Source organism: Heterodontus francisci, chromosome 42 (genome assembly GCF_036365525.1).
Source record: "Heterodontus francisci isolate sHetFra1 chromosome 42, sHetFra1.hap1, whole genome shotgun sequence".
NCBI lineage: Eukaryota > Metazoa > Chordata > Chondrichthyes > Heterodontiformes > Heterodontidae > Heterodontus > Heterodontus francisci.
Window position 1 is genome coordinate 18,042,387 of NC_090412.1, and position 288,358 is coordinate 18,330,744.

Consider the following 288,358-nt stretch of genomic DNA (forward strand, 5'->3'; position numbering starts at 1 on the left):
AAAATGGCCTGTGCCAAGAACGGTGTCAGGAAACTGGCACGACAGCCGGGCTGGCATTTTCGGGCCCTGCCCACCTCTGCTCCAGAGCTTGGCAGGGCACAAAAATCCTGCCCTCCGTGTGCATGTTTTCTGTCCACAGAATACTGCAGCTTAATGTTCTGTTCCTGTTTCACTAAAGATATCGCATGTCATAACAGTCAGTTCAGATCCTCAAAAGGGTGCTATTGTTATGCTTAGTCTTGGGTTATGCTACCATATAATTGACATTGGACGGTACAGGCACGCTCCTGAACATACGGTGCAGAGACCACTTATGGGAATAAAAATAGAATTGAATATACTCTTTCTAACACAGGGTGAGAGTACGACAGATCCTTTATAAAACAGAGTAGAAATATAATAAGTCCAGTATAAAATAAAATGAGAGTAGAACAGATCCTTAATAAAACATAGTGAGAGTAGGACAAATTCTTTATAAAAATAGAGTGAGGGTTTCATACAATGAGAGTTGGACAGGCTCGCCATTAAACGGAGGAAACATTTGATAGGTTATTTACAAAACGGAATGAGAATTAGACACACCCATTAAAAATCAGTGAGAGTTGGACAGGCCCATTATAAAGCAACGTGAACCAGCTAAAGTTAAACCCTTTGTTACACAAACTGAATCAGAAAGAGCAGAATGAGAGTTGGGCAGACCCCTTATAAAACAAAGCAAATCAGTGAGTGTTACGGGTTAATGTACAACCTTAATTGAAAACACATCAGAGTAACGCTATACGATCTGAAACCACAAACCAACATCTTCAAAAAGAACAAAGTTAATTTGTGTCTGCATTCTCTCTTCCTGTTTATCCAAACTTTATTTGATCATCTGTATTTACATGATTACAGAAAACAAAATTCTTTTGAGGTACAAACACTGAATGTGATCTTCCTGTGAAAATAAAAGATGTCCATAACGGCCTAGAAGCAAACATCAGCTGAATGAGCTCCTTTCTATCCATGTATAATGTGTAGGAAGGATCGGTTAAATCTGTGGTGACAATGTGATGATACATTCATTAGTCCCAAATTCTCACTGTCCCATTTTGCTAATTGGAGTGGCAAAAAAATGCAAATCTGACAATTTACCCAATGAGGATTTTTGTCAAGTTGCAATTCTACTTTCAAATATATTGCTATTTCCTAAGGATCAGAAAAAAAACTTTACTCCAAATAATTGTCCTTCATGCCTCCACATCCGATATATGAACATCTGTTGCTGTTGTGAAGCAGGAAATTTATTATGTAATTTGAGGCCAAAACTTTGGCTAAGTGCCTTTTGGAATGAATGCCTGAAGGACACAACCAACCCTGCTGATTTTCAGATCCCGATAGGCTGCTGGGATGTGAACTTAAGGTTGCTGCAGGACACATTCCAAAACAGCTCAAAGGAAAATTAGAATTAGTTCTGGCATCTCGTGTACCAGGGACTTCACTGTCCTAAAGACTGAGAAGGATTTTCTCCCTTTCCAAAAATACTCAGATTAGAAGCCCTTCCCTGTAGCTGCATCAAATCGACAACTCAACTGAGTGTGAAGCTTAAATCAGAACAAGCGACTTCAAACAGGGCTGACTGTATAAGCTGAACACATGCTTGCTTTAGAACTTGTTACTTTTTTTAAACCTTTGTCCTTGATCCTCATATACTTATCACGTATGATATTGAGTACTGAAGTATCAGCCTCTTGAAGTAGGTAATGTCAGTCTCAATGAAGCTTGTTCCTCTTAAGCTTCAAGATCCAATTGTTTTGCATGTACTTCCATTCAGAGGAGTTCCATTTACATGCGTCGAATTAGGAGCAGGAGTAGGCCATTCGGCTGTATTATTCTGAGGGTAGGTATCACCAACTGCTTGTTCACTGGGCAGAATCATTGCTGGTGCATCACATAATCCACAGTTAAATCAGAAATTTTCAACACCTATTCTCTACCTTACATCCTGTAAAAGTACATTTTGCAGAATGGCCAGCTCCAATATCTGTGAATTAATGTAAATGTAAAATGTTCCATTGCATAATGCACTTAAAAATTATAATCTCAATCAAATTTTTCCCATTCTACAATTGCCAAAACTTTGCATCTGGACCAATTCAAATGAACACATGTTACTCCAAATGTATGTAAATACAATCACACAGTTGGAAACTCTCTGAGCAGGTGCTTCTTCAGGCAATATATTCTTCTCTGGAGGCCGTTTAGTCTTTATGGAATCCATCATCATCGATCTCCCACATGCAGTTATTATTTTAGCCTTCAACAGACCAACTGTAGACTCTGCCCCATGAATCACCAACAAATAGTTTAGCATGATTCCTGTAACGAAAAAGCCAGAGACTTTTCACAATTTCTGAACTCATCAAGGTGAATGATGGCAGTACAGCACAAAGTATCTCTTTTATTTTCACTTGAAGCACCAATATGTAGGTCAGGATTTGGAAGATACTGATATGAGATCTACTTTATTAGCTAAACAGTAATCCCCATGGAAGCATCCTTTATTCTGCCGGTATATTTAAATCTCAGCTACTTTCCATTTAGATCTTCCGTTTTATACTGTCTCCACAGCAGAGCTTTTCAAAATAAGAAGCATATTTAGGACAGCATCATTCACTGGGAAACTGTAGTGAGATGAGAAGAACTCATCCATCACTTGTGACCTTTAACAGATGCCATGAAGAAAAGATCATACTGCACATTAATTCAAGAACCATGTGTAAAACAGAAAACTGTCTTTCTAATGCAAAATCCTACTCAGCTGTCCAACCATTATCTTCTAAAGCTCTCTGTCTCCCCTGGTGGTTGCTTGGTGGGTGCTGAGCCCTATGAGCCAGTGATATCCTAGTCTGCGCTGAGCTAATTGATTTCAGGTCGGCCAATGGAAAGGATGCTGCAATTGGCCTCAGTACTATAATGTAGTGTAGTGGTGACCTCAGCTTTAAGAAACCGTACTTTTGAGAGACCAGGCCACTGATGCAATTGGTGACATCATCAGACATGTATAAGGAGGAGACACCTTTTTGAGAGACACAATTAACACATAGCTTGCAGAGAACAGACACACACACCAGCGAGGATATCATGCAATGCAGATAAGTAAGGTAATAAAGAGTGTTTGTGTTGAATCCAAATATAAATCCCACGGTTATCATTTAATGAAAACTTAAGAATGCAACACAACACTACAAATACCCCAGGAGGAAGGAGGAGAGAAAAAAATCAGCTAAGGTTCCTTGCTCCTGATTGTTTTCTGATCATCCTGGAATGCAGGATGAGGACAGGATCAGACGATGCCACTTCCGCAATAGTCAAGCAGCTCTAGACACTCTTTTGAAGAACAGCCATTTGGTGTGAAGATCAGGCAGCGCGTGGAATCATCCTGTGATGTGGGCCTTGCCTTCAGATCCTTGGAAACTACAGGACCAACAAAGACTTTACTATGCCTGTGGATCGCTCCAGAAATAAATACCTCTCCATCACCTATTCTTTCAAAATCTGTGCAGCTCTCTCTTTAAATTCTCCACACCATCTGCCTCCAGACGTTCCCAGCCGTTCATCACCCGCTTTGTCAAGCTGTTAATTTTAAGCTGTCAGTGTATCTTCCTTCTTCAGCTCTTGACCCTATGCTTCTAAGAAGGGAGGGAATTGGAGGGACTTAAAAAGAAATTAACCACACCCTGCAGAAAATGGTGTGCAGCATGTTCAATTCTCGACTTCAATATCTTTGATTACGCAAACCAATTGAATAAACACCAATTAGAGAATTCTGAACAATCAAAGTTATGCTTCACTTGGAAGTAAATTAGACTAGTTCTCCTCTTCCAAGCAGCTTTCAAACCTTTTGCATTCATTGTAAACAGGACCAAGAATGCAGAACTGAGAGAAACTGTGCTCAGTCCTGGAGGGTGCTGTATAATTGTGATCTATGGCTTGGATGTGCGCCCTCTGCCGAGCTCACTCTGAGCATTAGAAGAACAAGCATGCTACCTGGAGATGGCCAGTGCTGTGACTGCAGGATTCGTCTTGCTCTGTTTCCTTGAGAGTGCATTGTTTCTGCTCAGCTCTTGACAAAGTACAAGATGTCGTTCCCATCTGTAACCTGCGGTGGAGGAGTATTAAAAGCCACAGTCATTACTTCAGGGAAATATGCCAGTCAAGTAGATGTTTTTTAATGGCAACCAGGTAGCACTCACAGTAAACAACCAGGGTTAATCGCTGCCTGTCCGGTAATGTAAGGGGATGTCCCAATTTAATTAAATTTTAATTGTGATGTTCAGCAAAACTGAGCTCTAATCAGGAATTCAGATTTGTGCATTATTAAATGCCTTCTAACTTGCACAGTTAGGTCAGCAGTGACTTATCCTTGGTTGAATGTGCCCGATATTTCTGTGCTAGTGATCTCCATAGCTAAGCAAACAAAAGCATTCAGTTAAATCAAAACAGCCAGAGCAGCTATTTTCCTGTTTTGAGCTCTTAACTCTGCTAGAAGGTATGCAATGATAAATTGGAACCATAATTACCAACAACAATAGGGAAATTACTAGTTAATTCCCAGCCACACACCATTGCATAAGGTATTTAAAGTCTATAATTACCACTTATTTTCTGTTTGTAAATGTAAAAACAAGGTTTGCAGACATGGTGATGCAATGAGATGGTCAGCATGCAAAAAGTCATTGTTTTTAACCAGTAGGCCTGGATTGTGACATTAAATTTCATATTTCTCTAGAAATTTTCCCCATTTTTTCACCTTCTCTCCTCTCCAACATGCACCGTTCCCCAGCCAACAGGACGGCTGGACAATCTCTCACAGGCCTCTGCCAATGCTATTCCTTTAGAGGATCTTGGGAGGTCTCTTACTGTCTGGCATTGCCTCCTCCTCTACAGAGAAGTGTCTGGTCCCCACTTTGTGCCCTTGGCTGAGGATACCCAAGAGCATGTCCAGTTTGGGAAATCTGCAACAGTGCACTGCCCCATGGCCTGGTCTGTTGATAACAGATTTTAAGGGAATCGGAACCAGACTCTTCTGATGGCATAGTAAGCATGTGGTTCACAGTTTGATTCCCAGACTGACATTGATGTAGCTGATTTCAGTTTGGGCAGCAGTAGACGACAGGCCTCAGTGCCTTGGGTTAAGGAAAGGGAAAAATGAATCAGAGTCAGTGTTCCCACTCCTGCTCATTATCCCAGTGGTTTCTTGAGTGTTTTTGGGTACGAAGGGGACTAAGGGATATGGGAAGTGTGGGAAGTCGGAGTTGAGGGAGATCAGCCATGATCTTGTGGAATGGTGGAGCCAAAGGCCAAATAGTCGACTCCTGCTCCTATTTCTTATGTTCCGACATTAAGTGAGAACAGAGTCAGCTTAGATTCCAATGCCCTTTGCAGTTGGCAGTCTGCTGATACTCCCTATCTAGTCTTACCCATGTAAAATGGTCAGGGAGAACTAGCACTGGAGGGCTATTGCAAGATGTGGAAAGATACCCGAGCAAATATTGCTTTCTTCCAAAAAGGAGATAAGACGCTGAAATATGGGGGTCAGGTTTAGAAGAATGTGTGTCAAACATTCCTCAATACGGTGCTTTGAGAGTGCCAGTCGCTATTGGTACCTGGATACTGTAGGTGTGATGGGCAGCATATAGAAACTGGCCAGCCAAATCTAAGCCTCTCTAAAGCTTGTGCCAACTTCCTCAATGGATGTCATTTCATTCAGGAAGAAACAGGAGGGCTGAATTTTCCCACCTTAGTTTCTTTCTGGTCAAAGGGACCACTTTCGGGCTGTAGACCCAATCACCGCAGTAACGGGAATGCCGGTACAATCTTCCCGCAGAGGTCCAATTAAGAACCCGCTTCCGGGATCGCCATCCAATTATGGAATTTGAGGAGGCAGGAGGGTGAATCAACAACATGAACTAAAGGACGGCTGGCAGCCTTCACTGTGGCTGCACTGAGAGTGCTGCTGAGATGAATGGCACTAAAGGAGGAGGGACGAGATGGAAGTGAGAGAAGGCTGAGGAGCCAGCAGCCATCTCTGCACCCCAAGCACTGTCAGTGACAGCAGTCTCCAGGAGTTACTCTTGCAAAAGCAAGCTGCTGCCTGTGGATGACTTCAGGCTTGCCGATTTGCACTTTTGATGTCCACATTATATGTTATTTTCAGGCCATTCTGATCTCCCGCTGTGCACGCGCCCCCCTGTGAGTTGACGAGCTGCAGACACTGCGTGGGTCTTGTGCACCGCTGGTGAAATACAATTTCCCTGGCAAAATGGCTGCTCAGTGTTTCCAAACAAGCTCAATTGACTGCTCGCCACAGCGGGGTGGGTTGCCAGCCGCGCACACAAGCTGCCTCCGAGAAAAGCAGACGGGAACACATTGGCATTCCTGTCCGACGGCATTTTTCTAATTTTCCCGCCCCCGGCCTCTAAACTTGCCTCTAAGGCCCTGGGAAAACTCCCCCCCAGGAATGCCAAAACAGTTCCTAAAGGTTTAATGCAGATCTGCTGGGGTGTTCAGAATAACTATATGACTCCTTATGTATGAAGTGATCAAGGTTTACTCCTCAGGAAGGAAACTCAAGAGTAGAAAGTATTGTTGGGGGTTATTGGTAAACAAGAAGAATTAATTTAGATCACACTCCTTCATCTGTTATTTGAATGGAAGTATTACACATTTAAAATAAAATGGATTAATACCTCAATTAAAAAGGGGCCAGAGAAATATTGAGTCATTTAAGTTTTTTCTTAATTCGTTCATGGGATGTGGGTGTCACTGGCCAGTCCAGCATTCATTGCCCATCCCTAATTGTCTTTGAGAAGATGGTGGTGAGCTGCCTTCTTGAATCGCTGCAGTCCATATGGTGTAGGTACACACACAGTGCTGTTAGGAAGGGAGTTCCAGGATTTTGACCCAGTGACAGTGAAGGAGCGGCAATATAGTTCTGATCAATGGTGGCCCCCAGGATGTTGATAGTGGAGGATTCAGCGATGGTAATGCCATTGAACATCAGGGGGGATGGTTAGATTCTCTCTTGTTTGAGATGGTCATTATCTGACATTTATGCGGCACGAATGTAACTTGCCACTTATCAACCCAAGACTGGATGTTGTCCAGCTTTTGCTGCATATGGACATGGACTGCTTCAGTAACTGAGGTGTCATGAATGGTGCTGAACACTGTGCAATCAGCGAGCATTCCCACTTCTGACCTTATGATTGAAGGAAGGTCATTGATGAAGCAGCTGAAGATGGTTGGGCCTCGGACACTACCCTACGGAACTCCTTCAGTGATGTCCTGCGACTGAGATGATTGGCCTCCAACAACCACAACCATCTTCCTTTGTGCTAGGTATGACTCTAACCAGCGGAGCGTTTTCCCCCTGATTCCCATTGACTCCAGTTTTGCTAGGGCTCCTTAATGCCATACTCAGCCAATTGCTCAGTTTTGAGAACATAGAGGTTTCTAGACGATAAAAGACCAAGGTTCATCCTGTTTGTTTTCTACATCCTGGTAATTGCATGATACAATGATAATGGAGTTGTTGACTATTCATAGTGATCAATTAGTCTAGAATAGACCCAGACTTGATGCGAGGAAACCCCAGTGGTGGAGAGCTTTGGGAACCACAGGTCTAAAGTCAAATTTGCATTTGAATGAATCAATATTATTGGCTCTCTCCGTTTCCGAAGGGAGCCCATTCCATAGACTGACCACTCAGCCACTGAAAAGTTTAGTTTGGGATTTACCCCACTGCCTTCAAGTGCAGGCCACGCCCTCTAGTTCTGATTCTCTGGCCAAGGTGAAGCAGTTTGTCCTGCTCTGCATTATCTCGCTAGACCCACCATCACTGGGAGCAATATCTTCCCTTATATGATTGCTGCTTGCTGTGTCTCCATCAGAAGCAGATTTTAGAATCATTCTATTTACAGATGGTGCTCCCGGTAATCTGACGACAGGCAATATATCTTTAGCCTTTTTGCCAGTGAAGTTCTGTGCTGTTTGTACAATTTCTCAGCACATACTTCCGTTCAGTCACTTCTTGTTTATAATTGATGAATTTTCCTACAGTGCTCTTTCAATCGATCAACTAATGTTGTAACCTAAAATGTATACATCGATTTTTATGCTCTAATTTGCTATTTATTTTTGAAACACAGTTAACTTCCTCAGGACTGTTTGGTGGGATTTTCCAAGGCACCAAACTCCAGGCTCAAATGTAACTTGAGGTTTGGCTTGGGCTTCAGTAAGCATCGGTCTCTTTTTGCCACCATTCCTCCCAGCCTCAATTACATGTGCGTGAGAGCCGAGATTGTGAATAACAGCAGGCTATGCTACTGCAGAGTGCATCACAGCTGAGGCAGATCCAATCTTCACCCAACATTCACACCCCAATACTTTCCAGGCAATGGGAGGTCATTTGGGGCTTAGTGTGGGGAGAGACACTCAATTGTGATCAGACGTGAAACTGGCTGATTTTGGTCTCCTTAACTTAAAGACATTGCCGTTCCTAACTGAGACCAGCATTTACCAGGGACTGAACCTGGTATCTTCTGGTCCAAATGTGCCACATCACATGATGTAGTATGCCACTTATTAAAAAATTCTTTCATTGGATGCGAACGTCACTGGCTAGGCCAGCATTTATTACCCATCCCTAATTGCCCTTGAGAAGGTGGTGGTGAGCCGCCTTCTTGAATTGCTACAGTCCATGTGGGGTAGATATACCCACAGTGCTGTTAGGAAGGGAGTTCCAGGATTTTAACCCAGTGACAGTGAAGGAACAGTGATACAATTCCAAGTCAGGATGGTGTGTGTGGCTTGGAGGGGAACTTGCAGGTGGTGGTGTTCTTCCAGGTGGTAGAGGTCACGGGTTTGGAAGTTGCTGTCGAAGGAAGCTTGGTGAGGGAGCACAAATTAACTTTTCTATTCTTTGTTCCCAATTACAAGATGGGAAGTTGGAGCTGATTGAGGTTTCTGCAGGAATAGTGATGGTCTAAATTGACATTCACAATTTAAATGACAAGCTCTCTATTCATTCTCATGGGTGCTTTATTTAATTGGTCTTTAGATTTTTCCTGATTCCCATCTCTCTACATGTCCTTGTTCATTTGGAAAGCTGGGATGTTCTAGTCTGGAGGACTGCTTTAATGAGGACTACAGGTCCCAGACAGGTCGCACTGCTCCCTTTGAGGTGCAGCTTCTCTTGCTCTTTCTCACAGCCCAATGAAAAGCGGACTATACATCAGTCAAGACCCAAACCTGATACTTCTGGATCTACTGCTACGATTACCAAGACTTCTTCAAGCCAGCTAAGCAATTGGGCACATACATTTCTCCGCATTGCACATATTTTGCAAGTACTAGCATGTGGAAATGAGGCAGGGTCCTGTTTTGCCAAGTCTCTTCTGCCATTTTGCTATCCCTGGCTTTTCAGCCCTTCTCTAACTGGGGAGAGCAGGACCTGCGCCTGTGAGAAGTCTAGACCAAGTACTGGAATGTTAGTGAGGCTGAAGACAATGTTCTTGGCTCTACTGCCTCATTCTCTGTCCACTACCACCTTTGGGTGCCCATTTCCGGTCACAGCCCAGGAAGCTGGCAGTGGAGCTTGGGCTAGGATCCCACTCAGAATGGAGGATTCAGCAGAACCAACAACAGTAACTTGTATTTATATAGCTCCTTTAATGTAGTAAAATATCCCCAGTTGTTTCACAGGAGTATAATCAAACAAAAATTGGCACAGAGCCAAATAAGACATTAGGACAGGTATCTTAACACCTGACCAAAGAGGTATGTTTTCATCAAGGTCTTAAGGGAGGAGAGGGAGGTGGAGGGTTAGGGAGAGAATTCCAGTGCTTGGGGCCTAGATGGCTGAAGGCACAGCCGGCAATAGTGGTACAAAGGCACAAAGCACCCTTTTGGCAAGACCGTGGCAACCTTTTTCAGGAACTCAGGTGATCTTTGGGGCAGCCAGGAGGCCTTGAGGGCAGCAGCCAGGCCTGCAACTGTGCTCGTGGTCCCACCCCAAACTCCTGGCATAAGGCCAAGCATGAGGAGAATCTGTGTCAGAGATCACCCAGGCCTTGCTAATGGTCAGGTCCATCAGATTTAGGCACATAGCAGGCAAAGAGAGAGGAACAATACCAGGGCAAGAAATTTCCACCAGCATTAAATTTTATATAAATGGGACGACAAAAAAAACCGACTACTTGGAAACGCTGGAGATGGAGCACACGATATTTGGCAGTATGCTTGAGGCATTCCGTGACTGGTGGGCACCGCAGGGACTGCAGTGTATCCTGGATACTAACAATATTATTATAGGTTTACAGTTTTCCTTTGTTTTTGGCTTGTAGTTTAGTTCCTTATTAATTGTTCCCCTCTTTTAGCTTATGTTGATGACACGGAGCCAGCATCACAGACAGTGTTAAGCTGTTCGACATAGCAGGTATCACAATCTCCATTCAGAGAGCAGCAAAGGACACTCAGTACTTGAAGAAGTCTGTGGCAAGAAAGTGTACCATGCAAACCATTGATTTATCTGCAAGCACTCCACTCTGGTGTTAACCAGAGGCACTTGCACGGAAGGATAAGCTACTCTGATGCTTTCTAACCATTCTGCCTCTGTGATGCGAATATTATTTAAGCATTACCATTCTTTTCTGAGGCTTGTTCTTCATCGTTCTTACTGACTTGTACCCTTCTATACTCTGTCTTCCACAACTGTAAGTAGACAAAAAACAGAATTTTTCAACCTTCTCACGATTTGCAAATAAACAAACAACCCTGCACCAGATAAGCACAAAAGTAAGCAGCAGTTGGTTTTATGCTGTCATGCAGCAACTGCTATAAAGAATTCAGGAGAAATTTCTTTACCCAGAGAGTGGTGAGAATGTGGAACTTGCTACCACATGCAGTGCTCGAGTCAAATAACAGAAGCTAGATAAGTATATGAGGGAGAAAGGAATAGAAGGATCTCCTGATGGAGTTAGATAAAGTAGGGTGGGAGGAGTCTCGTGTGGAGCATAAGTACCAGCAAAGATCAGTTGGGCCGAATGGCCTGTTGCTGTGCTGTAATTTCTATGTAAAAAATTTTAAAAACTAGTTGGAGGGATAAGGCCGATGAACGAACGAAGGTCAAAAAGAAGAGGGGAATAAGCTAAACCACAAAGCGGTGATCGGCATATTCTTGGGTTTTACAAGTCTGAGGATTGTAGAAGAACAGGCTGATGAGGTAAGGAGTTCCATGGTTTTTGAGATCTCCAGAAAGACAGGGGACAGAGCATCAGAGCTACATTTTAAGACAGTGAGGATTGAGAGGAGAGAAAAAAATGTGCATCACATGGTTCTCATTCACCTCTTCAACATCTAAGGCTGAAGGAATGTGCCTGCCATCTTAAACCTGTTCAATAAGGAGCTCCATATTAAAGTAAAATTCCAGATGGGCACAACTCAAGTGGAAGATTCAGAGAAGTAAAAAAGAGTTCTACAAAGACACGCCAGCTGTCCGAGTCGGCCAGTTAACTCTTCAATGTATGGACGTTTTAAAATACATAAAGTGCTAAATTGGAGTAAAGCAATTGTAAGGAAGTCTAATAAAATCTGTGCTTCAGGTTGTGCTGTGTTCTCTGGGTAAGGTAAAACCATTCCAAATATTGTTCATTAAAGGATTATGAGAAACAAAATCCATTATCTATTTGTCAAACATAATAGCAATATAACATGTTTCAAGTTTTGTTCTTATCATTTAAATTTTACAAATGAGGAAGATAAATACAAAGTAGGAAGATAGCTACGGGCTGTGTATGGGTCGCAGGATGTCTGTTCAATGTAAATTGCCCTTTTTTTAGGAAAGGAGAATGTGTTCTGAATGAAGATAGAAACTCTAGAGGAAGGTTAACAATTAGAGCAGACGTTTGCAACCTCAAATGGTCTGTGTAACATAGTGCTGAGGAACCCTGAATGATTTTCCCCCCTTCCCCCTGCCCAGGCCCCATTGTCCAACTGCTATTCTGGCTCAGCACAGACCAGGTAGAAGCTTCCTGGTCTGTAGGAATCAGTACCACTCTAAGGGCTGCATTAACCCGATACTGAGCTTTGAGTGAGAGGGATGAAGATTGGCAATGGAGATACCTGTACCTGACCCTCCAGCTGGAATTTTGCACTTCAACATTCCAGACTTACACTAGGAGTGCTTATTGTGAAATTCTTCACCCCCACGTCTTGATTTTATGGCACAGCTAAATTCTTATACGTGAAAGGGCAGCAATTGGACATTTGGGGCGTGGGCAGGACTGGGAGGGAAAATCAGCCAGGGCCCTCAATCCCGACCCATATCTAGCACCCCCTGCGGCAGTGTAAGTGTGTGGGGCCATTAAGTGGGGACAGGGTCCTTGCTTGTCAGTGATGCTTCCCATGACTGAATTGGCTGTCGGCACTCACACACGGTGACTTGGGCAGGGAACTAGAGGTCCACCAGAAAATAAAACAGGATGGGTCAATGTCTTTAGGGTGGGAGAGGAGGAAAGGGGGAAGCTACGGGCACAGGACTCTGGCTTATTTGACCCGCAACACTAGGTTAATGTAGCCCAAAAGGTGCCAGCGCTTTACCTGCTGTTGGTGACACTTACTCGTACAACACCGTCAGCACACCCTGTCACGACAACATTGCGAGAGTCCCATTCGTGCACCTCCGTGAAGCAGCAGCACAGAATCTCCTCTGTCAGTTCTGAGGATGTGTTGATGCTTGCTATCGGCTGCCCGTTGATTGTCCACAGGTACAGGTATGTCCCAGCACAGGAGGCGATGTCACCCTGGAGTAATAAAACAGTGATTGGCGAGCTCACTAAACACCACTGGACTGTACATTCAGACCTGCAGTGTATTACAGGGTGCAGGAGCATTCTTGACTTCCAGTTCCCCTGCCCGTCCATTCTGATGGTGTGACTCTTGCTGGAGTACAGCTCCAGGGCATCGGCAGTCCTCCCAGGCTCCAGCATCCCACCAAAACTTTGGCCAAATGACTGCTCTTCAAGCAGAAACACTAATAGTGAATGCTAGCAGCTTGTTCGACCATGGGGTGTGAGCAAAGACGGTTCTTGTCCTTAACTGACATCCACTTTCCAACAAGGGAAGGGTAAGGATAGAGGTGTTCAAAATTGAGAGATTTTGGTGGGGTAAGTAAGGAGTAACTTTTAAAAAAAAAGACTTGCATTTCTGTAGTGCCTTTCATGACCACTGGACGTTTCAAAGCACTTTACAGGAAATGCAGCAGCCAGTATGCGCACAGCAAGCTCTCACAAACAGCAATGTGATAATGACCAGATAATCTGTTTTTGTGATGTTGATTGAGGGATAAATATTGGGCAGGACACCAGGGATAACTCCCCTGCTCTTCTTTGAAATAGGGCCATGAGATCTTTTGCATCTACCCGATCAAGTAGGCAGGGCCTTGATTTAACATCTCATCCGAAAGACCCCACCTCTGGCAATGCAGTGGTTCCCTCAGAATGGCACTGGAGTGTCCGCCTTGAGTGAGACTCAAACTCAGAACCTTGCAACTCAAAGGAAAGAGGGCTACCAACTGGGCCATAGTTTACAAAGCGAGTTGTTGTGATCTTGAAAGCACTGACTGAAAGGGAAGTAGATTCAATAGTAACTTTCGAAAGGGAACTGGAAAAACATTTGAAAAGGAAATATTTGCAGGGTGATGGGGAAAGAGTGGGGGTCAGTGCAAATTATTGGCTAGCTCCTTCCAAGAGTGGGCACAGGCACAATGGCCACCCTCTGTGCTGTAAGACACTATGGAGGCAAATTTCACCAAACCTGTTGGGTGGGAAACTCACGAGATCAGTTGAAACAGTTGATTTTACCCTGCACATCACTCAGCGACTTCAATGTAGAGTAAAAATCGGGTGGGGTATAAAAACCAACGTTGCACCCAAACCTGCTGGTTTCGCAACTGGTGGGATAGTTTAAAATTGCTCCCATTGGGCAGGGCGTAAAATCAGTGTTCCACCTGATGCCGTGGGTTCCCAGCTGAGTTAGGTTAAAATTGTCCTCTGTGATTCTATAATGAGGAGGGGAAATTCTTCCTTAGACCTGAGGAAATTTGTGGTCCCTCTGCTGTCTCACTGAGATTAACTTACTCAGCTTCGACTGAAGTGTAGCGAGTGTCTGCAACTTTTATACCTCAGTTGGTGTTACTTTCACAGTTATTTACTCGGGACGTATTGTCACCTCCCTGCTCTGCATATCACACTAAAATTATGAGCAAAACAGCATCAATCACAGAACAAAAGCCCCATCCCTTCAGGAATGCAATATCCATGTTGCTGAAAAAGAGACATGCTGTAATTCTTAGCCTGTATTTGCAAAACTCAAAACACAATGTCTAACATTTGATGTGATTCTGTGATTGGACATCACTTACTCAACAATCCTGAGCATGCTAAGAATTACACTAACAAACAATATGAGATCAGTCGTGCTTGCAATGCGACTCACTTACATTTGCTAGTAGCTACATATATTCATACACAAGGACCTGTCCTCTGCAGGCAAATGGAAACATGTCCAGGCATTGCGCCTTTTTTGAATTAAACAAAAGTGTGAAGGATAATAAAAACTCAGCAGGTATTGCAGCATCTGTGGAGAGAGAAACAGAGTTAACGTTTCAGGTCTGTGACCTTTCAACAGGTCACAGACCCGAAACGCTAACTCTGTTTCTCTCTGCACAGATGCTACCTGACCTGCTGAGTATTTCCAGCACTTTCTGTTTTTATTTCAGATTTTCAGATCCGCAGTATTTTGCTTTTATTTTCATGGAGGAAAATAGTTCCCAGGTGCATCCTCCAGGGCAACGCCTCAACGAATCAGAGTCGACTTGATAATCAATCAGCACCCTTTTCTCATGCAGTATAAATTGTTGCTCCCTTTGAAATTTGGCATTCTTGTAACTGTCCCGATGAGCGCAAGACGAAAAGCTTTGACAGCGTCGCCTTTTTCAGCAATACTCAAGTTCTGTACTACCAAGCGACTGTGAATATCCATGTTATTCCTCAAACAAAAAAGAATGGAATAATACCAGCTTTTATCAACTAGTTCGTATTATAGGAGTGAATCACAAACAATCTTTATGCACTGGATGATTAGAATGTTCCACCACAATCCTTTGTTGAGAAAGAGAAATAGTAATGCGATATGGAATGAGGAGAGAGTTGGATTGGACTAACTAGCTCATTTGCAGGAGAGTTGACACGTCAAATTCCCTGTAACATGCTGGTTATTCAGCTTTTGCCCACCCAAGGTGGTGGGGCAATTGGTGGATTTTCCAGGGGAGGGTTCCCAGTGGAATTGCTGCCTCAGCTGGGGAACCCTCCAATGGGGAGGAGGCTGTGGGGAAGAAGGGCTGCTGGTGTAGGAATAGGATTCTTGAAGAAGCTTAAAAAGGGCCAACCTGCCATGCAGAAAACAAATTCAGAGTTCCCAGCAATGTGGCAGAACCTGTTTATATAGAAGAGTTCAACGATCGGCTTATCAGTCGATGAAAGTGACTGCCTTGACCCTGTAATATTTAAAACCTCTCTGCATGGCCCTGGCAACACTGGATGTCAAGATAATGTTGGTGTGGCTAGCATTTAGCGTTGCTATGGCACTGTTGAGGGAAAATGTGATGCATGATGCCACATAATCTTATTTCCTAATTCAAATGCTCCTGTCTGTCTTTGGGCAATTTTCTCCAAAATATAGGAACAGGAGTAGGCCATTCAGCCCCTCCATCCTGTTCTGCCATTCAATTAGATCACGGCTGATCAGTATCTTAACTCCATCTACTTGCCTTGGTTCCGTCGTCTTTAATACCCTGATCTTACAAATCTTCAATTTTGAATTGACCCCCAATCTCAACAGCTTTTTGGGGGAGAAAGTTCCAGATTTTCACTCTTCTTTGTGTGAAGAAGTGCTTCCTGATCTCACCCCTGAATAGCCGAGCTCTAATTTTAAGGATATGCCCCCTTATTCCGGACGCCCCCACCAGACGAAACACTTTCTCTCTCTATACCCGATCAACTTCTTAAGTCATCTTGAACATTTCAGTTAGGTCACCCCTTAAACCTCTTTATTCAAGGGAATACAAGCTGAGTTTATGCAACCTGTCCTCATGTTGTAACTCTTCTAGCCCCTAAAAATCATGTCCACTGACTTAAACTGCATTTCAACTGGCGGAACTATCAATATGTTTGCTGCAACTGCCACATGTATTTATATCGCATTTTAAACATAATACATCCCAAAATGTTATCAGGAGCATTATCAAGCAAAATATGAGACCACGCGCATAAGGCAATATCAAGGCAGATGGCCAAAAGCCTGGTCAAAGAGGTAGGTTTGACCTCTTTGTAGGGTAGGAACTCCAAAGTTTAGGGCCCAGGCAGCTGAAGGCATGGCCACCAATGGTGGAACCATTAAAGGCAAGGATGTTCAAGAGGCCAGAAATCACCTGCAGGGTTGGGTGGGGGAGGGGTGGAGAGGGGTCTGGGTGCAGGCTGGTAAATATTCAGAGTCACCAAATGTTGACCTTTTGCATGCAATAAACCAAAGCTTTGGGTACATTGAAGGGAAGTACAATCCAAACAGCAGAAGAAACAACTTTTTTTTTCTTCTAAATATATCAACACTTGTAAATCCACAAGAAATTCAGGGGAGACTTAATTACACAGAGAGTGGTTGAAGCAAATAGCACAGATGTATTTAAGGGGAAGTGAAATGAACATGTAATGGAGGAAGCAATAGAGGAATAGGCTGATAGGGTTAGATGAAGAGGGGTGGGGGGAGGCTCATGTGGCGCTAAACACCAGCAGAGACCAGTTGGGCTAAAAATATCCACAACACAGAAACAGATAAATGTAATTCCATGTAATAAATGGACTACAATAAGAAAAGTAAAGCACAAGATTTCTATCCTTGGTTGGGTAATAGAGGTTCCAATGTGCTTGTTGCAAAGTCTCATTATGTAAAACTGGATCTGAAACCAACTGTAAGTCTTGAAAGTTCTGCAAGTGAGTGATGCTAATCCCAGGGTAATGGACAGCCATGCCACTTGTCCTCATTTTTGCAGCCATGATGCTTTTGCTAGAAGCTAAAAATTGTGAGAGGATGGTAAACCGCTGTCACCTAAAGCCCCTTGCACTTTGGTTTCTTCTAAGGTTTTTGAAATGTTTTCTATTTCTGTGTCAAACTTGCATGCTCGCAAACTGTAAATTCTCAATGTTCCTTAAAAACATTGTCCTGGCACTATCAGGGTGGTCATTGGACACCAGATTTAATTTTGGACTTTGATTTGGCCCTCTAAACTACTTAAAAACCATTTGGGACTGGGGAAGATAAGCCCATAATATGGGACAAATAGCTGCAGTGTCTGCTAAATAACCACAAGTTGGAATAACTACCCACAACATCGGATCAAATTACAATGAGGTAACTATAATGAGGGACAGATGTCACCCGTGATGTGTAATTTTTGCACTCCTGATTCTAATTTTAAAGATGCATGGCTCCCGTGTCATAAATAAAAACAGACAATGCTGGAAATACTCAGAAGTCTGGCAGCATCGGTGGCAAGAGGAACAGTTAACGTTTCAGGTCTGCGACCTCTCATTAGCTCCCACATCAGCTGTGGCTCGGTTGGTCGCACTCTCACCTCTGAGTCAGAAGGTTGTGGGTTTAAGTCCCACTCCAGAGATTTGAGCACAGGATCTAGGCTCTCACTCAGTGTTGAAATGTTGGGAGTGCTGCCTTTTAGATCAGACATTAAACTGAGACCCCACTTGCCTTCTCAGATGGACTTAAAAGAGCCCATACCTTTATTTTGAAGAAAAGCAGGGGAGTTCTCTCCAGTGTCCTGGCCAATATTTATCCCTCAATTAACATCACAGAAACAGATCATCTGGTCATGATCACATTGCCAATTGCAGGATTCTGCGGCGTGCAAATTGCCTGCTGCGTGTCCTACATTACAACTGTGAGTACAGTTCAATAGGTACCTCATGGGCTATAAAGTGCTTTGGGATGTCTTGAGGTCATGAAAGGTGCTATATAAAGGCACGTTGTGTTTTTTTCAAAACTATCCTCTATAATAAAGAACTCCTAACTAACGTGTACTGAATCAGTATCTGTAGACACCCTGCCTATCATACTTCAACATTATACCCCAAAGGGCAGTTACCACTGTCAGGCCTCCTTGCAGACACTGGTGACATCGCTGACAGGAAATTGCTCTCCGCATCCAAAACTGACTCCATTGATTGCAACTGATGCTGTGACCTTCCACCTTTTGGGGGCTGATCTTGACCGACCCCAGGAAGCCAAACAACCGGTGGGATACGCAGCATATCAAGCAGCTCGGGTGTCAATACTATTTTTATAAAGGTGTATTAGTGAATCTCTGACAGTGTAAGATTCCCTTAGTACTGACAAGTGTCAGCCTAAATTATACACTTTAGTTCTAGAATGGAGCTTCAAGCTACATCCTCACTCAGTCAGAGGCAAGACCACTACCAATAAACCAAGCCAATTTCCGTTTATTTTGCATTGATGGGATTTAATGAAAGAGGAGCAATGCGAATATCATTAATAGTAGCAACACAAATTAACAAGCCCATAAAAAATGTAAACAAGGCACTCGGATTCATTTCTAGAGAAATATAATTGAGAAGCAGGGAAGTTATGTTAAGTTGGTTTACAACCTTGGTTCGACCACACTTAGATCACTCTGTACATTTCTGATCTTTATATTACACAAAGAATATAGAGGAACTGAAGAACGTAAACAAAAAATTGCAAGGTGATACTAGAACTGAATCAGAAAAGATCGAACTGGCAGGGGCTCCTTTCTCTAGAAAGAGAAGGCAGAGAAGTGACCTGATAGAAGTTTTTTTTTTAATTATGAAGGGGTTAGATGGCGTAGACATAGAGATATTTCCACTTGTTCAAAACTAGGGAACATAAATATAAGATAGTCACGAATAAATTCAGTAGGGAATTCAGGAGAAACTTTTTTATCCAGAGAGTGGTTAGAACCAGGTTGTCCGACCTTTTCAGGCGGAGGGCCACATTACGATTTTTGCTCAGCCGGGGGGCGGGGTGGGGGGAGTGGGTGGTGGGGGGGGGGGGGGGGGGGGGGAAGGGTGGTGGCCAGTGAGCAAATTTCAAAAGATTAAAAATGATTTTACTAATAAAAACAACAAATGTGCATTTTTGTGAAGCTTTAAATGAGAAGACTAATTTATTGACTTACTTTCTCGTCACTATATTGAAAACTGATTTAGTGACATACCTGACATTAGTTTTTGCTTGCCGGGCGGGCTGTTAAAAAAAAGTCGGAAAACCCCGCATCTGTCAAAGTTGGGAAGCGTGTTCCTGCTTCCTGTGAAACTCAGCACAATGTTTTTAAAAAGGCCGCTCTGCAAGAAGACAAGGGGAAATTTCCCATCTCCAGTTACGAAGCCCTGATGAGGATGAGGAACGGCCCCAGGTACAGTTTGTATCCGTGGTTTCCGATGGAAACCTTTGGCGGGCCAGATCCTGGCCCATGGGCAGTATGTTAGACAACCCTGGGTTAGAATGTGAAACTTGCTATCACAAGGAGTTGGTGAGGTAAATAACACAGATGCATTTAAAGGGAAGTTAAATATGTACATCAGGAAGAAAGAAATAGAAGGACATGCAGATAGGGTTAGATTAAGTCAGGTGGGAGAAGGCCTGTGTAGAGCATAAACACTGGCAGACTTCTTGGGGCTAGTAGCCTGTTTCTATGCTGTAAATTCTTTGTAGTTCTATTTAACCAATGACAGTGTGAGATGGGGAAACTAGATTGTGCATGATGAAAAATATTTAGATCAAAGGCCCAGTTAGAGGATCCAACGTCTGGGAACGGTGAGGAAGCCAAACCCAAAGTCCTTTAGAGAAGAGAGGTCCATCTGAGGGAAAATTGCTTTAGATATTGGGTGATGGGATGGATCAGATTACTGATAGACTGCGATTTTACTTCTGCTTATTGGTTGAATGTTTTACACTACCGTTTAAGGGGAATACAATGGAGTTTTCTCCCCCTCTCTCTTAATCCAATCTTTCTTTCCCTCTCTTTATTTCTCTTTCTGTACCTGATTTGATTCAAATTGACCCCTCTTCGCAGTTTATTTCCCAAGCGTTAAATGTCATTGGTTAAGGAGATAGACTGTTGGACCCACCATTCACTGAAGTCGGAGGTGCCCTCTTGCCCTCACCGGCTCACACTTCCAGCAAGCAACAGGGCAAAACATTTTGGAGCTGAAGGGTGCAGAAAAGTCTAAATAATGACGTACGCTGTGAGATTTCAGCCAATGCTTTTCATTTTAAATTTGCTGATATTGGATCACCCAATTTTGATAACACTTGAACTAACCAATTACAGAACCAACATTCATTGGCTCACTTATGAAATGCCAATCCTGGATGAGTCCCAACTGAAGTAAGATCATCTTGTTAATCCTTTGTAAGAACAAAACACAAAGCAAGAGCATTCCCATCTCTGACACTGCAAACAGGGTAATAAACTTTAGCCAGCTCTAAATATTTTTAAATTGCAAAAGATTATACTCTCCGCACTATCATACATTTTTATTACAGTATAATTTGGAGTCGAGGATATTACTCAACTATAAATGGCTCCTGTGGCAATAAAATATTATAAGAACAAGACAACCACAGTCCTCTCACAACAGAAGAGGAAAAAATATCTTTAAATAGTTTAATGTTATCACAAATAGTACTTCCAGCAATATTATGCCATGTAATAAGATATATCACACAAACAGCAAGTCCTGCTACTTTCCCTGTTGTAACTCATCAGGCGCTGCCAGACAGCATTGCAGTTCTATCCCCAAGTTAGCTCAACCTCACTGTCCTCTCCACTGCACCCCCAATCTGCTTTATCCAAATATCGGCCATTGGAGCCCCCACCCCAAGTCTTCTTAAGATTCTTCCAACTTGTGCTCCCACAAGTTCCCAATACTGCAGCTCCACTGCATCCCGGTACCACGCACGCCACTGCACTCAGTGAACAAATCTGTTTGCTTTGTTGGCAGCAGATCAGTTCACTCAGAATGTCCCTCATAGCAGTGAATGCCTCAGGCCATAGCCTGTGTCAATTCATATGTGTAGCCCACCATTTGATGCTGTGAACTCCTCTGACCTCCTAACATTGCATCACCTAAAGGGGAAGGAAGGTTTTTTTGGTAAAACAAGTACTCCCAATTATCACGTCAAATAAAGTCTTATCTATGTAATTAAAAATTAGCAGCAGGCCAGAAGTATTCAGAGGGAATCCATCGGGCATGGATCTGGGTCCCAGTGCACAGATATGTATTGGCCCATTTGAATCACCATTGGTGGTGTTAGTTTGATGCCTAAGGAGATGTATATACAGCCAGATGTATAGCATGAAAAGCAGCAGTGAGTGTAACAGAGGAGTTTGGTCAGTGTTGCACAGCTTAGTTATGAGTCTTGTCCACCCCGCAATCGGTGAAGCTGCAAAACTTGCTTGTTTTGAGTCTACCGAGATGAAATACAATAGGTAAATTCACCAATCCCGCCATCTCTAGGGCGGAAGTGATGTTCAAAGAGAGCATGAGTAGGAGATAGGATCGGATGACATCACCCCATAAATACGTGGAAGAAGAGCCATCTGACAAGGGAAGTGGCAAGATTCATTCTCACCTTCCCGGAAAGGTTGTTCCTGCCAACTGCCCACACACTTATGTAAAAAGGCAAATCACACACATTGTGCACACCCACACATGCCTGCACATGTTCACATGCACACCCCCACAAATGATGAGCATATGAAGACAAAAGAAACACCAAACATTGTAATAAACAGCATTGAATTCATTTCGTGAGACTAAAGGGTAATATTCCTTCTTACACTTGACGTAGAATGGAGGTTGTCAAGTTGCAGGCTGTTTTTTTTAATCCTTTCATGGGATGTAGGCATCGCTGGCAAAGCCAACATTTGTTGCCCATCCCTAATTGCCCTTGCCACCTGAGTGGCTTGCTAGGCTATTTCAGAGGGCAGTTAAGAGTCAACCACATTCTGTTAGTCTGGAGTCACATGTAGGCCAGACCAGGTAAGGACGGCAGATCTCCTTCCCTAAAGGACATTCGTGAACCAGTTGGGTTTTTATGACAACCAATGATAGTTTCATGGCACCATTATTGAGACTGGCTTTCAATTCCAGATTTTTACTAATTAATTGAATTCAAATTCAATTCAGCTGCTGTGGTGGAATTTGAACCAGTGACCCAGGGCATTAGCACCGGCCTTTGGATTACTTGTTCTGTGACAGTACCATTTTGCCACCATCTCCTCTGTGGCAGAGTGGTACTTGGCAACTTTGTTCCAATTCACTCCCATTCCCAAGAGATTAAAACAGTCATCAAACAAAAGCCCAAGGTGGAAGCATTGGCCTTCCAGCAATCACAGGTACTGGCATTTTTCCAATTTTCACACCAATTCTGTTGCTATTTTCAGATGAGAACCAAGAGACCTCTTTCTTCATTCGTTGGTGAAGTAGTGTTTGGCTATTTGCAATTAAATATAAAAGGACAAACATAACAGGAAATTTATTTTTAAAAATTACTAGTCGATCACATCAATTTAATTGATATTCAAGCATTTGATTCTCCTTCATTCTGTGTAGTTTCACCCCTGACCTGTTGGAACTATTTTAACAGATTTTTCCTGTGAACAAACAGACAAAAGATGGGACTCACAGTTAAGTCATTGATGGAGACAGTGGAAACTGTTGCTTTATGTCCCTGAAGCTGACTGACATAAGTCAGTGTGTTAAAATCCCAGATGATGCACGTCCCATCACGTGATCCACTCACAATCACATTATAAGATAAAGAAACCGCCAGACAAGTGACAGCTTCTATATGTCCACGAAGTACCTGGGATGAAAAATAAATGACTGCTGTGAGGCTTGATCATGTTAACAAGGAATTAAACGATTTCAATCTTTGATTATTTTTTCTGGATAGGAGAAAAACACATGAGTAAACCATACTGTTGTCAGAAAAGAGAGAGGGTTGACTTACTGGAGGGGAGATACCAAAAACATGTCCACTGGAAAATATGGAACATTAAAATTTCACAGATGTCCTTATTCCAATTATTCCAATGAACAAAGGCTTGCCTCAACTCCCCACTCGGGTCGCAAATTCTACTTGTAGGACAGATGTAAAGTTCAAGGATGAGAAAAAGCCATTTGGCTGAGTCCATCTGGTGACTCAATTCTCCTCTCAATGCCCAACCATTTCTATTGCCCTGGTTCACCCACAGAAGCTTGTTGTTCGAGCAAAGGAAGGAATGCATTCATATAGCGTCTTCCACAACCTCAGGACATTCCGAAGAATTTCGCAGACAACAAATTACTTCCGAATTGTAGTCACTGTTGTCGCAGCCAGCAGCAGCAGCCAAGTTGTGCACAGCAAGATTCCACAAACAACAATGAGATAAATAACTGGCTAATCTGTTTTTCGTGGCATTTGTTAATAGATAATAGCTGGCCAGGATACTGGGTGAACACCCCTGTTCTTTACTCTATCATACCATGGGATCATGTTTACTTGAGCAAGATGATCAGGTTTGAGTTACTGTGCCATTTGGAAAACAGAACTCCCTCGGTACTGCAATGTAGTGTCAGGGCTAGATTAGGCACACAAGTACTTGAAGTGGTGCTTAATCCCATACCTTCTGACTCAGCGGAGAAAATACTAGCACTAAGCCAAGCTCACACTTACCGTACACTAATTGATGGTATAGATGAGAGAAACCCAGAATGTTAATATGCTATTTGCTTCAAGACGATCTTCTTTTAACTGCCTTCTTTCACAACTAAGTTTAGTACAAATAAATTTGCTTACTTACTCCAAGGTAAATCCATTGAGAAATCATCAGAGATTGCACTGCTACATTACACTCACTAACAGAAAGCTGAACTGCAACATTAACATATTTTTGTTTCCAAAAAGAACAAAAGTACAATAATCGGTTTTATTAAAAAATTAATTTCCTGTTGTTACTTTGTCTTCATTTTCCATTCTTTACTGAATCCCTGCATCAAAGGTTCTGCATCTTTCCAATAAGGTTATAATTATCAGACAGCATGAGAGAAAATGCAACATTCCCAGACTTGCACCTTCCGGACTTATTTATGACAATTAAAGACAACTGGAGTAATTTCTGTGCGAAAGAACAGAGGAAGCCACAGAGTTGCATAGGTTGCGGACAGGAATTACAACAGGATTCAAAACGAACATGCGGTGATATTGGTTGTATTGTTTACAAGCTGAAAAGCCAAATGAGTTCTGCGAGCTTGCCTCGCTAATGATTTAATTTTCAATAAAGTGTTGAGTGCCTTGTTTATGTCACAATTATTATGGAATATTGAAGCGTACCTGAGAATTGAAGTCTGGAATGTTTTGTTTTTGAGGTGTATATGTGTGTGTGTGAAAGAGACAGAGAAAGAAAAAGAGAGATGGAAGAAGGGGGACAAAGAGAGAAATAGATAGACAGATCATTAGTCTGGGTGCACAACAGCATATAATGTGAATGTCTAAAAGAGAGACACAGAGGAAGGCCAAGCAGGAAACAAAGGTCAGAAAATGACATCAGGCAGGAAGGAGAAATGTGGGCCGACTGTCCGATTTGTGCAATTGAATGAGAAAGCAGATGATGTAAAGAGTGGTAAATTAACAGGAGGAGATGACAACCAGTTAATGGTTCTGCTTCAATAAGTCATAACCTTGCAAAAAATTGGGAAACAAGGCCACTTGTTAACATAAGTTCAGTCATAACATCAGCAAAGGTTATGGACACAAAGATCTCTGAAGCAGGGATGCAGTACTTATGAACATATGAATTAGGAGCAGAAGTAGGCCATTCGGCCCCTCGAGCCTACTCCGCCATTCAATAAGATCATGGCTGATCTGTTTGGGTCTTGAATTCCACACTCCCATCTACCCCTAATGACCTTTGATTCCCTTGCCTAACATGAATCTATCTACACCCACCTTAAAATTATTCAGTGACCCTGCCTCCACCACCTTCTGAGGCAGAGAGTTCCAAAGTCGCACAACCCTCTGAGAGAAAAAATTTCGCCTCATCTCTGTCCTAAAAGGGCGACCCCTAATTTTAAAACAGTGCCCCCTAGTTCTGGACTCCTCCACATGAGGAAACATCCTTTCCACATCCACCTGGTCAAGACCCTTCAGGATCTTATATACTTCAATCAAGTCTCCCCTCACTCTTCTAAACTCCAGTGAAAACAAGCCCAGTCTGTCCAACCTTTCCTCATAAGACAAGCCGCTCATTCCAGATATCAATCTAGTAAACCTCCTCTGAACTGCCTCCAATGCATTCACATCCTTCCTTAAATAAGGAGACCAAAACTGCAGACAATATTCAAGATGTGACCTCACCAATGCCCTATATAACTGAAGCATAACATCCTTACTTTTATTTTTAATTCCCCTCATAATAAAGAATAGCATTCCATTAGCCTTCTTTATTACTTGCTGTACCTGTATACTAACTTTTTGTGGTTCATGCATTGGAACACCTAGATCCCTTTGCACCTTGAAGTTCCGCAGTCATTCTCCATTTAAGTAATACTCTGCTTTTTTATTCTTCCTGCCAAAGTGAATAACTTCACATTTTCCCACATTATACTCCATCTGCCAGATTTTTGCCCACTCACTCAACCTATCTATAGCTTAGCTATCATGCCATTGCTCCCCTCAACTAAGTCATTGATATAAATTGTAAAAAGTTGACGCCCCAGCACAGACCCCTGCGGGACTTCATTCGTCACATCCTGCCAATCAGAAAAGGACCCATTTATGCACACTCTCTGTTTTCTGCCAGCCAGCCAATCTTCTATCCATGCTAATATGTTGCACACTGCACCATGAGCTCCTACTTTGTGCACCTTAATCCTTGGGTTTACTGACAGTGACCACTTTGTTTCTGGTGTGTTAAGGCAACAGAGTCAATTTACCCAATCTACCATAATTGCCAACTGCCCCATTATGGGGCGGCTTCAGCCAGCCCTAAATCAGCTGTTTCCTGGCACCTCCAGAAACAGAGGCCGAAAAATGGTAGTTTTGTATGAACCACTGATTCCCAATTAATAGCCAGCACATTAAAGTGACTTTCTACGCTTCAGACAGCAAACTGCAACCATACACGAATAAAGTTGGCCCCAGGCAGAATCAATTGCAGCAAAGCACTGGAACTTTGCGTGGTCGCATGCAAGCTAGGTAAAGGTAACAGAGGTGGGCAAATAGAAAATGGCAGTAACATACCTCTTTCAATGCCATGCTTTTTATTTTTTCTTTGTTGGCTGCGATTTCCCACACGCATATCACGCTGCTCGTCGCTCCAGTGATAACAGTTGTAGATGTTGGACATACAGCACACAGGCACTGCCCCCAGTCTGACAGGCATTCAAATACAGTTATAATCTGTCGAGAAATCATTTATCATTTTTACAAATGTAATCCAATTTCACTTAGTGCTCAATTTTTCAATAATCCTGCGTGAATTTGACTTTGTAGTGTGCAAATGATTGAAGCTGCTCCATTAACATATTGCCATTTCCTCACGATCTTCTTTATGCAATCTGCTTTCTTGATTAGCTTCACAATTCAGTCAGCCCACTTTTCTCCCTCCTGCTGTCAATCCAGGCTGCGCTCCCGTGCCATACTGAGGGGTGCTGCACTGTCAGAGATGCTGTTTTTTGGGACGAGACATTAAACCCAAGGCCCCCCCCCCCATCTGCCCTCTCAGATGGACGTAACTGATCCCATTAAACATGCAAAGGAGAGCAGGGGAGTTCTCCCTGGTGTTGAGGCCAACAGTTATCTCAACCAAAATAGCTAAAAGAGGTGACCTCACTGTTATTTGTGGGATTTTGCTGTGCATAAATTGGCTGCTGCATTTGGCTACATTACAATGGTGATTACTGTTTGTTCTTTATGCATGATTTACATCAAATAGGTCACAGCCCACAAAGCAATATCATTTAAACATCATTAGACATCAGCCTTCTGTGCTATTAGCTTGAGACAAAACATTATAAAGAGTTAATTTAATCAACTGAACTTTTGCATGAACACTATTTAAGAATCTGCTGTTAACCTGAGAGTCTGACACAGTATTCTTGCAATGAAGAAAGAAAGACTTGCATTATATATCACCTTTCACAATCATAAGACATCCAAAAACACTTTATACACAATGAAGCCCTTTTTTGACACATAGTGACTGCTGTAATTTAAGATGTGGCAGCAAATTTGTACACATTAAGATCCCACAAATAGTAAAGAGATAATGATTCACTAATGTTTTAGTGCTGTTGATTTTTAGTTATTTTAGTTGAGGGATAAATATTGGTAGGGACACCAGGGAGAACTCCCCTGCTCATCTTCAAATAGTAGCATGGGATATTTTACGTCCACTTGAGGAGGCAGGTGGGGCTTTGGTGTAACATCTCATCCGAAAGACAGATGAAACAATCTTGGCATTCAGCTATTTATGAATTTTACATACCTTGTCAGCACTGTAGTTTCCCAGAGAGCAGCTGAAGTCATCATAGCTCCAGGAGAAGGTTTTGTCCCAGTGTGGTGGCATCAGTAATTTATTCTTCTCCACAGCAAGAACCCCCTTCTCGGTATATACGATGTGTCCGACAACTCCCTTCAATAATTCTGTGTAAGATAAGATGAGCAAATCCTATGAGAGGGGGATAGGGTGATATATTCCAGAAAGCCAGATGGTGAAAGACAGAACTGGAGCCAATCTTTACACACTTTTATAAGCATTTATTTGCAGAGATACACATTACAAGCATGCACCTCCTCATCCAGCCACCACGATTTCAGTCTGTTCGTATTTATAGGGGCACAAGTGAATCCCCAGTTAATGCGTACAATTAATATGGGGAATTGCAGAACAGCCCCAGAACACTGTGCCCAGCTGTGCTTTGGCACTGGTGGGACATAAGCTTAACTTCCCCTGATCTCAGCTGCAGTATTTACTGCAGGGAGGGGAGAGGTGCAACTCTCTTGCTTGCACACTTCCTGGCACTTGGTTCAAAGCACCATCAGTGCTGCTCCATAAGTGTGACTCTCACGTGCCTTCTTGAGAAGTGTTGGTGCAGGTTTGGGGGAGGATGGGGGGAAGGGTACCAGACCACAGAAAGATTTCTCATCCTCACAGAATTACAATAAATACAGAAACCCTCAATCTTACATCTAATAGTAATTCCATGTTTTCTTTCTGCATCTTCCCTTGTTAGGTGGGTGAAATAGTCCAATCAACAAACCGCACCATAGAGACGGTCAATGCCATTCTTTCATTTCCCCATTTGCACCCCTCAGCTGCTGAAGGCACTGACCCAGGCCGGGTACAGTTCTATTGGTATCTACAGTGATACCTCCCCAAGTGGTCATTCTCCATGGAGGAGCATTGACAATGAGTGTTACATGCCCATGGTAAGGCATCACACCAAACTTGATCCTGTCATCACCACTTGACCACATACACATAATTTTCAGCAGATGTCACTGGATAATATTAATAACCGGGATCCTGGATAATTCCTCACCTCCCTCTGTGCCAACTGACATTCAGCTCAGGGACATTGAGGATAATTCGAACACCCCCATTACCCCGACTCTGAATGACCCAGTTCAGGTTAGGGATTAAGCCTGGGAACTTACCAGTCAGAGGGAGTTGATGCCACAAAATGGGTGACCCATGAAGTATACCAGCAATGCAGGAGGATGCCTGCTGAATCAGTTTCACTGTCTAAAAATTAATCTGAGACCAGCAAATTGGTCCTTTGTGAGGTTGGGGGTGGAGATAAATTATAGGATGGCTCAGGATGATCACTGCCAGCTAATAGTGCCTTGAATTGTTTTCGCGGATGGTTTACGCAGTCTGTTAACACATCTGGCATTGTCAAAATAAGATATAAAAAGTCTCAAACATCTCTGTTTTAAATACCTTTTACTGGAACACTAGAGGGCTTCAGATTCTGCAGGTGGTAGAAGAAGGGCAGGGTTGGAGCAGAAGTAGAAGCTGAATCCTTCCCTGAAGAATGCTTTCCTTGGACAATCCGTGGAGGGTGAGCTTTACTGAACAGCTGTACTCAAGTAAAAGAAAACCCCTGTGAGTCTCTATCTTATAAAACACGGCCTATGTTCATTTGCTTGCCTGTCCATTTAATAGACAGCTGTAATTGGTGCCAGGTGAAATGGAAATTATCTCTGAAAAATAACTTGCAGCCACTTACATGGACTGGTCTGGCAATCATTCATAAGCAATCTGCCAGAACATTCACTGTACATTTCCGATACTCTGAACAGATACAATCTGGGCAAGTACTAGAGTTTCCTCTCTGTAAAGTTTCCATATAAGGACCCTGAGCTTCTCGCAGTTACAGAACACTTTTAATGAATCACTTATGCTGTAGTTTCTGTACTGTGCAATTGGTTTCTCAATGCAACTACTCAACAGTTGTGGTAGAAATGTGGATCGAAGCACCTGATTTGAGAATACTTTGAATTGTGGCAAAGCAGGATGCAACACAGCCTTGGTCTTCACACTGATCAAGACTGGTTACAGACTCTTACTTTAAACTGTGAATACCATTATTTATTTAAATGCCCAAGATTGGAAGGTATTTAGTGTTAAACATACTTTAATGCGTCATTCGGAGACAATACCACCACAGAAAGGGCAGTGGAAACATGTGTGCAGCATGGTTAGTATAGAGAACAATGAACCTTCTTGGGTAGACCAGGAAAATTCCACAGTATATTGGTACAAACGTGGAAGAACAGAAAATCATTTAATTTAGTATGAAGAATGGCTTTTACTTTGTTATTAAGGTCCTGCAGCCAACTGGAAGTGAGAAACTGGAGGTTAGGTGTAGCATCTCCCTATAATATGAAAACTGTACAATGAGTGGCTGGCAATACAAAGCACATTTATATTGTATTTAGGGGTCCCAGAGCAGCAGTGCTCAAATGGAGACCCATGGCCTCCATGCGTCAATAACCGTTGCTCATTTAACTTCCAACCATTACTCCAATCAAAGCTCTCTGGAGGTCAGAGGATTCAATTTTTATTAGCTTAAAGGGCTGGGAGTCTAGAACCAGGGGACACAGTCTCAAAATAAGGGGTACGCAATTTAGGACTGAGATGAGGAGGAATTTCTTCACCCAGAGGGTGGTGAATCTTTGGAATTCTCTGCCCCAGAGGGTGCGGAGACTCAATTGTTGGGTATGTTCAAGACTGAGATCGATATATTTATACACATTAAAAACATCAAGGGATACAGGGATAGTGCAGGAAAATGGTGTTGAAGTAGATCAGCCATGATCTTATTGAATGGCAGAATAGGCTCGAAGGGCTGAATGGCCTACTCCGGCTCCTATTTCTTATGTTATGAACTCAGCTTAGGTGTTTTGTCACTGGAAACCTGATTACAGCTCACAAGACCCAGAAAAATATCAGGCTCCAATGTTGTCAGATCTGCAAGGGTCATTTACATGACAAGGTATTGCTGACAGTGGGAGAACTGCATCTTCTGCCAACCCCAATGATTCACTGTAAAAGGGTCTTTAGAAAGTCAGTTTGGAATCTTGGATGCAATTTCCACTTTCAGCATGGGGTGATATCAGATTGACTGACCAGCATGCAGCCTGCTCGACTTATCATTCCATTGTTAATGGGTACTCGAGCTGTTATCACTTATTTTACACCATCACTCTGAGTTAAATTTACCCTTTTCTATCCACTCAACCACCATTATTTAAAGTCATCCCTGGGCATTCTTCTGGATACGTTTTTCAGTGAAGGATGGATCCCAAGAGAAGGAAGTTGTCTGATATAAAGACCACACCAAAACAAATTCTAAGAGGTTTGCATCTTCAAGCACTTACTGAGCAATCCAAGTCCAACACACACATGATGTGATACAAGCAGAAAGGCTAGGAACTTCCTCAGACCTATTCCCGTTTCGCCACTGGAGCTTCGCCAGGAGTGCGTCACAAATCCAGTTGACGCCTGGAAATGGGCTTTCTTTCTCAACTATGGCAAAGTTCCAGAAATAGAGCAGGAGAAGCTTGGAGGAGATTCTCGGCCAAAGTCTACCCGTTTTCAGTCACATTCTCTAATCATTCAACATCTTTAGCATTAAGTTCCCACTTTGCTGTGTTATTTATGAGGCCCAATTCAAAATGTTGGATAAATCCTTCTTTTTGTAAGTGCAGACAATGACATTGAATTATCAGGAGTAGACTCTTACTGGATTTTTTTTGCTGATCTCTGCTGTTACTGTAAAACCTGCCCCGCCTCTCATGTAAAAGCAATGTTTTACAATCAAACAAATGTTTTCGAATTTCAGAACTATCGTAGTGTGAAGATGTAAAGGAAAATCCATCCTGTAAAATTCAGAAATTGGGACACACTTTTAACTTGTACCTGTTTAGGGATCTGCCCAAAGTTACTGACAAAACCTAAGACAGTGCTCTTTTTCAAAGGGTCTTTGATGCTACTGAGATCAACCTGGTCATCGTAGAAGTAAGGATGGAAAACATTAACTGCTTCAACTGCAGCCGAACCCTGCTGCTTGTAACCAAATATCAGGTCTATCCAGTGATGGAGATGAGCAGAGACATAATCACTTTCCAAAGCCTACGAGGAGAGAATAGAACAAAGCATCAGATACAAGAAAGTGTCCATTTATTCCGTAAAGTCATTTTATTTTAGATTTGCACGACTGCATTAACACTTCATTTATTTATTTTAAATAGTTAGCGTTTCTGTTCAAACAGCTTTATGTTTATATGGTTATATATGAAGAACTTTATCTAAAGGCTCTGTTGTGTTAGCCTTAAAGAATCACTACTTTTTCTAAAAAGAGATGTTTGTTGTATTATATTATGGCTTTGGGTGAGCTTGTCATTCTGTGGTCATGGATTCAACCCCTTCTCAAGGACTTGGACATATATGGTAGGTTGAGACCCCAATGAAGTACCGATGGAGTGCTGCATTGCCAGAGGTGCCAGCTGTCGGATGAGATATCAAACTCAGGCCCTGTCTGCCTGTTCAGACGAAGGTCAAGATCCCACTATTCTACTTGAAGAAGAGCAGGCGAGTTCTCCTGGTGGCCTGGCCAGCGTTTATCCCTCAACCAACATCATTAAAACAAATTACTTCATTTCCTGTTTGTGAAACCCCATACTGCGTTCAACTTGTCCAAGAATTGGCATGGACTCGATGGGCCGAATGGCCACCTTCTCTGTCATAAATGTCTCGATGACAACATTAATGATGACGATTTAAAAGCCATTCGCTAGACGTGGAAGATACAAATAAATACAAGTTCTTTTCTTCTTTTGGATGGGCACTTTACAACCTTCTGAACTCAACATTGAGTTCAGCAATTCTAGGTTGCAACCTTTTTATTTCATTTTTCTTTGTTGGTTTGGTTTCTCGCTTATTTCCTTTACTTTGTTTTCGGACAGCAGCTATTCAGGATCCTGCCATTCACACCTCCTCTAGACACATCTTTTGTTTCTTCACTTGTCCCATTACCACTCCCTTTGGCCTTGCAACATGCAGCCTTGTCATTTAATCTCTCCAGTCCTCCATCCTATCACAGACCTTTCCTTTTGTTCTTCTTCCCATCGTCCCCCTTTAACTTGCTCAAAACCGATTACATTTCTAACTTATCCCAGTTCAGATGAAAGGTCACTGACCTGAAACGCTAACTCTGTTTCTCTCTCCACAGATGCTGCCAGACCTGAGTATTTCCAGCATTTTTTGCTTTCAACTCCAACTATAGTACGCTTTTACTTCCTGAGACTAAAATATATATCTAAAACTTGAATTTTCATCTTATTTTATAAACCCCAAGACCTTTTATTATTGAGAAACCTTGCTGAACACCCAATGGTGACAGCACAAGACTGGAAATTGGGAAGACAACAAAGCGATTATTGATTCAGTGTGGCCTGTAGATCGTCATGGATGGGAAGACTGAGGGAAATAAAGAGTTTCATAGACCTGAAATCAGGGAAAGCAATGAATTAGAGTGCGGGACATGGAGATGAGTTTTGATTAGACACTAGGGAGTGGCAAAAAAAAGGAAAAAAACAGTGCCAATAGGGGAATAAAACATAATCTGCAAAATTCCTCTCTGACCCCTCCTCAGGCAATCAAAACCAGAGGGAGAAAGTGCTGTGCAGGATACATTTGGAGCTTAGGACGAAGAGGAAAGCTCATAGGAACAAGGACCAAAGTAGTATTAAAAAGAGAAAGACAAAAAGTGGATTTGACAGATCTTTTAATGTCAAGTGTCATCTATAATAAAGAGATTCAATCGAATTCAGAATTGTACTGTCCTTGTCATTTTCACTGGTCTGAGCAATAAGTTTTGAAAAAGCGTGGTTAGATGGGGGTGTGACACGCCACAAATTCAGTTCTATTAATAAAGAAATTACTATAACAGTAAATTCATATGTAAACAAATATGTGCGTGTTGTTTTTATGCTTAGCAACAAACATAACGCATTACAATCCAAGTTGTGAAACATTAGAGGTGTCATGCTTTTATGTTAATAGAGACTGACAGGTGATTGGGCTAACTCCGTATATCCTATTTAAAAGGAACACAGAGTTGGAGGAAATTTTAGTTTGCAAGGTAAAATTAAATGATGCCAGCATTCTTTCACTGGCTTAGGCCTAGAGTTTATAATTGTTTGTGCCCAAATAATGGATGTAAATTGGGTAAAACCAGCTAGAAATCATCACGGAGTGCCATCACTCAGGTTTTCAGTATATTTAGCAGCCCATTTCAAATTGGATAGGCTGGGGTTGTTCTCCTTGGAACAGAGAAGGCTGAGGGGAGATCTGATTGAAATGTACAAAATTTTGAGGGATCTGGATAGAGTGGAGGTGAAGGGTCTATTCAGAGAGGTCAGTGACTAGGAGGCATAGATTTAAAGTGATTGGTAGAAAAATTAAAGGGGAGATGAGGAAAAACCTTTTCACCCAGAGGATGGTGGGGATCTGGAACTCACTGCCTGAAAGGATTGTTGAGGCAGAAACTCTCAACACATTCAAAAGGAGTCTCGAAATGCACCTCATGTGCTGTAAGCTACAGGGCTACGGACCAAATGCTGGAAGGTGGGATTAGAATAGGTGGATCGTTTTTCGGACGGCAGAGACATGATCGGCCAAGTGGCCTCTTTCTGTGCCTTAAACCTTCTATGATTTTATTCTATTCTATTCCCACCAATCTTTTTCTTCTGACCTCCAAATACATTTTACGTAATTTCCCCTTGATAAAAAGGGCATCTTTAATTGCTCATGCTTGAGCTGACACCGTTTGTAAAGGGCAACATGGACAAGAATAGTTTTGCTATAACAACCAGTACTGCCCCCAGTTTCGCACCCCTCTTGTCCTGAATGGCACTGCCTCTGGCTGGACTTCAGTTCCAAAGTGCTCCAGCAACCACTGTGCACCTCACCCAGTCAGCTGATCTTCATGTGTGACGCTGAGATAGCTGAGCGATCAAACTCTTTTTGTTAAGTGAGTCATGCTTTGTGGTGCAGAGTTGTCCTGCAGTATCCCAGGGATGATCTCTTGTCTGGGGTGATTCAATTAGAGAGACAGTAGAGGCATTTTAACTGTCTCCAAGCTGGACTGTTGGAAAATCAGCCCCATGATTACTGCTGACGGCGGAGGCGTATTTGAAGAAAGAAAGACTTGCATTTTTATAGCACCTTTCATGATCTCAGGACATCCCATAGCGCTTTAGAGCCAATGAAGCACTTTTTAACGTGCATTGACTGTTGTAATGTAGGGAACAAGGTAGGCTTCTGCTGTGATACTCCAGTGTTTGAATACCCTACTGTCTAGACATAAGGAATGATTGTGTAATCAAAGTATTGGAGAGCTACCAGTACCCATGGAAACAGACTCCTAGGTGAGAAGTTGCCTTCGGGAGATGACAACAAGAAGGAGAAAGGAGAGGGGAGAAAAGTAACATTATACTGTAGTTTTGGCCCAAATGAGTGAGATGTTTTGTACTGAACAAGTGCCAAATTTAAGAGTATAAGTGACAGAAATAATGAGACCACCAGGAAAGGGGAATTTTTCAGGACTAGTGCTGCACAACGATTGAAGTATTGTATACATTTCAAAAGGGTGGGATGCTGAGCTGCTTTTAATTTCTACAGATAGGTGACTTTTGGTAGAAATTGCACGAGTGGTCGGAGGTAGCTGAGAGCTCTGCATCCATTTAATATCGCTTTTGCATGACATAAATCTGTCAGAGATGCCTGTTTCTCCCTGCCACATAGGATTTGTACCTTGCTGCCACTCCTAATGCAGCCAGGAGACACTGTGATTGCCATCGTTGGGAGCGAATCCAACTCTACCACTCTTAGTTTGAGTACAAGGTTCATGAGATCCTGGGAAAAGTGTCATCTCCAATACTGCCAGATTTTCAGAGAGCTATTGCAGGGAGCAGTTGAATCCAGGAATGCCATGCGTCTGATGAAAATTCCATCATTGTAAAACCTCACTTCACGGGGTTTGAAAATCAATTAAAAAAATTATAATGTTTAAATTCAAAACCATTTGATTGAGTAAATGAGGAGAAACTGTTTCGGCTGGCAGGAGAATCCATAACCAGAAGGTCAATGGCAAAAGAACTAAAGACAAGATGAGAAGTTTTTTTTGTTTATACGATGAGTTATGATCTGGAATGCACTATCTGATAGGGTGGTGGAGGCAGATTCGAACATACGAACATTCGAATAAGGAGCAGGAGTAGGCCACTCGGCCCCTCGAGCCTGCTCTGCCATTCAACAAGATCGTGGCTGATCTGATTGCAACCTCAACTCCACATTGCTGCCCACCCTTGATAACCTTTCACCCCCTTGCTTATCCAGAATCTATCTACCTCTGCCTTAAAAATATTTAAAGACTCTGCTTCCACCATCTTTTGAGGAAGAGAGTTCCAAAAACTCTTGACCCTCTGAGAGAATAAATTTCTCCTCATCTCTGTCTTAAATGGGCGACCCCTTATTTTTAAACAGTGACCCCTAGTTCTAGCTTCTCCCACAAGGGGAAACATCCTTTCAACATCCACCCCCTCAGGATCTTAAATGTTTCAATCAAGTCGCCTCTTACTCTTCTAAACTCCAGCGGATACAAGCCAGCACAGGCACAGTGGTCTCTATCTATGCTTTAAAATTCTATGATTCAATAAGTGGAGCTGCTATCTTCCCCCAGTCAACACATAAGCCACTTCCATTTGGTGCAGTAAAGCTTAATGTACAAATATGCCGACAATGAGCCAAACACAAAAATAAATTCAGCCTGAAAAACTCCAACCTCTGAACGCTAAACTGTATCAGATGTGTAACTGGAACAGTCAGCACAATCCAATTGGCTGGTGCTCCTGAGTGATTTATAATTACAATAATAAGACAAATTAGGACTAGCTTATAGCACATAAGTCTGACATTTCTACAGGCCAAGCTGGTAGTTAGTAAATAATGAGACATTAAATTGATCCATTTAGACGAACAATTAACAGATTAGCATTTGCAAAGGTGAGAGTGGAGGTTATTAATCACCACTTAAATCTGCATTATGCTCATGGACAAGGCCAGACTCATTTAACCCTGGCACTACCAGCAGCTCCAGGGAATTCGATGTTCCCTGGCCCAACAAACTCTTCCTTCAGTTTTCTCACTATGACAATGAAAAATCGCAATAATTTTGCTGAGTTGCCAGAAGCAGCTCTATTGCTGCATTATTATTGTGAAAATATACGTTTTAAACATTTCTAAATTACAAAATACTTACATCGAATGTACAGCACAGAAACAGGGAATTTGACGGAACTTATCCATACTGATGTTTAATGCTCCACATGAGCCTCCTCCAGCCCCTGCTCATTTAATCCTATCTACATCACCTTCTATTCCTTGCTTCCTCATGTGCTTACATAGTTTCTCCTGTAAATGTCTCGATGCCACTCACCTCAATTACTTCTTGAAACAAATTCCACATTCCGCAAAATATTTCTTTATAAAATTCAGTTCTACAGCCTGTTGTTTTGCCCCATTCTTCTGTTTATCTTTCTCCCACTTTTTACCATTGTAAATTGAATTTGTCATTATCTCTGAACAAGATCCCACACTGCAGCTCTGATTCTTTTTCATCCTTTTCACCTGCTTCTTGCAATAGCCGCAAATCTGCCCTGGTTTATTTAAGGAGCTGTGAGGGATGATTAACCAACAGTAAACAGCCAAGAAGAAACAGAAAATATTCAAATTAATCATGAGAACACAATCGTCGCATCTGCCATTGTTCAATCCTGACCTGTCGCATTCCACAGATATCTCCCCCGCGCTCTCAACCAGACTGGTTGCACAATCTCCCATAAGTTGTTCAGCATTCACAGCACAAAAGCAGGCCATTCGGCCCAACTGCTCTGTGCTGGTTTTATGCTCCACACGAATCTCTTCCGATCCTACTTCTTCCAGTTCTGATGACAGGTCACTGAAATGTGAACTCTTGTTTCTCTCTCCGCAGAGGTTGCCTGACTTGTTGAGTAATCCAGCATTTTCAGCTTTTTATTCAGATTTCCAGTGTTTCCACTATTTTGCTTTTGTATTCATCTAATCCCATCTAGTTCTGATGATCTGTGTTTACTTGTGCTGTAACTTTCAAGCCGTTTCATAATTAGGTCTATATTCAACTCCTTTTTAAAGCAGTTGATCATGATAGCAGTATTTACTTTATGAAGAAGTCCAATTGAGGGTCCACAGAGGAACTGACTGCTAAAACCACGAGCATTTAATTAAATATAGGCTGGGTTCTCTCATGGTATAGTAGCCCAAAACACAGGTCAAACTTTCAGAAGGGTTAATGTCACTGTGTTGAATATTGTGAGATTGGGAGTGCACAATTTTGTGCAATGCAGTCTCAGCACTCGCCAATTCGCACCTTAGAATATTATTTATTTAGAGATACAGCACTGAAACAGGCCCTTCGGCCCACTGAGTCTGTGCCGACCAACAATCACCCATTTATACTAATCCTACATCAACCCCATATTCCCTACCACATCCCCACCATTCTCCTACCATCTACCTACACTAGAGGCAATTTATAATGGCCAATTTACTTATCAACCTGCAAGTCTTTGGCTGTGCGAGGAAACCGGAGCACCCGGTGGAAACCCACGCGGTCACAGGGAGAACTTGCAAACTCCGCACAGGCAGTACCCAGAACTGAACCCAGGTCGCTGGAGCTGTGAGGCTGCAGTGCTAACCACGGCGCCGCCCTTTAGCCTTGAGTTACTAGTATCTCACCTAGAATCATTTCATTTGGAGCAGGAACTCACAGAGCCGCAGTGTGTCACATCAATTGCGGAGTCAAAGAGGAGAGTCTCTACCTCCCTAAGCTGAGGAAAAGCCGCCACTGGTTGTGTCCTGAAAGTCAGCTACAGGAAATATTGGCTGCAGTCTGGGATTATGCTTTGTCCTTTCCTTCTTAGCACCTGATCTGTTGAGAACAGGTAGGCCAGAGAAGGATGGCATTCAATAGAGGAAACAAAAAGGGGTCAGCACTGAAGTCAGACAGCTGGTTAACATATACTTACCATCCGCTGGAGCCGGACAAATTCTCGAGCGTCTCCTTTAGCCCAAGGAGGAAGTATCACATCTCCTAGGGTAGTCCCATCCTGCATGGAACCTGCAAATATGGTGGGCACATAGTTGAAGTACCAAGTCTTCACTTATTAATGTAGGCAAATGTGAGGTCATCCATTTTGGACCTAAAAAGGATAGAGCAGGGTACTTTCTACATGGGGAAAAGCTAGAAACAGTGGAAGGTCCAAAGAGATTTGGAGGTCCATGTACATAAATCATTAAAATGTTATGGACAGGTACAGAAAATAATCAAAAAGGCTAATGGAATGTTGGCCTCTATGTCTAGAGAGCTAAAATACAAGGGGGTAGAAATCCTGTTTCAGCTATAAAAGCCATGGTTAGACCACACCTTAAGTACTGTGAGAAGTTCTGGGCACCACAACTTAGGAAGGATATATTGGTCTTGAAGGGTGCAGCATCGGTTTATCACAATAGCTGGATTCCAAGGGTTAAATAACAAGGAGCGATTACACAAACTAGAGTTGTATTTTCTGGGAATTTAAAGGTTAGGGTGATTTGATCAAACTTTTTAAGTTATTAAGGAGAACTGATAGTTTCTCTCTAACTACCCTATTTCCACTGGTTGGGGAGTCTACAACTAGGGGACAGCCTACAAATTAGAGACAGACCTTTCAGGAGTGAAGTTAGGAAACATTTGTACACACAAAGGGTGGGAAAAGTTTGGAATTCTCGTCCCCAGGCAGCAATCAATGCTAGACCAATTGTTCATTTTAAATCAGAGTTTGATAGATTTTTGTGAATCAAAGGTATTAAGAGTTTTGGGGCAAAGGTGGGTATAGGGAGTTAGGTCACAGATCAGCCATGATCTCATTGGATGGTGAAACTGGCTCAAGGAGCTAAATGGCCTCCTCCTATTTCTATGTTCCTTCTGTGAACCTACTGTAACTATTCCAGACATAGTAGGGAGCAACAGTTCTTGCCTGAATTCAAATGAGACATTTTTTTATGTTAGAACAGCACAGCTGACATTAAGTGGATGGTCAGCTCACTGTAGGTGGTAAGAACTAACCCAACTTCTGTCTTCCAACAGCTGCTTTTTCATGGGTTCTGCAAGCAGTCACAGATGCACTAACCCCAATTCTTTTCCAGGAAAAGGCAAAAATGCTCTTTTGGTTTAATTTCACAATTTACTATGGAGGAATAACCTCAAATAGGATAAGGATGTCAGGTTGGCATTTCTGGAGCAGATCTTTGCATGATTGGGCTTCGGCTGCGGAGATCAGTGGGTCTCATTGGTGACCATTGTGATATTATGTCTATTAAAATTAACAACTGGACCTCAAATCAGACTCTCAAAACTCGGCACTCGAATTCCCAATGTGTACTCCCGTCATCTGCAGCTCTTCACTGTTGGTGCTAACTCATAAAATGGATCCCATGATACCAAGCAGGTTCAGTGACAACACCAAAAATGGTCTGAAATATGCACAATCAATATTTAAAATCTCAGGTGAAAATAATTGTGATTAATAAAATGCAATTTTTTAGCCTAATTTTTGTGTGTTAAATATGTGGGTAAATTTTGCAAAGCTATGCTTTTGGCATAACTGATTTTAATTGCCAAGACGTCAGGCTTACCGAACTCGGCATTTCCCCCTCCACACTTTGAGGCCAGCCCTGCCAAATCTCGCCTGCAATATGTTAAGTTTGCTGGAACAAAGCAAAGCACCCACCTTGGACAATGGATTTCATTGGTGCCTGACAATGCTTAAGAGGCTAATGCCTAATGTACAATGTTAATCTCCCTTAGCTCTGTAACTGACAACATTCTTCCCAACTCCATACACTGGATTTTTTTATTTATTTCTTCATTCTTGGGATGTGAGCATCACTGCCCATCCCTAATCACCCTTGTGGTGGTGAGCTGCCTTCTCGAACTGCTGCAATCCAAGTGGTGCAGGTACACCCACAGTGCTGTTAGGGAGTTCCAGGATTTTGACCCAGCAATGGTGGAGGAAAGGTGATATAGTTCCAGGTCAGGATGGTGAGTGACTAGGAAGGGAACTTGCAGGGGGTGATGTTCCCATGAGTCTGCTGCCCTTGTTCTTCTAGGTGGTGGAGGTCATGGGTTTGGAAGGTGCTGTCAAAGGAGCCTTGGCAAGTTGCTGCAATGCATCTTGTAGATGGTACACATTGCTGCCACTGTGCACCAGTGATGGAGGGAGTGATTGTTGAAGGTGGTGGATGGGGTGCCAATCAATGTGGGCTGCTTTGTCCTGGATGGTGTTGAGCTTCTTGAGTGTTGTTGGAACTGCACCCATCCAGGCAAGTGGAGAGTATTCCATCACACTCCTAAATTGTGCCTTGTAGATGGTGGACAGGCTTTGGGGAGTCAGGAGGTGAGTTACTCGTCACAGAATTCCAAGCCTCTGACCTGCTCTTGTAGTTATAAAATTTATGTGGCTGGTTCAATTAACTTTCTGATCAATGGTAACCCCCAGGATGCAGATGGTGGGGGATTCAGGGACGGTAATGCCATTGAATGTCAACGGGAGATGGTTAGATTCTCTTTTGTTGGAGATCGTCATTGCCTAGCATTTGTGTGGCACGAATGCCACTTGCCACTTATCAACTCAAGCCTAAATGTTGTCCAGGTCTTGTTGCATGTGGGCTCAGACTGCTTCAGTATATGAGGAGTAGTAAATGGTACTGAATATTGGTGCAATCATCAGTAAACATCCCCTCTTCTGACCTTATGTTTGAGGGAAGGTCATTGATGAAGCAGCTGAAAATGGTTGGGCCTAGGACGCTACCCTGAGGATCTCCTGCAATGATGTCCTGGGGCTGAGATGATTGACCTCCAACAACCACAGTCATCTTCCTTTATGCTAGGTATGACTTCAGCTGGTGAAGAGTTTTGCCCTGATTCCCATTGACTCCAAGTTTGCTCGGGCTCCTTGATGCCACACTCAGTCAAATGTTGCCTTGATGTCAAGAGTAGTCACTCTCACCGCACCTCTGGAATTCAGCGCTTTTGTCCATGTCTGGACTAAGGCTGTAATGCCGTCAGCAGCCGAGTGGCTCTGGCGGAACCCAACTGAACAGCAATGAGCAGATTATTGCTGAGTAAGTGCTACTTGATAATGACACCTTCCATCACTTTGCTGTGTTTAAGAGTAGACTGAGAGGGCGGTGATTGGTCGGATTGGATTTGTCCTGCTTTTTACGGACAGGACATACCTGGGCAACTTTCCACATTGCCGGGTAGATGCCAGTGTTGTAGCTGAACCGGAACAGCTTGGCCATGGACAGTCTTCAGTACTATTGCCAGAATGTTGTCAGGGCCCATAGAATTTGCAGTATCTGGTGCCTCCAGCTGTTTCTTGATATTCCATAGAATGAATCAAATTGGCTGAAGACTGGCATTTGTGATGCGAGGGACTTCAGGAGAAGGCTGAGATGAATCATCCACTTGGCACTTCTGGCTGAAGGTGGTTGCGAATGTTTCAGTCCTTGTCCAAAATTGGGCATCCATGAGGTGCTGTGAGCCATCAGCAGCAGCAGAATTGTAGTCAAACACAATCTGTAACCTCATGGCCTGGCATATCCCCCACTCTACCATTACCATCAAGCCGGGGGAACCAACCCTGGTTCAATGGAGATTATAGGGGAACATGCCAGGAGCAGCACCTGGCAAACCAAAAAATGAGGTGCCAGCCTGGCGAAGTTACAACAGAGGACTGCTGGGCACCCCCATCAGTGAGGCTGGGGATGTTTATGGAGCCTCTTCCTCCAGTTGTTTAATTGTCCACCACCATTCACGACTGGATATGGCAGGACTGCAGAGCTTTGATCTAATCCATTGGTTGTGGGATTGCTTAACTCTGTCTATAACAAGCTGCTTCCGCTGTTTAACATGCTTGCAGTCCTCTGTTGTAACTTCATCAGGTTGGCACCTCATTTTTTGGTTTGCCAGGTGCTGCTCCTGGCATGTTCCCCTATAATCTCCATTGAACCAGGGTTGGTTCCCCCGGCTTGATGGTAATGGTAGAGTGGGGGATATGCCAGGCCATGAGGTTACAGATTGTGGTTGAATACAATTCTGCTGCTGCTGATGGCCCACAGCACCTCATGGATGCCCAATTTTGAACTGCTAGATCTCTTCTGAATCTACCCAATTTAGCACAGTGGTAGCACCACACAACACACTTGATGGAGAGTGTCCTTATTGTGAAGACGGGATTTTGTCTCCACAAGGACAGTATGGCCGTCACTCCCACCAATACTCTCATGGACAGATGTACCTGTGACAGGTAGACTTGTGAGCACAAGGTTAAGTAGGTTTTTCCCTATTGTTGGTTCTCTCACCAGCTCCCTCAGGTCCAGTTTGCAGATATGCCCTTCAGGACTTGGCCAGCTCAGTCTGCAGTGGTGCTATGAAGCAACTCTTGGTAATGGGTATGAAAGTCCCCCACCCAGAGTACATTCTGTGCCCTTGCTCCCCTCAATGCTTCTTCCAAGTGGTGTTCAACATGGAGGAGTACTGATTCATCAGCTGAGGGAGGGCGGTAAGTGGTAATTAGCAGGAGGTTTCCTTGCCCATGTTTGACCTGATACCATGAGATTTCATGAGGTCTGGAGTCAATGTTCAGGACTCCCAGGGCAACTCCCTCCCAATTATATACCACTGTGCTGCCACCTCTGCTGTGTCTGTCTGGCCAGTGAGACTGGACATACCTAGGAACGGTGATGGAGGAGTCTAGGGCATTGGTTGTAAGATGTGATTCGGTGAGCATGAATATGTCAGGCTGTTGCTTGACTAGTCTGTGGGACAGCTCACCCATCTTCCGCATAAGCCCCCAGATGTTAGGAAGGAGGACTTTGCAGGGTCAACTTGGCAGGGTGTGCCTTTATCATTTCTGGTGCCTAGGTGGGTGCAGGGTGGTCCGTCTGGTTTTGTTCTTCTTTGTAGCGGTTTGATACAACTGAGTGGCTTGCTAGGCCATTTCAGAGGGATACTGAAAGTCAAACACATTGCTGTGGATTTGGAGTCACATGTAGGCCAGATCAGGTAAGACTGGGTAAGGACAGCAGATTTCCTACCCTGAAGGATATTCGTGAACCAGATGGGTTTTTATGACAAGGTAGTTTCGCGATCATTATTCCCATTTTATTCCAGATTTATTAATTAATTGAATTTAAATTCCCCCAACTGCCGTGGTGGGTTTCTCTCTGGAGCATTAGGCTAGGCCTCTGGATTACTCGTCCAGTCTAGTCCTCGTCTGCCACCATTATCTACCTGGAACTTGAGTTGAGACCTTCCAAAAAGCTTTGCTCCCCTCTGCCTGTTTCTAGTGATTCAAGTACATACGAAATACTATATAAGATGATATAAAGCGTGACGCCACAATAACAGATTAACTGGACATTCATTTCATCGCTTTTATGTGATGTTACTGGTACAGACTAGCAGGTCTATTAGCCTCCACAGTCACTGCACTTTATTAAGTCATTCACTGGGTGAACAACACAATGTGTGATATCAATGCAAGCCATTTTCCCACTAAAGAGTGACAATTATTTTAGATTAGTGTGGTTCAGTTGGCAGCACTCTTTGTCTCTGACTCTGAAGATTATAAGCTCAAATCTCACTCTTGTACTTGAAAACACAGTCTAACTTGAGAGGATAGTGCATCCACGGGGAGTGCTGCATTATCATTAACATTAAACCAGGAGGATTGAAAAGATTTCATTCCTGCCTAACAACAATAACTACACTTGCAAAATAATTCATTGCCCGTAAAGCACTTTGGGATATCCTGAGGTCGTGAATTATGCTATATAAATGCAAGTTATTTTCTTTCATGGCACTTAGAGCAGGGAGTATTCACATTTATCCATCAACCAACACCAATAAAAACTAGTGAACTGGCCAATCATCTCATTTGCTTTGTGTGCAGCAGGTTGGCTGCCACACTTACAGTGACTGCACTCAAAATAATTTGTTGAATGTGAAACACTTTGGGCTGCCCTGAAAAATGGCGTCACAGCACATTATAAATCCAGCCCTTTCTCTCTTACATACCGAATTCGAGACTGTTATGATTAAGCAGGAAATCAGGCAGGTAGAAGAAGTCTGGGATCAGCTCTCTGACGTCGCTCATGTTATCTCTGGAGGATGATTCCCATTCTTTCTTGATGCTGAAAAACATCCTGTCCGCCACGTCGAAACTTCCCCCCTGAAAACATGCAACATTTCTTGTCATTTTTGCCCCTGTCCAACGTTTCCATTTGCATGCACTAAAAAGTAACAAGGAATCATCAATCTTATATCTTCTGAGAATCTCTCCTCTCACTGAAAGATTCCTTTAAGGGTCGCCAATTCTGCTTGGACACAATCCTAGAGGTTTGGTCACATGATCACCTGTCTTCAAGTGCCCTGCCCAGTCAAACAGCCTTGATCAGCCTCTCCAACTCCAATATTTTTTATGTCAGTGTACAAGGAAAGCAAAAAAAATTACCTTTATTAATATGATTTTTCCCCAGGTTGCTGGCAGCAGTGTCCTGGAGATTAATTTTTAATTCCAGGAGACTCCTGGAGGATTGGGAACCCTACCTATATCAGAAAATTAGTCACAAAGGTGAGTGTAGAGCAAGCACAGAAACAAGGCAATCAGTCCAACTGGTCTGTGCCAGTGTTTTCTCTACACCCAAGCCACCTCCCAGCTTACTTCATCTTACCCTATCAGCATAACCTTTCTCCCTCATGTGCCTATCTAGCTCCGCCTTAAATGCATCCATACTATTCCTCAGCTCATCTGCTGCTGAAATCCTCATCCGTGCCTTTGTTACCTCTAGACTTGACTATTCCAACGCACTCCTGGCCAGTCCCCCACACTCTACTCTCTATAAACTTCTGTGCATCCAAAACTCTGCTGCCCACGTCCTTACTCGCACCATCATCCCATGTGCTCCTTGATTTACATCAGCTCCCAGTTAAGCAAGCCTCAATTTTAAAATTGTTTTCAAATCCCTCCAAGATATCTTTTCTACCATTGATGGCTGTGCCTTCAGCTGCCTAGGCTCTAAGCTCTGGAATTCCCTCCCTAAAACTCCTTAAAACCTACCTCTTTGGCCAAGTTTTTGGCCATCCGTTCTAACATTGCCTTATGTAGCTTGGTGTCTAATTTTGCTTTATAAGTTCCTGTGAAGCACCTGTGAATTACACTAAAGGCGCTATATAAATATAAGTTGTTGTTGATGTATTTGCCTCAACTATTCCTTGTGGTAGCGGTTCTACATTTTTACTATTCGTTGGGTAAAGAAGCTTCTCCTGAATTCCCTATTGGATTTATTAGTGTCTATCATATATTTATGACCCCTAGTTTGTGACTCCTGCAAAAGTGGATACGTTTCTTTACGCCTACTCTGTCATTATCTTACAGACCTCATTAAGTCACCCTTCAGCTTTCTCTTTTCCAGACGAAAGACCCCCAACTGTTCAGTTTTTACGGATAAGTAAATAATGCTGAATTTAAGCCACAGAGACAGGAAACAGGAGCTGGGTTTGTTTTTGGGTTAGAAACCCGCCTGTGGTGGGAAATCGATTAAAGTTCAGGTTTGCGGGTGGGGAGTCGGGTTTCCTGTCCACTTAGAGCAAGTGGGGGCAGGAACGGAGGTGAGTCAGATGAATTATGGGACTGATTTAGACTCCCCATGGCAGCCATCACTGAGCCTTTTGGTTGTCCTGAAGGAATGAGCTGCAATTTGTGCCCAAGCCTTCCACTGCACCAGGGGGAAGCGAGCACAGAGGGCAGGGCAGAACCTCACTTCACCAAAGCCAACTTGGATCTAATGCTGGAGGCCATGAGGAGGGTGGGGGAGGTCCTCTTCCCCAAGGGTGGCAGGAGCAGGCCACCTCATCATGCAGTAGGGACACCTCTCTGTTCAGTGTCATCTCTCTCTGCCTCCTCTCACCTCCTGCTCCTGTTTTGGTCCTGTAGAGGGCGAGACTGGGGAATTAATAATGGGAAACAAGGAAATGGCAGAGACTTTGAACAAGTATTTTGCATCTGTCCTCAAAGTAGAAGAGTCAAAAAGCATCTCGAGAATAGCAGAAAATCAAGTGGCAAAAGGGAGGGAGGAACTTAAAACAATCACTATCACAGGAGAAAAAGTACTAGGAAAACTAATGGGACTAAAGGCTGACAAGTCCACTGAACCTGATGGGCTGCATTCTAGGGTCTTAAAAGAAGTGGCTGTAGAGATTGTGGCTGCATTGGTTGTAATCTTCCAAGATTCCGTAGATTCTGGGAAGCAGAAAACTATAGGCCAGATAGCCTCACATCGGTCATTGGGAAAATCCATTATTAAGGAAGGAGTAGCAAGACACTTAGAAAATCATCATACAGGCAGAGTCAATGTGGTTTTATGAAAGGGAAATCATGTTTGACAGATTTCTTGGAGTTTTTTGAGGAAGTAACAAGCAGGGTGGATAAAGGAGAACCAGTAGATGTAGTATATTTGGATATCCGTTTGATAAGGTGCCACATGAAAGGTTACTGCACAAGATACAAGCTCATGGTGTTGGCGGTAATATATTAGCATGGATAGAGGATCGACTAACTAACTGGAAACAGAGTCACAATAAATGGGGCATTTTCAGATTGGCAAACTGTAACTAGTGGAGTGCCACAGGGATCAGTGCTGGGGCCTCAATTATTTACAATCTATATTAATGACCTGGATGAAGGGACCGAGTGTATTGTAGCCAAATTTGTGAAAAATACAAAGATAGGTAGGAAAGCAAGCTGTGAGGAAGACACAAAGTGCCTGCAGAGAGATATAGATAGGTTAAGTGAGTGGGCAAAAATTTGGCAGATGGAGTATAATGCGGGAAAATATGAGGTAGTCCACTTTGGCAGGAGAAATAGCAAAGCAGAAAATTATTTACACGGAGAGAGACTGCAGAATCACAAAAGGTTGTGAGGCCCTTTGGTCTGCCCGAAACTTGCTGGTCTTCCGGTGCAAAGAGTTGTCCACCACCGAATGTTGCAGACTGGCACATTCCAAGGTCCAGGACTACGTGCTGAGGGACGCACTAAAGCTTGCGGCAGCCGCAGCAAAGGCCCAATGGGGAAAGACCACTGCGTAAGGTCCCCCCACCAAGCTGAACGGAGGGGCTGGATCCATGGGAAACCCCTCGAACTGTATCGGGAAAATTTTGTGCGCTGTAAAATGTAAAAATGTATTTGGCATAACAAATGAAATGGAAGGGTTGTGAGGCAACTCATGATTGTATTGAAGGAAACTGACCTCCTTTGCACTATTTGTATTTTTTGACTTGGTGCTGTTTGAAACTGTTTGGTAATGTATCTTTTACAGATTTCTATGAATAAAGTATATTTTGGAAATAAAAAAAACCGAAAGGTTGTACATGAATCACAAAAAGTTAGCATGCAAGTACAACAAGTAATTAGGAAGGCAAATGGAATGTTGCCATTTATTGCAAGGGGGATGAAGTATAAAAGTAGGGAAGTCTTGCTACAACCGTACAGGGCATTGCAGAGATCATACCTAACATACTGTGTACAGTTTTGGTCTCCTTACATAAGGAGCGATATATTTGCATTGGAAGCAGTTCAGAGGAGGTTCACGAGGCTGATTTCTGGGATGAAGGGGTTGTTTTATGACGAAAGGTTGAGCAGGTTGGGCCTATACTCAGTTTAGAAGAATGAGAGGTGATCTCATTGAAACATATAAGATTCAGAGGGGGCTTGACAGGGTAGATGCTGAAAGGATGTATCCCACATGGGAATCTAGAACTAGGGAGCACTGTTTCAAACTAAGGGGTCTCCCTTTTCTTTAGGAGGAATTTCTTCTCTCAGAGGATTGTTAATCTTTGGAATTCTCTCATACAGAGAGCAGTGGAGGCTGTGTCATTGAATATATTCAAAGCTGCGTTGGACAGATTTTTAATCTACAAAGGAGTCAAGGGTTATGGGGGGCAGGCAGGAAAGTGGAGTTTCGGCCACAGTCAGATCAGTCATGATCTTACTGAATGGCAGAGCAGGCTCGAGGGGCTGAAAAGCCTCTTCCTGCTCCTATTTCTGATACCCCTCCTACTCCTCCACTGAGCAGTCTCCTTCCAGGGCCTTACTGTCCTCAAGGTCCACACCTCTCTGAAGGGCGATATAATGGAGAGCACAGCAGATCACCACAAAGACTGAGACCCTTGGAGGATGGTATTGAAGGGCACCACCTAGACAGTCCAGGCACTGGATTCACAACTTCAGAAGGCTGATGGCCTGCTCAGTGGATCTCCTACTGAGCAGATGGCATTGGTTGTATCACCTCTGGGCCTCTGTCTGGGGCTCCCATAGAGGGGTCAGTAGCCAGCTCTTCAAGCGATGTCCCTTGTGCCCCAGGATTCATCCACGCACTTTGGGGGTTGGAGTGAAGATCGAAGACAACCTGGACGGGCAAAGGATGAAGGAGTCATGGCAGCTGCCAGAAAAATGCATGCACAGGTGGAGGAAGCTCTTGTTCTGGTCACAGAGCAGTTGGACATTGAGGGAGTGAAAGCCATTCCTTTAGATGACGATGAGCGGGTGGTCACCGGGTGCAATCAATGATGCCTTGCACCTGGGGGAATCCAGCTATGGAGGTGAAAACCAATGCCCTCTGTCCCTGTGAGGCCATGTCTGTCATGAAATGAATGTACTGTCCAGCTCTGGCAAAGACAGCATCAGTGACCAGTGAGATGCAGTGAAGTGCCAGCCATTTTTGAGATGCCACTAAGGTCTGCAGTTGATCATTGGAAGGAGCATGAAGCGTAGTAGTTCAAGCCATAGTGAATTTGACAGCCACAGGCAGGGCATGGCGACCAGTGCTGTGAGGTGTGACATCTTCGGCGATGAGGGCACTGATGTCTGAGACCATCTGCCTGAAGAGTTGCAGTCTCCTGCAACACTGGGTCTCGGTCATCTCCAGGTAGTGCTGTCTTCAGTGGTAGATCCCGTGTTCAGGTTTGGCCTCCATTCCCTTCCTGTCCCTGTTTCTTCTCCCGTGCGCTCCTGATGCCCAGGGTTCTGCCATTCCTGCAGAGGGTGTTGCCTCTCATCGTCACTGCACCCAAAATCTAACAGTTGTGCCCCCATTTCCAGCCGCCGTCTGCCTTTTGGACAAGTGGCCACACAGTTGTCCTTGGCAGATTTGCCCCCGTTCTTCTGTCCCTGCGATGCCGGAGGGAGGGGGGAGGGACAACCCCGTCCAATGCCCAAGCACTGAGTGACCAATCTCCCCACCACCTGAGCATTGTCAAGGTCATCTCCTGACCAAATTTCAAGTCCCCCTTTGCACAGTGATCCTATTTTGGGGCTGGGGTTATGCCTTGGGGCAGCCACGACTGTGTTTCCACTCTGTACCCAACTCCCTTCTGCTGATCAGAAATTGACAGCTTCTGCAACGCGTGTGTCCCTGTAAATATTCCATCCTCCCCCTCCAACAAGTTCTTAATAAACACAGAAACAGCGAAAATAGGAGCAGGAGTAGGCCATTCGGCCCTTCGGGCCTGCTCCGCCATTCAAAAAAGATCATGGCTGATAATCTAATTCAGTACCCTGTTCCCGCTTTCTCACCATATCCCTTCATCCCTTTGGCTTTAAGAAATATATTTATCTCCTTCTTGAATATATTTAATGACTTGGCCTTCTGCGGTAGAGAATTCCACAGGTTCACCACCCTCTTTGTGAAGAAATTTCTCCTCATCTCGGTTCTAAATGGCACACCCTGTATGAGACTGTGATCCCTGGTTCTGGACTCCCCAGTCATTGGGAACATCCTCCCTGCATCTAGCCTGTCTAGTCCTGTTAGAATTGCATAGGTTTCTATGAGATCCCCTCTCATTCTTCTAAACTCTAGTGAATATAGGCCTAGTTGATCCAATCTCTCCTCATACGTCAATCTTGCCATCCCAGGAGTCAGCCTGGTAAATCTTCTTTGCACTCCCTCCAAGGCAAGAACTTCCTTCCTCAGATAAGTAGACCAAAACTGCACACAATACTCCAGATGTAGTCTCACCAAGGCCCTGTATAACTGCAGTAAGACATCCTTGCTCCTGTACTCAAATCCTCTTGCAATGAAGGCCAACATACCATTCGCTTTCCTCATTGCTTGCTGCACCTGAATGCTTGCTTTCAGCGACTAGTGTAGAAGGACACCCAGGTCTCGTTGCACCTCCCCCTTTCCCAATCTATCACCATTCAGATAATAATCTGCCTTTCTGTTTTAACAACCAAAGTGGATAACCTCACATTTATCCACGTTACACTGCATCTGCCATGCATTTGCCCACTCACCCAACTTGTCCAAATCACATTGGAGCCTCTTTGCATCCTCCTCACAGCTCACTTTCCCCCCCAGCTTTGTGTCATCTGCAAACTTAGAAATGTTACATTTAGTTCCCTCACCCAAGTCATTAATATATATTGTGAATAGTTGGGGGCCCAAGCACTGATCCCTGCAGTACCCCAGTAGTCACTGCCTGCCACCCGGAAAAAGACCCGTTTATTCCTAAAATAATAATACATTTAGCCAAAATCTTAGTTCCAGTATCATTTTAGGTAGAGATTTTCATCATTATTGGGCCAAAATGAACAGAAATTGGAAAAAACATACCTTCTCGTGCATTATTTTCATTTGGTAAAATATTTGTTCTGTTTTCATTCTTAACACTTAACTCCTGGCAGGCTTTAGATCCAGCTCAATAACTACTGTGTTCCTTCTGTTTAGTCAGTGACCAACAACTTTTATTAATATAGCACCTTTCATGTAGCAAGACATCCCAAAGGTGCAGGAGCGCTATCAAAGAAAATTTGACACCAAGGCACATAAGGAGATATTGGGAAAGTTGACCAAAAGCTTGGTCCAAAGAGGTAAGTTTTAAGGGGCATCTTAAAGGAGGAGAGAGAAGTAGAACTGCGGAGAGGTTTAGGGAGGGAATTTCGGTGTTTAGAGCCAACAGTTGAAGGCACGGCTGTCAAAGGTGGAACAATTAAAATTGGGATTGAACAGAGAGGGTGGTAGGGCTGGAGGAAGTTAGAGAGAGAGAGGGTGAGGCTATGGAGGGATTTGAAAACTAGGGTGAGACCACAGAACTTAATGTGTTAATATACATTCTTATCTTAAATCTAACTTGATCTTGGAGTCTTAAGATAGACACCTGGTTAATCAAGTTGATTCTAATTTGACTTGGATCTGTTTAGTTCCTGCAAGTTTAGGAGACAGGCTTTATCCTGTGTGCTATATCCTTGTGTTACCTTGGCTAGTGCAGGCTGATATTTTAGTCCTGGTTAATGGTGGACTGAGTAATCACAAAGGTTTCAATCACTTGATTTTTTGGGGGGGTCAGATTGTTTGGGTTCTACACTGTAACTTCATTCTGTTAAAAATGCAGGCCATGCAATTTCTGGGAACCAGGTCTCATGGTTTACATGCCAGGGAGCAGAGGCCTTGCCCAACCTGCCACCATCCCCAGTCATCTGTGTAGACCAGGTTGGGCCGCTGTCTGTAACGGTGCATCAACAATGCCTGTCCCCATTCTCACCTGATTCCAACCCCCCTCCCCCCATTTCCCCATTGTAAGGCAAAGAGCTGCTTTTCTCCTCTACCTGACCCCATCCCCCACACCAGCCCTCACCCCCAACATCCCCTCTCACCCCCACACCAAACAACACTCAACATCCCAACCCTTCATTTCCCACACCTGCCCATCAACCCTAGAACCACACTCCTCACCCCCCCCATACTCCCTATTCACTCCCAGCCCCAAACCCCTCACCCCCATACTCCCCATTCACCCCCCCCCCCATAATCCCCATTCACCCCAGCTCCAAACCCCTCATCCCCATACTCCCCCTCACCCCCATACTCCCCCCTCACTTCCCAGCCCACGAGGCCCAACTGGGCCAAAAAATATTATTTTGAATCTTCTGCTTTTGCTGGAGCCAATCCACTGCGAGAGAAGATAACCAACCCGCCTCCAGGTCCAGTCTTCTTATACTAGCTGAGATTAGAGGTCTGAAATGATCTAATTCCAGGGCACAAACTCACGTGGGCTCTTGGGACCCAGCAAGTGTCGGAGGGTTCAGGACATTTGGGTTTCCAGCAGGGGTAAGAGATCTCAGGGAAGGAGGGAGAAAGCTGGAAAAATAACTCCTGAAAATTATTTTCAAGGATTGCAGAATACTGTACCAGTGAGATTCTGTTCATTGATTTCACAAGGGTGAAGATACAGCAACTCATGGACAGTGGAACTGCTAGTGGACTGCTGCACTCAATAAATAACATCAGTACAGTGCTATTGTACAGTTTAAACCCACAATCTGTTAAACAAAATATTGTAATTAGACAATAGTGTCTGTTTTGTGACCACATCTAGGTCAATGTCACTGGAAGTGATTACGCCTTTCCGCCTATGTCATTAATCTTCCCAGTGCTACTGTTAAGATGTGAATATCAAATTCCATTCTAATCTATTGTTAATACTCTACCAGGTCTTTTCTCTGTTTGCCTTTGACGGCTGATTGTAACTTCCCCATTCGCTTTTTATTATATTTCAGCCTCTCTCTAACACCTCCAGGCCATTTTTATTAAATTTTACCGGCTACATTCAGCTCCTCCTAAGCCAAGTTTTATTACATTTTATTGTCTTCTTGCAGCTCCTTCAGGCTATCTTTTTTTTTGGTTGTTTTTTTTTTACAGTCTCCCTTTAACTCTCCATGGCCACGGTTAAGAAAGCTTTGGAACGTTCACTGAACAACGATTTTGCTAGCTTCATACTCTTATAGCTGTCTCACTGGTAGGAACATATTGCCAATTTTAAATCTCCTTTTGTACATTGTCCCTATCAAGATTATAACTCTCCCAGCTATTTACTGTATGTCGTTTAGCATTATTGATGAAAAAGAATACAGATTAAATTAAGGATCCTATTACTCCTTGTATTCTATTTCTTTTGGGTTTATACATTGCACCATGTTTAGAATAAATACTAAAAAGACACACGGCATTTAATGCCATGTTGTTGCCAAGTAATGTGTACGTTAATTTACACAGCGTAATACTCACTATTAGAGTTATTTGAAAGATACATTTTCAGGTACCATGTTTGAGGATGGAATGTTAACAGATGTGGCGTAGAAGAAATTTGGAACAGCTTCGAATTGAAGCATTTTCCATTCACCTCTGAATACCGGAGGTGCCTAAATCTTACCGTTTTGGATTGTGGTTGCCCAGTCTCTTGTAACAGAACACACACATAGGGACAAAGTTCATCTTGGTGCACACAGATGCCCCAGTCGTTCTTGACAATATGGAGGACTGGCAGATGATTGTCATCTTCAGCTTCCAGTCTAAGCTTAGAGCTTGCATGGGGCTCGTTGAAATTACATGGAGGACAGCAATCCCACTACACTGATTACTTCAAGAGGGCCCAGGCCTTCCAACATATTATTTGGGGACTTGTTAAAGCTCGGGCTCGCACTGGCCTGCAGTTATACTGCAGCAGGTGTGAAATCCATGCAGTGGCGACTACCTCCTGGAAATACTTTCACACCTCAGGCCTTCACTGATGTCAAACTACGAGCTGGATTCATTAGTTATACTACTGGCTGCGCCTCGATGCACATCCCCAAACCACTGCTCCATTGCACAAAAGTGATAGTACAGGGCTCATAAAACTGCAAGAAATATTGGGGTAGGGGTTCCTCTTCCTGTGCTTGGCTGCATTGGATGGCCTGGGCTCAGCGTATAAAGAAATATTGGATTGCAGGTTGGTAAGGGCAGCTGCCTGAATTTCCTGTATTTGCTGCATCCTGACAATTCAACATGGTCAGACACAGGAACAGGAAGCTATGTTTCAGTTAGAGTAGACAGCTCCCAATCTGCTCAGAGCTTTGAATTCTCCTTGGAGGGGGTAACAGGCAGGTAGCAAGCTATCGGGAGAATAGAGCAGCAGCAAAAGGTCTCGGCTTCTATCTCTCTATCTCTTTCTCTCTGTTCCCATCCCTCTCTGACTCTATCACTCTTGCTTGAATGCTTAACTCAGTCCTCTCCTCTAATTCCTATTCACCTTTCTGATTCCTGTTTCAGTCCTACCTCTCTCTCTATTTCCTGTCTCTCCCTCTCTCACCACAGACTGTTCCTCTTTTTCTGGTTATTGTGACAACTTATTTTCACTCTATCTCTAAGTCTTTCTGCGTGTCTTCTTTTATCTCTGTCTCATTCATTTTTATTTCTTTGCTCTGCCTTGTTTCCTCACATTTTCCCCCGCTCTCGCTCATGCGTTTCCCTTTTCTCATTGTCTCTATTGATTTTCTGTTGAAAGTGAACAGAATGTTCTGGGAACACAAGTGACCCTTTCTCCTGTGATGGAAAGACTTCACTTCTGTACAGTGCCCCATCTAGTGGATGAGCTGAGAACTAACAAAAGAAAACACCCAACTCAGGCAGGCAAATTCTTTGAAAGAAGACCTTATGCCAAGATTCTGAATTGAAGAGAAGGGCTTTTTTATTTCAAGCATTATGAGGACCAAATGGTACCAAATTGAACATTTTAGCCTTAATTAAGAATAGAGCACATTTTACAGGCAGAATTATGCATATTGTTACTGTCAATAAAGCAACCCAACACAATTTTGTGATCTTTTTCCAACTAACTTTTGAATACAGATATATTTACTCTAAAAAGAGTTGATATGTAGCTGACACCAGCACTGCACAAGAGACACGAAATCTAATCGTGAAATGTCAGTGAAGCTGATAGCATGAATTGGCAACCCACATATACGCTGTGATTAATGATTTTAATAGCTGGATTTTTTTTTACATCTGTGGATACCTCTTTTTAAGAAGAAACATTTGTATTAAAGTTTAATAATTGTACGCCAACCCTACCCAAATAATATTGCAACTTCCCTGATCTTAATGCTATGGCACTGACTAGGAAACGCTGTAGGACAATGGAGTTTAATCAATTATTTGCAAACAGCATAAGTGGGGGGGAAAGAATAATATAACACAGCGAAAACAAATTTATGTCTTTGGTTAATATTTTTGTATTAAAAAGAACAATTGCTAACAGGTAACAATAACTGCAGAAAAAGTCTTGGGAGTAAACTTTAAAAATAACAAACGCCCACTCCCCCTAACATCCACTTTTTAACCAAACACTAAGGTGCTTTGAGATCTCTGAAAGACAGACTTCCCTTGGCTCAGTGTCTGAGTCACAGGGTTGTGAGTTTAAGCCCTATACGGCTAGTTTTTTCGGCCGGTGCAGACACGATGGGCTGAATGGCCTCCTTCTGTGCCGTAATTTATCTATGCTTCTAATACTTCTAAAAATGTCACCATTTGTCTTTTTTCACAGTTCTGTCTTACTTGCCCCTCCCCTGAAGGGATTGACTAGCTTTGGTTCCACCGGCAGTCCTCTAGCCCCTATCTGAGTGACCTTTCTTCATACATGAGCCAAGGCCATGAATGGCAGCAGGGTGACTGACTGTGGAGGTTAGCATAGCTGAGCCCGATTCTATTTTCACCCAATGTCCATACACATGCACTTTTGTTTTAAGCATAGAGCTGTCATGAGTAGGAGCCCTGACTGATTATTTTTACCCCTTGCTAATCCTGAGACACCTGAGGTCAGTCAAGGCGTCCTGGCTTGCAGCCCAGGGAATGAATCTGGGACCTTCCCAGTCTGTATGGAGTCTGCGCTCCATTGTTTTAAAATTATGTTTTGAATTGGATAGGCACTCTTCCTGTCTGCAAGCACACAATGATTGATACATTTCATTAATGCAACTTTTGGTTTAGGTAGTGACAGCAGTCTCTTGGGAGAGACAATAATATCTGATAAAAGCATTACTGATATCAAATAAAGAAAAGAAATATACATGCAAAATGTTGTTAGTGCGACAAATTGGGTTAAAGATATTACTTGAATAAAAAATAGGATCTGCAGTGGCCTAATGCTTTATGTATCAGCTAATCTCTTTACTGTGGGATTTGGTTTACAGCCATCAAATATGCATCACATTTCTCTAATAAAATCGACAACATTTTATTATTTTTACATTCTATTGTCTTAGGCCAAAAAAACTCCCAAATTTTCTAATCCTTTTTGCACTTTGCATATATTTAACAGTTTTAAAACTTTTCATAAAATATTAAAGTTTTCTTATTATTACATTTATAGAAGTGTCAACCACAGATAGAATGCTGTGCAGAGGCAAGTAACAATCTACTTTAATTCAAACGTGGTTTGTTGGCTGCGCAAGAACAGGCTCTTTTAGCCAATGAGAAGGAATAAAGCCAACTTTCCAATCATTATAATCAAAGCAAAATACTGCAGATGCTGGAAATCTGAAATAAAAACAAAGAGTGCTGGAAATACTCAACAGGTCTGGCAGCATCTGGGGAGAGTGAAGCAGAGTTAAGGTTTCGTGTCAGTGACCCTTCATCACAACTGGCAAAGGTTAGAAATGTATAGGTTTTAAGCAAATAAAGCAGGGGTGGGGGAAAATAGAACAAAAGGGAAGGTGTTGATAGGACCGAGAGTTTAACTGACAAGGAGGTCATGGGCAAAGGCAAAGGGTGTGTTAATGGTGTGGTGAAAGACAAAGCATTAGTGCAGAGAGGGTGTTAAATGACAGACTAATGAACAGCCCTGGCCTAAAGCACAAACAGGAAAAGAACAGTGGGCAGGCACATTTATTTTAGTATGTTTCATCATCCTTTTTTGTTACCATGTGCCTGCCCACTGTTTTTTTCATCTTTGTGCTTTTGGTCAGGGCTGTTCATTATTCTGTCATTTAACACCCTCTCTGCACTAACGCTTTGTCTTTCATCACACCACGAGCACACTCTTTGCCTTTGCCCATGACCTCTTGTCAGTTAATCTCTCTTTCCCTCTGTCCTATCAACACCTTCCCTTTTGTTCTCTCCCCCCCCCCCCCCACAACTTTATTTGCTTAAAACCTATTACATTTCTAACCTTTGCCAGTCCTGATGAAAGGTCACTGACCTGAAACGTTAACTCTGCTTCTCTCTCCACAGATGCTGCCAGACCTGCTGAGTATTTCCAGCACTTTTTGTTCTTATTTCCATTCATTACACCTAAAAGCAATCAGAATCCATAGATATACAGTTATTTGACTAATTATAGTTTACATTAAGTAACATCTGTACTTCTAATCTAAATGTCAGCCTTGGCTCAGAGGTAGCAATCTCACCTTTGAGTCTTAAGGCCTAGCGTTCAAAGCCCATCTGAGAGTTCAGCACATAATCTAGGTTGACACTTGAGTGCAGTGCTGAGGGTGCATAGGAACAGGCTATTCAACCCCATGCTCCTGCTGCACCATTCATTAAGATCATGGTTGATCTGTATGCCAACTCCATTTGTCTGCCGAGGCTCCATATCCCTTGATACACTTATCTCGCAAAAATCTACTGATCTCAGTCTTGAAAACTCCAATTGACCGAACATCCAAAGCCTTTTGGGCAAGAGAATTCCAGTTTTTCACTACCCTTTGTATGAAAAAGTGTTTCCTGATTTACCTTCAAACTGGCCTAGTTCTTATATTAAGATTATGTCCCGACCCTGTCAAATCCTTTTAACATTTTAAACACCTCAATCAGATCACCCCTCAAACTACTAAACTCGAGGCAATGCAATCCAGGTTTATGCAGCCTGTCCCCAGAATTCAACCCCATAAGCCGCATGATCATTCTGGTGAAAGTGGGGTTGAATGAGGGATTGCTACACTATTGGAGGTGCTTTCCTTCAGGTGAGATATTAAATTGAGGTTGCACACGTGAAGAATGCCTATTTCAGGGAGGTGTCAGAGAGAACATCCCAAACCTTAGAAATTGGGGCCTCCCTGGTTTTTACAGGTCAGCAAAGCACAACTCAACTGAGCCATCAAGTAGTTTTCCCCCCCGTGCTTGAACTATTCAGAAACAACCTCAGAGAAGAGCCCCAGCAAACTGTGACTGCATCACAATGTGCATCAGGAATAGCACTGGTACTGTACCTGCAGTGAGCAGAAGGTCTGAGTGAACGGTTCCATTCGCACAAGGTAAGAAGCAACAATTATTGCTGAAGAATAATGAGTGCAGTAGTGACACTGTGCAGACAAGTCCCCTGTAAGAAATCAAACAATTTCACTTGGTCAGAAAGATACTGCAAGATCAGCTGAAGACATAGAAACTGCAGGAGCAGAATAGGACCTATATACTAGACACAGGAACAGGACTGAGCCATTCTGCCCCTTGAGTCTGCTCTGCCAGTCAATTAGATTATGGCTGATTAGTATCTCAACTTGATTTACTTGCTTCAGCTGCATATGGAAGTGGAGGTTTGGAATTCACTCCCCCAAAAAGTCTGTGGATGCTGGGTCAATTGAAATCTCAAGACTGAGAATAGATTTTTGTTAGGTAAGGATAGTAAGTGATCTGGAGCAAAGGGGTGAAAATGAGTTAAGGTACAGACCAGCCATGACCGGCAGAACATGCTTGAGGGGCTGAATGGCTCACTGTAGAGGTGGAGGCTTATGTCTTAAGCCCATATAGCGGGTGGGACAGGACCTACATATCATAGGTGAGAATGGAACCTATGCAACTTCGGTCTGCTGTACACCCAGGTTTGAGAATGGGATCTGTATACCTGGGTGAGAATATGACCTACATACCTGGGTAAGAACAGGTGGATCTCCAACTGAGAAAATGGGCTGCAAAAAGGATGAAACTGGACATCAGAGAGGGATTTGAACAGGAAAGTGAGTGCGTGGCCTGGAACCAACTCAAAGTTCAATAAACTGAAGGGATACCAAAAAAATTAACATGTTCACCCATGAGAAAACACGAGTCACCATTATGTCATTTAGATAGCATGTGCTGGATTTTATACTCTCCCTCGTGGCGAGCTTGAGGCGGGGAGAGCATTTAATCGAGTGGGATGGTGGCGGGCGGGGATGTTGTCACCTTCCTGTCTCCACCCCAATTAAGTCTATGGCGGGTAGGCCCATGGACGGCCTTCCCATCCCGCCACCAATTGAGGCCCATAAGTGAGCAATTAATGCCCACTTAAGGGCCTCATCTTGCTGCCACCATTAATAGCCCAGTAATAGGCAGGCCGGTCACTACACGGGGATCATGACAAGCAAACCCATACGCGTTGCTTGCTGGTTCCTAGGGTGTCCCTCATTCATAGGCCTGATCGAGGGACCCAGCATCGGGAAGGGAAGGGCCTGCTGAAAGCCATCCATTGCCCTTGCTGCCAACCCCCCTACACACCCCTCCCGTCATCAGGCACCGGTACCCTGGGTCCATTGATGATCCTAAGCCTTGGGTGGGTGCATTACCGGCAGCAGTCACTGCTTCCGCAGGGTCCCCACGGTCCTTTATCCTGTGGATGGCCCAATGCTGCCCAGTCAAGTGCCTAATTGGCACATGATGCGGCGGGCCTTCCCAAAAAGACACAACACGGGGCTCTCACAGCTCTTCAGCCAGTGGCTGAGACCCCCGTTACCTCCATAAAATACTGCCCCATGTTTCAAGACCCTAATCTTGGGGATTGTAAGACCTCCTCCTGAGGTTCCTACCATCACAGATGCCAGTCTTCAGCGAATTCGATTCACATCATGTGATACCAGGAAACAATTGAAGGCACTGGATACTGTAAAGGCCCTAACAACATTCCGGAAATAGTACTGAAGACCTGTGCTCCAGAAATAGCCGTGACCCTAGCCAAGCTGTTCCAGTACAATAATAACACTGGCATCTACCCTGCAATGTGGAAAATTGCCCAGGTATGTCCTGACCACAAAAAGCAGGACAAATCTAACCCGGCCAATTAATAACCCATCAGTCTACTCTCGATCATCAAAGTGACGGAAGGTGTCGTCGACAGTGCTATCAAGCGGCACCTGCTCAGCAATAATCTGCTCACTGACACTCAGTTTGGGTTCCGTCAGTTCCTGACCTCATTACAGCCGTGGTCCAGAACTGAACAAAAGAGCTGAACTCAAGAGATCAGGTGAGAGTGACTGCCCTTGACATCAAGGCAGCATTTGACTGAGTATGGCATCAAGGAGCCCTAGCAAAACTAAAGTCAATGGGAATCAGGGGGAAAACTCTCCGCTGTTTGGAGTCATACCTAGCACAAAGGATGATGATTGTGGTTGCTGGAGGTCAATCATCTCAGTCCCAGGAAATCACTGCAGGAATTCTTCAGGGTAGTGTCCTAGGCCCAACCATCTTCAGCTGCTTCATCAATGAACTTCCCTACATCATAAGATCAGAAGTAGGGATGTTCGCTGATGATTACACAATGTTCAGCACCATTTGCGACTTCTCAGATACTGAAGCAGTCTGTGTCCATATGCAGCAAGACCTGGACAACATCGAGGCTTGGGCTGATAAGTGGCAAGTCACATTTGCGCCACAGAAGTGCCAGGCAACAACCATCTCAAACAAGAGAGAATCTAACTATCTCCCCTTGACATTCAATGGCATTACCATCGCTGAATCCCCCACTATCAACATCCTGGAGATTACCATTGACCAGAAACTGAACTGGAGTAGCCATATAAATACCGTGGCTACAAGAGCAGGTCAGAGGCTGGGAATTCTGCAGCAAGTAACTCACCACCTGACTCCCCAAAGCCTGTCCACCGTCTACAAGGCACAAGTCAGGAGTGTGATGGAATACTTTCCACTTGCCTGGATGGATGCAGCTCCCACAACACTCAAGAAGCTCGACACCATCCAGGACAAAGCAGCTCACTTGATTGGCACCCAATCCACCATCTTCAACATTCACTCCCTCCACTATCGACGCACAGTGGCAGCAGTGTGTACCATCTACAAGATGCACTGCAGCAACGCACCAAGGCTCCTTAGACAGCACCTTCCAAACCTGTGACCTCTACCACCTAGAAGGACAAAGACAGCAGATGCATGAGAACACCACCATCTGCAAGTTCCCTCCAAGCCACACACCATCCTGACTTGGAACTATATAACCGTTCCTTCTCTGTCGGTGGTCAAAATCCTGGAACTCCCTTCCTAACAGCACTGTGGGTGTACCTGCACCACATGGACTGCAGCAGTTCAAGAAGGCAGCTCACCACATCTCTTCAAGGGAAATTAGGGACAGGCAATAAATGCTTGCCTAGCCAGTGACATCTACATCCCATGAACGAATGAAAAAACAAACATTAACAATATAAGTTTCCAGCAGGGAAACTTATCACAGAAATAAAACAAGAAACGTTTAAAGAATAAGTTTACAGCACAAACGGTCTTCATTAATAGCTAGGATATAGATTACAATCAAAAACACAACTGCAAACTCATCCAGAATTTCACTGTGAATGATATAATGTTTTTGTAATTAAATTTGCTGGGACTTTGCACGCCTGAGGAGGATGTGTGGGAATAAATGCTTCCCTTTATCTGAAATATCTAAAATAAGTGGAAACATTAAAAAAGGTTGCTGAGTGGGGTTATGAATAGTAGGTGGTGTTAGGATTATGAGATGATGCGCTGGGACTATTTACAAAGTTTTCTCACAATCTAAAGCACTCACGCCTCTGAGTTGGAAGTTTTGGTTCATGTCCCACTCTAGACACAAACAAAAAAATCTAGGTAGACACTTTGATGAAGTTCTGAGGGAGTACCGCACTGTCAGAGGCGCCATGTTTTGGATGAGACGTTAACCCAAGACCCAGTCTGTCCTCTCAGGTGGACGGAAAAGATCCCATAGCAGTATTTTGAAGAGCAGCAGGGGAGTTTTCCTGAACAACATTTAACCTTCAACCAACATTACTAAAACCGATTTTCTGGTCACTATCGCCTTCTGGTCACTGTGGGGTCTTGCTGCGTGGACATTGGCTGTCGCTTTCCCTACATTACCACTGTGACAACACTTTAAAAAGTACTCATTGGCTGTAAAGCACTTTGGGATGTATTGAGGTTGTGAAAGGCACTATATAAACGCATGTCTTTCTTTTAGTACTTTATAAAAACATGCAATAAATATCATAAACCTTACGGGATGTTTAGGAAGACCTTGCACTGCTAATTGGACTTCCCATGCAGTTCATACATATCAGGAAATCATGTCCATGATTTTCCAATGTCTGCAGAGCCTCTACACGTTGCTGCAGATTCTTGCAAAATTCACGCGCACAAGTTCCATTAAAGTCATTCACAGCTGAACCTTTGCTACTTGCTGCACGAAGGAGACCTCACTCTACCGACTCCACCATAAATAATGGCAATTGTTGGATAATTGACAGTCCCCAAATCTCCTTTCAATTGATTTCCTGTAGTCTTTTCTATTTTAAACTGTAGATATTTCTTTTAATACCTCCCGGCAATCATGGCTCCCCTCGGTCTCCTGATAGAAATTCCAGCAACCCTATCTTTTGTAAACATTCTTGAGAGTGTGGATAATGGGAGTCCAGATAATCAAAGATTATCTGCACATCAGTAAAAGGTTTAACATAAACATCATGTGTTAAGCAAAGAGCTGACTTATTCAGCTCCACAAACCTGGAAGGGCTTAATGTACTCAGGACATAAGTGACTTATCAATGAGAATGTATTACTCTAAATTCACTGATCCCATACTGCAAAACTGGAATATAAATGGCACAGGGGAGGGAAGAACAGAGCTGATACTTCACTTGTACTCTAGGAAGCTAAACATCCCCAACCTCACGTACAGTGTGATGGAGTCCGCAGTTTGTGGGACCAGTGGTCAAAGAGGAAGAGCCTGTGCAAGCTGCTGTCTGAACAGATGACTTGTTGTATGTTCTGTTAGGTGCACTGACCATGGTTTCAAAGCTTGTTTTTTTTGAGACACACCCTAACTGAAAGGGAAACTAAATGTTCAGGTTTCTGTGGAGATAGAAACTTGTTCGAACCAGATTAAAGCCATCTGAGCTCAGATTACACAGGGGTCCCTTTTCTGACCTGAAATGTTAACCTTACCTTTCTCTCTCCACAGATGCTGCCAGACCAGCTCAGTGTTTTCACTATTAGCCGGTCTTTTTAAATCTGCCCTGGCTCACATCCCGAAACACAGAACAACTACAACACATTTCCTCCCAAAATAATACCAATTTTGGGTAACATAAGTGGGGACGATGCCCCCTGTTTGTTATATGTAGTGATGAATGGTAGTGGCCAACAGGGTACAGACAGTCCAGTGTGGTACAGAGCTGTCCAGACCAGGATAATCCTAGGTTCGATTATGATCAATGCTGAGTTAGCTGGCCAATTAAAGCAACAATAAGGAGCACAACATCCACTGGGTTGGGCAAGGGATGAATCAGCTCTTCCTTTGCTATGTGACATTGGATATTAGATATTTGGTTCAGAAACAGAATTATTCCTAAGCCTTATTACTGTAACAATCTGCCCATTGAGTGGCCAAGCCAATTTAATTAATGGAGACCCAACCCAGTGACACATGTGTTTGTGTCAGAATCTTGACTAGTGTCAAGCTCACCTCACGTGTTATCCTTGCTGGAGGTCACGGAGGAGTTTGGGACTCGAGCTGTCCTGCATTTCCAAACGAGGGAGAGAGAACTGCCTGAAGCAGTGGTGGGGAACCGTAAGAAAGGTGTGTGGGGTGAGGAGTGAAGTATTAACCCAATGTTAGCAACAGATGAAAAAAAGAATCAAATACCAAGATACCAGAAAGGTCAGTGTGAACTGATAAAAAAAAAAGCTACACTCAGGCTGAGCTTCATTATTTTACTCGCCAACATTAGGAACAGGAGTAGGCCATTCAGCCCCTCGAGCTTGTTCCATCATTCAATCAGATCATGGCTGCATTGCACCTCAATCCTATTCACCTACCTTTGCCCCAAATCCCTCAATACTGTGACTTAACAAAAATATATCTATCTCAGTTTTGTAAGCTCCAGTTGCTCCCAGAATCCACAGACTTTTGAGGGAGAGAATTCCAGATTTCTACGAATGTCAGTGTGAAAAATATTCTGCTCCCAAAAGCTTTAGTTCTCATTTAATAATTAGGTCCCCTCATTCATGATTCCCCCACCAGAGGAAATAGCTACTCCAAATCTACCTATCAAATCCTTTTAACATTTGAAACAAATAGATTCTCCTATCATTCTTTTTAGTCTCTCGCTAATTATTCCATCAGTTTCCTGTGAAAATACTAACCATCATTTTCCACTTCAAAATATCGTTGGATGAATTTCTCCTTCCTGTTCTCTGTTTGTGCTCCCATGGGTTTCGAGAGATCTCGGAATGTCTTTGCATTAGTCAGATCCAACTCCTAGAAGCAAAAACAAACAGGGTCGGTGAAAAATGGCATAAATATTCATTGTGTTACAACTCTCCGGAGCCAGTACCAGATATACCAACTTGAGACTAATTGAAGTACTTGCAATATGGAAACAGTTTATGCAATAATTCACTGAAGGTGGTGAGAGTTGTACATGCGCTGGAAAGCTGTTAACTTTTTGATGTTGACTCCAGCATTAAACAGAGAACACATAATATATAGCGCGTAACTTTATACACCAAAGCAAAATTGATGGGAGTACAAAGAAGACAACTAAATTGTTAAATGCATTCAGGCACCTGAGTTATGAGGACAGACTCGGGGTTACTAGGTGTATTCTGAAAAAAAAAGTGTGCGGAAAGTATTGACCTTACTGAGATGTTTAAAATCTTCAGGGAAAATAAATAAATGGGCAGCAAATTCACGATCAAAAGCACATGGACTCAAACTTGGAACAGAAAGATAGATGCATAGCTATAACGTGTGAGGGTACATCTCAGTTTCAGCAGAAGTGGAAAACCAGCAGTAGCAGGTGACCTTACCCATTCTAAACTCCATTGAAGTCAGCGGAGGGATAACAGGACGGGACTGGTGGCCTATCCACCAGCTTTCAGCTCCTACCAAAAGTGAAATTTACCCCCGCAATTTCTTCACACAACAAGTTTGGAATATTCCACACTGGGAGGCTGTGTGAAGTTGGTGGATATACTTATAGTAGGGTGTCTGAGGTAAAGTGTAAGAAGGAGTCAGTGTCCTTTGAAATTAGCCTAATGGAGAGAGGAGGTCATTCTCAGTCCTGCATTGTTCCTAAAGAAATTAGGGCAATTTGCACAGTGGGGGAGGGAGGAATTAAGTATGTCTCCCGATGTCCCACGACTAACCATGATCTCCAGGCACATGCTTGATGGATGAACGAAATTTGGCACAGAGTAGGATGCGGGCAGTACGGGTTTGTTTGAGCTTAAGTTTAAGGAAGGTGAAGGAAGGCGGTCAGGAGTGCATTAGAATAGTTGATTCTGGATAATATAATTACAGTATGGCTTATATTATAATGATTACACATAGGATATTATGTACAGGTGACAAAGAATCAGAAGTTAGTAGGTGCACATTTACCATTGTAACATGGTACAAACCCAACCCCTGTAACAGAGCAAGACTTTTATTTTATTTGTTCACCACTTCATAAGATAGTTGCGAACGAGGAAGCCCATTTGGCCCATCTTAGTGCGTCCACCCAGAAGTATTCCTGGGCTGCTGGCCAATATTACTCCCTCAACCAACGCCTCCAAGACAGACTAACTGATCATTTATCCCATTGGGTGCTTGGGGGATCTTCCTGTGTCTAAATTGGCTGCTACGTTTGCCTACATAATAACAGTGACTGCAATTAAAAGGTAATTCATGGGCATTGAAGTGCCTGAGGGTGTCCTGACGACATGAAAGTCACTGTATAAATAAATGCAGACTCTTTGTGCTATTCATTGCTTACCTCAGAGTCATAATCAGCAAGAATCCAGGGGAACACGGGATACTGCATCAGATCATTATAGGTCCGCCCAGCCAAAGTGTTCAGATGCATGAGATACTCAAAGTTGCTGATCTCTCCTTTCTGCCACAGAGGGGGGAAAAGTCATATAAAAACGTATTACAATTAATAATTTATTGAATTTCCTAGTACTAATTACAGGATAGAAAGCAACCGCAAACTTTTTAGTGTATTCTGAACTGTATTTTCTAGTGGATTTGTTGGAGTTTAACACTGATGGCACTGGTATGTCAGTATAACAGTATAACCCAGTTTTAAATAGCTGATTCTCCCGATAGTGGTGACATGCAAATGTCAGAAACTAGGAAGCCACCAGTTTAAACACGAGCGATTAACCCCTGCATAATTGCCTAACATAGTGGTTCTACTAGTTACACTGCAGCACTGAGACTACATTGCAGCAATGCAAGATGTGCAGAATAACTGCAACCAGACACAAGAACATAAAGACATAAGAGAAAGGAGCTGGAGTAGGCCCCTTGAGCCTGCTCCCCCATTCAATAAGATCATGGCTGATCCCTGTATCTTTTGATTCTCTTCGTGTTCAAAAATCTATCCATTTCATTCTTGAATAAACTTAATGACTGAGCATCCACAGTCCTCTGGAGTAGAAAATTCCAAAGATTTACAACCTTCTGAGTGAAGACATTTCTCCTCACCTCAGTCCTAAATGGCCAACTCCTTATCTTTAGACTATAACCCATAGTTCTAGACTCTCCAGCCAGAAGAAACTGCCTCTCAGCCTCTCCCCTGTTAAGTCCTCAAAGAACTGTATACATCTGGATTAATGGTCAACAAATATTATTGAAACATAAAGCTGGAATTTTGCCCACTGAAGACATGAATCTAACTACAGGCATGAGGAGATGGGTTCTTCGGGATAACAAAAGCAAGCTCCGTTTCCCACATATCAGAATATCAGCATCAGCCAATGCCCCTATTTTATCCACATGGTATAACCCATCATCAGCAACATGAGCATCAATGGGACAGATTATACTCCGAGCAGGTAAACAGCCAAAGCAAAATCAGGCAACATTCTCACCACCCAGCCCTATGAAGGTGAGAAAAGGTGCACCTTACCTGCCATTTCTGTGTAACTGCTTTCTCACCTAATGTTCTTCTATGTAAGGGGAAAAATAAATGGGAGAGTTTTAATTAACAAAGCACCATAAAAATCATATTTACACACAGCTCTCTGCTAGGTTTCCCAGTAATGCAATGGGATTAATATCAAAGTTGAATGCCAAAGCAGATATTTGGTTTGCACAGTTCCATCTTTGGACATACAAAGGTTAAAAGGTTAAGCAAAAAAGAACCTACTCTAGGGTTGTTGCTTGGCAGATACATTTTAACCAGGGGTTGAAGAGATGTCCCTGAGGATTAGCAATTGCTCACATTTTTAGTAAAAGAAACCATCAAATATCTGCTTACATGCAAATGCTGTGACCTTAGAAACAAATGGAAGGATAATCTAATTGTACACACTTCATGTCCAACTAATATCAGTACATAAGGTACCTTAGTTGCATAGACAAGATTAGGATTTGGTTCAATCTCATATGATTCATGATTTACATATGGATAGCTTGTAGGTACTGTAGCTAGAAATAACAAAATGGTTAAAGGTTGTTCATTCCCAGAATGCTTTAGAGTTTAATGTGTCAGGTTACAATTTAGCCAGCGCTGCTGTTTTCAGTTTTGATGAAACTGCAGGATTTGTGACTTGTGCCTGTTTACTTAACGTGTGGCCACATTGTGAAATGAGATAGCCAAGGCAGTCTTGAGATAGGAAGTGAGACAGTGGGCTGGGATGGTCAACAGGTTGGCATCTGTTGTTTTGAAGGAAATACTTCCTTTCTGGGGGTTTGTTTGCAATAACACTTTCCATTCCATAACAAATCAACAATCACATGGTTTGTGAGAGGCAGCCTATAAAGATCTTAAACTTTTCTTAAGTCGAAGAGCGTGTCAGGTTTGGAAAGGAATGATGAAGATTTCCTGCCTATACGGGGAAAAGAATGGAGTAATACTCTTTATTTCTCTATACGTCTACTGCTTAAAGATATTAATGGGCCCGATTTTAACTGTGTAAGTGAATGAGTTTTGAGTGAGTTAAAATCAGGCCCGTTGTGTGCGTCTGATCGAACATAATAAACAAATATGTTGCAAGCCTGTATTTGATGTCAGAATCAAACTGCTTGCACATACGCTCAGCTCTAAAAAGATCAATTAATTTGTTTAATCCCCTTATTGAACAATTGGGACTATTTTCTTCAGAACAGAGGGAAGGATGGAGTGATTTGATAGAGATGTTTAAAATTATGAAGGAATGGGATGGTGTAAATAGAAACAGGTTATTTCCAGTGACTCAGGGGTCTAGAATGATGGGACATAGATAAACGATTAAATTCAGGCAATGCATTCCAAAGCATAACTGACCTTACTGCCAGTGGAAACAATTTCTCCCTATCTGCTCCATCAAACACCCTCATGATTTTGAACACCTCTTTTAAATCTCCCCGTTAGCTTATTTGTTCTAAGGAGAACAATCCCAGCTTCTTCAGTCTCTCCACATAATTGAACTCCCTCAACCCTGGCACAATTCTGGTAAATCTCCTCTGCAGCCTCTCCAAAACCGTGACAGCCTTCCTGATGTGTGGTGCCCAGAATTGGACATAATACTCCAGCTGAGATCCAACCAGTGATTATAGAGGTGTTAATCAAATTATTTTTTGTTAATTTGCTTTGAACACCTTCATTAATTAGTTACAAAAAATATTGAAGATGGCGGAAGGAAAGCTATATGGCTGGGCAAGGTGGTTGGAGGCAGGAGATCATGTGACCTCCAGGAATACAACCAACCTGAGTTGGCAACACTCCCAGGCAGTGAGGGTGAAGGTTTTTTCTGCTGGGTGTGTATAAATAACTTAATGAGACAAATTCAAAACTGTTTTTGCTCATAGTTCACCCTGTATGAATGGGTGAAGCATAGCAAACAATGACTGTACTTGTTTAAGGAACTATAAGCTATTGTTAAATAGCTTTCTGAGGTACGAGTTTAAGAACGTACCTTGCTTTCTGGCACACATCACTTGTTCAGGAATTAAGTGGGAGGTCGAGTGCACTTTTGTTTAACTAGCAACATTATTTCTGTCTAAGCACACAGAATAAAACACACCAGGACAACCAATTGACAACTGATTGGCAATAGCTAAAGTCAAGAGGCTAATAGCAACACACAGAAGGAACCAAGAGACCAATTGTCACCCCAGAGTCCTAAGTGCACCCTTGCCCTTCCCCTCTAGAAAGGTCTGACCAGTCTCAGCAGCTCTCCCAATGCCTCAACAACACGGTCGTTCTTCAAGAGTGAGAGCGCTGGATGGCTATTCGACTGCCAGGGGCATCACCATTTGAACCTTCCCCAGCATCCACACCCATGCAATCAGCTGCAGCAAGGTGGGCTGGTCGTTTCCCACCCTTCCAGGGACAATAACTACGGCAGCTACACTGCTTTAAGACATTTACTCACTGAACCACATTGCCCCAGACACAAAATTGGTCCAACAATCATGTTTAGGTTGCTCTAGCACTCAAGCAAAAATCAAAGGCAAAATAAATGCTCGGATTCAGGATGTCAGGATCAAATTGTAGCTGTGACTGTGTATATACCCATGGTTTGTGGAAAAGCATTACAGAAGACAGCAATATCGAAGTAGTGTTACCTGATTTAATCATCACTGGAGCTGTGAAATTTGCTCCATTAACCATTTTCGTTGGACAATTCATGTGAGTACAAATTGAACAATCCCATTATGTGCTCAATTTTTCCAGCTAACGTTACTGACAAGAGGATCTTCATCTCCATACTATCTTACGATCTTAACAGGGTATATTTTTCCTCCATTCACTAATGTTGGGAGTGTAAATTGGGACCCTGCTTCAAGCTCACTTAGCAGTCACACCAGTAAGAAGAGAAACTCATACCCCATTACCTCACCAATAGGACCACTTAGAAAATCAACCAACAACTTGTATTTATATAGTACCTTTCACGTAATAATACTTCTGAAGGCCCTTCACAAGGGCTTTTTAAAGCAAAATTAGACACTGAGGCACATAAGGCTTTATTAGGGCTGATGACCAAAAGCTTAGTCCAAGTAGTAGATTTTAAGGAGCGTCTTAAAGGGAGAGTGAGAGAGGCTGAGCGGTTTTGTGGAGGAAATTCCAGAGCTAAGGGGACAGGCAACTGAAGGCACGGACGCCAATGATGGATCAATTAAAATCAGCATATAATTCAAAATAATTTCACCAACCCTGAGAAGTCATTTGTTTTACTTTACTGACAGGGTGGATGCTGATGGACTAATCGGAAGGAGAGGAGTTCGAATGAGGCATAGACATGTGTACCATGGAGCCTCAAGGACCACATATCAAGTTCAATTCCTTGTCCCCGTTAATCTGCGTGTGTCTCAACTTGCTGATGTGAACAGATCTCGGGGTTTAGATTTAGGGCTATTCTGTCAATGAGGTAAAGCAGCCTTTTCTAAAACCTCCAGGCTCACATAATGTAAACAATACATTTTGTTGCAGATGCTTACCAGACCTGCCATTATCCTCCAAATTGTATCAGTCGACAGAGCTTTACTCACCCATGCTTTTATCTGATGGAGAGTATCTTTGCAGGCTGCACTTCACAAGACAGTTGACTAAGTTGTGCCCTAACCCTTAACCCTGCATGCTGAGAAGTGGCCTCCAGACAAACTCCACCACCATTATGGCGCTGCCAGTGGCAGTCAAGGGCGCTGTAATCCCAATGAACTACAACTCCCTATATCCCTTGTGCATCTTCCCTCCCTCCCTTCTTCCTTCCCCTTTTTCAACATTCAAATCTTTAGCTTATTTTTTTTACACAATGTCTGCAGGCAAAGTCAATGAATTACCTCAGGAATTGAGGTATTTATTTGGAGCTAAACAGACACAGAAATAATGCCACCATCTAAAGAATGCAACCATATTCCCATAGCAACGCTATGTGTGAAGAACAAATTCCAGAAAAGCACATCAGAGCTGAGAAGCTTTTCATTCGAATGAATACACTCATCCTACATGCAGACATATTGTCAAAGGTTTAAATACATGGTAATTTTAAATTCTTATTTACTTCCCAATTTGAACATTGTAACAGAGAACATCATGTAAAATTAAATTGTATGGTGTCCTGTATGATTGAAAAACGTTTTAATTCTGACTTTGCTGTTCAGGCAATGGTTTAAAATTGACATTCTGTAAATAAATTATCAGTAATATCTACAAAGTAAATTTGAGCTTCTACATCCATAGTTTAAGATCTTAAAGGCAGGCTCTGAAAAGCAATGGGATCTATGCAAAGTGGTTGGACACCTTGAAACTAAATGTTCTTTGCTACTAAGGTTAAACACTGTGCTAATTATCAGCAAGGCCCATAGGCCCATGCTGCTTAGCAACCAAGTTAAACAAGGAGTAGAGGAAAAGCTCAGCTGCCGACAGGATTTGCTGTGCATTTGATTTCTTGTGCAAATGTTTGACAGTTCCTTCACCTCCAGAAATTTCACGGGCTGCTGCTCTATATACTTAGAGCTTTAACCGAACAAGACTGATGGTTAATTCTTTCAACTGCTGTCCACTGGGCTCAGCTTACAAACCTCGCTGAAGATGCAATCCATTATTCAAAACAACAGAGATGGAAGGAGCAAATGCAAAAGCAACCATCCCTGAGCACTAACGAAGAAACTGCAGAGTTCTTGTGGTCCCATCCTACGTTCTTTTTGATTTGCTAAAGGAACAGTAGGTAAGGATTGATGCAACCTTGTACTTTTAGAATTTGTAACAGTTTTAAAAGGATCCTCTTCAGCAAAATCACATGAATTAGACTAAATACTTAAGTCGGCTTCTTGCCGCGTCTTTTACTTGTCAAACTACCTTATTATATCGTGTTGTAAGCCAGACTAAGCTAAATTTGATGAATCTCTTCCTGTATTTTCGATGGTAACAATGCAGATGTTAATCAGTGGTTTACTAAACCCTGATTATGATTCCTGCTACAGTATTTTAATCCTTGGGAGTTTTGAGATGTGTGTCCAAATTCAAGAAGTAATTGTTAAGTCCAGACTAGATGCTGACCTGAGAACTACATTCTCTGGGCAGTTAACTTGAGTTAACGTGGCTGAGAATGTGTGAAACCCTTTTCACCTGGATTAGTATGTGAAAATTGCTCATTGATCATTAATATTAATCTACCACCTTTAAGTAAATTATATTTAAAGTCGAATTTTAAATGCACTACCATCGTCCCCAGAGCTTCTCTCAACCTACAGTGTGTTGATTGGCTGGGACTTAACTCTGCACTTGGGAAGGTCTTGCATAGAACGGGTGAATCAGCTGGCCCAGAAATCCAGAGAAATCCAGTGATGCTTCATGTCGGGCAATCCTGGGATGGTTAGACATATATCCCCCTCCTTCCATATTAAACTGAATTGTACAGGAGTGTATTAGAGTAAAGTATTAGCGTGAAGGGCTTCGTTTGCTGACAACTCAACCACTAGGTGGTGCAGTACTGGTACATGCGCGAATGCAATCTCACCGACTGAAACATCACTGCAATGTCTCAGGCAGCTGCCAGTAATACAGATGGCATTGTTCAATTTGACACAAAAAAAGGAAATTAAACCCAAAGCCCCTCAAAGGGTGCAGTCACCACCTCCATTCCCCCCAACAGTACCCTGCTCCCTCCTGCGCCTGTTTGCTCTCCACTTGCTCCCCACCTCATCGCTTCCCCTATCGCTGTGCGCTACCTTCCTCAGCCGCTGACTCTCCGCCTCGCCGCTTCCCCTGCCTCAGCTGCTCACTCCTCGCCATGCCGCCTGGAGAAGTGGTGGGAAGCAAGTGGCTGATGGGCAAGCGTCGAGGCCGGGAGCGAGCAGCGGGGGTGGGGGGGAAGCGGCAAGGTGGGAAGTGAGCAGCCGACGGGGGCAAGTGGCAAGGGGGGATGGAGCGGCAAGTAATCGGGAGCAGGAAACTGAAACTGGCAATTGAGGCAAGGATGGCGAGAGGGTGCGGGGTACTGTTAGGGGAAATGGAAGCGGCACTTGCGGCCTTTGATGGGTGAGACAATGCTTGGACGTTATTACGTCTGATGTCAATGCATGGTAACGTCAGCACGCACATGCCGCATTCATAATGGAAAGCTGGCAAATGTTCAGACGCACTCAGGACATCGGTGATCATTCTGCGCATGCTCTGTGTTGTCAGGAGACACTCCGTTTCTGTTTTTCAGATTTCCAGCATCCACAGTAATTTGTTTTTGTGTCAAAAATATCTCGTTGGCTGTAAAATGTAGTCCTGAGGATGTAAAAGATGCTATATAAATGCAAGTTATTTCTATTAACGTAAGCCTCTTACACTCATTCGTCTACCTACAGGATGCATACTGGACATAATACACATGGTCGATAAATTGTATTCTGCCATGTAATAACCAATCTGTCTTCTTCTCTGTCTCTCTAGATTCCACCCTGTGAGTTGACGGAAAATTGATCCGGTGCATACAACATTTATATAGTGCCTTTAATGTAGTAAAACGATTGGCACCAAGCCAAAGAAGGAGACATTAAGACAAGTGGCCAAACGCTTGATCAAAGAGGTAGGTTTTAAGCAGTGTCTTAAAGAAGAGCGATGGAGGGAGGGGAGAAACAAAGAGCTTTGGGGAGGAAATACCCCTAAAAGAGGTAGTCTTCAGTTAGAGACTGCTGTTAAATCCAGGATAGATACATGGGTTCAGTGTTCGTCCATTGTCAGCAGCAGAAAATGCAATTTCTTTAACTGTAATTACCATGAAAATAATCGAATGTTTGTGATGAACTGAAGTGATGTATTTATCTAGCTTCACCGTCTCTATAAAAATGGTTCTTGCCAGCTAAAGCAGAATAAATTAATTGCAACCTCAGCAAAAATGTATCTCTTGCTCCGTCCAAGATTTTTCATTTTGACTGGATTCATAGCTGATGCTGTTCTGAATAGCTGCGGAATTCAACTTTGTTCCCCATGCCCTGATTTTCTCCCCTCCCCTCCTGATAACTGGTGTTTGGTACCACACTCAGCAGCAGTCCTCCAGCGCCTTGCTGTTTTTAGTGAGCCAGCCTTGAAACTGAAAGGGTGATCAGTGCTCCCGTTGCCTGCTGGGCAAGTGTGCGGCTCCTGCCTTGGATCCTGTGCATTAAAATGAACAGGTGGGAAATGACAGGCTGGGAGACGCACAATTCTGCCGTTCAGTATCTCTGAAATGTGGAATGAACCGACAGGCTGCATACTCTCCACAAGCACTGGGAGCAGCGTGGCAGAAAAGAATAGAAGGATATCATCTTGCCAAGGAAATTGTAGTGTGTGGCATTTACAACATACTTGGACCAAACAGGCTTGATGGAGCAACTAGTCTGTCCTTTATCGCACGTTCTAAGTCCATATTTCATCTCTTCTTCACGAATAAAACTACTGAATGTTTCCTTTGTTATTTGAAAGAACAAACTTACATTTATATAGTGCCTTTCATATGCTTAACGGAATAATTACTTTTGAGATGTTGGTGAGAGGAATTCCTTTGTTCTTCTTCAATTAATGCCATAGTTGTTTTTATGTCCACTCGAGAGGGCAGACGGGGTCTGGGTAAACCTCTCATCTGAAGTCGGCACCACTAATACTCCCTCAGTACTGCACTGACGTACTACCTAGGTTACGTATTCAAGCCCTGAAGAGGGCCTTGAATCTACAACCTTCTGACTCAAGCAAGAGTGCTGCCAGTGATCTATGGCTGACACTTTGGCCTCAGTCCTGTAGCCAATGCATTGCTGCACCATATGTATAAGAGCAAATTTGCCACCAATTTCCATCATCCAATAGCTTGGACCCTTCCATATGGCTGATAATAGCAGTTTCCATAGAATAAAGGTGCAGTTTTGAACACTCTTTAGGGAATCAGGATGACATAATAGACAACAACATAAACCAAAAAGTATGTTCCAACCTTTATAACATGAATTACATTGAATAGAAACAGAGCATTTGGCCTAACCGATTCATGCCAGTTTCTGTGCTTCATGAGTCCCTGCCTACCCTACTTCATCTAATCCCATCAACATATCCTTCAGCCATGATATGACAAGAATAATATGACAGCCTTCATGGTGTCAACACTGTTAGTGCGATCAGTGTGCGAAAGGCAGATATTTGCCCATTTGGTTATGAAGGAGTGCCACAACCGTTGTGTACATTACGACTTTTAACAAAACAAACAGAATCAAATTAAGTGGAAAGCTTGCTGAGGTTTCACCCTGAGGAATTCTGAAGGAAGACGGAAGAAAATCTTCTGAATTGGGTCCCTGAACCATATTTAGGAAGAGAGCTCTGACTGCCATTGAAAACAAATAATTTAAATGCTCTCACTGGCCCTATTCACATGATCCTGTCAAATTCACCTAATCTCTTACTCCATGCTGAATTAATCCTCTTATCACATTATCTCCCTCAAAATTTCATTTACATGTCATTCTTTTTTTTCAGACGGATTGTTTCTTGTCAAATTAATCCTGAAAAGACCTCTGTCTATAGGCCTTGAATCCTTGTCAGCTAAAAAGGTCAACAGAGGGAATTATGAGTCAATTGTATCCCAGTGCTCCATTTCTAGATGCAGCTTCATATCTAGCTGACGGTTCTTGTTGTTCATTTTTGTACTCATCAAGTCATGGAGAATGTTCTACATTTGCACAGTCACAGCATCACGTACTCCTTGGTCAGGTCGAGTGTGGTCTGTGGTAAAGCCCTCTCTCCAGCTGCACTCCAACATCACACCTTAACCTCAGAGGAGAGTACCACCAGTGCTCCAGTGTGACATTGTCCATTTTCACCTCATTACAGAAAGGATGTAATTGCACTACAGAGGGGACAGAGGAGATTTACGAGGATGTTGCCAGGACTGGAAAAATGCGGCTATGAGGAAAGATTGGATGGGCTGGGTTTGTTCTCCTTGGAACAGAGAAGGCTGAGGAGAGATCTGATTGACGTACAAAATGGTGAGGGGCCTGGATAGAGTGGAGGTGAAGGGTCTATTCACCTTAGCAGAGCAGTCAGTGTCAAGGGGGCATAGGTTTAAAGTGATTGGTAGAGAAATTAGAGGGGAGGTGAGGAAAAACCTTTTCACCCAGAGGGTGGTGGGGTCTGGAACTCACTGCCTGAAAGGGTAGTTGAGGCAGAGACCCTCAACTCATTCAAAAGGAGTCTGGATATGCACCTCAAGTGCTATAATCTGCAGGGCTAGAGACCAAATGTTGGAAGTTGGGATTAGAATAGGTGGATCGTTTTTTGGCTGGCACAGACACAATGGGCAAAGTGGCCTCTTTCTGTGCCTTAACTTTCTATCATTCTATGATTCTGTATCTAGTGGTCCCTCCTAGTACTAACTACAGGCAGGGTTGTACACAGAATGAATTGGCTTGAACCTGCTGGAACTGGTTTCCCACCTGACACTTGAATCAGCGAGGAGAAAGTTTCATTTTATCATTCTGGGTTGAGTACAGAGATGGAAGAAGAGTGTGTCAGGTATTCTCTCCATCCCATTTCTCAGCAAGAATCACTTCGAACACAACTTTCTTTGAGGGGTGATGAGGAGAATTGTGCTAGCATTAGATTTTAAAAAATCATAGATCAGTTGACTGGATTAGAAAATGCAGTTACTAATACAATAGGAAAATAATGCTTTGTCCTTCATATCAAACAGGTCTCTCAGTATCTTTCAGTTCTACATGCCATTTGCATTCAACTCATTTTAACTAAACAGTACGGATAGTTTAGTCAAATGAAATAAGAACGAAAAGTGTTACCTGCCTAACTCTTAAACTTTAGTCATTTTAGAACTGGCACTTTTTATTGTAATATGTACAAGACAGCACAAATACTCCTATAACTGCAAAAATACACCTTGCAGCAGCCAAGGGCAAGTATCTTTCCCGTTATAATGCATCAATGCACTTAGTTTGGTCATAATACCTGTCACCATATCACGTGACTGACTTTTTTAATAATGAAATTAAGGTCATTACCCCACTACTACTGAATCAAAAAAAATTACACAAAGCTCACGCAGTTTAGGAAATCCAGGTACGTTGGTGTTATAATTAAAGAAGATTGTGTTTGTCTGTATTATAGTTAGTGATTCAGAGGAAGGTACAGCACAATCCTGGGTGGATGGGTCAAAGGATGTTAATAAACTACCTTTACTCTTCTGATTTGATTCAAAGGCCCAATGGAATCACTGCCTTCTAGTACCTTGACAGGGTCTCTATACATGTGTACACAATGGGATCATTGTTATGACATTTGAAAGATTGCTCCAATGTCATGGAGAGAACACCACATGACAATGAATCACTGGAACTCTTTGTGGTTTAAAATTCCAGTTACTTATTTACTTCTTCTATCATTTTGCTGAACATCTTGACTCTCTGCTGGGCTATAGTTCCATTGTTGTCATTTGCCTTCCGATGCCTCAGTCAAGTCAATATTTATGTAGGACTTGACAGTGAGTGACGTGAGCCTATTCATTCATGGGGGCTTTCCTAGCTGCCCCAGCGTCTACATGTATCCAAACTTTCAAAAGGGAGTGGTGCATAGTTACTTAGTGCAGAACCCTGGTTCATTTTACCCTGGCAATCATAGAGTAAACCAATTGGAGCACTCATATTGATGGCCCAGTGGAGATCAGCTACCTCAGTGCACACTGAAGATCTGAGGATACAAAGTGGGACTTTGCTGGTCTGTACAACTCAACTACACATGACAAGATCTCTCCAGAGCCAAACCTCTAGATAATGTAAGTATTCAAAATTCGTTTTATACTCAGGAAGATGTGATCTCCAGTCTCTATGCTGAATTAGGGACAATCTTCCTCTTTGCCATGCCACTCATTCTGAGCTGTAATTGTTTCCAATATGAGGCAACAGCAACTCAACCCAATCCAAAGGAATCTTTAAATCTCATACAGCATTGGTTTCTTTTAGATGTACAGCTGAGAACCAAACCATTGGAAGATCTTATCCTAAAATATTTCTTTAAATTCACTATTCTGTTGCAAGTTTTCATTGTAAGTTTTAACAGTTTTTCCTGTATCAACTACCGATGCAGTATACACTCACAGCTTAGGGCAACTGTGATTGTCCATGGTATTATGTGCTAACTACCTCGCACAAGGGTGAGAAAAATATAATGTCACTAGCAACATTTGTGATGTTAGATGGTGGCAAATGCTAATATCTGTTACTGACAAGAATCTGAGCTGTTTTAATAGAGGCTGCATTTTTCGATTTTTAGATTTAGAGATACAGCACTGAAACAGGCCCTTCGGCCCACCGAGTCTGTGCCGACCATTAACCACCCATTTATACTAATCCTGCACTAATCCCATATTCCTACCACATCCTCACCTGTCCCTATACTCCCCTACCACCTACCTATACTAGTGGCAATTTATAATGGCCAATTCACCTATCAACCTGCAAGTCTTTTGGCTGTGTGAGGAAACCGGAGCACCCGGAGGAAACCCATGCAGACACAGGGAGAACTTGCAAACTCCACACAGGCAGTATCCAGATTTGAACCCGGGTCGCTGGAGCTGTGAGGCTGCGGTGCTAACCACTGCGCCACCCCTCATTTGCACTGACACTGTTTCTCACTGCATGAAGGTTGCAGTGCAAAAGCAGTCGAAATCCAGACTCAAACATTGAACTACCTGTCGCCAATGGCGACCGTGCTTTCAGCTGCCTAGGTCTAAAGCCTTGGAAATTCCTTGCTAAATCTCTCCACCTCCCTTCTCCTTTAACAGGCTCCTTAAAACCGACCTTTCACCTGTCCTAATACCTCCTTATCTGGTTCGATGTCAAATTTTGACTGATAACATTGCTGTAAAGTGCCTTGGGATGTTAACAATGCTATATAAATGCTAGTTGTTGTTGTAGCAAATTCCAGTTTGCAAGCTAAAATTAACTCACTCTAGCATTCTCTGAGTGGCTTAGAGCCTCCAGCCTAGATTTTCTGATTGGTTGTGCCCAATCAGAGCTTGCAAACCCGAGATGAGCTGCAGTGCCAACATTCAGGTCCTCTGCTCATCCGTAGCCCATGGAAATTTCCACCAGTATTTTCTTCTGCAGCAGATATGTTCCCAGTTAACAGTTTGCCTGCTAGTGCCTTTATTCCATAGTCTCAGTACACCATTTTATATTTAAAAAATGGTAATTTTATAATAAAAACAGAGAATTTTGAAGACACTCACCAGGTCTGGCAGCATCTGTGGAGAGAGAAAGAGAGTTAAGGTTTCAGGTCGATGACCATTCATCTGTTCTCTCTCCACAGGTACTGCCTGACCTGCTGAGTGTTTTCAGCATCTGCAGTTTTTTTGCTTCTGTTCTAATGTTCTAACAGGAATAATCTCATAATATATTAAGAGAAATGTGCGTCTGATTTAAATGGCAACACAGCATTAGTACGGTAGCAAAAGCAGCTAAGGGGTTAAAAAAGCACCTTCAATGTATCAAGGCACAATCACAGTACCAGCTGGACAAACTACAAGGAAGGACGGAAGGAGGGAGAGGAGGAGGAGGAGGATGAGGAAGGAGGAGGGTGATAGGGAGTGAGGAGAGGAGGAGGGAGAAGATTGGAGGACGCAGCTGGGGAGGGAGGAGGGAGTGACTTGAAGGAACTGTTAGAAAGAGGAATACATAAAAAAGGAAAGTAAATCTCAACATTAGATCGACAAACAAGATTGGATAAACAGAAGCAACTGAGTGGAAGAAAAGACAGAGAAGCAGACAAAGGAGGATAAATAATAAAATCCACCAGTGAAGAGTTCCTTTGTTACAAAAAGGGCAGAGGAAGAAAACAAAGTAAAAATAAACAAACGTTTACAATGAAGGTGAGAAAGTAAGGAGAATCCAGAGATAAGTGAAAAGGAAAAGAATCACATGGGGAACAAGTTGTGGTATTAAGGGCTAAATACTCTTGGAAATAGATAATCAAAAGATGATAGAGAACTCTTATCCAAGAAAACTACATTTGCAAGTAGAAGGACTAACAGAAAGAACAGATTGCCGTTGAACTGAAAACCCCATAGGAAACGTGGACTGAGAGGATAGGAAAAATTCAGAGATCAAACCAATTCATTTAAAAATTGCCAGTTACTGAGAGTGAAATAGAGAGTAAAGAAATCAAGTTTTGAGTTAATGAAGAATTGTTCTGGAGAACCCAGGTTACTTTAGTTAGAATATTCAGCCACCTAGTGGGCACAATTTTCAAGCAGGCAAGTTCCTTTATAATAACAACACTCGAGGTTTGGAAATCCTCTGTACATTCTTTTTAATGCAGTGCCTAATACATTTGCTGCAAATTGTGGCACACTCTGACATGACTGCATTAACCAGAATACTAAAAGCAGTACATGAGGAGTTCAAACCCCTGAGAGATTAACTTCCTGAAATCTTCGCATGGACAAGGACGTCTATGCTACATCCTCTGAGAGTCCAGAACAAGGGGAATAACCTTAAAATTAGAGCTAGGTCGTTCAGGGGTGATGTCAGGAAGCACTTCTTCACACAAAGGGTAGTGGAAATCTGGAACTCTATCCCCCAAAAAAGCAGTTCAGGCTGGTGAACGCGGGGGCGGGGGGGGGGGGGGGGGGGGGGGGCAGGGGTTCAATTAAAAATTTCAAGACTGAAATGGATAGACCTTTTTGTTAGGTATGGGTATTAAGGGATTTGGAGCAAAGATGGTCAAATGGAATTAAGGTATAGATCTAATTGAATGGCAGAACAGGGTCGAGGGGCTGAATGGCCTATGCCTATCCAAGTTCCTATCCTTGAGACAGTTGTATGGTGCACTGGGGGGTTGTACTAAAAGGTAACAGTTCTGTTCAGCTTGTCTTCTCATATTGCTAGTGACGGCCCTATAGCCATTAGCAGTTCAATGGACAAGCAAAGAATGGCAGGTGTATAGATGAAAAAAATTGTAAAATAACAGATAGTAAAAGGATAAATAAACTAAAACCTACAAAAAAAGAGGAAATGAAGAAAAAGTGATCAGCCAGGCCAGCAGTGAAGTTTTCACCCATTTTGTTGTTTGTAATTGTTAAAAAGAAGTATATGTCAGGATATTACACTTTAATTCTCCGTCCCTCTCCTACTCTGACCTCTATGTCCTTCGGCTCCTACACTGTTCCAATGAAACTCAGCACAAGTTCAAAGAGCTGCATCTTTCTATTAGTCACTTTGCAGCCTTCTGGCATTGAGTTTGACATTTTCTTTAAGATAGAAAGTGCTGGGAACAGAGAACGCCTGCACCAGTCACTGGAGGTGGAGGAGGTGTGGACTGGTCCTTGGGGTAGGGATCCCCTTTCAGTACACAGCCAGCAGGGTGGTCCGCACCCCTGGGGTCTATCCGCCTTTCTTCCATCACCTTCCCAGGCCATGGGAACTTTCTTCTCTTTGCCAGATTGTCCATGTTTCGCCTCCCTTTGTTATGATGCTGTCACCATTTACACCTCCCCTAGACCCATCTTTTGCCTTACACCATCATCCCTTTAATCACTAAAATAAAAGCAAAATACTGCGGCTGCTGGAAATCTGATATAAAAACAAGAAATGCTGGAAATACTCAGCAGGTCTGGCAGCATCTGTGGAGAGAGAAGCAGAGTTAACGTTTCAGGTCAGTGACCCTTCTTCAGAACTGGCAAATATTAGAAATTTCTAATATCTGCCAGTTCAGATGAAGGGTCACTGACCTGAAACGTTAACTCTGCTTCTCTCTTCATAGATGCTGCCAGACCTGCTGAATATTTCCAGCATTTCTTGTTTTTATCCCTTTAATCACTCCTGCTCTCCACCCCATCATAGACCCCTCCCTTTTGTTCTTTCCCTGCCTCTGCACTTGTTTAAAAGCTGTTCACCTCAAACGTCTTCCAGTTCTGAGGAAAGGTCACTGACCTGAAATCTGACGACCTGTTAACTCTCCATTGACACTGCCTGACCTCCTGAGTGTTTCCAGCACTTTCACTGTCATAGATGAGAAACACAACTGCTGCAAGTTGAAGCATTTTCAGTCTAAATGCACGGCTCAAAACTTTCTTTTTAAAATGATCAGCCCAAGAGTGAGGAAATCACTGAAGGTGCTGCTACTCTAAAAGTTAAAAGATCAATTTTGCTCATGCTTTCTAATTTAAATCTCATTTAGGATTAACAGTCACTCCTAGAGTTAGTGCCCAATGTACAGTTAATCACAGTATAAAAAAACTCCTTCTGGCACCCACGAACTTTCCGCAATTCCCAGTTTTTGATTCACCTCAACAGAAGCAAGCGAATAACAACAAAAATCGCACGGTTACAGGTCAGATAGCAGCACTGTTTGCTTCAGTGCTTTCTCCAGTGGATGTAAAAGATCCTATGGCACTATTTCGAAGAAGATCAAGAAAGTTCTCCCCAGTGTCCTGGACAATATTTATCTCTCAAGCAACATCACTGAAAACAGATTATCTAGTCGTTATTTCTTTGCTGTTAGTGGAAACTGACTTCTACGGTCCCTAGTTCCAACAGTGAACAGACTTCAAAAGTACCTCCTTGGCTGCAAAGCACTTGGTAACTTCCTGAGGTTGTGAAAGGCGCTATATAAATGCAAGTTCTTTCTTTGTTTCTTTAGTTTACCTCTAGGAGATAACATAGTAGTAAAGGTATAACTTGGGTCTCCTAGTTTTAAACCAGGATCATACCATGACAAGCACGGAGCAACAGTCTGAACAGTGTAACTCGAGCCCCCGTTTCAAACAAGTTTTCAGCGTTGTGTCTGCATATTAAAAGCAGCAAGTGTGCTTTTGACGGATTTTTATGGATGGATAAAGTGGACCTATTATGTTTTTTTTTGTTCTTTTTCTCTCCCCGTTCTAAGCTAGATAATTGAAATTAGCTGAATGCATTAGTTATTATCTTACATTCCCCTGCACATGGTTGAATATGATTAATGAGTAGCCAAAGTCCCTGAAGGGCTTGTAATGAAGCCTTTTTAATGGAAAGGTGTGTACGAGAGAAACCCATATTGCTTCCCAAACAATCATTCATCACCACCGTGATCCTGGCTTAGCACAATTAAGTGCTGTCGTGTGAAAGCCAGCCACAGAGTAGCGAGCTGGAACCTCCTCCAGTTCCCAGTGGCTCTCAGATAACTTATGGTCATTTATTTTCGCTAAATCATATTAAAAGGTGTTAGGCGACACATACTTTAAGCGTGCAAGTCCATTATTTGGGGGGGTGGGGGGGAGGAGGTGGGGAGGGTGATTAAAATATGAAATTCCTCTCCTCTAGCTAAAGGGAATACAATGTTCAATTTTGTTTATAGCTGTATGCTACATGGTGTTCCCATTTAAGTCTCTGGCCATCAGAAAAAAAACAATGGGAGCTATTGTGCAGGTGAGTAGGGAGGGATTGCACTGTAGCAAGTGACACGACAGAAGAAACTCCTTTACCCAGAGAGTGGTTAGAATGTGGAACATGCTACCACAGGGAGTAGTTGGGGTGAACAACATAGATGCAATTAAGGTGAAGATAGATAAGGAGATAAGGGAGAGAGGAATAGAAGGATAAGTTGATGAGGTTAGGTGAAAGAAGGTTGGAGGCTCGTGTGCAGCATGAACCTGTTGGGCTGAATGGCCTGTTTCAGTACTGTAAATACTTTATAATAATGTGTACTTTATAATACTACAGTGACCATTTGCAGTGTTGTTGCCAATGGGTGGATGCTGTGAAATAATTAAAGAGCATCTCTACATATTATTTAAAAATCTATGTTCCAACAATTTGCTCCAAAATTCAATTGGGTGCTCCACTACTGTGCTGTGAAGAGCCTAGTTTATTGCTTCTTTGGGTCGGTGCAGGGAAGGGGGGCATGTGGGGAGAAGGGAAAACAGACAGACTATTGTATCCCCTTCATGCAATGCATTCCAAGTGGGATTACATAATTGTAACCAATTTGCATAGCCTATACAGCAGGAAGGAGATGTATTGATGGTCAAAGATGCACAATCTGCAGGCTAGATTTTCCCATCCCATAGGGTGGACTTAAGCAGAAGAAACTGTTTTGCAGCATTAATTTTCACAGGAGAACCTGAAGTCATAATAACTCCTGCACACAGACTGTTAATGCAAAAAATGAATTTTCTATTTGGTGGAATATATGGTACAAACAGAAGGACGATTTGTTGTGTAAGGCGGAAGGATACTTGTTGACCTGTGTGAGATGGCTGGTGTCCAACCCTATCAGAATTTAGCTCAGGTTCACAGGTGGCCTTCTGAAGCCGAGAGAGAGCAGGGCAAGGTCACGTGGATGTCTCACTGGAATATTAATCCCCCAATCAACATCACTATATACAAATTATCTGGCCATTATCACATTGCTGTTTGTGGGTCCTGGCCTTGTGAAAATTGTTTGCCACATTTCCTACATTAGAACAGTGACGACACATCAACAAAAAAATACTTACTTGGCTGTAAAGCACTTTGGGATGTCCCAAGGATGTGAAAGGCGTTATATAAATGCAAGTTATTTATTTCTTCTTTCCTTTAATTTCCAAAGCTACTTGGATCTTCTGTGACACTTCTCAAAGAAATCTAAGAGTTGTTTTTCTTTATCTGAAGAAGGTGGGTTAAGCCAGCATTACTTTGCCAAGTCAGGCGTGCACAAAACAGAACTACTGGCTACAAAAAGTGCAGTTTTACGTGGCTCCAACTGTCCCATAGGGTCAATGAACCACTGAGCAAAGGTCAGCAAATGTGTTAGCTTCCATCACCAGTCTGCTCATCTACATGATCTCAACAGGAACAATGGCAGGGTCTTCTAATAGACCTCAGTAGGGATGGTGTTGCTAGTCCTGATTATGATCCAGGAATGCCTCCTGGAGTCTCTGGGCAGGTAATGGATGAGGACAGAATGGGGCTTTGTAGTGAAGTCGCCTGTGAAAATAAAAGGACTTTGCTGCCCCAGTCTAGCTCACATTGGACAATGTAGAGTTTGTGTAGTCTCACAGTTTTGCTCTTACTTTATTCATTTTATATAATGCCTTTCATGACTACAGGCCACCCCAAAGCGATTTACAGCCAATGAAGTACTTCAGAAGCGTAATCACTGTTGTACTGTAGGAAATGCAGCAGCCAATTTGCACACAGCAAGTTCCCACAAACAGCAATGTAATTATGACCAGATAATCTGTTTGCGTGATGTTGACCGAGGGATTAATATTGGCCAGGGCACTGGGGATAACTTCCCCGGTCTTCTTCAAAATAGTGCCATGAGAGTTTTACATCCACCTGACAGGACAGATGGGGCATCGCTTTAACGTCTCATCCCGAAAGACGGCACCTCCACTAGTGCGTTGCTCCCTCAGTACTGCACTGGAGTGCCAGCCTGGATTTTTGTGCTCAAGTCCTGGAGTGGGACGCGAATGCACGACCTTGCGACTCAGAGGCCAACTGAATTGCGGCTGACACCACATTTGAGGTAAAATATCTAGCTGACACAGAGGGCTAAATTTTATATTGGTGACAGGAGTCCCTGCGAAAGGCCGGAAGGCGGCGTGGGGGGTGAGGGTGACCCTGCCTTGTCCCTCCATTGGACCTCCAGTTGAATTCAACACCTGAGTTGGGGATGCTGTCCTTTTAAGTGACAGAAACTCGCCCTTAGAGCTGCCGGCCAATTGGAGGGCTGGCAGCTCAGCAGTACCAGTGGCGCCACCAGGAGTGGGTGGCCACTGTTGGTGCTGCATGAGGCTGGGAGCAGCACCAACGGAGGAGACCCAAGGACCAAGGTAAGTGGGCTCAGGGTTCCCAGGGCCCGTTAGTCAGGCCCCGCCCGGCATGGGGGTGGGGGTGTGGTTGGTGAGGACGGGAAGGTGGGCTTGGTGCTGGAGCAGCCATCGCCGCCAGGGGGGGCTCTCCATGGGACATGCATTGCCACAGAGGAGTGAACCCCTTCCCAACACAAGCTCACTAGGAGGCCGCCAGGTCTCACCTGGCCATGTCTCCACGCGGCGGCAGACTCCTCCAACATTGACTGAATGCCAGCGGAGGCGGGAGGTGGCGCTCAAGTGGCTGTTAATGGACGCTTAGTGTTGTCACTGAGTCGCCATTCTTGTTTCGGTTGAAATATAAAGCACGTTAATGCATGCTTTGCAGTCCTGATGATAATAAGCGGAGCAAAATTGGTCATTTCTAGGCCTATACAAAGGAAATTTTTCATGAGTGAAGAAAAATTATGTAATAATTAAATATCAATGAAGCCGAAGCTAGATAAGTACATGAGGGAGAAAGGAATTGAAGGATGTGCTGGTAGGGTGAGACGAAGAGGGGTGGAAGGAGACAAGGTGTTGAGCCAACATAGACCAGGTAGGCCGAAACGCCTGTTTCTGTGCTGTAAATACTAGATAGTTATTTGCTTCCGTGATCATCAAGGGCAGTGTTTGATTTTTTTTTTTGTTGCTCTCTCTTTTTGAACAAATAGGAAAATGCCGAGAAGGAAAGGACTCACCCAGGGTAGAAAGATCACCCTTAAAATAGCAAAAAAATCCATGAAAATCACAGTTGATGGGAAGCGCAGGTTAGACTTAAGCAACATGGGCATAGCGGCCTTTCCCAGGTGTATTCTGAAGTTGACTGATATTGAGGAAATCGACCTGAGCAGAAACATGATCAAAAAAATTCCAGAATTTATCAACAAATTCCCAAAGCTGCGCTATCTTGACTTCCACACAAACAAGATAGAGAGAATCCCGGAGACGCTTTGTCAGTTGGAGTTGCTCTACTACCTCGATCTGTCCAATAACAAGCTCACTACAGATGGATTGCCCGTGGAACTTACACAGCTGAAAAATCTACGCGTCCTGAACCTTGGGCTGAATTCTGTGGAAATGATTCCGACGACAATTGGCACTTTAAAGGAACTCAAGGAATTGGGGCTGTTTGATAATCGGATCACGTACATGCCGGAGAAAATCACCAAGCTCCCGAAACTGAAGAATCTGAATGTGAGGCGGAACCCTTTCACCACCCCACAGGTACCTGTCGAGCCAATAGACACCATTGATCGCATCGAGAATCTTTTCCTTGCCAGGAGGGACATGCTGTGCCGCCCCTGTCTCAAGAAATGTCTGCGAGAGAGGGAAAAATGGAGCAAGGTGATGCATATTGCTGAGCTGGAGGAGGAGCCTGATTTTACAGGTCTCATAACGCCCAATTCGGTTGCTAAACAAGATGAGGCATCTTGGAGAATTAATGATTAAAGGTTTATCAACTGAATGAATCTCCGCTTTCAGCCTAAAAACAGCTGAACAAGAACAAAATAAAACTATCTCCATTGCTCAGTGTTTCAGGACTCGCTACTCCTGCGGATTTTGTGCTAATTTTTTTTCAGCTCCTTCACATTATTCCCAAGACAAAAAAGTGGAGGGCCTTGTATTAAAATTGTGAATGTTGCTCAGCATCAAGTTGATAGGAGCAGGAGGAGGCCATTCAGCCCCTCCATTCTGTTCTGCCATTCAATGAGGTCATGGTTGATCTGTGTCTTAACTCCATTCAACTGCCCTTGGCTCCATATTCTTTTATACCCTTGGCTAGCAAATATCTTAACCTCAGATTTAAAATTATCGATTGACTTAGCATCTACTGCTTTTTGTGGGAGAGGGTTCCACACTTCTAACACCCTTTGTGCAAAGAAAAGTTTCCTAAATTTTCTCCTGATATCTCTTGTCCTGAATCCCTCACCAGCGGAAAGGGTTTCTATCTACCCCATCAATTCCTTTCAAAATACTAAATACTGCAATCAAATCACCCCTTAGCCTTCTATATTGCCGAGATTGCAAGCCTAGTTTATACAATCTCACCTCATAATCTAACCCTTGGTCACATTCTGGAGAATCTGTGCTGCAAATAGGCATCGACTGGAGAAACTAGGATTACTCTGGTGCGGATATTCCCTGCTTAGTGCCTGGTATCCACTTGCCACCTCTCATTGGCTTGTACCCCATTTGCTTCAGGAGGTTTGCCTCTAACAGCACTGTTGCGATTGGAGACACCCATGTCAGGTAGACAAAAGATCAAAATGCTCTCAGAGGCATCTTCAAAGGGTTGCACCATCCACATAACTGAAACAATACGAGCAAAACGTTCTTATGTAGCATAAAATGGAGGAAAAATTGTATGTGGGCAGAGATGCTGAACAATCGCATTTGCTGATTATTGTACAACACTCTCAATGTTCAGGTCTACTAAAGTAAATGCAACTGAACATTGGGCGAGGTGTATAGTTGGATATCAATGTGATACAATCAGTTTTATGGCCACACCCATATCCAATTCCACCCCCATCAATCCCATCATGCCAAGTCCTTGACCTATAACCCTGCTCACTAACCTGGATGAAACAATGTACTCACCCTGTTGTGGAATCAAACTTCACAATGGTTTCGTAAAGTTTATACATGTGGATGTACTCTTTTACAAAAATAAATCATAGATGTGAAGATACAATTTTCATATTTAATTGAAAATGTTAATCATTGAAAAGGACAAAGTCTCAAACTTAGAGAATCATAAAATCATTCAGCACAGGAGGAGATTTTCTGGCCATCGTCGCTCTGCTGACTTTTTGAAAGACCTATCCAACTAGTCGCATTCCCTTGCCCTGCAAGTTTCCAATGCCCCAAAGACTTGCATACATAGATCTCTCTGTTCCTGCACCCACTTTAAAATTGTACTATTTATGTTTATATTGCCTCTCCTCATTCTTCTTACCAAGATGTACTACTTCACACTTTGCTGCAGTAAATTTCATCTGCCACTTATCTGCCCATTCTGCTAGCCTATCTATGTCCTGTCACATCATCCTCACTGTTTGCAACTCCTCCAAGTTTGGTATCATTGGCCGTTCTGCTGAAAGGTCACACAGACCTGAAACATTAACTCTGTTTTTCTCTCCACAGATGCTGCCTGACCTGCTGAGTATTTCCAGCATTTTTGTTTCAGATTTCCACTATCTGCAGTATTTTGCATTTCTATTATGTGATACTTTCTCAAACAATTTTTGAAAGTCCATATACACATCAACAGCACTACCTTTATCCACCCTCTGTGTTGTTTGCGTTCGTCTTGGACTTATGAATACTTTTTAGTCACTGCATGTCTTTGACTACAAGGTTCAACTAGATTGTTCCCTATCACATAGCTGGAGATTCAAATAGATTACCAATCATTTTGTATTAAGATTCAGATTGTTATCATTTCTGACCTTTCCTCTGCAAGTTCTTACTGAAGTAATACCTTCTGTTGCTAACCACCAATATTATCATTTACAAGTATTACAATCCTATATATAGCATTACAATCATATGTTTGAAGATATAAAACACTATGTGTTCCTGTCTCAGGAACTTCCATGTTACTCTTTTCTGAAGCCTCTTTAATATATCAACATCCATTTCAAGGTGAAACATCCAAACCTACACCGGATATTACAAATGGATCCTAACCAGCAATCTATTCAAGGTTACAATTACTTGTTTCAACTTACAGCCAAACGGCCCTGAGGTGTAGCCCAGTAAGTACATGATTAGTCTCGTCGGTAGCAGCTTCACATTGATTGGATATTTTCAAGGAATGGTCCATAATCAAGTAAAAAAAACAATTTCCTTTTCCACCTTTGCTAATGGTTTCACAATGTCCATTTATCAAGGTTGATGCTCTAGTGCAGCACTAAGGGTGTGCTACACTGTCAGGGGTCCCAATCTTCCAGCTGTGATGTCAAACAGACAGCTTGTCTGCCTGTTCTGATAATTTGATTGGATATTAAAGAACCCATGGACTATGTGACGAACAGCAGGGCAGTTGCATTCACCCTTCAACAAACACTGAGAAAAACAGATTGTCTCTTTTAGTTATTGTTATTTATGAGACATTGTAATGGACAAAATGGCTGCTGCATTAAAGAAAGACCTGCATTTATATAGCACCTTTCCTGACCTCAGGACATCCCAAAGTGCTTTATAGCCAACTAAGTACTTCTGAAGTGCAGCCATTGTCGTATTTACCAATGTAACTATTGATCGCACATGATTCTGTATTAACAGCTTTGGGATGTTTCTGTGGTAAAAAAAAAAGGTGTTATATAAATCCCTTCACTGGGTACATATTTTGTCTAATTGTACATTATAAATCCTCAGTCATCTGCTTCCTAATATGGAGCAAACCTTGAGGCAGTCTTTTGTGGTAAACATATTATGAAAGGGCTTGACTGTTTCATGATCTAATTACCACAATGGAGGATTCAACATACAGAAAAAACAATTAATAGCCCAAGAACCTATGGTCCTATTTTAAAAGCCAAAGTGAATAATATATAAATGTCTTACACAAAAAACAGTTGGTTCGAAACCGAGCCAAGTATCACAGCACAGAATGGGGCCAGTCAGCCTATGGTGTTTGAGTTGGCCAACCAGATCTAACCCCACTGCTCTGCTCTCTCTCCATAGCCTTGTATTGTGCCCTGTTTCAACAGCTAGTCCACTTTTCCCCTGAATTACTCAATCAACACTCTGCAATTTTGATTCCCAAGTGCAAAACAGATTTACAGTCCAAGCATAGCAGTCGGGTAATCTCAATACAGTGTGAACTCACCCTACACTTTTAAGGCCATCTGTTTTTCCTTTTTTCACTGAAGGTGTAACATAACAGAATCTGAAGGAAAGCAAAGACAGTCTCTCAAAAAATAAACCAACACTAAATTCAGTGGAAAATAACTGCACAGAAGTTAGTTGGTTGGAGCAACTGAGAAGCATATTTATAGTTACTTACTTTTTAAAGATCTTTTTCCTATCGTTTTTATGGAAAATAAGGAACTTTGAAAATCCATTCTTTAAAAAGATCTCAAGCGCAATGTCCTAAAGGGCAAGAGTAAACAATCACTTATAAAGACCAGTAAAACGATTATCACAATTAACTTACGTTTCTTAAAACAGTCAAATCAAAGTCTGATTCACAGTAAAGTGGCTGCAGTACTTTAACTTTTGGTGCTAGTTTGTATGTGGCCCTTTAATTATTTTTTGCCCACAGTTTGCCTGCTGTGGAAAGATTTCACAGATACTGACAGTTCTCTTCCAAGTCACCATTTGACTTGTGTGAACCATTGATTGGGTCCCATCGCAGTCAAGTCCAATCCTGCTCTCACTGGTTCCACACTTTCCAGCAGAAGACCGGGGGTTAAGAACTGGAATTCTAGCCAAATTCTGTCAACCACCACCGCACCATACCCCACGCGCCCACGTGCACCCCCCCCCCCCCCACCAAGGGGAATTGAATACAAAAGTAGGGAGGTTATGCTTCAGCTATACAGGGCATTGGTGAGACCACATCTGGAGTACTGTGTATAGTACTGGTCTCCTTATTTAAGGAAGGATTTAAATGCGTTGGAGGCAGTACAGAGAAGCTTTACTAGACTAATACCTGGAATGAGCAGGTTGTCTTACGAGGAAAGATTGGACAAGCTAGGCTTAGATCCGCTGGAATTTAGAAGAGTAAGAGGCGACTTGATTGAAGCATATAAGATCATGAGGGGTCTTAACAGGGTGACTGTGGAAAGGATGTTTCCCCTTGTGGGAGAATCTAGAACTAGGGGTCACTGTTTAAAAATAAGGGGTCACCCATTTAAGACAGAGATGAGGAGAATTTTTTCTCAGAGAGTCGTGAGTCTTTGGAATTCTCTTCCTCAAAGGGTGGTGGAAGCAGAGTCTTTGAATATTTTTAAGGCAGAGGTAGATAGATTCTTGATGTGGAAGGTTATCGGGGGTAGGTGATAATGTGGAGTAATCAGTTCAGCTTTGAACTTATTGAATGGCGGAGCAGGCTCGAAGGGCCGAGTGGCCTACTTCTGCTCCTAATTTGTATGTATGTATGTCCCATCCCACCTCCTCAATACCAACTTACCCTGTCTGAGATCAGATTTCCTTGTGGGTCTGTCTCACATCAGGCAGTGCATTGACTAATTTAGCCACAATGGGGGAGCTTATTTCCATCTCCTCATTCTTAGGCCTTGCTACCTATTGTGGGATAGGGATAGGCAGGCAATCTGCTCCTAAGCCCCTGTCAATGCTGCTCTCTGGCAGGTACTCGAGAGAGAGAGGCCTGTTGCCAGCCTGGAAGCAACTTGCCATATAACACAATGAGCAGGCCTTTCCCATCAGAAGACAGTGAAAAATTCAATAGCCTCATCCTCAGATCCTGCACACTCTTCCTGCATGTTAAACATTGACACTGACATTATTCCAAGAGTAAAAAAAAAGACTTGCATTTATATAGCGCCTTTCACTACATCAGGACATTCCAAAGTCCTTCACAGCCAATGAGGCAATTTTTAAGTGTCGTCACTGTTGTAATGTAGAAAATGCGGCAACCAATTTGCACACAGCAAGCTCCCACAAACAGCAATGTGATGACGACCAGATAATCAGTTTTGGTGATATTGTTTGAGGATATAAATAATGTCCAGCACACCAGTGATAACTCCCTTGCTCGTCTTTCAATAGTGGTATCGGATCTTCTATGCCCGCCTGAGAGGGCAGCCTCGGTTTAAATTCTCATCCAAAAGACAGCACCTCCGACAGTGCAGCACTCCCTCAGTACTGCACTGGAGTGTCAGCCTGGATTATGTGCTCAAGTCCTGGGGTGAGACTTAAAACCACAACCTTCTGACTCGAAGGACAGAGTTACCCACTGATCCAGGCTGACTGTCCACTCATGGACCTGAAGCCTCTCCTCAAACTAGTGAAGCACAGTCGGAAGGAAGCAAAGATGAAAGAAAGGGAGTCTGGGACGGCCGGTTATTTTAGACAAAGGGTGGAAACGGGTATTAAATGAACACTGTGCTAATAAGAAATGCCTATTTGAAAGTCTGGACTTAGCTCATAGTTTTTGGGCTAATTGATGACTATCAGGATTTGAATACGCCTGCAGGCTTACCAGGTCAAGTGCTGATTGGATGCAATTTTCACGGACCACATTACAGGCTGGCTCAGGGACTGAGGGAAAGGTTGCACAGGTTATCGGATGTGACACTGGAGGTCCTGGTGGAGGAGGTCCAGAGGAGGACGGATGTCCTTTACCCACAGGACAGGAGGGGGAAATATGTTGCCTTGCCCTCCTATCCCTCCTGTCCCTCTCTGCTGCAGCTGCTGGTGCTGCTCTAGCTGGCCCCATGTCCTCCTTCCATTGGTCCTGGAGACCAATACCCCCTTTCTCCTGGTGACTCCTATAAGGTCCAAGAAGACAGAGTAGCACAGCACTCAATCTTTTTAGGTGAAGTCCTGAGAGAATTTTCAGAAACATTATTGCTCGAGCATTGGTGAAGTCTTGACAAAGTGTCCCAGGAAGACTCCTGATGTGTTTCTGAAGACCGTTTTACAGCTCCAGCAGCAATGACCATGAAATGGTGAGTACCCCTTTAAGTGGGGAATATCCCTTTGAGCTGCACTTGAAATGGACATCTTACTCCCAAACAGCTGGTCACTGCTCGGAGAGGGCGTTAGTTGAAGCACGAGCCACCAAAATGCCATGCTGCCTCTTTAATGAGTGCCAGCAAGGGGTGGTCAGCTGTTTAACGATCTTTCAGGTGGCCTAGAGCTGGCTTCAACTCCTTTACCAAGATGGCATCTTGCGTTAACCACAGGCTAAACCAACGTTTCAGTTTGAAACCCCGGAAAGAATTTAATGTTAAGGTGGTGGCCCCGTCCACCCATTGAAAAGTCAGGGGTGAACCCGCCTCTGCTGGCACTGGAAGCCACGCTGCTATTTTGCGCGATCCAGGCCTATAACTGTCCTCTGAGGCCGGAAGTCCCATCTCCAAGAGCTGCTGGCCAAAGGGCAGCCAGAGGGCCAGCAGCTCTTCAGTCCCAGCAGCGCCTCCGGGAACAGTGGCCACTTCTGGGACTGCACCCAGCGAGAGGAGCCACGATGGACGCTGACCTCGGAGTGGGACAATCGGCTAGGCCCCAGCGAGGGAGGGGTGGGTCAGACAGCAGGGCAGTGGTTGTAGTTTTAATGGGGGCTTCCCATGATGTTGGAGGGGGCGGACCTCCATGGGGCACAGGGATCAAAGGGCCCTCCCAGCCCGCAAGGTGGGCGCCAGGTATTACTGGGCGAGCTCCTCAGGTGCTAAGGTGCCTGTCTGACGCTGGTAAAATGCCAGTGGTGATGGGAGGAGGCCCTTAAGTGGCAATTAATTGGCTCAATTGGCCTGGGGTGGGAGGGCCATTTGCTACCTCCCCCGCTGCTGGTAAAATAGTAAAATAGCAGAGTGAGCGGGTAGCCACTGGGCACAGTATCTGCCACCTCCCACACAATTTTACGCCCCCTTTGCCTCCTAGCCCGCTCCTCGGGGGACGTAAAATTCTGGCCTCCATCTTGCCCACCGTTTGAGCATCTAATGTATTCTGGGTAAATCGCCCCTTAAGTATTTTCAAATGATTTATCCTCAAGGAAAATAACACTGGACAGCCGGAATTCCAATGCGGTCTGGGAGAACTCTCGACTGTGTAGGGACAGCCTTTTCTGAGAGGACACAGTACATTGTTTTCCTGAAGGGAGATAGGTTTAGATTATTTTGGGATGAGGAATCAAACCCCTGTAATCATCACAAAATTATACCTATATGCTTGACTACATGAAGTATGAAACTACAAAGCAAGCGTGGGACTAATTATTTTTAAAACTTCTGGCTGAGCAGCAATGAGAACTCTGATGGGAAAATTGTGTATTATGCTTCTGGGCAAATTTTAAGCCTATCTGACTAACATAGTAAATCTCAATGTTGAAAATGACAAACAATTGTTGCGTTTTATCACTTTCACTTTAGAATAAATCAATGTTCTTGATGCATTTCTGCAGTTCATGAGGGGTTCTTGGCCAGCTTTTAATAGGCCCTGTGGGAAGTTTCAACAGCCTGATTAAAAAGATTGTTCAAGACTTTATTGAAAGAGGCGTAGAGTACAAGAACAATGAGGTGATGATGAACCTTTATAAAATCACTGGTTAGACCTCAGCTGGAGTACTGCATCCAATTCTGGCCACCACACTTTAGAAAGGATGTCAAAGCCTTGTAAAATACTGAGCCAGTTTAGGAAATATTTACTCTTTCAAACATTAGCGTACATAGGTTGTCCACTTGACAAAAGTGGGAGCCTTCCACAGTCAAAGACACGGGGAACACTTACAGTCTGGGCTCACACACAAAGGATGATCGCTTGGGTAAGACGCCAGTTGTTTTATTCCCTCAGAACCATGCCCCAGTGGACAGAATATCTTCAGGACAGGTGAAGGGGAGAAAACTGGGTGCAAAGGAGGAGACTGTAAAAGCAATGATTGTCGAGTAACGGCTGGCGTTGTAAACAGCTTTAAGAGGAATTGCCCTGGTTTCTGAACGCCTCAGTGCTTTGCGAAATATTCTAGAGCTGGGTGCACAGCACAATGGGGGTGAAATGGAGCTTGGGTGGGGATGCTAAACAATTGGAATTCATATTTACCAATGGTTATATTACATACAACTGTATTGAACTGGCTAAGGGGCGGGTCATATACAATGACATTAAAACAGGCCCTTTAGCCCAACTTTTTTTTATTTGTTCATGGGATTGGGCGTCGCTGGCCAGGCCAGCATTTATTGCCCATCCCTAATAGCCCCTGAGAAGGTGGTGGTGAGCTGACTTCTTGAACCGCTGTAGCCCACGTGAGGTAGGTACACCCACAGTGCTGTTAGGAAGGGAGTTCCAGGACTTTGAACCAGTGACAGTGAAAGAATGCCGATATAGTTCCAAGTCAGGATGGTATGTAGCTTGGAGAGGAAATTGCAGGTGGTGGTGTTCCCATGCATCTGCTGCCCTTGTCCTTCTCGGTGGTAGAGCTCAGTGGTAGATGGTACACACTGCTGCCGCTGTACGTGGGGACGCTAAACAATTGAATTCATATTTGCCAATGGTTATATGACATACAACACTGTGGAGGGAGTGAATGTTGAAGGTGGGGTGCCGATCAAGCAGGCTGCTTTGTCCTGGATGGTGTCGAGCATCTTGAGTATTGTTGGAACTGCACCCATCTAGGCAACTGGAGAGTATTCCAGCACACTCCTTGTAAATGGTGGACAGGCATTGGGGAGTCAGGAGGTGAGTTACTTGCCACAGAATTCCCAGCTTCTGGCCTGCTTTTGTGGCCACAGCATTTATGTGGCTGGTCCAGCTCAGTTTCTGATCAATGGTGACTCCCAGGAATTTGATAGTGGGGGATTTGGCAATGGTAATGCCATTGAACGTGAAGGGGAGATGGTTAGATTCTCTCTTGTTGGAGATGGTCATTGCCTGGCACTTGCGTTACACAACTGTTACTTGCCACTTATCAGCCCTGGATGTTGTCCAGGTCTTGCTGCATATGGACATGGGCTGCTTCAATATCTAAGGGGTTGAAAATGGTGCTGAACATTGTGCAATCATCAGCGAACATCCCTACTTCTGACCTTATGATGGAAGGAAGGTCATTGATGAAGCAGTTGAAGATGGTTGGGCCAAGGACACTACCCTGAGGAACTCCTGCAGGGACATCCTGGAGCTGAAATGATTGACCTCCAACAACTACAACCATCTTCCTTTGCACTAGGTATGATTCTAACCTTTGGAGAGTTTCCCCCCTGATTCCCATTGGCTCCAGTTTTGCTAGGACTCCTTGATGCCAAACTCAGTCAAATGCTGCCTTGATGTCAAGGGCACTCACTCCCACCTCCTCTCTGGAGTTCAGCTCTTTTGTCCATGTTTGAACCAAGGCTGCAATGAGGTCAGGAGCTGAGTGGCCCTGGCAGAACCCAAACTGAGCGTCAGTGAGCAGGTTATTGCTGAGCAAGTGCCGTTTGATAGCACTGACTACCCCTTCCATCACTTTGCTGACGATTGGGAGTAGACTGATTGGACGGTAATTGGCCGGGTTGGATTTGTCCTGCTTTTTGTGGACAAAAATACCTGGGCAATTTTTCACATTGCCGGGTAGATGCCAGTGTTGTAGCTATATTGGAACAGCGTGGCTAGGGGCACAGCTAGTTCTGGAGCACAAGTCTTCAGTACTATTGCCAAACTGGTTAATGTTCCACACAAACCTTCCTTCTGCTCCTTTTTATTTCACCCCATCAACAGGTGATCAATGCAATCCCACCTGTTCTGTATCCCCAGTCATGTCCAGTTTTGTACCCCATTTTCTTTTATAAGATTAGATTTCTTAATTGCATCTTCTTGTTTTAAAATGAGCAGAGCAATACTAAGTGTAAAGCTAGGAAACTTGTCTCATGCCAACATTGACTATTGCAACCACAGACACTGAAACCTGTTGTGATCCATGTGCTTGATGTGCTTTCTGCACCACAAGGTACAGTGATTAATCTGGTCATATAAACACCTGCCAGGAAATCTATTTCTAATTGTCGTTTGGTAGTTACAGAACTTGAGTATTGCTGAAAATAGAGGTATTTAGAGATGAAAAGCTTTGACAAAATGTCACTAATTTCAGCAACGGTCAAATCTATTTCTCCTGACAGCAAGTTATATGTAACACAATAGTTCCATTACCTGAAGGAGGAAGCGAAGATAGTGGATTTCCTGAACTTCATTATATGAATATCTGGAACACTTCAGATTTTTCCCACCTGTTTCTTTATTGCACATGTCGTAAATGTAGGAATCGTTAATACTGCAATGCAAAAACAGGCCGACATTTACTTGTTACAAGCCCAACAAGTACTTGGGTATTTCCTTTGAAATAAAGCACTTTGACCCCGCCCTCACATGAAGGTATTGTCTCATGCTGGGGGTTCCCAAAGGCTACCATGTGCCCACTGGTACCCTGTTCAAGTGGATATCCTTCACGTGTGAGTTAGGAGTGTCACCAGGCTCACCCGCTGAAGAGTTGTTAGATTTTACCAAGATTAACTACCTGCTAAAGGAGCAGAGTTTGGTGAAAGTTGTGTTAAACTGACTGTTCAAGGTGGCATGCTGGAAAGATTGACTGAACTTGAAAAGTGTGCTACAGATTTTCTTGACAACGATAGATAAGGGGGCTTTGAGAGACTGTGGGCAACCACCATAAACACCAGGTGCTGTTTGGTAGCATCGGTCTGTGTAACAACAGGAAGGAGACAATGGAAAATTACTGTACGGTTAAGAATAGTATAAGAGACGGTTCACAAGACTGGCCAGTGCGCAGTGCATGAGTCAGAAGAACACAACGTGGATGATTAACCTTTTACGCAGGATGTTAGTGGGAAATTAATTCTCGGTTCTCGTGAAGCAGAAGAATCAGCCATTCTGAGTTGGGAACTGTTGGCCATATTTAAAGAGTGTGTGCATCATAATCTGTAAACCTGTACTGTTTTAATGTCAATAAAACAATTAGAAAACTTTGAAGTCTTGCTGCACCTACCTCTCTTTAAAGAGTGGAGAGTAACTACAAATCCCCTGCACCACCACTGAGGGCACCCTAACCTGATCTTGCCCTCATGCAACGCCCGCGCACGTGCATTTCCCAACAGGAATCGAGGAGGGAGTTTGCCTCTCCATTGCTAAAGAAATACTGAGGCCAATCATAGTGACCCTCCTGTCACCCACAATCAGGTCAGATAGTTCAACACAGAACAGAAACTTTCTATATAAATACTATGACATCCTCACACTGCAGTGCGGCGCATGAGTGACACAGGGCAATGACTTTGGGACAAGATGTATCTATGTAACCCTACAGCCTCTGCCACAAACTGCCCATAAAAAGGTACAAATGTTTAAGTTATATATCATATCAATTATTACCTCGAAGGATGGTGATTAACGCAGTAAACATCTCCCGAAGTAGACAGCGTGAAATTCTCACAGATGTAGAAGTGATTTCGACCAAAAAGCAGAACACCTTCCATCAGCAAATGGCCGTCAGCAACAATTAGGGAATATTTCGTGTTGATCTGTGAACGAATGCCTTATTAAAATGAGTCAAAACATAAAATTAACACTGCAATACTAGTAACTGAACTTGCCCACACCATAATATAAAAACCTTTGTTCAGTCAGGAGCACTGGAATAAAGCAAATTGCAGGCCACAAGCACTGGAATCAGACAGGTCCCAGACCATGAGCACTGGAATCAGGCAGATTGCAGGCTATGAGCACTGGAATAAGGCAAGGTCCAGCCTTCAGGAGCACTGAAATCAGGCGGTACCCAGGCTCCTCATATACTCCCACACCACTGGCCCAACAATTGTTATTCCACTAGAGATTTTCTTGATGTGTCAAATCAATGATTACAGCCACCGAGGACAATGTCTCTGATGATTCCAGTTATTCTTAAGCCCTATATTGGCAGGACAGAAACGACAAGATATATTATGATTCTACCCAAACTCAAATCGTACAATTGAGCCAACCCCCCAGATACCAGTCTCTCCTCAAGGTCACTTGGTTCCAAGTTCAGTGGAACATCCTTGCCTTGGCAGCACCCAAGTATTATAGGCTTGGTGTTCTCTCCAAGCTGTTAGTTATAGTTATGAAAATTACATGAAATAAATGATGTATGAGAATTATTAACAGTCCCTTTATATATACTGGACTTAGTCCAGATACCTGCAGCAGTCAGATTTCAACTCATTCAATGGAAACACACTGGATTAGAAATTAGTTTGCATTGCCAGGAACAACCCTGGTGCCAGCCGTGTTCAGGCTGGCCTAATTTTGCCTAGAGGGCCCCAATCCATCGTTAGGCCCTTTATTCGTCATGCCCATTGTAAAAGATGTTTCAGCACCCATACTGTGCCTGACAAACAGGCGCGGTGCCATTGAATTTTTAGACCAATGTGTGTGAGAGGAGTCAATCTGATGTCGCAATGACATCTCACTTGGATTTTTGGATTGGTTCTCAGTTTCTTTAACTACCAATTAATTCAGCACAATGAGCATCAGAAAAACTAAACAGTTAACCACGCTGACTAAAAATTAAATCCACACACTGAGTGGCTAATCTAGGGAACATTATAGCCCCAGTTTTAACCAAACCCACCAGGTCAGAATGGGCTGGGTTCGAAGCAGACATCCGATTTACTTCCCATCCAATTTTATAACTCTTTGCAGTCGGAATCTTCAATACTGCCTTCAGGAATAGGTTTATATTTGGAACTTATTTTTAAACTCCCAAATGAATCTGTGATTTAAAAGCAGGCTTCTTCTGCTGTTGTTTTATTTAATTATTTTCATTATCATTGAAACACAGCACCATAGGCCATTCAGCCCCTCGAGTCTGTCTTCTCTTCTATTAGGTCATGGTTGGTCTGTACCTCAACACCATTTACCTGAACTAGTAATCCAGAGGCCCAGACTAATGCCCTGGGGATATGGGTTCAAATCCCACCACGGCAGCTGGCGGAATTTAAATTCAATTAATTAATTTTTGAAAATGTGGAATTGAAAGCTAGTCTCATAATAGTGCCCTGTAATATCATCGATTGTCGTAAAAATCCACCTGGTTCACTAATGTCCTTTCAGGGACAAAATCTGCCGTCCTTTTCTGGTCTGGCCTACATGTGACTCCAGACCCACAGCAATGTGGTTGACTCTGAAGTGCCCTCTGAAATGACCTAGCAAGCCACTCAGTTGTCAAGGACAATTAGGGATGGGCAACAAATGCTAGCCTTGCCAGCGACACCTATATTCCATGAAAGAATAAAAATAAAATAAATCCATATTGTCTCACTCTATCCCTTCTGCCAACATACATCACCTCACACTTCTCTGTATTAAATTGCATATGCCACTTGTCTGCCCATTCTGCTAGTCTATCTGTGTCCTGTTGCAGACAGTTCACATCATCCTCACTGTTTGCCACTCCTCCAGGTTTGGTATCATTGGAAAATTTTGAAAACCTAGTCTGTATTCTAAGATCCAAGTCATTTATATATAGCAAAAAAAGCAGTGGTCCTAACACTCACGCTTGGGGAGCACCACTGTCTACCATCCTCCAGACTGAAAAACAACTATTTACCATGACTCGCTATTTTCTGTCTGTAAGCCAATTTTTATCCAATTGGACACTGACCCTCCTATTGCATGAGCCTCTCTTTTATGTGGTACTTTATCAAAAGCTTTCTTAAAATCCATATAGATAACATCCACCACATTCCCTTCATCAGCCTTCTCTGTTCATCAAAAAATTAAATGAGATTAGACAAGCATTATCTGCCTTTTAAACATCTGTGCTGGCTCTCCTTAATTAACTTAAACCTCTCCAAATATCTGTTGATTTTTTCCCTGATTATTGTTTCTAAAACCTTATCCATCGCTGATGTGAAACTGGCCTGTATTTGCTAGGACTGTCCTTCCACCCTTTCTTGAATAAGAGTGCCACATTTGCCATTCTCCAATCCTCTGGCACCTCCCTCACATCTAGGGAAGATTTAGAGGCGATTCACCAGGATGTTGCCTGGGATGGAACATTTAAGCTATGAAGAGAGGTTGGATCAGCTTGGGTTGTTTTCACTGGAGCAGAGAAGACTGAGGGGTGACCTGATCGAGGTGTACAAGATTATGAGGGGCATGGACAGGGTGGATAGGGAGCAGCTGTTCCCCTTAGTTGAAGGGTCAGTTACGAGGGGACACAAGTCTAAGGTGAGGGGCGGGAGGTTTAAGGGGGATTTGAGGAAGAACTTTTTTACCCAGAGGGTGGTGACAGTCTGGAATGCACTGCCTGGGAGGGTGGTAGAGGTGGGTTGCCTCACATCCTTTAAAAAGTACCTGGATGAGCACTTGGCATGTCATAACATTCAAGGCTATGGGCCAAGTGCTGGCAAATGGGATTAGGTACAGGTCAGGTGTCTTTAATGCATCGGTGCAGACTCGATGGGCCGAAGGGCCTCTTCTGCACTGTATTATTCTGTGATTCTGTGATTTGAAGATTATGGCAAGCCCTACCACTATCTCCATCCTGACTTCCTTTAGCAACCTGGGATGCAAGCCACCTAACCAGGTGACTTACCTACTCTAAGCATAGCCAGTCTTTCCAGTAGCTTTTCTCTCTCAATTGTTATCCATTGCCTCTACTCTCATCGCTTCTACCAATATTTTGTCAGATTCCTCTTCCTTAGTAAACACCGACACAAAGTACGCATTAAGTGTTCCAGCCATGCTCTGTGCCTCTACCCTCTTCGCCCCTAAAAGGCCCAATCCATCTCTTACTACCCGCTTACTATTTACATGCCAGTAGAAGATTTTTGGGGTCCCTTTTATGTTAACTGCCATTCTATTCTCATATTCTCTCTTTGCCAGTCTTACTTTCCTCTTCACCTCCCCTCTCAACTATTGTATTTGGCCTGGTTCTCACTTGAAGAATTCATCTGACATTCATTATACACCATCTTTTTTTGTTTGATCATAATTTCTATCTCCCTCTTCATCCAAGGAGCCCTGTTTTTGGTTCCACTACATTCAAGAATTATTTAGATGAGCACTTGAAATGCCATAACATACAAGGCTACGGGCCAAGTGCGGGGAAATGGGATTAGTTAGGACGGGTGCTTGATGGTCGGCGCAGGCGCGTTGGGCCGAAGGGCCTGTTTCTGTGCTGTAAAGCTCTATGATTCTACCTTTCACCCTTGTTGGAATATACCTAGTTTGTACCTGAAACATCTCTTCCTTAAAGATAACCCTTGTTCTGTTAGTTTGTCCTGTCAGTCTTTTTGGCTCAGTTTTACCCTGGCTAGATCCCTTCTCATCGCATTGAAATTAGCCCTCTTCCAATCATAGACATTCTACCTTATATTGTCCCTTGCTTTTCTGCATTATCTGTCTAAACCTTATGATACAATGATCACTCTTAACCAAATGCCGCCCCCCCCCCCCCCCCACCACAGACACTTAGTCCATTTGGCCCACCTCATTTTCCCAGCACCATCTCTTTCCTCGTTGGGCCGAGAACATACTGATCAAGGAAGTTCTCTTGAATACATTTCAGAAATTCCTCCCCCTCCTTTCCCTTCACTAGTGCACATTCAAGGACCTTCTGATTGCTCTTTTTCTTGTCTGACTAGTTTTTCACCATCTGCCTTCCAGCCTTCTCTTTTCAGCCTTTAAGCTGTCACTTACACCTGTGTACATTTCATCCAGCCCGAGGTGGGTGGGGTTTCTTATTGACAGCAGTAAACTTGATTGACAGCTGATTTGAGGGGGGTGGGGTTGGCCTCACTGGAGGTCAACTTTGGCAATCTGAGTCTGACGAGAACTCACTTTCTAATCAGCTCGAGGAAGACCGAGAGACTCTAGGCTGAGATAGGAATATGGCGAAGAAAAACGGTTTGTATCAAGTCATAAGAACATAAGAAATATGAGCGGGAGTAGGCCATTCGGCCATTTGAGTCTGCTGCACCGTCCAATATGATCATATCTGATCTACTTTAATTCCCACCTTCCTGCACTATCCCTATATCCCTTAATGGGCTTAGGTTTTAAGGAGCATCTTAAGTTCCCTCAGTACCCAAAAATCTATCAACCTCTGACTTGAATACACTCGCCGACTGAGCATTCACAGCTCTCTCGGGTAAAGAATTCCAAAGATCCACAACCAGTTATGTGAAGAGGTTTCTCCTCATCTCAGTTCTAAATGGCTGACCCCTTATTCTGAAACTGTGACCCCCCCGCCCCCCCCCTAGCTCTTAAGTCAGTTCAGGAGCTGCTAACGTTTGAGCAAGTTTAGCCCAGAACAAGAGACATGTTATGTATTTTGTCATATTCTGGGAAGGGAGTTTCTGATACAAAAAGTGACAGATGAACCCCCTTCTGAAAGCTGTATTCTGTCCAGTCATATATCCTACGTAAAATAAACAAGCTTGTCGGCTCACGATCAGTCTTATCTTACTAGAGTACATTTCAGTCTGTACTCCAATGAGATAGGAGCTTGCACATGGCGACACGTACAAGATCATGGTATACATAACAAGGGAGTGTATTCTTATGATTTCCCAGTCACAGCATTGCGTAACGAGATACTGAAGGGGGCAATGTGAGCTCCATTTATGGAAACGTTTGATGGCGGTAAACCTGTAGATCTGTGAAATCTAACTTGCAAAAAAAAAAATATTTAACCAGATCACAACAAGGTTAAAAAATCCATTTTCTTACAGAAATCATGCCAGGCAAAAAGTGAACAAAATGATTCGGGGACATAATAGAGATACTGAAACAATAAGAAGTGGTTGAGAGTCAGAGAAAGAGAGAGAGAAAGAAACAATTGGACGGTGTAAAGTTTACTGAGCCGCAAAGGTTTCACTAAGTAGCCCCAGGGGAAAAGGGGTTTTATTAAAAATATAACTAACCCAAAACAACTGCAACTTACATCTATAAAGCACCTTTAATGTGGCAAAACATTCCAAGGTGTTTCACAACAGCGTAACCAGCCAAAAATTGACACCGAGCCACATAAGGACACATTGGGACAGGTGACGAAAAGCTTGGGCTTAAGTTTTAAGGAGCATTTTAAAAGACGAGAAAGCGGTGGAGATGCTTCGGATGGGAATGCCAGAGCCTGCAGCCCAGACAGCTGAAGGCACGAACGCTAATGGTGGGACAAACAAACTCGGGCGGACAAGAGGCCAGAAATGGAGGAACGCAGGACTGGAGGTGGTCACAGAGATAGGGAGGGGTGAGACCATGTAGGGATTTGAGGACGACAATGAGAATTTTAAATTTGAGGCCTTGGTCACAAGAAGCTCACAAATGTATACGTAGAGATCTATTGCATACAGAAAGAATGGACAAGAAGCAGAAATTCAGGGAGACAAAAAAAAAAGAATTAGAGTAGAAGACTGGGAAATAGTTACAGGGAAGGCGAGACACTTTTGTTTTTCTTCTGTCACTGAGAAATGCCACAGAACAACGGGAGACATTTTGGAGACTTACAGACCTTGGGGGAGGGGGGGTCACATGACAAACATAAAACTGCTAAGATAAATTTCAGATTGCCAGCATCTGCAGTATTTTGCTTTTGGTTAAACTAGCTGAGGTTTTCTCATGTGGTTTATGACATTTTCCCAAACCCTTGCCAGGATTATTGTTTTGTAATTCAACATAATGGAACAATTCTTCTTGGTTTATTACTGTGTGGAAAAATTCCCAGAAGTACAGGACCAGGTTTCTAGTTCCAATACTGTGATAATAAAGCAACTTCTGCTGTCATTTACAAAATGTCCAAAAGAATACAAACATAGGAACAGGAGGAGGCCATTAAGCTCCTCGAGCCTGTTTGACCATTCAATGAGATCATGGCTGATCTGTGATCTAACTCCATAGACCCACCTTTGCCCCATATCCCTTAATACCTTTGGTTAACAAAAATCTATTAATCTCAGATTTAAAATTAACAATTGACCTACCATTTGGGGAAGAGAGTTCCAAACTTCTACCACCCTCTGTGTGTAGAAGTATTTCTTAACTTCACTCCTGACAGGTCTGGCTCTAATTTTTAGGCTATGTCCCCAAGTCCTCGTCTCCCCAACCAGTTGAAATAGTTTCTCTCCAGCTGCCCTATCAGTTTACCTTAATGTCTTGAAAAGTTCAATCAAATCACCCCTTAACCTTCAAAATTCCAGGGAATACAACCCTAGTTTGTTTAATCGCTCCTCATAATTTAAAACTTGGAGTCTGGGTATCATTCTGGTAAATCTAACTGCACTCCCTCCAAAGCCAATATATCCTTTCTAAGGTGTGCTGCCCAGAACTCCATAATACAGTAATCCATATATGGTCTAACCAGGGCTTTGTATAGATGCAGCATGGCTTCAACCCCCTTGCATTTACAGTCAAAAACATACCATAAGTGTTATTAGTGCAATATGCCATCAATCACATCAAAATTCAAGAAATATCACAAATTATTTGACAGACTCTAACCTACTCATAACTGATCAATCCTACTCGTGAAAATACTTAGGACTTTAAACTGGCTCCAAAGACTGATGTTTTAGATACAGTAACCCTTTATTTCATCACTCTCTGACATACTGTTAGAGAAAACAATATAAAATGAGAACATAAGAATTAGGAGCAGGAGTAGGCCACTCAGCCCCTCGAGCTTGCTCCGCCGTTCAATAAGATCATGGCTGATCTTCTACCTCAACACTTTCTCGTTCTTTCCCAATATTCCTTGATTCCTGATAGGAAACACCTTTTTGTATAAACCAACCCCTTTCTGAAAGAATGATTTTGTGAATTCCAAAAATATAGAGTGCGCAACAACGTTCCCGCTGGTTTATCTTTGTTGTGGGCGGCTTGTTTATTCTACAGCGCGAGCACAGTCACACAGCTTAAAGGAAACATTGGTTTCCATATCTCCCCTCTCTCTCTATCTAAAGAATACTGTGCTCCCATCTGTCCCCTGCAGCTAGCTTAGATACATGATTATATACGTATAAACTGATTTATGTATCTTAATATTGAAAATACTGACATATTATAGGGTGCCTACTTGGCAATCTGTGGTGTAACTAATTTTTTTTTAAAAGATAAACATTCAAAATATGAGCACAGCATAAGTCACTGCTGTTAATTATATTATCCCGGTTCACTTGTTCTACCTACGCGCACCTGTTCCTTCAGAGCTCAACCATGACAGATACAGCAAATCCCCCCTGACTTACAAACAGCAACCATATGTGGTACATAAAGATGCTCGTAGCAAAGGGCAATTAATATAAATCAAATAATACAGCGTCTAGAAGTAGAAGAGTTATAACATGAACTGTGAGGGCAGCATTTATAGAATTGCTCGATCAGAGCTACATCATCAACACTTATTTCAATGGCTGTAAGCCTGATCTCTTCAGTTTCCACCCTATTTAATTTCAAAATTCACCCCCTTCGGTCCTGAAGCTGCTGGCTTATGCTGGATAAAGGCCCAGGGGGCTGGCAGTGAGCATTACAGAGTATCGGAGTGAGCTTTACAGAGCTCTCCTTGATTCCTACCCTCCACGCTCTGCAAACTGCTGCTCATCCAAATCTCTGCTGCCCTTCGCACCAAATCTCTTTGTCCATCACACCTGTTTTTACGTCAAGCTACATTGAGTGCACTGCACAGGAACAGCCCATTCAGGCTAAAGGACCTACGCGGGCGTTCATGCTCCACATGAGCTCAATCCCACCCTGCTTCATGTAACTCGATCAACATATCCTTCTAATCCATTCTACCTCATGTGCTTAAAAGCATATTTGCCTCAACTACTATGATCTCTAGTTTTGGACTCCCCCACAAGTGGGAACATTTTCTCTACGCCTACGCTATCAAGTCTTATTGTAATCTTAAAGATCTCGATCAGGTCACCCCTCAGCCTGCACTTTTCTGGAGAAAAGAGCTCCAGTCAGTGCAGCCTTGCTGACCATTACTGGATCCCAGTCCCCCATCACCTCTTTGCGCCCCCCCCCCCTCCCGACACTACCACTGTCATCATGCTTTCAGCTATCTGGACCCCACACTCTGGAAGTCCGTCCAGAAACCCCAACATCTCCCTCTTTCAGACCGTCCTTAAAAAAAATCTCTTTAACCAAGATTTTGGACAAATCTCCTTTAGCTCAGTGTCCATTTCTTTTTTTAATTACACCTCCGTGTAGTGCCTTGGGATGATCTCCACTGTATAAATGCTATTGCTTTTGATGAAGGGGCACAGTAGGAGTTTTTGAATTGGCCTTTAGCATGTGACCTGTATATTTTCTGCAGAAGTTAGCTGAAATTAAATTCAACCAAACTTCCATAGATCTCAAAAAACTGTAACAAGCTTAAATAACGATTTTTGCACTGAATCAACTCAATACCAACTGCAAAAAGCAATCAGCTTAAAAACATTGAAAAATATATTCCCTGCCTTCTCTTTCTCATCCAAAACCTGGAGAATGGTTTGTCTCTCCACACAATCCTCAAAGAATTCTTCGGGCTGGATACTTTCGATAAGTGCAGGGAAGAAAGTCAGTTGATTACAGTCCATGCCTCTTTCATCGATGTCTCCTTCACCCAAACTCAATGTCAATACTGTTTGGACGTTTTCTGCTAAATTCAAAATGGAGAAAGACAAAAAGCTGACTATATTCGAACTCACATCCACCAATAATAACTTGCATTTCGATAGCATCTTTAACATAATAAAACATCCTATAACTCCTACCACAAACCAGCAGAAAGGGACATGAAGGCCAGTGTTTTAGGGATTAAGTTGAACTGTTAATTTCGCCCCATAAAAGTTTAGTCGCGGATACAAATGACAATGGATTTTGCCTAGGAGCAGGAATGCTGAAGAGTCCCAGAGTTTTACCTGGGAAGAATTGCTTGTCGGTGCTTCCCACATGTTCTACCGTGGAACATAACTTCATGTAAAACTCCTCGTTTCCAAAATTGAGTGCAAGATTCTTACTGACCTGTAACAAAACTAAATGCAGTCAGTTAACAATTTCACAAATGTACATTTTACCTGATTCTCCACAAAAGATTACTACAAAATAACTATAAGTACACTTCAAAAAGTAATCCAATGGATGCAAAACACTTTGCAAGGTCTTCAAGATGCAATAAGGTGTGGTATCAATTCAAGACAGTTTTCTTTGCCAAGTCATTCGGAATGTCTCAACAAATTGTTTAACATTTTAACTATGAAACTGAGAATTTTAATTATGAAACTGAAAATGTCTATTCACACAGTCTCCAAATTCAGAACAAAATACAGAGTGGAGAAAATGTTGACATAATGAAAAGGGCTCAACCTGAATAAGAATGAACCGACAAATGCATGACAAAAAACCTTAGCGATTCATTATAAGCTTTGATACATTTCTGATAAAACTCGATATAAATGCATGAATGTTTTTTCCTGTCAAGTTCTGTCTGCACAGAGGATTATGCCTGTAAAGGAATATGAGACAATGAAGTAGCCTGTGTTTATTTACATTTGCAGCAAAGCTTTCTTCATCTGTAGTTAATTTTAGGGTTGTTTAATTATTCAAATAAAACATGGGAACTGGAGCAAAGTTAAATTCTCTTCAGCTCAAGCTCTTGACGCTTCCTGGATTGGCCATAACCTTTAACCTCTAAACTGTGCCAACAGCAATGTCTTCCCTCCCTACTCCTGGTTGCTAGAAACCTTTACCTCAGCTACATTGCCTAGACAGAATAATGTCCTTCCACTTCTCACAGGGGCCACCTCTTAGGCCACAGCAGCCACTGACGAGGCCTGAAAGGAGCAGGCCTGCCTCCCGCTCTGCCCATCCCAAAAAAACTCCGTCAAGGGGCCTAAAACAGGGGTCAGGCCCCTCATTTACAAACGTAAGGAGCCTAACAACTGTTTAAGAATGTCGCCGGGGGTGCACAAAACATGGCGCAACCAAACTTTAGCTTGGACATTTTTCAGGTGTAATTGGGTTGCAGGATATTATTGGACTTTATTCCCTGTCCTCATTGCACCTGCTTAATACCCATTAAATAGGCACAACAACGCTCCAGTTCAACCCCTCTGTCTCTAAGCCACTTCAAAGAGTGACCCTCTCACTCTGTCCAAAAATGCTTATCACAGGGACTGTCTGAGACAGAGAGCTTTCTTTCTTTATATTAAAGTAATTAATATTTGCAGTCACTAAAACTAACTTTTAACATTACTTAATTTACCGATTTGTGTTCTCACTACTAATTGCACCAACAAGAGACGCTCACCACAGCAAGGTGCCACCTTTTGAGTAACTATTAGGTGAGGACCACAAACATTACATTTTCTATTTATTTAATGCATGTAGCAAAGGCTGCACCCTGAAAACTGTTATTATTTTATAATTTAACATTTTCTATTTAAGCATCCATTAGAAAAAGGTCATGTTTACTACACAACCTAATATTGCAGTCATATGGAATTAATTATCTGCTTTTGTTAATAGATGTGCCACTTCACTAGCTTAGACAATGATGCCTTGGTTTCTGCTTGAAGATTCAATGCAGTATCCAGAAGATATAATCTTACTTCACTTTTGGCCTCTTTTTCTCGACATGCGTTATAAGCATAATTGACGCAAATGGTATTTCGTCTCATCTTCTTCCTCATTCGACAGGGGCCCTCAGCCATGTCCAGTATCCATGCATCCTGCTGTGACCCTGATGAAGGACCCCATAATCCTCTCTCTTGAAGCAGCTGTCGTTCAATCTTCGCCCAGTCTTTCGATGCTTGGTTCAGAATGCACTGCTGCATCTAGGGACAAAAGTGAAAAGCCTCAACAGATGGTGTCTACAGCTGGTAGCTCAATTGTTCCTTTAAACATGCACTTTCTCCTTTACAAAAGACCCTGCAGTATTTGCTGTGCTGGATTGCACAGACTCCAGGCGATAAGCACGCAATATCAAACAGAATATCGAGCAGGGGTCATGTCACACGCACTTAACAAATGCTAACAAGTTTAAGAAAGGCCTTTGGCCTCATGTCAAGGATCACAAGGCTGCCCAATGTGCACACAGTTTAACATAAAGGAAGAAACAAAAGAATTTGCATTTATTTAGTGTGCTTCACATGACCTCAGGAGGTCCCAAAGCACACCTGGAATGTGGTCACCATTGTAATGCAGCAGCCAATTTGCACACAGCAAGCTCTCATAAATAGCAATGACCGGATAACCTGTTTTCGTGATGTAGGTTGAGGGATAAATGTTGGCCAGCACAGTAGGGGAGAATACCACGGCTTTTCATCTTGCCACGCCCCTAGCCAAGCTGTTCCAGTACAGCTACAACACTGGCATCTACCCTGCAATGTGGAAAATTGCCCAGATATGTCCTGTACACAAAAAGCAGGACAAGTCCAACCCGGCCAATTACCGCCCCATCAGCCTACTCTCTATCATCAGTAAAGTGATGGAAGGTATCATCAACAGTGCCATCAAGCGGCACTTGCTTACCACTAACCTGCTCAGTGACTCTAAGTTTGGGTTCCGCCAGGGCCACTCAACTCCTGACCTCATCACAGCCTTGGTTCAAACATGGACAAAAGAGCTGAACTCAAGAGGTGAGGTAAGAGTGACTGTCCTTGACATCAAGGCAGCATTTGACCGAGTATGGCATCAAGGAGCCCTAGCAAAACTGAGGTCAATGGGAATCAGGGGGAAAACCTTCCGCTGGCTGGAGTCATACCGAGCGCAAAGTAAGATGGTTGTGGTTGTTGGAGGTCAATCATTTTAGCTCCAGGAGTCAGAAATGTTCCCAGGGACACACACCGAGACAAACATCAACTGCTGCTGGAGGACTATCAATTCGGTGAAAGACGCCCTTTGCTCTGCCCGAAACTATCTGGTCTGGATGTGGTAGGGAATATGGGGTTAATGTAGGATTAGTATAAATGGGTGGTTGTTGGTCGGCACAGACTCGGTGGGCCGAAGGGCCTGTTTCGGTGCTGTATCTCTAACTAAATAAATAAATATCACAAGCAATAATTTCGAGGCGTGTCACTGAAACGCCAGTTTAGTATCCAGACATATTTGCATGGAACTTCATGAAGCTGACCCAGGTCACAATCTTGAAGACACTGCAAACGCCTTGCCATATTTCGAGGGATCATCAATACACTTTTATTTTTCATAAACTGGAAACAAATATTTCAGCCTAATTGTCGCTAGAGTCCCATAGACTGCTTGCAGACTATCCTTGCACTCCCCAACACCCCCCACCCCGCGCGCCTAACCTCCCCCCTCAGCACCTCCCCCCAATCCCCGGCTTTATTTGCACCTGTACTATTAGCAAGGTGAAAGGAGCTAGATGCATCAAATGTCAGAGGTGCCATCTTTTGGATTTGCTGGCCTTCTTTGGTGGATACGAAAGATCCTACTACACTATTCAAAGAGCAGGAGAGTTCTCCCTGTGTTCTGTTCAACATTCGTCCTTCCACTAACATCACTAAAGAAAAAGATTATCTGGTTATTTATCATGCTGCTGTTTGTAGGATGCTTTGAAACACCTTGAAAATGTATGATATAGACAGACACATATATATGCAAGCTCATTTGCTCTATCATTTTATCTTTCCATCCATCAGCTAATGCAGCACAGATTGGTTATTTAGATTGGGACCTTTTATGGGGGAATTGTATCAGAGACCCAAAAATACGATCACTGCCACAGAACTGAAAACAAAAAACAAGGCGGAGAGTGTCCTTGGTAGTTGGTTCAAAGGTCAAAGGTTTTTGACATTTCCTATACCAATGCAACCTCTGGGCCACCACATCAACAAATATTAAACTGGCAAGAAAATAAACTAATTTCTGCTCTACCAACATTTGGAAAATTGGGTTCCGGAAAGTCATTTCTCAGTTTGTTGATAAAATAGGAAATAAAGATTAAAATGCGCAGTTTATACATGGAATACCTGTATAAAATTCAAACACAAAATTTTGCAGATTTTTTTTAACCAATATCAATGTGGATTTTGTGATAAAAGGGAGCAAGTTCCACTTTAATGACAAACAGGTCAATGACTAATTTTTCACCATCATTAGCAACAAGCTAACAAAATCTATTTCGCTGAAATCTTACATTTCTGGAGGCAGTCTGGGATTCTGATGTTTGTCATTAGAAGAGAATCTCATCACTAAAAATGAGCTGGTACACTGGAGAGGAGCCATTTAATTGCCGCTAACAGTTTGTCTCAAATGTTACCTGTCGATGTTCCTTGTGGAGGCTGGCAAACAATTCTTGTCCCATTTTCCTTTGCACATCCATACTAACTGTGAATTCCTACACACACAAACAAAAGAATTAGAGCTGTGTTGCCTAAACATGTAAGTAGCATAAAAACCTACATTTAAAAATAACTGGGCACAAGTGGACCAAAATCTCTTACTCAAAACTGGGAAAGAACCAAGCAGTCCAGGCTTTCTCCCTGGAGGTTTATGCAATTAGATGCCACCCCTCCCCCCCCACCCCCACCACCACCTTCTCACCAAGCCCTGGCTCCGCGGTAGCACCCTCACCTCTGAGTCAGAAGATTGTGGGTTCAAGCCCCTCTACAGAGACCTGGGCACAAAATTAATGCTGACACTTCAGTGCAGGAGTGAAGGAGTGTTGTACTGCCAGAGATGCCGTCTTTTAGATAAGACGTTGATCTAAGGCTCTGTCTGTCCTCTCAGGTGGATGTAAAAGATTCCATGACACCATTTCAAAGAAGAATGAGGAGTTTTCCCTGGTGTCTCGGCCAATATTTATCCCTCAACCAGCTAAAAAGCAAATTATCTGGTCATCGTCACATTCCTGATAATGGGACCTTGCTGTGTAAAAATTGGCTGCCTTGTTTCATAAGAACATAAAAAAATAGGAGCAGGATCCTTAAGCCTGTTACGCCACTCAACAAGATCATGGCTGATCTACCATAACTCTACTTTTCTACCCTATCCCCAAGATTCCCTTAGTGTCCAAAATTCTATCAATCTTAGTCTTGAATATAAATGACTGAGCAACCACAGCTCTCTGGGTTAGAGAATTCAAAAGATTCACAACCCTCTGAGTGAAGAACTTTCTCCTCATCTCAGTCCTAAATGGCCAATCCTTTATCCTGAGACTATGCCCCCTAGTTCTGGGCCCTTCCGCCAGGGGAAACAGCCAGTACTTCCTACATTACAGCAGTGATAAAAGTACTTCATTTAGTTGTAAAGCATTTTGAGATGCCATGAGGTTTATAAATGCAACTCTTTTTTTTTATAATACCACAGAGAGAGGCGGAAAGAAAGGGAAGGATGGAAGCACAAAACCACCAAGCACCATAAGAATACAATCCAGCTGAAGTCCTCTCCCCACCCCCACACTATACATGCTCATCCTAAAGAATGTAATGCTTTTATACAATGCCTCTGGACTCAATACATTATTATAAATGCCATGTAAATAAAATATGGAATTACAGCTGAATGAACCAGTATGAAGCTAAACTTCAAGGATTATTCCAGGTAGGTCAATATACAAATAATCATAATTGGGTATATCACAGAAGGAGGCCATTTGGCTGTCGTGTCTGGGCCAGCTCTCTGCAAGAGCAAATCAGCTAGTCCCATTCCCATGCACTTTCCTCGGGGCATTTGCATTCAATGCAAACTGAGAACAAACATTTTTAATATGCAATATAATGTTCTATATATTGTGTTCTGTAACAAACACTGTAAATGCCAGGTTTGTGCTCAGTTTACTGTTTTTGACATAAACGAATGTCCACACTACCTGCGTACCTCGATGTCCTTGGCTGTTTGTGGGATCAGCAAAGAATGAGTTAAAATAGCTTTTGCTGAGTATGGGATGCATTGCATAAGCGGGCATAAGACAAAGGTATTTTAAGATTAAGAGACAATAGAATGTGTGAAATTCACTTATTTGGTCTGGAAGATGTTAATCAAGTCACTTGCGTTTACAGTAATGAAATATTCCTGAAGGGTTTGTGAGGACAGCAACCATGGAACTTAAGAGGGCCCGATAACCATGGTAACAGAATGCTCAGAAGAGATGAGTTAAGTGCATTTTGCTATCTCCATTTTGTTCTTCTGATGTCATTTTTATATATATTTGATGTACTATGATTTAGTGGTAGTATGCAAAGAATGTACAAATCAAGGGCAGAATTAATGTAGGAGTTGTGAGTGAATCATTGCATGTTGTACTCATACTGGATTGCGGAGTGTGATATACCTGAGCACCCATATTGGATCATGTAATATGAACTCAACAAAGATCCATGTGCTCATACTGGAATCATGAAGTGTGATGTCTCAAAAAAGGCCTGATTCTGCATTGTTACAACTGATGCATGGTGCTCCAGTGTTTAAAGTTAACAAGATGAATTAGAACAAGAAATCAGTCCAACAACCCACAGAACAGACGTAACAATTTTACCCGCCTCTTGAAAAATGGATCAGCTAAAACAAGTAATCATATAGAACACATACCACAGCCTTGTGCCCAATTCTCCAGCATTAAATTGTAAAAGAATAAATTAGAGCTTAATTTAAAATAAAATTAAAGTATTCCCAAATAACACAAAACTAAGTTTTGTAACTCGACCTTGTTTTGAACACAAAACAGTATGTTATGTTTGAGAAACTGTGGTAGTCGTGACTAAGTTCTAATTTTGACACACATTCTTTTTTTAGTACAGCGGTTGTGTAACCAGTGACATAGCAGACACAAATACAATTATATCCTCCCTGCTGTGAGGAAATACAGATTCTGGTTGGTACAGATGGTTCCTGGCAGACAGCCAAGACCAGATACCCCACTGTTATGTTATATTCATTAGCAGCGCACAGCAGGAAATGCCTGCACAACGTGAAGGCAGTGATTATATTTTGTTTGTTTACAGGATCATTAAGCTTTTAGTCACAGCAATGCACTGACAAAACATTATTGTTACTTAACTGAAACTCTCATGGAATTAACCCATCAAGCAAGTATGAGCGGGGCCGCAGTGAGGCCTGTACGATTGCTTAGCTAATAATGTCATTCAAGGTCATTCCTTGTTACTGAGCCAATCAATCATTTTTGCTGATGATGTATCATAATAGCTTGTTCACTGCCACTAAGCTGATAATGTCACAGTGCCTCCTGCTTTAAATCTGAACTGATGGCTTCATAATGAGCTAAAATGCTTATGTGCTTCAGGAAAGTTAAAGGGGAATAAAAGTCCAGGAGTACTTTGTGTTGAAAGTTTGTCCATCTATTGTCTATTCTTAAAGCATATTGATAAAAATGCCTTTAAATTTTAAAGCACATCAAAGCAGAGATGTCCCAACTGCAGCCAAAGAGTCAATTGCAGTTCCCCTGCATCCACCTCCCACCACCGCAGACCCCAACCCTCAACAAGAGCTATAAATTCCATCTACGAAGCCCATGCAGTTCAGTTCTAACTGCATTAATGATTCTTAATGTGACTCATTGGTAGGACTCTCACCTCTGAGTCAGAAGATTGGGGGTTCAAGTCTGACTCCAGAAACTTCAGTCCTACAGTGCAGTACTGAGGAAAACACTGCACTGTCAGAAGTGCCTCTTTCAGATGAGATGTTAAACCAAAGCCCCATCCCTCCTCTCAGGTGTATATAAAAGATCCCATGGCAGCAGTTCGAAGAGGGCATAGATTTAAGGTGAGAGGGAGGCGGTTTAAAGGGATCAAAGGGGTAAATTTTTCACACAAAGAATAGTGGGTATCTGGAATGAGCTGCCTGAGGAGGTGGTGGAAGCAGGAACAGTAGCAACATTTAAGAGGCATCTGGACAGGTACTTGAATGAGCAAGGCATAGAGGGATATAGAATTAATGCAGGCAGGTGGGATTAGTATAGATAGGCATTATGATCAGCATGGACGCGGTGGGCCGAAGGGCCTGCTTCTATGCTGTACGACTCTGTGACTCTAAGAGGAGGGGAGTTATCTTCCGTGTCCTGGCCAATATTAATCCCTCAACTAACATCATTAAAAAAAACATAAGATCATATTTGGGGCAGTGCCGTGGTTAGCACCGCAGCCTCACAGCTCCAGCGACCCAGGTTCGGTTCTGGGTACTGCCTGTGCGGAGTTTGCAAGTTCTCCCTGTGGCCGTGTGGGTTTCCGCCGGGTGCTCCGGTTTCCTTCCACAGCCAAAGACTTGCAGGTTGATAGGTAAATTGGCCATTGTAAATGCCCGTAGTGCAGGTAGGTGGTAGGAGAATGGTGGGGATGTGGCAGGGAATATGGGATTAATGTAGGATTAGTATAAATGGGTGGTTGTTGGTCGGCACAGACTCGGTGGGCCGAAGGGACTGTTTCAGTGCTGTATCTCTCAATGATTCTCTATATTGCTGTTTGTGGGAACTTGCTGTGTGCAAATTGGTTGCCGCCTTTCCTACATTACAACACTGACCATGTTTCAAAAGTATATCATTGGCTGTAAAGCACTTTGAAATGTCCTGAAGTCATGAAAGGTGCTATATAAATGCGGGTTCTTTCTTTCTTCTTTAATTCCTGGGGATGTTCTGATTTAATTTTTAGAGGTCTGTATGTTTAGGAAAGGGATATTCACTGTTGTTGCCTCATTGGTGGCTAAATCCTAACTAAAGCCCTTAGATGGCTTAGTATCCAAAGCTTGACATCTAAGCAGATAAATGGGAACATTAGTTTAAACTTTATATGTGACTCATGTATTTCCAACCATTTGTGTCTAAGTGGCCCACAAAGTCACACAGCTTGGACATTGGCTGCTTTAATAGGAACCCAGATTTGAGGCCCCTGTTAAAGTTTAGATCATTTGCAATGGGGTATAGACTGTGCACCCAGCTGATGCTGGGTTGTCTCAAGTTCAGATAGCTCCCAGGCTAATCCAAAATTGCAACTCTATAAAATCAATGGAGACTCTATAAGATGTAAGGGGCTTCTCCCTATCAATGGAGCAGCTGGATGCAAGATGATACAATATGGTGGCTATCTATCAAGGTAAATTAATTGGCCCTTTTTAAAATAAAAAAAACTAGGCTTTTTTTTAAATCAATATCTATCTTTCAAATGGATGAAGGGGGAATAATTTAAAGAAAATTGCTTTCCTAACTTTCTAGCATCTTTGAGTTTTTTTCAAATGATAAACAGACCATGACAGGAAGAGACAGAGTGTACAAATCAAAGAGTACATCAACAGATAAGACTAGAAGTTACAAAAATAATAAAAGATGTTATGACCAGGTGAGAAAAGTGTCTAGGGCTCCCTCTCAGCCTTCACCTGGTCTTACTGTAACAGGGTTTAATTTTAAACACACCATGTTTTTTAGCTCCCCCTTGGTGAATCCTTGTTCACTGCTTTCCAATTATAAGGCAAAGAAACCAGTACAAGCAGGCTTTCTTAGGTTTAAAGAAGAAAAGTTGACACTTATTAAACTTAAACTTTAATTCAGTTGATGCCTACGGATACACGATGTGCCCACACTAGCAAGCATAGGCGATAACACATGCAAATAGAGACAGAAAAGAGAAGAAAAATAAAGTGGAAAAGTTTGAAGCAATATCTGAAGAGCTGTTATTACGGTTCTTCGAGCTCACTGTGGAGTCCTTGATTGTAGGTAGATCTTGCTTTTTGTTGGGGCCCAGTATTCATTTTAAACCTTGTTCACTGTCGGAGACTTTTCTCTCTTGGGGTTCATGTGTCTTCACTGGATTCAGAGGCTTGTGAGAAAGAGATGGGAGCAGGCAGACAGGAGAGGCTGTGGCAAACTAGCCAGGAGAGATCTTCTCAGTCTAGGAGCATTCTGCTTTTTGCCCAAACTGTTTGTACAAATTCAAAAAACTCAGGTTGCCCAGTAGGTTAGTCATGTAACTAGCTGGTTTGACCATGTCTGTTTGTGTATTCGCCCATCTTAGCAGTCAACCTGGAATGCGAGCTCCCCCATCTTCAATGTCTGATGATCAAAAGTCCATTGTGGGTTGAATGTGTAAGGGAATGGCTGCTTTGTCCTTCCAAACACTGTCTGTTAAAATACAAATGGTCTTTTCCAGCCACGGCTGATCTGTTTAACAAGTCCTTTCTTCACTGCAGTAACTATTTAAAATCAATGTTCATGACAAAATTAGTCTGCCTCATTCTTGGCAGGTGGGGGCCTAGCATGTCAAAGGACAAAACTAAAGGCTCTGTATCTGAATGCACGTAGCATTCAAAACAAAACAGATGAATTGAGAGCGCAAATAGAAATAAATAAGTACAACCTGATAGCCATTACAGAGACATGGCTGCAGGATGACATGGATTGAGACCTGAATATTGAAGGGTAAATGACATTTAGGAAGGACAGGAAGCTAGGAAAAGGTGGAGGGGTAGCTCTGTTAATTAATGATGGTATTAGTGCAATAGAGAGAGATGACCTAAGTTCAGGAAACCAGGATGTGGAAGCAGTTTGGGTAGAACTGAGAAACCATAAAGGCAAAAAGATACTTGTGGGAGTGGTGTACAGGCCACCTAATGTTAACCACACTGTAGGATGGGGTATAAAGGAAGAAATGATGGCAGCCTGTCAGAAAGGTACAGCGATAATCATGGGGGATTTTAACCTACATATAGACTGGAAAAATCAGATGGGCAGAGGAGTACATAGAATGTTTTCGGGGTAATTTCTTGGAACAGTACATTCTGGAACCAGAGAGCAGGTTATACTAGACCTGGTATTGTGCAACGAGATAGGCGATGGCGTGTGGTAATGTCACTGGACTTGTAATCCAGAGCCCAGGCTAATGCTCTGGGAACATGGGAGATGGTGAAATTTGAATTCAATTAATAAATCTGGAATTAAATGATGACCATGAAACCATTGCTGATTGTTGTAAAAACCCATCGGGTTCACTAATGTTCTTTAAGGACGGAAATCTGCCATCCTTACCTGGTCTGGCCTACATGTGACTCCAGACCCACAGTAATGTGGTTGACTCTTAAAATGCCCTCTGAAATGGCCTAGCAAGCAACATCAATTCAAGGACAATTAGGGATGGGCAACAAATGCTGGCCGAGCCAGAGATGCCCACATCCCACAAATGAATAATTAAAAAAAAAAAAAATGGCCTCATTGTTAAAGCGCCCTGAGGTAGCAGCAATCATAATATGATTGAATTTTACAATCAGTTTGAAGGAGAGAAGAGTGGGTCCAAGAACAGTATTTTCAACTGAGATAAGGGCAATTATAAGGGCATGAAAGCAGAGCTAGCTAAAGTAAACTGGTAAATTAGGTTAAGGGATAGGTCAACAGAGATGCAGTGGCAGACATTTAAGGGGATATTTCAGAATACACAGAAAAGATGTATTCCAATGAGAAAGAAAAATTCCAAGGGGACCCGTCATCCGTGGTTAACTAAATCAGTTAAAGATTGGACAGAATATAAAAAGCAGCAAAGAATGACTAAAAGATTGACAAGGAAGGTAAAATTAGAGTACAAGAGAAAGCTAGCTAGAAATATAAAGACAGATAGTAAGAGTTTCTATAAATATTTAAAAAAGAAAAGAGTTAACAAAGTGAACCTTGGTCCTATAGAAAGTGAGTCTGGGGAATTAATAATGGATAATAAGGAGATGGGAGATGAATTGAACAGGTATTTTGCATCAGTCTTCACTATAGAGGATACAATTAACATCCCAGTATTCGCTGTAAGTCAGGAAATGGAAGGGAGGGATGAACTCAAGAAAATTACAATCACCAGGGAAGTGGTACTGAACAAACTGTTGGAGCTGCGGGCTGACAAGTCCCCGGGTCCTGATGGACTTCATCCTCGGGTCTTAAAAGAAGTGGCTAGTGTGATAGTTGATACGTTAGTTTTAATTTTCTGAAATTCCCTAGATTCAGGGAAGGTTCTGCTAGACTGGAAAATAGCGACTGTAACTCCTTTATTCAAAAAGAGAGGGAGACAGAAAGCAGGAAACTACAGGCCAGTTAGCTTAACATCTGTCTTAGATAAAATGTTAGAAGCTATTATTAAAGATGTTACAGCAGGGCACTTAGAAAAATTGAAGGCAATCAGGCAGAGTCAACATGGTTTTGTTAAAGGGAAATTATGTTTAACTAATTTATTGGAGTTATTTGAAGAAGTTACATGTGCTGTGGATAAAGGGGAACCGGTGGATGTACCATACTTAGATTTCCAGAAGACATTTGATAAGGTGCCACATCAAAGGTTATTGCAAAAAAATAAAAGCTCATGATGCAAGGGGTAACATATTGGCATGGATAGAAGATTGGCTAGCTAACAAGAAGCAGAGAGTAGGCAGAAATGTGTCATTTTCTGGTTGGCAAGATGCAACAAGTGGTGTGCCACAGGGATCTGTGCTGGGGTGTCAACTTTTTACAGCTTATATAAATGATTTATATGAAGGGACCAAAGGTATGGTTGCTAAATTTGCTGATGACACAAAGATACGTAGGAAAGTAGGTTGTGAAGAGGACATAAGGAGGCTACAAAAGGATATAGATAGGTTAAGTGAGTAGGCAAAAGTCTGGCAGATGGAGTATAATGTGGGAAAATGTGAAGTTGTCCTTTTTGGCAGGAAGAATAAAAAAGAAGCATATCAGCTAAACAGTGAGAGATTGTGGAGCTCTGAGATGCAGAGGGATCTGGGTGTCATAGGGCATGAATCGTAAAAGGTTAGTATGCAGGTACAGCACGTAATTAGGAAAGCTAATAGAATGTTATCGTTTATCGCGAGGGAGGTTATGCTTCAGCTATACAGGGCATTGGTGAGACCACATCTGGGGTATTGTGTACAGTATTGGTCTTCTTATTTAAGGAAGGATGTAAATGCATTGGAAGCAGTTCAAAGAAAATTTACTAGACTCATACCTGGAATAGGCAGGTTATCTGATGCGGAAAGGTTGGACAGGCTAGGCTTGTATCTGCTGGAGTTTAGAAGAGTAAGAGGCGACTTCATTGAAACATCTAAGATCGTGAGGGGTCTTGACAGGGTGGATGTGGAAAGGATGTTTCCCCCTGTGGGAGAATCTAGAACTAGGGGTCACTGTTTAAAAATAAGGGGTCGCCCATTTAAGACAGAGATGAGGGGAAATTTTTGCTCTCAGAGGGTCGTGAGTCTTTGGAACTCTCTTCCTCAAAAGGCAGTGGAAGCAGTCTTTAAATATGTTTAAGACAGAGGTAGATAGATTCTTGAGAAGCAAGGTGGTAATGTGGAGAAATCAGTTCAGCCATGAACTTATTGAATGGCAGAGCAGGCTCGAGGGGCCGAGTGGCCTACTCCTGCTCCTAATTCGTATGTTCGCATGTTTTGACTTTTTTTGGAGAAGCAATGCTGTCAGGCCAAAGGTTGAACTAAATGACATCTGATGGGGTCATGGTGGGTGCCACTGAGTTGGGGACCTTGCTTTAAAGACAGTTATGGCATATCACTGACCAACGCAAACAGATGGACCGCTGGGTTGAGCACTACCTAGAACTGTACTCCAGGGAGAATGCTGTCACTGAGACTGCCCTCAATGCAGCCCAGCCTCTACCAGTCATGGATGAGCTGGACATACAGCCAACCAAATCGGAACTCAGTGATGCCATTGATTCCCTAGCCAGCGGAAAAGCCCCTGGGAAGGACAGCATTACCCCTGAAATAATCAAGAGTGCCAAGCCTGCTATACTCTCAGCACTACATGAACTGCTATGCCTGTGCTGGGACGAGGGAGCAGTACCCCAGGACATGCGCGATGCCAACATCATCACCCTCTATAAAAACAAAGGTGACCGCGGTGACTGCAACAACTACCGTGGAATCTCCCTGCTCAGCATAGTGGGGAAAGTCTTTGCTCGAGTCGCTCTGAACAGGCTCCAGAAGCTGGCCGAGCGCGTCTACCCTGAGGCACAGTGTGGCTTTCGTGCAGAGAGATCGACTATTGACATGCTGTTCTCCCTTCGTCAGATACAGGAGAAATGCCGTGAACAACAGATGCCCCTCTACATTGCTTTCATTGATCTCACCAAAGCCTTTGACCTCGTCAGCAGACGTGGTCTCTTCAGACTACTAGAAAAGATCGGATGTCCACCAAAGCTACTAAGTATCATCACCTCATTCCATGACAATATGAAAGGCACAATTCAACATGGTGGCTCCTCATCAGAGCCCTTTCCTATCCTGAGTGGTGTGAAACAGGGCTGTGTTCTCGCACCCACACTTTTTGGGATTTTCTTCTCCCTGCTGCTTTCACATGCGTTCAAATCCTCTGAAGAAGGAATTTTCCTCCACACAAGATCAGGGGGCAGGTTGTTCAACCTTGCCCGTCTAAGAGCGAAGTCCAAAGTACGGAAAGTCCTCATCAGAGAACTCCTCTTTGCTGACGATGCTGCTTTAACATCTCACACTGAAGAATGCCTGCAGAGTCTCATCGACAGGTTTGCGTCTGCCTGCAATGAATTTGGCCTAACCATCAGCCTCAAGAAAACGAACATCATGGGGCAGGATGTCAGAAATGCTCCATCCATCAATATTGGCGACCACGCTCTGGAAGTGGTTCAAGAGTTCACCTACCTAGGCTCAACTATCACCAGTAACCTGTCTCTAGATGCAGAAATCAACAAGCGCATGGGTAAGGCTTCCACTGCTATGTTCAGACTGGCCAAGAGAGTGTGGGAAAATGGCGCACTGACACGGAACACAAAAGTCCGAGTGTATCAGGCCTGTGTCCTCAGTACCTTGCTCTACGGCAGCGAGGCCTGGACAACGTATGCCAGCCAAGAGCGACGTCTCAATTCATTCCATCTTCGCTGCCTTCGGAGAATACTTGGCATCAGGTGGCAGGACTATATCTCCAACACAGAAGTCCTTGAAGCGGCCAACATCCCCAGCTTATACACACTACTGAGTCAGCGGCGCTTGAGATGGCTTGGCCACGTGAGCCGCATGGAAGATGGCAGGATCCCCAAAGACACATTGTACAGCGAGCTCGCCACTGGTATCAGACCCACCGGCCGTCCATGTCTCCGTTATAAAGACGTCTGCAAACGCGACATGAAATCGTGTGACATTGATCACAAGTCGTGGGAGTCAGTTGCCAGCATTCGCCAGAGCTGGCGGGCAGCCATAAAGACAGGGCTAAATTGTGGCGAGTCGAAGAGACTTAGTAGTTGGCAGGAAAAAAGACAGAGGCGCAAGGGGAGAGCCAACTGTGCAACAGCCCCAACAAACAAATTTCTCTGCAGCACCTGTGGAAGAGCCTGTCACTCCAGAATTGGCCTTTATAGCCACTCCAGGCGCTGCTTCACAAACCACTGACCACCTCCAGGCACGTATCCATTGTCTCTCGAGATAAGGAGGCCCAAAAGGAAGAGGCATGGAAAATATAAACAATAGTCCCACACTTGTACAGTAGTGGCTGCTCATCTCATTATGTTTTTTTATTCTAGGTCCTCTGTAAAGATAGTTATTATTTAATAGAGCTTTTTTTTTAACAAATACCATTCTAAAGTTCCCCTGATGATGTTGTGAGCCATGCTGATCAGTGTTCAATTCCCCAGTCTTTTGAGTTAGCTGGTCTTATTTGGGGCACTATATCTAGGGTGAGGGTGGAGGAACATCAGCCAGTCCATACTGCTGTTTAGTCTTGTGCCTGGAGTCGGAGGAGGTAGGGGAGGTCCTAAATGAATACTTTGCTTCAGTATTCACTAGTGAGAGGGACCTGGTCGTTTGTGAGGACAGCGTGGAACAGGCTGATGTGCTCGAACAGGTTGAGGTTAAGAGGGAGGATGTGCTGGAAATTTTGAATGATATGAGGACAGATAAGTCCCCGGGGCCAGACCAGATATACCCAAGGATATTATGGGAAGCGAGGGAAGAGATTGCTGCGCCTTTGGCGATGATCTTTGCGTCCTCACTGTCCACTGGAGTAGTACCGGATGATTGGAGGGTGGCAAATGTTGTTCCCTTGTTCAAGAAAGGGAATAGGGATAACCCTGGGAATTATAGACCAGTCAGTCTTACGTCGGTAGTGGGCAAATTATTGGAGAGGATTCTGAAAGACAGGATTTATGATTATTTGGAAAAGCATGGTTTGATTAGAGACAGTCAGCATGGCTTTGTGAGGGGCAGGTCATGCCTCACAAGCCTTATTGAATTCTTTGAAGATGTGACAAAACACATTAATGAAGGAAGAGCAGTGGATGTGGTGTATATGGATTTTAGCAAGGCGTTGGATAAGGTTCCCCATGGTAGGCTCATTCAGAAAGTGAGGAGGCATGGGATACAGGGGAAGTTGGCTGTCTGGATACAAAATTGGCTAGCTCATAGAAGATAGAGGGTGGTAGTAGATGGAAAGTATTCAGCCTGGAGCTCGGTGACCAGTGGTGTTCTGCAGGGATCTGTTCTGGGACCTCTGCTCTTAGTGATTTTTATAAATGACTTGGATGAGGAAGTGGAAGGCTGGGTTAGCAAGTTTGCCGATGACATGAAGGTTGCTGGAGTTGTGGATGGTGTGGAAGGCTGTTGTAGGTTGCAACGGGACATTGACAGGATGCAGAGCTGGGCTGAGAAGTGGCAGATGGAGTTCAATCTGGAAAAGTGTGGTGATTCATTTTGGAAGGTCGAATTTGAATGCGGAATACAGGCTTAAAGACAGGATTCTTGGTAGTGTGGACGAACAGAGGGATCTTGGGGTCCATGTCCATAGATCGCTCAAAGTTGCCACCCAAGTTGATAGAGTTGTTAAGAAGGCGTATGGTGTGTTGGCTTTCATTAACAGGGGGATTGAGTTTAAGAGCCGCGAGGTTATGCAACAGCTCTATAAGGCCCTGGTTCGACCACACTTGGAATATTGTGTTCAATTCTGGTCGCCTCATTATAGGAAGGATGTGGAAGCTTTAGAGAGGGTGCAGAGGAGATTTACCAGGATGCTGCCTGGACTGGAGGGCATGTCTTACGAAGAAAGATTGAGGTAGCTCGGGCTTTTCTCATTGGAGCGAAGAAGGAAGAGAGGTGACTTGATAGAGGGGTACAAGATGATGAGAGGCATAGATAGAGTGGATAGCCAGAGACTTTTTCCCCAGGGTGGAAAGAGCTATCACAAGGCGGCATAATTTTAAGGTGATTGGAGGAAGGTTTCGGGGAGATGTCAGAGGTAGGTTCTTTACACAGAGAGTGGTGGGTGCGTGGAATGCGCTGCCAGTGGTGGTGGTAGAAGCAGATACATTAGGGACATTTAAGCGACTCTTGGATAGGTACATGGATGATAGTAGAATGAAGGGTAGGTAGTTAATTTGATCTTAGAGTAGGTTAAAGGTTCGGCACAACATTGTGGGCCGAAGGGCCTGTACTGTGCTGTACTGTTCTATGTTCTATGTTCTAGTCACCTTCTACTGGAAGTGCATTTACCTGCACGTCAGATGAGGATTGGATCGGGCTCAACTGTTGTGTTCCACCCCCTGTAGAATAACTTGTTGACACACATGATCAAGCTTCATGCATGAAGAATGGTGAGGTACTGGAGAGTTTGTCCATCTACACACCAGGAACCAATACCCTGAGTGAGGTAAAGTTATCACAACCACAAAAAACACTCTTACATTGTGAAGGATGCAGCTGCAAGACTTTAAATAATATTTTAACAAAGTGTTAACTTCATTATTTTTTATAAACAGAATATCTGACTGAGAAGAATTCTTAATTTCCTTTAGTTATGGTTCATTCTCGGAAATCTCCTTTAAAAAGGACAACTGGGGTAACTATAACTTTGGGTGATGGTATAAAATGGGGATGATATTAAATTAGTTGCCCATTACATATCCTGCCTGATCTCCCATTCCATTGAAGTGAATGGAAGCAAAAATTGGGCATGTTTTTTAATGGTGGGGGCTAATTTAGTATTTTACACCATTGTCCAAAGTTAAAATGATCCCTAAAATATTTATGCAGAAAAACAACCATATAGCTCGGGTTCGCCTCCTAAAAATGCAGCCTGCAGCTCACTGTTTTCCTACAAACATTTGACAAAATGATCAAAGATCAACTTTGTAGAGAGATTGTCAAGGCCTAATATTAATGCTTTCAGCAATTTTTACAAGACATTCTGAGACCTCGAATACACAAGAATTAAGGATGAACGAAGGCCATTTGATACAATGAGGTTCATTACTCTTTTACTCTAAGCATGAACGTACATCACAAGTTTTGGTTTTTAGGGGCTTGAGATCTTGGGACTTCCCACAGCTTGAAAGAATCACGTGTAAAGCATACGTCACACTTGCAAGTGATTCCTTCAAATGTCATTCATGTAACAGGAGGCGGGCCATCATTGCTGCTTCAGAGACTTTCTTTTGTTGAATATAACCTTCCCTCTGCCAGACCAATTAGCTCTCTAGTTGGTCACTGGACAGGTCTGTTTAGAACATTTCCCCACAGGGGCCAGGTGACCAGATTTCTGCTTAGGTACTCTCACACTTTGAAGTCTAAAGGGACAGGCCAGGTAAACACAGTGTACCTTGGCAGCTGACAGCTTCTCTCACGCCACTCCCTTTGTGCCAAGAGGTAAGGCCCATCAAGATGGAAATATTCTCATTACTATAATCACAGAAAGATGCAGCACAGAAGGAGGCCATTTGGTCCATTGTGCCTCTGCTAGCCCTTTGGTAGAGCAATCCAATTAATCCCACTCCCCTGCTCTTTCCCCATAGCCCTGTAATTTTTCTTCCCCCCTCAAGTGTTTAACCAATTCCTTTTTGAATGTGACTATTGAATCTGCTTTCACTGCCCTTTCAGGCAGCGCGTTCCAGACCATAACAATTTGCTCCGTAAAGAAGTGTTCCCTCATCTCACCTCTGGTTCATTTATCAATCACCTTAAATCTATTTCCTCTGGTTATGGACACGACTCCCACTGTAAACAGTTTCTACATTGTGCATTTCACATTCTAACACTCCTGTCATTATAAAACAGTGTATCTCCAATTATCATGAGTAACATCAATAGGAGATATCCTAGTAAAATGAGTGGTTCAAAGGGGTGGATAGTTTGGTAGCAACTACCAACCCTGTTCTGTAGTCACTGGGGACACAATACTTTCTCAGATGGTGCCTGCATATTAATATCACCCCATTCTTAATTGTTGCTCACAAGTCAATTTTACCAATCATTATTGTTATGAATGCTGGACGTTGTAACATGTTTATGTTTTAAACAGCTGTGATTTTTACAAGTTTAAGATAAGAGTCAGAGAGTCAGGTGACCTCACATCAACTCTGCTTAAAGACAAGACAGATATCTTGCTTGCCAGGACAACAAAGATCCAGAGCAAAGACTTCTTCATTGAAAAACAGAGACTGCAAGGGTAACACCTAAAGAACAATGGGTTTCACCCTCCCAGACTTTCAGATCGTAAACAAGGAGTCAGTGATTCTGAGATTGCAATTGTGCATGCAGCTGCTAACACCTGGAAACAACGAAAGCCTGGGTGGCTCTGCTGAAATCAGACTTGTGGACTTTGCATATTGGGAAAGGACAATAGGCTATTGATTCCAGATAAATTTAACAGATTTTCTGAAGGTAGACAAGCAGTAAGAAAGGAAACCAGCGATGGCAACCTCAGAGCAGGCTGTACAAAAGGAAGACAACCAGTGGTGGCAGCCTCCAGGGAGAAAGAGAGGAAATACCTTCTCTCAGAGAAGCCTCATACAGCAAAAGGCTGTGAAGATTTGAACCTGTTTTGAAAGTTGAAGTTTGTGGAGAAGAAAAGAAACAGGACCACCAGGAATCGCCTTATTCATGGATGCCCAGGTTGAAAGTGCTCGGAGAAGTGCGCAAAGAGGACAGACACTTTGAGAAGGTTCTGGGAGATGGAATCCATTGCAACTGGGAGGAGTTTGGGACACTTAACTGCAAAGATTTGGCCATCAAGAATGACCGTATAACGTATAAGTGTGGTGTGAGGTTTTCAAGTGTTTTAATGAGTAAAGAAGATACTTTTCTTTGTAAGTTGGGGTATCAGTTTCTTACCAAATATTATTTAGTTAATGGGGATTTCTTTTAGTTTACTTGTTGTGATAAAAGAATTAAAATGTGAAATCTTGTCGTGTTATTTTTTTAATTGGTCTAATATCTCGTATTTTAATGTTAATGGCCTTATTTAGGTTGTAACATTATTTAGGAACAGAATGGCGGTGGTGGATCTCAAACTGTTCTAAACTGTCTTCTTGTAACTATTACAGTAAAATATCAGCATTTTTGTATTGAAAAGAGAAAGGTTAAATACTGCACCAGGCATTCTCCTCTGAAGGTGTGTAGTTCTGAAAGGGTGTATGAGAAATAGGGGATAATGCCCTTTCATAATTACCAAACAGGCAGTTACTGAACAGTTTGCTATGGCATGAAGCAGCTTGAGCTTAACGTCAACAAAAATTCAGCAATATAATTCAGGTGTGCAGTTACTCAAAACATACTTAGGTATGTGTTGTGAGACCACATTGGGGATTCACACTTGAGTGCTGAATACCTGCAGTTGGTGACAATGCAGTTTAATAATATTGCCAGGGAGGCCACTGGGCCCTTAATGACTTCTCCTCCAGGTATGTCAGCTTTGAAGAAGATCTACCTCTGTCCTTGTCTCTTCTGACAGTGTTTTCCTTTCTCAAACTATTTTCACAGCTGTAGTTCCTTCCTCAGCACCTACCTCCGCTGAAATTTCATCCTTACTCTTGGTTCCACTTCGATCATTTATATCTCCGTTACATTCAACACTCCTCTGACTGCTTTCATTCATTTCATCTGCTTTGTCACTTTGACAGCACCCGCTTTCCCTGTAACCTTGACCAATAAGACGATCAAAGACACCATCATCTCTAAGTTCCCCTCCACATCACACGTCCTGACTTCAACATATATCGCCGTTCCTTCATTGGTGCTGGGTCAGAATCCTGGCCCTAAAACCACTGTGGCAGCACCATCATGGCAAGGACTGCAGCAACCCAAGGAGAGGGTCCACCAACACTTTCCCAGGGCAACTAGCGATGGATCACAAACAAGAACAAAGTTACAAAACGCAAAGTGATTTTCTACAGACCTTGACCAGGCATCACTGCATTAATTCCCTCAACCCCTCCCTCCCCAAAAGCATCAACTCAATATACATGCCAGCTATCATGGACTCCAGCCTCACTACATCCTTCAACTCCTCTGTTGCTTTAACGAATGTCTTTCACGATGAAAGAATCCAACTGAAATGTTACCCTGCCTTTTCTCTTTACAGACTTTGACTGACTTGTTTTGCTAGCGAGCTTTGGCAAACCGAAACAAAATTGCAATCATTTACTTTTCAAATTGTATCTTGCCCTATAAAAATAAGCAGATTTGGAGATAACAAAATTCCACAGATACATGTGATGGCAGATTTCTCAACCAAGCCCCAAAGCAATAGTTTGAGAATCAAATTGGCCAAGTGGTCATATCGCATTACAGAGAATAAAAAATCTAACTGGGTAACGATGCATTTAAGCAGAAGCTAGATTGGCACATGAGGGAGAAATGAACAGAAGGATATGCAACAGTGTTAGATGAAGAGGTGGGAGGAGGTTTGGGTGGAGCATAAATGCCAGTATAGACCAGTTGGGCCGAATAGCCTAGTTGTGTGCTGAAAAGTCTATGTAATTCTATGTAACTATCCTTATAAAGGTATAGAAGTTTATATTCAATTCAAAATCTCCCCAAGTGCAATTAACATCATGCTAATTTACATTTTAATTACTTCCCAAGAAAACCGTGCAGTTATTGACAGTAGAACATAATGTCAACTTCATGGCACTGTGTTGGTAGACACTTAATGAACTTAATTAGATAATCAGGGATGTTAATTATCTCAGTAATATGCAGATAAACATATTATGCAAATGATTCATTAATTTAGCAGGCAAAATTCACGGAAAGATATGTACATTCAGTCTTGTGTGCAGTGCCAGTGTGCTGCTAACGTCACACAAGTGAACCAGCAGGATAATTCATGACAACAGCTGTAGTAGCCTAAACTATAATAGTTTAATACCAACTAACAATGAGGAGAAAGCAGGCTGCTAACTTTTCTCATTCATAAGCTGATGGAAGTTCAAAGCAGCGCTCAATCCTCACATAAATTAATTGAAATGTTTTATGTTTGACCATCATAAAATTTCTTCATCATGATGAATAAGGTGGCAGTTCTGTGTGCTACTGGAAATGTGGTGAAGGCAGAAATCATATGAATCAAAAGAAAGATGGACCTTATATTGATACAGTACCCGATCACATTCTTAAAGCACTTCACAGTCGATGAACTACTCTTGAAGTTCTTTTTTCTTTTGGGCCTCCTTATCTCGAGAGACAATGGATACGTGCCTGGAGGTGGTCAGTGGTTTGTGAAGCAGCGCCTGGAGTGGCTATAAAGGCCAATTCTGGAGTGACAGGCTCTTCCACAGGTGCTGCAGAGAAATTTGTTTGTTGGGGCTGTTGCACAGTTGGCTCTCCCCTTGCGCCTCTGTCTTTTTTCCTGCCAACTACTAAGTCTCTTCGACTCGCCACAATTTAGCCCTGTCTTTATGGCTGCCCGCCAGCTCTGGCGAATGCTGGCAACTGACTCCCACGACTTGTGATCAATGTCACACGATTTCATGTCGCGTTTGCAGACGTCTTTATAACGGAGACATGGACGGCCGGTGGGTCTGATACCAGTGGCGAGCTCGCTGTACAATGTGTCTTTGGGGATCCTGCCATCTTCCATGCGGCTCACGTGGCCAAGCCATCTCAAGCGCCGCTGACTCAGTAGTGTGTATAAGCTGGGGATGTTGGCCGCTTCAAGGACTTCTGTGTTGGAGATATAGTCCTGCCACCTGATGCCAAGTATTCTCCGAAGGCAGCGAAGATGGAATGAATTGAGACGTCGCTCTTGGCTGGCATACGTTGTCCAGGCCTCGCTGCCGTAGAGCAAGGTACTGAGGACACAGGCCTGATACACTCGGACTTTTGTGTTCCGTGTCAGTGCGCCATTTTCCCACACTCTCTTGGCCAGTCTGAACATAGCAGTGGAAGCCTTACCCATGCGCTTGTTGATTTCTGCATCTAGAGACAGGTTACTGGTGATAGTTGAGCCTAGGTAGGTGAACTCTTGAACCACTTCCAGAGCGTGGTCGCCAATATTGATGGATGGAGCATTTCTGACATCCTGCCCCATGATGTTCGTTTTCTTGAGGCTGATGGTTAGGCCAAATTCATTGCAGGCAGACGCAAACCTGTCGATGAGACTCTGCAGGCATTCTTCAGTGTGAGATGTTAAAGCAGCATCGTCAGCAAAGAGGAGTTCTCTGATGAGGACTTTCCGTACTTTGGACTTCGCTCTTAGACGGGCAAGGTTGAACAACCTGCCCCCTGATCTTGTGTGGAGGAAAATTCCTTCTTCAGAGGATTTGAACGCATGTGAAAGCAGCAGGGAGAAGAAAATCCCAAAAAGTGTGGGTGCGAGAACACAGCCCTGTTTCACACCACTCAGGATAGGAAAGGGCTCTGATGAGGAGCCACCATGTTGAATTGTGCCTTTCATATTGTCATGGAATGAGGTGATGATACTTAGTAGCTTTGGTGGACATCCGATCTTTTCTAGTAGAAGCTGGCCGAGCGCGTCTACCCTGAGGCACAGTGTGGCTTTCGTGCAGAGAGATCGACTATTGACATGCTGTTCTCCCTTCGTCAGATACAGGAGAAATGCCGTGAACAACAGATGCCCCTCTACATTGCTTTCATTGATCTCACCAAAGCCTTTGACCTCGTCAGCAGACGTGGTCTCTTCAGACTCTTGAAGTGAATTACACTAATTATGCAGGCAATTTGCACACAGCAAGGTCCCACAAACAGCAACTGAAATAAGTGACCAGTGTTGGTCAGGATACTGGGGAAATTGCCTTTAGCATCCACCGGAACAGGCAAATTGGAGCTTGGCTTAACGGGAAGGGTGGTGTGGGGGGCTGGTATATTCAGTCATGTTCATCCATTTCCCACCTGAAAAGTGGGTGGCCGGAAAAGGAAAATCTGGCACTGACCTTGGACACCCATTTGGCCACCAGATTTGATTTTCAGGCCGGCCTTAAAGTGGACCTGTCTGAAGGAACATTCGTGTTCCTCCTTTCCCCACAAGAAATGTCAGCTATGCCGCTCTTGACACTCCACCCACCTATCCATGAGGCCCTACTTGCCAGCTGGTTCCAAGCAGAGGTTGACCAGTTACTATCGTGCTAAACCTTAAGGGCTTGAAATGCGTCTCAGGCCGTGGCGCAAAACAGGCAATATCTCATTATACACAGAGCCTGAGGCTCATTTCCTTTGCAGTCAATGTAATTAAATCCGGGAAAGAGTTCAGGCCTCTTGACTGTGGTCTTGGGCAGGTAACCATGGACACACCACTGATTTTGTGTCTGTTTTGAGTCCGACTTGAAAATCTCCCCCATATCTCATCGAGTGGTTCCAGTAATGCTGTGCTCCCTCAGTGCCGCACTGAAGTGCAATCTAGATAATTGAGTTGGTTTTGAACATACATCCTTCTAACATCGAGTTGAGAATGCTGCACATTTCTCAAATTAGGGTAGTCAGCATAAAACCTCATTTTCTTTTTGCAGATGTTCCTATTAATAAACTATTAGACTTCCAGCTATAGTTTCCTCTCCAGCAACTGGCTGCAAAATTCAGCCCAACATTTTCTTTGCAATGGTACTTGATATTTACTTACAGATCAGTGAATAGGGTACCAGATATAATGGACTCAAAAGCAGGAGTATCATGCAATTTTTTTTTTTAACCAACTCAGGGTTTTAGTATTTGTGTTATCTGTACCAGGACAATTAATGGGTTGGTTAAAGATTTGTTCCTGCTTGACCCTAAACGAGATGGAATGACAAGGCTGTGACTCCCACTGTATCTACAATCTTTACGAGCTAATCACATTTTTTGGGCTTTGAGATATTTGCAGCCTTAACATTATTCTCACTTTTTTTACAATATAGATAGTCGAATTATCATTCAAAGGAACTATACATTTCCAGCAACTTATGCTTATTCAAAACTGCGCCAGATTATTAGGAAGTGACATTACTGAATGCCTGTTAGCAGAATTGTGGCTTAAACAAAAATATTTGTCTTGGCAGACAAGTGATGCACACAATGATATATAAGAATATATACCAATATATAGATTTGATTTACTCACCTTATATTGCGTGATATTCTTACAACAGAAGTGTATTCCCTTCTACGAAGATGGAGCTGCACAAAAGATGGCCTCTCCCTTTAAGACCAGAGCCTAATGACTGTAATCTTGAGCTCAGACAGAAGTTAATTGTTATTTTTGAAGGCAGTTTATAGCTTGGGAGATACTTTTAAATTTCTCGCTACAGGTCAGAAGAAACCAACATGAAATAACTACCTTTCTTTTATTTTTGACTGTTTGAACTGTGAAGTATTAAGTATAATGAACAATTTCTAGATGCAACTTTATATTTTGTTATCTAGGGCTCCCCTCTCAGCCTTTTCCCGATTTGGCTGTAACTGCTCTCATGCTCACATCTCTGTCCTGGGATTGCTGCAGTGTTCCAGTGAACATCAACGCAAGCTCGAGGAACAGCATCTCATCTACCGATTAGGCACACTACAGCCTGCCGGACTGAACATTGAGTTCAATAATTTCAGAGCATGACAGCCCCCCATTTTACTTTCATTTTTAGTTATGTTTTCTTTTTTTCTTTTTTACATTTTTTACAATCTTTTTTTTGCATTTATTTCATTTCATCTTAGTTTGTTCAGTTTGCTTACCCACTGTTTGTTTTCAGGTTTGCACTTGCTGATGTTCAATATTCAGTGTATTTACACCTAATCTGTACTAATGCTTTGTCTTTCAACACACTATTAACATATTGTTTGCCTTTGCTCCATGACCTTTTGGTCAGCTATATGGCCTTGTCCAATCTACACCTTCTCCTTTGTTATCTCTTGCCCCACCCCCACCTCACTTGCTTATAACCTGTGACTTTTCTAATATTTGTCAGTTCCGAAGAAGAGTGACTGACCCGAAACGTTAACTCTGCTTCTCTTTTCACAGATACTGCCAGAGCTGCTGAGTGGTTCTAGCATTTTTTGTTTTTATTTCAGATTTCCAGCATCCGCAGTATTTTGCTTTTATTATTAACTTTTAAAACAGTGTTTTTAGTTTCCCCTCAGTGAGTCCTTGTTCACTGCTCTCTAATGGTAAACGCAAAGAAATCAACCAGACAGGTTTTCTCAGATTTAAATAGGAAAGGTGTAAGTTTATTAACCTTAAAATTCTAATTCAGTTAAAACTACTAAAAATACATGACGCGACCAAGCTAGCATGCATACGTGATAAACACACATGCAAATAGAGACAGAAGAGGAGAAAGAAGGGGAAAGGTTTGAAGTAATAGCTAGAGTTCAGTTACTGGTTTTGGATTGGATGCAAAGTCTTTGATTGAAGTTAAGCCCAGCAGTTCTCATCGAAGCCCAGTGCACACTTTCAAACTTGTTTTGCTAATCTTCTGTCTTGAGGCTTAGGTTACTTTCGTGGGTCCCTGGAACTTTTTGAGAGGGAGAGAGAGAGATGCTGTCTTCTTGGAGTTCAGTTGCAGTCTCCTCCCAAATTGTCTGAGAGCACAATTCGATTAACAAACCTGGGCCAGCAGGTTAGTCATGTGACTAGTTCCCTGGGTGAAATGGCCTCCCCTGTGAGGTTTGCAGATTCCTTCAAGCTTACCAGACATTCTCAGTGAGGGGGAGGGGAAGGGGAAGGGGGGTGGAATTCTGGCTCTTACACATTCATCTGGCTAAGTGAATCAAGGAGGCACTCCCATTGTCTTCTTCATGCAACTGTCTTTAAGAATGCAGATGTGCAGCCATGTCCTCAGCCACTGTTGTGGTCTTTTTAAACAAGTTATTTCAAGTCCAGTAACAGTTCAAAATTAATGTTCCATATGGTGAAATTAATATGTCTCATTTTATCAGGTGTGCTTTTCATCACGATTTCATAATTCTAGAAATATTAACAGATCTCCCCTGGCATTGCTCACTGTAAGTCAGTTAATGCTCTGATTTATAAGGACACCAATAAGAAAAGAAAGACATGCGCTTTTCTAGCACCTTTCACAATCTCTGAATGTCCCAAAGTGCTTTACAGCTGATGAGGTACTTCTGAAGTGTGGCTATTGCTGTAATGTAGGAAACATGGCAGCCAATTTAAGCAATGTTCTACCATGTATTATTCTGCTCAGGTGCTGCCATGTCCCTTTAAGTCCACAACATCTAATTATTATTAAAGAAAAGTTAGAGAAGATCTGGGAGGTTATGAATGGCTTTGATAAGCTAAGTAAGGAAACAGACTATTTGCATAGGTCAGTGTCAGTAACAGAGAGCATAAATTTAACATCATCACCAAGTGAACAAAGGGAGAGATTACGAGAAAAATGTTTAAGTGAAGGGTCGTTACCAAGGGGTAAGCAGCAGCAACAACTACTTTTATAAAGGTAGTGGATGAATATTTGAAAAAGAAAAACATAAGAGTACGGGGAAAGGACAGAAAGCCAACACAGGCTCAATGGGCCAAATGGCATGGTACCATATAATTCAATTATTCTATGATTCTAAACAAAGGTTTAGTTTATTTGGAGGTTAATTATTGTTTGGTCGGGGACCTCCGTTAACTGGAATGTGAGCGTCAGCTTCAGGCTGGAGGTTAGGAGTCCAAGTCAGCATTTTAAGATTGTTTGACATCTGTAACAAAGTTCAACATCTGGAGTGTGGCATCTGCTGTACCATCTTTGATGTATTTTAGGCAGCTCGATAAACAGATACCTAGGCAGATAAAGAAAGCCAGTTGTTTCCTAACCTTGAAATGTTTTGGAGAGGTTGTTGACATAACAAGGACAGAAGGCAGACAGCTGTCAAGCAAGAGAAAATGCCAACCAGAACAAAAAGTAAACTCAGGACCTATTTAGACCACATCTCCAAATGCTCTATTGAGAAAAGCCATAGAGCATCAGTATTATTTATGTATATGTATAAAGTCTAAGCATTGTTGAGGAAGATTGAGAAGATCATTAGATAAAGACACAGAAACTTTACTTATAGTTCCAAGCAGTTAGCATTTGAAAAATTACAACTGTAAAATAAAACTTTTGACTCCTCAGGACCGATCACTGGTGCTTCTAGTGATCTTTTACACTGAAACATTTAAGATGGAAAAAATAAACAGACTTACAGTGCAGTCATTTATCAAAGGCTTGATAGGCTGTTGGTAGGCTACATGTTAAGGGAGATCACAAAATGAATAATGTTTTGTCCAATCACAATTTACTTAATTACAGTCCTTTTGTCAAGGAACTAAAGCAGGAGTTGCAGAAACACCAATTTCATGCATTCGTGCATGAGTTATGTCTCAAAGCTGCATTTTCCAGATGGTAACATATTCACTGGAAGAACTAATGATGTGGATATATTTAGAGAAAAACCAATAAAGGAGTCTTTAACCTTCAACAGCAAAAGCTTGTTCTACAAAATGTTCCAAGGGATAAATTAACAAATATCAATTACACTGCTCGCTGAGGTGTAATCAGCTGTAATAATCAAAATTAATTTTTAAAAATAATTAAACAGACCCTAGGGCAAATTGTCTATGCTCTCTGGTATGACATCAGAGCATACATTTATACCTGTGACTGAATTCTCATTGTGCTAATAATCTTCCCATCCAAACTATGTTACTTTAACCTGCACAGTTCCCCCCAAATACCAAGAGCTGTAAATCCTCGCTTAATTCACAACTCCAAATTTAGGTTTCTTGTAAAGTTGCAGTTAATCAGCGCACTTGCCTGCTAAATGATAGAAAGACACTCATCCAGAATTTATCTCTGGTCAATAATACTTCCACTCCTTCAGCCAGGATTTCGACCAATATGAATCAGTCTGCACTAAAGCAATTCTCAGGTCAGAAGTACAGTCCGTGCATCAGACAAGGACATTTAGCACATGACTGTGAAATGGATAGGGATGGAGAGGAATGCAGCTTGTTAGAACATGCCTGAGTGTGAATCTGAACAGAACATCCACAGTACAAGGCTCCTTCAACTGTACCTTCCAAACCTGCGACCTCTCCCATCAAGGAGAACAAGGGCAGCAGGCACATGGGAATACACGACCTTGCAGGCTCTCCTCTAAGTCACACATCACCCTGACTTGGAAAGATATTGCTATTTCTTCACTGTTGTTGGGTCAAAATCCAGGAGTTCCTTCCCTAATAACACTGTAGGTGCACCTACACCACAAGGACGTTGGCGGTTCAGGAAGGCGTCTTGCCACCACCTTCTTAAGGACAATTAGGGATGGACAATGTAATGAGGAGCTGCCACCTTGTAATAAGTTCTTTTTATGTTGTCTGATGCAACATAAATGAGATACGTGGAGTCCAGTTGGTTGAAGATCTCAAAGAGGTTAATTTACAGCTGAACTATTATACACAATACAGAGCTAACTATTTACAGGACCTGCCTCTAGGTGTTACAGTTACAGTGTGAATCTGGCTTGTACTCACATGGCTGCGTCCTGGTACTTAGCTCATTCGCAGACTAAGATCTTAAAGGAACATCACTCTTCAAGGCAAACATACAAGAGGCAACAAATGCTGACCTTGCCAGCAACGCTTAAACCCCATGAACGAATTTTTTAAAAGTAATGCATTTCGGGAACCCTGACTCACTCCGGCCTCCCCATCTCTGGGTCATTGTAACCAAATGTAGAACTAGCCAAGCCGAGATCATTTAATTCAGCACTAAGGAGGGAAGAAACCCACTCAAGCCATCTCTCCATATTCAGCTCCACAATGCCTTAATGAATCCAGAAGTTACAGTGTCACACATGAAACAAATATTGGAAGACAACTATTAAGAACTTTAGATTTTCCCCTACTCCAACACATAACCCCATTAAAACAGCCCCAAAAGTTAGTTACAGTAGGATTTGTTTCTTTGACAAATGTTATGTTCAAAAGTAAATCACCATCGGGCTGATTTGCATTGATTTATATGTTTACCTGGGTAAATTTTGGTGCAATGTATACACCCTAGTGAGTAGCACTTTCATTTGTTTACAAGTGAATGCTTCCCCTTTCTGAACACCAGTTCTCACATTTTGAATGCTATTCACTGGAAACACAGGGTTGGATATTGTACAAGATGCACTGAAACAGCTCAACAATTTCTGTATGAGAAGTATCTTAAGATTGGTGTGGAGTGAACCTTGGCTCACTGGGAGCCTTCCCATTGTAGCTGCAGTGAGCAGGAGCCTCTGAATACTGGAGAGAAGACTAAAATGGTGATCTTTCAGAAAACAAAATGATGAGGTTTCTCAATTATAATCCGATACTGCTCTACAAACTTGACTGCAAAGATAGTATTTTGAATGGATACCTTCACAGACAGGCGATCGGCCTCTTTCAAAAGCCGCTTGCCAACTGAGCGTACAGCGGTTGACAGGCTCTCAGGCAGCCACTCGGATTTACTCGGTTGAAGCTGTGCTGATACACTTTTACTCAACAAATTCTTCTTTTCCGAAGCTGAGGAAACAAAGCATTCCTCAAATTTAAAAAGGATTTATACATTCTTCTGCAAAGCCTCCAATTCATCTTCAATGAATGCTTGGGACTTTCACGACACATTATAATCAGACGTATTCATAATTCAGTTTTGTTTTCCCAATTCTTTTTATTGATCTGCCATAGGAGGTAACAGATGTCATTTCATCGTACAGGTATCATTCTCCAGATCAGGGCTGTCTCTCTCTGGCTTCACCCACTGGGAGCTCATGTCAGGAAATCATGGGTGGAGACTGCATGATTTTTAATGCATTCATTTTAATGGTGCAACTCCAAACATGAGCTCTTAGTGGGTGAGGGTGATTGTTAAAGTCAAACAGGTGGGTTGAGTATGATACACGTACAGTGAGTGATATTAATTCTCAATGAAGGATGTTAAATCCATTAGTCACACAACAGTAACAAACAATGCTGATGAATGTAACAAGCTAATAAGCACAGATGGCGGTGGGCTGGGTGTTGAGACAATGATGTTTCCACCCTGGAATCTGCATTCAAACCTAGGCCAGACAGATGAAAGTTGCCTCTGCCCAGTATCTGTAAGGGCTCTGTGTGAAACGAGTTAGGATAGTGACATTCCTGCTCTTAGTGGCCATGGACCCACCGTGCAAAATCAGTGCTGAACTGGCAGTCTCACTGAGAAAGATCACAGGATGACTTGTGTGCAAAAATGTGAATCCCATGCAGCAGTTAGACGTCTCCTGTTGCAGCATTATTAGAATAAGATGAAGGGAGCTTTACTTTGCATCTAAACATAATCCACTTAACCTGTAAATGCTTGATGCTGACGCTGGGTGTTTGAAATGAAGAATATTCCATTCCCCAGCACTAACGTCCCTCACTTCAATCAAAATAAGAAGCTACATTTAAAAAATTGGTTAGTTTATCTGGTTTCACTTTCAATCACAGTAACACATGACTTATGCTACATTCTGGTACTTGTAATCAACTTCACTGGCCAAGCACAGGGAACTAATATGTTTTATTGCAAAAGAGCTTGACAATAAGGTTTGGTATAAACCTTACAAATTTGTTCCTGTTTAAGGCTGTACTTTCTAGTTATTCAACACACAGACCTATATATTGATGCCATGTCTTTGTTGCAGACTCTTCCCACAGAGGAGAGACCTCAGAAAAGTCTACGACATTCTCATTGGACTTCTGCTTCACTGAGAGGTCTATCTTGTAGCTGTCCTCCAGGGCTTGTCTTCTTTGTGACATAAGATGATTCCATACCCACTCAACTGAATCCATAACATCCTTTTGAGCTTCCAAAAAGAAATGACAGAAATTTCAATCTCAAAACCTTTATATATCACTCAGTGTAAAAGACATATGTTATTTCCCTTTAAAACAGCGACTAAATACAAAACTGCCTACAATACACAGGTATTGAAAATCGGTTTTGTCTGCAAGGAAGATGTTCAATAAAAGAACTAATAATTGTAATCACTAAGTATAAATATTTCCTCTCGTTTTCCACTACAAAGCCATGACGGGATATTTTAAGGCAGACAAATGATAGTGCAGAACGTCGCAGGACAGGAGCATATGTTGGGAATTTGGATCGATTTAACTTCCATGCCAGAATTCCTGGAATGGTACCCCCATTGCATGAAGTTCTGCAATGGATGGAGTGTGAGGTGCATTGAGTCCCTACATATGAATTCCCAATATGTTGTACCAAGATCCAACTCATTTGTGAAGTTTATGGACTTACTTCCAGGTCAACATAAAGACTAGATTAGTAATGTGTATTAGTGGTTATAGGAATGGACGAGCAACCCAAATGGAATGAGTTCAAATCCCTCCAATGACAAGTTGTGAAACTGAATTTAATAAATCTGGGCTGATGCCAGCAAATATCCATAAAATTCGCCAGATTGTTGGAAAAACTCAACTAAATTGTTAAGGTTTTGCAGGAAAAGGAGCCTGTTGCCTCTACTTGGTCTGGCCTACATGTGGTTCCAATCCCACACTTTGTGGTTGACTCTTGATGCCCTCAGGGTAACTTGGGAAGAGCACTACATATTGCCTAGCCAGTGTTACCCATATACGAAAAACAAATTTAAAAACATATAAAAATAACCAGATTAGACTGAATGAAGATGGTCTGTTTAATTTTCCTAATTGTTAGGTAACTAATACATTTATTAATTGAACTTGTTTTTGCTTTATGCCCAGGAACAGGTGATTATTACCTTCTTCAGCGTGAATTGCTTCAAAAGAGCCATCATAATCTTTGCTGTTTGATGCTGACTGTAAACTCCAGGAGGCTTTTTTGCTGCTTGTCCTCACACCAAATCCATCAGGATAGCTGTATAATGGCAAAACATCCATTACATATTGAAAATACGCCAGAGTCTATAACTCATTGACACCAAAGACATGAATTAGGTGTTTATGTAGAATTTTATCCAGAGCACTTCACAATTATCATGCATTCTGTTCACATTTCATGTAGGCGATTGCAGTTTACCTAAACAGATTGTTTATATATAGTCTAAGGTACAGTTGCTCCAACATCAAGCCCCGAAGTTCATTGATCTGCTCCTAAGTATTAGTTTGGCCTAGGTTGTAACCTCCTATGGAATAATTTTAAGCCCCGAAAGATGGCAGGTCTGGGTCGGATGTTAAAAATCTGAAACAGGAACCCATCCATTTCCAGTTTTAATGGAGACAGGATAAGTGGTGGGCAACCGATCCACTCCCAGGAGGCGGGTCAGTCGGTAAAACCTTTTAAGAAGGCTGTGCTTCTCCATTTTAACATAAGTATTACTGTTACCTCATGCTGGGTTTCCTGGACCTTGGGGAAATCCAGCAGATAAAAGGAGGTGAGAAGGACTGGATTCAGCAGTAAAGAGACTTTACAGCACAGCTTGTGGACCAAGAGGACCAGGAGTGTTTCCTCCAGGCCCAACAAGCTAAGTTGTAACCCACCTCCCCACCCCCACAGCCCTACCCCAAAATCTGTCTGACTGGGCCCCTTGCTCTCCACCCTTTGACTGCGATTCCTCCTCCCAAAAAACCATTCCGCCCCTCCCCGACAGTGATCTCTCCCCCCGACCAACATCACCCTCCCCCGACAGTGATCTCTCTCCCCAACCAACATTTTTCTCCCCCTAACAGCGATCTCTCTCCCTGACCAACATCTCCACCCCTCAGCGATCTCTCCTACCCCCACACCCACCAGAACCCCAGATAACAATCTCACCCTGCCTCCCTACCTGCTCCTCCTCTGTGTCCTTCTGCTGCAGGCTTTCCAGCCCAACAGACTGCCAGCCTGTCAATCACACTGGCTGCCAGGCAGAAAACTTGGAGAAAAAGTTTAGAAGACGTCCAATTTTTAGTAAATCTATACTTCCTGGTTTCCCATCCATAACTCCTCACTCCCCAGCAAACCCCACCGCCCCCACCACTAAACAGAACGTGCAGCTCCGCTAAACATCGGGCCCCTTAATTTCAAGTCACATTGCCCTGCATTCAAGGCCCACTTATCTACTATGTTGGCTGCAGCATTTATAATATCATATCCTTTGTCTGAGATGTTAAATCGAGACCTCCACCCACCTATCCAGGTGGGCATTTAGGGATGAATCTTCCTGCTTCCGTGGCTGGGTTTGGAGGCAGGACCGGGAGCAGAATCATAGATTCTCTCTTTGGGGTGCTCCGAGCAATCTTGCTGGAGTTGGTGTCCAACCGGTAATCGCCACCTCACACACCAGCGGCAGGTAGCCAATTATGCTCAATTAACCCCCACTTTGGGGTAAAATGGTAGCGCCACCAGAATCTTCCCGACAGCGGACGGGCTCCCCGCTGAGGCCGGAGCCTGACCACTGTCTGAGTTCCCGAGTTGGAACTGGGCCCAACGTCAGGACTGCAACCCAACCAGGAAAATCCAGCCCATCGATTACGTGAAACGACGTGAAGACAGGCAAAGCTTTGTCCTGGTGTCCTGGACAATATTCCCCCCTCAACCAAGGCCAGCAGTAGACAGAATAACTTGCCATTCAGCTCAATTTCTGTATGCAAAATGGCTGCAACATTTGCCAAAACAACAAGAGAACAAGAGCAGCTACACTTCAAAGTAACTCATTAAAAGTAAGAGCTTTTGCACATCAGTGATCAGGCTCTATATAATTGCAGTTTCTTACTTATCTCAAGGTTAAGTTGCAAATACCACGTTGAATTTAAATCAAGGACTTTTTCCCCTCAAAAGGGGGATTAATAATTGTGGAGACCTTTGATTGATGTCCTTACCTTCCAGCTTTAATTTGACAAAGGCAATGAATGAGACAAATGATGAATGGTAAACTAGAGTTGTATGTTGCAAAAACGATGTCCCATTGTTCTTGTAGGAACCTAAGTGTATTCAGCAAGATTAGCAGGTCAGAAGGTGTCTGTCTTGGCCTAGACAGACAATATAGAATGGCTCTGTTCAAACTGCTATAAAGGTTGCTCAAGACTTGATCTTTCTGGGGATATACCTGCTCCATTACCTGTTCGAGAGAAAAAAAAGAAAAAATGCATAAGATTAATCAGATAAGTGACTGTAGCATGAAACGTGTCTGAGGGGAGAATGACCAATGCAATGGAGTATATTCTAATTCCCTATAAGGGCTCTGATCAAGGTAGCATGTGATAATGTTACATCATCTAGTCACCAGAACTACTTTCCTTTAGAAAGCAAATTTGAATGGAATTGACAAAGTATAGACATTGTAAACCTGGACTAATTATACCTGGACCAAACCACTTAGGACAAACGCACAACAAAGCGCCTGCTTTCAAAACTAACTCACCTACTTAACCTTGCTATTGTTTGTCATATGGTATAAATAATGCACATTACGAATAGCAGTGATCTCATTTATATTCCACTGATGACATTGCCATAAGAAAATTTAAGTTTTCAACAACAAAGAAAACATCACTAGCTCCACCCCTTTTTAATAATGTAGAGGGTGTAACCCAGAGGAATTACATTGATACTTTGGATTAAGCACCTAACAAGAGGCTTTGGAAACTGGAAATACTTAAGCTGAAGAAAAGCAACCTTACAGAAGATTTCATTGACGTATTGTTGATTTTAACAGGGGTAGGGTAAATGGAACCTTAATGATCTGTTTGACAAAATCACAAATTCTGAAAGGGGAACGTAAACAAACAGTTTAGATTAAACTACATTATATTCTGAATGGTGAGCATACACGACAAACATCTGAGGAAAACAGTGCACGTGAACGTATGTCAGCCAAGAACAACGTCTCAATTCATTCCATCTTCACTGCCTCCGGAGAATCCTTGGCATCAGGTGGCAGGACCGTATCTCCAATGCAGAAGTCCTCGAGGCGGCCAACATCCCCCAGCATATACACCCTACTGAGCCAGCAGTGCTTGAGATGGCTTGGCCATGTGAGCCACATGGAAGATGGCAGGATCCCCAAGGACACATTGTACTGCGAGCTCGTCACTGGTATCAGACCCAGCGGCCGTCCATGTCTCCGCTTTAAAGACGTCTGCAAACGCGACATGACGTCCTGTGACATTGATCACAAGTCGTGGGAGTCAGTTGCCAGCGATCGCCAGAGCTGGCGGACAGCCATAAAGGCGGGGCTAAAGAGTGGCGAGTCGAAGAGACTTAGCAGTTGGCAGGAAAAAAGACAGAAGCACAAGGAGAGAGCCAACTGTGTAACATCCCCGACAACCAATTTTATCTGCAGCGCCTGTAGAAGAGTCTGTCACTCTAGAATTGGCCTTTATAGCCACTCCAGACCTGCTTCACAAACCACTGACCACCTCCAGGCGCTTACCCATTGTCTCTCGACACAAGGAGGGCAAAGAAAGAAGAATGGAGACAGTAAATTTAAGAGGGAGCTGGGTAGATATTTAGCAGGGAAAGCAACTGAAACTTTTGCATTTGAATGTTCAAACATCAGGACGATCAGGTAGTCAATAATGGTCTCTGGTCCTCCATTTCGATGTTCCTAAGACTCAGTCATAACTTGGTCACTTTTAAGTTAGCAGTTGACACTGTTCATGGAACAGAAATCATATCCAAAGAACTTTCATGAACTTTTCTCAATCAGAAAGCTGTGGAGGAAGTTGAAAGCGAGTGTAAAGAAAGTGTTGGCTTGGCTCAGTTGGTTACACTCTGAGTTAGAGGATAGTGGAACAAGCCCACTCCAGTGCAGTACTGAGGGAGTGCTACATTGGTGGAGCTGTCATTTATTGGATGAAACATTAAGCTGAATCCCCATCTGCCTGTTCAGGTAGATGTAAAAGACCCCAACAGTGGAAGAATAGAGTTCTCCCTGTGTCCAATTCGATGTTCCTTCCTCAGGTATTACCACCAAAACAACTAATCAATCATACATTTGCTTTGTGGGATCTTGCTGTAGCTTGTGTGCTTTACTACATAATAGCGACTTCACTTCAATCCATTGATTGCGATGTCCTGTGAGTGCAATAAAGTGCAATATAAATGCAAATTCTTTCTGTTTGTAAAACACTGGCTGCTACTCAAAGCTATAGAGAGTGATAGCAACAAGTCAGTGAACTAAATGACTGCAAAATGGCCGTGGGAAAGTTAAGCTGAAAGAACAGGAGGCAGAGTTTAGGTAAGTGGTGAGTCATTGAGATATGAATGATCTGATGTATATTCTTCACTGGTTAATATACAGTTTTCTAATGGGAGTCACGGGGGAAGTTATGCAGGATGAAAAATGTTACAGAAAAAAACTGCAACAACAACTTGCATTTAGATAGTGCCTTTCATTATTATTTAAAACGAACATCCTCTGTGTTGAAATGGAGGCCAAATCGTTGCAATCTGAGATTCACGAGAGAAGGTAAGAGCTTCAAACTCTAAGTTCTTAGAGGGTTCCATCAAACCTATTTACCTATTATTGGAGTTATAAATTAATCTCCGCTGGTATTCTTTAGCGCTGTGTGGATGAGAATGACCTGTACCCAAACTATACAGAGAAAAATAATTTGTAAATATTTGTACAATGATGGGACATAAGTATTTTTCTAGAATTTTCAGTACTTATTTCCTTTTTTTTCAGTTGCATTAACTTTGCGTTTACCAGGGTTTCCTGTTTTACTTTCATCATAAAAGGTAAAATGGAATAAAAACTGTGCATAATAAAACAATCTTTTCCGTTTTTATCCCTGATACAGACAGTTTTAGAGTTAATCTCCAAATTGCGACTGAGGTAAAAACCATTTTATGTTGGAGAAATTCCAATTTAACACATGATGTCAGTATGCCAGGCCAATATAGAGCGATGGTTTTCAAAAATCATCTTTTTTTGCTTATTTTCATTAGTTAACATTGACTTTACGATTTTCCGTTTTTAAGAGTTATTGGTTCAAACCAAAAAATAAAACCCCATAAAGGCAAAGCACCTCAATTAACAGAATGGAATAAGGCAACTCACCATACAAATCTGTTCAGTTAGGAAACGGAGGATCTTTTCTGGGTTCACATCAAACATTCTGGCATACAATTTATCAACAAATCTTTGGCTGAAATAGACGATATTTTCAAGCATCGTAGTCAAGGTCCCCTCAGTGGTATTTTGTGTGGCACTCTGACCTATTGAATAAAATAGGAAAAAAGAGGAATTTTAAAGGATGAGAGAGGGGGTGGGAGGAGTAGAGAGGTTTAAGGAGGGAATTCCAGAGCTTAGGGTCTAGATAGCTGAAGGCACGGTCGCTAAAGATGGAGTAATGAAAATCAATGATGTGCAAGAGGGCAGAATTGGAGGAACACAGATATCTTTGAGGGTTTTAGGACTGGAGAAGGTTACAGGAATAGGGAGGGGATGAGGCCATGAAGGGACTTGAAAACAAAGGATGAGATGAGGTGTTGCCAGTCTGGGAACCCATGTAGGTCACTGAGCACAAAGGTATCAGTGAATGGAATTTGGTGCAAAGTTGGACACGGGCAGCAGACTTTGATACCCAAGGTTTGTTAGATACTGTTCGAAAACCATTGCCACAGACAAGAGGTAATGAGAATGAACTTCTAGGATTTTATGCGTGACTAACCATCTCCGATCAAGGCCTTTACAACAGTTTGATCCTCGCTGATGATGTGAAATATGCCCATAATGAAGAGCAGTATCTCAGTTTGGAAACTCTTCCTCTGGCCAGCAGTAGCTTTATCTGGTGAGACCTACAGAAAAAGAAAATTCACACCAGTAAATATAGAAACTTATATTAAATAAAATTTATGTTTTTTTAAAAATACTAAAACTCACTGCTAATTGCAGGCAAACATGTTCTTACAGAATTTCCTTGTTCTCTATCTTAATGGACCCACTAACTACCTTAAAATTATTGAAATTTTATTGAATGGTGAAGCAGGTTCAAGAGGTCTTATGGCCTCCTGTTCCTATTTCTTATGTTCATATACCTGTCCTGTATCAGAAAAAGTACAAATCAGTCCCATATCAATCTGAGAATCAACAGCAATATATCAATGAAAATATACAGTGGTGTAATAGGGAAAATGTACATCAGTATTAAATCAGTCAGGGTATATACCAACACTTTAGCAGTAAGAATACACATCAGTACCATACAGTATGGGAATGTTTCCCAGTATGAGAGCAATATGAGAATGTGCAGCAGTACATTTAAACATTGAAGTACAATTGTTCTCTCTATATATGTAAACATTGCTTTTTTTTTAAAAGTACGAATATAAAAAGGTATTTGTAGCTGGGCCATTAATTGTTAAATGCTTGCCAGGTTTTCTGTTTCAACTTATAACCTGTTTTTAATCTTTGGTTTCTTGAAATAAAATGGTGAGAAAAATGTGGATGGATATCAACTGAATATGTGAAGCATCACTTGGTGAACAGTCATTTCTAGGCAGCAAAACGAGGTCCAGATATCGAGCGACAGTGCGAAACTGGAATGTAAAATCTCGAGTTATATAGGTCGACATAATATTTGAATGAAACACGGCTACTGACCTCAATTAGAATCTCAATAGGATGCAGCTGCTTGTTGGCGGGAATGTTCAAAAAGCTATCCACGAGCAGAATGTGTATAAAATCAGAGACTTGTTTCCGGGCTGGGTGTGTTGGCAGCTGCGGAGGGGGCTCAGCTGTGCGAGTCGGTCTATCTTGTGGAAAAGCTCCTTCATCCGCCTAATAAATGTGGAAAGAACACAACAAAGGGGGAATTCCTTTGAATAGGACCACTTTGTTTCAGCACGTTCTTCATTAACATTTACATTTTAACTCCTATGGAAATATGTATTTATTGGGTGTATCTGGGATAAGCTAATACTGTGTCAAATACAGCTCATTGGCTCACTCAGGTCTGCAATGTAATTAAACATTGTGAGTTTGGATTAGATCTTTCCGAAATTCCAGTTAAGATGGAAATGAAATCTGCACTTTTCTGGGTTAAAAGTAAAACAACGTGTTTGAGACCAGACAACTTTAGCTTTAATGGAAAATTATAGCAAGAACAAAATAAATGTGCACTGAATGTGACAGGGAGTAACTAAATCATTGAGCAAACACACTAGGGGTAAATTTAACCTTGAGTAATGGTGTGACAAGCACCAAGATGTAGCTTGGCTGGTGGTGAGAAGAGCCATCCCCGTCAGATCCTTCCTGCACGCCCGAAGTCTCGCCCCCTCTGCACAATGCCCCCGCAATGGTATTTAGGGCTAAGATATCATCATAGAATAACATCATAAAATGGTTATAACACAGAAGAAGGCCATTCAGCCCATTTTGTCCATGGTAGCTCTCTATGAGAGCAACTCAGCTAGTCCCACTCCCCTGCCTTTTCCCCATAGCCCCGTAAATCTTTTCCCTTCAGATAATTATCCGATTCCTTTTTGAAAGCCATGATTGAATCTGCCTCCACCACACTCTCAGCTGTAATCTAAACTGAATGGTGGAACAGGCTTGAGGGGCTGAATGGCCTACTCCTGTGTCTACATTCATAACATTTTCAGCTTGGAAAATGATGGATTATACTTCACAGACAAAATATTCCAGTTGCCTGTTTCTATGAACTATCCAAATGACTTCATCTCCATATAGGTAGATTGCATTAGCAGTCCCAGTTAAGACATTCTAATCAGTGATATTGCTGATATCCAAATTAGATATGGATTGAACAACATTGTCCTCAAAAAGAATCTAACAGAAGTTCAACTGGCAGAATATACTCAAGCAGAAAAACTTTGTGCTTTGGATATGGGAAGATACAGCTTGGGTCCCCAAGTCACTGAGGTGCCGAGCTCAACTGTCGGAGATGCTGAGCTTTTCATAGGCAAAACTGTGTGGGTGCAGATGGTCAACCCCAACAACTAGCTCAGACATCACTGGAAAAAGCCTGGGAACTGTTTCAACCCCTCACTATGGCAGATGCGAAGGGATAATGGGAAGAAAATAACAAGATGTGGTTTAAAAACTGTATTACGCCAGTCTGCAGAAGATTGTTGTTTAGACTGGAGCACACACGTTAGCACTGATGCAAAGCTGCAAGTGTTTTGCACGGGTATGAATCAGGTATGAAGGCTTAAAGTGAAGAAGGCTTAAAGTGTACTGCCTCACCCAGTACAAAGTTGGGTTCTGACACCTGATTCGCTTACACCAGCAAAACAGTGTTATAGTGCAAGTTAACGTGTGGAATATGACTGCACTGTTAGATTCCAGCAATCCAAAAGGTGTTAAAATATTCTGGATGTGAGAAATAGCTTCATTTGCTATGCCGAAACAGCAACAAAATACTTCGGTATAAATAATGCTGAAAATTCTCAGCCATTCAGTCCGCATCCGAAAGATTGAGATAAGTTAACATTTCAGGTATAAGCCTTCACTGGAACCTGGCTTACACTCAAAATGTCTCGTCCCTTTCAGACCTGCTGTGCATTTCTAAAATTGATTATGTTTCCAACACTTGAGATTATTTTAGCCTGCGATAAATGCTGGGTGATTGCTAACTAGGCAGCTATTGAAAATTAAAATATTTCTGGAGTTCAATTTGAAGCATTTTCACAAGGTTTGAATGGATCGAGAAAACCTATAAAAATACATTGGAGTGAAGATGCTAAACTGCATTGACAGGACATACCACATAACAGAATGATCCAGCCGTAGGAAAACCAGCAGCAGCCAATCCCTGGAGAAATTCTGGTGACCTCCACAAAGGGTCATTCGGGGTCATGTAGTAGACAAGGCAAAAGAACTGCATCACACTGCCGGGGTAAGTGACCTCCCACAAGCTATCAGTGTCCGAGATAGGCTATGAACAGCAAAACAATTCGATTATTGATCAATTGTAACATGGCCACATTAAATGAACTTAAAACTACTGTGACAATCGGATATAAGTGCCTTGAGACAAGTCAATATAGCGACAGAGTGACCAATTCTGAAATGTTGAGGAATGACCTCTGCAGTTAAAGAGCAGAAGAGGCTGTAGGGAAGAGAAAGAAGAGAGATGCAAAGGGGATGAACAGTGAGGACAAATTAGAGATGTTCCAGTTCGACAGTCAGGAGAGAAGGTTCACAGAGACCTTATTGAGGGATAGAAAATATTAAATGCTTAGAGATAATGGAAACCCAGAATAACACTTCAAACTAATTCAAGTCACTAGGACTAGTGGACATTGATTCAAATGAGCAAAAGGTAAATTTAAAACAGCAAACAACTCCTCTTCACGCTTGCATAAATTATTTCTCAAATAAATAAGGCCATCATGATTATGGTTTTTAACTCTTTCTTTACTGATACCTGTGGAAATGCATTTTTATCTGAATGCTGAGGTTGACTTCCAGAAATCACATATGACTTGCTTATTCAGAAGTGCTTTTCCTCATGCATGAGATAAAAATGGTAGTCCTTTGAGCTTCTCATGGACCTGTAATTATTTTTTATCCGCGGATTAAAAACAGTGTGTGGCTTTAAGACTTTGTTAAAAACAGTGCACCTGAAAGTTCTGGAATTTCTGGAGACACAGTGTACTAGCTGCATTTTTTGTTACCCTGGGCAACAGCAGGAAAGAGAGGTCACATGTTGCAATGTGCCCACTTGGCTGTGTGTGGAACTAGCAGAAACCGGCTGAGACCAGTTCGGTCTGAGAGACTTTCCGGCGAGGCAAACTGAAGAGAAAAGGAGCTGTTTTATTCTCTCTCAGCAAAAATTCTACAGGAAGCAACAAGCCAAATTAATTAATATTAATTATAATTTCAATATTCCACTATTAACAGTCTCTCTGGATTAATGCTTTGTCTTTTATCACAAGCATTAACACACACTTTGCCTTTGTCCCAGGACAGCTTTGTTACTTAATCTCCCTCTGCCCTATCAAACACCTTCCCCTTTGTTCTACCCCCCACCATCTCCCCCTTCCTTTCACTTGCTTAAAACCTAATTCTTTTCTAACCTTTGCCAGTTCTGATGAAAGGTCACTGACCTGAAATGTTAACTTTGCTTCTCTCTCCACAGATGCTGCCAGACCTGCTGGCAATGCTTCCAGCACTTTTTGTTTTTGTTTAAGCCAAGTTAATTCCCTCAGTAAAAAAAAGAAAAGCTTTTCCTTTTCAACAAATCGTTTTTATTGCTGTGCTCGTCGTTCCAAGAACGGTTTAATGCTATTGTAGCTGAAGAGTTGAATGCCTATCTATCGAAGGATTTATTTTCATCAAATCCAGATGAAGACTTTGAGTGACCTTTGACCATTTCCACATTGGAAGACCTCATTCGCCAGGAATATAATCCACAAAGACATTCTTATTTTATTTATTCTTAAGAGATAGCTAATTTAAAAAACTCCACTTTTAAGATCAGTTAACTGTTAGATTTTGAAATGTACGTGTGTGAATGGGGGAGTTAGGTGAAAATAAGATGTTATAAGATCTTTAGACATAGGTTTATCTTAATAGTGTTTAAGATTTAGTTTCTTTAATAAATAGTTATTTTATCGTTGTCCAAAGATACCTGGTTTGGTCTCTTTCATTCTGGAGTTACTAGAGTGTTTAATTTGGCTGCTTTCCGATAGGGTGTGAAAGCTGAATAATATGCTGCGACCTGTGGTGTGACGGTACTGAATTAACAGTGCATTGCTCCCGCCGCAGTCGTAGCAATCGACATTCAGCAGTTAACGAATGTTACTTTATGATAACTCTCATCCTGCTAAGAATCTCCAATATAGCAACGTATTGAAAATGATCTGTACATACAGTAGAAGTTACTGAAAATAAAGTAGGAGTAACAAATTACTTTGAAGGTGCTTGAGTACACATTCGCTTCTTTGAGGTAGCTGCTTCAAATTTGTAAATCTCACATCTGTCTGAAGATGTTAGAAATGCAGTTAGTCTTATTATTGTCATAAAGAACTGCCATTCGGAAAAACACTTCTGGTTTCCCAAGAAAGAGTATCTATGCTCGAAGAAGTGAAACTAGAAGTGAACAGAGATAATATATTCATCTGACTTCAGACCAATCTGTTTGGTTAAAAATAGCATTGGATTTAGCTTGCAAAGCTGTGCTCCAAATCACAGTTTTAGATCATTCATTTTAACATTCAGTACCCTAAATAAACACTGGGAAAGGGCAGCAGCAATGAAAAGAAGTTTCCTAGAAATAGATCTGAAAGGATTTGGCAATATAATTATATAAGGGAGAGTCTGGAAAAGAATGAGCTGAAAAGAGAAAAGTCAAACTAACATCTAACTATAAAGCATAATCTTTGTCTTTCTATCACTGTTAATAAACAGATTTGTTGAAAAGCTGTTTCTCTAAAATGATTGCATCCGTTTACAATAATCGAATTAGTTGGTCACAAATAACTTTCTGAATATGGAATCTTAGTTTATACAAAGATTTTAAATGTTACACATTAGAGGTGACAATCTTCCAGAAATTGCAGGTCATTAGCCAGCCTAGAGGTCTAGAGGTTACTGCCCAAAGTAGTTCTCAGCCACACAAAGATATAGGCTCAAGGCTCCATCTGTGCAGAGTTAGCTAACTGCAGTGGGGTAACAACTGGTGCATGACAGGCCCAGCATTCCTGGGATAGGGAGAGAAAATTTCACCCGGGTTCCTGCCTCTGTTGCTATAGAGTGACTCCTTTTGGTGGCAGCATGTGTGTGGAGTTAAGTGAGAAGCATGAACTAAAACTCCCAGCCAGGGCTCAGATATAAAGAATAGCTACTCAGGTGGGACGGCAACAGAACAAAACCTCAGCAAATCAAGGCCAACTGCCACACTCTACCCATGTTTAGACATTCGACTGTATCTATTAACTCTACTGAAACAGTACTTAATAATGATTGCACTGCCTTGTACTGGAAGATCACTCAGAAACCTTCAAGACTTTGGCCGGGATTTTCCCTCGGCGGACGGGAGCCGTCCACTGACTGATAAGTTGGTGGCAAACCCACATCCGTCTGGCCTGGGGATCGGACCTGCATTTTGCGGTTCCCCAGCCTTTAATTGTTCCGAGGCGGTACTTCCACCCACTTGAGGCAGGAAGTCCCGCCTAACAGAGCTGCCGGCCAGTCAGCGGGCTGGCAGCTCTTAGTCCCAGCAGCACCACTGGGAGTGGTGGCGGCTGCTGGGACTGCAGCCCATCTTCGTGAAGATGATGTCGGGGAACCCCGGAATGAAGGTAATTTTTTGTGGGGTTGATCAGTCGGGCCCCAGGGAGGCAAGGTTGGTCGATTAGGGGGACGGGTATTGGGGTGGTTGGGGCAGCGGGGGTGGCCCTCCGTTGGGCACAGGGTGCCCGATCATGATAACCCCCCACCCAGGCCATCAGAGAGCCACCTGCCTTTGTCAGGCGGCTTCCCCCTGTCCTGAGCCGCCCGACCAGCCATGGGTAAAATCCCCATGGTGGTGGGCAGAGGCCCTTAAGAGGCCACTTAAGGGCCTTGATTGGTCTGGGGCAGGCAGGCGGGCTGTTTTTCGCTGCCGCCGCCCTGGGTAAAGGTGGGAGCAGGTTGTGAACGGCCCCTCAAGCCTCCCGCTCCAATTTACGCACATTTCGTTTTTTACGCACAGGCTGTTCAGGACCTTTTGACCTTGTATGCCAGAATTTGCCATTTGTCAACAAGATTTATGTAAAGTGGCGGAGCCCTTGAAGTGTTGCAAGGGAACAGATAACCTGTTTCAATGACACTCTGCTGGTTAAGGGGCCTAGTTTGTACTTTACAGCCAAATATTTTAAAGAAAGTTTGAACATTAAGGGCATTGTCTCACCTTGTTTAATATAGCTCTCACCATCTCCAGCAGAACCAAAGCAGCTTCAGTGCACAATCCATTTGGGATTTTTACGGACTTGTCACTCGGATTTGGTCTCACTTGTTCCAGAAGCCAATTAATCATCATGTCAAGATCCAACTAGGAATATAATTCATGCTTTACAAACCCATTCATTTTTCACTCACCAAATATATACCATCATTTCCAAAACAAAATATTTAATGTTGCACCTTTCGTGCACTATAGAATGGTTGACTTTATTACGACGAGCCTATTAATTTTCACCTGTCAGGAACAAAGCAAAGTCACTAAGATTAAGGCAGTTATGGCATGGAGGAAGTCTGGAAGTTCTTTGTGTTTCCCCCCCAAGTTCTCACTGAATTGGTTTAACACCTTAGTGCATTTTCGCATTTTAACAGAACTTTGATCCGAGTTTTTTTTTTACATTTCTCAACCAGGCAGATTAACAAAATTAAGGATCTAATCCAAATTCTTGAGAAACATGGAGTTAAGAGTTAGTGTACCATATTTCTATTAATATTGGTGTTGGATATAAGTTATCAGTAATCTCATGTCATGTTTGTTAAAGCATTCCCTAAAAATGTCATATCAAACTGCTTTATAATATAATTTCACCATTTATCTCTACTGCTATCTAATGTGACAGGGGCAGTGTTGCTATAAAATTGTACAATGCTACGTGTTATCAATTAACTGTCCCGCTGATTTCATCCTTATCAGATCTTTTTATACTGCACAGACCAACTACATAATTATGCACGTCACTGGTAGAAAATATAAATGCACCTTGTTACACCCTGCTGTGAATCGCATGTTATTGTTCTGCTTCATGCATACCATATTCAGTAATTATACTCTGCAACTAATCTCATTCTCCAGTACCTCCAGCTGTCACATGCTGTTCTTACACCCGATTACTTGCATGTCCTTGAACTGCGCTGACGAGATTGTTCTGCTTGTGCAGACTGGGGGCTGGATTTTACATCAGGTGGATGGGAGCGGGGATCTGTCCCGCATTTTACGGGTCCCCGGGCTTTAATGGTTCCGAGGCGGGACTTCCACCCACTTGAGGGAGGAAGTCCCGCCTCATCGAGCTGCCAGCCAATCAGTGGGCCGGCCGGCAGCTCTTAGTCCCACCGGGAGAGGTGGCCACTGCTGGGACTGCAGCCCAGCCGAGGACATGGAAGCAGGACTGCAGGTTACAGTTAGGTTGCCTCACCAGTGGTAATCGGTCGTGCCCTGGCGAGGCAAGGATGGTCGTTTGGGAGGGGGGGGGACTCTTGGGTCCTGGGGGTATTTGGGGAAGCAGGGGCGGCCTGTGCCCGATTGTCAGCGTTTCCACGCCCCCCCCCCCTCCAAGTTTCACAGGGCGGCCTTTCACGTCTCCGCCTGCTTGCCACAGGTAAAATCCCCATGGAAATGGGCAAAGGCCCTTAAGAGGCCACTTAAGGGCCTTCACTGGCCTGGGGCGGGTGGCCCATTTTCCACCCCACCCCCCGCCCCCCCCACCACCCTAGATAAAGTGGGGCAGAGGTGGGAGCGGGTTGGGAAGGCCTCCCGGAGTCTCCCGCTCAATTTTACGCCAGCCCCGCCGCCATCATCCGGCTTGCTGGGGTGGCGTAAAATTCCGGCCTGGTGTTCGAGCTCACTCTGAAATGTCTTGCACCTTTGCACTTGCCACACGGCGTGTCTTCATGGTGATAATCCATGTTTGGAGGAAGCCAAAATATTTGCTGGGTGTGGTCGGTACAACAGAGCCAGGACAACTAAACAATGCTGAGATCAGATGGTAGAACTCATTCTGGCTCTCAGACAGCTGCAGAACAACAACAGCATGTGATGCTAAAATGCTCAGAAACCCATCAAATCCATCATTAGCATTGGTAGACAAGTGCAAATATTGTATTTACTGTTACACTGAAGCTAATGCAACAACACTGACTGGCACAGCACCATTTCAGATGGAAGATTTTGGTGGAAGCAAGACAATGAGGAGTGGTGAGGTCATGCCTGTATCTGCATAACAGTACACAAATTCCTCACAAAGAAATAAAGGGTTGCTTGCAACACTTAATCCATTCAGTGTAAACAGAATGGAGTTTTATGAATCATGTATGTTCAAAGCTTTCAATCAAAGATGCCACTGAGCAGTTAAAGGGGATAATTCATTCACAAATTTCATCAGCACTTCAGATCTGCTGTCCTGGTTTGTGATACACAGCCCTTTAGCTGAAAGACAGCCCCATAGCGTTCTGATACAGCATGTAATATTAGGCATTCTCTTTTATTAAAAAATACTTTTAGTTAAAAATGAACTGCAGAAAGATAGACATTTTTCTGATTTCACCCACAAAATAGCCTTTATTTCCCTGTTTTATAACATGGAGAAGTTCACTCATTTATTCCACATTCAACCTTGGTTCAGTGTTGGACTTTCACCGCTCAATCGCTGTCACAGATTCAAGCCACACCCCAGAGACTTGAAAGCAGCACATCATCTAGGCTGACACTCCGGTGCAGTACTACGGAGTGCTGCACTGTCAGAGGTGCCGTCTTTCAGATGAGATGTTAAACCAATGCTTACCTGCTGGGGTAGATGTAAAAGATCGCATGGCATTATTTAAAGAAGAGCAGGGGAATCCCGGCCAACATTTATCCCTCCACCAACATCGCTAAAACAGATTATCTGGTTGCTATTTCATTGCTGTTTGTGGGAGCTTGTTGTGTGCAGATTGACTGCTGCGTTTCTCAGCATTACAAGAGTGCTTTGGATATCTGAAGTTCATGCATATATAAAATGAATGCTTGTTTGCTTTCTTTTTTTGCCAAAGTTGTTCTAATGATTTAGGTCACACCGACGACATTAAATACTTAAAGTATGTCAATCTTACGATAATGGCAACAACAAAAGCTGCAAGGTATGTTTTCAATAATTAAGAAGACACTACCTTGGAGTCCTCTGGCATCTCAGTAATCGGCGTCTGTAAGACCAATGCAGCCAGGAGCAGGTACAACTGAGATATGGTGATATGATGGCTCAAAAACATTTGCATCATTTCAAACCCAGGAATTAAACACAATGGCCGGCTGCAGGCTTGAGGTCGAGATTTGATATTGTCTGTAACCGAAGACCAAATGACAAGGTTTGTTTTGGTATTATGGAAAGATTTTTCTAAGTACTGCAAAACACTTTTGATCAATTCAGTTTGCTTTTATGCACATTACAGTCACAGGAAAGCATCAAAATTAAACATGGTATTAAGGCTATCCCTATCATCAGATGAGTAATGTTATCTAGATTCTATGAATTACAAAATAACGGTATGGAATTTACAGACAAAAAGCAGGGAGTGGGGTGGGTAGGGATGGGGTATGGGACTAAGAGCGACTTCTCTTTCAAAGAGCCAGCACAGACATGATGGGCCAAATAGCCTCCTTCTGTGCTGTAAACTTTGATGATTCTAATTGTGTTCCCTATTTGGGACCTCATCTGCCAACACCACGAATCTGGCCACGATTTTCTCGGGAGTGTGATTTTGTAAAATTGTCCATTATATGTAATAGGTTTACAGCAATTATAATCTTGGGAACTAATTTTTAGGCAGTGAGACTTCCCTCAATGATCCCATTGGCAAGACTTGTGTAGTCTAAGAGCCATAGAAAGAAGACAAGCCTTAGGTTCAACCACCAGTGCGATCTGACCTCAGACAAAGCCACTTAGGCGTGCTACAATTGACCTCACTCCTATTGGACTTGGCAGAGAGGGGATGGGGGCAGAATATTCAGTCAGCGCCCTAACCAATATGGCTATCCAGAAAGTGCTGGGATGTACACGTGGAAATGTCAGGTGAGGATGGGATCAGATTCCACTGTGTCCTTCTAGACTGCTGGTGCTCACTCTCTAAAACTGCAAATAAGGATGTGTGATGTATCAAAGTACGTGTACAGATGTTTGGAACTGTATAACACCATGAGTCAGAAAAAAAAGTGAAGATCTATTTTATAGTATCAATATAGCAATTAATAAGAAGGCTTGCTATTTTTCTGAACTATGGCTCAAAGCACAGCGGATTCAGCAGCTACAAGGGCCAACTCAAACCCAAAAATATTTATTCCATTCATCTGGACGTACGGACCAGAGAATACAATTTTTTCTTCTCCAATCAGACCACAAAACTACCTCAGGTAATGCAGCCTCACAAGATTATTCAACTCAATTCAATTCAACGAGGAGAAAATCTGCCGTTGAGAATAGGCTGCAGTTTCCTGGCAGTCAGCCCGGTGGTCACATGCAATTATTTAGACCTTTTAAACCAGACTGCAAGACGATTACTGATGAGTAAGGCCATTCAGTCCTTGTTAATGCATCCACCCAGAAGATCCTTATTTGCTTCCATTATTTTCACCTTGACTGCACTATCTGGAAGACTATCCCATAGGTTAATCGCTCTTTGTGTGCAGAACGTAGAATCATGGAATCCGTAGAATGATACAACATAGAAAGAAGCCATTTGGCCTATCGTGCGTAAGCCAGCACTTTGAAAGAACTATCTAATCAGTCCCATTCCCCTACCCTTTCCCCACAGCCCTGCAAACTTTTGCCCAATTCCCTTTTGAAAGTTACTATTGAATCTGCTTCTACTGCCCTTTCAGGCAGTGCATTCCAGAACACAACAAACTGTTGCGTAAAAAAAGACATTCTCATTTCGCTTCTGGTTCTTTTGCCAATTGCCTTAAACATTGCGATATCAGTCCTTAATTTTTCTTTCACTAGTTTGAATCTATGTTCTCTTGTACTCATTCTGTAATCTCATATAAAAATGACATTCTGGATTTACTTTTCACCATTCCCTTGTTGAACTTAAATGCCTCTATAACATTCTGTCTGATATGTCTTCTTGCCAAGCCCAAATTTCTCCCGTCTTTCCTCAGACTCTTTACAGCAGGGATCAGCCTCATGGCCTCTGCTCTGCACTACCGTCAGTGTCTGATTTTCTCCCTTGTTCATTTTGAAACATGAACAAGTTCTATGACCAGTTACAGAATCTGACATCGTCATAAGAACATGAGAAATAGGGGCAGTAGGCCATTCAGCCCCTCAAGCCTACCCCTCCATTCAATAAGATCATGGCTGATCAGTCCCAGGCCTCAACTCCTCTTTAGGGCCTGCTCCACATAACCCTCGACTCTCCGAGATTTCAAAAATCCATCTACCTCCTCCTTAAATACATTTAGTCCTCTAGCCCCACAGCTCTCGGAGATAGAGAATTCCAGAGAAGAAATTCCTTCTCATCTCAGTTTTAAATATGTGCCCCCTTACTCTGTCACTATGTCCCCTAGTTCGGGATTCCCCCACCAGTGGAAACATATTCTCAACATCTACCCTGTCAAGCCCCCTTAAAATCTTATACGTTTCAATACGATCACCTCTCATTTTTCTAAACTCCAATGAATAAAGGCCTAACCTGTTTAGCTGTTCTTGATAAGACAATCCCTTCATCCCAGGAATCAGCCTAGTGAAGAAGGAGTTTTCCTCCACACTAGATCTGGGGGCAGGTTGTTCAACCTTACACGTCTAAGAGCGAAGTCCAAAGTACGGAAAGTCCTCATCAGGGAACTCCTCTTTGCTGATGATGCTGCTTTAACATCTCACACTGAAGAGTGCCTGCAGAGTCTCTTCGACAGGTTTGCAGCTGCCTGCAATGAATTTGGCCTAACCATCAGCCTCAAGAAAACGAACATCATGGGACAGGACGTCAGAAATGCTCCATCCATCAATATTGGCGACCACGCTCTGGAAGTGGTTCAAGAGTTCACCTACCTAGGCTCAACTATCACCAGTAATCTGTCTCTAGATACAGAAATCAACGTGCATGGGAAAGGCTTCCACTGCTATGTCCAGACTGGCCAAGAGAGTGTGGGAAAATGGCGCACTGACACGGAACACAAAAGTCCGAGTGTATCAAGCCTGTGTCCTCAGTACCTTGCTCAATGGCAGCGAGGCCTGGACATCGTATGTCAGCCAAGAGCGACGTCTCAATTCATTCCATCTTCGCTGCCTCCGGAGAATATTTGGCATCAGGTGGCAGGACCGTATCTCTAACACAGAAGTCCTCGAGGCGGCCAACATCCCCAGCTTATACACATTACTGAGTCAGCGGCGCTTGAGATGGCTTGGCCATGTGAGCCGCATGGAAGATGGCAGGATCCCCAAAGACACATTGTACAGCGAGCTTGCCACTGGTATCAGACCCACCGGCCGTCCATGTCTCCGCTTTAAAGATGTCTGCAAACGCGACATGAAGTCCTGTGACATTGATCACAAGTCGTGGGAGTCAGTTGCCAGCGTTCGCCAGAGCTGGCGGGCAGTCATTAAGGCGGGGCTAAAGTGTGGCGAGTCGAAGACTTAGCAGTTGGCTGGAAAAAAGACAAAAGTGCAAGGGGAGAGCCAACTGTGTAACAGCCCCGACAACCAAATTTTTCTGCAGCACCTGTGGAAGAGTCTGTCACTCTAGAATTGGCCTTTATAGCCACTCCACGCACTGCTCCACAAACCACTGACCACCTCCAGGCGCTTACCCATTGTCTCCCGAGACAAGGAGGCCAAAGAAGAAGAAGATGTCCCCTAGTTCGAGATTCCCCCACCAGTGGAAACATATTCTCAACATCTACCCTGTCAAGCCCCCTTAAAATCTTATATGTTTCAAGACGATCACCTCTCATTCTTCTAAACTCCAATGAATAAAGGCCTAACCGGTTTAGCTGTTCTTGATAAGACAATCCCTTCATCCCGGGAATCAGCTCAGTGAACCTTTTCTGAACAGCCTCCCATGCTAGTATATCCTTCCTTAAATTTGAGGACCAGAACTGGACACAGTACTCCATGTGTGGCCTCACCAACACCCTGTACAGTTGTAACAAGACTTCCCTATTTTTCAACTCTCACCCCCTAGCAATAAAGGCCAAAATTCCATTTGCCTTACTAATTACTTGCTGCACCTGCTTGCTAACTTTTTGTGTTTCACGTACAAGAACACCCAGATCCCTCTGCACTGCAGTATTTTGTAGTCTTTCTCCATCTAAGTAATAATCTGCCTTTTTATTCTTCCTACCAAAGTGGATTACCTCACACTTTCCCACATTGAACACCACCTGCCAAGTTTTTGCCCACTCACTTAACCTATCTATATCTCTTAGCAGATTCTTTGTGTCCACATCACAACATGCCTTCCCACCTATACTTATCCCTAATTTCTAACTTTAACCCTCACTGGAATGATATAAAAAGAAAAACCTTCTGGAGAAAGCAGACACATAAGTTATCCAAGTGTCTAAAGCAGCGCAGACAGCAACAAAATTTATAGAGCAATAAAATGAATGAAAGAAAAGCAGCCCATATGAAATATATGATTTGTGGACTTAAGATGAAAGCTCTAGTTTTATATACATTAACACATACCCATTAAGATATTACATTCTGCTGTACTGTTTTCCAACCATACGTTTCCTGCCATGCCATCTCTGAACTTGTTCAACAACACTGGATTGTACAGGAAGTGAAGCACCAGTTGTGTACTCAGAATCACCGTAGTAGGATGAAGATGAGCTTGCATGAAAAGCAAGAACCAATCAGGTCCCAGGGATGTAAACATCTTCCCCTGATCTCTGACAGAAACAATTTTTAAAAAAGAGCATTACGTTTAGAAGAGAATAGTTTAAAAAATGAAAAGAGTTCAAGACAGTACCTACTTAGAATTCAAACTAAGACCACCCCGACACACATCCAGCAGGGTCTTCAGTAGCTGGTTTCTTAGCCATATCGTCCTTCCAGGTACCTGATTTATGACTTCAAATAACAAAAGAAATAAAGAGTAAGAGAGATCGGGTTTAGTATTTGTGCGAGACACAAAGTGCACGCATATGGAATATAATTGTCTCAAATAAATTCGAAAGTCTCACCATCAATTGACGTATCAGAAACTCTTTCTAGCGAAATTAATTTTTCATTCATGGAAGTTGGAGGCAAAGTGTATGTAAGGAATAATCCAATCCTTCAATAGAGAATATTAAATATTTCAATAGTAATTAACCTTCAAATATGTCTCTAATTATACCACTATGTTTCATTATAATTTATGTCAGTCATTTAAACTGGCAGCCAAGAAATAATGTTATCTTCTCGTTTCTCAGTATACTTGAATTGTCACCACATTTTTCTTGAAGTTAAATTCAGACAAATAAATAAAAAATAAACTGCAAATGCTAGTTAATGGAAGCAAAGACAGATTTTTTTTTTAAAGAATTATTTGTTCTTGGGTAAAGCACGACAAGGGCAAGTAAAGGTGAACTGTACAATGTGGGACTGGAGTCACATGTAGGACAGACAAGGATGGGTTGGCAGTTTCCCTTCCCTGAAGAATATTAGTGAACCAGCGGGGTTTGGCAAAAGTCCAGCGGCTTCACAAATGGCCAAATAGTTTCGAATTTAATTTCCTGATTTTCCACAGTGGGATTATAAAGTCAGGAGCTCTGGATTGTTAGTCCATTGCAATAATCATGAGGCTACTCTGTGCTTACTGCAAATGCACCGATGAGCCAGCCTCTGAATGAGAAAATGGGTTAATATTCAATGAGAGACCCTTCATCAGAATGGGCCCTACCTGAAACACCATCTGAAGCCTGGAATCTATCAAGATACTGGGTATCCATAATTCTCTACTCAGAATGAATGAGATAACGACGTGTAAAATCCTTAAAGTCTACTTAAAACAACATTTTGGTACTCCTCCCCTGCATGTTAGTAAACAGGACACACTTGAGCTGCCAATTCTACGCACTTTTGCTCTCTTGGGAGTAAGTGAAACCAAGAAAGGGATAATTTAAAGGATCAAAGTTTCTATCAATTAGACAAAAAAAAAACCATGGTAAGCATCTGCATTGGAAGCATGATTTTGCAAAATCACCCCACAAAATATTACCTTAGAAGATCCGTTGCAGTAAAGTAACATTTCAGAAGTTCTGCAAGAACGGTGCATATGACATGAACCTTTGACCTGGTATTGTTTGGGTCATTCAGGAGAAAGACAAGTCTCGGTACCACCTGAAGTTTGTGCATGACCTTTGCATTTCTGCGTCTATCGCTGGAGGGGGAAACACAAAAGCACTGAGGTGATTCTTTATACTACACAATATGAATTTGAGAACCAAAAGTTTCAGAAAGTTCATGGCGTGACTCAGCCTCTGACATATAATACCAAACCCCAACCAGTCAGTCATAACACAGGAAGCAGCAATAATGCTTAAAAGGTCTGTCATGAAGAATTATTATTTAAGAGACACATCAAAATGACTCATAAAAGGAAAAAAAGTGAAAGGAAATCTAAAACAAAACCAATGAGGCAGAAAAAGGTAAAAATAAAACATGTTTCCCCACTTTTCTGAAGATTTGCCCACTCGTGATCATTGAAGGACCAATTTTAGTTTTCATACTCTTCTACCTTTTATTTCAAACTTTTTTCCTCAGTGATCTGAATTGTCTCCCTCAGTCAGATTACATCAAGCATTTTCCACATCTAGTGAAGGGCTTTGTGGAGCAACTCAGTTCTGACTTTCTTAGGCAGCCAGCCAAACCCCAGGGACAGCTGTCAAACCCCTAAACAAAGCATGATCCCAACACATGTACAGCAGGCGGACAAGCTCAATTCATTCCTCTAATAGCCCCGTGTGGCAAACTGTGCAGTAACTTCACAAAATACCTTTTGGCTCAAGGAAAATTAGAGCCATTTATGGCAAAGAAGGAGGCCATTTGGCCCATCAAGTCCATGCCAGCTCTCTGCGGAGCAATCCAGTCAGTCCCACAGCTCCTCCTGATCCCCGTATCCCTGCAACTTTATTTCCTTCAAGTGCCCATCCAAATAACTTTTGAAATCATTGTCTCCGCTTCCACCACCCTCTTGACCACCCACTGTGTAAAAAAGTTCTTACTCATATTGCCCCTGCATCTCTTGCCTAAAATCTTCAATCTATATCCCCTAGACCTTGAACCATCAAAAGAAATACATTTCTCAGCCACGTACTGACATGTTTCCAGTGGAATGCCGAGTTTTTTTTTTCAGGTGACTAAGCTGTCGCATCGAGTTTTCAATCGAAAAGCTCCAATTTGTCAGTGCAAGCTCTTGGGTCATGGCCAGAACTTTGTCAAAAACTCCACAAGAGAGCTGGAGGGGAATGAAGCTGGTACTTTATGTTTGTGAGATTGATTGTGTGTCCTGAAAGAGCAATGCATATTCTATTGTGGCGGACCTTCCTCCTTTATGGTGGAACTGATTGACAGATGTCCATTAGACAGCTGAGTTCTATTGCATTGTCTCTTGAAACAGAATTATAATCAGCCATTAACATTAAGATTTTTTTTAGAATCATCAGTTGGCTGCAGATTATAGTTTTTCCAGACTATTATTTTGATTTCTGCAAAAATCAGTGAGTTTGCATGGCAAAAAGCAGATGCTTGATCAGCTTAAATATCCACACCCTTGACTGCCGACACACCATGACAGCAGTGTGTGCTATCCAGTAGATAGACTGCAGCAACTCGCCAAGGCATCTTCAGCAGCACCTCTCAAGCTGCACCTCCAGCACTTAGAAGCACAAAGGCAGAAAGTGCAAGGGAACATGATCACCTCCAAGTCACACACCATCCTGACTTGGACATACAGTTCCATTCCTTCATCGTCACTGGGTCAAAATTCTGGAAGTCGCTACCTCAGCACTGTGGGAATACTTTCACCATATGGGCCACAGAGGTTCAAGAAGGTGGCTCAACACCACCTCCTCACCAGGACTGGGAAATGCCAGCCTTGCCAGTGATGCCCACATCTCAAGTATGAATCTTCATAAAAGAACTTTGGTGAAGTCACAGGTCGTTGCATAGCAGCAGTATCTGACAGGATTCACGTTTCATAAGCCCTACCATAAAGTCAATCCCAGTTGGAGAGAAATAACAAAGATATGGACTTAGAAAGTGAAAACAGCAATATTTGCAAGTTCAAGAATAAATAATGATTTAAATTTCATGATTTCATCATTTTCACGTTTTTTACACATGTATATAATAAATCAGTGATTCACTTTCTCCATTACTCCTGAACATTATACAAATATATTAATTAAATCAACTAACAATCAGATTGCAATGATTCCTGATATGTGTGATGTTACCTGCTTTTGAGAATTTCCAGAAAATGTCTGAAGAGCAGCAGATCAAGTGTATCTGGAGCATTCAACCAAATCTTTAAAAATGAAAGCATTCCATTAATGTCAATGAGAAGCCATCTTAATATGCTGTGAACAAGAACTGTCCCAGAACTCTGCACACTATTGTACTAACAGGATTATTCAAAGGAAGTTAAAGATAAAATAGGTGCTACAAATGCATGCAATATTCGGAGCTGAAATCGTCTTTTGGCACAAAAACAAAATTGGTGAGAGCCAAACCTCACAGTTATAACTCCTCAGTGCCCCTGCAGTAAACAGAAAAATCAGCCAGAGATTCAGTCTGGAAGACTATCTGGTCACCTCAGCTTCAAAGCATGTTGTGTGTGGTGCGTGTGTGTGGTGCCTGTGCGTGTGTGCGGCATGTGCATGTGGTGTGTGTATGTGGTGCATGTGTGGTGCGTATGGTGTGTGTGGTGTGCGTGTGGTGTATGCATGTGGCATGTGTGGTGTGCATGTGGCATGTGTGTGGTGTATGCATGGGGTGTATGTGGTGTGCATGTGACGTCTGCGTGTGGCATGTGTGTGGATCCCAGGTGTGACCAGAATAATCCTCAGTCATGATTCTTCCACATTTGAACAGCCTATCGACACTTGATGGCAAACCTTAGATGTGAATATTTTCAAAGTACATTTACCTCAAAGTCACAGAGGAGGTCTCTGAAAGCGCAGTCGTTCCAAATTGTTAAGGTTCCTCGGCCCAGCTCCATAGTTCCAACAATAGTCAGTATAATTTGAAAAATCCTGGCATTTAACAATCGGACCTTCTTCTTTAACAACAGTGCTAACAGCTATAAGGAATAGGAAGAGTTGAGTGTCACATATATTAAACTACAAGGGAGTGGCAAATGGAATTTAACGCAGCCAAGTGTGAAGTGATGCATTTTGGGAAGTTAAATCAGGGCAGGTCATATACAGTGAATGGCAGGGCCCTAGGGAGTGTTCTTGAGCAGAGAGACCTTGGGGTGCAAGTACATAGTTCCCTGAAAGTGGCAACACAGGTAGACAGGGTGGTGAAGAAGGCATATGGCATGTTTGCCTTCATCGGACGAGGCATTGAGTACAAGAGTTGGGACGTCATGTTACAGTTGTACATAACGTTGGTTAGACTGCATTTGGAGTACTGTGTGCAGTTCTGGTCGCCACACTACAGGAGAGATGTGATTAAGCTAGAGAGGGTGCAGAAAAGATTCACAAGGATGTTGTCTGGTTTGGACGGCTTGAATTATAAAGAGAGATTTGATTTGCTGGGTCTGTTTTCCCTGGAGCGAAGGAGGTTGAGAGGGGACATGATAGAGGTATCTAAAATTATGAGAGGCATAGATCGGGTAGATAGCCAGAGTCTGTTTCCCATGGTAGGGGTGACTAAAACTAAAGGGCATAGATTTAAGATGAGAGGGAGGAGGTTTAAAGGGGATTAAAGGGGATCGAAGGGGTAAATTTTTCACACAAAGAATTGTGGGTATCTGGAATGAGCTGCCAGAGGAGGTGGTGGAGGCAGGAACAGTAGCAACATTTAAAAGGCATCTGGACAGGTACTTGAATGAGCAAGGCATAGAGGGATATGGAATTAATGCAGGCAGGTGGGATTAGTATAGATAGGCATTATGGTCGGCATGGACGCGGTGGGCCGAAGGGCCTGTTTCTATGCTGTCCGACTTTATGACTCTACAACAGTAGACAGGCTAACCGCACAATTTAGGATTTGTACTTACAGTCGACTCGGAATTCAAATTATCTGATAATTTAAAATTCCTTTTAGCACTAACTCGCTCCTTTGTTTACGCTGCTTTAATTCAAATTATTGGATAATTTAATCCTTTTAAAACTGAATTATTAGGAATAGATTGAATGGAATTTTGTAATAATTTCTAAATTTTGTACTAAATATTCCAGCATATAGAACGGCTTTGCTTTTATAACCAAAAGAATTTAAATACCCATTGGCATATTTCAACAAGCAATTTCCTCAAGGACAAAATTTCAGATGCTTTGGACCATTTTGTGGCGTAAATAACCGTAAGATACAGATATTGTGCCATAGCAGATATACATTTATATAACTAATGGCACGAATGATAGCTGGGTAATTTATGGTTGTTTGGATGGTATTTGGCAACATTTTGACATTTTTTAAAAAGAGATACAGCACTGAAACAGGCCCTTCGGCCCACCGAGTCTGTGCCGACCATCAACCACCCACTTATACTAATCCTACCCTAATTCCATATTCCTACCACATCCCCACCTGTTCCTATATTTCCCTACCACCTACCTATACCAGGGGCAATTTATAATGGCCAATTAACCTATCACCCTGCAAGTCTTTGGCATGTGGGAGGAAACCGGAGCACCCGGAGGAAACCCACGCAGACACAGGGAGAACTTGCAAACTCCACACAGGCAGTACCCAGATTTGAACCCGGGTCGCTGGAGCTGTGAGGCTGCGGTGCTAACCACTGCGCCACTGTGCCGCCCTGTACATTACAACATAAAACCTATTTTATCCATGTCTTACTACTGAGGTACTAATGACTTATTTTGGGTTTAAACGAGCTAGCAGCAGTCATAGTTATTTATTTTAACTCCATCACCTCCAAAGTAGTGTTTCTCTTCATCTAATTATCGTTAGCAGAATGAATTGAGTTGGATTAGAACATAGAACATACAACAGTACAGCACAGTACAGGCCCTTCGGCCCACGATGTTGTGCCGAACCTTTAACCTACTCTAAGATCAAACTACCTACCTACCCTTCATTCTACTATCATCCATGTACCTATCCAAGAGTCGCTTAAATGCCCCTAATGTATCTGCTTCTACTACCACCGCTGGCAGTGCATTCCACGCACCCACCACTCTCTGTGTAAAGAACCTACCTCTGACATCTCCCCTAAACCTTCCTCCAATCATCTTAAAATTATGCCCACTGGTGATAGCCCTTTCCACCCTGGGAAAAAGTCTCTGACTATCCACTCTATCTATGCCTCTCATCATCTTGTACCCCTCTATCAAGTCACCTCTCATCCTTCTTCGCTCCAATGAGAAAAGCCCTAGCTCCCTCAATCTTTCTTCGTAGGACATGCCCTCCAGTCCAGGCAGCATCCTGGTAAATCTCCTCTGCACCCTCTCTAAAGCTTCCACATCCTTCCTATAATGAGGCGACCAGAACTGAACACAATATTCCAAGTGTGGTCGAACCAGGGCCTTATAGAGCTGCAGCATAACCTCGCGGCTCTTAAACTCAATCCCCCTGTTAAAGAAAGCCAACACACCATACGCCTTCTTAACAACCCGATCAACTTGGGTGGCAACTTTGAGCGATCTATGGACATGGACCCCAAGATCCCTCTGTTCGTCCACACTACCAAGAATCCTGTCTTTAAGCCTGTATTCCGCATTCAAATTCGACCTTCCAAAATGAATCACTTCACACTTTTCCAGGCTGAGCTCCATCTGCCACTTCTCAGCCCAGCTCTGCATCCTGTCAATGTCCCATTGCAACCTACAGCAGCCTTCCACACCATCCACAACTCCAGCAACCTTCGTGTCATCGGCGCAAACTTGCTAACCCAGCCTTCCACTTCCTCATCCAAGTCATTTATAAAAATCACAAAGAGCAGAGGTCCCAGAACAGATCCTTGTGGAACACCACTGGTCACCGAGCTCCAGGCTGAACACTTTCCATCTACTACCACCCTCTGACTTCTATGGGCCAGCCAATTTTGGATCCAGACAGCCAACTTTCCCTGAATCCCATGCCTCCTTACTTTCTGAATGAATTCAATGCTCGCTTTACAACAATAACAAGCTTGTATTTAACCTTTAAAAAAGTCTCAAGGCACTTCACAGGGGCATTATAAAACAAAATATGATAGTGAGCCACAAAAGGAGATGTTAGGACATGACCAAATGCTTGGTCAAAGAGGTAGGTTTTAAGGCGTGTCTTAAAGGAGGAGAGAGTGAAAAAAGAGGCGGAGGTTTAGGGAGGGAATTCCAGAGCTTAGGGCCTAGGCAACTGAAGGCACAGCCGCCAATGGTGGAGCGATTAAAATCAGAGATGTGCAAGAGGCTAGAGTTAGATAAGCACAGATAACTTGGAGGGTTGTGGGGCTGGAGGAGATTACAGAGATGGGGAGGCGCAAAAAGCCATGGAGGGATTTGAAAACAAGGGTAAGAATTTTAAAATCAAGGCATTGCTTATTCCAAAGTCGTAGTTGGAAAGCAGGAGATCTGCAGCTGACGTGAATCATTCTATCCTGATAAGGTCCATCTTTACCACTCGGACCATCATAGTCAGGGGTGCTAGTCAGTTCTCTTAACACTTGTCACCAATAAGTAGCTTTATTCTGAATCTGCATTTTATTATTTATAATTAATAGTATGAAGACCCACATAAGTAGCTGGCAATAGGATCTCCAAATTCTTCACAGACAAATTGCAAGTACCACTTCATATGTGAAACAACACATGTAATAATAATTGGTTATTATGATACAAGTCTGCAATTGCAACTATGCCCCACCCTTCCCCCTCCCCAACTTCTCTCTTCCTCTACACAGAAGCTCATGGGCTTTGCCTTATATAGCCAACTTCCCCCTCCTAGCAATGGGAGGAGTCATAACTTGACCTTCCCATAGACCAGTCCCTCATGATCACTACAATAGGTAAATAACTAGGGCTTTGAAATGTTTTGTCTAGCATTGCCTAAGCATGGTGGTTACAGTGAGAGTCTCGCGATTAAAACTGAGCGATTAAAGTGAACAACTTAACAACTTCCAATAATCTTTAGCTCAATAGTTAAAGGCAATGAATGATTCTGAGTCTGTTCATGTCTTCATTTTACCAACGACTTGGCTTTTAGTTTAGATTAAAAAGAGACAATCATCCTTTGACTTGTCTTCTATATTGTATCAATCTTGTCTAAAATGTTTACATTATGCAAACAATCTGACACCAGAACATTTCCAATGTTTTGCAGAGTTAGAAATCAACCAATACTTATACTTAAGACCTAACTGACGTCTTGAAACTGTATAAACTTCAAGGGTCAATTGCATTTATTTGATTGCCATAAGACAAATTCAAAACTCTGTCTACCAATATACTTTTAATCATCTCTAAATTAGTCATTTTACCCTATATCCTTTAATGCGTCGCATCTCTTTTTCACACAGTGTACTGCTGTTCAGAACAGAAATCAGAACCTTAACAGCTGCATAAACTTCATGGTCATCAGACGCCATAGCCACCAAGCCTAATATCACAGCAGGACCACCGATGAACTGTAAACAGTTGGCAGCAGGATTTGAAGAAAATGTTCTGACACCTATGAGATAAATCGTGAAAGTTGAGTGTTCGCATGCTACAATATTCAAACCAAAATTTTAAGCACAATGTTACGCAGAGGTCAATGTTTTACCTGCATTTCAGAGGAATTAGACAGAGTATAAAGCCAACAGTAAGTAGGGGAGTTCTTTAGATCTTTCACTTGTTGTCTTTCTATCATATTGAACTCTCGATCAGCTAAAGCAGTATAAGCCATGGACATTTTCATGCTTTCCAATAATGCCACTCAGTGATGGTCTGATGCATTTCTATAGGATGGAACTAGCTTTCTTATTCTGACACAGTGGGGAACTGATCCACCACATGAAGATACTTTTCAAAAGTTTACTTGGGTTCAAAATCTGAGACCTGGTTTCTCTAGGATGTTAAGACTATATGCAAAGACTATAACTGAACCACCAATGTCAAGTTTTAACAAATTAACTTTTGAAGATGCTCTGGACTGGAAAAAAGACTTGCATTCACACAGCACATAAACTACATTAAAAGTGACAACACTTCAAAAGTACTTCATTGGCTGTGAAGCGCTTTGGGATGTCCTGAGGTTGTGAAGGGTGCTATATAAATGCAAGTGTTTCTTCACTCCCAGACAATTTATAACACATTATTTTTTTTTTCCTGAAGTGCAGTCCCTGTTATTCTGGAGGCAAACCTTGGGGCCAATTTGCACACAGCAATATCCTTCAAACAAAAAAAATGAATAAATGACCAACTAATGTGGTTTTGGTGGCATTAGTTGGGGATTAAATGTTGGTCAGGACACCAGAAGCACTCCCTGCTCTTATTCAAATAGTACTGAGGGGTATTTTACTTCCACAGGAGCAGGCAGAAAGGGCCTCAGTTTAACGCCTTATTTGAGAACCATTACCTGTGATGACACAGTACTCCATCAGTTCTGCAATGAATCATCTGCTGAGGTCGCAGACTGCAGTCCAAGAATGGGCTTTGAACTCTCAACTTTCTGACTTACAGGCAAGATTGCTACCATTGGGCCAAGCTGGCACTACAGTGCAATATAACTGTAAACCTTAATATTAAAGGTGCCATAAATTGGGATGTGCCAGGTAAAGTATTGATATATTTTGGTTTTTTTTAATTAAAGGATTTACTCAAAGGAAATAGAATACACTGTAATTGCTACAATAAAATAAACCCATTCAAAATATTTCATCAGAAAGGCCTAAAAGGTCCTGATGACTTGTTTATAACAGAATGTTGTCACAGTATGGGGTAAATAATGATACAGAAATTAGGCAGGGCAATTTGTCCAGGACCTCAGCCTTTAGTAGGTCTGCTCATTACCAAGCGCATCGAGGGACCTTTTTAGGTTCCGTTCAGTCGTGCAGGGCAGATAGGGCTTTGGTTTGTCGCCTCATTCAAACGACAAAGGGAACAATTTCCAAGGACTAATTACAGCAATCAAATGAATAACGAGGATTATTTTCAAAATGATTCCCTTATCAATCTCCATGAGCTCTCGGGCTCTTGTCAATCCTTCAGCAATACCTCCACACCAAGCCATTTGTTAATCCCTTGCATCCAATCTGATGATAATAGTGGCGGCATAGAGCCAGAGGGACAATTTAGCCAAGATATTCCCAGCCAACCACCATACTGAAAGATATTTATCAGTATGAAAATGCAACAATTAAACAGCATTCTCTTTTAAAGTTATAAATGGAAGGAAAAACATAGCAAATAAGTTTAAAATAGAAAGATTTGCATCTATATAATGGTTTTGACAACCTCAGGACATCCTAAAGTGCTTTACAACCAATGAAGTACTTTTTTATTTCACTGCTTTAAGGTAGGCAACATGGCAGCCAATTTGTGCACAGCAAGCTCCCACGAACAGCAATGAGAACTCCCTGCACTTTTTGGTAATAGTGCTGTGGGGTCTCTTATGTCCACTTGAGAGGGCAGATGGGGCCTCGGTTAAACATCTCATCCAAAAGACGACACCTCCAACAGTGCAGCACTCCCTCATTACCGCAGTGAAGTGTCAGCCTGGATTACGTGCTCAAATCTCCGGAGTGGGGTTTAAACCCACAAACTTCTGACTCATAAGCAAGTGTGCTACCACTGGGGCATGACTGACACAAGTTTAACCACACCACGGGTTTAAAAAAAATACAATAAATGCCCCCCATGGCTTTGAACTGTACCACAATGATCAGACGGCCCCAGATTCAATTCCTCATATGTTCCGAATTAATCAAACTCAACTGAAGTGATAGGGAAGGTGCTCGCATTGAGCTCAGTATTTTTGGCCCAGGCAGTCCACTTTAGACTGCGACCCAGTGAGACACGCTGGAAAGTGCACATGTGCTGGAGCAATAGGATAAGGACAGGCTGCTGTGACATACCCCGAGGTTGAATTACCTGATGGCACTCACCATCTCAGTGTATATGTGAAGATTGTCCACTTGGTATACATGAAACCACACACAGACACACCCAGCTGGAGTCAACACATTCAAGGCAGGAGAGAGGGAAAAAGCCCTACTGTGAGATTTATGAGCTGGGTTAGTTGTAAATAATAATGGGCAACGTCCCAAATAACTGATCCAAACTTTTTTCTAACTTTTCTATGCGTCTATCAATCTCTCATTGTTGCGCCTTTAATTCCTTTTAGCATTAATATGATTTCATGCTTCTTACCAAAGAAGCTTGCAATTGGTGCCCCAATTGTTCGGGCGAGACCTGGGAGATGGCTGGCAGTATTTTTTGCCAGAACAATGGGCATTGCATCATCTCGAGACGAAATTCCCAACTACACCGAAGCAAAGGAGAGAAAAACATTTCAACGTTAATATCAGAAAATTGGAAATATTCCAGTACCTCTCGAGCCCCCAGTTGGCCATTAGGGAACAAAATAAAACTTTTTCTAGGCATCTACTACTGTTATGCTGCTTATTTCAACACACTTGACCATGGTATAAGCAGAGAGAGGCATTTGCTTTGTCTGTTGCCATTGCTTTGGGAGGATTGAGGAAAGTCAAATTTTCACATATGTACACCCTAGCAACAAGAATAACTTACATTTATGTAGCGCCTTTAACATCCCAAGACACTACACAGGAGCGATTACCAAACAAAGTCTGACATTGAGCCACATGAGGAGATATTAGGACCGGTGACCAAAAGATTGGTCAAAGAGGTAGGTTTTAAGGAGCATCTTAAAGGAGGATAGAGAGGTGGAGAGGTTTAGGGAGGGAACTCCGATACTGAGGGCTCAGGCAGCTGAAGGCACGGCCGACAATGGCGAGGCAAAGAAAATCGAGGACATGCAAGAGGCCAAAACAGGAGGAGCACTGAACATTGCAGGGTTATAGACCGAATCATTCCAAACCAGCTTCCAAACAGCAAAAAGATTTCTGAGGAGTGAAAAGAGTTAATGGGATATTCAGTCCTCTTTAGTCTTTAAAAATGAACAATAGTAAAGGGCGGCACAGTGGTGCAGTGGTTAGCACCGCAGCCTCACAGCTCCAGCGACCCGGGTTCAATTCTGGGCACTACCTGTGTGGAGTTTGCAAGTTCTCCCTGTGTCTGCGTGGGTTTCCTCCGGGTGCTCCGGTTTCCTCCCACATGCCAAAAGACTTGCAGGTTGATAGGTAAATTGGCCATTAGCAATTGCCCCGAGTATAGGTAGGTGGTAGGGAAAAATATAGGGACAGGTGGGGATGCGGTAGGAATATGAAATTAGTGTAGGATTAGTATAAATGGGTGGTTGATGGCCGGCACAGACTCGGTGGGCCGAAGGGCCTGTTTCAGTGCTGTATCTCTAAACTAAACTAAACTAAACTAAAGCAACATACCTGCTGGGAAGATCAAACCATAGGCATTCACAGCACAGAAAGCGAGTGTGGCAGCCTTTTGCTACAACAATCCAAATCTAATCCCATTGCTTTACTCTCTCCTCATATCCCTTTACCTTCCTTTGCTTCAAACAGATATCTAAACTTTCTTTAAAAGATGCAGAATTCTCTGCTTCAACTATTCCCTGTGGCAAAACATTCCATGCTTTGACAACTGTGCAAAGAGATTCTTCCCAATGCCTTTTCTCAATCTTAGTGACAATTTTTGACCGATGACACCTCACCACTGACTCCCCATCCAAAGAAAATAGTCTTTCCCCATTTAGTCTATCTCATCAGAATTTTTTGAAAAAACCTCTATTAAATCTTCTCTTAACCTTCTCGGCTCCAGTGGAAATAGTCACTGTCCCACTTCATCAGAGGCTGTTCTAAGTGTTCTTTGCATGAGTTACCGCTGTACAGTTTTAAAGATTTAAATTTAGTAACTGTAGCACAGTTTGTTAAACAAATTAGTGAACATACCTCACTTGATATTAATCGGCTGTCCACTTCATTGTAATTATTTCTTATGTCCGTAACAGTCATCACAGCTGATGACATTACATTGATACCAAAGGATACTTTCTCTTCCGCCACAAGCGCTGAAGGCACCGATGTAGTAGTCAAATCATCCCCTGTAGTATAAGAAATGATGTTTTTAAACAAAAGAGAATGAAGATATTCCAACTAGAAGGTGGAGCTGAATTTTGAGAGTCCACATATCATCAACGTACCAGGCAAATAAACTGACTGAAAGTTTCCTAAATAGTTTGGTCCCAATTGATAAATGACTTCAACAGTTTCTGGAGAAGTCACCTCTTCAAATAGGTATGTTGGGCCGAGACGCCAAACTAAAGAAGACCTCTGCTTCCAGATCTGAGGCGTTCCAATAATTCCGTGAACATCGATGACAGCTGACGAATCCGAGGAAAAGTGCATTCCTGGAAATGTCTGAATGTACTGTATCTGTTAACAATAAAACAGAATTACTGTAAAGAAATCACATTACACCACAGTTCTTTCTTTTGGGCCTCCTTATCTCGAGAGACAATGGATACGCGCCTGGAGGTGGTCAGTGGTTTGTGAAGCAGCGCCTGGAGTGGCTATAAAGGCCAATTCTGGAGTGACAGGCTCTTCCACAGGTGCTGCAGAGAAATTTGTTTGTTGGGGCTGTTGCACAGTTGGCTCTCCCCTTGCGCCTCTGTCTTTTTTCCTGCCAACTACTAAGTCTCTTCGACTCGCCACAATTTAGCCCTGTCTTTATGGCTGCCCGCCAGCTCTGGCGAATGCTGGCAACTGACTCCACAGTATTGCATGGCATTAGGCAATCTGTTCATGATTTGCTATTTATTTGTTGTCGGGGGAAATCTTTTACTTAGGGTGGCACCTTCATTCAAATACAAAATACATACGTACATTGCTATTTAGCCAACAGGTATTCGATGACTTTTTTCTCTTCAAAACAAGTATTCCACAAATCCATACATATTATTAAAGATTTTATATAGGATGCACAATTCCTTGCCACAAACCCTACTTTCTATTGAAGCAGGTGACTGCCATAATGTGAGGCAAGCTCGTAAAGGTGTCCAGAAGGAGGAAAAGGATTTTGAAATTTGATTTGTGGAGGCTGGCCAGAATTATGATGGTGGAAGTTTGAGACTTTGAGCGTTTTGAATATAAGGGAGAAGAACTCTGCAAGATGATCCATCTGCAAACTGTCTCTTTGTTTTAATATTAGAATCTTTCACAAAGGAAACAGTAAATGATTTCTTCGTTCAACACTAAGATATATGTGAATGCAATGGAAACCGCACATTTATAAAATTACACCAATTCAAATTTAAAAGCCAAATGATGCACCTTTGCTGTTCCTATGACTTTTCCATTTAAGTATGCCAGCACAGTGGTGCTTCTTCGAGCGTCCTTGCTCAACACCACGGCTAAATGGTACCACTGACCGACAAGTAAGTACTTGGAGACATCGAACTCAACGGAGGTTAGCGCAGAAGACTGTTGGGTCTGGCTCGACTCATTCCAATCTAAAGTGCACATCAACAAGAAGAAATATTCTGTTGGTAGTATTAACACATCGTGCAGAGATTAAGCAAATATTAACAAGTCTACTACTTACAGAGGGTTTTTTTTTTAAAACCAGCACGTTGTGTTTCAGGCCTCAGCTGTCCCAATGGAAAGAGCTGCTATGTGAAGGCTGTAGCTCTTTCCAGGGGGACGGAAGGGAAACTGGAATATAAACCTCTGCAGGTAGCTATCTTGAAACAAGCTGAAAAGCACATTAGCAGAGTATGCTGAGCATCCTCTGAGTCATAGATCAGGGATATTTTAAGAATGGAAAAAAATCCAATATAGCAAATACAGGCGGTGGGGAACACCTTGAGTATTCTCAATACAAATCACAACGAATATGAAGGCAATGGGTTGCAATGGGTTGTATCATGGACCTCAGTGGCAACTCAAAAACAGCTGCCCACCACTGCATCTTGCTAATCACTGATGCCCCCTTTGCCAGTGTTGGACAGCACATTCATTTAATGACAGACACGGCATCGAAGGGACAGAGGGCTTTGGATTTTGCCTTCACTGCTGGATTCCTGCGGGTGCAGGGCATCATCGATTGCACCCATGTGGCCGTCATTACACCCAGTGACCGGCCAGTCAGACCGGCCATCAAGGGGAACATTCAGCTGGTCTGCGACCACAACAAGTGCTTCTTCCATGTGTGCGCTTGATTCCTGATAGCTGCCATGATTCCTTCATCCTCCAGCAGTCCAGGCTGCCCCAGATCTTCACTCCAACCCCCATGTGTGTGGATAGACCCTAAGGGACCAGGGATATCCCTTGAAGAGATAGCTACTGACCCCTCTGCGGGAGCCCCCCAGAGGCACAGAGGTGACACAACCAATGCCACCTGATCAATTGGACAACCACTGAGCAGGCCATTGGGCTTCTGAAGATGCGATTCTGGTGCCTGGACCAGTCAGGTGGTGCCCTCCAATACTCCCCTGCAAGGGTCTCGGTCATTGCGGTGGTCTGCTGCACTCTGCATAAATGTGGATCTTGAGGACAATGAGGCCCTGGAAGGAGACAGCTCATTGGGGGTATAGCAGAAGCAGAAGGGGGTGAGAGAGGACGAGAAAGAGGAGACGGAGGGAGATGACACTGAACATTGAAGTGCCCCTGCTGCACATCAAGGTGGCCTCCTCCTGCCACCCAAGGGGAAGAAGATCTCTATCCTCTTCCTCACGGCCTCCAGCATTAGTTCCAGGTCAGGATTGATAAAGTGAGGGGCTGCCCTGCCCCGGGTGCTAGGCCTCCAGCTCCCCAGGACATCTCATTTCCCTCTGGTGCAATGAAAATGTATGGCACATCTTTCTCCTTCAGGACAACCAGCAACCTCAGTGATGGATGCCATGGGAGTCCAAGTGAGTCCCACACTTCATCAGACCCACCTCCGTTCCCTCCCCCACTGGCTCTAAGTGGACAGGAAACGCATCTCCATACCAATTAAAACCACCCAAAATTTTGAACTTTAATTCGTTTCCCATGGGAGACGAGTTTCTGGCAGAATCAAATCCGTCTCCTGTTTCCCGCCTCCATGGCGAAAATTCAGCCCAGTGTTGTCAACAGGCAGCTAATGAGTGTTTAATTTTTACAATCAGAGGTAACAGCAAGTTAGTGCCAATTCCCTCCCATATTACAAATCAATATCTATTTTCACCTTAAGCTGATGGCTGCCACCCCAGGTTAACTTCCTCATGGAGCCCCCCACTGCCTCAGCTGTATTCAAACCCCATTTCCCCATCATTGCAACCCATGTGCAAGTGCACACTTATGCACAACCCCATTGAGGGAGGGGCAGTTTTTCTTTGTTTGGGAGCGTTGTCGTGATTTGTTTAAGTTGTCTCTTAATGCCACTAAGGCACCACAGAAGTTCCGAAGTTGTACTGTGCATTACATTAAACCCACACATAATAAATAGCATCAATTATTTACGCAGAAATGTTTAACAGAAGGACAGGTGGCCTTGAGATTAGAAGGAAGTTGGTGAGAGTCTACAATTCAACATACAATGAAAACATTTGCTTCGGCATCTTCAAAAAAGCTTCATATAATAGCAATATATAGTAATTTCAGAACACTAATAATGGACACATTGCTGGAATGTTAATTATCTGGCCATTTAACTCATTGCTGTTCATGAGGCAGTGTTATGTGCAAATTGTCAGCCATGTTTCCTACATTTACAACAGTTGATACACTTCAAAAGTACTTCAATGGCTGATAAAGAGGCTTGAATTCTCCGGATGTCGTGAAAGGCGCTATATAAATGCAAGTCTTTCTTTTTCCCTTTGAGACAGTAAGGCAAATGGTAGCTTCATTCCAACACAGCACAGACCACACTTTATCCAGACATTTTTTTAAAAATTGCCATTTCAGTTTTCTCAGCATTAATATACAATTAATGCACTTGAGGCAGGTAGGTTTTATTCCTATTTTAAAAGAAGGCAGGTGCAAGCCAAAATGACGGTGCAGGAGAGGCTCTTACTATGCATCATTTTTGTCACCTTGACCTGGCCTGTCTCTAGCCCACGCTGTTAGGTAACACCTGCAGTGCAGAATTAAGAAATTAAAAAATAAACTGAAATCTCAGCACTTTTGTTCCTAAAATCCCGAGTAAAATTAAAACCGTAAATTATTTTAAATCCCCCCTACACATGATTGTGCTGAACGGATATTGAAGTGGGAAAAGTTTAAATATTTCAGGAGGGAGACTAATTACAATATGTCATTTGGTAGAATTCTTACTACAGTAAAGGGACTTCTCCCCCCACCCCCTACTGAAAACTTGCTGAGTTACTGGAGAAGGTGCAAAAAGGATTTGCTAGAATGATACCAGAACTGAGAGGTTATACCGACCAGGAAAGCTTGAAGAGGGTGGGGGTCTTGCTCTAGAAAAGAGAAGACCGAGGATCTGATAGAGACCTTCAAGACTTGATAGGTTTGATAGGGGTAGACATAGAGATGTTTCCACTTGCAGGTGAGACCAGAACTAGGGGCCATAAATATATATATATTATGTGTGTGTGTGTATGCACATGACAGTCATTAATAAATCTAACAGGGAATTCAAGAGAAACTTCTTTACCCAGAGAGTGCTCAGAATGCGGAACTCACTACCACAAGGAATAGCTGAGGTGAATGGCACCAGATGCATTCGAGGCATGGACATGTAGGGCCGAATGGCCTGTTTCTGTGTTGTAAATACTTTGTAGCTTTGTACAGTTTGATGAGCACCAAATCCCGTCCAGTATTTTGCTTAGATAGTTTTTTTAAATCTGTAAGCCCAGTTTGTGTGCATTGCCAGGGGTTCACAGTCCTGTCCTCCCACACATGGGCGGGAATTGAGAGTTCGGCAGCGGACAGAAACAATGGCAGTCTGCCTGTGCGGGCCGCACATTGTGCAGCCACCGCAATATTAAGCGCGGCGGCTCATTTAAATAGCCTGGGCGGGCTGCCCCCCCCCCCAATGATGTGGAGGAGGTGGGCTGTCTATCTGTGCGCAGGTGCTGACACCATTTTTATGGGGCTTCAAGCTCTAAGATTCAATTTAAATATTTCAAGAAAAATTGATTTTTAAAAATTAACTCAATTTATCCCGACCCTCTCCCACCTGCCCCCAATTACCAGAGAATTAATTTCCTGCCCTCTCCCCTCCCCAAAACACTTACCTTGTGCACCTGACCTTCCCCGCAGCCCCCCCCCCACCCCCCACTCCCACCTTGAGATGACTCTGACGCCACTCCTCCCCACCTCTCACACAGAGACACCTACCTGCTTTGCCCCTCCCCACCAGTGTTCCACCTCGGATCCCTAGATAGGGATCCGAAGGCGTGGGAGTGCCGGCCACCAGCACCAATATCGCACCGGGTCAGATGGCAGGAGCGAGAAGGTGTTTAATTCATTTCTTTAAATAAATTTAAATATTTAAAAACTGGGCTCCCATCACCGAGCGGCAAGGGGGCTGCCACGAGGCCTCGCCGCCGCCAATATCGGGCCGGGCCTTCCTGGTGTCGAGGGCCATGGCGGGCCTCTCCCGGCACCACACCCCACCACGACCCCCAACATCGTGGGGGGACTGTAAAATTCGGCCCACGATTTGCAGCAAGGTAGTCCACTGGATAGCAATGAGGAGCCGGAACCCATATCCAATAACCTGCTCCTTAATCCAGGGATACTGAAGCATATTGCAGTTGTGCTCTCACTGCACTGATTGAGATTCGCTGCAGGTCAAGCATGGGATCTTCCTTCACTTTCTGGTTCAAGCCTACAGTAAGAAAAGCATTTACCAATTGAGCTTGTGGGAAACAGAACTGCCCAAACTACTAAGGAACAGAACTACACCCTTATAATAGAGTACAAATTCGCTATTTCTAGAGTTCACCATTCTAATAAAGTTGATAGTACGCTGTACCCAAGGGTTCAAACACCTCCTCCTGGGTGGACACGACCAAGCGCTTCTCTGGTGCTGAAATATTGATTGATAAACAAGTGAAATCTTTTTCCATCTTTGACGTGTGACGGAAGAGTGTCAGAAAACGAATAGGATGGGCATCGAAAGCAGAACTGAAGCTGCCGATCATGAACCATGAGGAGTAAGTGAAGCCAACAGGTGGCGGAAACCCCCGGCAACCTGCAAACAAAAAAGGAAGCCAGGTCAGAAAAGCAGAAGTCAATGAGAAACCCCCTGTTTGCTTTCTCACTGAAGTTTTGAGCCTATCAAAGTGAATGGAGGTGGGGGTGTGTGCCACCTTGCTTCAGCATGCCTGTCACGTGGTATTGGCATCAGACACGGCCAGACCATGCTGCACAGCAAAACTCCATCTGCTTACTAGCGTGCTTCACTCAGAAGAGTATCCTCTGCCATCTTATGACGATGACCATTCCAACACTCTGTACCCTATGCAAACTTCAGCTCATTCAAAGCTCTGCTGCCCGTATCCTAACACGCACCAAGCCCTGTTCACCCGTCATTCCTGTGCTCACTGACCTACAATCCAGTCTGGGCAGTGCCTTGAATTTAAAATTCTCATCCTTGTTTACAAATCCCGCCATGGTATCTCCCCTCCTTTTCTCTGTAACCTCCTCCAATCCTACAACCCTCCTGGTGCCTGCACTCCTTAAATTCTGCCCTCCTGCTCATCCCTGATTTATATCACCCCCCACCATTGACAGCCAGCCTTCAGCTGCCTTGGCCCCTAAGCTCTGAAATTCCCTCCCTAATCCTCTTCACCTCTGTCTCCTCTATGACACTCCTTAAAACCTACCTCTTCAACCAAGATTTCAGTCACCTGTCTTAATATCCCTTTATGTGGCTTGGTGTCAAATTTTGTCTGACAACATACCTTGGGATGTTTTACTACATTAAAAGTGCTAGTAAAGGTGTCATCCATGGCCCAGTGGGTAGCACTCTCTGCTCTGAGTCAGCAGGTTGTGGGTTCAAGAAAAATCCAGACAGAAATCCAGGCTGACATTCCAGTGCCGCACTGAGGGAGTGCTACACTGTCAGAGGTGCCGTCTACTGAATGAGATGTTAAAATGGGACCCTATCCGCCCTCTCAGGTGGACATAAAAGATCCCATAGCACGATTTCAAAGAAGAGCAGGGGGTTCTTATTGCTGTTTGCGGGACTCTGTTATGTACAAATTGGCTGCTGCGTTTCCTACAGTACAATAGCAGCGAGACTGATTGCGTTGCATTTATAATTAAATGAAGTAAAACAACATCCGTAAAAACAATTAAAGGTATTAAAGTCTTTGGGGGAAAGAAGTTGACTGAAGAATGTCAGCCATGCCTATCAGCATAGTGCTAATCACCATCTAAAAGAACACAATCACAATCAAACAAAGCACAGAAGTCATTCTTACCATCTCCAATCCCACCAGCAACTGGAGATTCTGCATTAACCCCCATCATTGTCGCCAGTGTGGGTAGAAAACAGCACCTAGCAAAACATTCAAAGTGAGAATTAGGCCTGTATTCAAGAACTTACGACATCTGAGATCATTGTCTTCTTCCCTTCTACTTTAATTTCATTTTTATGTTCTTTTCTCTTTAGCTCTGCCTGGGCTACACCCACCATACCTGGTCTTTCATTCTGAAGACCCAGTTCCAATCTCAAGTCATATCATAGAACCATCGAGTGGTTACAGCAGAGATGGAGGCCATTCAGCCCTTTGTGTCCATGCCAGCTTTCTGCAAGAGCAATTCCCCCACTCTCACTCCCCTGGCTTTTCCCCGTAGCCATGCAAATTTTCCCTCTTCAGATAATTATCCAATTCTCTTCTGAAAGCCTCGATTGACTCTGCTTCCATCACACTCTCAGACAGTGCAATCCAGGTCCTAAACACTCGCTGTGTAAAAAAGTTTTTCGTCATGTTGCCATTGCTTCTTTTGCCAGTTACCTTAAATCTGTGCCCTCTTGTTCTTGATCCTTCCACCAAAGGGAACAGTTTCTTCCTATCTACTCTGCTCGGACCCCTCATCATTTTGAACACCTCTATCAAATCACCACTTACCCTCCCCTATTCTAAGGAGAACAGCCCCAGCTTTTCCAACCTATCCATGTAACTGAAGTTCCTCACCCTTGAAGCATTCTCGTGAATCTTTTCTAATGCCTTCACTTCCTTCCTGACATGTGATGTCCAGAACTGGACATAACACTCCAGTTGAGGCTGAACCAGTATTTTATACATGTTTCTCATAAGTTCCTTGTTATTGTACTCTATGCCCGTTATTATAAAGCCCAGATTCCATATGCTTTATTAACCACTTTCTCAACCTGCCCTGTCACCTTCACTGATTTGTGTACATATACCCAATGTCACGCTGCTCCTGCACCCCCTTTAGAATTGTACCCTTTATTTTATGTTGCCTCTCCTCGTTTTGCTGACCAAAATGAATCTCTTCGCATTTCACTGCATTAAATTTCATCAGCCACGTGTCCACCCATTCCACCATCCTGACTATGTCCTCTTCAAGTTTATCACTATCCTCCTCACAGTTCACCATACTACCAAGTTTTGTGTCATTTGCAAATTTTGAAATTGTGCCCTGTACACCCTAATCTAGGTCATTAATATATATCAAGAAAAGCAGGGGTCCTAACACCGACCCCTGGGGAACCCCACTATTTATCTTTCTCCAGTCCAAAAAGCAACCATTCACCCCTACTCTCTGTTTCCTGTCAGCCAAACTCGGATCCGTGCTGCTACTCGCCCTCTTATTCCATGGGCTTTAAATTTGCTGACAAGCCTGTAATGTGGCACTTTATCAAATGCCTTTTGGAAGTCCATGTTCACTACATCAACCACATTACCCTCACCAACCCTCTCTGTCACTGAAAGACGTGCAAAGCCCCAAGGTGAGTTACCCTCTCATCCTCCCAGTCATCTTGTGAAGTACCTTTACCCCCTTGTCAGCATAGGTAACATCAGGAACACATTTCATGGGCACAAAGATGCCTCTCCGCCTCTCCCACCTCCTTTAAGATGCTCCTTAAAACCTACTTCTTTGAGCAAGTTTCACCAAGTTACCAGCCAGGGAGAGAAGTTGAAAATGATCCTGATACCAGTTCTTCATCCCAGATTTTTTTTATGGAGGCTGTGTACATGCGGCAGTGTGGACTATCTTGAGGATGCACTGCAGCAACTCACCAAGATTCCTTCAGCAGCACCTAACAAACCCACAACCTCCCTCATCAGGAAGGACAAAGGCAGCAGATGCATGGTAACACCTCAAAGTTCTAGTGCCAGTCACACACCATCCTGAATTGGACAATGTATTGCCGTTCCTTCATTGCCGCAGGGTTAAAATCCTGGGAGTCCCTACCTTACAGTGATAATTTCTTCACTACATGGATTGCAGCCGTTCGGAAAGATGATCTACCACCAACCTCTCTGGGCAAATAGGGAGCAGCAGCAAATGCCATCCTTGCCAGCGATGCCCACATCCCGAGAATTAATTTTTAAAATTGCTGAGTGGGGCTGCTTTATCCTCATACATACACATACGCAAGCACCTTGTTTTGTATTAAAAACCCTGCCCCAATCTGGCTCAGGACTGGGCAAAAGTTGGCAACACTACTTTCACAATATGAAAATGTAATGCATGCCAAACAGCCAGGCACCATCAGCTCTAATCGTCCTTCCTTTGGATCCACCATCTGCTGACACACCACATATCAGAAGTTAATAACTGTAATTACAACACTGGGATTGCTAGACCTTGAACGGAAGCCAGGTCCGTAATGCAATCACAAGTCTACTTGTCACATCACAACCGACTGACTGATGAAAAGCATCCAACCCAGCACTGGACTAAAGTCTCATCTTGCTGTTATGACTGTTGCCTTTAGGTATCAGGCTTCAAGAGGTTACTTACAGTTTTCCTGATGCCTCTTACTCAGTGGTAATACTCTCTCCTGCCTCTAACCCACTCCAGAGACTTGAGCCTGGGCTAATATAACCTAGGCTAACACATTTGTGCAAAACTGAGACAGCTCTTTTGAATGAGACATTAAACAGAAGCCCTATTTTCCCTTTCAGATGAATGTAGAAGAGCCCATGGCACTATTCAAAGAAGGGCGTTCACCCAGTGTCATGAGCAACATTCATCCCTCAGCCAACACCACTGAAACACTAAAATAAAAGCAAAATACTGCGGATGCTGGAAATCTGAAATAAAAACAAGAAATGCTGGAATCACTCAGCAGGTCTGGCAGCATCTGTGGAAAGAGAAGCAGAGCAGTTCCGAAGAAGGGTCACTGACCCGAAACGTTAACTCTGCTTCTCTTTCCACAGATGCTGCCAGACCTGCTGAGTGATTCCAGCATTTCTTGTTTTTATTACCACTGAAACACTGCTGCTTGTGGGACCTTGCTGTGCTTAAATTGGTTGATTTCCCTGCATAACAGTGAATATACTTCAAAAGTACTTTATTTGGAGTGAAGCTCTTTGGAATGTGAAAGACACTATACAAATGCAAGTTCTTTTCTTTCTAGGCCCTCAACATCCAGTCTCTTAGACCATCCTCTTTTTCTTCACTGGTTACGTTTCATATTTGTCCCTCCTCATATTAAGTTGTTCATTCATCAATCATATTGCACCAAACCATCTTTGCCAATTTCAAGTTTGAACCAGATTGATTTGATTTAATATTTTATTGAATGACATATGTGCCATGCAGCACTGCTCATGCGCAAACACACCTCAACCAGGACTATGTCTGTTTAACCATGTATTGCAGCGATCGCTGTTTATGTTATTATAGGTTTGTATCTATGTTTCATACCCATAGCCAACAACAGACATATCAAACTCTGTGAAGGAGGGCACTGTGCATGAGTTTGTTGGGTGGAAATGCCGAGAAGACATCATGGAGACTAAGCTCATGACTCGGTGCCGAGGTATTGCTGTACGCTTTGACATGTGGGATAAACTGAACCCCAGGATCGGTCGATTCTTTGCAATGAGTGAGCCTCTACGGGTGAAGCTTCCCCTCCGCACTCTGTCTGTTTCTGAAATGGAGGAAGAAAAGAGCGAGGCATTACGAATTGAACACTGTTTTCAATAGGCCGCACTCATCAACCTCACTTAAATTAAGCCTTTTTAAATACATTTCAACTAGTAACCTGTATGCATGAATTAATAAACACTTAACAAGTTAGTCATTACTGATAACTAACTGACTGGCTAGTGAAGAATAAGCAGCAGTTATTCCTTTAAGTCGATAGAAATTTATTTTTATTTTTCCAGGCATTTATATGATTTAAAAATCTATCCTATGCCTTTTCACTGTATGCATAAGATGAATCAATTTCATAACATTTGACAAAAAGTGAAAGAAAATACTAAAGAATACAGCTATGACAATTGCTGCTAATATTCAGGCGGTCAAAAAATCTGGCCGTGTGAACATGTCTTAAAAATTTATGTATTTGGCAGAAAAGATTATTTGCTCCTGTTTTGCAAGCACGTATTCTCAAACAGCTTTTATCGCGATCTACAACAGGGGTTTTTTAATTTAATCTGGTTCTTTATTTGCATAATGCAAATGTAAACTGTTTTAGCTCAAGGAGGAAGAAAAATTGAAAAAGCTGGGCGGAAAAAACAAAGTGTAACAAGATGAATTCATGAGCACTTTGCACATACGGGAATGCCTGCTTTCAGCCAAGATATATTTATATAAGCCGCTCGGTTCTGGAATGAATTATAATTCTACAAAGTAGATTATTTTTGTTTAGTAGTAATTTATTTTGTTGGGCAAGTTCAAGGAAGGTCCCCCTTTACGTTTTGTACTTTCATCCCCTATCCTTGATCTGCTTGGCCGAGCACCAAAGACACACGACATGCTCCCAGGTTAACCCATAACTGCTCAGCCTCCTGTTCACACCTCCCCACACAACACCGTCCAGGTGGAGATCTGCACACAAGAGGATTTGAACCTCCTTCCATAATTGCTCTATGACATTGACTATCAGATGTTCTGACCTCAACAGCATTCCAAAAATGGGATTCAGAAAGAGAGAGTATGACACTAGCAGGTTGGTCATTTCTCACAAAGCACTCCAAAAAATGAGAAGGAAAAGGTTTATATATATTTCCAACCTATATTCATCCTTTGTGCAATAAACACTTTAAAGGTCTGATAAACCAAGCTTAAGCAAAGGCATAAATGTGAACATTTTGCTTTAATCTCCAGTCTGTTCAATTGAATAGCACAGTTAAGCTCACTGAGTTTAGCCAGTGCAAAAACACCAAAACACCTTCCCTTTTGTTATCTCTTGCTCCAACCCGCTTTATTTGCTTAAAACCTATTACATTTCTAACTTTTGCCAGTTCTGATGATGGGCCACTGAGCTGAAACGTTAACTCCGCAGATGCTGCCTGACCTGCTGAGTATTTCCAGCATTTTTGATTTTATTTCAAAAAACTCTTCTATCTCCACTGACATTCAAACCCTACTCAAGGACTTGAGCACATAATCTAGGCTGCCACTTGAATGCAGTAAACTAAGGGAGTGCTGTGTTGTCAGAGTAGCCACGAGATGTTAATAATAATGGTCTGTCCTTTCCAGTGGATGTAAAATATCATGGGATAGAATTTTGCCTTGCGATCCAGGCATGAGACTGACGTTGGGGATCTGCTGACTTCGTTGAACTGCCATATTTCTATTTCCATGGCCTCATACTGTGCTGTAAATTCCTGAGGTTCTATGATCAATGAATTCAGAATTTTCATCTAGTGGTAGCTGGTATTCCGTTAGAGACCTCAGGTGAAGGCATAGTGGGGGAGATTTTCTTGGCCCTGCAGTTACATTGGATAGTCTAGGTATAGCAAATACCAGGAAATTAGGTGTGTCAGAGCCCACATCCGACTTTCCTCCAAATAAACGAATGGAAGAGAAACAAGGGAAAGATCCTTTACACTTGCGTTCGCACCCACCCGATATTCCGGTATTTGCTGTGCCCAGGTGATTTAGTGGACCCGGCCACAGAGTTACAAGAATCCCTAAAGCTTCGTCAACTAAATTCAGCTCAGCAGCACCATTTCCCTCAACATTTCATACTGAAATGTATGGATTCTACCTCAGTCACTGAGCAAGGAATGACACAAATCATACAGAAGAGTCATGGAAGGGTCCCACATCCACTGCCAAAAATTGCCATTTGTTATCATTTACTGTCAAAATGAACATAAAATATCGCAAAGCAAAGAGCACAGAAGGAGGCCATTCGGCCCACTATACTGGCATTAGCATCAGCTATTCAGCTGGGGCTATTTTCCCTACATTTTCCCCAAATCCTGTTACAATCTTCCTTTTCAAATATTTATACAATTCCCTCATAAATGATATTATAGTCTTTGCCTCAGTAAACAATTCTATGTCATCGTAACCCTTGGTGTGAAAAGATTCTTTCTAACTTTCCTCTTCATTCTTGTCTTGCTATTCTTCAGTCTACAAATGAATGGCAACATTGCTATAATGGAACAGAATTCCATTGCAGCCCAATTCAAAGGCATTTTGTGCTAAAAAAATTAATTATCCAAAAATATAAAATGAAGTAATGTAAATAGGTGTCAGCCTTGGTTCAGTGGTAGCACTCTCACTTCTGAGTCAGACTGTTGTGGGTTCAAGTCCCACTCCAGGAACTTGAGCACATAATCTAGGCTAACATAGCAGTGCAGTGCTGAGGGAGTGCTGTGCTGTCAGAGGTGCCATCTTGCAGATCAGACATTAAATCAAGGCCCTGTCAGCCCTCTCAGGTGATTCAAAAGATCCCATGGCACTCTTTGAAGAAGAGCAGGTACTCCTTGCCAACACATACCCCTCAACTAACTCCTCAAAAAAATGATCTGGTCATTTTTCTCATTGCTGTTTGTGGGAGCTTGCTGTGTGCAAATTGCTTGCCATGTTTCCTACATTACAAAAGTGACTACACTATAGGGACTCATGAGGTCATGAAGGCCATGGTAAAAATGCAAATTTTTTTTCTTTAGAAAAGTAAATCAGGAACTTAGTGGTTAAAAAACAATTTGCATTATCCGATCATTTAACTTAAGCAACTGAATCATGAGGAGTGAATGTGTGATATCATGAAGTTAAAATCAAAGGTGAACATTGCTGGTCAATAGGTAAAAGATGCATTTTTTTAAAAAGCTGAATCACCTTTGTTAGCTGTAGAGGTCAGGCGAATGTTATTTATTCCCAGATGCAACACTTTCTGTCAGCCTACATGCTAATTCTACAAGATCTAGTCAGGCTCTGAATGCAAAATACAAAAAATATAACTAAAAAGCATATATGCAGAAATATCGTGCTGTTCTGGCACCAGTTTAGAAGGACCCACCATTCCTTATAACATGGAAGGTTCCAACTCCTGTCATTCTTACCCCACCATGTCCTTACCATTGGAATCAATCTGACGGCACGATAGATTGGTTTGGCGTTTACCAGATGAGTCACACATTTGGGTCTTTCCAACTGTACAATTCAGTGGATCTCCAAGACGTAAGAAGTGTCTGTGAATTGCAAATCAGAAAGCAGTAGAATCATACGAATCATAGAATAATACAGCACAGAAGGAGGCCGTTCGGCCCATCGTGTCTGTGTCAGCTCTTTGGTATCCAATTAATCCCACACCCATATAGATCTGTAAGCTTTTTCTCCGAGTATTCATTCAATTAATGTAAAATGTAAAACGGAAACACATCGCCCCACTAACATTCGTACTATAGAGGCTGAATCTGTTTTAAGGCAGACGTTGTGGTAATTTCACAAAAATTAACACCAGTTTTCTGAAAAATTTCACGAAGAATAAAAATATTAAATTCTTCTGATGAGGTGTGAAACCAAGGCCTCAACTGTTTGGCACAGCAGTTCAGGTGCACATTAAAGGTCTCATCAGGATTGCAAGCTCTCTCAGGTTCCTGGCCAACATTCCTCCCTCCAGTAGCACCAGCTAAATAGTTTAACTGATCATTTATCTCATTCCTATCTGAGGGATCTCGGTGTGCGCAAAATGGCTACCCTTTATTTTGCATTTTGATCGCTGTGTTTCCTGGTAATTCACTGCATGCAAAGCATTTTGAGATGTTGAGAGATGCGAAATGATGCTATGTAAATACTCAGCTTTCTTTAGTGCAACAGTGAGAAATGGGAGCCAACAATATTTTTATTGTTCAGTGTAAAGCTCATCACTTCCATTTTTAGATACCAGACTTGTATGGGCTGACGTTTATTTCCTTTGTTTTATATTCCAATGTTGTAATTTACATTCAACACAATCAAACATAAAAATCAGATTCGTACAGCAGAATAGGGCCGCTTTTACTCTTTTTGCACGAGAGTGCAAGGAATCTCTCCAGTGTAGGGTAAGGAGGAAAGTTGGGCAGAGAGGATGCACGTGGATATCGGAGCCAACCTGATTCTTAATCTTTAATTCTCTTGTTGTTCACTCATTATCAGGGAGTAACATAATCAGCAAGAGTCATGCGGAGTTTCTAAATTAAATGTTTCCATGCCAAGATTCCAATTCACTATACTAAACAAAGATTTTCATTTAGATAGCACCTTTCACCACCTCAGGACATCTCAAAAGATTTTACAGGCAATGAGGTACGTTTGAAGTTTAGTCACTGTAATAATGTAGGAAACCATAGAACCATAGAAAAATTACAGCACAGAAGGAGGCCATTCGGCCCATCGTGTCCGCGTCGGCCGAAAAAACTAGTTGCCCAATCTAATCCCACCTTCCAGCACCCGGTCCATAGCCTTGCCGGTTACAGCACTTCAGGTGCAGGTACCTTTTAAAATAATTAAGGGTTTCTGCCTCCACCACCAATCCGGGCAGTGAATTCCAGACACCCACCACCCTCTGGGTGAAAAAGCCTTTCCTCATGTCCCCTCTGGTCCTTCTACCAATCACCTTATATCTGTGCCCCCTGGTAATTGACCTCTCTGCTAGAGGAAATAGATCCTTCCTGTCCACTCTATCTAGGCCCTTCATAATTTTGTACACCTCTATTAAGTCACCCCCTCAGCCTCCTCTGTTCTAAGGAAAACAACCCTAGCCTATCCAATCTTTCCTCCCAGCTGCAACTTTCAAGCCCTGGCAACATTCTTGTCAATCTCCTCTGTACTCTCTCCTGCACAATTATGTCCTTTCTGTAATGTGGTGACCAGAACTGTACGCAATACTCCAACTGTGACCTAACCAGCATCTTATACAGGTCCCTGCTTTTGAATTCCATACCTCGGCCAATAAAGGAAAGCATTCCATATGCCTTCTTCACCACTCTATCTACCTGTCCTGCCACCTTCAGGGACTTGTGGACATGCACTCCAAGGTCTCTCACTTCTTCTACCCCTCGCAATATCCTCCCATTTATTGTGCATTCCCTCACTTTATTTGCCCTCCCCCAAATGCAATACCTCACACTTATCTGGATTGAATTCCATTTGCCACTTTTCTGCCCACTCAACCAAAACATTGATATCTTTCTGGAGTCTACAGCTATCCTCTTCACTATTAACCACATGGCCAATTTTGGTGTCATCAGCAAATTTCCCAATCATGCCTCCCACATTTAAATCCAAATCATTAATATATACCACAAACAGCAAGGGACCCAACACTGAGCCCTGTGGAACACCACTGGAAACAGCTTTCCATTCACAAAAACATCAGTCGACTACCAATTCTGGATCCAACCTGCCACATTCCCCTGTATCCCATGGGCTTTCATTTTACTGACCAGTCTGCATGTGCGACCTTGTCAAATGCCTTACTAAAATCCATGTAGACCACATCCACTGCACAATCCTCATTACTCCTTCTTGTTACTTCCTCAAAAAACTCAGTTAAGTTAGTAAGACACGACCTCCCCTTAACAAATCCATGCTGATTATCCCTGATTAATCTGTGCCTTTCTAAGTGGCTGTTTATCCTGTCCCTCAAAACAGATTCTAACAATTTACCCACCACTGAGGTCAGACTGATTGGCCTATAATTATTTGGCCTATCCCTCGCACCCTTTTAAAACAATGGTACAACGTTTGCAGACCTCCAATCATCTGGTATCTCTCCTGTATCTAGTGAGGATTTGAAGATGATCCTCAGCACATCCGCTATTTCCTCCCTGGCTTATTTTAACAACCTGGGATGCAATCCATCCGGCCCTGATGTTTATCCACTTTCAAGAATGGCAGACCCTCTAGTATGTCCTCTCTCATTATGGTTATCGTATCTAATATTTCACACTCCTCTCTTTAACTACAACATCTATATCATCCCTCTCCTTTGTGAAGACAGAGACAAAAAATTCATTAAGAACCCTGCCCACACCTTCTGCATCCATGCATAAGTTCCCTTGTACATCTCTGATAGGCCCTATCCTATCCTTAGCTATCCTCTTGCTCTTAATGTACTGATAAAACATCTTCGGGTTTTCCTTGATTTTACCTGGCAATAATTTTTCATGTCCTCTCTTTACTTTTCTAATTTCCTTTTTTACTTCATCCCTGCACTTTCTATACTCCTCTAGGCTTTCTAAAGTATTAAGATTTTTGTGATCGTCATAAGCTTTCTTTTGCTGCTTTAACTTACCCTGTAATCTTCTAGATAACCAGAGGGCTCGAAATTTGGCAGTACCACTCTTAATCTTTGTGGGGACATGCCTACACAGTGCCTGTATTATCTTGCTTTTGAATGCCTTCCAATGGTTTTCTACTGATTTTCCTTCAAGTAGCTGGATCCAGTCCACTTTCGCCAGGTCACCTCTCAGTTTCTTAAAATTTGCCTTCCCCCATTTTAGAACTTTTACTCCTGTTTTATCTTTGTCCTTTTCCACGATTATGCTAAAACCTACTGTATTATGGTCACTATCTTCTAAATGGTCACCCACTGTTATATTCTCCACTTGCCCAGCTTCGTTACTGAAGACTAAATCTAGAATTGCGTCCCCTCTCATTGGGCTTGTTAGGTGTTGGCTAAAAAAGTTCTCGAACACAGTTCAAGAATTTTGTCCCCTCTGTGCCCTTCACAATGTTTGCAACCCAGTTGATATTGGGGTGGTTGAAATCTCCAACTATTATTGCCCTATAGATTTTGCACTCAGAAATTTGCCTACATATTTGTTCTTCTACCTCCCTCTCACTATTTGGGGGTCTATAGTACACTCCTAGTAGTGTGGCTGCCCCTTTTTTATTTCTGAACTCCACCCATATGGCCTCATTTGATGATTCATTTAGCATATCATCCCTCCTCAAAGCTGTTGATTCCTTAACTAGTTATGCTACACCCCCTCCTTTTTTTTATCTCCCTCTCTATCCTGCCTGAAAACTCTATATCCAGGGATGTTGAGCTGCCATTCTTGCCCCTCTTTAAGCCAAGTTTCCACGATAGCAACAATATCGTGTTGCCATGTGTCTATCTGTGGCCTCAGCTCATCAGCTTTATTTACTATATTTGTAGAATTTAAATAAATACCCTTTAACACTGCCAAATTCCTTTGCTGCACACTTTTTAACCTTTGCTTCTTCTGTCTTTCAGAGTCATTGGCTAATTTTCTGCCTCTGTTCCTTGCCCTGAAATTGTCCTATCTAAGACTGCGCTCAGGTTCCCATCCCCCTGCCAAACTAGTTTAAACAATCTTCAATAGCACTAGCAAACCTTCCTGCAAGGATATTTGTCCCAGTCCTGTTCAGGTGCAGACCGTTCGGCTTATACAGGTCCCACCTTCCCCAGAACCGGTCCCAATGCCCCAAAAATCTGAAGCGCTCCCTCCTGCACCATCTCTCCAGCCACGCATTCATCTGGTGTATTTTCCTATTTCTATACTCACTAGCACATGACCTTGGGAGTAATCTGGAGATTACTACCTTTGAGGTCCTGCCTGCTAATCTTGTTCCTAACTCTCTAAACTCAGCCTGCAGGACCTCATCCCTCTTTCTTCCTATATCGTTGGTACCAATGTGGACAGGACTTGTGGCTGTGCACCCTCACCCTCCAGAATGCCCTGTAGCCACTCGGTGATATCCATGACCCTTGCACCAGGGAAGCGACATACCATCCTGGAATCATGGCTGTCACCACAGAAACGCCTATCTATTCCCCTAATTATAGAATCCCCCACCACTATTGCTCTCTTGTTCTTTCTCCTCCCTCCCTGCACAGCTGAGCCACCCCAGGTGCTCTGGTCATGACTCTCGCTGCACTCGCCAGAGGAACCCTCTCTCCCATTGGTACTCAGAACTGAATATCGGTTAGAAAGTCGGATGCTCTCCGGAGATGCCCGCACAGCCTGCCTTGACCTTCTTGTCTGTCTGACAGCCACCCAGTCCCTCGCTGTCTGTGCTCTCTTAAGCTCCGGGGTGACTACCTCCTGAAACGTGCTATCCACGTAGTTCTCTGCCTTACAGATGCACCACAGTGACTTCAGCCACTGCTCAAGTTCCGAAACTCGGAGCTCAAGCTTCTGCGGCTGGTGACATTTGCTGCAGATGTGTTTGTCTAGGACACATGGCGCGTCCACGACTTCCCAAGGCAGCTAATTTGTGCACAGCAAGCTCCCACAAACAGCATTGTGATGATGACCAGATCTGTTTCCGATGCTGGTTGAGGGATATATATTGTCCAGGACACAGGAACAGAGCGTATACACAAGCAGATATCAGAGCCCTCTTGATTTGTAATCCATTATTCTCTCGTTATCAGGAAGAATTATAACCAGGAAGGGATGTGGGGTAGTTTCTATGCTTTTGTGATCAGCAGTTCAGCTGGATTGGAATTGACATGGCTCTGGATGAGGGAACCAACACTGTATTATAACTGTGAAATTTATCACTGATATTAATACTTACAACACCTCTCTGCCTTACCAGCCCACTGTCCCAATAAAATCAACCATTTCATTCTAAGAAAAATGACATATGCTTTTTAAAAGAGCAATAATACGTCAACAACAACTTGTGTTTATTTAGTGCCTTTAACATAGTAAAGCATCCTAGGTGCTTCACAGGAGTGATATCAAACAAAATTTGACACTGAGCCTCACAAGGAGATATCAGGCCAGATGTCCAATAGCTTGGTCAAAGAGATAGGTTTTAAGGAACATCTTAAATGAGTAGAGAGGCAGAGAGCTTCAGCGAGGGAATTCCAGAGCTTAGGACCTTGGCAGCTGAAGGCACAATACAATATTGAAAGGGACTTTACTAACTGTATCAAGAACAATTTGGAGCAGCGTGAGTAACAAAGGAACAGACATTACCTCAGTATTGGTGGGTCAATAGCCTGGCAAGCCAGCTTCTCAAAAACTCTGATGAGGGGCAAGTGTAATGGAATGCTGTTATCGGCCAATGCCTCCTTGCAGCGATTTACTAGAATGGTCAGAAGTCCAGATTCACACATGGCCTGGCGGTTCCTTTCGGATTTGACTAGCGACAGAACATAATCAGCCACTGCATATTGCAGCTCCAGGGACAACTGAGGGGAAAAACGTTAAAGTTGTCATTGTTCATAGAGCAAAGTATAAGAAAGACTCAGGGCGCTGAACGCTCCAAATCCTATTGTCATTTTACCTTGTGATGAGCTTTTCCTTTTAAATGCATATATAAATTAATACTCACGTAAAGCCTAAAACTAATATGAGATAAAATACCAATTGCACAAATGCTTGAGCAACCTTCTTTAATAATGTTAAATTAGAGCAGGTGTGTCTTGCACGTTTATGCTAATGAACTAGTGTGGCTCTGGTCATCCACGCTGAGTCAGAGATATAGAACATCCCTCATTGTTTAACGTGAAGAGAGAGCAGTTGGGAGTTTTCCTCAAGGTGGAATGGGCAGGGTAGTCAGTTAAGGCCCTTTAAAAGCCTATTAAGGCCTATTTCAGTGGGGACTGTAATTATCCAGTCGGCCGACAGGCCCGCAGAGGCGTCAATGAACAGGATTGCTGCCTGGCGGCAGACTGGGGCGGGGGCAGAACTCTAGGCCAGCTTCATGACCCTTCCCCCACCCCCACCCCCCCCCCCTGCCGTCTGGCTTCAGCTTTTGAGGGGATTTTTATACTTAACATTTCAAAACGTTGGAGAGAAATAGCGCCGCCATCTTGAGGCACCTTCTCTCTTACTTACCCGAAAAGGCAGCCTCCTGCTGCTTCTTCAGTGCTAGAGGGCCTCCTATTGGCCCTCCAGCCCTGAGAGTCCACCCGCTGTCCTTAATTGGATGGCGAGCCCGCCCCTGGCCACTGCCAGGTGACTGTTTCTCCCAAAGTGCAAGCTTCCAATTCCCATGTGATCCTGACATCAGGGTTCCAGTGGGAAAAATCGTGCCCTTTGCATCTATTCTACTGGCTCACTAGGAAGTCAGATCACTGACCTGACCTCTCTCTACTTCGATTTATACTGTCATTTTTGCATAGAGGCGCAGCCCAAATTGTTTCTCAACAATGCCACAGAATAGCCTCTCCTGACCTTTGTTAGCCCACTGCCCCACTCTCTCAACACATGCTCAACCAATGGGAAGAGGCCAAGGGGGGAATTTTATGCTCTCCCCCACGGCGGGTTTAGAGGCAGAGACAGCATACAATCGGGTGGGATGGCGGGGGTTGGGGGGTGGGGGGGCAGTGTACTCCGCCACCTTCCTGCCTCTGCCGAAATTAAGTCCGGGGCAGGAAAGCCGTTCAGAGTTATAGAGCAGCCAGCCTCTGATTGGCTGGCAGCTCTCAGAGGGCAGGACTTCCATCACTGGGGTCCTAGATCCCGTGGAAGGCCCCCTGCTGTCCAGTTAAGTGCCTTATGGGCACTTGATTCGGCGGGCCTCCCACAGAAGGGGTGATGCGGGGTTCTCAGCAGTGCTTTTGATGGAGGTCGAGACCCTCCAGCCCCCAGATAAAATCCTGGCCCAATTGTTTGTTCTGTATGTCAAATATTAATTTGCCCAATTATATTTATTCGCATGGAACATACAGCCTCCAGACCAGTATCTTATGCTGAATGATCTACGCTTGCGACAAGTGACCTCTGTTTTGTGCCACTTTGCATGTGTCAAATTTGTTAAAAATGTTGATGTGACCATCACTCGCAATCTGTATCCCTTCATAGCGATACAGTGCATCTGCGGAAAATAATTTTTAAAAATACATCCAAAACATTTCCGTTGTGCACATGCAAGAAAGAGTAAGTTCACTGTAGCAATTGACAGATAAGGGCTTTTCAGAGATTTGGCACTACAGTGTTGCAGTCCTTCTCTGAATGGCACTCACTTTGAGTGCAGCTCCACACTCGGAGCCCAGCTTGGGTAAATGTGCCTTATCTTGTATAAACAGGGCATGCAGCAGGGGCTAATGGTTCAAAGAAAGGAAACCAAATTGTGTGTAAAATAACACATCAGATCTGAGGTCAATCAGCAACTCATTATCCCTACGTCACTGGTCCACCGTCTATATCTATTCAGAGGTTATGCAATAGGTTGAAATGTGGGATAATGTGGCAAATTCTCACCAATTGTATTGCACCCCAGGGGTAATAAATGCCAGCCCAGAAAAATTCCATTCAATGTTATTCCGCAGTGGCTCAGCCTACCAGAAACCAGTTGAAGGATGGAAGATTGTGATTTATACACCACCAGAATCAAACTGATAATGATCATGTCTAGCACAGATAAATCACAAATTTAAAAAATAAATTACGTTTGGCGCAAGGCACCTCTTTGATTTAAGCATTTTTAGACACTACCCTGGAGTGTTCATCTAAAGCTATTTGAAACATATCTCAGCAGAGGTAGATTTTATGGACCTGTGAGCAATTTACACAATAAATAACTGGTTAAAACCAATAAAAACTGCAGGTGCCTTTTTGTTTGGTTGCTCTAATGCAAAGCAGGACGACATAGTCACCTCTGCTGGTGTCCCCACAAAAATATGAAGGGCGTCATGCCAAATTCTGTCAATGGATTCAAAGTCACAGTATAAAATAATGTCTAGCTCCCAAATAAAACTATTACACCTAAAAATTGGAAAGTTAGGTCTCCAATTTATAAAATCAGGTAATGATCTAGGTGGGTCATAGCAGGCCAAGACATAGGGACAGGGCGGCAAAGTGGCGCAGTGGTTAGCACCGCAGCCTCACAGCTCCAGCGACCCGCGTTCAGTTCTGGGTACTGCCTGTGCGGAGTTTGCAAGTTCTCCCTGTGACCGCGTGGGTTTCCACCGGGTGCTCCGGTTTCCTCCCACAGCCAAAGACTTGCAGGTTGTTAGGTAAATTGGCCATTGTAAATTGCCCCTAGTGTAGGTAGTAGGAGAATGGTGGGGATGTGGTAGGGAATATGAGATTAATGTAGGATTAGTATAAATGGGTGGTTGCTAGTCAGTACAGACTCGGTGGGCCAAAGGGCCTGTTTCAGTGCTGTTTCTCTAAAAAAAAAGAAAAAATAGAGTAGACCCTTCAGCCCCTCAAGCCCATTCTATTAATCATTGCTGATCTGCGCTTCAACTCCATTTACCCACGTTTAGTCCATATCCCTTGGAACCCTTACTTAATAACAATCTGTCGATCTCAGTCTTGAAATCTTCAACTGATCCCGCAACCACAGACCGTTGGGGGAAGAGATTCCAGAGTTCCACTACTCCTCGTGTGAAAAAATATTTCCTGATTTTATTTCTAAGTGGCCTAGTTCTAATATTAAGATTGTGGTCCCTTGTTCTGGATTCCCTCATCAGAGGAAATAGCCTTTCTGTACCTACCCTATTGAATCCCCTTATCATTTTACAAAGCTCAAATAGATCAGCTGTCATCCTTCTTTACACAAGGTAATATTAACCAGGTTTATGTAACCTGGCCTCATAATTTAACCTTTTAAGCTTTGGTATCATTTTGGTGAATCTGCCTTGTACCTTCCCAAAGTCAATATATCCTTTCTGAGGTGTGGTGCCTTTTTGTAAATAGGGTTGATAGGGCACTGTCTCACAAGAGTTACGAATGATGGAAAACAGTAGATTGCTCTGAAAAATTGTAAGGAGTAAGCACATTTCAATCTCAATTATGATTATACACATCACAATGCAACATTGACAGATACCTCAGGGATTTCTTCACAGTTTATATTTGGTAATAGGTCCATCATGACACAAATAGCACCTGGATGGACAAGCACAGGGTCTGGAGAAAACCTTCATAAATATAAACACAAACTTGTTATTAAGCTGTTATTATAAAAGATACAAGACAATAAGTTTCAACAGACAGAAGACCAGAGGCCATTCAGTCCATCGTGTCAACAGCGGCTCTCCAAATGAGCAATTCACTTAGTGCCATTCCCCCGTCTTCTCCCTGTAACCCTGCGCATTCTTCCAGTCTAAGATAACAGTCTAATTGCCTTTTCAGTGCTTCAATTGTATCTGCCTCCACCACACTATCAGGCAGCAGGTTTCAGACCTTAACCACTCACTGTGCAAAAATATTTTTCATGTCGATTTTGCTTCTTTTACCAATTACTTTAAATCTGTGTCCTCTCATTCTCGACTCTTTCAAGAGAACAGTTTCTCTCTATCTACTCTGTCCAGACCCCTCATGATTTTGAATATCTCTATCAAATCTCCTAACTTCTCCAATCTATCTTCAGAACTGAAGTTCCTCAGCCCTGGAACCAATTTCGTGAAACTTTTCTGCACTCGCTCTAATGCCTTCACATCTTTCTTAAAGTGCGGTGACCAGAACTGGATGCAATACTCCAGCTGAGGCCAAACTAGTGTCTTACACATGTTCAACATAACCTCCTTGCTATTGTACTCTATGCCCCTATTAATAAAGCCCAGGATACTGTATGCTTTATTAACCGCTGTCTCAACCCGTCCCAACGCACTTTACAGACAATTAAATACTTTTGCAGTTTAGTCAATGTTGTAATGTAGGAATCACATCAGCCAATTCCCTCACTGTGAGGTCCCACAAACAACCAAGTGATAATGAGCAGAAAACCTGTTTCAGTGCTGTTGTTTGAAGGATTAATATCAACCAGGACATTGACAAAGATGTAGGCAATTATGGCTCAGAAATCAAGGCTAGAGGGCTTGGGTATTCAGATACCTCCTAGTGTGCTGTTACTTTTGCATCAATGTGAAAGCAGCGGTATAACTGCATGCCTCTCTTTTGATGACTGTGAATGCATTAATTGTATAAACTTTTCAAACCCGTTTGATCAACTGGTAACCAATCTATGTACAACCATCCTTAACTCCATATTTTAACAAATAAATATTCCAGCTTTTGTGCGATCAAACCTTTTGCCCTGGACGTCGTTTGCAATCATTCAGATTAATGTTAGAGTTTCAGATTTGTAATTTAACAAGTGATCACCATACAAGAGACTTGTTCTTTGGGGAGATCAGCCTTGTTTAATCCTTTGTTTTGGAGACAGCAAGTTTCCAACAACAGCCAGAATCTCCAGTTTGAGAATCCAAAGTCAGGTGACTCCAGTCTTCCCAAATTCATCCAAACAGTTGATTTCAACTTGAATCATAGTTTCACTTTAGCTTGCCACTCATTGCGAATAATAAATCCTCAGAGTTGACTCTTGAAAATTTCTTACAAGGATGTATTGGAGTCTTATTAAATTAAGAAATCGAGTCAGTGCTTTCTGTAGCCTTAATGCAAACATATTCCCCAGCAAGACAGACTTATGCAGTGGTACTATTTCATTTTATGAAGCTCAGAATTTATTACAAAAGCACAGGGGCGTGATTGAAAAGTGCTGGAACATCAATCACTCCAGTTCGGGCTAATTAGAATTATCTTTTGTAAAATAAGAACCATAAACCATCAAATGGAAAGAAGTTTCTAATACAGAATGGTTACTGATGTGCCGAACACTGGCTCTGGCAATCTTCTTCACTGTACCATGCAAAAGCAAGGCACTTCAAGGAGAGAGGGGGAACGAAGAAGTTACTGATCAAGGATTAAAGCAGAACCTTCCACTAGATCCAATGTCACATAACGTGCAGTTTGCTAATTCAATTAATTAGAATACCTGGACTTAAACAATGCAACCTTACTGCAAGGAAATAAATTAATGTGCAATAAGAAAGATTTAATGTAGACCGACATGTTAGTCATATGAATCAAAACAATACTATACTGAATGCTGCAGTTTTGATGACTGTTGCTTTTGTCACTGATTTTTAAGTTGCTTAGCGATCTTCAGTACCCTACCTGTCTTCAGTGGCCTAAACATGGCCCAGTTGACTTCAGTGCCCTACCTGTCTTCAGGATCAGCATTCAACAGCTGCTCTGAAGGCTCTTCAGTGGTGTTGGATACATCATGACGACTTCCTGTTATTTCCGGCACATCATTTGCATTGTTCAGTTCACTGTGATTTGGAGGAAGATCTTCTCTGGATTGCTGAGTAGAACAGGGAGAAGGCAATGTGTCTTTGGCCATTCGGTCCAGAAAGTCAAACAGTTTAACACATTTCTTCACAGATGGCGGAATGTCCTCCGTGGAATTGTGAGCTAAAGTCAAAAATTCCTCAAACTTTCTGCAGGCTCGAACATCCAATGGATATGTTAATTTTCCTCCTTCATTGCTGAAGCAACCAAAAAGCCTGAGATCATCCGTAATTTTGTCAAACTGGCCCTGAGTTCTGAAGAAGTAACTGTTGGCAGGGTCGGAATGCATGGCAACTGTAAGAGTGCAGAGTGTTGATTGGATAAGGTCCCATATGTTATTCTGATCCACCGAAGCCCAATTATCTGAAGGTGGGTCACATAATGCTCCTTCCATGTCGGCCAACACAGATTGCAATGCATTGAATCCTCCGGCAGTCCTGAAGGCAGTGCGAGCTTTTGGTATTCCCAGAACATTTAAAAGGGACTGCAGTGTAAGAAGAGATATACAGGTTACAGTATTAAACTGAATTTTCCATTATACAGAAGCAGTTGTAATACACTACTCAGTAAGGGAACGACTGTGATGCTAAAACATCATCATTGGCAAACAATGCACAGTGAAAAAAGAATAATCTTGTTCATGAGTATCCAAGGCCTTTGTGGATTGATTAGATGCCTACAATGTAGTCTCTTGTAACAGATATAAAGTTTAAAATGCTCATAGAATTTTACAGCACAGAAGGAGTCCATTTGGACCATCATAACTAGGCCAGCTCTTTGAAAGAGTTATCCAATTAGTCCCACTCCTCCACCTTTTCCCCATAGCCTTGCACATTATTCCTTCTCAAGTCCCTTTGAAAGTTATTACTGAATCTGCTTGCTCCACCCTTTCAGTCCAGATCATAACAACTCATTGCATCAAAATATTTCTCTTAATCTCTCCTCTTATTCTTTGGAAAATTATCTTAAATCTGAGTCCTCTGGTTATTGACCCTTCTGCCAGTGGAAACAGTTTCTCCTTATTTACCATATCGGTAGACATAGGTAGAAAAAGGGATGAGGCCCTACAGGCAGAGCTTAGGGAACTAGGAAAGAAGCTAACAAGAAGAGCCTCAAAGGTAGTAATCTCGGGATTACTCTCAATACCACATGCTATTGAGTATAGAAATAGGAGGATAGAGCAGATGAATGCGTGGCTGCAGAGATGGTGCAGGAGGGAGGAGTTTGGATTCCTGGGATATTGGGACCAGTTCGAGGGAGATGGAACTGGTACAGTCGGGACGGGTTACACCTGAACAGAGCCAGGCCCAATATCCTCGTGGGAGAATTTGCTAGTGCTATTGGGGAGGGTTTAACTAACTTGACAGGAGTGTGGGAACCAGGAGGTAATATTAGAGAGGATAAACAAGGTGCACAGAGAATTGGGAGAGACAGATAGCAATACAGTCGGAAATAGCAAGGTATCAGGTGGGGTGAGAGTAAGAGGGAATGTAATAAGATCTAAATTAGTTTTATTGTGCATGTGTGTAAATGCATGGAATGTAGTAAATAAGGTAGTGAGCTGCAAGCGCATAGTCACATGGGAATATGATGTCATGATGATAACGGAGACCTAGCTTTAAAAAAGGCAGGACTGGGTACTGAATATTCCTGGATACTAGATGTTCAGAAAAGACAGAGAAGGAAAGAAAGGAGGAGGGGTGGCAGTATTTTTTAAGGAAAACATTACAGTGCTGGGGAGAGAGGATGTCCTAGAGGGTTAGATCTAAGAAACAATAGAGGTACCATTACATTGCTAGGTGTATTCTATAGGCCACCAACTAGTGGGAAAGATATAGAGGAACAAATTTGCAAGGAAAATTACAGAGAAGTGCAAGAATTATAGAGTACTGACCATGGGGCCTTTAGTTATCTAATATAGACTGAGATAGTAAAAATGTCAGAGAGGGGCAAGGGTTTATGACCTACATTCAGGAGAATTTTCTAGATCAGTATGTTTCTGGCTGTATGAGAAAGAAGGCTATCTGGATCTGGTTCTGGGGAATGAGGTGGATCAAGTTAATCAAGTGGCAATAGGGGAGCATTTAGTCGACAGTGATCATAGCATCATAAGGTTTACGTTAGCTACGGAAAAGGACAAGGTGTAATCCACAGTAAAGATAATTAATTGGGGGAGGGCCAACTTCAATGGAGTGAGAGTGGATTTGATTCGAATTTACCTGGGCCAAGGAATGGTAGGCAAAACTATTACGGAACAATGGACTGCCTTTAAAGAGGAGATGGTTTGTGTATAGTTGAGATACATACCGCAAGAGGAAAGGTAGGACAAACAAATCCAGAGCTCCCTGGATGACAAAAGAAATAGAGAACAAGATGAGCGGAAAAAGGGTGCAAATGACAGATGGATAATACAATTGAGAACCAGGCTGAATATAGGAAGTTCAGAAGGGGAGTGAAACAAGGAACAAGAGAAGCAAAGAGAGAGTATGAGAAGAGACTGGCGATTAACATAAAAGAGAATCCAAAAGTCTTCAATAGGCATGTAAATAGTAAATGGGTGGTAAAAGGAGGAGTAGGGCGGATTAGGGACCAAAAAGGGGATGTATGCACAGAGGTAGGGGGCATGACTGAGGTATTAAATGAGTACTTTGCATCTGTTTTTACCAAGGAAGAAGATGTTACTCCAGTCATAGTGAAAGAGGAGGCAGTTGAGACACTGGATGGGCCAAAAATTAATGAAGAGGAGTTACTAGATAAGCTGGCTATATTTAAAGTTGAAAGTTACCAGGACCAGATGAGATGAATCCAAGTGTACTAGGGGAAGTAAGGGTGGAATTTGCAGAGGCAGTGGATATAATCTTCCAATCATCCTTAGATATACGGGTGGTGCCAGAGGGATGGAGAATTGCAAATGTTACACTCCTGTTCAAAAAAGCGTGTGAGGATTTGCCCAGCAACTACAGGCCAGTCAGTTTAATCTTGGTGGTAGGAATGCTTTTAGAAATTATAATTCAGGACAAAAGTAAAAGTCACTTGGACAAATGTGGATTAATTGAGGTAAGCCAGCATCGATTTGTTATGAGCAAATCATGTTTAATTACCTCGCCTGAGTTTTTTGATGAGGTAACAGAGTGGTTTCATGAGGGTAATGCAGTTCATGTGGTATACATGGACTTGATGAAGTGCCACATAACAGGCTTGTCAGCAAAGTTAAGCCCATGGGATAAAAGGGACAGCAGCAACATGGATACAAAATTGGCTGAGTGATAGGAAACAGAGAGTAGTGGTGAACAGTTGTCTTTCGGACAGGAGGAATGTATATCGTGGGGTTCCCAAGGGGACGGTGTTAGGAACACTGCTTTTCTTGATATGTGTTAAGAACCTAGACTTGGGTGTACAGGGCAACATTTCAAAATTTGCAAATAACATAAAACTTGGAAGTACTGTGAACTGTGAGGAGGTTAGTGATAAACTTCAAAAGGACATAGACAGGCTGGTGGAATGGGCAGACACAGACAAGATGAAATTTAATGCTGAAAAGTGTGAAGTGATTCATTTTGGTCAGAAGAATGAGGAGAGGCAGTATAAAATAAAGGGTACAATTCTCAAGGGGGTGCAGGAGCAGAGGGACCTAGGGGTATATGTGATCCTGAGCTTTATAAAAGTACAAAAGCAAAGAGTTATGATGAATCTCTAAAAAACACTGGTCCGTCCTCAACTGGAGTATTGTGTCCAGTTCTGAGCATTTGATAGAGGTGTTCAAAATCATGAGAGGTCTGCACAGAGTAGATAGAGAGAAACTGTGCCCATTGGCAGAAGGACCGAGGACACCGATTTAAGGTAACTGACAAAAGAAATAACGGTGACATGAGGAAAAACATTTTTACGCAGTGAGTGGTTAGGATCTGGAATGCATTGCCTGAGAGTGTGGTGGAGGCAGATTCAATCGAGGCTTTCAAAAGAGAATTGCATAAATATCGCAAGAGAAAAAAATTGCAGGACTGGGGGAAAAGGCAGGAAAGTGGGACTAGGTGAGTTGCTTTTGCAGAGCGCTGGCACAGACATGACAGGCCGAATGGATTCCTTCTGTGCTGTAACCATTCTATGATGCTATGATTCTACAGCAACTCCTACATATAGTCATGTGATAATGAGCAGATAATGTATTTGAGTGCTTTAGTTTGCGGGATAAATAATTGGTCAGGACACCAGTGAGAATGTCGCCACTTTCTTTCAAACTGTTGCCATGGGATCTTTTACGACCATTGGAGAGGGAAGATCGGGCCTTGGTTCAAGATCTCACCAATACTGCGCCGGAGTGCCAGCCGAAATTTCATGCTCAAGTCTCTGGAGTGGGACTTGAACCCAAAACCTTCTGACTCGAGAGTGCTCGCACTGAGCCGACACCATCTAGCTATGTGCTAGAGCACAATTAAAATTTAAAAATTCGCAAATGATTCCGGACTAGAAAAAAATCCACATCAAATGACATGTTTATTTGTTTCTGTAAGAGACATCTTTCACGGCACGTCCCTTGTACATTTGGGAGGACTGGGGCTGGGACATTTGGCACTGGGTATGAGAAAAAACTGAACCACGTTGATTGAGAAGTTAAAACACTCTTTCACGGAATATAGAGCAACATCCGCTGCAAATAAAATTCACTTTTCTGGTGGTCTTTTAGTTTGGATTCCAGGAGCCCTTGAAGCTATTAAATCTTATTTCAGTGGACCAGCAGCAACCTTGCAGTCACAGTTAATCTGAGTTTACAAGTTGCCGGTTTACACAAAACAGTTTCAACAGTGCAAATGTACTGGACTCAATCGGCCAAGTGGCCTCTTCTGTGCCATAAATGACTATGACTCTATGCTAGGAGTCAGCTTATGGACACTGGTTACTGGAATCCAAATTAAAAGAAGACCTCTACAAGGAAGACGTGGTAAGAAAATCAGGTGATAAACAGTGCACAAAATACATTATTGTCATTCAAATACTTACAAGAGCTACAGGTTATAAGGAGAGGATAAATTTAATAAAACAAAATAGAAATAAAGCCAATGGTTTTGACATCTTTCAGTAAAGGCCATAGATAACCTCATTGGTAAAGCCTTTAATGCAGTTACACTTTAATCCTTGGTGACTTAATATTCCTCTGGCCTCGATCTGTAAAATGCAAACTGAGTTACACATAAGCAAATTTACCTCCCATTCTGTAATTTGATACAGCACACAATTTTCAATGTGTCAACCTCAGAGTGTGGAGGGATAATGATATTTATTTTGGGTTCGCAGCTAAATATATATTAGCAAATCAATCTGAGTTTGTGTGTAACGCAATAAGGATCCTGAGGGGCAGAGATAATAAATTCAGTTGCTTATTATATATTGTGACTGCTTCACAATTTGTCAAAATTAGATGCACTCACTAGATTTAGGTTAATAAATCAGCTTAATCATATAAATACATATTTTATATGTATAAAATTATAATCTTGTTTATTTACTCACACTGAAAATACAAACTTTTCTGTAGGCTGCAGCGTATCAATTTATGACAGGGTTTTCAATGCAATATTCTTTAAAATATCTTTGTGCATAAGTAAAGGAAGACTTGCATTTATTTAGCGCCTTTCATGATCTCAGGACGTCCCAAAGTGCTTTACAGCCAATGAAGTACTTTGGAAGACTAGTCACTGTTGTAATTCTTAAAGGTCAAATTTGCTCTTTTGCATGGATGGATGAACCTCGAGGAAACCAGACTGTGTGCAGTTATGGCAACCTCTAGTTAAGGAATTAGCAGGGGTGTATGTTTAAGGTGCAGCAAGAAGCCATCGCCATGACACTGGGTGCAGCAAATTCCTTTTACTCAACATCAAAGGCACAGAGGCCATCACCAGCCTTTGTCTTTAGAACCATCCTTCATCAAATCCAGAACAAGATAACAAAGTTCACAGATTGCCTTCCTCACACTGCCATTAAGACATGGGTGGGTAAGTGTGAGAAATGTGGTAAAGGAACCTCATCATCATCTCCCCAATCATTGCTGGGGTTCATTGGCAATGTACAGGCTGGGTTTGTTGTTGGGGTGAGGGGTGGGGGGGGGGGGTGGGGTGGTGTATGGTGACCTTTATAAATTTAAGGGCCATCCTGTAGAGCTGTTGATTGCACTGGAAAATGTGAGGCTTTCAACAAAAAACATCTTTAGACGACATATTCACTTTAGTTAATACTGCCAGTCATGCAGCAATTTCCCATCACCCTACCTAAAGTGGGCAACTCGGTGGCGTTGGAAATTACGCCACAAACATATGAAGGAATTTGAGCCCAGCAGACCCACCAGGATTGCAGCATAGGTGAGGTGTCAAAGGTCACAATAGCACGAATCTGGCAGGGTTTCCATTGGATTTGAAAATCATAATGTTGACACTGGTCAAGTAAAGCATTCTGATAGAAGGTAATTTAGAGGATCTATTAATTATTTCCAATAACGATTTCTTTCCAATAGACTGGTACAAAAGGTCCTTTGATGCCATTAGGGTGACTTGTTCAAATAATCATACCCCAATAGCTCTGCACACTGATAATAACACCCTAGGTCAATTTTAGCCCAATTTGCCAGTTGGGAAACCTTCGGGATCAGGTAGAATGTTAATTTTACACCCTGCTCAATGGGAGCAATTTTGGCCTAACTCGCGAGTTGGGAAACTGATATTGGTTTTGCACTCAGCTGGATTTTAATCTCCATTTAAGTCAACCAGTGATATTGGGCAGGGTGTAAAATTAACATTCCATCTGACCCCATGGGTTTCCCACCCTGAGAGCTTGGTTAAATTTGCTCCCCTTGTTTGGTCATACTAGATAGCACAAGTGGACAATACCCAAAGGAATCCCATGCTTCACGTTTCATTTTCCTTTCACTAGAATATCTGTACACTCACATTGAAAAATTAATAACTCTAAACCTCAATACATAGAAGATTGGCACTAAAATACAGCTTGCACTGTGGCGTTAAATAGAAGTGCAGCTTTCATTTATTACCACTTCACTTGGGACATTTGCCTCTGCGTTGTGAATCTCCCTGAAGCAGAGAGAAAAAAAAATAAGCATTTTCTAGATGTCCATTCTCACCCAAGTGAAGAAGGCAATTAGAATACTGATAGGATACCTGCAGAAGGTCGAGTTTCAGCATTAATTCTCCCTGAGTGGCTGAGCATAACACTCCGATCACTACGCACATGTACTCCTCTGCATTTACAACGAACAGCTGTTCAAAGATGCTCAACGCATGGCATCGATAGAACTTGTCGTCAAGAAAAATCTTGATGTAGGGAATCATCCCGTATTCTCGAAGGATCACTAAACAGAACAGGGAAAGGTCAGTCAGACTTATGCTGTGGCTTTTGACTGACAGCAGACAATGAGAGGGCAAGGTGGCCAATGATGTAGTTGTACTGGTAAAAATTAATTACCTGCATAGAGTAAGGTGATATTACCTGGGGGAGGGATAAACAAAGAGCAAAAAAGGGTAATACAATTTTTTTAGAAGAAAGTTAAAATCATTATTTCCTATAGATGATGTGTAAAACCTAACCTTAAACCTCGGAAAAAACTGAATTTGTATTACGTGTAATCCTGACATTAGTGCTCTGAATTCTGTGTTGACATCCAGTGAGATATACCTGGGCTGCTGGGAGCCCATAAAACTAACCACTCTAGTGGCTGACATAAAGTTAGTTATGGACATGGAAACAGAAAGTAAAGAGGAGACCCAATAGAGTTATTCAAAATAATGGGGGGATTTGATAGAGCAAATAAGGAGAAACTGTTATTTTTAGCAAGTGGATTGCTAACGAGAGGTCATAGATTTAAAATAATTGGCAAGTGAACTGCAGAGAAAATGAGGAAGAATGTTTGCACACAGAAGGTTAAGATTTGGAATGTACTACCAGAAAGGGTGGTAGAAGCAGATTCTATAGGATCTTTCAGAAGACAATTGGACATGTACTTGAAAAGGATTAATTTGCCGAGTTATGGGGAAAGAGCTGGGATGTGGGACTAAAATTGCATCTATATAGCGCTTTTAATGTAGTAAAACATCCTCAGGTGCTTCACAGGAGTGACACATCAAACAAATTTGGACACCAAGCTCTATAAGGAAATAGTAAGACAGGTGAAAAGTCAGAGGTAGGTTTTAAGGAGGGGTTTAAAGGAGGAGAGATAGGCGGAGGGGTTTAGGGAAGGAATTCCAGAGCTGAGGGCCTAAGCAGCTGAAGGCACGACCGCCAATGATGGAGCAATTAAAATGGGGAATGCGCAAGAGGCTGGAATTGGAGGAGTGCAGAAATCTCGGTGGGTTGTAGAGCTGGAAGAGGTTACAGAGATAGAGATGTATGAGGCCATGAAAGGATTTCAAAACAAGGATGAGAATTTTAATGTTGAGACATTGCCAGACCAGGAGCTAATGTAAGTCAGCGACCACGTGGGTGATGGGTGGACTTGGTGCAAATTAGTTTTGGGCCGAATGGCCTCCTTCTGTGCTATAATGACTCTATGACTAATATAAATGATAGAGGAACATTCTATGGAAATGTTAAGCCAAATTTGAAAAGCAGCCAGTGGAACTCTGGCTATTAAAATCAGTCAAGAGTACTCAATAGAAGCAGCTGGCACTCCAATAAGGACCACTGATGTGAACAATGTCACACCAACTCTTGGAACTTACCAATGTTTTTCACCGAACCTTGAAGCATGATTGCCACAACTTTTAACATCAGACATGAGGCCTCCCTCTGGTATTTCTGTTCACTGGAGGGTGTGCTGTTCCCTGCAGGAAATACAATGAAAGAAATTACAAAGTCCAAACACAAATCCTTGGATATTTATAGAAAATTAACAAAAGCAACACGATACAGATTAATCCCAGTAATAGGGTTTCTGACTTTGGTTGCATGCATTCCTGATGTCATCATTTGACCTCCTGCCTTTCGCTAGCCTGCCCCCACACTCACACCATTGGTCACCTGACACTGCCTACCCGATTGGAAAGCCAATTGGATGTCAGACAAAACAACCTTCTTCCCATCATTGATATTTTGGAGAGGCGGTGGAGTAGTGGTAATGTCACTAGACTGGTAGTCCAGAGGCCGAGGCTAGTGGTCTGGGGACATGGGTTCAAATCCCACCACGGCAGATGGTGAAATTTGAATTCAATTAATAAGTGTGGAATTAAAAGCTAGTCTAGCGGTGAACCATGAAATCATCATCAATTGTAAAAATCCATCTGGTTCACTAATGTCCTTTAGGGAAGGAAATCTTCTGTCCTTACCTGGTCTGGCCTACATGTGACTCCAGACCCACAGCAATGTGGTTGACTCTTAACTGTCCTCTGAAATGGCCTAGCAAGCCACTCAATTCAAGGGAAATTAGGGATGGGCAACAAATGCTGGCCTTGCCAGCAACGCCCACATCCATGAACAAATAATACATTTTTATAACTAATAAATTAAAGCATTCAAAAGAAAATTTAAGAAAAAGATTTTTTTTCTTGATTTCGCAGATAAGAATTTTAAGGGCAATTTCAGCAAGACTGAAATCCCATTACAGAGCCTTGTTGAATGGGATTGCAGGATATGGGGCGATAATACTGCAGTCCTGATCTTCCAACACATCCAGTGAGGCTGCGCTCACCAGGTTAGCTCTGTAATGTGTGAACCAGCAAAATACTTGGGATTACAGCGGGTCAAAATAACCAAACCCTTTTAACGCAACCCAATTAATAAAGAGGAGACATTAATATTGAAAACTGAACTCACTCGCACCAGACTCCACTCTCTTCTACTTTTATTTTAAAATTAATAAGATGTAAAATCTGGCCTTATGGAAGAGTGCACTCCTTCCTTCTCAATATTTCTGTATTCCAAAGCAATCCAATGCACCCAGGCAAATCGATCCCAGCATTTTCTTACTGCCATCTCTGAACTCTGAGGTTCTGAAGCCAGAGAAATAGCGGATAAAGATCATGGTTGTTACCTGCTTTCCTTAGGATTTTTGCATATCTTTGAAGCTGTGTTAGGAGCATCTCAAGGAGCCTGGTTTCCCTGAACACAACAGTGAGCAGTGAGTCATGCTTCGCAATGTCCAGAACACACTCCAGTGCCAACAGGGCACAGGCCGGTGAAAGGTTCTCCCTGATAATGGCCTGTACTCTTGAAAAGACTTCATGGGGAATGTAAGACAAGTTGATAACAACAAACCGCAGCATCTGAAAATACTGAATCTGCACAGACCGTGGCTTGAGGTATATCACCTCTGCAAACTGAAAGAGCGTCTGTTGTGTCCATTCCAATAGAAAGAAGTTGGCTTTGTTCCAGCTCCAGATTTTGCTGATGCCGCTCAGGATAATCGATGAGACGCAGTAAGAATTAGCTTTCAAAAATACCAATTGCAAGACTTTGAAAGCCTGGAGGTTTTTCACAGTTGTCTCTTGAAATTGAAACGAAAGATGTTAGTCGTTTGCAGTAAAGTGACATAAACAAAACCAATAATCATTTCAACAATTAATGTGCTGCAGAAACATTAGAAAATCTAGTACTAAAAAAGGGCAACTTACCCCAAAGCACTACAGTAATGCAGGACTATCCCAGAGCCCCTGTCAGTGTGTTTTATTCTCACCATAGGGATGGACACATGTAAATCATGCTCAGCATTTTGTTTCAGGGTGTGCGTTTACAGGAGTTAATGTCATGCCCTAGAGTTGTGCCTTATTACTTAAGTCAGCCATCCAAATATGCTCTGAATCCTTGATGCTGATGAAAAGGAGTCTGAAATAGTCCTGACTGCACAGAAGAATTCTCTGACTTTATCATTGCAAGACCAAAAGCATGAGGGAACTGACATAACTAAATGGAAGCAGACCAATGGCTGAGTTGGGGACTTAGAGCACATTGGACGAGCGAGGGACAAGGAAAGGGGATAGGAGAGGGAGTTAGACCACAAGTTGCCCAGAAGCCAGTAAAAATACAATGGTCGATGCAATGAAAGGGTTGAAAATTGGTTAACAGACAGAAAGCAGTGTTGGAATGAACGGGTCATTCTCAGGATGGCAGGCTGTTACTAGTGGGGTACCGCAAGGATCAGTGCTTGGGCCACAGCTGTTCACAATCTACATTTGGATGTGGGGACCAAATGTAATATTTCCAAATTTGCTGATGACACAAAAGTAGGTGGGAATGTAAATTGTGAGAAGGATGCAAGAGGATTTGGACTGGCTATGTGAATTTGCAAGAACATGGCAGATGGAATATATTGTGAATAAGTGTGAAGTGATCCACTTCAGCAGAAGAAACAGAAAGACAGAGTATTTCTTTAATGATGAGAGGTTGGGAAGTGTTGATGTCCAAAGGGACCTGGGTGTCCTTGTTCATGAGTCACTAAAAGCTAGTATGCAGGTGCAGCAAGCAATTAGGAAGGCAAATGGTATGTTGGTCTTCATTTACAAGAGGATTTGAGTAGAGGAGTAAAAATGTCTTGCTGCAATTGTATAAAGCCCTGGTGAGACTGCATCTGGAGTATTGTGTACAGTTTTGGTCTCCTTATCTAAGGAAGGATATACTTGCCAAAGAGGGAGTGCAACAGAGGTTCACCAGACTAATCCCTGGGATGGCAGGATTGTTTTATGAGGAGAGATTGGAGAAACTGGGCCTGTATTCTCTAGAGTTCCCAAGAATGAGAGGTGATCTCATTGAAATTTACAAAATTCTTACAGGGCGTGACAGGGTAGATGTGGATAGGATGTCTCCTCTGGCTGGTGGGTCCAGAATCATGGGACACAGTCTCAGAATTAGGGGCAGACCATTTCAGACTGCAATGAGGAGGAATTTCTTTACTCAGAGGGTGGTGAATCTTTGGAATTCTCTACCCCAGAGAATGTTCAAGACAGAAATCGATAGATTTCTGGATACTAATGAGATCAAGGGATATGGGGATAGTGGAGAAAAATGGCAAAGAGCCATGATCTGTTTGAATGACGGAGCAGGCTTGATGGGCCAAATGGCCTACTTCTGCTCCTATGTCCTACGTTCCTAGATGGCTTTCCTTCTTGTTACTGAGCCTTAGCAAAACCCATAATTTCGAATGTAAAGATTAAAAAGAACTCAAACCAATCAGTATGGGCAGCTTTCTGAGGTACTGCATCCAGTACTCCTCAGTAAATGTTTTTGATTTTGGCTGCTCCTGTAGGTCAGTGATAGTCTTTATCTTGAGCCATGCAGACCAGCAGGATGCCAGGTGCAATCCCTGCTCTGTGCTGAACCAGCACAGCTTGATGGGTAGCAGTATTCTGATCGACTCTTCCTTAATGTAGGGCTGCATCAGTAAATAGGCCAGGGTTCCAGCAACTGATCACTCCCCTCGTGGAATGACATCTACGTGGGCACAGGAGGAGGGCAGGGTCAGGCTCAGTCATAGTCAGATCATCTGTCGGTGCTCAATACCATAGCTCACATGTGATTAAAGGTCACTTGAGTGAGCTACCAGAGGGAGAGCACCACACATGGATCTATACCCGGTGAGAGAGCCGCGCTTCACCCAATGAGTCAGCATCTTCAACAGGGAAGGCAAGGGGGAAAAAATGGATGGGAAATTTCAGAGAGGAAGAAAAAAATGTCTTAAAACAGTTGAAACAGTAACAAAAGATGTAACTGTGATACTAAGAAAAAAATCAGAAGGAGGACAACCTCTGGAAATCCTGCCGGGGAGAAGGGTGGAGTGCTCGAGAAGAACAGAGAGAACTAGGTGCAGAAATATATGTTGAAAGGATAGTCAAATAGGCAAAGGAAGAAAAGTGTAGCTGTAGATGCAAACATTTCTTTTCAATATTAACACAAAGAGGGCTGTCGGAGAAGAGGTGAGGACCCTAAAGCATGCTTCCATGGTCAAACTAAGGATGAGCATAAGGGAGTTGATTTACTTAATCACTACTTGTGCCACACATTCACTGATGGAGAAATAAGCAGCATTGACACCCTAAACATCAAGAATCCAAGTAAAATCAATGACCTGCAAAATTATATGGCTATCCTACATTGAATAAAAGGGTTCAAAATGAATAATCCTGCAAGAATGGATAGAATTCACAAGTAATGGAAAGAGACAAGGGGCAAGAGGTATAAGGCGCTGAGGTTATCTTGAGAGGGTCTTTGAACATTAGGAAGGACATGGTATATTCAACAGGTCGAACAGGTATCATATCCACATGAAGGAAGGAAATGGCCCCACCAGTACCACAGAAAATGAAAAGACAGAAGATTATGAGCATCGTGAATAAGGCATACTAACATTCTGGCCCAGATTTCCAATATACACTTCCATCTATTTTATATCTCTTCTTGGAATGTGAACAACACTAGCCAGGCAGTAGCTTTTCCCCACCTGCAGTTGACCTGATGGCATTAGTAGTGTGGGACTGGAGTCACATAAGTTGGGTGGCAGGTTCTCATGAGCCAGTTGGGTCTTTACAACAACACATTTTCCAACCCCATGCCATAGATTACCAGATTTACGGAACTCACTTTGGCAACTGGGTAGGCCTTGAAATATTGACCCCGGGATAGCTAGTCCAATACCACATCCAATAAGCTACTGTACCCATCATGAAGCTCCTCATGCCTGGAAAACTACATCATAAAATTCACTCCGTGTATTTTACGTGCAGATCCACATGACACGTTTGAGCAAAAAAAAACAGAAGTGCAACCCAAGTGCAGAAGATTAGGTGATTTCCAAAGCAGTTTGACAAGCTTTTTTGGTCACGGTTTGTTGCTAGCATTGCAAATCGTTCGAGAACATTTCCTCCAAACAAAAATAAGAGCATTTAAGATTGCCATCTGTTTGGCTATTAAACCTGAAAATTGGGTTTTTCAATGAGTTGCCCAGAAGTTGCAAATTCAGTTTCTTTTTTACAGTGTTATTTCCTATTTTGTGGGGATGAAGTTGCTCTTTTAATGAAAGATAGGATGGCCTTTATCCTCCAATGCGAAACCGAATGCTCAGAAATCATGGGCTTGATTTTTAGGCCCCGCCAGGGCCTGGATCGGAGACGGGGGGGAGGGTGCTAAAGATAGCATCACCAGGTTCCATCCCACCCTCAGGCCAGTTTCACAGAGGCAGGTAGCTGATTAATGTCGTTAACAGCCATTTAAGGCCAATTAAAGGAGGCTGCCTGGAATTTTCCAGTCGGCCTCTGGGTTCCCACAGGCAGTGGGGGCCAGTTTAACTGCGTGAAGGTGGCCTCCCAGAAGCAGTCCAGGGATCAGTGGTCTAGGCAGGTCCAGAGGCTCTCCCTACCTGACTGGGTGCTGCAGCAACCGCAGGCCATTCTGTAGAGGTGTTCCCAACAGTGGTGGCCTGGCTACTGAATCTATTTTTCATTTTAAATTTGAAAAGGTTGGAGAGGAGGGTGCCTCCATCTTGAAGCACCCTCTCCCTTACTTACCTTCCATTGCAGCCTGCTATTTCTTTCAAGCTGGAAGACATCTGATTGGCCCACCCGCCATCCTTAATTGGATAGCGAGCCCACCCTCTGGCTATTAATTGGCTGCTCCGGGGAAAATGACAATGAGTGATTGTTTCCCATACGGGGCTGGATTTTACAGACCCTCCGACATCGGGATTCATGGCGGTGGGGGGGCCAGAAAATGCCTCCGGGAGTGGGCCGCCTCGCACCCCGATGCCAGGAGGGCCTGACCCAATATTGCTGGCAGCAGCGAGGCCTCGTGGCGGCCCCCTCAACAACAGGACCCCCCATTTGCATATTCAAATAAATGTAAATGCATGCATTAATTATACTTATGTCTCCGCCTGAGTTCCCGCTCCGATCTTCGGCCCGGCAGCTGGCACTCCCGCGCCTTCGGATCCCCATCCGGGGAAACGAGACGGAACACTGGTGGGGAGGGAGGAGGAGGTAAGTTCTCAGTGCCTGGGGGGAGCGGGGGGAATGGGGTCAAAGTAACATTGTTGGTGTAGGGGATGGTGGGAAGGGTTTGAGGTTAAAGTTTATGAACTTTGTGGTGGGGGAGGGAAGGTCAGGTGAACAGGGTAAGTGTTTTGGGGGGAGGAGAGGACAAGTAATTAATTTAATCGTTAATGGGGGTTGGGAGAAGGAAGGAAGAAAGGTCTTTATTTTTATGTCCTTGTGCTTTAAATATTTAAATTTAACAGTAGGGCTCAAAGCCCTTTAAAAATGGCTTCAGCGCCTGTGCACAGGCAGCTGACGCCATTGCCGGGAAGCACAGTCCGCCCTCTCCATGTGATCAGGGCAGGCAGGAATGATGTCAACTCCGGTGAGTGGGAATGGTAAGTTGCTGGAGATCAGGTCACTGCCGGGGACCCACGGAAACAATAACCCAGCGACGTGAGCACGGGAGGTGGGAGGTGAATTGGGAACAGTTGATGTCTGGACGGGAGGGGCAACGCGGGGCAAGAAAGGCGCAAGATATCCTTGTGGGGCTGGGATGAGCGGGAGTGCTTCTCCTGGCCCACAAGGATTCCACATAAAAGTTATTTTTCCAGAAGTTACTGTGGCTCCTTCTGGCCATTCTGCGGACTCCTGCCACGGTCGAGGTGTTCGGGTTGGCTCCACACGGACCTCCCAAATTAAAATGGCTGCACGTCCCAATGAGGTAATTCAGCTGCGACTTCAAGACTTACATGATGCTCCCACCCGCCTACAGCTGGAGCCTTGGTCAATTTCCAAGTCGGCTAATACAAAACTGCAGCGGGTGGGAGCAGTGTGCCCACCAATTGCCATGTGGGCGCAGATGATTTTAACCCTTCCCATGCCCCATTCCCACTAGGTGGCGGGGTTAAACCCGACCTCCCTGTGTTCTTTCAATTTCAATAATGGGGGCTAGTCACATACACAAAGGTGGATTCTCCTGGTTTTATGTTGAAGAAAGACATTCGCTCCCCGCCCACACACCCACACACCCCATTTCTAGCATGGGGTGAATTAGATTTACAGTTTGTACTTGAAAAAATGTTGCACTCCTATCACCAGCCGCCTACTGGGTTATCTGTTCAATGGCGGCTCTGGCTGACTACTCTTTCTCCCTGTAGAATGCAGTCCTTTATTCGCAAACTGGAGCCTCCACAGATTGTCAACACTGTAGAAAGAGCTCAGCTGAACTTCCAGAGACTGCTTAGTAGATATAGCACATGCAGCGTCAAGGCGTTAAAAGTCAATTGTCAGGGTCATGAAAGTTTCAAATTAATTGTTAACACTCTGCTGTAGTTTGACAGTTCAAACGGACAAAGCTAATTACCTGACTTTGGCGGTTGTTGAAACTGAAAATTTGGGAATTGAGAACCTGCAATTGAGGATGTGACCTTCAGTTCATTCTGGCCATAGATTGTGAGGGAAGTCAAAAAATCAACTAGTTCTTCCAAGGGTTTTTCTTCTTTTTTCTCCAGTTCTTTATCGCACCTAATGAAAGAATAAAGTCCAACTAAGAATTGATTATTTCGAGATAAAACACAAATATTAAATGAGAAAGCAGGGTCAAAAACCTTGGACGAGGGGGATCGGGTGCTGGTCCTTTCAGCTCAGCGACTTCAGTTTAAATCCAGGCCAGAATGATAGGATGAAACTCTTAAGTATGTTAAAGTCTTATGGGAAATGAGTTTGGCCAGTCTCAGCCCAGCTCCTAGTAGCCGTACACAGACAACATTGCACTAGCTTTCAAATTCACTCAAGAGAGCTACAAGGTTTTTAGTTGTGGGAAATGGAGATTCGTCACTCCGGAACGGGGCCAGGATTCGGGATAGGGAGAGAGGGGTGAGATCTGAGGTCAGATGCCTAGTTCCATCATCTTTGTTTCTCCTGTGACATGAATTTCAATCCAGCTCATCAGGTGGATGAATCCCTAGCGGCACTTAGCAATGTTATATTAAATCAGTTTGGGCACCTTCCTTTCTCCACGATTTAGTGGAGAAAAGTAGCAAAGAGTCTTTTGTTAATGTCACTGATAAAAGTCCTTAGGTCGGAAGGTACAGTACACTGAAACACCCAATATATTCAATACGGTGAAATGGGCAGACACATGGCAGATGACATTTAAGCAGAGAAGTGCAAAATGATGGAAGGAAAGGTGAGGTAATTTAAATTAAATGATACCATTTTAAAAAGGGTTTCAGCAACAGAAGGGCTTGGGGCTTCACATACACATATTTTTGAAGCTGGCAGCACAAGTTGAAAAGGCTGTTAAAAAAGCATAAGGAATCCGTGGCTTTTTAAGTAGAGGCAGAGTACAAGAATGTAGACGCTATGGTAAACTTTTATAAATCACTGGTTAGACCTCAGCTAAAGTACTTGTCCAATTTTGGGCAAGGCACTTTAGGAAAGATGTCAAGGTCTTGAACAGGGTGCCGAGGGAATTTACCAGAATTGTACCAGGGATGAAGGATTTCAGTTACTTGGGGAGACTAGAGAACCTGGTGTTCTGATAAGAGCAAGGAATGCTAAGGGAAATTTAATAGAGGTGTTCCAAATTGCGAGGGATTTTGATAGAGAAGGGAAGAACTCTTTCCGCTGGCAGCAGGGTCAGTAACCTGATGACATAGATTTAAGGTAATTGCCAAAAACTCCAGAGAGGAAATGAGGAAAATTTTTTTTTTTTTACACAGCTATTTGTTACAAGCTGGAACACACTACCTGAAAACGGTGGTGAAAGCAGATTCAACAGTAACTTTCTAAAAGGAAATGGATAAATTCCCAAAAGGAGAAGTTTGCAGGACTATGGGGAAAGAGCAGGGGAGTACAACTAATATGGTAGCTTCTTCAAAGAGCTGGCCCAGATACGATGGGCCGAATGGCCTTTTTTGTGCTGCGATATTCTATGCTTGTAATGGCAGTTGCTCTTTTGGGACTTGAAATATCATAGAATCTTATAGCACAGAAGGGGGCAATTGAGGCTGGCATACCTGTCCTCTTTGAAAGGCTTTTTCCCTTCACCAATTCTAGTTTTCACCCAGGTTACCTATTGTCTCAAGCTTGTGCAGCGTTCATTCATTTGGTACTTTATCACAGTTTAACTCTAAGACTTGGTATAATATAATAGTACTTGTCAACATCTACTTGAAATTTCACTCTCTCAAAAAAACTCAAGGAGGTTGGTCGAGCAAGAGCTCCCTGATCATAAGTGTTTTGGCTGCCATTTATTCGGTTATCCTCATAAAGAGGACCAATGTCATTACGTTGCCACATACCATTGCGATATTAATGGGCCTGGAGTTAACCAGGTTTGCCTTTGTTACTGACAGTTCTAACACTGTTTCAGCTTTCATGTTCTGAGGCCCATCTACTTTGGCGTTATTATGTCATCACTCGCTTTTCACCATCCTCCACCCCACAATTTTCTGCTCATTCATGTTAATGCGCAGGAAATCACAGGCTGGGGACACTCACTTTCCCGATTTGTGCTCCGAGCCCTAGAGCAGTAGATTTCAACTGCACTCAAGGAAAAGGCACAGCAGCTGTGAACCAGTCAGTCATTAATAACGTGACTGGACCGTTCAGTTATCAAAAACTCAGTGAAGGCAAAGCTGAAAGGTATACATCATTCTAAGCACAGCTTTGATTTTTAAAAGTGCCTTACACAAATCTCTTTTTAAAAAAAGAGCCAGCGCCCACTGAGATGTACTTGCCCGAGGAGCAGGGTGGTTAGCAGTTGGTACCCATCACTATTTTCAAAATCAGTGAGTAATTCTGGAGAAACTTGATATGAGTCCTTCACAAAGCAGAGGACATTGACGGCTGCTTGAGAGACATCATAGACCGATGACCGGTCTGCCATTTCAGATAAACTCTGTGTACAACTCTTTATACAATCGCTATCTGCATAAAATATAAATCTGCTATTAGTGTTTCATGCCACATACAAAGCACAGAAGTAATAATTCGGCAAAATACACTATAATTCATTCACTAGTTACTCTCTGGAACAAATATATCTCTGAAGGTTTCTGATTTTAGCAACAACATATAGAATTCACTCACTGCTTTTAATGATCCTTTATCAATTACAAATTAGCCAGCAGGCTCAGCGGCTTAAGAGATACACCATGAGTTGTGAACCTCCAGAACTTGGCTGGTCTATTTACATAGCTCCAATGCTGGCTTCACACTAACGGCATCTCACCCTTAGCCTCCCCATTATTTTCAAGAACTTGCTGGATTTGTACATTAATTGCTTATTAAACTCGCTGCAGAAAGTTATGTCTGGTAATTAATTGCGTACTTACCCTTTTAGCAACATGATACTTGTTAATGACTATCAATCTACCTCTCTGGCCCAGAAAGTGAGCAATTTAAACTGTAGAGTCTCATTTCTTCAGGTAGTGAATTGTTAGAGATTTTGAAATTGTCAAATTTTAAATATCAATTTTTTCCCCTTTCTGTCTCTTTTTTCCCTTCTTCTTGCTCTTAATCTAATCTTTCTTTCCCTCGCTTTACTCCCCTTTCTTTCCCTGATTTGACATTGAATTTTCCCATTCTAATTCACCCTCCTTCTCAAGCAATCCTTTTGTTTAATTCCCAATCCTTAAATCTCATTGGTTAAAGAGATACAGTAGAACAGGACTGGGGCCTTAAATATAAAATCGTCATTAATAAATCCAATAGGGAATTCAGGAGAAACCTCTTTACCAGAGAGTGTTTAGAATGTGGAACATGCTACCACAAGGAGTATTCGAGGCAAATTGCATAGATGCATTTATGGGGAAGCTAGACAACTGTATGAGCGAGGAAGGAATAGAAGTTTATGCTGATAGGGTTAGATGAAGAAGGGTGGGAGGAGGCTCACGTGGAGCATAAAAATTGGCATGGATGAGTTGGGCCGAATGGCCTGTTTCTGTGCTGTATGGTCAATGTAATTCTATATGAATTCTGGACTGCGAGTGTGCTAGATATAAAACAGTAGCAGATTGGAATTAATCTGCTATATAATGAACTAACATCAAGGCTTTGCCCCATTAAAATTCTAGCAGATAATCAGGAAGGATGCTGTGGACTCCAGTGTATCTTAATACTTGGATCAAATCAATCAAATTTCAATGAAATGATTATCTGAAATTGGACCTGCATGCAATGTTATTTTTGTATATTTAAAAAAAAGCATAATCAAACACTTCAGGAATGCAATTGTTATTTGTAAAATAATTTCTAGAAAAAAAAGTATTGCCAACAAACATACCGATAAAGAAAAATGTGCACCCACCATGTAAATATCTGACGGTATTTTTAGTCAATGTTTTTGAAATGGTTCTCAGCACATGGCCTGTATATTTTCCCCAGGAAGAACTGCACTGGTCCCATTGGGAGGCCACTGTTAAAAGGAGACACCTAAGGTCATCAGATTGAACCATTGCCTCTACAACAGAGGTCTGGCTGCACAAGTTCAGCATGATCTGAAAGAAAGCAAGGGCAAGCCTGATGTTTAGTTATGCATTTTGGAATCATTTAAGGTATTATTGCCATAAAGTTAATATGCATCTTAATGACTACATTCTTTGTCAAGGAACAGAAAGTGCAGTTTGCAATGAAACTAGAAAACACTAGCAACAGTTAATTTGTATGTGCTACTGCCAGACTGAATTCATTAGTACACTCCATATCGCAAAATCCTTTGTATCATAATGCCAGTCATTTCGTATTCACTTGTATCCACCTATTATTGCTTCACATTAAATTTAATTTTCTGTGGTTGAGAATGAATCTTTGGGATTGACAAGGAAAGGATTGTAAATAAATGGTTCCCACTAAATGCCAAAATCAATCAATTGACAAGGAATAAGGTAAAAGCAAGCCATTATGTTTTTGACCAAACATTTAAAACAGAAGGGAATTCAATATTTATTTGCACTTGATCAATATAAACATGAAGCTGTAAATTTGTAATAAGAATTATTTGTCTGAATACTTGCTTGGCTAGTTGGGGGGGTGGGTGACACAGTCCCTTTCATAAAATTCAAGAGAATGTTTTTCTCCATGATTAACAGCCTACTCGCGGCACAGTGGCGCAGTGGTTAGCACCGCAGCCTCACAGCTCCAGGGACCCGGGATCAATTCTGGGTGCTGCCTGTGTGGAGTTTGCAAGTTCTCCCTGTGTCTGCGTGGGTTTTCTCCGGGTGCTCCAGTTTCCTCCCACAAGCCAAAAGACTTGCAGGTTGATAGGTAAATTGGCCATTATAAATTGTCACTAGTATAGGTAGGTGGTAGGGAAATATAGGGACAGGTGGGGATGTTTGGTAGGAATATGGGATTAGTGTAGGATTAGTATAAATGGGTGGTTGATGTTCGGCACAGACTCGGTGGGCCGAAGGGCCTGTTTCAGTGCTGTATCTCTAATCTAATCTAATCTAAGAAATCATGGAGTGAGTTTTCACCTTCACCCTATGGACAGTAATCATTTTCACTGAAGCTAGGATGGGCACCAATCCACAATGCCCATTACATGCCCAGGTGGTGGCTTGAAAATCTACTCCTTTAAGGCTATTTAACATGAAAAACAGTTAAAAAAAAAGACTAAAATTAGCATTTTCATTCGAAAAAAAAACTGCAAAGAAAAATGTGTGAGGAAATCAGAAATGAAAATGTTCGAAATAGACAGCAACTCAACCCACAGCTGAAAGGCAGGTTTCAGGAGTAGATACCAGTTGAACGTGGAACTTTGAATCCCTCCTTTCATATACAGCTAAGTACACTGTGCTTACATTCAATGTAAAAAGCTGCAGGGACAGATAATTTGCAAAGAGCATTCACATATTTTTCTAGGTGTCTATTGTCAGTCCTGAGCATAATTTATTCTCTATGTAAACTACGTGAAGTATTGCAGTTGGAGATGCTTCATAGACCTCGAATGGAAGTCGCAACTTACATGGGTTATGGTTTCCTGAAATACTGTACTCTCATTTTGTGTCTGTGATTCCGTTATTCCAGCCCCTTCTTTGGTTGGAAAAGCAAAGAAAAGGTGCAAACATTTTAAAAGAATTAAGGGCAATCCTGTTTTCACAATACATTGCAGTGTTTCCTGAAAACAGAAGTGGAAAACTGGGATTAATTACGTTACTGAGTAAAGAATGTTTCATTTATGTTAGTCTTCATCATTGGGCATATACTGGAGTCAGACTATTCTGGCTGATTAAATATTAATTATGTATAAAGTTCTAAATTGAATCTCATATGCAGTGGGACACAGTTTAGCACCTATGGAGGTTTCATTGAACACATTCATTTTACAGAAAGTAATTAGCAGAGTGCAACTGCAAAAAACATACTTTATTCAAAATAAACTGCACCTTGAGTTGTCCCCAGACATCAGATAGAAGGACTGATTCAGTGGTCAGATATTTCTACCCCTCACAGGGAGGGCTAGTCAGGAACTGTCGTACCATTTAACTCCGACTCAGATTAAAATTAAAATTGATTTTGGTTTTGAAATAGCATTTATAAAACCCAGGTAGTGATAACCTACATATTCCAGTGCTAATTTGGATTTGCTTTCTGTGTCCAGTTCTGTACTGGAAAGAAGCAAGCTCAAAATCTAGGCTGGCACTCCAGTGCATTACTGAGAGAGCTGTACAGTTGGAGGTGCCATCTTTTGGGTGAGGCGTTAAACTTCTCAGATGGGCATAAACAATCCCATGACACTATTTCGAAGAAGAGTAGGGGTGTTATCTCCGATGTCCTGGCCAATATTTACTCCTCAACCAATATCGCTAAAAAAAAAATCACATTGCTGTATGTAGGAGCTTGCTGTGAGCAAATTGGCTGCTTCCTTTCCCACACTGCAACAGTGACAACTCTCCAAAAGTACTTCATTGATGTAAAATGTTGAGAAGTCATGGAAGGGGCACCATAAATGCAAGTCTTTCTTTTCATTCATTGTGTAAGTTTCCAAGCTTTTCATCATGAAATGTCACTATGCTGAAATAAAGGCCGCACCAATGCACTGGGCATTCGGGCTGGTACAGAACTGCTGTAATATGCCAATAACTATCACTAATTAGATTAGACTCAAGATTACAAATATAAAAGGCAACTACAAGATGAGGAAGGCCACTAGGTGCATTCAGCTCATGCTTCCAAAGAGTTAAGATGTCTCTATCACTGAATCTAACTGCTTCTTAGAAGATTCCAAACTTTAGTCTTTGCAACCTGACTCAGATAAGCATTAAAGAGTATTAATCATTCTTTGTTTGATGACGTGCTTTCTAATTTGAGTCATGAATTGGTATTTTATCAGTTTTTACTTACGGCTCCTCGTCCTACAACCATGGTTTGACTTGAAATAGTGCTCAGGCTTAAGTTTTTCTATACCTCTTGTTATCTTGCATACCTCTATATGGTCCTCACTCATTTGCATCATTTTATCAGGAACAGTACTGCAAGGGTTATATTACTGGACTCGTACCAGTAATCCAGAAACCACAAATTCAAATCTTGCCATCGCAATTTGAGAATTTGCATTCAGTTAAAAACAAACAGCTGGTATTAATAACACATTCTAGTGTTAATTAAAAAAGCATTTACACTTAATTGCCCTCCTAAGTTTATATCAAAACTGCAGTGGTTCAAGGAGAAGGCAACTAGAGATGGGCAATAAATGCCAGCGTCACCCACCTTCCAAGAATGAATAATAAACAAAAGATGGAGGAGTTCAAGTTTTTCTAAACATTCCTCAGATAATGTTCATGTTTAAAGTAATTACCAACACATTTGAACTGCTTTATGTTAACAAAACACTGTGCAGTGTGTGCAAAATCATGATAAAAACATGTGTTGAGTATAATGTGACTCCGTATTACACTTCCTTCAGACACTAACTCTACAGTCAAAAGCTATAAATCGTCACAGAGGCCTGCTTCAAAATGATAGCTCACATGCAGTCAGCAGGAGATATTTCTCAATTTGTTGCTTCATGTGGAATTTTGCCATTGTTAAACTAACAGGGCAAGGATGCACATATCATCACTCGTGTCTAACAAGTAAGTGATGAGCACCTCCTACTGGCTGGCAAAGGAGTCAGCATATTTTACATTAAAAACCAGAACAGATGCTACATTTTTTTTGGCAGTTCCTTAAAGCTACTCGTGCCAAATCTGAAGCCAGAAACACCACTGTCACTTTGACAGGAAATAAGACAATCTCATAATAGAAAATGCAGCCAACCAACTAAGAGAATAGCATCAGTGTCCCCTCTGCTTCTTTATTCCACCGTCACTTTTCGAGGTTCTGCGTGTGACATTCTTTTCCTTAATTCTTAAACAGGTGTCATGCAAAACATTCCTAGCCTCATCGGGCTGAAATCTTTGGCTAGCATGTGTTGTAGTACTCCAGAGCATTAATATGATTTACATCATTGAAATATGTTCCTCTTTGAAAACAAACAATTGGCAATATGTACAGAATATGTTACCCTTCATTATGGAGCGAGCTACCTTATCATGTGATGAAGATGTGTTCCAGATTAAACGTCATCAAATACTGTTACAACCTTGTACTTACATCACATCTACACAACACTCACCTCCTGTAGCTCAGGTACCAAATGATAGACTTATATTTATATATCACCATTATATATCACCCAATGAAGTTGACAGCCAATGAATGACTTTTGAAGTGTAGCCACTGTTGTTTTGCATGTGAACAGGTCATTCAATTTGCATACAATAGGCTCCCGTAAACAGCAATGAGAAAAGTGACTATTTAATCTGAATTTGAACACGTTAATTGAGGGATAAATATTGACCAGGGCACTGGTAGAATTCTCTGCATTTCTATGAATAATGTTATAGGATCTTTTATGTCCCTCTGAATAGGCAGATGGGTTTCTCTTTACTATCTTTCCTCATTAAGGCAGCACCTTAACAACACCTCCAACAACGCAGCACTGCATTGTGTCAGCTTTGATTATGTCCTCAAGTTCTGAATGAGGCTTGAACCCATAACCTGCTAACTCAAAGGCGTGGGTGCTACACCAGGCCAGGTTAAGATCTTAATAAAACACAAGTATGCAAAGCAGAAAGCATTATAAACATGAACATCTCTATTCCTTCAACTCGAAATATCTATTTTATATTTTTCTAATAAAAAGAATGATTTGCATTCATATAGTGCCTTTCACAGCTTCGGGACATCCCAAAGTGCTACCCAGCCAATGTAGTACTAGCGAAGTGTAGGCACTGTTGTAATGTAGGAAACGCAGCAGTCAATTTATGCACGGCAAGCCCCCACAAACAACAACATGATAATGTTCTTAGTGATGTTGGTTGAGGATAAATATTGTTCAGGACTCTCCTGCCTTTCTTCGAGATAATGACATCGGATGTTCCACCTGAGATGGTAGCCGGGGCCTTGGTTTGATGTCTCATCTGAAAGACAGCACCTTTGACAATGCCGCACTCCCTCAATGCTGCTTTGAAGCATCAGCCTAGATTCTGTGCTGAAATCTCGGGATTGGCACTTGAACCTACAATCTTGTGACTCAGAGGGAAAAGTGATCCCAACTGAGCCACAGCTGGCACATTGAAACGCACTATCAAACACTGAATTCCTTCACAACACAAACAGTGCTTTGTTACTGGCTGCTAATCCATGTAGTCTGACAATACCAAATAAACTGGGCCACTGTGTTGAACCTGAAAGGCAAACACGTGCCCTACCTTGTCATGGAATTGCACACAAGCACACAAGGCCAGCAAGAACTATCACCAGAAAGATTGTCTCGAATATGACTTCCGTATGTGTTATCTACTGATTGGCACTTGAACAACTGCACAGAGCCATGAGTTTACTTTTTCACTTACTGAGTCAGTTACTGATAATAGATGAATTGTTTTTAGTAACTGCCACCCCTCACTGAATCCCATATCGCATTTCCATTGCAGGAACTCCTCAACAACGAATCGTGCTTCATCTGTCACAAGAGTATCAGAAAATTAACTTCATTTTAACTATATTAAATAACATACCACTTGAATGAACGTCTTGTCAATTTGGTGCACTTCACAAAAACAATACGCCTTCACTTTATAATATGAGATTAGGATGTTTTATAAGGTTCTCTATTAACGAGGGGTTCATAAACAACTCATAAATGCTGATTTAAGTCAATGTTGATATGACACCAGTTGTTAAACTAACTTATACTGTTTCAGATTTGAAGGCAGTCGGGCTGTCACCTAACCAGTTTTTCAGGAACCCAGATATGGGCTGACAAGGATCAATGTTGTTTTAACCTGCATACAATGGCCATTTGTTTCATTTTGAATATTGATAAACGGCCAAGAAAGCTGTCAGTCATCAATTTGTGGCAATTCCAAGACCTTGACAGGCTGGTGTAAATGTTATCAACTGGTAACTGCAGCTTGGGTTCCCATGCTCTCTGCGTACAAGCTTTGCTTTACGGATATTAGAATAACTCAGCTCAACTGGAGTATTGTGTTTAATTCTGGACACCGCAGTTTAGGAAGGATGTAAAGGCTTTAGAGACAGTGCAGAAAAGATTTATGAGAGTGGTTTCAGAGATGAGGAACTTGGATTACGTGGATAGATTGGAGAAGCTGGGGTTGTTCTCCTTAGAGAAGACAAGGTTCAGAGGAGATTTGATAGAGGTGTTCAAAATCATGAGGGGTCTAGACAGAGTAGATGGGGAGAAACTGTTCCCATTGGCGGAAGGGTCGAGAACCAGAGGGCACAAATCGAAGGTGATTGGCAAAAGAACCAAAGGCAACACGAGGAAAAACTTTTTAATGCAGTGAGTGGTTAGGATCGGGAATGAGAAAGGGGTGGAGCCAGATTCAGTTGCAGCTTTCAAAGGGAATTGGATAAGCACCTGAAGGGGGAAGATTTTCAAGCCAATGGGGAAAGTGTGGGGGTGGGGGGACTATCTAAATTGCTCTTGCAGAGAGCCAGCACAGGCTTGATGGGTGAACAGCCTCTTTGTGCACTGTAACCATTCTATGACTCTATAAAATATAGATCTGCCTTCAACGTATCATGTAACATGATGGATTGTCCTCTTTCACAGATTCTAGGACAGATGCATTCCTGGAACAGCCAGAAACAGCCTGTCATAAACACTGTACACGTTGTGATCTGGAATACGTTGCCTGGAAGGGTGGAGGAAAGAGATCCAGTGGTAACTGTCAAGAGGGAATTGGATAAATACTTGAGGGGAAGAAAATTGCAGGGCTACGGGGAAAGAGTGAGAGATTAGGACTACTTGGATAGCCCTTTCAAAGAGCTGACACAGACTCGATAGGCCGAATGGCCTCCTTCTGTGTTATAAGATTCTATGGCTGCTCGGGAGGAGATCAAACATTGCACAGAAAGCAAACAGCATCACCTCATTCATGATTGTCCGGCGTCTCAGGACCATGAACTAGGCACCTTCATTGGTTAGTCCTTTCCCCACAGAAAGCACAGATGTTGTTAACATTCCCTTTGGTATGAAACACCACAGTAAGAGGAGGCAATCGGTGAAAACAGGAGCGTAAATAGAACTAGGATGTTATGGTGCTGAGAAGCCAATGAAAGCCATGGATTTCAAGACTAATACACAACCTAACCCATGCGCCACAAGTGATGATTAATTCTGCAATTCAGTTTCTGCAGACAATGGGCAGAGATTCAAGTGACAATGCTGTTAGCGAGGATGTTCCAAAGTCAGGACAAGCAATGTGTGTGCCAACTCTTCATACACCTTCTGGATTGATATGTAGCATTTGAACAACAACTGCAGTGACTTGCGCACCTTAAAATAGAGATGGAGATCTGGCTTAAGAGCTACCAACTTGTGACGCTGCTCTGATGACTACAACAACAACTTGTATCAGTACTGCACCTTTAACATTGTAAAATGTCCCGAGGTACATCTAGGGAGATTTATCAAACACCGAGCCACGTAAAGAGATATTGGAAAAGGTGACCAAAAGCTTGGTCAATGAGGTGGTTAAAGGAGCATCTTAAAGGAGAAGAGTGAGACGGAGAGGTTTAGGGAGAGTATTTAGGGCCGAGAAGACTGAAGGCATGGCCACAACTCACAGGGAGAAGGAAAATTTTTCATGCATAATTGGAGCTTTCGTCCATGGTCAAACTGTCACGCATGTTTAAAATTGTCCCTGACAAAACATGCACATGGATAATCCGAGAATCGGTTAAGAATCATAGAGTTATACAGCACAGAAACAGGCCCTTCGGCCCATCGGGTCTGTGCCGGCCATACAGCACCCGACTATTCTAATCCCATAACATGATAACAACTGCAAACCAGTTCATTCAATCAGAGTTACCTCCTGCTTTGCCAGCGAGTTTCTGTTTGATTGTTTGCACCATTACTTTAGAGGCTTCGATGGAGAATGGCAAAATGCTCGGGAACATCATCATCCAATTATTTGAGTCGTGGTCAAAGGCCTGCAATAATGAATAATAATAAATAAAAGGATTATAGAACATCTTCCACTAGCGGATTCAACCCACTGTATTTCGACAGGGTGATCCTATTTCCTCAAAGTTTCAGCCAGTCAAGTTAAAATATACTACTCAGCAGGTCAGGCAGCATGTGTAGAGAGAGAAAGAGTTAACATTTCAGGTCTGATGAAAGTTCATTGATCTGAAACATTAACTCTGTTTCTCTCTACACAAATGCTGTCTGACTTGCAGAGTATTTCCAGCATTTTCAGTATAGAGTTCAGATTTCCTGCATCCGCAGTATTTTGCTTTGGTAAAAATACTACTGCTGTATTGGTGTACCTCTGACACCAGATTAATAGTAGAATGTTAAGTGACACTGTTGTCTTCCTTGCTGTGCTTTAGTAGGTGTGAAAAGTCCAGTGGCAGAAGAGTTGGTAACCAGAGGAAATAGATTTAAGGTAATTAGCAAAAGAACCAGAGAGGAAATGAGGAGAACTTTTTTCATGCAGCAAGAACATCTTGATCAGCACCCCATTCCCCACCTTAAACATTCACTCCCTCCACCACCGACACACAGTGGCAGCAGTGTGTACCATCTACAAGATGCATTGCAACAACGCACCAAGGCTCTTTCGACAGCACCTTCCAAACCCACGACCTCTACCACTTAGAAGGACAAGGGCTGCAGTTGCATGGGAGCACCAACACCCGCAAGTTCCCCACAAAACCACACATTATCCTGACTTGGACCTATATCGCCGTTCCTTCACTGTCACTGGATCAAAAGCCAGGAACTCCCTTTCTAACAGCACTGTGGGTGTACGTACACCAGATTGACTGCAGCGGTTCAAGAAGGCAGCTCACCACCACCTTCTCAAGAGCAATTCGGAATGGGCAACAAATGCTGGCCTTGCCAGCGATGCCCACAACCCATGAGAGAATAAAAAAACTTGTTGTGATCTGGAATGCACTGCCTGAAAGGGTGGTGGAAGCAGATTCAATCATATGTCCAACAAAGAATTGGATAAATACTTAAAGGGGAAATGTTGCAGGGCTATGGGGAAAGGTCAAGAAATTGGGACTAATTTATTTCAAAGAGCTGATGCAGGCACAATGGACTATATGTCCTCCTCCTGTGCTGCATTATTCTATGATTCCATGAAAAAAATTGGGTTTCAAGGCAAATTCACATTTTGTTGGCTCTAGTATAACAGTTAGAGCTTTCAAAATATCAACTCTGGTATGAGGTACACCCTGACCCCAATTCACTCCATTAGCAGGCAATCCAAATGAATGAGCACAAAGTCACAGACTTCACACAGAGCGTTTTACCTTCAGCCACTATCCTCTGTATTCATGATGTCATTCCAAGCTTCCAAAGTACCAGCTTTCAAATAACAGGGCAGGGGCCAGTATGGCACAGCTATTTTACACCTCCTGGGTTACAATGCATCAAAAGTTAAAGAGAAAGGCGTGCATTTATAATCATGCCTTTCACAACCTTAGGATATCCCAAAGAGCTTTACAGCCAATGAAGTACCTTTGAAGTGTAGTCACTGTTGCAATGTCGGAAAACGCAGCAGCCAATTTGCACACAGCAAGCTCCCACAAAACAGCAATGTGATAATGACCAGATAATCGGTTTGTGTGATGTTGATTGAGGGATAAATATTGGCCAGGACACTGGGTATGATTACCCTGCTCTTCTTTGAAACTGTGCCATGGGTTCCTTTATGTCCCGAGAGGGCAGACAGGGCCTCAGTTTAGCGGCTGATCCAAAAGACAAGACCTCGGACAATGCAGCACCCACAGTGCTGCGCTGGAGTGTCATCCTATTTTTTTATGTTCAAGTCCTAGAACTTGAACCCACAACCTTCTGACTCAGAGATGGAAGTGCTACAGACTGAGCCACGTCTAACACACAAGGAGATTCAAAACCATGCCTTCAGGGTATATGCCAACCCTGAACACTACCTTAGCCCACTTGGCCATCCTGACTCCTAAAGCACCAGCACCATAATGCTGATGCTTTCCACCGTTGGGCGCTGTGTGACTCAGAACCATTAATAACAGGATTGTGCCACCAACCGCCTGCCAAGTAAATGGATGCAATAAAAAGTGGTCCAAGAATTTGCCAGTAATCAACTCAAAATCACTGCTCAACAAACTTGACAATAATGACACCACAAACATTAATTCTCATCAACCATGAAGGACGAGGAGTGCACTGGCAGTCAGTACTGACCAGTTCAACAAGTAACACAAAAATAGAATTAAAACAAATAGAAACGACCGCATAAATCCATCAGTTTATGTGGGGAGAGAGGAAATAGCAGATACCTTGAGTGAATGCAAGACCCTAACGTACTCCTGAGATCCAGATGATGGTTTCAAACCTGGTAATGTTGGTTCTTGTCACAATTACAGGATTTGAGCTTCTTCATTAGATTACTGCCTCATAATCACTCTCTAGAAATCTATTGCTCTTTATTACTTTCTGTTGCTGTCATTTTGAACACAGAATTAATCTCCAGTGGAGCAGGCCCTCCAGTGCTAACAGTTTTCATACGGTTGGGTAGGCAGGTCACAGCTGTGTATTGTGACACAGCTACAATAAGGCCCTATTTGCCCGTCATTCCTTACAGTGAAAGGCGTGAAAGCCAACGTGAGTGATATGGCTATGAGCCTAACCCAAGGACAAGTCAGAGAGCAACAAGAGGGTTATGGATTAAAGGACTCTCTACCCCAATAAGAACATAAGAAATAGGAGCAGGATTAGGCCATTCAGCCCTCCAAGCCCACTCTGCCATTCAATGAGATCGTGGCTGATCTTCTACTTCAACACCATTTTCCTGCACTATCCCTGTATCCCTTAATGTTTTTAATATGTAGAAATCTATCAATCTCATTCTTGACATACTCAATGACTGAGCCTCCACAGCCCTCTGCGGCACAGAATTCCAAAGATTCATCACCCTCTGAGTGAAGAAATTCCTCCTCATCTCTGTCCTAAATGGCCTACCCCTTATTCTGAACCTGTGTCCCCTGGTTCCCGACCCCAGCCAGGGGAAACATCTTTCCTACATCTGCTCTGTTGAGCCCGCTGAGAATTTTGTTCTCATTCTTCTAAACTCCTGAGAATAAAGGTCTACTCTATATAATCTTTGCTCATAGGACAATCCCTCCATCCCAGGCATTATTGCACTCCCTCTACATATATAGATACACATACATACAGGGAACTGATTGAGTTCATTGAGAAACGTATAAAGATAATAATTTCACCATATCTCAACTTCCTCTTGAAAAACTTCCTTCCTGCTTTAATACTAAGTGCTAACTGGTGATTGCTCGCCCACTATAATAAAATGAAAAGCACAAGGCCAAAAACATGGACCTGTAGGAAGAGTGAGATGAGCCCATTCCACATTTTGTGTTTCTCTTCCTGTGTGAGTAGAGGAAGTGAGTGGAGATAATTGGTGAACTGTTCTTCCAGACATTCCAGAGCTGCGGCTTTGGTGTCCTTTTGCTCCTCAGATTCCACAGGCTGGATCACTGCATTTTCACCTCCTGTCTGTGGAGAGGTGACTTGACCCTGAGGTGTGTTGATGCGTCCCGCCAGCTGTTTCAATCTGTCCATATCTTTCTCTATCTGCTCGTGATCTTGCTTCCTAGAACAAAAGTGGTTTTTCAATCGGTGTACAAAAGCATAAATACGCCTGGATTTTGCTGCAAATAGGAAACAGAGGCAAATATTCACCAGACTAAAAAGAAAAGAAAGACTCCCATTTATATAGTACCTTTCATGATCTTTCAGGAAATTGTGCATCCCCCTCATGACTTTCCTCCCGTCCATGATTTTCCTCCCCCCCCCCCCCACTGTGATTTATCACCCTCACCCCCGGTAATTTGCCTCTCGGTGATTTTCCTTCTGATTGTGCTTTCCCCCTTTTGATTTCCCTCCAGCTTGTGGTTTTCCATTCATTTCAATGGTTGGAACATCACAGGCTGGGATACAGAAATTCCCTGTACCTGCTCCCCATATGTAAACCGGAGAGAACTTTTCAGTGAAAAAGATGACATGAGAACATAAGAAAAAGAAGCAGGAGTAGGCCATTCAGCCCCTCAAGCCTGCTCCGCCATTCAATAAGATCATGGCTGATCTGTCCCAGGCCTCAACTCCTCTTTCGGGCCTGCTCTGCATAACCCTCGACTCCCTGAGATTTCAAAAATCTATCTACCTCCTCCTTAAATACATTTAGTGACCTCGCCTCTACAACTCTCTGAGGCAGAGAATTCCAGAGATTCACCACCCTCGGAGAGAAGAAATTCCTTCGCATCTGTTTTAAATGTGTGACCCCTTATTCTGTAACTATGTCCCCTAGTTCGAGATTCCCCGACCAGTGGAGACATATTCTCAACATCTACCCTGTCAAGCCCCCTTAAAATCTTATATGTTTCAATAAGATCACCTCTCATGCTTCTAAATTCCAATGAATAAAAGCCTAACCTGTTTAGCCGTTCTTGATAAGACAAACCCTTAATCCCAGCAGTCAGTCTAATGAAACTTTTCTGAACTGCCTCCAATGCTAGTATATCCTTCCTTAAATACGGGGACCAAACTGTATGCAGTACTCCAGGTGTGGCCTCACCAACAAGACTTCCCTATTTTTAAACTCTAACCCCCTAGCAATAAAGGCCAAAATTCCATTTGCCTTCCCAATACTTGCTGCACTTGCATGCTAACTTTTTGTGTTTCATGTACAACAACACCCAGATCCTCTGTATTGCAGTATTTTGTAGTCTTTCTCCATCTAAATAAAAATCTGCCTTTTTATTCTTCCTACCAAAGTGGATGACTTCACACTTTCCCACATTGAACTCCTATCTATATCTCTTTGTAGATTCTTTGTGCCCTCAACACAACATCCCACCTATTTTTGCATTGTCAGCAAATTTGGATACACTACACTCTGTCCCTTCCTCCAAGTCATTAATATAGATGATAAATAGTTGAGGCCCTAGGACCGATCCTTGACATTTGAGGAGTTCAACATATTAAGTCACATTAACCCTATCTGTATTAGATTCATGAATAATCACCATCACATTTACTTGCATCCCACACAGAGGTTACATTATGATAAAACATAGATAATGTCACTGAGATAAATAATTACAAGCAAATTTTATACTGAAAGCACTTTTTTAAATTACAAAAGGTCTGAAACTCAGCAATAATAATATAAAAGATAAAAATACAGGGTATATTTCATTTAGTGTTTAAGAAAAATTTGTTTCCTGGACTGCCACTGTCCAGTTTCGTGAATCTTCAGACACACACAGTGGAATGTATATCACATAGTTTGCCAGTTCACTGAAGGACCACAGGACCCAAAGCAGTAACAGAACTTACCTAACTCTAAGCAGTACCCAGTGTAGATTCAAAATTCCCTGTAGCTTGTAGTGTCAACAAACAAAGCTCTTCTCCAAACGAGCAGCTTCATATCTCCCTCAAAATCACAAAACTGATATCACATTCCTCATCTAAGCAGAAGAAAAACTTCTTTTGTCTCGTTGGGCAGACAATCTTTGACCGGTGAAACACCGTCACAGATGTAAGTCATGTGGCTCACTTCCTGATAAAAGAAGAAGTAGATGAAATGTGGGCAGTTACTGCCCGATAAATCATAACTCTGTGAGAGAACTTTGCAGAAGTTCTTTCAGCAAATCAATGCCTTCCCCCACACCCCCCCCACCCCGCCTCACCGCATTCAACTTTCTAGCTGTGTGAGATTTACATTTAAATGTAATCACAGGAGATATTGGTTAACAACTTTCACTGACAGGCAGGCTGGAAACCAGAGGGCAGAGATTGAAGATAATTGGCAAATCCAGGGAGGAGGAGGGGTGGGGGCGGGGGTGGGGGGAGAAATGAGAAGAATGTTTTTTTGTTTACACAGTGAATTGGTATGATCTGGAATGCACTACCTGAAATCGTGGTGGAAGCAGATTCAATGGTAACTTTCAAAAGAGAACAGGCGACATACTTGAAAAGGAGAAATTTTCAGGGAAGGAGCAGGAGAGCGCGACTAATTGGAGAGCTCTTTCAAAGAGCCAGCGCAGACACGATGGGTCAAATGGCCTCCTTCTGCGCTCTATGATTAAGTTACATGGAAACGTTTAATGTCAAAGCTGTTTCACTCTCACTCAAATTAAAAGATCACACTCATCCACAAGGGAATCCACTAAATTACCAGCAGTTATTGCAGGACAGGCAGACTGAAATCGACGAGAATGACTTGTCCTTTTAACTTTGGTGGTGGGAAGGAGAAGTGAATTTTGAGTCTGTCAGTGGCTGTGGGGAAAAGGGAGGGAAGAGAAACAAGGCCTCATGAGATAGTACACGAGTGTTACAGATTCAGTTTTACTGCGCAAAATTTGCCTTTAACAAAAAACAGTCAAGTTCCTGCTTTTTCTCCATAATTGTTAACAAAACTCACATTGTAAGATACTGTACATTTAATGCCTACTATACTTTCATGTGCAATGGCAGATCATTAATCATTAAAAGAGAATTTTCACTCCATATATCTAAATTTGCAACTCATACTGGCCCTAGATATATTTGTTTTGTCGTTTTTTTTTTTAAAGCTACATGAATATTTAACTTAATGGTCTAATGGCCTCGGCTCCATTTTGAGCCTAGCTATACAGACCAGGAAAATCCCAGGTTCAAACCCTGCTCTGTGCTGTACCATAAAGTAGAGAAAGCATGGATTGTCTGAACTCAGCCTGTTTTGGGAGATGGGGCATCACAATTAAACTCAGCTGCCACCACCACCTTCTCAAAAGGCTAGGAAGGAGAAAATCATCCAAGGTTCCTGTTTCTGATTGCCATCCAGTGACTTCTGTGCCCATCAAGTGTAAATAGAATTGGACGGGGCTAAATGGTGACATTCACTATCAAGGCTTCTATGTGGAGGGCAACTGGTACCCTTGAAGCTGTAATCAGGCAGGGGGTTAGCCTCAGGAAGGGATGGGAGGGGAAAGAAAGAAAAAAGAAAAACAGTCTTGCATTTATTTAGCACCTTTCACATCCCCAGGATATCCCAAAGCACTTTACAGTCAAGGAAGTAATTTTGAAGTGCAGCAACGTTGTAAGGTAGGAAATGCAGCAACCATTTTGTGCACAGCAAGATCCCATAAAGAGCAATGAGATAATGACCAGATAATTTGTTTTAGTGATGTTAGCTGAGAGATAAATATTGGTCAGGACTCTGGAGAGAATTCCCTTGCTCAGAATAGGGGCCATGGGATCCACCTGAGAGGGAGCCAGATCCTTAGCTTAACATCACATACAAAAGACGGCAGCTCCGACAGTGCAGCACTCCCTCAGTACCGAACTAGGATATGAGCCTGGATTTTGTGCTCAAGGCTTTGGAATGGGGATTGAATCTACAACTTTCTGACTCAGAGACAAGAGTGTTACCCATTAAGCCGTGGCTGACATGCTGAGGAAATAAATGTCAAATGGGATTCCAATGCACAAGCATGGCCAATATTGTGGCTGAGACAAAGGATGATATTCTGCCTGCTCTATCCTTAAGAAATTTTTCTTGAAAGCAAATAACAACCAACAGACAGGCTCCTTTTGTTAACAGTTTTCTAAAATCCCAACATTTAGCCCAGTGACTATACCATTATAGCCATGACTGCAACGGCACTATTGGCAAAGAAATATCCACACGAAAAAAAATTAACTTGACGCTATAGTGGAATAAAGAAATCTCATTCACTCACAGATTCACACTGACCTTCTGAATGGACTGAAGGTGAACTTACTATACACAGTGGCACAGTGGTTAGCACTGCAGCCTCACAGCTCCAGCGACCCGGGTTCAATTCTGGGTACTGCCTGTGTGGAGTTTGCAAGTTCTCCCTGTGTCTGCGTGGGTTTCCTCCGGGTGCTCCGGTTTCCTCCCACATGCCAAAGACTTGCAGGTTGATAGGTAAATTGGCCATTAGCAATTGCCCCTAGTATAGGTAGGTGGTAGGGGAATATAAGGACAGGTGGGGATGTGGTAGGTATATGGAATTAGTGTAGGATTAGTATAAATGGGTGGTTAATGGTCGGCACAGACTCAGTGGGCCGAAGGGCCTGTTTCAGTGCTGTATCTCTAAACTAAACTAAACTCTAAACTAATACGCCCACACACATACACAAAAATATTATCGGTCACATAAAAGGCTCTTGTGCCAACTTTGCTAACCCTCTTTTGAACTGGAAGAAGAGAAACTGTCACAACAGCCTGGATAGGGAGGGAGAGAGCAGATATGCTGGACGAGATGTTGCATTGTTCAATGTCAGGAAGACAATGCTGAAGTGCGGAGGTCAACATATTTGGGCACAAACCACAATTACTGGAAATTCATTTCTCCTCTTTTTGTTGTGCTGCAGAATTAGCAGCTCTGTTTTTGGCAAGCCCATTGGAGCCACTAACACAGATAGTTATGACCTTACTGTTCTTGACCCCAAATTGGCCTTCCTTTGCTCTGGAATGCGATGTTCTGTAGCCCAGTTTTTCAGGTATGCAAAAGCGTTATGAGATATGTTGGAGACACGTGAAAATTAAAAGCTGCCAGATAAAGTATCCTGCAGAAGTTGGAGAAAACGCACTCCAACTCAAAGAGGGTTTCCCGAAAATAGCCAAATTGAAATAACAAAAAAAAAGATGTTGCAAAGAAAACGATTGAGAAGAAAACAAAGAGAAAAAAATGCACATCCAGATGGATCACTGCATTTAAGAATTTCCAAGTTATGCAGAAATCCATACAAGGATTTTCCAGACTTGCCCAATATGGAGCGCACAGTCACTCCTCAAGCAACACACCCCACTTAAATAAATGCAGAGAGCTTAGGCATGAATTGGTAAGCACCAAGGATTAGGGACCCATCAAGTGTGTGCAGGGACACTGCTGGAGTTGAACCAGCTAAAACCATATAATTTACTAGAGTACTGGTAAACATCTTACTGCTTGTTCACCTGCTGCCTTCCAAATCATTAAGTCATTGGCTCACAGGTTTAGTTGGAGCTGAGTCAGATGAGTCCAAGCCTTTAGTTTTAGGTCTATCCCTGCCCAGTCCCATTAACAAGCCAGGCTGACTTGGCCAGCTTGACACACTGGCGTACAGCTGAGCTGCCTGACCCAGGACTTTCACAGAGTGCAGACTTTGTTCCAATCTTCCAACCTCAGTATGTCTTGACCCCAATGAGGATACAAGAGAGTCTGCAGACTGAGGAAATGGGAAGAGAGCAACAGGGTCAGGGGAGGAGAAACAGTCTACAACAGACATGAACACACCAAGTCCAACACAGTTCCTACAACTCTGATGCCTAGAACAACATGCTCCAAAATCTCTATATTAACTGTTATGGTAAGATCACGTGTCCATTGACCGACATTGGCTGCAAGCCCTTGCGTTCCACTCTCTCCATGGCCTCACCCCTCTCTAAATGTAACCTCCTCCAGCCCGACAAGCCTCTGAGATTTCTGTGCTCCTCCAATTCTGGCCTTTTTTTTTCGAGATACAGCACTGAAACAGGCCCTTCGGCCCACCGAGTCTGTGCCGACCATCAACCACCTATTTATACTAATCCTACGTTCGGGCCTCTTACGTTTCCCTGGTTTTCATTGCACCACCACTGGCAGTCATGCCTTCAGCTGTCTAGGCCCGAAAGCTTTGGAATTCCCTCTCTAAACCTCTCCTCCTTTAAAACTCACCTTGAACCCTACCTCTTTCACCACAGATTTGGAAACCTGTCCTAACATCTCTTGATGTGGCTCAGTGTCAAATTTTGTCTGATAACACTGCTATGAAATGCCCCGTGTTGTTTTTTTTACTATATTTAAAGGTGCAATATAAATGCAAATAGTTGTTGATAATTATGATAGATGTCTCACTTGATGCTTTTGCATTTTTATGATTTGAATGAAATGTTTATATATAAAGTAAAAAAAAAATCATTGGCTCTGATATGAATATGTTATTTCTAGTAAAGATGCTAGTTAGGACCTGAAAAAGTGACTTGCAAGGTATTTTACCAAAGAGCAATACTTCTGAAAGGGTCATGGTCTTCGGGGTGGCGGGGGAGCGCTTGCCAACATTTTTTTGGTTGCATGTAAACACTGTGATACAAATTGCCTTGAAACAGACGATTACATTGGTGTAGGTCCACCATAACAAACACGAAGCTTGACTTTTCCCTCCTCCCAATACCCAACAAGAAAATTTTGTTCCAGCACATTGAAGAAACTGCCCCTTTAAATTTAAGCCCTATCTCGATATGAGGCGAACAAAACACAACAATTGTGGGACACTGAAGCCAAACCTGATATTATTGCGACACCAAATGTATGATTTAGAGAAATGTACATACGATATATCACTTATCAGCTACTCCGACTTGGGGCCAAGTTTCGCTTCTGTTTTTGGTTAGATGAAATGAACTGCTTTACAAATGATCGCGTTTATTTGAAGAGACAAACATGCAGGAGGAACTGGGGACCTCAGCCTGTCGTTTGTTCCTTTAAAAAAAATCCCCAGCGGATCCAATCACTGTCACCCTGTAATTCACTCCGAGTCGAGTCGCTTTCCTCTTTGAAATTGCATTTACATCCTGACCTACTTTATAAGATCAGGAAAAGGCTCTTTATAACCAGTTTACCCGGTGATAGGTGGAGTCACTGAAACTAACGACTCGGGTTTCCAAATCACAAGGCAGCTCTTTGAAAAGCTGCCGGGTTAGTTCTGCAAAAGCTGCTGAACACCTTGTACAGGCCTGCTCACTGCCTATATCCCACCAAACTTAATGGATCGGCTGGAACAATAAGAGGTGCCAAAGCTGCAGGAATGACATGGAGTCTCTAGGACTCACAGATTAATCTCCTGGATACCGCTGCAAGCAAACCTGGGAGTAAAATAATAGAGGCATTTAAAAATTGTAATGTTCCCTTTCTTTTGAACACTTTCATTTATTAGTTTATAAATATATTTTGAGGTGGTTACAAAAAGACTGTTTGAGGATCAGTCAAGAACCTTCCCATCTGGTGACTTTTCAATTGAAAAAAATATTTGCATTCATATAGCCCATTTCATGACCACCGGATGTCTCAAAGCACTTTATAACCAATGAGGTACTTTAGAACTGTAGTCATCCTTCTTCTTTGGCCTCCTTGTCTCGAGAGACAATGGGTAAGCGCCTGGAGGTGGTCAGTGGTTTGTGAAGCAGCGCCTGGACTGGCTAGAAAGGCCAATTCTAGAGTGACAGACTCTTCCACAGGTGCTGCAGAGAAATTTGTTTGTCGGGGCTGTTACACAGTTGGCTCTCCCCTTGCGCCTCTGTCTTTTTTCCTGCCAACTACTAAGTCTCTTCGACTCGCCACATTTTAGCCCCGTCTTTATGGCTGCCCGCCAGCTCTGGCGAACGCTGGCAACTGACTCCCACGACTTGTGATCAATGTCACAGGATTTCATGTCGCGTTTGCAGACGTCTTTAAAGCGGAGACATGGACGGCAGGTGGGTCTGATACCAGTGACGAGCTCGCTGTAAAATGTGTCTTTGGGGATCCTGCCATCTTCCATGCGGCTCACATGGCCAAGCCATCTCAAGCGCCGCTGACTCAGTAGTGTGTACAAGCTGGGGATGTTGGCCGTCTCGAGGACTTCTGTGTTGGAGATACGGATGTCAGAAATGCTCCATCCATCAATATTGGCGACCATGCTCTGGAAGTGGTTCAAGAGTTCACGTACCTAGGCTCAACTATCACTAGTAACCTGTCTCTAGATGCAGAAATCAACAAGCGCATGGGAAAGGCTTCCACTGCTCTGTCCAGACTGGCCAAGAGAGTGTGGGAAAATGGCGCACTGACACGGAACACAAAAGTCCGAGTGTATCAAGCCTGTGTCCTCAGTACCTTGCTCTATGGCAGCGAGGCCTGGACAACGTATGTCAGCCAAGAGCGACGTCTCAATTCATTCCATCTTCGCTGCCTCCGGAGAATACTTGGCATCAGGTGGCAGGACCATATCTCCAACTGTAGTCATAAAATCATAGAAAGTTTATGGCACAGAAAGAGGCCACTTGGCCCATCGTGTCTGCGCCGGATGAAAAAAGAGCCGCCCAGCCTAATCCCACTTTCCAGCATTTGGTCCATAGTCCTGCAGGTTAGAGTACTTCAGGTGCATATCCAGGCACCTTTTAAATGAGTTAAGGGTTTCTGCCTCAACTACCCTTTCAGTCAGTGAGTTCCAGACCCTCACCACCCTCTGAGTGAAAAAAGATTTCCTCATCTCCCCTCTAATCTTTCTACCAATCATTTTAAATCTATGCCCCCTACTCACTGACCTCTCTGCTAAGGTAAATAGGCCCTTCACAATTTTGTACCTTTCAATCAAATCTTCCCTCAGCCTTCTCTGTTCCAAGGAAAACCCCAGCCTATCCAATCTTTCCTCATAGTTGCATTTTTCCAGTCCTGGCAACACTCTCGTAAATCTCCTCTGTACCCTCTCTCGTGCAATTACATTCTTTTCTTTAAATAAGGTGACCAGTAGTCATTGTTGTTTGCAGGAAACACACCAGTCAATTTGTGCACAGCAAGCTCCCATAAGCAACAATATGGGAATGGCCAGATAAGTTTCTGATTTGATTGAGGGATAAATATTGGCCAGGACACCGGGGAGAACTCCTCCGCTCTTCTTTGAAACAGTGCCATGGGATCTTTTACATCCACCCAAACAGGCAATGGGGCCTCAGTTTAACATCTCATCCAAAAGGTGGCACCTCCAACAGTGCAGAACTCCCTCAATATTACACTGGAGTGTCAGCCTTGATTTTTGTACTCAAGTCGTAGAGTGGGATTTGAATGCATAATCTTACAACTAAGAGGCAAGAGCACAACTAACTGAACCACAGCTGACACTAGGAAGGTGGGGAGCCATGTGATGAAACTGCCAGGACTATAACCAATCAGAGTATGCAACCTTATCCAAAAACCTGGGAAAAAGCTAAACTCCCCAATACATCCTCGTCTTCCGATTAGGCACTTTACAGCCATTTGAACTCAACATTGAGTTCAACAACTTCAGAGCACGACTGCCTTATTTTGTTTTGTTTTTTAACTATGTGCCTGTCTTAAATTTCTTGTTCATGTTTGTGCTTTTGGACATAAATTGTTCATTATTCTGCCATTAACGCCCTTTCTGGACTAATGCTTTGTCTTTTACTACAGCTATTTGCACTCCCTTTGCCTTTTATTCCATGATATCTTTGTCATTTAATCTCTCCTGCCCTCTGCCCGATCAAACAGCTTCCCTTTTAATCTTCTTCTCCCCGCCCCCCACCCCTCCTCTCATGCTCAAAGCCTATTGTATTTCTAACCTTTGTCAGTTCTGATGAAAGGTCACTGACCTGAAATGTTGGAATTTTACAACCCACCCAAAGAGCGGGAAGGTGGCATGGGGATGGGGGGGTGCGTAAAGTGGAGCAGGAGGCTCGGGCTCCCCTTCCCGACATGCTCCCACTTCTACCACCACTTTACCCAGGAAGGCAGCGGTGAAAAACAGTCCGCCCACACCAGGCCAATCAAGGCCCTGAAGTGGCCACTTAAGGGTATCTGGCTTTGACCATGGGGATTTTACCCATGGCCGGTCAGGTGGCCCAGGCCCGAGAGAAGCTGCCTGACCAAAGCAGGTGGCTCTCTGATGGCCTGGGAGCGGCCTTCATGATCAGGCACCCTGCGCTCGACAGAGGGCTGCCCCTGCTGCCCCAATCACCCCCAACACGCCCCTGTGCCCCCAATCGACCACCTTTGCCTTACCGGGGCCCAACCGATCACCCCCGGTGAGGCACCAAAAACTTACCTTCATTCTCCGGGCTCCCCGACATCACCTTTGCGGTGGTGCTGCTGGGACTAAGAGCTGCCAGCCCGCTGATTGGCCGGCAGCTCCATTAGGCAAGACTTCCTGCCTCAAGAGGGTGGAAGTCCCGCCTCAGACCAATTAAAGGCTGGGGAACCGCAAAATGCGGATCAGATCCCCTGGCCAGGCAGAGGTGGGTTCGCCACTGACTTTTCAGTTGGCGGACGGCTCCCATCCGCCGAGGGAAAAATACCAGCCTTTAACTCTGCTTCTCTCTCTGCAGACACTGCCAGATTTCAGATTTCCAGCATCTTCAGTATTTTGCTTTATTCCGCAATACATCGACTGGGTTATTCCTTTCTCCTAAAATATTAACATCCTTTTTTTTTTATTGATTCATGGAATGTGGGCATTGCTGGCCAGGCCAGCATTTATTACCCATCCCTAATTGCCCTTGAGAAGGTGGTGGTGAGCTGCCTTCTTGAACCACTGCAGTCCATGTGTGTTAGGTACACCCACAGTGCTAGCGGTTCGATACAACTGAGTGGCTTGCTAGGCCATTTCAGGGGGCATATAAGAGTCAACCACATTGCTGTGGGTCTGGAGTCACATGTAGGCCAGACCAGGGAAGGACAGCAGATTTCCTTCCCTAAAGGACATTAGTGAACCAGATGGGCTTTTACAACAATCAACAATGGTTTTGTCGCCATCATTAGACTAGCTTTTAATTCCAGGTTTATTAATTGAATTCAAATTCCACCTTCTGCTGTGGTGGGATTCGAACCCATGTCCCCAGAGCAATACCCTGGGTCTCTGGGTTACTAGTCCAGTGACAATACCTCTACACCACCGCCTCCCCCGATTTGATGAGCATTACCCACTCAAATCAATTAATGGTGGAAGTTTGCGGGCGAGAGGGATGTGGTTAGAGGCAGCAGGTTATGTGATGATTAGATTAGATTAGATTAGAGATACAGCACTGAAACAGGCCCTTCGGCCCACCGAGTCTGTGCCGAACATCAACCACCCATTTATACTAATCCTACACTAATCCCATATTCCTACCAAACATCCCCACCTGTCCCTATATTTCCCTACCACCTACCTATACTAGTGACAATTTATAATGGCCAATTTACCTATCAACCTGCAAGTCTTTTGGCTTGTGGGAGGAAACCGGAGCACCCGGAGAAAACCCACGCAGACACAGGGAGAACTTGCAAACTCCACACAGGCAGTACCCGGAATCGAACCCGGGTCCCTGGAGCTGTGAGGCTGCGGTGCTAACCACTGCGCCACTGTGAAACCTTGAGGAATATGTCCAAACAGAATTGGCTATTATACCATCGTAACACCACACCCCAATAGTCACCATGTACAATGCAATGCGAATACCAGTTCAGAATTTTTAACTGCACAATAAAAAATCAAATTGTGTTAATAGCCAGCTGCAGGTTGACTAATGAAGGTGATTCAGGAGGTCGTGCTCCAGGTGTGAGACTTTGCCTGCTGAGAGGACAGAATGGGAATTCTGGTGTGCCTCTTGTGAATTAAATGGATGGAAAGTCATGGAGAAGTGCGCCTAACTTCCCGATATGAAAGAGCAAAATACTGAAGATGCTGGAAATCCGAAATAAAAACAGAAAATGCTGCAACTGCTCGGCAGGTCTGGCAGCATCTGTGAAGGGATAAACAGAATTAATGCCTTTTCTGACCAAAGGTCACCGACGTGAAACGTTAACTCAGTCTCTCTATCCACAGATGCTGCCAGACCGGCCGAGTATCTCCATCATTTTCTATTTATATTCCCGATATGAAATCCGAGTGAAAGAGGTTCCACACCAGGATGGAGACTTTGAGGTGCCATTGTATGACTTCTCTTTCCGTGATACAAATCAATTTGTGACAGGCATCGACTCAAAAGCTGCTTTATAACCTGAATCTGACTCCTGAGAGCATTAAAACCAAGAGATCTAGTAAGCAGTCACACTCTCTTAAGGGTTCACACTGAGTGTAATTTAACTCCAGCTTGGAGACGTCAAGCTTAAAAAATTCCAGTGGTCTGGAGAACCTCACAAGCATTGCTTTTGATTTGAAGAGTGTCTGCCCTTCCTTACTAGAGATGTATTTAAACCATAGCTGCCAATCCCAAAATGGCTCAGACTGCAATCTGCAGCCCAGCAGCATGCTCTGAGCTAGTGTGGTCATACTCAAGCACACAGCTCCCCGCCCAGCAGTTAAAATGTTAACATTTAAGAGTTTCAACGCACTCTAAATGCTTATTCAACTCCAGGTGATTTTCAAACGTGCCCTGGGGAAAACTCTTCCCAGCAAGGCTCAATCTACAGCACAAACATACCTTAATGTTTAAACAGCCAAATGAGAGGAGCTCTGCACTATAATAAAATGATCAGTACTGGCTAACTAGCCAGTAATTTAATTCAATAGTGCTCATTGCATCTCAAGTCTTAAGAGTAAAGCTTAGCAGTTTCTAAGTACCAGCAAGCCAGCTTACTGCCCTCAATTTGTTACTGATCATTGGTTTATCCTGAAAATCTATATAAAGTTTATTTAATCATTTGCAGTAATGATAGCAATAATGTAACACGAGGTGAAAGGGATTTTGGGATACTATGAATGTGGAGAACAATAAATAATTATGTGTACTGTATACAGCAATAACTTGCATTTATATAGTGCCTTTAATGTATTAAGATGTCCCTATGTGCTACATCAGATAAAATTTGACACTGAACCACATAAAGAGAGTTTAGGAGCAGTGACCAATAACTTGATCAAAGGCAGATTTTAACAACAACAAATTGTATTTATATAATGCCTTTAGCATAATAAAAGATGCCAGGGTGCTTAAGGAGTGCCCTAAAGGAGGAGAGAGAAGTAGAGAGAAGAGGTTTAGGGAGAGAATTCCAGAGCCTAGGACCTAGACAGCTGAAAGCTGGAGATGAAATCAGGGATGCAAGGGGCCAGGGGAGTTCAAGCCACATTGATACATACATGGAGTCTCATATAAGTATAATGTCACAAACCCCACACTCCCATTATACAGTTGCACTAAAACGGAGAATTTCAGCCCATCTCTGACCACACTCCCTTCAACCAATGTTCCCCATTAGGAGAACAAAATTAGTGAGTCCTTGCCATGGTATTTAAATGGCCTTTACAGTGGTGAGTCCTGAAACACCTCAAATTTAAAATTCTCATCCTAGTTTTCAAATCTCTCCTTGGCCTCACCCCCTCTCTAACCTCCTCCTGCCCTACAACTCTCAGAGAGTTCCCCCAATTCTGGCTCCTTGTGCATCCCCGATTTCAATCACTTCACCGTTATCAGCACTGCCTTCCGCTACCTAGGCCCTAAGCTCTGGAATGTTCTGCCTGAACTTCTTTACTTTCACTCCCCCTCCTTTAACATGCACCTTAAAACCAATCTCTTTGACCAAGCTTTTGGTCACTTTTCCAATTGGCCCAGATTTCGCAATCAGCGATGAAGGAACAGCCATTCACGACACTGGCAGCTGCCCACAGAGTTTTCACAGGCTTTTGAGTGGAGACTTGTTATCATCAGGTGTTGATTCCAGCACGGTGCCCTCTACAGGGTAACAGCAAGGCTCTGCAACCAATCAGAATGAAAAATCCTCACTGAGCCACAGCAGTGTCTAAACCAGGAAGTATAAATCATGAACTATAAATTAGATGTAAATTATGTACAGAAAGCAAAATAAAGATATGGAAAGAAAGATGGGATTGAGAGAGATAAGGGAGACACAAAAAGGAAAGAATTATATAAAAATCTCCAACACTAATTCAATTCTGCAGGCATGAGGCTCCACACTTATAAAATTACATTTTTAGAGCTAGAGACTTTGTTTGGCAGTAATTATGACCGATTACACAGTTAAAAATTCACTTACACCTGAAAGAAGCAGCTCTAATTTTCTATGACATGTATAGTGGGTAACTAGTGGGTTAGGGTTAGTGCAACTTACATCGATTTCAATGCCAAATCTGTTGGCGACGTACTGGTGTGGGGAGGTCCGTGGAGCAGCAGGGAAAATACGACCAAAACTTCCAGATTGCTGTACTTAACTGCGCATATGTGGACTCTGGAATTTGCTGTCCCATTTACTCCATACTGACAGTAAGTGCAGTAAGCCTCACCGTCTTTTTAAATGCAAAATCCAGGCCAACGTGTCTTTTGTGACTCGGTGTCAAATTTTGTTCGATAATGTTCCTGCGAAGCACCTTGGGTTGTTTTACTACATTAAAGGTGCTATGTTAATATAAGTTGTTGTTGTGACTGGTACCTTTGTCTGATCCTGAAGATCAGAACGAGGCAGTGAGGGGAAATCCATCCACATTTAAACCCTCTGCAATAATGGGAGCATTGCCCTACTGGTTAGACCCCCATCCAAGAGAAAAGGTATTGGAAGAGTTTTTTTTTATTCCTTCATGGGATGTGGGCATCATTGGCAAGGCATTTGTTGCCCATCCCTAATTGCCCTTGACACCTGAGTGGCTTGCTAGGCCATTTCAGAGGGCAGTTAAGAGTCAACCACATTGCTGTGGGTCTGGAGTTACATGTAGGCCAGACCCGGTAAGGACAGCAGATTTCCTTCCCTAAAGGACATTAGTGAACCAGATGGGGTTTTTTAATGACCAAAAAATAGATAGTTTCATGGCATCATTGCTGATTTCAATTCCAGATTTATTATTAATTAATTAAACTTAAATTCCACCAGCCGTTGTGGTGGGACTTGAACCCATATCCAATGCTCCACCACCTCCCCATAATATTTGAATGTTCCTCAACACCATTTAGATGTAAATTTTTACAAAGTGACTGGCAACTCTGAATCCACCGAAAGGCTTTGTTTTAAATTGTTCCCGACCGAGGGATGTTTTTGCTCGGGTTAAAATTCTGCAAACATGTTGTCGAAGCTTCTGGTTTATTTAATTATTTCTGCTTCCGGGATTTTGGAATCTGTTAGCGGTATTCGTGGTGTTGAGCTACAGCTGATGCCTGAATGCTGTCCGCAGCCTCTCCGTCTCCCTGCGCTGGCTCTGGCTTCGCTGAAGCGCTGCGACGGGGTGACCTGCAGCGATGCGCTAACTGGTTGCAACAAGACCCAGCTCTTCTCAGTGCCAGAGGTAAGGGCACCAAAGCCAGCTCTGTTACACAGCAGCCTTCACCTGTGCACTGCTCTCTGGCTGGCCATTCACCTGCGCTCTGGGCCAGCTTGCCTCTTTTGCTCTTGACCCACTAATTCTAAAGGGTTGAGAGATTGAGCCACAGGTCACTTGGATTTCAGTCCATTTGCACATCCCACAGTTTCCCTGGTTAGCTTGTGGCCTCTTCCTGCTGCCAGCACCATGTTAATGCTTGAGGCTTAGCTCCCCCCGAGGTCTGTGAGTGTATTGACAGAACTGGGCTGTGCAGGATGTTTCCTGGGGTTTGTGGGGGGCTTTTGACAGGTATCAGTAAAGACAGACTGTGGGTTTGTAAGCAGAGGGGTGGGGTGGGGGGGGGGGGGGGCATATTGGCAAAAGAACCAGAGAGAAGAATTTTTTTTTTAAGTGTAGAGTTATTTTTGAAATTCTTTGCTGGGATGTGGGCATCGCTGGCAAGGCCAGCATTTGTTGCCCATCCCTAATCGCCCTTGACAACTGAGTGGCTTGCTAGGCCATTTCAGAGGGCAGTTAAGAGGCAGCCACATTGCTGTGGGTCTGGAGTCACGTGTAGCCCATAGAGTCATAGAATTATACAGCACAGAAACAGGCCCTTCGGCCCATCGTGTCCGTGCCGGCCATCAAGCACCTATCTATTCTAATCCCATTTTCCAGCACTTGACCCATAGCCTTGTATGCTATGGTGTTTCAAGTGCTCATCTAAATACTTCTTAAATGTTGTGAGGTTTCCTGCCTCTACCACCTCTTCAGGCAGTGTATTCCAGATTCCAACCACCCTCTGGGTGAAATTCTTTTTCCTCAAATCCCCTCTAAACCTCCTGCCCCTTACCTTAAATCTATGCCCCCTGGTTATTGACCCTTCTGCTAAAGGAAAAAGTTTCTTCCTATCTACCCTATCAATGCCTCTCATAATTTTGTATACCTCAATCAGGTTCCCCCCTCAGCCTTCTCTGCTCTAAGGAAAACAACCCCAGCCTATCCGCTCTCTCATCATAGCTGAAATGCTCCAGCCCAGGCAACATCCTGGTGAATCTCCTCTGCACCCTCTCCAGTTCAATCACATCCTTCCTATAGTTTGGTGCCCAGAACTGTACACAGTACTCCAGCTGTGGCCTGTTTAGGGTTTTATGCAGCCCAGACCAGGTAAGAATGGTACATTTCCTTCCATAAAGGACATTAATGAACCGGATGGGTTTTTACAACAATCAATGATAGTTTCACGGCACTATTACTGAGACTAGCTTTCAATTCCAGATTTTTATTAATTAATTGAATTTAAACTCCACCAGCTGATCTGATGGCATTTGAACCCATGTCCCTAGGGCATTAGCCAGGGCCTCTGGATTACTAGTTCAGGAACAATACCACTATGCCTGAAAGGGTTGTGGAAGCAGATTCAGGAGCAATTTTCCAAATTGGAATTGGAGATATACTTGAAAAGGAGAAATTTGCGGGGCTAAGGGGAAAGAATGGGAGTAATTGGAGAGCTCTTTCACCAAGAGCCAGCAGATGCCCAATGGACTGAATGGCCTGCTTCCGTTCAGTAAGATTCAGTGGTTTTCAGTCAGCTGGCCCAGCTTGGGTGGGAGGTAGAAGCACTGCAATTGGTCTCAGTGCCTGTGAGTGGGAGAAGGGTCAGGGGGGAGTGGTGGGGGATGGAGGAAGAGCAAAGCAAGGGGGGAGGTGTGGACGTGATGAATGTCAAGTGCAGACAGGAATGTGCTTGGCTAGGACACTGTCTGTGATTAAAGAGCCTGCAGGTTCTGGCCTCATAACCATTTGCTGGATGGTCTGTGACTGTAAGCCATGATCCAGGAGGAGTCAGCACCTTACGGAGAGAGGTTGAAAATGGGCGGGGCAGAGGGGGGGGTGGGATAATTCAGTCATGTAAATTTGTTATATGTGTTATTGTATATAAAGTTGAACAGTTGTACTCTAAGAATCTAATTCTAATCTGATAAACAACAGATGCTGGTTATCCAGTGTGGGTAACACTGAAAAATTCTGGTAATTAATTGCACATTAATTCCAATTAATGAATTAAGCATCGCTATCAGAAGGGAGGTTGAAATACAGTAAATTAAATGTATACGCAGAGAACAGGCTGGTTTGGGTAATCAACCAGTTAAGATAATTTCTTTTTGGATAGACAATGTCTGCCTGCGAGCAAATCTTCCTGTACATTGAGGTTGGGGGACTTGGTATTTAAATTATTTTGATGTCACTGTTGTCATTATCATTAATCATCCAATGTAATGTAGCAGTTGAGTTACATTCCAGATCATCTCTTCATTTAAATGATGTTGCCTTCAGAACTAAGGGCATCATTGATCAGGAGGCTGTCGATACCACTCTCTGATTGATCTGGTACCAATATGCTTGGCTAAACACTTGGCACTTTTTTTCTAAGAATGAAGGAAAGGTAAAATCACTAACAAAACCAGGTAGGTATCAGAGAAAGCTAGAAATACTCAGCAGGTCATGCATTATCTGTGGAGGGAGAAACCGAATGAATGTTTCAGCTCAATGAAAGAAGCAATGCCACACGAGGAAAAGGTTAGGATGTGGAATGCACTGCCTGCGAGTGTGATGAAGGCAGATTTAGTCACGGCTTTCAAAAGGCAATTGGATAAACAACAACAACTTACATTTATATAGCGCCTTTAACGTAATAAAATGTCCCAAAGCGCTTCATGGGTGCATTATAAAAGTATGACACTAAGCCACAAAAGGAGATATTAGGTCAGATGACCAAAAACTTGCTCAAAGAGATAGGTTTTAAGGAGTGTCTTAAAGGAGGAAAGCCAGGTGGAGAGGTGTAGGGAGGGAATTCTAGAGTTTGGGGCCCAGAAGAGAGAACGTTTTGAGGGCCACAGGAAACAGGCAGGGGAGTGGGACTAGCTGAGTTGCTCTTGCAAGAGAGTTGGCATGGACCTGACGGGCTTCCTCCAGTGCTGTAGTCATTCTATGAATCTATTTGATAAAAGACCATTCTGTTTCTCTCTGCACAGTTGCTGCCAGGCCTGCTGAGTGTTTTCAGCATTTTCTGTTTTTATTTCTGATTTCCAGCGCCCACAGTATTTTGCTTTTGTGTATGTCCATATTAGGCTGGTTGCTGATTCATAACTGACTTAGGTTAGTCGAAACAATACTCAAAATGGCAAGATAAAACTTGCATTTACATCGTACCTTAGCATGGCCTCAGTATGTCACAGAGCACAACCAGTCTGTGTTACAGAATAATAAGGCAGTCACATAGATTAGGCGATGATTGTGGGTTGCCTGAGCTTTATGGTTTATTATTGAATCTAAATACCTCGACTGGGGCACTATCCTGTAATACATTTGAGAGTCAGGTAATCTCCCCATCAAATGAAAACTTGCATTTACTTGTGCTTATCTGTTTGACTTTTCCCTCATTTTCAGGGTCAAATTGACATAGATTAAAATGTGCAGGTGCCTGACATATGTAAAGTGCAGTTATTATTGTTATGTAGACAAAGGAAGCAACCAATCTGCACACAGTAAGGTCCCAGTGAGATGAATGTGCAGTTCATCTCTTTTAGGTGGGGATGATCGAGGAGGAATTTTGGCCTGGACACGAGCTCCTCATTGAATGGCTCCATGCAATGTATTACATCCTCTTAAAAGTGGGTAGCCTCAACTATGACATTTTTACTCCCATTTTTAATTTTTTCATTGCTGCAGGGACCTGTAGCACCCAATCTAACTTGTACATTGCCAGCGCATTTTAACTTTTTTATCCTTCAGGTGCTTATCCGCCCTTTTGAACACCATGAATTATACAACAACAGCCTGTATTTATATAGTGCCTTTAATGCAATAAAATGTCCCAAGGTGCTTCAGAGGAGTACCACAAAGCAAACTTAGACACATAGGGCAATATTAGGACAAATAGCCAAAAATGTGGTTAAAGAGCTCGGTTTAAAGGAGTATCTTAGAGGAGGAAAGAGAGGTGGAAATGTTTAGGGAGGGAATTGCAGAGCTTAAGGCCTATGCAGCTGAAGGTGTGGACATCAATTAAAATCACGGATACTCAAGAGGCCAGAATTAGATGAGCGTAGATATCTGAGGGTTGTGGGGGTGCTGGAGGTTATAGAGGTAGTGAGGGGCAGAGATTTGAAGACAAGGACAAAAGTTTAAAATCAAGACATTGCTTGACTGGGAGCCAGTGTAGGTCAGCGAGCACAGGGGTGATGGGTGAATGGGACTTGTTGCGAGTAAGGACATAGGCAACGGAGTTTTGAATGAACTCAAGCTTACGGATGGTTGACTGTATATACACTGTGTTTCATGGTAATTAAAGAAAAAATATTCTGCTTCAAGAGATTACTGATTGTCAGTCACTCAACAAATATCCTGGCATTTTGCCACAATCAGTCTACATTATAAAACAATAAACCAATCTTGGAGATCAGACGATTATTATAAATTGCTGGAGCTATACTCGATGGTTTACGCATTTATATACCTAAATTGGGATGCTAGTAGCACATTGGGAGTCACCTGCCTGTCTCATGATAACTTGCACTTGCTTGTATTACAGTTATTTTTAATTTTCTTGAGCTGAACTCAAGCGGTGAGGTGAGAGTGACTGCCCTTGACATCAAGGCAGCATTTGACCGAGTATGGCATCAAGGAGCCCTAGCAAAACTGAGGTCAATGGGAGTCGGGGGAAAACTCTCTGCTGGTTGGAGTCATACCTAGCACAAAGGAAGATGGTTGTAGTTGTTGGAGGTCAATCATCTGAGCTACAGGACATCACTGCAGCGGTTCCTCAGAGTAGTGTCCTTGGCGCAACCATCTTCAGCTGTTCCATCAATGACCTCCCTTCCATCATAAGGTCAGAAGTGGGGATGTTCGCTGATGATTGCACAATGTTCAGCACCATTCGCGACTCCTCAGATACTGAAGCAGTCAGTGTAGAATTGCAGCAAGACCTGGACAATATCCAGGTTTGGGCTGATAAGTGGCAAGTAACATTCGCGCCACACAAGTGCCAGGCAATGACCATCTCCCCTTGACATTCAATGGCATTACCATCACTGAATCCCCCACTATCAACATCCTAGGGGCTACCATTGACTAGAAACTGAACTGGAGTAGCCATATTAATACCGTGGCTACAAGAGCAGGTCAGAGGCTAGGAATCCTGCAGCGAGTAACTCACCTCCTGACTCCCCAAGCCTGTCCACTGTCTACAAGGCACAAGTCAGGAGTATGATGGAATACTCTCCACTTGCCTGGATGGGTGCAGCTCTGACAACACTCAAGAAGCTCGACACCATACAGGACAAAGCAGCCCGCTTGATTAGCACCCCATCTACAAACATTCACTCCCTCCACCACCGACGCACAGTGACAGCAGTGTGTACCATCTACAAGATGCACTGCAGCAACGCACCAAAGCTCCTTAGACAGCACCTTCCAAACCCCCGACCTCTACCAACTAGAAGGACAAGGGCAGCAAATGCATGGGAACACCATCACCTGCAAGTTCCCCTGCAAGTCACACACCATCCTGACTTGGAACTATATCGCCGTTCCTTCACTGTCGCTGGGTCAAAATCCTGGAACTCCCTTCCTAACGGCACTGTGGGTGTACCGACCTCCCATGGACTGCAGCGGTTCAAGAAGGGAGCTCACCACCACCTTCTCAAGGGCAATTAGGGATGGGCAATAAAATGCTGGCCTGGCCAGTGACGCCCACATCCCATGAATGAATAATAAAAAAAACTCTCCTTTTCTGGGTCAACCCCTCAGAGCAGAGAAGGTTAAGACGAGATTTGATAGAGGTGTTTAAAATCATGAAGTGTTTAGATAGAGCAAATAAAGAGAAACTGTTTTCAATAGCTGAAGGATCAATAGCCAGAGGACACAAGTTTAAAGAAATAGAGGTGATAGGAGGAAAATCTTCTTGAAGCAAAGCATGGATTTGCACTGCCTGATAGGATGGTGGATACAGATTCAACAGATTCAACAGTAGCCTTCAAAAGGGAATTGGATAAATACTTGATGTTTTACAGGGATATGGGAAGTGGGACTAACTGGATTCCTGTTTGAACGAGGCAGAACAGAATTAATGGGTCAGATGGCCTCCTTCTATGCTGTACTATATCATTCTATGAACCCCAGACACATTAAAGCTTGCTGATGTCCTGTATGTTGGACTAGAACACCACTATTTACTGGTCTTACCTTGAGACGGGAAGTGGTGTTAAAACAAAGAAAAGTGTCTTGGTTGTTCTTGAAGATGCACAGATGGCATGATGCCCTGTGTATGCCACCTGAACCCACTCTTAATGGACTGCATCCCAACTCTCGATTAATCATGAGCAAACAGGACTTTACTGTAAATGAGTCAGTTGATACTGTAATTCATCTAAAACCCTGTTTGATATGAAACTTGAGGCATTGGTTTTATCTGTGATGGGTTGATAGCACCATGTGCATTTCCCTTTCACGCTGTGGGTGGTGGATTAGTGCTTAACAAATATTTGCCACATTACTAGTGAGAGAAGTAAACTACAGCAATGTGAACTGGTGGTTGCTTTTGACAGATTGAGGTTGGGTAAACCAGAGCAATTTGATTCTGGAGATGCATTCCATGCATTACACTCCTTATGAAGACCGACTTGCCTTGGTTTCATATCCCTTAACACCCTCATAACAAAAATCTATCAATCTCAGTCTTGAAACTTTCGCTTGACCCTCCCAACCTCAGCAGCTTTTTGGGGGAAGGGAGCTCCAGATTTCCAGTGCCCTTTATGTGCAATGCTTCCTGACATCACCCCTGAAGGGCCTAGCTCTAATTTTAACGTTATACCCCCTTGTTCTAGACTCATCCCACCAGAAGAAATAGTTTCACTCTATCTACTCTATTGAATCCTTTAATCATCAATTAGATCACCCCTTAATCTTGTATAGTCCAGGGAATGCAAACCTAGTCTGAGCTAGAGTGGGAATGACTGCCCTTGACATCAAGGCAGTGTTTGACCCAGTAGGGCATCAAGGAGCCCTAGCAAAATTGAAGTCAGTGGGAATCGGGGGAAAACTCTCCACTGGTTGGAGTCATATCTAGTGCAGACGAAGGTGGTTGTAGTTGTTACAGGTCAATCATCTCAGCCCCAGGACATCACTGCAGGAGTTCCTCGGGTTAGTGTCCTAGGCCCAACCATCTTCAGCTGCTTCAGCAATGATCTTCCCTTCATCACAAGGTCAGAAGTGGGGATGTTCGTTGATGATTGCACAATATTCAGTACCATTCGCAACTCCTCAGATACTGAAGCAGTCTGTGCCTGGACAACATTCAGGCTTGGGCAAGTAACATTTGCATGACACATGTGCCAGGCAATGAACATCTCCAATAAAAACGAATCTAAGCACCTTCCCTTGACAACAGCATTACCATCGCTGAATCCCCCACTATCAACATGCTGGGGGTCAGCATTGACCAGAAACTGCACTGGAACAGCCATATAAATACTGTGGCTACAAGACCAGGTCAGAGGCTAGGAATTCTATGGTGAGTAACTCACTCCCTGACTCCCCAATGCCTGTCCACCATCTACAAAGGCACAAGTCAGGAGGGTGTTGGAATACTCTCCACTTGCCTGGATGGGTGCAGCTCCAACAACACTCAAGAAGCTCAACACCATCCAGGACAAAGCAGCCTGCTTGATCGGCAACCCCCATCCACCACTTTCAACATTCACTCTCACCGCACAGTGGCTGCAGCGTGTACCATATACAAGATGCATTTGCCAAGGCTCCTTAGACCGCACTTTCCAAACCTGCGACCTCTACCACCTAGAAGCACAAGGGCAGCAGACGCATGGGAACACGAGCACCTGAAAGTTCCCCTCCAAGTCACTCACCATCCTGAATTGGAATTATATTGCCGTTCCTTCACTGTCGCTGGGTCAAAATCCTGGAACTACTCCTTAACAGCACCGTGGGTGTACATGCACCAGATGGCCTGCAGTGGTTCAAGAAGGCAGCTCACCACCACCTGCTCGAGGGCAATTAGGGATGGGCAACAAATGCTGGCCTTGCTAGCGACGCTCAAATCCCATGAGCGAATCAAAAAAGGTCTATGCAACCCCATTTCCCTGTCAGAGGTAGTGGACAGGCTTCCAACAGGCAGGAGAGGGGGTTTTCCAAACAGACAATTACTTCACCAAAACAGAACTGAATTCCAAAAGATTGGAAGCGTGGATCTCACTAAACGCAGTGCACAAATGTTATTAAGAATATTAACAGATTTGACACACTTTTTAAATTGTTTCATAGTACACTGATACAAAGGCGCCCACCGTGAGAGAATCTGGAACTGGTGGATTAAGCAGGAGGCTGTTATTACCAATGGGAATTGGCCAGTTCCACCAATTAAGTTGTCAGTCGTGGCCCAGTTGTAGCACAGTTGCCTCAGAGTCAGAACCTTTATGGATTCAAGTCCCACTCCAAAGACTTGAGCATATAATCTAGGCTGACACTCCAGTTACAGCATTGAGGCAGTGCTGCACTGTCAAAGGTGCTGTCTTCTACACAAGATGTTAAATGGATGATCTGCCTGCCTGGTCAGGTGGATGTAAAAGATCTCATGGTACTATTTCACCGAAGTGCATTGGTGTTCTTCTGGTGTCCTGGCCAACATTTATCCCTCAACCAACACCACAAAAACAGATTATCTCATCCTCTCTTTCCTCTTTTAACTCACTACTTAAAACCTGTTTCTTTTACCAAGCTTAAGGTCATCTTTTCTAATGCCTCCTTGTGTGGCTTGGTGTCAAATTTTGTTTGATAATGCTTCTGTGAAATGGCTTGGGACTTTTTACTATGTTAAAGTTGCTATATAAATGCAAAGTTGTGCACAAATTGACTGCCGAGTTTCTTACATTACAATAGTGACTAGACGTCTGAAGTATTTCATTGGCAGTAAAGTGCTTTGTGACGTCCTCAGATTCAGAAAGATGCTGTAGCAATCTGTAATAGAGTAAGAATGTGACTATTTTCTCTCTCGGCAGAATTTTATATTTCTCAACAGTTTTAGCAAAGGGAAATGACATTCATGAAATAGATCAATAAAAATGAAAAAGAAACTGCAAATCTGAAATCATAGAATGATTACAGCACAAGAGGAGGCCCTTTGGCCCATCGTGTCCGTGCTGGCTCTCTGCAAGAGCGACTCAGCTAGTTTCACTCCTCTGCCTCTTCCCTGTAGCGCTGCTAATTTTTTCTCTTCATATAATTAAATAAAACAAGGTAGACAGTGCTGAAAATACACAATAGGTTAGTCAGCATCTGTAAAGAGAAAAGGCAGGTGATGGCATTTTGGGTGTGAAGAAAATCTTGCATTTATATAGCACCTTTCACAACCTCACAAAGTCCCAAAGCATTTTTACAGCCAGTGAAGCACATGTGTAGTCACTGTTGTAATATAGAGAAATGGCACACAAGGTCCCCCAAACAGCATGATAATGGCATTTTTCTTTTAGTGATGTTGATTGATGGACCAATATTAGTCAGAACTCCCCTGCTCTTCTTTCAGTGGACCCTGGGATCTTTAAGATCCACCTGAGGGGGCAGACAGGTCGTCGGATTAAACATTTAATTGAAACACAGCATCTCGGATAGTGCCACAGTTCCTCAGCGCTGCACTAAGGAGTTAGGTTAGATTTTTCTGCCCAAGTCTCTGGAATAGGACTTGAACCAGTGACAATCTGACCCGGAGGTAACAGTGCTACCACTAAGCCCAAGCTGACACCCACATAGACCTCACGTGAAGGTGACTCCTCTCCTGAAACGCCACATAGTGTTTTATCTCTTTCTACATGCTGTCTGACCAGCTGCATATTTCCAACATGTTCTGTTTTACTCCATGAAATAGAACCTGACTGAATTTAAACAACAGATAAATTAGCACCAACCTTGAGCAACAAGGAGGAACTATTGCTGTTTGAATTCACTACTTATCATAAAGGTGTTTCTAGTTTTCCCATTGCTCAAGGGAACTTAAATTAATAACATTTTGTTCCAAAGGGCAACCTAAAACCTTTAAGTTTATGCTAGCGACCGTGCCGTAGAAATTACTCCATACAATATTTTAACAAATTGTTCAATGTGTTTGCATGATTTCTGTTGTTTCAATAAACCCATGAACCTATTAAAACAGGAGAATTTCATTCAAACACATTTGTTAAAAACAGAGAGCGATTTCAACCCATTCCCTTTTCTTAAATTCTACACGTTGCTGGGCCATTGGTATTTTTTAATGACAGGGCTGGATTATATTGTGCAGAAGTGCTCAAAAATGTGAGAACACTATTTCCTTAATGGCACTGAATTTTTCTTTTAGTTTATTCGACAACAGCTTGTTTTTATAAAGCATCTTTAAGGTAGTAAAATGCCCCGAGGAGCTTCACAGGAACAAACATCGAACAAAATTTGACATTGGGTCACAGAAGGAGATTGTAGGAACATTACCAAAGCTTGGCCAAAGAGGTTGGTTTTAGGGAGCGTCTTAAAGGAGCAGAGGGGGGTAAAGTGGCGGAGAGGTTTCAGGAGGAAATTCCCGAATTTGGGGCCTAAGCAGCTGAAGGCACAGCTGCTAGTGGCGAAGTGATGAAAAATGGGGATGCGGTGACAAGCAGCCAGAATTGGAGGAGCAGAAAGATTTTGGAGGGCAGGAGAAGGTGATCGCCTGATTAAGACTGATGTAAAGCAGTATTTTCAGATGGTAAGACACTGTGAAATGTTGAAGAAGTTCACTTGCTTTAAATGGGCAACTTAGTTAACAGTTTGCTTTTTGGCACTTAGTCCAAATTAATAGGTAATCTGAACGAAATGACTTTAAATTAAAAAGAGAATACTGAGATACTGAATAATAAATGAAATATCTGGCTCGTCTTGGACTTCTGTAAATCCAACGTTTCACCACAGGATGGTAGTGTTGTATGTCCTTGTGACTGGGGAAAGAAACCTTTTGTAATGCGAGGCAGACTGTTCCAGAGAGTTTACTGAAGATGTGTGTCTCACCCCTTCTCAAGCAGAACGGCCCACTGTTCCATTCCAGCATTTGGTAACAATTTATTCAGAGTCCCTTACGCAACATTTTTTAAAAAAAAGTATGATGATTGCACTTTAAACGAGTGAAATCGTGCACATGTCAGGAGATACATTTGGACCATAAACACGGGTATTGACTAGGTGAGCCGGATGACCTGTTTCAGTGCTGTAGACTCGATATAATTCCATGCATCCTGTGTATCTCGCAATGATTTCCAGGCTGTTTAAGCTCACTGATTGGCCATTAACAGTGAGTCTCGGCCTAAAGCCACCGCCCAATCCTCACCCGTTGCTCGTCAGATAACTGATGCTGCTTACCTCTCCTGACCTCCAGCCGGCTTCTCCAGCCACTGCCTCTCCCTCTCCCAGCTTGTTTCTGCTTTCTGCCCAACTGTCCTTCTGCCCTGCAAATTAAAATGGAGTAGCTGTCACCCTCTTTCTCTCAGGGTGAGGGAGCAGTAGTAGTCGATAGGACAACTGAGGTGAACTGAGCTCAGCTCTGGCATTCACCTCGCTCTCCTGTAATCATTTCAAACCCTTCGCCCATTTGTCGCTCACTCACTTCCCGAGCAGAGAAAATTGTCTCCGTGCAACCCCGTCTTCGCCTCCCACTACTTGCTGCATTCAGTAACATTTCTGTTCCTGCTCTCCCGAGGTTGGAATGGTTTCACACCGCTTCACCACGCTGCATATCGTGGCCACAAGCAGTTGGCATATCTACTACTGGAACATGGGGCAGACAGCAACATTCCCAACAACGCAGGAGAGACACCTTTTCATTTTGCCTGCAGGTGAGTATGGATTCCTCTACATGGGACAGTCAGGTGCTTAAGCCTGAAGCCAGACTGTGGCCAGAATAAAATGGCAGCTTGCGGTATCCAGGGCAACCAGTAGGCCATCTACACATGCTGCTGACAGCACTGCCTCTTGGGGTCAGGAGGTGATATAAATGGAGTATTAAGCACTCAGGCAGCCTGTCAAAGGCCTTTGTCAGAATTAATGGAGCCATTGTACACTTCATTCTCACTGATATAGGACCAGGAGGTAGGCCATTCAGCCCTTTGAGCCTGTTCTGCCATTCAGTTAAATCATGGCTGATCTGCATCATAACTCCATTTACCTGTGTTACGACCAGGTAAGGGAGGGGTCTAGGGCTCCCCTCTCGGCCTTTTCCTTGTTTGACCATAACAGGGTTTGACTTTTAAAACACCGTGTTTTTAGATTCCCCTCCGAGTCCTTGCTCACTGCTCTCTTAATTGTAAATGCAAAGAAATCAACCAGACAGGTTTTCTCAGATTTAAACAAGAAAGGTACAAGTTGATTAACCTTAAAACTCTAACTCAGTTAAAACTAAGAATACGCAACGCAACCACGTGAACATGCATACATGACAAACACACGCAAATAGACACAGAGGAGGAGAAAGAATTAAAGGGGGGAAGGTTTAAAGTAGCAGAAGGAAATTCAGTTACTGGTTTTGGGTTGGATGTAAAGTCTTTGATTGAAATAATATCTTGCAGTTCTCAATGGAGCCCAATGCACACTTTCAAACTTGTTTCGCTGGTCTTCTGACTTAAGGCTTAATTTACTTCATGGGTCCCTGGAACCTTGCGTGAGAGAGAGAGACAGAGAGAGGGAGTGCTCTCTTCTTGAAGTTCATTTATAGTCTCTTCCAAAACTGTTCTTTGAGCACAACTCAATTAACTCCAGGTTGGCCAGCAGGTCAGTCATGTGACTAGCTTTTTGCTTGAGACGGCCTCGCCTGAGAGGTTTGTGGATTTCTCACAGCTTACCAGACACTCTCAGTGGGGGGTGGGGGAGGGGTGGGAATGCTGGCCCTTACACATTCAATGACTCTCAATGTCTTTTGATCATCACTATTGACAAAACCCATCTGGCTAATAGGAGCAGGGAGTACTCCCATTGTCTCTCCATGCCACTCTTCTTTAGAATGCAAATGTGCAGCCATGTTTTCAGCCACTGTTCTGTGGTCTTTTTAAGCAAGTTTTATCAATGTCCAGTAACAGTTCAAAAATAATGTTCCACATAACGAAATTAATACATCTAATTTTGGCAGGTGTGGTTTCCATCACACCAGTCTTAGTTATGTAACCCTTTAATACCTTTGCCTAACAAAAACTCGAGCAATCTCGGTTTTAAATTGACCCCTAGCATCAACAGCTTTTTGAAGGGGAGAGGGTTCCACATTTCCACAACCCTTTATGTAGATAAGTGCCTGCTAACATCACCTAGCCTAGCTCTAATCTTAAGGTTATTCCCCCCTCCCCTATTTACACTATGTGTGCGGAATGATTAAAACCAGTGTTTATCCTTCAATGATCCCTTTAGGCGAGGGGAGCTCTGCATTATGCATCAAATGATGAAGAAAGGAGCCAATGTGACAGCGCTGGATCACCAAGGGAAGACCGCACTTCATCAGGCCGTGTCTGGTGGCAATATGTAAGTGTTGGGTTGCAGCAGCATTTCTGTGTCACATTCCAGTACACGTTACATAATCAGTCACCAACTCACCAGAAACTGCACAGAAATTCCCACCCACGGTGGCAGTTTTATCCCAGGGAGTGGCAGAATGGGGCATGCCCGAAGAAATTGATAAGGGTATTTGAGTGCGTACATTGTACCCCTGCCACATACCTGGCAGCAAAATACACGGGCAGAAATTGATATTGAACCAACTACAATGCCCAATATGTGCCGATCTCCTGTCTATTCTAAGTGTATCTTGTTAATTAGAGTGCGTTACAGGCAGGGGCTGCTGACACTCGGAGTCACTAGTTGCCGTATGCCCTGTGCGTTTACAGCCAGTGGCTGTTGTTTGGTTCAGCTGGTAACACTGCCAGCTCCAGGGTGGGCAGGTTGTGGATTCAAGCTCCATACCCAGGGCTGAGCAAGCATTCGAGGCCTTTGCTCCCATGGAGTGCTGAAGGGGCGAGCGCTGTATTTGTTGGAAGACCCATCCTTTGGCTGAGATGTTGAGCTGTTGCTTCCTGCCATTATCACCTGGGAGAGAGGAACCCAGCCCACTGAAAGCAGCCGTACTCTGGGAGGAGTGTGACTGGAGAGTGGTGGCAGGAAGTGGATGGGAATGGAGAGGCGGGAAAATGGATGGGATTGGAGAGAAGGTAATGCGGGGAGCAAAAGCTGGGTGTAGTTGCCTTGGAGCAACAGAAAGAAGGGAAGAGTCAGCATCAACTGAGGGTTAGTGGGGAGGGAGGATGGCAGTATAAACACTACAGGTAGGGAGCAGAAGAAACTCAGCATTCACACTAGAAGGGACAGGAGGTACCAGCATGAACTCAGGGCTGTGGGTAGTTTGGGGGGAGGGGGGGAAACAGGATGGGGTGGTGGGGGCACTGGGAATGCGAGCTTGAGCTTGGCAAGTGTAAAAAAAAGGACCAGCTTACCTGTGTTTGAGGGGGAGCAGCTCGCCTCGTGAACTGGTGCAAAGGCAAAGGGCCACCCTCAATATTCCCTCCGTCACAATGCTGCCAATGGGAAGATACTCCTTCAGTGTGTTTACCGAGTCCATCAAGACCAGCAGCAGCCAGGACAACCCTGTGCAAAAATGGGTCTTTGTTGCCCCCAGTCTAAATCATTCAGGCAGGTTTACCTCGAGGTGGCCACCAGATGTGGGAGATATCACCCCCAGCGTCAATGGTCAAAGGACAAATCATAAAGCAGCTTTTGGCACAGGCATGAGTAGAATTGAGAATGGTGGAACTGAACTGGCAACCTAGAGGTTATGAGTTCAAGTTTTACCATGGTAGATTGTCAGATTGAATTCAATCCATTTGTGGACCGTCACCAGAAATGAGTGTCTGTGAAAGCAGCCAGACTGTCATCATAACCAAAGTAATGTCCAACAAGGAAGGGAACTTGCCCAGTCTGGCCTACCCATAATTCCAGTCTTACACTTTGTGGCTCGCTGGCCTACATTGGCTCCCGGTTAAGCAATGCCTCACTTCTCACATTCTCATATTTGTTTTCAAACCCCTCTGCGGCCTTGTCCCTCCCTATCTCGGTCATCTCCTCCAGACCCACAGATCTGTGCACTCATCTAATTCTGACTTCTTGCATATCCCCAATTTTAATCACTCTGCCTCTGGGCGGCCCCAAGCTCTGGAATTCCCTCCCTAAACCTTTCCATCTCTCTCTCCTCCTTTAAGACACTCCTTAAAACCGACCTCAATGCCAAGCTTTTTGGGCATCTGTCCTAATATCTTATGGGGCTCTATCTAATTTTGTTTGATAATGCTTCTGTGAAGCGCTTTGGGACATTTTTTCACATTAAACGTGCTAGACAGATGCAAGTTGTTGTTTTTGTTGTAGCTGTACACCTGTTTTCCCGAGTCGGTCTTGGCTCCCTTCCCCTCAGCTCATCACCTCACTGCTTCTGTCTCCAGAGCCGCCATCCGTTACCTCGAAGAAATGGGGCACTTCAGCTTCCATGACCTGGATAGGTTCTCGCAGAGTCCCCTGCACATTGCAGCATCGATTGGCAATGAAGACGTCATTAAATACTTGCTGAGAGACTCGGTGAGTAACCTTTCAATAGGAAGAGGGCTCCTCGCACCCACACAAAGGCCCACTCTGAAACTCCCCGAGAAGATTATCAGCAGGTCTGGGAATGATTAACACTGACTTTGGTTTTGTTTGGGAGAGGAGGGAATGGAGATTTACAGGCAATGGAGACACAGATAACACCCCTCAAATAGCATGTATTGGAATCCATTTTCCCCTCCTCCTAAGTATCTTCCCTGCTCCCTGACAGCTAGAGAGTGGGAATGAAAGTAATATTGACCTCTCGAGTAAATAGCACGTGCACTGTTTTCCCTGGATGACCTGAAGCCCTGTCTATCCAATAATTCCCACCCTTTTTCTCTTCTCTCCGATGTGGGAGATGATGGGTGCAAACGTAAACGCCACTGACATCATTGCTGCCCAGGATTGGGGGGGGGGGGTGGGGAAGATGCACAAGTGATGAGGGTTGAGGGGGGCAATACCTTTCCCTATTCCCCATTCGCCTCTTCCTCCTGCAGGAGGCTGGCAAAGGAGCCAGAGGCAACTTCCGGAAGTCCTTTTTTACCCAACGGTTAAGATTTGGAATACACTGCCTGACAGGCCAGTGGAAACATTCAAGAATGACTTTGAAAAGGGAATTGGATAAATATTTGAAGGTGAAAAAATTGCAGGGATATGGGAAAAGTGCCGGGATTGACTGGATTGCTCTTCAAAAGGGTTGGCACAGACTCAGTGGGCCAAATGGCCTCCTTCTGTGCTGTACTCATTCTATGATTCTACGTGAGGAAAGATCGGGTCTTTAATCGGTATCCACAGTGATGGGGCTGAAATTAGGAACTCGGTAATATGAAGGGATTCCTATTCTGCTGCTCTGTGTGCTATACATATAGAATCAGTTCTTCAAATACAAGAGTTCATGCAAATTACCAGCAGACTTTCAGAAAAGGCTATTTTAATTGGTGTAGCACCAAGTCTTCGTCTTACATCTTCCTATACGCTCCTTTACTTAACATTGTCTCCTGTTCCAGCAGTGCCTCAAATTTAAAATTCTTATCCTTGTGTTCAAATCCTTTCATGGCCTTAGAGACAGAAGACAAGTAGAGGAGATACTGTTTTTTTCATATTTGCACTTGTGGCTTTTCAGTTTTCAGTCCATTAACACCCTATCTGTACTAATACTTTGTCTTTCAGCACGCCATTAACATATTGTTTGCCTTTGCTCCATGACCTTCTGGTCAGCTATTCTGTGACCTTGTCCTATCAACACCTCTTTTGTTATCTCTTGCCCCAACCCACTTTACTTGCTTAAAATCTTTCACATTTCTTATATCTGCCAGTTCTGATGAAGGGTCAGTGACCTGAAACGTTAACTCTGCTTCTCTCTCCACAGATGCTGCCAGACCTGCTGAGTATTTCCAGCATTTCTTGTTTTTATTTCAGATTTCCAGCATCTGCAGTATTTTGCTTTTATTATATTAGGGGAGATATGTGCTGTGCAAGGGGTACCGAGAACGGGTTTTAGCCAGTACTTATCGGCCCTCTTTGCTCAATTATAGGAGCTCCCATCCCAGGAGGAGGTCATTCAGCCCACTGTCCCGCTCTCCTGCTCTTTCCCCATAGCCCTGTAACCAAGAACATTCCTTTTAGTGCTGGAGTGTTTCAGTTTTCAGTAGCTCGTGCTTGGTTTCATCAATTGCTGTACAGTGGGGAGAATTGACACAAGGCTGGTCTCAATCTGGCAACTACCATAATCCCTCTACCCGCCTTCCAATTCATACCATCACAGTCTGTATCAGTATTGTCAGCGATCCACTTGCAAACTGTGTACTCATCACAGCACTCTGTTTGTTACCCAGCCGCCAATGCCACAATTACACCAAATTGTCTTGTTAAGAGTTGCTCTTGACGGACTCCATTTATTTTGAACTGATTCACAGCAACCCCTGACCTTTAACCACTGTCCTCTTAAAAGTTACTTTATGCTGAATGATGTCAGAAGAAACGATTTGCTTGGCCCCTCTTTTGGAGGTTCTCTCCCCGCTGGTCAACATAGATGAGATTTTTTTTTAATAATGCACATTAAGCTAATGGCATTTATTTTAAAATCAGGGTGGCACAGTGGCGCAGTGGCTAACACCGCAGCCTCACAGCTCCAGCGACCTGGGTTCAATTCTGGGTACTGCCTGTGTGGAGTTTGCAAGTTCTTCTTGTGTCTGCGTGGGTTTTCTCCGGGTGCTCTGGTTTCCTCCCACAAGCCAAAAGACTTGCAGGTTGGTTGGTAAATTGGCCATTATAAAAATTGCCCCGAGTATAGGTAGGTGGTAGGGAAATATAGAGACAGGTGGGGATGTGGTAGGAATATGGGATTAGTGTAGGATTAGTATATATGGGTGGTTGATGGTCGGCACAGACTCGGTGGGCCGAAGGGCCTGTTTCAGTGCTGTATCTCTAAAAAAAAACAGATCGATCCCTTTAATGGCCATTAGTCAGAAGAGGGCATGTTTCTAATATAAGGGGACAGCAGTCTCTTTCTCCTCTAGACTGGCTTTTTCCCGACCCCTCTCCCGCCCCCAGTACAAATCTGGGTTGGCATGATCGAGCTCTTTGAGATTATGAAGGGTTTGATAGGGTAGACGTAGAGATGATGTTTCACTTGCGTGGGATTTAGGGGCCACAAATATAAGATAGTTACTAATAAATCCAATAAGGAATTCAGGATAACCTTCTTTACCCAGGGAGTGGTTAGAATGTGGAACGTGCTATCACAAGGAGTGGTCAAAGCGAATGGCATCAACACATTTAAGTGGAAGCTATGTAAAAACAAGGAATGGATCTGCTGATAGGGTGAGATGAAGGAGAGTAGGAGGAGTCGCTTGTGTACCATAAACATTGACATGGAACAGCTGGGACAAATAACCTGTTTCTGTGCTCTACATTCGATGTAAAAAAAAAATGACAATTTGGGTGTTTGACCAGTGACTGACTTTCAGTTTGCAAAAAACCTGTCATCTTATCATCAATTTAAAATGGCCAGTAAGAGAGTGAGGGGAGGGCTGGGAAAATGTCTTTCCACAGAGGGTCGTTGAAGCACATCGAGTATTTGAGGCTGTGATCCTTGCATCTTTTAAGAATGGGCTAATATTTGAAGCAAGGTTATGAGCAGAGTGCGGGATTCGTTCTGGAGCCGTCAGACATGGTGGGCCAAATGGGCTCGCACGCTGGAAGCTGGGAGATAAGTGATGGGTTTGAACAAAACAAAGAAACAGAAGGAGGCCTAGTGGTAGAATTCAAAGGTCGGGAACTCAACATTCATCAGCAATCAGTCTTGAGGCCTTCTTGCTCTGTGTGCTTCAGCGCCATTTTGGACATCACATGACAGGAATTGGGAAAATCTTACTGCCTTTCACTGAGAAACACAGCTCAAGATTTTCAGTCCGTTACAGATAGAAGCCGTCAAAACTGGAAGCATTCAAAACTGCCTCAGGTACAAAAGGCCTTTCCTTATAGTTCTTAGTCTTATGTCCGAGGGGAGCATGCCTTGAAGTAGGAAGCGGTTTCTCACAGTGCCTTGCACTAATAATCTATATCCTTACACAGAGGTGCAGAGTTGAAGCGACTGACACTTGGGGTATGACTCCCATGCATGTGGCAGCTCACACGGGATCGGCAGCCATATGCTGGCTGCTGATGAGGGAAGCTGGCTTCTCCATACTGCAGTTGCAAAACAAGGATGGGCTTACTCCACTGGATCTCGCAAAGCAAGGAAAAACACACAGGTTTGTCTTTGACTCATAAACGCTCCCAATCTGAGCTGACTAAGGGAGGGGCAGCTGGGCCTGTATCTCTCAAGAGGTGAAGTGAAAATCGGGTGGCGTGGTGCTGCCTGAAAAGTGTCTGGCCGGCTGGCAGGAGAGATTCAGCATTGTACCAACTCGTTGCCCAAATATGGTGTTAACCAAGAAACAGGTTGGTGATGTGGGTTTAACACATTTATATGACTTACCTCTGTCTAGTATTTTAGCAATCATTAACTCATTTCAAATAAACAGCCTGTGCTACAATAACAGGCAGGAAGATGTCGGTTAAACTAGTTAAACCTTCATTCTCTAGTTTCACCAACTGTCGTTTGTAGGCTGCAATTTCCTAAAGGAGAATGAGGCCTAGGCAAGTTTAGAACCAGCTGCTAACTCACTGACCTGCTCATAATTCCTAGGGGGTGAAACAAAGTTTACAGAAGCCAGGTGAACCAAAATAAGCAACCTCAAAATGCCGCTAATGCTGAGAAATAAGAAATAGCCAGTCACAAAGCAGAGAAGTCAGCAACTTCAAGTTACAAATCTAGGTGACAGAAAGCAATGGCCCAATTTATTCATTAAGTCTTGAGGATGTTAATAGTTTTCACAGTGAAAAAAGCACCATTGTTCAGTAGCCAGAAAGCTGGAGGTAGTGAGATCTCCATTCTGGTTAATTACTGGTCGTGATTGGGGGAGGGGAGAGAGGTACCTGGTAGAAGGAGATGGGAGAATCAGATGGGATGAGAGTGAGCCACTGGGTCACTATTATCTGCCAGAGGTTCACAAACTTGGGAAAGATGCTAAGCGGCCGATCCCTCCCCCAGTTAGTTTAGTGAATAATCTCAGCAGAACACAATTTACCCAATGGTGAAGGGCTTCATTAAGCTTTATTTTCTTTAATTTGTCTGCATTCCATTCAGCAAGAGTCATCCTCAAGTGCTAGCCCACAGGAAAGGCGCTACAGTACCAGTAATTGGATAGTTTACAGACATGGGAGAGAAATGGCCAACAATCCATTTCCTGGATTTGTCCCAGAACAGCTGTAGTGCAATAGATTAACTGCCGGGAAAGAGTAACTATTCCAAAACTTAAACCTTGGCCCATTGTTTGAGTGTTTACCCAACAGCAGCTGAAAGGATAACCGAGCTTCCAACTGCAAAGGAGATCCTTTCATTCCATTGGCTCCTCTCCTTTTAATTACTGTTGAGTGTTTCTCATTTCTGAGCTTCGAATATTCCATGACCATCTGGGTTTCTGGGATATCTTTTCCTGCTAAATTATCTTATTAAAGGGTCTTGCCTCTGATGTACAACACTGTCCCAACTTCCTGAAATGGGAACAAATCCCCATTTTATACGGTGCCCGTAATCCTAAGAGGAAAACCAGTGTCATGGCAACCCCGTTATCCTAAATAAGTGACTTCAGAAAGCTGATAATAGAGAAGTGAGAAAGAAAAAAGAAATGTTGACTGTAATTGAAAAGGAGAAAAGTTGGAAACGGCTAGAGGTTAAAGGAGAACTAATCTTCAAGGGACATTAATCTCAGAAATAACCAAACAAAATTAAAACATCCCAATTTTACACCGTCTTCAATTTATATATAAGAAAATCCATCGTGAGCGATCAGTATAGACAGCAGCACAACTCCTTGTAAAGTGGAACATTCTCCCAAACTGTTTTTCATATTTGTGTATGTTATCTTGCAGACATCAGGAAGCAGCAAAGCTTCTGAACAAGTACAGTAAGGAACCACGAAAGGGGAAGCCTAAGGAGCCAATCGGTAATTAATTAAACTCAGTTTAATTCTTTACACGTAGATGTAGCAAATGCTTTGATTATTAAAGCATGTCACCAGCTTTCTGAGCTCTGCACACCAGTAGCTACGATGATATTTAATCATAATCCTTATTGTTTCTTTTGTGCCTGCTCATGTCACATTGTCTCCAAGCCATTCTCACAATGAAAGGCTTTGAATCCCAGTGCCTATTGCTATATGAGTACATCCAACAGCCATTTCTGTTAGCAATGTTACACAGAGTAGCCAGTGTGATGAAGCACCACATTTCCTGCATTGAATGAGGGAGCAATTTTGCCCAAGAGGCAAGGGGAATTCTTGAGATAATGTCAGGGGTCTGTTAACATTTACCTGGACCATCAGATCTGCAAACTCTGCTGACCAATGATGCAGGTGTCCCTCACTGCTGCACTGGAGTGTCCGGATAGACTCTGACCTTTATTTTATGTAATGGGGTTTGGGATTTCTCTGACAATGGTTGAGAATCCTGAATCCCTTCGGGGGAGCCAGTCCATTGCCTGGTCTCGTGTAATATAAAAGCACCTCAAGTTAAACTGCTTTGTACAAGACCCTATCTAAAATCTAGGTAAACAGTTAAGTCACATTTCAACCATCATCTTAATCGAACATCAGCCTCTCGCTGATTGAGTGACAACCCAATGATTGACTTGTCAGTTTCCCATTCCACTCCATTATAAATACTAATATTTGCATTTGAAAAACAAATTCACATAACCTTTTATTATCTCCTGTTAGACATTGCAATCAACTGTGTGGTGCTAGGATGATCAATGTTCCACCCGACTAGTCTATCAACCCAATAATCTAAATAACAATAGTGCTGTGTTTATACTGGAGTTCAGTTGGAAATTGCTCACTAAAGATTGCTGTTTACCTAGATTGTCGGACAATACTTTTGAGAAATGGTTGACTTAATAGAAAAACGGAGTTGGAGGTAAAACATCAGCCATGATCCTATTGAATGGCGGAGCAGGCTCAAGGGACTGTACGATCTACTTTTGCTCTTATTACTTATGTTCTAATTGAGTTTTTTAAATTGATCTGAACTTATCCTGGCTTTGCGGGACCACCATTTTGGAATTGGAACTTCAAAGAGCTAGGCATGTAGTTGCCATCATCGCAGCATAATCTAGATTTTTGTTTTTAATTTAAAGGGACATGTTCTCCCTGATAGCTGGGTAACTGGCAAAAGAACCAGAGGGGTAATGTGGTGATTTTTTTTTTAAGTGGTTATGATCTGGAACACACTGCTGAAAAGGGTGGTGGAAACAGATTCAATCGGACATTTCAAAAATGAATTATATAAATACTTGAAGGGGAATATTTTGCAGAGCTATGGGGGAAAAGAGCAGTAGAGTGGGATTAATTGGATAACTCTTTCAAAGAGTTTTCCTTTTATTCATTCACAGAATGTGGGCGTCTCTGGCAAGGCCAGGAGTTGTCGCCCATCCCTAATTGCCCTTGAGAAGATGGTGGTGAGCTGCCTTAACAATTGAGTGCCTTGTTAGGGCGTTTCAGGGGGCAATTAAAAGTCATCCACATTGCTGTGGGTCTGGAGTCACATGTAGGCCAGACCCAGTATGGATGGCAGATTTCCTTCCCTAATGGGCATTAGTGAACCAGCTGGGTTTTTCTGATAATCGGGTGGTTACATGGTCACCGTTGCTGATCCTAACTTTTTATTCCAGATTTATTTCATTAAATGAATTTAAATTCCGCAACTGCCATGGTGAGATTTGAACTCATGTCTCCGTACCATTAGTCCAGTAATGTAACCACTACGCTACATATTCCCCCCCATGCTGGCTGAACGGCCTCCTGTTGTGCTATACATTTAGCACCCTGAAACTTCACTGAAATCTCCTTCTTACTTTTAGGACTATACTACAGCTGTCTGCTTCTCCCAGGGGTCTTGAGCTCAATCGTGTTTCTCATCACTAGCTACCTCGGGGAATATGGGGGAGTTTTCAGTGCTGTTGCTTTTGCTGTTCTTGCCAGGACAGTTTTTTTCCAGTACCACCGTATCTCTCACCTTTCCAGGTAAGATGACTTCTACCTGGGCATGTTTCAGATCTGAAGGCCCATAGCTGAACGGTTTCTGCCCTATAACACAAAGTCTGACGCTGTCACATTGGGAGCCTGCCGCACAGGATCCCCAAGAGACCAGTGAAGCGTCTCAGAATTACCATTCTACTCCTGCTAACCCAACATCATTTCTTGCATTGAAGAATTTGCATTAAACAATACACAAAAGGCTAAAAATCTGAATTATTAGGTAATTTGAAAGAAGTGAATTCAAATGAAGACTGTCTAATGGCCTTGGACTTATTCGGTGACATGCAGCAGTGAGCCAGGTTATAAGGAATAGCATTGCCTTTATGTCCTGCATAGGAAAACAGTTCTGCACAAAAGCAGTCACAATCACAGAATAAGACTGTTAACCTGACGCTAAAAATCCCAGAATCCTGTGCAATAAAAACTTGAATGTGATTCATTCGTCAGACCAATGTCTATATTTAAAACTATTCTTGCAACTTCTCAAAATGACTTTTCTGTACAGTATCCAGCAGGGAAATGCTGTTTCTTTGAACACAAATTGATAATATCAGCGGAACAGTCTTCTGCCTTTTACCCCTGAAGAAGGAAGTGCAGCAATGAAGAAACCAAACGCAAATCAAAAGTGCATTCAATTGAAGTTGTGCGTAGAATATATATGTGCAATTAAGTATGATTTTGGGGCTGTTAATTGGTCACAGCACCTCGGCCATTGTGATATTGGGTGTGCTACAGTCTGTTCCAACCTCTTCCTTGGTGGGAGAAAAAGCCCGCCAGGTATCCCCCACTCCTGTACCCAGCCCAATGAACCATTCTTCATTTTTAAGTCAATATAGTGATTGCCAAAAAACTATTTGACCATAGAGACTAGAGTCCCCAACTCTCTTTGGAGGTATTCCTGGAGGTTTCATCACATGATCTGCCGCTTCCAAACACCCCCGCCCCCACATTCATGCCTTTAGTCACCTGACATGTCCATCCTCACTGTGCACCGCCTTCTCACACCAATCAGAAAGTGAATAGGGTTCCTCATTACCCGATTGGATGATGCAAGTCAACCAGCCTTCCCACCTCCCCATTTCTAATTTTTTTTTCATTGATAAACTAAAGTGTTCAAAGAACATTTTTAAAAGCACTTTTATTTTAATGCTATGAATTTTCTCCATGGTTGCTCACAGCAGTGTCCTGGAAATTAGTCTTCAAGGCAATCCTGGACAAACGTAAGCCAAGCTACAATTGTCTGCACGTGCACTATGTAGAAGTGGCCACTAGATGGTGACTAGGTGCAGGAACTCCAGCTAGTATTCCCCCCGACCATTTCCCCTTCCCAGTCTTGTGTTGTGTAGCTTGTCTCCTCACGAGCACCCTGACTGAGATCAGTAGATTCCGTACAGATTAAATTTAGGATGTTTCTGGTTGTTCCATGCCACCTAGTATTTTACAGCCTGAAATTGTGGGCTTTGGTCACATTCTGCATTTCACAGCCACTTTTAAGAATCTGAAAATTGAATTGCACTGCTCCACTAGATGCTGAAAGATTTTTAATTGGTTAAAATATTTTTGTTTTCTTTTTGGACATGCTTCATGATGCCCACTGTGCTCCTGTTGCTGCACTTCCTCCGTCATGCCAGTGGTGGCAGTGCTCAATGACACACAAGCGACAAAATATTGAACGATTATATTTCCTCTTTTCTGCCAATTTCTCTTCCCTTTCCTCCCCACTGACCTGTTAACCCCTCACTGGGGGTGTGATTATGTAGGTGGAAGTGCCTTCTGGCACTTGACCCCAGTGGCCATTTTCATGCAAGCTTTGTGGGATGTGGGCAGGTGTTTCAACCATGGCAGTTGCATCACAGTCAAGCCTCGTCCCGCCGTACACCATGTGCACACACACTTGTGCACACCAGCAGTTTTTTTTAATCCTTTCATGAGATGTGAGTGTCGCTGGCAAAGCCAACATTTGTTGCCTATCCCTAATTGCCCTTGACAACTGAGTGTCTTGCTAGGTCATTTCAGAGGGCATGTAAGAGTCAACCACATTGCTGTGGGTCTGGAGTCACATGTAGGCCAGACCAGGTGAGGACGGCAGATTTCCTTCCTTAAAGTATATTAGTGAACCAGATGGGTTTTTACGACAATAGATGATAGTTTCATGGCATTACTAAGACTAGCTTTCAATTCCAGATTTTTATAATTGTTTAATTGAATTTAAATTCCACCAGCTGCCATGGTGGGATTTGAACCCATGTCCCCAAGGCATTAGCCTGACATCCGTGACATTACCACAACGTCACTGTCTTCCCCTGCAAGCATACACCCTCTCGCACATACCAACTACACACACACACTCATAGGCCTCTCTGGCCAGCAAATATAAATAGGAATCATATACAACTTCCCTCTCACTGTTGAAGCAACCTAACTACCACCTTGGCTATGATCAACTCATTCAGCATTTAAGGTCAGTAACTCACTGCCTTGACCAGCTGAGCCAGTAGTGGGTACAGTGTCTTCTTAAAGGTGCTTTGCCTTCAGAAAAAATGTCCGGCAAATTTTTATTCATTTATTTCCAAACATGCTGTGATGTGTATCGCATTAAAGATATCATGTCACTTGTCCATCAATGTGTTACTCGCACTGAAAGTGACGCACTATTCTTGTGGGTCCTCTCTCTCTCCCAAAATAAGGTAAGTTGTCAAGGTTTCTGCCTAAAGACAGCAGCCGATCAAAGTTAGTGTGCGCGGTAGTCAGGTTTCAGACCCTATATCCTGGCCTGAGGGTTGGTGTCTCACTTTTAATTAAAAACGCACATACAAAGATATTGCTATTGTACCGCAAAGGATTGTAGAAGTGAGATCAGATTAACACTAACACTGTGTTCATTTTCCCCCGTCACAGGTTACCAAACCCAATGTATGTCGGCACATTTGCTGCTGGGATCTTTCACTCTTTGTACTGCTTTTACTGCAAGATCCTACCAGATATCCTTTACATGCACCATTGTATTTAACAGACTTTTAAAGTGATGGGTCAGTAACCTTCATGCTGGATGATTAGATCTGGTCCTAGTAGACAGAATGGATACGTTTCATTGTGTGAAAGTAGAAACCAGTCATCTTGCCTGGGAACAAGTTTAGTTTCTGCAGTGGTGTTATTCAACACTAACTGAAGTTAGAAACTTCACACCCTGAATCCTGTCAAAAATATGCAGGGTTCAAGGAGCCTATATATTTGGAAAATTGTGAAATTTAAGTAGCAAAAAATTGGAATCTCCCTTGCTCTTCCCTGTCCTTCACCTCCTCCCTCTCTCTCCTCCTCTTCTCCCTCTCTTTCCCCTCTCCTGCTCTCCCTCTCTATACATTTATCTATCTATCTATCTATCTATCTAATGAGAGCAGTCACTCCTCATCCGTCCCATGCCCCTACCATCCCCGGGGGTCAGTGTCCTCCTCATCAGCTGGTATCTGACATTGCCAAACAGAAAATAATTTGGAAGTAAATGTGTTCATATAGCAGAACCTTTGTGAAACATTTACTGAAGTGGCAGAGTCCTGGGAGTTAGAGCTGGGCTGTTTCTCATGTGTTCCCCCATCTCCGTGTTTCATGTTTTTCATTTCCTATGCAGGTTCTTTCCATTGTGACCCTGTGGATAGCATTCTTGCCTCTGAGTCAGAAGGTTGTGGATTCAAGTCCCACTCTAGAGACTTGAGTACTAAGTTTAGACTGGCACTGTCTTTTAGATAGGACATTAAACCAAGGCCCTGTCTGCTCTCTCTGATGGGCGTAGAAGATTTCATGGCTCTATTTTGAAGACGACCAGGGGAGCTTCCCTGATGACAATATTTGTCCCTCAATCAATATCACTAAAATTTAATTATCTAGTCAGTATCGCATTGCTGTTTGTGGGATCTTGCTGTGCGCAAATTGGCTGCACTATTCCCTACATTACAACAGTGACTACACTTCAAAAGTATTTAACTGGTTTTAAAGAGCTTTGAGACCTCATTTAAAAAAAAATTATTCATGGGATGTGGGTGTTGCTGGCTAGGCCAGCATTTATTGCCCATCCCTAATTGCCCTTGAGAAGGTGGTGGTGAGCTGCCGTCTTGAACCGCTGCAGTCCATGTGGGGTAGGTACACCCACAGTTCTGTTAGGAAGGGAGTTCCAGGATTTTGCCCCAGCCACAGCGATATAGTTCCAATTCAGGATGGTGTGTGACTCGGAGGGGAACTTGCAGGTGGTGGTGTTCCCATGTGTCTGCTGCCCTTGTCCTTCTAGGTGGTAGAGGTCACGGGTTTGGAAGGTTTGGATGTTAATCTTATTTTTGATGCAAAAGATCTACAAAATTTTGACCCATGAGAGTTCAGACATAAAGTTCCCTCAGAAACCCTCAATACACTGTAAGCTGTTTTAAGAATTTTCAAGTGAAAGATGATTCAGAAAGTCATCCCATTCTTAAAGCAGTGTTTAACTCATTCAAATTCACAGCTCTGGTGACTCCCAAGCAAAAGTGAAGATGAATGAGGGTGGCTCATTTGTCTGGTTTTAAAGCTGGCTCTGAATCTCTGAATTGATGAAGATTGGAATTTGCACAGAACCATCACAGATGGAGGGTGAAATAACCAGGGAAGGGAAGCTTTTCAATCTGCTCATAAAGTTGAGGGAAGAAAATATGATTGAGGAATGAAAAAAAAACTTTTAAAGGAAGGTACATTAATTATCCATTTGGCCTATGTTAACACCTTTCTTACTAACCTGTCACTGAAAATGTAGATACAGTCAGGATTTTGTCGCTGCGTCACAATGCTTGTGATTGCTTCCGACAAGTCAGTTTCGTTTTAAGGAGCCTAATTAACACAGTTATAACGCTGACTGTAATTTAGATTAATGTGAGGAAGGTGGGTCAAGACATTGATGGTTCACTATAAAATTGTTAATTGCATCATTACATTGCAGTGCTAAATCACTGTATGAACTAACAAATGTTCACAAAGACCACAAGCCTCCATGTTACGACCAGTTGAGAAAGAGGTCTAGGGTTCCCTCTCAGCCTTCACCTGATCTTACTGTAACAGGTTTTAATTTTAAACACACCATGTTTTTCAGCTCCCCCTTGGTGAATCCTTGTTCACCGCTTTCCAATTATAAGGCAAAGAAACCAGCACAAACAGGCTTTCTTAGGTTTAAGAAGAAAAGTTGAAATTTATTAAACGTAAACTCTAATTTGGTTAACGCCGACAGATACACAGTGTGCCTACGCTAGCATGCATACGCGATGCACGCATGCAAATAGAAACAGAAAAAGCAGAAGAAAAATAAAGTGGAAAAGTTTGAGGCAATATCTGAATAGTTTTTGTTACGATTCTTCCAGCTCACTGTAGAGTCCTTGATTGTAGGTAGATCTTGCTTTTCGTTGAGGCCCAGTATTCTTCTTAAACCTTGTTTGCTGTAGGAGACTTTTCTCTCTTGGGGTTTATGTGTCTTCAGTAGATTCAGAGGTTTATGAGAAAGATAGGAGCAGACAGACAAACAGGAGCTCTTCTTCAGTCCAGGAACATTCTGCTTTCTGCAGGCTCTCAGTTCAAACTGTACAATTCAGAAACCCCCACGTTGCCAAGCAGGTTAGTCATGTGACTAACTGGTCTGACCACATCTTAGCAGGGAATAGAATGCGCTTCCCTGCCTTCAATGTCTGTTAGTATGTAAATATTTTTTTCAGCCATGGTCTGGCAATCCTGGTAACAGGCCTTCTCTTCTTCCCTGCAACAATTTGAAATTTAATGTCCATGTGGTGAAATTAATATGCCTCATTCTTGGCAAGCGGAGGCCTGCATGACCCTTCACCTCTGCTCCTTCATCAGCCATCTCCTGTTGAAACCCTCAACTGTGCTGTCGTTACCTCTAGTTTTGATTACTCTAACGCTGTCATCCAACAGCTCCCTTAAAGCTCAGCTCATCCCAGAACACTGCTGCCCATATCCTATCGTGTACCAAGCCCCGCTCACCCACTACCTGTATCCCTGCTGTCCAATACTGGATCCTGATCCCAATGCCTCGAATCATAGAATGATACACTCCAGAAGGAGGGCATTTGACCCATCGAGTCTGTGCTGGTTCTTTAATAGAGTGATCCACTTAATCCCACTCCCCTGCTCTTTCCTCATGGCCCTGTAATTTTTCAGCCCTTCAAGTATTTATCAAATTCCCTTTTGAAAGTTACTATTGAATCTGCTTCCACCACCATTTCCTCACGTCCCCTCTAGTTCTTTTGCCAATCACCTGAAACGTTAACTCTGTTTCTGTCTCCACTGATGCTGCCTGACCTGCTGAGTATTTCCAGCATTTTCTGTTTTTATAATCTGTTTTAGCTCTTGGTTGAGGGATAAATATTGCCCAGGACACCTCTATGAAATGTTTTTGTACATTAAAGGTGCAGTGTCAAGACATGTTGTTGATAGGAGTTCCTGAACTGGGCCTGTAAAAGGTACGAAGATTATTCCTTGACTATTGGCACCTCTGTGGCCAGCAAACCTATTGTTGTGGTGCATGACTGGGCTGGCTACCATTTTTCTCTGGATGTTCAAGGAGCTGTTAACCAGGGACCCAGGGAATCTTCAGAAATCTGGCTGTGAAACAGAGTACTTAACGATCACTCGGCTTATCGAAGCAAATCAGAGTCCGTCCAGGTTCTGCATCTACTGTGAGGTAATGACTGGGGCTACGGAGGCACTTTGCTATTTATATTGTTGAGAGTGACATATCTTTGATTTACTGTACAATTGACCGTTTTACTCTTTGGAAGGATCCCTTAGGGGCCAGGAGAGGCAGGAGTGCTCCCTTAGGCCCTGGAAGTAATCCTTTGGCCTTTTGGCCTTCACTCTTCTTCCCCACATCAGCATATGTTTGGGAAATCTTCCTCCTGGCACTTGGCTTATGCTGCTGACCGGTCCCTGGAATCCATCTCTCGCCTCGATTCCCGCTGCCGCCCTCTGACCTTGACATCACTCCCGCCTGTTTTAAAACACTAAAATGAGGTACAGGCATTACAATCGGCCGGGCATCACTTCCTGATGCACCACCCACTTCGAGCCCCCGACACACTGATCCCGCTTGAGTTAGAATCAACTCCATTCTCTTCCCATGTGAAATCCAAGGAAAGGAGCAAGGCTTTCTTAACCAAAGGAAATCTTAGGTCGTAAGCAGGCATGAGCACAATATTAGCAGGTATGAGTTTACACTGCAGCATTAGTGTTGCCAACCCTCCAGGTTTAACCTGGAGTCTCACGGTATTAAAGATTAATCTCCTAGACAGTGCTGTGAACAACCCCGTAGAAATATCATTGGGGAATTTAAAAAAGCAATTTTATTTTTCATTTTCTCGAAGAGGAGATTGGGGAAAAAGGATGTTTGACTGGGCAGGGCAGTTGAATGAGAGAGGTCACCTGACGAAACCTCCAGGAATACGTTCAGAGTTGGCAACCACACAGACTCTTGCAGTCCATTTTTGTTGGGGGTGGGGAGGAAATAGATACCATTTTTACCCCATTTGTTCCAAAATGAGGTTTGTTTGTTCATTTAGATCATACAGCCAGAACAAACGAAGCACTGTAGACTCTGCAACGCCTGCATGGTGAACTTTGATCATCACTGCCTTTTCTTAATGAAATGCGTGGCCAGAAATAATCACCGACTCTTCATTCTGTTCCTCATGGAAGTCCTCGTCTCCCACCTGACCTTCGTGGCTTCGGCTCTGTATTGCCTATACATTAAATACAACCTGAATCTGGAGGAAATCTATACTGTTCTCAACTCTGAGCCCTGGGTAGTGGGACTGGCTCTGATGAACATGGCCACTGCCTTGTGGGAACTTGTGGTCCTGAAGAATCAACTAAACACGATCTCCACAAACACCACATCCACTTTCAGGAACATACCAAACGCCAAAGCCTGCACATGGGGACGCTGTTTGAAAAATGTAGCAGCATTCCTTCTCACTGGGAACAGGCTCCACAGCATCCAAGGAAAATTCTCCAGCCAGTTTTGAACTGTTTATTTTCATTCTCCTTTAAAGTTACAATATAGTGAGTATTTAAGTCAAGGCTTATCGGTGAAATAAAGTTACACATAAATAGGACATTGTTATGAATGAGTATGTAATAATGATGATATAGACTAGCTCATCATAGATTTTTACACTCTCTTTAACCTGTGCACGCGTACATATGTTTCACTGACCAATTTAGACAAAGGAAACGTCTCTCAGGCAAGAAGCAGAAATAGAGATAATTCTTCTAAATTGTTGGTTCAGAAGCAGCATGACATCATGAAAAACCACTCCAGATCCTGTTTTTACATGAACGTAGTTGATCCGTTTCTCTCACTTTATCTCCTCTTCCTCAATTCTTTCTCATTTTCGTTGCTCGTTGAGAAAGGGGAGAATGGTCCCTCTTTGCTGCACCTCCTCCTGGATTTTTCATTTGCTTTATTCACTATTCTTCACTGCTTTTTGACATCAGCGGATAACACAATTTGCCCCAATCTCACCTTCAGGCATATCCAGACTCGGGCAGTCTGGGACTCTGAAGATGTCCAGGTCTCATCTTGTTTACAGTTCTTGTTTGGCTCGTTTGGATTTTGTGGTCCTGCAGGTTTGACATTTGCCCTTGGCTCCCAGGAAACATAAAACATTAAATTTGATTTTTTACTTGATTTGAAACAAAAAGAAATGGAATTGTTAAGAGGAGAGTAGGGGGAAAAATTTGGCAAGTGCCTTGCAGTCAGTCTTCAAGGTCTGCTATTTGAGATCAGAACAGAATGGTAATCTGACACAGCATGGGCTCATGAAAAGCATTTTGCCATTTTTGTTTGGATAGGGAGCACATCAAAGAGTCTCTGCCATAATAACACCATGATTTCTAAATTCATATTGTATGTGAAGAAATTTTTAAAGAAAAAGTCTGCAAAACATTTTTCATCTAAAGCCAACACTTTTCAGGGTTAAAGGGGCCCATATTTTCACCATTTTTGCTGATATGAATAGTGGATTGTAAGCTTAAATGTCAAAGTCAGGTGAAGCCACATTCAGAGAGGTACAATGTTTAGTTCCTTACATAAAAAGTGGAAGTGAAGAGGAGGCATTTTCTGCCCACCAGGGGCTTTCTTTCCCCACGTGTCAGCACACTGCTTTCCCTCGAAGCCAGCAGCAGCACTAATCAGCCAACGTACAGCCCCGGAAACAGGACGCGGCTACAAATGAGCAGGAACACTCAGCCGCATTTGGCCAATTCCTCTGCATTTTAAACATTAGCACTTCTGCATTAGCCCTGCCAATTGGGACCTTAAGACAAGATGCAGTTTCATAGGAGCAGGACTCAGCCAGGGTCCCTTGAGCCTGTCCCACCGTTCAGTGAGACCCTAGCTGATCTGTATCCTAACTCCAGCTACCCATCTCTGTAGCTGCTCTGTTCTGCAGATAGGAACATCAGGTTGCACCCTCCCCATTAGCTGATCTATCTGCAAACATCCCCAATGATTGTGCAATAACCACAGCACTGACCCACACTCGCTCTCCTCCAAAGGCTCACACCTGGAGCAACTAGATATTTGATAAAGCGCTGCACAACAGACTTGTGAGCAAAGTTACAGCCCATGAAATAAAAGGGACAGTAGCAGCATGGATACAAAACTGGCTGAGTGACAGGAAGCAGAGAGTAAGGTTAAAGGTTGTTGTTTGGACTGGAGGCAGGTTTATAGTGGAGTTCCCCGGGGGTCAGTGTTAGGACCCCTGCTGTTCATAATATATATTCATGACCTAGGCCTTGATGTACAGGGCACAATTTCAAAATTTGCAGATGAGACAAAACTTGGAAGTATGGTGAACTGTGAGGAGGATAGTGCTAAACTTCAAGAGGATGTAGACAGGCTGGTGGAATGGGTGGACAGGTGGCAGATGAAATTTAATGCAGAGAAGTGTGAAGTGATTCATTTTGGTAGAAAGAATGCAGAGAGACAATATAAAATAAAGGGTACAATTCTAAAGGGGGTGCAGGAGCAGAAGAACCTGGGTGTATACATGCATAAATCATTGAAGGTGGCAGGGCAGGTTGAGACAACGGTTAATAAAGCATCCAGTATCCTGGCCTTTATCAATATGGGCATGGAGTGCAAAAGCAAGGAAGTTATGTTGAACCTGTATAAAACACTGGTTCGGCCTCAACTGGAGTATTGCATCTAGTTCTGGGCACTATACTTTAGGAAAGATGTGAAGGCGTCAGACAGGGTGCAGAAAAGATACGAGAATGGTTCCAGGGATGAGGAACTTCAGTGACGTAGATAGATTGGAGAAGTTGGGACTGTTTAATTGTCGAAGAGAAGGCTGAGAGGAGATTTGATAGAGGTGTTCAAAATCATGAGGGGTCTGGACAAAGTAGATGGAGAGAAACTGTTCCTATTGGTGGAAGGATCGAGAACGAGAGGGCACGGATTGAAGGTAATTGACAAAAGCAGCAATGGTGACGTGAGGAAAAACATTTTCAAGCAGCGAGTGGTCAGGATCTGGAATGTGCTGCCTGAGAGTATGGTGGAGGCAGGTTCAATCAAGGCATTGGAAGGTGAATTGCTCCTTCAGAGAGCCAGCAGAGACACAACGTGCTGAATGGCCTTCTTCCGTGCTGTAACCATTCTATGATTCTAACTCCTGTCTCGTGCATGACATTAAAAGCCATAATAATCCCGTTCAGAAATTAGCAGACAACTTCGGTACGAACCAAAAACTCCTGGTGGCTGTAAGTGTCTGATGTGAAATGTGTCTGTATGCCCCAATCCAGTTCCTAGTGGGCACGGAGCCATGGTACAGGCCTGCTCCCGATTCATCACGAATTGACTCATTCAAAGAGGCCGTGGGATGACTGTTATGGCAAATGGAAAACTGTTGCAGTCGGGGACGCTTAGAACTGAGGCCTAGAGTTGGGGTAGGATATGTTACCCACGGCTGCAATGCACTTAAGCTAGGAGTGTTTGGAAATTAGATGTTGGAGATGGAAAATGTTCCACTCCTAGCACTTACATCCTTCATCTTGAACAGCCCAAAAATTAGGCAGAGGAGGGTTGTGGGGGCAGTGGTGGAAGTCTCACAAGTAAGGGAAGCGAAGTACTGGCCGAGGTAGGCTACAGAGTATCAGAATATGCTTTCTCAGTAGGTTTTAATGTCTCCCACAGTGCATAATTGACCTTCATTCTAAAATATTTTTGTATGCATTTGTCCATACAGACTGCAGGAATGTACGAGTTTTCTAACATCTCATATTCAATAGTCTTCAGAGCTCTTTCTCGGCTGCAATTTACTCCCATCTCTGGTGTCCTTAGCTCTTCGTGGCTTTGCTGAGCTCCTGACTTTGATTGGGAATAATTTGAAACCAAAGGTTTATTCAGAACACATGTTCATCGAGATGGTGGGGGAGGGGTGCTTTCAAAATAGAACCAAAAGCCATAAATCAGTTTTTCACGGATAGAACAAATTCCTGACATGTAATGAAGCTTTGGGTTGGACGCTGGTGTGGCCAGTTTGAATAGGCGTGGTGAATCCAGTCCTGGGATTTTAAAACAAAGCTTAGATTGTTCGAGGCTAAAGGAAAATTATACAATATAGAATATTAGACCGTGCTTGGTGGCCATTCACCACATCAAGCCTTGGTGAGTCTCAAAGACAGCCTTTTATTGTTTGCCTTCAAATATTTTTCCACATCCCTTTTAAATGCGATTCTGAATTTTTGGTTCCATCTCTGTTGCTGTTAGATATAACCATGTCTTACCAACACTCTGTCGGATTTCAACTTAGATACTTTCAATTTTTTTCAACCAATTATAGTGTATTTTACCAATACTGTAGGTGAATTGGATTTAGTGGATAATGGAGAGGAGGTGGGGAGGTAGGGAGGAGGGAATCAGCCTTGGCTCCTGCTTCTAATGGCTATCTAGCACACTCTGCTGGAAAGTGTGGACATTGTTGACAGGATGGGACACAATTGTGATGCCCCAGATGTTCAAATAGCTCACTGCATCAACTCATATATAAATGGTCATTTTTGAGAGGTGCCAAAGAGCAGTCACCACTTGTGGAACCACACGACTATAACACTGGAGTCCATGTGATAATAATGCTGGGACGTGTGCCATGAGCCATGTGAGGGTCAACATTTGAATTAAAAGAGAATAACACTAAACTGTGTGAGTGACACTTGGAGCTATCTGAGATTCACACTGTGTGTCTCTTGCTCTGCTGTTTGCTTCCCACAAGGTAACATCCTGTGACTTCTGTTTAATGACTCCCCATGATGGCACATGTTACGATCAGGTGAGAAGGGGTCAAAGGGCTCCCCTCTTTACCCTCTCCTTAATTGACTACAACAGATTTTTTTTTTTAAGTGGATATACTTGCCAGTTCAGTGAGTGTTTAGGATAGGTTTTCGAGTTTAACCAAAGAAAGAGGTTCATTTTATTGTACTTAAACCGATCTAAGTAAAAATAATAAAATACGCTCCAACTTTCACACACACACATATGTTAGAGTGGGGAAGGATAGTTTGGTTGAATTAGAGTCCAGAGAAATAAAAAGGGTATACAGTCTGTGGAGGTTGGTGACTTGGCTGGCATCAGGCTGAATTTGGTGTTCTTTGGCTTCTGGTTTGAAGTGGTAGACGCTGATTCGTTGATTCTCCTGGAGACAGCCATGTGTCTGAATTCCTTTGAGGGAGATCACTGTCTGTTCTTTTTGGAAAGTTCTCTCTAACCTGTGTCGCTGAAGAAGGTTCCTGTCTGTTCTTTCCGGAAAGTTCTCCCTAAACTAAGTAGCTGAAGGAGGTTTCTGTCTCTCTAGCACCCCCTCATACTTAAGTCATTAAACACAGTGAGCATCGGTCGGTGAACAGACTAACACAATCAAATGCCGATCAATTAAACCACTGAACAGGACAGCCTGCAGCAAGGAATATGCCTCAGTGACCCGAAGCTTCCAAGGTTTGAGTGGTTCGTCTCCACCAGTTTAATATTCAGATTCCCAGCCGATGGATTTTTTAAAAATCTTTTTTTTTAAATTTCCAAAATATACTTTATTCATAAAAATCTGTGAAAATTACATTACCAGTTTCAAACAGCACCAAGTCAAAAAATACAAACAGTGCAAAGGAGGTCCATTTGCTTCATTACAATCACAATTACAATTACAGCAAATGAAAAATTTCCCGATACAGTTCGAGGGGTTTCCCATGGATCCAGCCCCTCAGTTCAGCTTGGTGGGGGGAGCTTACCTTTACCTTTTTAAAAAATCATCATTCGAGTTAGCACATTTTCGTGACACACAATGGAGATATTCAATATCCAGAGCAGAACACATGGATATCCCATCACTACACGGTCATCGTGGCCTCTAAGCAAGCTTCAGGTTATAGTTCTGTTTGCGCTGTGATTTTTTGGGTTAAACTGCAATTTCACGGCACAGTCAGAATTGTCTGAATCAAAAGATTTAATTTAATAGACATATCAAATTTTAATTTTATTGTAATTAGCAAAATCAATATTCAGAGCCTGATGAGCTGCTGTATGAGCAGAACCTGCTGACCAGTGGCTACAGAATCAGGGTGCATTATACCCACCAGATTTAACACTAGTGCTTGGATGGGGAGAGGAATTGCCTCATACAAACTCTACAATTGTAGCATAAATGCAGCCTTATTGGTTCCTTAAAGACTCTGGAATATTGACATGTTCCACCACTTAAAGAAGCCAGCCCAATCTGACAATGAAATTTTCCTTGGATTGTTGTCCGTAAGGATTCTGTGTGAGATGAGTTGGAACCTTCCGAATCCAGTTCCCAATAAAGTTGGAAGCATAAGAAAAAACTGTTTCCGAATTAGCACTAAGGTGGCAATCTCAGTCAGATATTCCACAGGCATGCAAAAATGAGAAATGGACAAATGCTACACTAACAGTCGAGGGGGTACCTTCTGAGGTAAGGCTGGCACACGTTATTAAGGCAGAACAGAGGAAGCCCGAGTCCACATTCAATGAAACTATAACTGATCTGCTTAATGCAGGCATCAGGAGGGGCAACCTAGAAATGGAAAGCATTCCACAGGTCAAGAAGGTTGTAATTCTTTGTAAACCTATTGGGGGATGACTTGTAACTACTTCTACTGAGAAGCCTAGTTGAAGGCCCAAGGCCCAGAGTGGAAGACATCACCAAGGTTCCAAACAGTAGGATAGAAGGTGAGATAGGCCCTGTAAGGTTTAGTTGAAACAAACCTTGGGTTTTAAATGCCTATGGAGTGGAGGAGGAATGGAAGACTGGAAGGCAAGGAGTTGAACAGTTCTGAGCTGGGGAAGAATGACTTTGAGTAGGAGACACTGATGACTCTCCCTGTCAACAGCGTGCGTACACAAAGAGAAGGAACATGTTGGATATTGGATGATGAAATATTCTGATTTTGCTCTGCAATACTCTGTGTATTTATTGATTGATAATTCAGTAATTGTATTTTGTCCTGTAACAATGGATTCATTTTTAAAAGATGGAAACAGGTATAAAGTCAAACTTGAGACAAAATGGTAGCTGTAATGCTGGTTCTCTTTTATTGCACGCACAACATATTCCTGGAATCTACGGCAGGAT

At 43.0% G+C, this 288,358-nt stretch overlaps 3 protein-coding genes across 6 annotated transcripts; 2 read left to right on the forward strand and 1 right to left on the reverse strand.

The window, feature by feature from the left end:
• Positions 1-1,509: 1,509 nt before the first annotated feature.
• On the reverse strand, positions 1,510-236,911 carry wdfy4 (WDFY family member 4). 3 transcript variants are annotated; one of them, XM_068020681.1, is made up of 62 exons: positions 236,689-236,911; positions 234,670-234,943; positions 231,152-231,272; positions 228,665-228,774; positions 224,731-224,883; positions 223,072-223,261; positions 221,501-221,690; positions 219,121-219,281; positions 212,831-213,283; positions 211,524-211,625; positions 209,967-210,157; positions 202,671-203,284; positions 200,495-200,585; positions 196,687-196,901; positions 190,826-190,938; positions 187,208-187,433; positions 183,784-183,860; positions 182,331-182,549; positions 177,701-177,879; positions 176,572-176,803; positions 176,321-176,472; positions 174,642-174,753; positions 171,770-171,960; positions 167,270-167,422; positions 166,578-166,648; positions 164,339-164,500; positions 163,320-163,411; positions 163,110-163,206; positions 162,820-163,025; positions 158,309-158,478; positions 155,337-155,477; positions 151,206-151,376; positions 149,081-149,257; positions 148,149-148,275; positions 147,536-147,693; positions 144,351-144,589; positions 142,292-142,407; positions 141,167-141,358; positions 139,906-140,051; positions 113,637-113,714; positions 110,965-111,189; positions 109,276-109,378; positions 108,832-109,010; positions 99,758-99,906; positions 98,525-98,645; positions 91,728-91,813; positions 91,551-91,610; positions 67,858-67,897; positions 66,718-66,837; positions 65,102-65,216; positions 58,936-59,045; positions 44,931-45,084; positions 38,836-38,927; positions 31,628-31,840; positions 29,144-29,282; positions 27,686-27,843; positions 26,440-26,598; positions 22,843-23,022; positions 12,663-12,845; positions 10,686-10,755; positions 4,030-4,141; positions 1,510-2,358 (listed from the first exon to the last, which is right to left on the reverse strand). In XM_068020681.1, the coding sequence occupies exons 2-62, from the start codon at positions 234,910-234,912 to the stop codon at positions 2,292-2,294; spliced, it is 9,666 nt and encodes a 3,221-aa protein (XP_067876782.1). In that variant the 5' UTR covers positions 234,913-234,943; positions 236,689-236,911; the 3' UTR covers positions 1,510-2,291. The 3 variants fall into 3 exon arrangements, with proteins under 3 accessions (XP_067876782.1, XP_067876781.1, XP_067876783.1); XM_068020680.1 differs by having other exon boundaries at positions 108,832-109,013; XM_068020682.1 differs by lacking the exon at positions 1,510-2,358 and adding an exon at positions 2,396-3,671 and having other exon boundaries at positions 108,832-109,013.
• On the forward strand, positions 72,266-89,340 carry LOC137355490 (leucine-rich repeat-containing protein 18-like). 2 transcript variants are annotated; one of them, XM_068020686.1, is made up of 3 exons: positions 72,266-72,604; positions 74,320-74,455; positions 87,385-89,340. In XM_068020686.1, exon 3 carries the CDS (start codon positions 87,389-87,391, stop codon positions 88,160-88,162), a length of 774 nt encoding a protein of 257 aa, XP_067876787.1. In that variant the 5' UTR covers positions 72,266-72,604; positions 74,320-74,455; positions 87,385-87,388; the 3' UTR covers positions 88,163-89,340. The 2 variants fall into 2 exon arrangements, with proteins under 2 accessions (XP_067876787.1, XP_067876786.1); XM_068020685.1 differs by lacking the exons at positions 72,266-72,604; positions 74,320-74,455 and adding an exon at positions 78,348-78,673.
• Positions 236,912-250,184: 13,273 nt separating the features above from the next.
• si:ch211-223a10.1 (uncharacterized) lies at positions 250,185-288,263 on the forward strand. The gene is made up of 10 exons (XM_068020687.1): positions 250,185-250,359; positions 262,142-262,277; positions 263,836-263,946; positions 265,911-266,043; positions 269,626-269,804; positions 271,528-271,601; positions 273,515-273,677; positions 276,591-276,673; positions 280,208-280,398; positions 281,273-288,263. The coding sequence occupies exons 1-10, from the start codon at positions 250,236-250,238 to the stop codon at positions 281,735-281,737; spliced, it is 1,659 nt and encodes a 552-aa protein (XP_067876788.1). The 5' UTR covers positions 250,185-250,235; the 3' UTR covers positions 281,738-288,263.
• Positions 288,264-288,358: the final 95 nt, after the last annotated feature.

Bases quoted from the DNA above. Each gene is read 5' to 3' on its own strand.
- wdfy4 (XM_068020680.1), bottom strand. From the start codon at position 234,912: ATGGACAGATTGAAACAGCTGGCGGGACGCATCAACACACCTCAGGGT. The intron at 163,026-163,109 runs GTAGGTACTGTC...TGTTTCTGTCAG, and splicing joins GGTCTTAGTTTGAATTCTAA to AGATCAGGGGAAGATGTTTA. The intron at 66,838-67,857 runs GTAAGGTGCACC...CCTCTGTGGCAG, and splicing joins CAGTTACACAGAAATGGCAG to AAAGGAGAGATCAGCAACTT.
- si:ch211-223a10.1 (XM_068020687.1), top strand. From the start codon at position 250,236: ATGCTGTCCGCAGCCTCTCCGTCTCCCTGCGCTGGCTCTGGCTTCGCT. The intron at 250,360-262,141 runs GTAAGGGCACCA...TGCTCTCCCGAG, and splicing joins AGCTCTTCTCAGTGCCAGAG to GTTGGAATGGTTTCACACCG. The intron at 276,674-280,207 runs ATATCCTTTACA...GACTATTGGCAC, and splicing joins TTACTGCAAGATCCTACCAG to CTCTGTGGCCAGCAAACCTA.